This window comes from Falco cherrug, chromosome Z (assembly GCF_023634085.1).
Source record: "Falco cherrug isolate bFalChe1 chromosome Z, bFalChe1.pri, whole genome shotgun sequence".
In the NCBI taxonomy this organism is placed as follows: domain Eukaryota; kingdom Metazoa; phylum Chordata; class Aves; order Falconiformes; family Falconidae; genus Falco; species Falco cherrug.
In genome coordinates this window covers 17,550,971-17,839,328 of record NC_073720.1, presented here as the reverse complement: position 1 = coordinate 17,839,328, position 288,358 = coordinate 17,550,971, and the positions used below count along the sequence as shown (strand labels likewise).

The following is a 288,358-nucleotide window of genomic DNA, read 5'->3' as shown; positions in this document are numbered from 1 at the left end:
AGTCATTGCAGAGGATCACTTGTCACAGAGGGGGATCTACAAGAGTGAATAAAGAGTAGTTGCTTAGAAGTAGCAAAAAAACCCCAAACCCCTCTGTGAATGAGACTGCATCTTAAATCCCACTTCTCTCCATGACTAAGTCCCCCTGACTATGAAATTCAAGTAAATGTCATTATCTATTTCAGCTCCCTAGCTTAGGACTGCCAAGAACAATGTCAAGGCTTTAAGGAGACCTGTCCGTTCCTTGTAGAGATTAGAGACTACACCTACTTTGCAAAACAAAAGGATCAAAGGTCATACTACCCTTGATGATTCTGTTTTTTAAGTAACCTACAGCTCAGAAAGTAATTTTCTTCTGCACGAACAAGTTCACATTCACATCATCCATTTCCTGGTTTGAGGACTCTGGAAGCATTAGGTAATCTTATAAAATCCTTTGAAGATCAAAAATAGTCTCCAAGTGATGTGCTGAAGCACTGTTTGTGACACGGAACTACCCAAAGCTTTGCAAACAGCTATCAGTAATCAAGAAGCACTTTTAGTGGCCTTCACAGATGCTGGTCCTTCAGTGATGAGGAATTACTCCTGCATCGCTGTTTCAACATTTTTTAATAATCAACTCACTTTGCTTACCAGCACCCGTATCAGCACATACACTTGCTTACTGAGGCATTTTCCATTTCTGTGTAGTACACCTACTCACCTGTTCATCCATCCATCCATCCATCCATCCATCCATCCATCCATCCATCCATCCATCCATCCATCCATCCATCCATCCATCCATCCACCCGTCCATCATCATTCATGTTTTGATATAGGTGCCATTAGTCTAGCACTCAAAGACTTTACAGGCAGCAGATTTCTCCTGCCAGTATCCAGAACAGGAAAGCAGTCTTACCCACATTTTGCAGTGTCATAGAAGTCACATAAGTGACTGGAGAAGCAGTAGACTGTCTTCTCCAAAACTTAAATCTGTTGTAGAAAGGAGTTTCTTCCACTAATTCAATATATCTTTTCTCAAACTGATAATAAGACTTTTCTGAGAATTCTGTTGTGGTCCTTGTGGTCTTTTATTTCTCGTTTAATCTAAGAACCCCTCAAGTCCACCATGGCTATTGCTGTCTGATACCACATTCACAGGCATCCTGAATCAACACCTCTTCCTTGTCCTAAATCAGAAACTTGGAAAGAACTTGCCTGCAGACATTTATTCCACAACTATTCTGGTTTCTGTTTTAAAATATTCTAGTACTGGCCATTTCAATTTCTATTTCTGACTGCGAGTGCCTGAATTCTTTAAACAACATTTTTAATGAATGTCAGAGTTCATTTCAACTAGTGGTATCGCCTCATGCCAACTTTTATTTTTCTGCTTTTCCTTTTAAACCTGCTTTGAAATACTCTCCTTAATTAACATTGTAATCCTTTGCTCTGAGATGATTTGTATCTTCTTGAAACATCAAAATGAATTCTTCCTAAGATGATAGTGTTTTAGTTATCTTTCCATCCGTATGATTTGTATGTCAAGCCTACTAGTTAATTGACATAGTTTTTAAATCTGTCACTTTGAGTTCCCCCTCTCCCAATATTTTCAGTAAAGCTGGAATGGCTCCACCATTACATCCCAGACCTTCTGCATCTCGCTAAAGCTTATAAGAGGAAAAGAGCTGTCAAATTACATTACTTCCATATCCAATCTCTCACTTCACCTGCCTGGATGACCATAATAACTGCATCATAGACGTAATCCTTGCACTTCTGGACTCTGACAACTGGGGAAGGCTTATTCACTTTCTACTCAGGTGCAATCATTGTCATGTACAATAACAACTTAGAGATGAACTACAGCAGAATGAGGCAAATGCTGAGAATATCAACTGAGACCCTTCTTCTTGTCCAGAGACTAGTATTTCTATTAAAATACTGAAAATATCAAGATATATCTTATGATAGAGTCTTCATTTATGGATCCAAATTTAGTCTTTACTAGGCAGACAAGCTGTCATTTCTCTTTCTTTTAGGACAATTTAATCTACAGCCAAACAAATGCTCCATTGCATGGAAGGAAATAATAAATATGAATCCAAGCCAGAAACAGTTGTTACGATCCAGATCAGATATTTTTCTATTGAAAAAAATGTTTGGATTAAACTGCATTAAAAAGTTATAGCCTGTTTTTATTATTGATCTGTCCTGAAACTTCAAATCCAATTAGTTCAGGATTTTGGCACAAGTAATTGTTGGGTAGTTATCTTTTGAATGTGTCTTGGGAATACAACAATTGGATTTTTTAACAGCTTTATAATAACAGATAAAGTGAGAAAAAAATAATGCTTCTAACATTGGAAATGAGAAAATCCTCTGAATATTCTGGCATTATGAGGGAGGCAGTATGCTGATACGATTTTTTTAAGTAAGTCAGGATTCGGCCATACCCTTAAGAAATATTTTTCCTTTGTATGTACTGTCCACCTCACAAAGTCTGTATCATTCATAACATGAATTTTGAGATCAGAATTAGGCAAGCTGAATTCTTGTACAGTTTCAGGATTTAAGTTCTTGGATTTTCAGTTCAGTTTAATAAGGTCGATTGAATTTCAAAATTTCTGTCAAGAAAATTTTGTGTAAGCTTAGTAACAAAATATACATGAATGAAAGGGGTAGTGTTTGCTGAAGATACAAAAATGTAACTATGCATGCAACAGTTACAGATAATAAAAGATAAGACCACTTTTTCCACAGCTCTTTATTTAAAAAAAAAAAAAGTTAAAAAATTTGTATGTATAGGATAACAAAGAACAATGAAACCTTTGTATGATACTTGCGAAACTGTAGCATCAAGATACACACTGAACAATGTGCCCCTTGATAAAGAACCTTTTAGAGAGACAAAACCTGTAACCTAGGAGATTCGGCCATAGGTTTATATTTTTTAAAATTTATATTTAGAACAACTTGGGACAAATATATTCCAAGTAGCTAATCTAAGACCCACTAGCACAACCTGTGATTAGCAGTGGTGTACAAGCTCATGAAACTATGCAATAAATCCAGACAAAAGTAAAATCAAAACATTAAATATCATGAATCACAAGAAATAAGTCTCTCTAAAACAAGAAAAGGCATGCAAATTTTCAAAAGGAAAGCCCCAAGGTATGGAAGGCTAGTAGCCCTCTGCTATAAGGAATATGGTGTTTTATGTGATTTCTGTCATAGAAATTAGCAGTAAAGTGAAGGATTTACCTGTTCATATTTATTTTTGTGATTAAAATAAGTTATCAAACCAAATCATCATTCTATATTATGAACATTTTATTTTAAAAAATTAAGTTCTCAATGCTTCACCATTTGAAGTTTTTTGTTTAAATGTTCTAAAGCTTTTGTAAAAACTAAACTGCTGCTGGGCTTTGCAATTTCTAGTTTATGATTTTTTAATAAGAGCGCAGCATGCAAATTACACACACACACATGGCACGCATGTGTGCACACACAGAGTCATATATACCCACAAGTTGGGGTTTTTTTGCTTTTCAGAAAATGGTAAAAATACATATTTTAATCCATCAAAGTTCAGCCATCTTCAAGTGTAAGCGAACATCTGCTTTTATCTAAGAAACGGTTTAAACTTCTTGACAGTTACAAGAACTGTAATCCCTAGGGACAAACACTTTTCAGAGAAAATTCATATCATGGATGGCTTTATGGTTGGAAACTGCAGTATGCTATGTGCGATGGTAAGTGAACACACAGCACAGGCATCTCCATGAGCTCACTGAAACCTCAGCATTTGACTCAGTAGAAAAAATTAGGTGGAAAAGAGAATGAAAAATGTTACTAAAGTTTCTATAAAGTCTGTAGGCAGATAATTAGCAGTATTTCCAAAAATCTCAAAGGGTGGAGTCAACTTATTTATTTTTATAGATTTTCAACTATAGACCAGCTTTCCAGTTACTAGAGGGAAAGTAACATCAACTTATTAATGTAACTTACAAAAACTAGAAAAATGTAAAATATTCTACCCAAATTTTTAGCCTTTCTAAAAACTGTATGTTTAAATATCTGTCTATAGGTTTGATTCATTTGTTAGCTTATCACTTGAGTTACATTTTGTATTGTATTTTGAACTGAGACAAGCTACAAGGTGTGGGTTCACACTTCTTCAGGGACCATGACCATGACCATTTCTGTTCTTCCCAAGAACTGACCACGTGTTCAGGACACTCCTAGGTGCCAGGAGCTCCCTCTGGTTCTGCTAACATGCCCTAAGTCATCTTTAATATTACCTTCAAATTACACTTTTTCTTTGTCCTACAATATATGATTTTAAACCGCAGTGAAGGTCTGTTGCAACATTACAAAGCAAAAGTACTTTACTATTCATTTACATGCTGTGAGACAGGACCTAAATGCAGAAGCACTGAGTTAAAAGAATGGCATTGCTTTATTGGCCTAAATGCTTGCTGACAAAAGAGGATTCAAACAATAACATAATTGCTTTTATTTTTATAAATTCCCATGAGACAAGATCTTGGTCGTTGAGTTGCTGTGCCCCTTTTTAAAGGTGTTTGGTACCTCCCTTTCCCATTGAATTTAATGGCAAGAGCGCTTGCTCAAATCCTACCAATGTCTTATGTATCTTATGAATAGTGCCAGTATAAATAAGAGTTACTGAATGCAATTAACTTTGCTTCTTTAAAACATGCAGTAAATCAGGGCAGCTGTCTCTGGCAGGCAAGGAAATAAAAATTCTCTGGGGCAAGTATATCAAAATGTTATGTGTGAAACTTGTCCATGCCTGTTTAAGTGCATCTTGTTATCCTTAATAGTAATGATTATCCTTGATAACAATGATTATGATTATCCTCAATAACAATGATTATCCTTGAGGTATATCTCTGTACGTATAAGTATATTGGTGCATCCAATATGTATCTAAATTAAATATGATAGTCACACAAGATGCTACCCATCGGCTGAGCTACTGTGATTCAGCTGACGTAAAGATCCTTGTGAATGATATTAGGACTTTGACATTTAAACACTTACTAAACAGCTCTGGCAGTTTAGGATACTACTTCTTCCAGCCTATTTGTCATCACTCTCCTCCAGGAAATACTCCACATCTCAGCAGCCAAAATGGAACCTGAGCACCTTAGTGTAACTTTTACCAGTTTGGTTCTGACAGTCAAAAGAAAAGTTAAACCAAGATACTGGGCTTTTCACTGAAGCACCTAAGAACTGTCCACACACTGGTTTACTAAATAGCTCCCGGCTGTAGAGTACATGTTAGCTGCTGATTCCTTTGCTTATCTGAATTTTCAGTTAATGAATTTCAAATCACAGCTGAAATGGACAGGAGAGTGCATATAGAGAGTTATGCAGCTGAGCTCAGCTTAAAAGCTGTCTTCTAAGTCATTTGATTATGTAAGATGCTGTTCTCACAGCCTGAGACAGTCACAATTTTTTACCTTAACTAAAACATAGAGACATTTTTTGTGAGTTAGCAACTTAAGTTAATGTTTCTGCACCAGTAGTGTGATGGGTTTTCCAGGTCTGTCAGAATTCTATCGTTTTCTTCCTGCCTTCTTAGGTGTTAACCATTATGTCATTTCAAACAATCCCCCTGGTGACACAGAGAATGATTCTGGTGGGTTTTCTGTCCTTCCACTGCCATATGTTCATAACAAATTGTTTTACATGGGCAATTGCATCTTACAAAGCAAGAAAATGTAAATTTACAAGAACATTTTTAAAGAAAAAACATAAAATTTCATGGAATCCCTCATGGTTCTTTCAACCCCCATTTTTTTGTCTTGTTTCACGTGAATGAAAAATTCAGCAATTATTCTTCAAATCCCCTTTTCTACTTGGAGTTTGTCATGATAGCATTACATTCTATTATTTATTTTTAAGATTAAATTTCTGTTAATCACTATAATTTTTTCCCTTCAGTATATACACAGATAACTCTCATTAAGGGAAAACTGCAAATGCCAAAATGAGAGAAATGTCTCTCTCCTCATCTGTTTTCTCTGAAATGTAATGCAGGAAATACAGTTTACCATGTTTTGCAAAGGCAAGAGGCTGTATACTGGACATAGCTATTAGTGAAAGACAGCTGTGGTGCAGAATGAATGACTGAGATGAAGACAAGCATGAGCATAGATAACAGACCAATGCAAGTAGAGAGTCTGTGCAATTTGTTAGTCTTGACTATTAAGAGTTAGTTCTGTAAATAAAATTAGCCTAGTTCACTCTACACCACTGCAAAAATATGTGCAAGAGCTCCCGTTTCCTCTAAGTGTGATGGTTCACTTGGTCTCTCTGAACTACAGTATTCTTCTCCACTGTCTTGCTGAGTCTTTCCACAGCTCAAGCAGCATCAGTAAGGGGGAAGATAATTAAAGGTGTGCCTACTGAGCTCCACAAGAATACATGTCTGCACCCTCAGCAGGAATAAAGCAGGAGAAATTAAGGCAAATTAAAAATAGTCTTAGAACAAGCCACTAAAATTATCCAGAATTAGCCAAAAGCACAGCACTTTCCCCATAACTGCAGAATAACCTTCTACATCTTTTTTAAAGTCAGAAGATGCATTTACTGCCACCAGAAATCATATGAAATCTCTAGACATTATCGTCCATTCATGACTGTCTTCCCATCTCCCTGGAGCATACCATAGTACAACTGCTGTAGAACAAAAAAGCCTGTCCTCCTCAATTAACAAGCTTAATTTGAGATGATCCACTCTTTTTTTTTTTTTTTTTTGACTCAGTCAAGATCATTTCTGTGTGTAGCGCTAATGATATCTTTGGAGGTGGCTGAAACAAAGTAATACTTGATTTCATCACTTGAATGGAAATGGCATGTCTGATAAACCAGACATTTCGTGATCTATGGATTGCAAACTGGATTTAACATCCTTAGTCCACTTCTGGATTAGATAACAAACATCACAGAGGGATGGGTTTAGCACAATTCTTTACTTTTCCATTTCACTCCATAATCTGTAATTTCACACCATACCATACCATACCATACCATACCATACCATACCATACCATACCATACCATACCATACCATACCATACCATACCATACCATACTATACAATACACTATACCATACTATTAAAACTTTCTATAAGAAAGAGAAAGTACATTTCTAAAAGGCTTGACTTCTCCTCACTAATTCAATAGACTCCCTAATTTCTTTTGCCAGAACTATGTGCTGGTGTGATTGCCTACACAAAAGAGTGGTGAGAGTGTCAGCATTCTTGAGGCATGTGTGAGTATTGCATTACACACTAATTTTTCAGCCACAGGGGTAATTCAGCACAGGCAGGTTCAAGCTGCTCCTGCAGCCAAGTGGCAGTACACACTGTGGTCCAGCTGGTAGCCTTAGGACCTCAAGATGCAAAATAGTATACTCAGTAATACAGTGATTCACAGAAGTCCTTACAGACAGATAACCCACAGTAGTTTCTGGTTTGTTTTTATATAGATGTATTTGTCTAGTGTTGCCTTTACACTAGGAAAAGCCCTAAGATGCAAAGGTCTCATAGCACTGCTTATTGCTTACCTACCCTAATGTTACCTATACAGCATCTCAGACTCAACTTAACAGGAACCAGCTGTGTCGAAGCACAGTGATAACTTGGCCCTTAGTAGTTCCCTGTGGAGCACTGAGCCATTGATGTACTCCCAATCAATTCCTACACAGTTACAGTTCAGTGAGCTATTTAAAGAAAAAGATGACTGTGTAAAGCAAGAGGGATATTCAAAGAGAAAAACATACTGAGGAATAAAGAACTAAAAGCAAGGCAAAACCTGGAGTACTGGAGATACACCTAGCACAGAGAAGGTGGGGAAAAAGAGGGAAGAAAAAAAAGTGTGAAAGACACAGAAATTTGTGGTGGAAATCCTCAGATAAATGAGATATATGTATATAATAATCTGATAATAGTGCTGATCATATCAGCAGCATTATTTGATATTTCTGATTATTTTAATGTGGAAAAGCACTTGAATTCTTTAGTAACATTTCTAATTTCTCTGCCTATACACATGTGCAAAACAACTCACCAGGATAAGCCATGAGGTCAGGAAAACCATCGGAAGAGATAGACAATAAGTTTCAGTGATGAAAATAATATAGTTAATCTTTCCAGTGAGGGCTTCTAGTATTGCCTTAATGACTATATGGTAAATGTAGTATGTTCTGGTGATTACCGAGCTTAAATATCTGTCAGTCAAAAGAAATAAAAAATGTAAGAGCATTATTAAAATCTCTGTTGATTGTTTATATTTCAATATAACTATAACATGATGTTAACTTCTTGTCCTTGGACTGCTTTTTAGCATATTTCTTAAGCATGTAATTTTAAATGCTTCACAGAATCAAAATATACATTCCAAAACATACATTACTGTAATTATTTCTGTTTTCTTAAATACCATTTCCATGGGTAATTAGAAAAGCAAACCAAGGCCAGGCTTTTTTCCCCAAAATTAGTGCCTGAAAATAAAAGCATAATATGTTTTTCAAACAAAAATGGAAATTTTTTTCCCATGTAAACTGAAATTTATTTTTATTTATAAAGAATATTAATGGGATAAGCTTTAGATCTTCTTTCCTTCCCTCCTGATATTAACACTTACAAGTGTTTAACTTAGCTGCATCATTACAAACCCAAACAGTTTAGCAACTTCTTCTAAACGAACCAGTGAACAGCTGCTTTCAGAAATGGCTTTTACAGATCACAGTGAAATTCTGACTCTCCAGTGCCAGTATGTAATAACACACAATGTGTATTTTTGTTGCCACAAAGAGAAAATGCATAAAGAACTAAAGATGGAAAACAAAACAAAACAAATAATATGGAAATTTCATTGAAATTAACATGTCTTAAATACCCATGGTTTTTTTAACTGTTTTTTAGAATGTCCAATTGGTGTCCCCTGTAAGTTACAGCCTTTTTGCAATATTCAGGTTCCAGTTGAAAGAGGTTGTGACAGCAACGCTAAAAGAAAAGATGTGAGTTCAAGGCTCTTAATACTGCTTCTTATGGGAAGAAAGTGTTCTTTTCCAGAAAACTGTAGTTTAACTGAACCCATTCTATATATGCTAAAATAGAGCCAAAGTTCAATTTAAAGTGCTGTTGCACACTTTACCAAAGCTCTTGACTTCAAAATTTTTTCTTAGCTGGGCTTACAAATCCTGTATCTGTTGACCTTCAGAACATGGTACAAGACCATTTATTCTCTCAGCTTTTTGCTTTTGTGTGTGTCTGAATGAGGTGAGGAAAGAGGAAGGAAGAATCATCTGGGGAAGTTACTGGTGTTTAAGACAGATGACATGGACAGAAAATACTCAACTGAAACTGCTGGAGGAAGACAGATAGGCATGTTTTTTACTAATGTGATTAGTCAAATACTATTAACAAGATTCCCATAAAATGGGTTAATTTTTTCTGATTTACACTGGTTTATGTCAAGTATGTGATAACAATACTGCATATATTTGGAGGGAAGAAACAAATTTCCATTCCTCATTGCAGCTGGGATTTAAAGTCTTCAGTTTCCATAGCTGCTTTGAATAGCTGCTTATGAAGTAAAATGCTTGTAAAACATTTGGAAAAATATTAACCATTACAAATTGATTGACCCAGTACCTTGCTAATATAGTTAGACATAGCAGCATGACTGAAGCATTTAGTATTAGTATCAATTAGGATTTCTTTGCTTAAGTCAGCTCCTCCGAAACCTTTAGAGGATATTCTCTACCTGGTATGTAGGTCTTCCTCATAATCATGATCCTGAATTTTAATTATCTTTAAAACAACAGATTAATAGCACAAAATAACTTCAACAATACTGAAGGCATACGGTATAAAATGAAGCACCAAATTTCTGACAGGCTTTTACCTTGAATTTGACTATGGTTTGAATTCTATATTGTGTTCAGTTACGTCAAATAGTGGTTAAAGAGTTCACTGTTTTTATATCTGCTATGAGAATTAAAAATTAAATATTGATAATTATGCTAAATATATAAATTTTTTTGAGTATGCTCTGATGTGTTGTCAGAGAGTATTCAATCTGATGCAAAGATTGAAGGAGAATTATTTTATTATCTTAAATTACAATAGCATTTTCACTTATTGTCATTTGACTCTGGTTGTCTCTTGAGGTTCTTTCTGGAGGCTGTGAGTCATGATGCAAAATGAAATCAAGCTTCCTGTAGAGCACACATTTCAAAGAACCTGCTTGCTTGTGCTTCTATGGTTTTCAGAAGATAATGTGAGTTCTCATGCCTAGAATCTAACTATTTTTAAAAATATTCTGCTGTACATTACACGTACTTGGCCTTTTAGGGGACAGTAGTTGAAACTGAATTGCTCCAAGGCAGTACCATCTACTGAGAAAGTATTCCTTTAAAAAACATAAACAATTAAGTGGGGAAAAGAGAAGCAATGTGAATTAGTAGCATTGTAGTTTTTTCATTGACATCATAAATGTCTCCTTTGAATGTTTTGATGTTGTTTTGACATAGATATCTTACCACACATTGACACATTTTTCTATTTGCAGTTGCTTTGTGTGGTATTCTTTGTGTGCAAAATCATGTTAAAAGGTTGACATTATAAAAGCTAAAATTTTGTATTTTCTCTTACTCCTACCTATCCATATCCATTAGGGCCTGATCTTACAGATGTTTACAAATAAGAACAGTTCTATGTTATTCTTTGAGAATGTTTCAAATATGCAAATTTAAGTGACTGGGGATTGAAACCTGATCTTGTATTAATGAAAAAATGATCTTCACGTTTTTAAGGCCTAGAATCATCCAAATGCTCTAAACGAATTATGATTCTTCATATAAATTAGCTTTTCAACTTCAGTCTCACATATGTATTGAGTGTAATAACACCACATTTTTGAACTGCTGAGGAAGGAACGATGAGTTGGCAAAGTCTTGGTATTCAGTTTCCTGGAAACACTAAACCGTTGGGCACAGATTTACCAGGGAGGTAACTGGACTGTATCCTCCTTGATCATTTGTACATATTCCCACAGACCCTGATACGTTCATGGATGCACATGCCCAGTACTGTGTTAGTCCCTGATACTTCGTGTATGGTGGAGTGATATCTGTAGCATCATGGCTTTCCAAAACTTTTCAAAGCAAGTACCATAGAGCCACACAAATTTTGCCTGGAAATAACCTCGGCGATCCAATCTCCCATGTGGAGCAGGACTACCATCAATGGTAGTTCAGGTTGGTCATGGTTTTCTCTAGCTGAATCTCATAAAAACTTTCAGATAAAGACTCTACTATCTCCCTGGGTAAACTTTTGGCTTGAGGCAGAGTGGCTGGAAAGCTGCCTGGCACAAAAGGACCTGGGAGTGCAGGTGGACAGCTGGCTGAACATGAGCCAGCAGCGTATGCTCAGGTAGCCAAGAAGGCCAATAGCATCCTGGCTTGTATGGAAAACAGTATGCCCAGTAGGATAAGGGAAGTAATGGTCCCCTGCACTGGGCACTGGTGGGGCTTCACCTCAAATCCTGTGTTCAGTTCTGGAGCCCTCACTGCAAGAAAGACATTGAGGTGCTGTAGCGTGTCCAGAGACAGACAGCGGGGCTGGTGATGAGTCTGGAGCACAAGTCTTATTAGGAGCAGCTGAAGGAGCTGGGGTTGTTAAGTCTGGAAAAGAGGAAACCCAGGAAGGATCTTATTTCTCTCTATAACTATCTGATAGGAGGTTGTAGGCAGGTGGGAGTCAGTCTCCCAGATAGCTAGTGACAGGACAAGAGGAAACAGCCTCAAGTTGCACCAGGGGAGGTTTAGGTTGGATATTAGGAAATATTTCTTCACTGAAAGGGTGGTCAAGCATTAGAACAGACTGCCCGTGGAGGTGGTGGAATCACCATCCCTGGAGGTGTTTAGAAACCTTGTAGATCCAGTGCTTAGGGACATGGTTTAGTGGTGGACCTGGAAGTCCTGGGTTAATGGTTGGACTTGATGATCTGAAAGGTCTTTTCCAACTTAAATGAATCTATGTTTCTATGATTCTTGTTGAAAAAGCCACCATTGCCATTTGTTCTTGCTATTTGCCACCACAAGAGCTTTGTTCTGCCACTGGAAACCTTTTGAATAGCACTAAAAGGCTATTACCTTTCTCCTCAGCCTTCTCTTCACCAGGTTAAGCAAGCCCAGCTGCCTAAAACATCCTTAGCCTTGTTGGTAGCCCTCCGCACTGAACAGAGAACACCACCTACCTTCACTCTGCTAGCTACACCCCTCCTGATACAGTGCAGTGTACAGTTTTCCTTATTCAAGCAATTTGCCAGTGATTACCATACAAATCCTTCACATCCTATTGGAGCTGTGGATGAGAGTCCAAAGAAATACCTAACAATTTCTCTTTAATCTATCTTGTAGGCCTACTTTAAATGAATCAATAGAGTAACACACCCACCCACGCACCCACCCACCCCAGGAAAAATAAGAAAGATAGTGATTGAAGTTTATTTATAATTTGTGTTAAAATAATAGACTTATAAAGCTTAAGTCCAAGGGGAGTAATAGATCATTTGGACTGACCTCCTGTATGTCAGAAGCTAATAATTTTCACTCAGTGATACACTCTGGCCGCTATCACAGAAGTCTCCTTGTTAACAGCATTGCTCCCTTGCAACTGGTTGATGAAGAAGGGTAAAAGCAAGCCAGACATACACCCAGGAAGAGAAGAGGAAAAGAAAGAAAATAAAAAGAAGAAAGCAGGGTTCATCACTCCAGAAATGAACAGAGGCCTTACAAGCAGACAGTAAAAACTCCTGCTGAGAGGAACTTTGAGACTTTTTCCTCTTCTGGCTCTTCCTTTGAGGAAAGAGGATCCAGTCTACCTCAGAGAGAGGATAAAAAGAGACCCACAAGGTTAGAAAGCTGAAAAACAGAAACTGTGAGTTGGAAACTCAGCTGACTGCTGGAGAATGGAAAAGGAGTAATTATCCCTGTTTGCTGTGATGCTAGGTATATGCCTAGAAGTTTTTATTCAGCTGAAGCATAAATTCTACTTATAATGAACAATTGCTTTTACCACTGAAAAAGAACTGAAGGAATTATGTGTTATTTCATTAAAAATGCAGCAAGAAAACAGGGTCAAAAATCAAGGTGAAGTTCTATGGAGAAATAGAGATACAGAGTATTTCTAGAAACAACATAGTTTCCCTTGGTCTTACTAAAGAGTCTTACTTTGTTTCCAGAAACAGGTACCTTTCATCATTGCCATCTGGTAGAATACCCCTTGGGAAAAGGACAGTTGTAGGACTCGAAAGTGTCAGGTCTGAAAAGGAGACTCATTTAAAGTGGATTCAGGTAAATTTCTAGTAAAAGCCTGTACTTAGCTTATAAATATAACTTTACCCTCTTTCAAACTGAAACATCACCTGCTGCAAAAGGCAGAAAACCACATAGGATGGACCATCAGAAGTGACAAAGTAAATGTCAGATGCCTCTTTTTCCAAAAACATTTTGTGAAATAAATTTTTATCACTCTTAGATGACTAAACTTAATATTAACAATTTTTCCCCCTATTTCAGGTATGTGGTACATAACAATGTATAGCTGCTTTGTGATATTATTAATTGCTTGAGAACACATAATAGCTAGGAAATGCACTGAGTATCTTAAGATGCTCTTACAGGCAGCACATTTTACAAACAATAAACTACACTGAAAGGTCAAATTCATGATCTTTTAATAGAATTCAGTTTTGTTGGAACAATTGTATTTTCTTCTTAAAAAATTCCTTCTTTCCATGGTCTAAGTATAAACATATTTGCTAGATCATGTATCTGCATCTGTTTATTTAGATGCACACAGCTTCAGGTGTGAAATCATAAAATAAATAAAGGCACTTATTGACTTATCTTTTTCATGTGGAGACTGATCAGTCTGGCTTTTCTAGGAGACTGGCAGTCCTCACAACCAGTCCTGGTACTGCTTTTATTTTCACTGGTGCACAGCTGCTTTTAAAAAGTGACCTTGATGCAATATGACAGGTATGAAAGCATGAAGGAAAAGGTTCCAATACTGATTTTCTGAAATTTTAAAGCTTAACAGAGAGAAAGAGAGAGTGAGCTCTATGATTCAAGGCTGGCAGAGGCTGGATGTGTATGCTGTGACTGTACAGCTACATGTGAAAGTGACTAATGGTCAGTGTTGAATTCCTGGTTGAGTGTTGTCCCCTGTTAATGAAATTATACACTGAAAACAAATAAAATCACTTTGACTTGGAAAACAATGGTTACAGACATTGAAAGATGTGGTGAACCTTCCAAGTGTTTTGAACTGAAGAAAAACTACTTAGGGATCAAAAGAATGAATGTGTGTCATATTCTACCCCTTAAAGGCTGGAGTAGAGGTTTGTGCATTCAAAACTCAATGACATCATAAATATTTGAATGCTGTTATCACTCAAAGAAGATTCAGTAAAGAAATGCAGGCATTCGCTCCATTAACTCGTGTATAAAATGATTGACAATCTGCATATCTAAATGAACAATAAGGTTCAGAGTCTAAGGTTTTCACAATGTTTATATGTGGTTGGTTTTTTGTTTTTGTCTAAATCCCACTTCTTTTACATAGGTAAGTGACAAGAAGAGTATGGAGGCAGATGAACCCTATAGGCTTTGCGTAAGCAAATGAATTGTGTTTTTCTTTTGCCACTTGTGTTTGTATGAAGACGGTAAGTGGGTCAGCTGTCTCCAGTTGTAAGTAAATAGTTCAGCAAATTTTGTAATTGGTATTAAGAGTGAATTTAAGGCAACAGACTGAGAGGTTGAGCTATTTCTTTGTTACAATGACTGGTAAAAAAAATGAGACTTCCAAACTTCTCTGGACTGTCGATTGAAATGTTGGGCTGTGTCTCTATTTAACTGTACATAATGGCTTGAAAGCTGATAGTGACTGGCAGCTGCTAATAGCATCAGAAAGTGTGTTCTGGTGGCCTCAATCAGCCAGGAAATCTTTCTTGCATGAATCATGCTAACAAGGATAAACTTGAATACTTATGGCTTCCATGTTTAGTGATGTCAGATTAAACAATCAAACAATGCCTCAGCACCCCTCTGCCCCAAACACTTTTGTCTTGTGCATAAATGTATCACAGGTCTGTTTCAAAGCTCTATTTCTAAAGCACTGATTAGTACGTTTTCAAAACTTTGCAAAATTCTTCCTTATAAATGCTAAAATGATATCTCAAACCAAATGCTTGAAAAATACAGTAGTATATGCACTAAGTGCTGGTTTATACCAGTTTTAGGCAAGAATGCATCAACCGTATTATGTATGTCTTGAAGTACTTTGATGTCTATCATTGTCACTGTAATGTTGCTTCAAGAACTGCCTCTGAAAGTCTTCACACCCTGAGAAGCTTCAGAAGATTCCTGAATTCTTCGAACCAACTTGAAAAATTAAGAGATCAATGTCTATCCCCTTTCTCTAACCATTAAATTTTATCTTTTATTCCCTAATTAATAAAAAATTATCAAAGAAATACTAACCTTTCTCTTCCATTAATTCACTTCAGAGACTAGCATTTCAGAGACAATAAAAAAGAGCAGTAGCTAGGCCATTTATGAGCTGATATGAAATGAAATCATCAAAATTGCACAAAATTTGAAATTTGAAAACATGGGCAAATAGCTATTATGATCCAGAAATTTTTCCTAACCCTGAGAGTAATTGATTCCTAGCTTTGGCTCAGTCTCAGTGGCAGCAATGTTTTAACATCCCAGATCCCAGAAATGCTGGATTATTAGTCTGAACTGGACTACTAGTAACACTGCTTGAGAATCATGCTTGAGATTTGGAAAAAAATCAGTGAACCCATGATGAGGAAGAGTGTCACTGACTCTTCTTTATTTAATTAATCATTGCACAGGAAAATTTCCATTAAACTTTACATTTTTCTCTTTACAACGAAGAATATTCTCGACCTCGACTATATAAGCCTGTACACCTGTAAATTCAAACCATAACACAGCAGTATGTTTTATGTATAGCAAAGCTATTTTTGGCCAAGCATCTACTTTTAAACCTTTCTCCATTTTTTATTTTTCTCCTTCTTGATCTCTGCACAATTGCACTCACGACAACTAATTCACTTGACGTTACAGATGGAGACGAACAAAAATAGTCATTTTAACATTCTAGTATTTCCCTGAAATATTTCTGAGAGGATCACAATAACTTACGTCAATACATATACAAAATACATGACTCTGTGGGGTGCTAGAAAGGTTTTCCTGGCATCAGTATGAACTGACCTACATAATTCATGAACGGTGAAGAATAGGACCATTATATGCAGCAAAATGAAGACAGTGTTGAACACTACCAAACTTCATAATGTGTCTGTAGCAAGCTTAGCTTTTCAGAGAATAGAATAGATTTTATTCAAAGCTTGGAAAGTATTAGGTCAACCAGATTATTAAAATTAATATATAATAAACAGATAGATTCACACCCTGTACTGGAATTCATACAGAACTTCATTGGGTTATGTTGTAGGTCCAGCTGTGTGAGAAATGTCAGCATTTGGCCCCTTGCCACAAGTCATTTTAGAAACATCTCTATTATGTTTCCAAAGACTGCCAGGGCAGTTCACAATACAGCACCAAATGATCCACCTTTTCCACTTGATGTTGTGCACCAGATGTTGATACTTTTACAGACACTAAGTACCCTGTATTCCTTAAGGATATAGTTTCCCAGCAATGTGGCCCTTAGTGAACTTTCCTGTTGTGCATCTATTTATTCCAGATAACGTTTAAAGGATCAAACTTTCTAATTAGCTGCTCAGACAACAATCTTCTTTATTTTGGTAGCTGCAACTGGTGAGTCTGCCTATGTTAAGGCATTAGTAACATCTTAGTAAGAAACCTAAGTTGATTGCTGTGTTTAGAAGAACACGGTCAAGCTACTTTTCTCCTTGATGTATCTTTACGTTGCAGTAGAATAAAGGCGGTTATTTGAAAATAGTTTGGAGGTCAACCATGTCAATTCAGCTGTCACCCCAAAATGTTTGTCTACCAACAGGTATGGCCTCAGTCAGCAGAAAATGACAAACTTTATTAAAGAATCCTGTTTAACAGGTTGAATTATGCATCATTTTAATGTACAGATTATTGCAACAGGTGTATGTGTACAATAACAGCCACACGTTAGACTGAAGAATGTCAAATTGACACCACAGATAGGAGGAGAGTTTTACACTTTGTTTAAACAGAGTTATTTACTAACTGATTAAGTGCAATGAGTGTGGGTGTGTGTGGGAAGAGAGACATCTACATAAATATGGAAAGAACATTATGATAATTAGAAGCCAGTCTCCCAACAAAAGAGTTAATTTAGAGGAGGATTCAGAAAAATTAAACAAGTCTTAGATCTCCTAGAAAACCTGAAAAAAGAGTTTGGTTGTAACAACATCTTTGGCTGGGATGCTTTTCTAAGACCCTTTTTTAAGACAGGAGTGCCATGCAAAGGCTGTTACTAGGCTGATGGAAGAAGGGACTTTCTGATCCAATCTTTGTGTAAGTTATGTACAATTTCCCTTTACGTTCACTTGTGTCTTTTCTAAAAAAAATATAACTGTTATTCTGAATATGACAAATTAATAGTTTTATGTGCTCAGCTTTTGTTAAATTAACTGGAATTCAAGGTAACTGAGTAACAGTTACCAGTAAGCATTCCTTGACTTAAGTGCAGCAAATTCAGGTGTTGGGATACCCGAGATGCCGTAATGAGTGCCCTAGCTCCCCTCCTATCATCAGCTCTAAGAAGGTGAGTGCTTGCTTGAGATGTGTGGACCACGTGCAGGGAAAGCAGTACCAGAGGCAATAGGCAAAGGGCAGAAATGTCTTGAAATGACTGTTGATTAAATTAAAGTCTCTCTGGCATGCAGTAAGACATTGGGGTACATGACTGAACCACAAAAGACACAGGAAGAATGTCATAGTAATAATCCTTGTGAAATTTTTTCCCCACTATTTCTAAGCAAAGCATGTTTTGTTTTACTTATAATCTGATCGAGGTTAATTTAAAAGCTTCAGAAATCAATGAAGGGTTTTCCCTTGACTGTAGTGCACTTAAAATCTCTGTCATCAAGAGTGGTAAAATGTATGCAGCAAAGTTAGAAAGATAACATCTTTACAGGCAAGACCTGAATGAGCAGAAATGTTACTTAATCTAATGTTATACCATTCAGTGATTCAGAGTTAAACTGTGTTTGATGGAGGTGCCGCTAGCAGAAAGCCATATCTTCTGTATCTGAAAATATCAAAACATAGAGTTTTTTTCATAGCAATTAGCAAAGGCAATAATTTCCACTTAAAATTTGTCTAAAATAACATTCATATATTGGGCAGTACTCAGATCAGCAATTCTTCATCAGGAATGCCAAAATCATCTTTAAGAAATAAACATTTAGTTTAGAAATATGGGTCTTTGCTCATAGACACAAGGACAAAGTATGCATTTCAGACCTCTGGAAACAGTAGTTCCTACCTTGTAAATATAATACACTTCTTAGCTTAAGCAAAATGCCAGTTAAGCACAGTCTATGGGTGCAAACAAAATGTTCCCTATTAATAAAATAAAATACCTGGCCCTCAAAGGTAAATCGTACCTTGTATTCATTAATATAATGCTCTATTATTACCTGGTTGCATAGAGATGATTTTTTGTAGTGGTGGGGTCAGAAGATCTGACATTCCAAAGGTGATACATCTGTGGAAGCCTTTCAGGCATTCAGATAAAGCATGTTCAACAAACCTTCTAACATGATCACAAGAGTATTTCCTTTTGCCTCTAACTTGTTTTGTTTATTATCAGAGTGGCGGTTTATAACAATTAGAGGTTTGGATGCAGCCTTATCTTAGAGAAGTAAGCAAACAGAGCAAGTACACTATCAATTGAAAAAGAAAAAAACCAAACAAAAACAACACCTAAAAATAATAACAACAAAAAAGTATGTTTTCTCTCCTAGAAGGACCATCTGGTAACTCAAAAGAAAATGTAGCTGAATGCTTCATACTTTTGTCTATATAGAGGGACAGAATTAGTGCACCTCTCTGGAAGTATTAGTGTTATATTAAGTGGGTTTTCTGTACCTTTGTTTCTTTTGTGGGTCTGGAAGAGCACATTGACATTTCACCATATGCACAGCGTATTACGTATCAAAGAACCAGTGGATATTACTAGAGGGTTTTAGCTGGTTTTGTTTTTCAAAAGGGAAGATAGTTTTGCTGATGCTGGTTCCTTTTGCATGTATTTACCAATATGTTCTTTTATTCTTCTTTTGTCTTGGAACAAAACCTTAATTTCATATCTCAGTGCAAATTAATTCTTTGGCGTCACCAGCCTAGAAAGCCCTCTGGGGCCAGCTATTTACAGCGTTGCCATTTTACAAGCACTGCAATCATGGATATATCACTAGGTAAACTGATAAATGGTGGTAGCTGTAAGATAAAGTATGTTTTGCTCTTTACATGGCACATATGTTTTGCACAAATATTGCCTCATCTTTCTTTGTTTCTACTCTTCATCATTGCAGAACTGATAAATTGATTGATTGATTGTGCTAATTCATAGCAATTTTTTATTCACAGTAGACTGCACTGCCTTGCCAGGAACAGCAAAACAGAACTCTAAAAAGAAGAAATTCAAGCAGGTGCTCCACGTAGGATTCCTGGAATACCCCTGGATGTCTTTGTGGAGTTTCTTTTGGGGCAGGTGCCAGAACTGTAAAATCACCAAAACCTTCTGGCTGGAAGGATCCTTGAGAGGACATCTGGTCCCACCTCCTGCTTGAAGCAGGGGCAATACTGTATTCAGACCAGGTTGTTTAGGGTTATGTCTAGTCTGGTCTTAAAAACTTCAAGGGTGGAGGTTTCCCAGCCACTTGGATATCTTGTTCCAATATGTAAGATGGCAGGGCAAGAATGCAATCCTCCATGGAGGGATTCCACAGGAAGTACAAACTAATCCAATTAGACATCTTTTGCTGGCTCTAGGAGATCTTTCCAGCAGACTAAGATCAGTAACTTGCACAGCTATGGCTTTTGATACTGAATTCTACAGGGATGATGAGCTCCATTGTTAAAATATACTGATTTTCTCTGATAATGCTCCATCAGAACTGAAGGAGAAGATATTTTTTTGTTGTTGATGATTTTTTTTCTGTATAGAATTTCACCACGCCCACCCCCCACCCCCTGCAGGCAATAGTATATATTTGTAAGATTATGATTATGCAGCCTAAACAGTTTTTCTCCCCCCATGCAAGAGTATAGGGGTCTCAGAATTTAGGCAGAGTGGACCAGCTTTTCTCTGTCTCTCTGGAATATCTGTGTGTAGGATAAAAATTAAGAATACCACAGACTGAGTTTGAATAGGTGTTATTATCATCTGTGTCTGACCATCCAGGTGATATTGATAACTTCATTTTTTTAATTTTTATTTTGTTACAGACAGAATACAATTCAGCTGGAGATTATCTTGATTGGAGACAGAGTAAAAAATAAAGAACTGCAGGATCTGTTTCTCCAATCCCAATTCATTCAACATAACACTAAGAATTAACTGAGCAGTTTACACATCCTGACCTCCACCTTTAGCCAATGGAAAGATATGACCACCACTAGAAAATTGTTCAGATTTATGTAGGCTTAAAAATGACCTTTGGAAGGTAAAGGTGGCTACTGTTCAAAACTAAGGATGCTTGTTGAGTGTGATGAATGAATGAAGCAGCTGAATCATTTTGTCCCTTTTGCTATGGAGTCAAAAGTTGTCTCCTATGATGTACCAGGAGTGATGTGAGCTTGTAATGCATCATTACTCAGGAGAAAACTGCTTTTTGCAATGGAAGATAGAACTCCTTAAGGAACTCAACCTGGAAGCTCAGGCTGAAATTCCCTCAATACTATGTGCTCAGACAAAAAATACAGCTGGCTGGATTATTGGAACAAAATGTTTGGCATCAGTGCAGTAAATAAACATGCCAATTTTGTTTGAGCTGATCCAAACCAAAATATTTGTTTCTAATTTGTTCATGGAGAAAATTATCAAAAGTGAGTTTAATCTGCCAGAGAAATCAAACAAAAATGATTGATTTATTTAGACACCTGATTCAGCAAGCCTTCAGCATGGTTCTTGGAGCACTGTTCTGTTTTCTGTTCTGTTGTAATATATCCTCACTGTTATAAATCAGACCTCAGGCTCTACCCAGAAAAACTCAGGTCATGTACACTTTAAAACAAGACTATGCCCAGCAGCCATATATGACCATGCGCCTGCTTCATCCACAATATGGCTATGTGCCAACAACAGCAACTGGCTCTCGTTGTCCAGGGGAGAGTTTTCATCAAAGACCGTCCTTTCTGTGCTGTATTTCTCTGCCTCCTTTACAACGTAGCTCCCAACCTGTACAACAGAAGCTGGTGTTTAAAGGCAGCAGGTCTATTTCACTTAAAACCATCTTTTTTCCCCAGAACACTGACATGTGGAATATAGGTCAGAAGTCTTTTACAATAAGCACTCGGTATATGATCATATAAATTTAAAACTTAAGAACATCACAGATCTCAGCATCAGAACATCACTTCCCATATTAAGACAAAAAGGTTCCTTCTTTGACATCATTCACAAAAATAAGCATAAGTAGTATGTATGTGTTTTTAAGGAGCCACACATCCATTCCTTTCCCAGAAAATAAATTAAAATCCAGCAAAACAAAACATTATCTTGAATAGCCAGTTTACCCACTGAAGAAAGTTGACAGTATTATTAAATTGGTAAATAGAACAGAATGGAATAGAACAAAAAAGGATAATTTATCCTATTGGTGTCATTATTAACATTTGTTTAATAATATGGGAACTCTCAGGAAAATACCTTAAACAACGATAAGGCAGAACTTCTTAAGCAAAAAAATTCCATATCTGTCTTAGTATCTGGTACCTCCCCCAGCAGATAAAACAATAAAATAAATATTTGTTTTATACACACATTCCATTTTGCAGCATTCCTCTCTGATTTTGTGTCCTTAATGACCAAAACAATGTAAATTAATTTCTTATTCCTTTCTATAACTAAAGAAGTGTTAAGTAGTTGTCTTTATATTTCTCATAAATATATAAATTTCTCATGTCATAATAGGCATTTAAAAGAGGAATATTCTGGATTTAACAGGAATAAAACATAAATATCTCATCTTTTGCAATAGATAAATATAAAAATGAAAGGGGGTCTTGTATTAGAAGCCCCAGCCAGGTAAAATCCCATTCTCTAACTACGACGCACTGCTGGTTTTCTGTATTGTGATCGTCCTGAAAATAGAAACTTTATGTTTAATTGATTTATTTGTAATGATTCTGGCTCAGGGAAGACACTCTTTGAAGCTGATTGATTACTGCAACAAGCTTAAGATTTCATACCACAACAAACCTTTTTGTACTAATAAACAGTGGGACAATAAAGCTCTGGGGCATGGTGTTTCCCTTCACATTAAAGTGAGGATTTGCAACATAAGTATGTGAGGGACATAGTTTATGTGCTCCCAAGAAGCAGACATAATGAACTATTTCTTTTAATGGCAGATTATCCCTGTTTCTATTTCCTGGAGTGAAGACCTCGCAAATTGATGTATCTGTCCTCTGAGGTTTTCAGAGAGGCATTATGGCATTTTAAAATATTAATATGAGAGTACATTTAGCTGAAAGTAGCTAGCCTGGTAGTCTCTTGTGGCTGCCATACAGGTCACCAGAGACCTCCTGTCTCTCAAGGCAAATGATTTACTCTAAGTGTATCATTAAGATATACTTTTTTGGAATTTATGATAGTGCTTTCTTACAAAGTTATACCTTTTCTATAAAAATTGAAGCATTTTTATGCTATTTTCTCCCTTCACTCACTGTTCCTTAAAAACCTGGTCAGTGTCACGGGCAAATTGAAAGTGCCACCCCCTGCACTGCAGTAGTGGGTCTGTGTTGAACACTGATTAGCTAGGACTGGATGTCACATCTTGTTATAACTTTACATAGCTGAAAAATTTCCTAGGAGATTTGAAAAGAACTGCAATTATTCCTCCAATGGAAAAAGAAGAAAGAAAGAAAGGAAAAGATAAGCTCAAATGCAATAAATTTCTAGATGCAAGAAATAGAAAAATATTAACCAAAACTATAGATACCAACAGATCAGCTCAAGAAGTTTCCTATTATGGAAAACCTAATAGTTAATACATGGCAATGTTCATTTCACATTTCCTTCTAGACGACAGATGATACCAAGTTTGTGACCTTCATAACTTCTAGAGAAGTGTCATTGACTCAGCTTAGTGTTATTAAAAAAAGTTGAGAAAGTAGATAGATCTCATTTCTATTTGCTGAAATCGTATTGGATTTTGTACTTTCACATTCATGCAGAAACGCACACACATTGTCTTTTGCATTTTCACAGGTGGCAAGGAGCATGTGATTCTTCCCACAGATCTGTTCTTTGGAGATCATGGAGATAGTTAATGACATGAAGACTTCACTATGAGCTTGTTTTCTGGAGGCCAGACCCATGGCTACTTAAAATCAGTGTTCAAATTCACAAGTGCAGGATCATGGCCTGGAAGATTACAGGACCTAACTTAAACACTGGTCTTTGTTTTCTGTCCTTAATTATTTAAGCCTAAACTGATTTAAAGCAAAGTAGCACTGTAATATATTAGCTGAAGTGTGGTCTTTCATATTCATGGTACCACATTTGAAGCACATCTGGCAGATTTTTTCTCCATTTCATTAGTCTGTTTTGGTTTAGTTATGTAAAGAAGAAGATAAACACAGTTTATACTTGAATTTGATCAAGAAACTGAAGCCTCAGAGGCAGTACAGAGGCATTGGTATAGCATAGTGCTTGCACATACAATGCATCTCCAAGAAAATCATCAAAATATCAACAAAAGGATTTTTAAAAATCCTTCGATTTCTAGCATAGTTTAAAACCATGTTCATAACCTGGGACAGACCCCAAAAATGTTGAGAAAGAGCACAGTCCCCTCAGCTTCAAATGGTTTATGTCAGCCAATGTTTTGTTCCAAGGTATGTGTGTCACAGTTTTATTGCCCATTTCTTTAAAAGCTCTGTTACCCTTTCCAGCATGTGCAGTGATGAGCAGCAGATGGGCCTGTGTTAATGGCAGAAGACCCTGGGGTGTCTGCATGCAGGAGAAATGTGTCCATGTGGCTTCATAGCAAGGCATTAGATAGCTGCCACCTGCTCCTTCGTACCACTGCAAGGGTCAGCAATCCGCTGCAGAAGAGGATGGAGAGGCAGGTGGGGAATAGTTACAGCCGTCCATCCCAGATGATGCGTGCCCTTTCCAAAGCTATGGGATTTTAGATAGCTGTACAGTTAATGCCAAGTCAACATTAACTTCAAATCCCTCGAACCGCACTGGGGGAGCTCGCCATGGGCGCACCTGTGGCTGCACACCCGCTGGTATTTTGGTACCTGAGGCAGAGGTGGCATGGCACAAGCAGCCTGTCTTGCAAAGGGGCAGCATGTGGAGCCATGTGCTAGTTTCCTGCAGGTTCTCCCCAGTGTAAAACCCACCTGTGCTTGGCTTCATGCACTTTCTTATCTGTGCATAAGGCAGATTGCATGGCCCTTCACATCTGTAGAGGAAAACTGAATGAGTTCTTAGATCTGTTTTGAGATCTAAAACAAGGTCAATGTTAAATTTAAGTTAATCTGCAGTAAGTTATTTCCTGTTTTCAGTTACCATTTTTACATTTCTGTGTGTAAACAATGTGTTCACACACTTAAAATAATTGACCAGGGAGTTTTTTTTCTTAATACTTTCAGCTATTAATTTTGATATGTCAAAATTCTTATAAAAAATGGAATAATGTTTAACAAATCATATCCACAAACTGAAAAGAAGAATGACTAGATATTAAAAAATAGACTTTTGGCCCATAATTTTAAATTTATGAGATTTTTCAATTGTTTAGAGAAATGTGACTGTCTCTTTTACCCTTAGTTTTACATTATTCTAAACCTTCTACCTTTTAAAGAAACAAAGACTTTCCATTTCCTTAGTGACAAAACATATTAAAGAAATAAAAAACACTTCACAGAAATTGGGGCCGGGGGGTGGGGGGTGGGGGAGGTGCGGAGAGGAGAAATACGAGGAAAATAAAAAGTGCAAAAAAACCTCAAAAAAAGTCTGGAATACTGAACAATGACCAAACCCAAACTATTCATATAGTCCAAATTGTCACAAAAATTATCAGATAAAGCAAAAATAATAAACCCTCTAGAATTACACACCTTTCTAGATGATTTACCAGCTTTCTAGTTTTTGAGCAATCCAATTGATAGAAAAGTGTTTCTGATAGCTAAGCAACATTTCAGAGAAGCATGTTTTATAATGGCCTTTAGAGAAACTGTAAGAGACAGATTATTTCATTTCTGAGATTGTTTTATACATACTTCCATTTGCCTAGACACATTTGTATTTGTGTTAATTCAAATGGTTGGAATAGACCAGCAAGGACTGTAAGCGTAATGGAAAGTCCTGAATAATACAGATGGCCCTACCCTTTCATTTACCATTATTCAGTTGTTTGTCAGAAACATTTATAAGAATGATATTATTAAATATTTCCTGACTAGCTAAGTATAATTCCATTTTTTATAGCTAGAGAATCCACATCATTAAAAGCATAAAGGCTGCTGAATACTCTTTTGATTCTTCCAATTTTCAAGTACATGTTTTTTGCAGATTTTTTGGTTACAGAGAGAAATGGACTGTTCCAAATTTAGCTAATGGCATATATATATGTTTTATATATAAGTATATAAAACCTGATGATGTTACTGCATAGCAAATCATAAAGAGTTTCGAGTAGCAAACATTACAAATCACTTTATTTTTTTCTATTTTGCTACGTCAGTCCATAATACAAATAACCATGTTTAATTCCACATTTAAATTGGTGGAAGAGGATATCTTAAGCAGACTCCTTAAATATGATATGGGAAAAAGTAACAGTGACAGCTTCTGCAATGATAAGTGTGAGTGCTGCACTTACAGAACTGATAATACAGGGATCTTGTCAACTGCAGCATGTGGGACAGCAACATCAGAGTGCATCCTGTCTCTTCTTGGTATAGTTTGGGAGCACTTGTATCTTCTCCTGCCCGTCAAGTGTTTAGAGCGCATACTAATTGATATTGAAGGGATTTTTATCAGCAATGAGTTCAAATAAGTTAAGCACTTTACTTTCCTAAAAACTAATCTTAAATGTATCTTTAAACTTAACTTTAGCCAGAAGGTTGAACACTATCTCTGTTAAAAGTAGATGAGAGCAACGAGAATTAAAGGGACTCTTCAAACGTCTTTTTGTTGGCTTTTTCTCCTCGAATTTCCTAAATACTAGCAATAAAAGTAGTTATGTCTGAGGATAGAAGTCCTTTCTTAAAGACTATATTTGATATTCAAGAAGAAAAAGCAAAGTATTTTTTGTTCACTTATAATGGAAACTGTGCCTATGTACATATCAAAACCATTTGGTCTTCATGCAATCCTTATCAGTGGTTATTGTTTATCAATGGAATGGAGATGTTCAGTATCTTTAAACATCTGCTCCTTCAATAGCAGTCCTATCTTGCATCTGTCCACACAAATCTGCTACTAGTTTAGTCCATAAATGATGGTGCTGTTGCAGGACTGAGGCTGCTTGTGCCATTCCTCAGGTGGAGAAGCCATCTTCTTCTGGCCTTGCTGGGAGCTTTGCATGTCCACCTGAGTTAAACCTGCTCCTTAGATGAGATTAGTCAAGTCTACTTACAGGCTTGGAGTATTAACATGGAAATATTGTATGTTTGACAAGTCATCTTTAGTTCAACCATACATTACTGGTTAGCGTTTCCTCAGTAAAAGAATAATTCCTTCTGTTGGAATACCAAGTGTGTAAAGCTCTGGAGCTTTCAGTATACAAAAGGTCAGGGTCAGGACTGGATTAATCACATAGTTTTAGTTATCTTTAACTAATATAACCAGTATAAAACATCGTTTTGTGCTCTTTGATAGTCAGTGGGGAGACTCAAGCATTCAAATGGCAATCTATCCATGTGTCTTTGACACCAGAATTATGAAATATGAAGCTCTCTCTAAGTGTACTGATTTCTTATGGTGACCATAGAAGAAAGCTGGAGATCTACTTTAGACCAACTTGTAGAGACTAAAGTTAGGTCCTATGAAGCTCATCATAAAGATGTCTTTCAACCTTAAACCTCTGCTTGTGGATATTAGCCAGTATGTTTCAGTTGCCAGTTTTACCTTCCTTAGAGAAAATCCCTGCAGAATATAGGTCAACACTCCTTTTGAAGTGAGACTCCCATTAACCTCAACAGAGACAAATATGACTGTGTATGTTTTACTGGTGATGTAATCAACAGCTGATTTTTGTTTTTAAATACATATTTAAACTTCTTTCAAGGATAAGGAGGTGTGAAATACATGGCTTATGAGACAGATATGTACCTATTTCCAAAGTTATACCTGGTCCTGGAAATTAATTTTCAAGCCTTGAGTCTATCATTTCAAATATATTGATCAAATTCTGGTCTAGATTTATTTGTGGTCAGTGCAATTACTCTTACTTTGCATGAAGACATGACAGAAGAGTCCGTTAATCTCACTGTTATACACCTGCATATTCTCAAATTGTGCAAAATGGAATTTCCTAGTACAGCTACTTACAGCGTGTTCTTACTTATGTATAAGCACTTTTCTCATTATATATCTAAAATTAATTTTTAATATTATGAGAGAGTGAAAATTGTGATGTGGATGTATTCAGTATAGGATACGTCACACATGCACTTGACATATCTTTTTATGCAAATTGTCTGAGAGAGACATAAGTCATTTTTAATAAATGGGGAAAAGGTCTGAGGTGAAATGAGGTTGGTGGTCGGGGCTCAGATTCTAATAAGATGAATTAAGGCTACTCACTCAGCTAACACTTGGTGCAGTTGTCAGCAGTCTTGGTTTTAAAAGAAAAGATTGAAGTAAAGATTTAAAGATGAATGAGCCATGTAGGCTAAAAAACCCTCTCCTTTCAGTAGACAGTGATTCTGTAGGGTCAAAGTGGAGCAGTGATGGGAAGAGTATTAAGAAATCTAGCAATTTAGAATGGAGATATATTCTTAGAGACATTAATTACATCTTCAGAAAGTATAAATTTGGATCCAAAAGGGCTGCTTTTTCTGGATATTAACAGAGTATCTGGCCTGATCCTTGAACCTAACTCTAGATTTTTCGGGTTTCCAATAAGTTTCCAAATTTCTGTGGACAGCAAATATCCTGTACAGACCTGTAACCCAGTCTCATACAGATGTCCACATCACTTCAGTTGCATACATGAAAGGACCATAGAACAGGGCCTGCAATTTTCAGATAGCATATTTGATAAATGATGCCACTGAATCCATAGTGTTAATTCTCTACAGTGAAGTTTATAGAGTAGCTGGTATAACATATATAGAGCACTGTAAATAGGTCAGACTTTATTGTTTATTTTAACAAATGGATAGGGTTGCATTAGCATTGGAGAAAATGTATAAATATTGATTTGAAAACCTGGTGTGCACAATAAAAGAACAACCCTTGTAACCCTTTTAGAGAAACCTAGCCATAAATAAAGTTCATCTCCATTTTTTCAACAAAACAATTAATACATAATTCATCCCGAAAGTATTATCATCCCTATTGTTACGAACAGCAACTGAAGTATCCTAACACTGCTAACACTGTTCTGTGAAGATTATATTTATTTGTATGTCTGAAGAAGGGATGTAATGGTTTATACTGCAAAAACATTTTATTTGTGGTGGAATCTATAAGGGTAACTTTTAATAGTTCTGCCTGGGCTGAGTGCTAAAGCATGCAGCTGACAAATGTTTGTATTATTCTGACCATGGTGAAAACAAAATCAATACATGCATTTTTGGAACTAAGGAAACAGTTATGTATCATTTCAGGTTGTGTCTTGTTCATTTATTTTATATCTTCCTGTACACAGAAAGCCCTGTCCAGGAATATTAATGGTACACAGCTGTATATAATTAAAGCCTTTTTTTATTAAGCAACTTTGTTTAAGTAGGATATTAACTGGTTGATTACAGCACATTTATATTCACAATGAACAAACTATATAAAAGTTTAGGAGATTCATTTCATTTTGGATGGATATCAGACATTACCTAAGCCTTCTGCTGTGGTAACAGGGTTTGAAATCTCACAATTAAGGCTTCTAGTTATATTACCAGTACTGTCCTGCTCTACTGAATGCAAGTAAAAGATAGTTAGCACCTCATTATATAGTGTGGAAAAAGATGGACAGAGTACAAGTAATTTTTTTCAAAGATCCTTCCCAACCATGAGTAGAAAAGTGGTTAGATGTATCTCAGGTACATAACACATCACAGCCCAGGGGAGAATAACAAAGAGAACAGCAACCGCATTTAGTAAATCTTCAGGGCCACCAACTGGCTCTTTCGTATAGATGGCAGCATGAGTTGATTGGAAGACACAAAGTCAACAGCAAGAAATCAAAAGATAAACATTAGATACAGATAGGGCTAAAAGCCAAACTTTGTAGTGACTGCATGGCCTAACATCATTTGACATAATTTGACATTTTGGTTGATAACCTTTTTAAAATAAATTAAAAGTAAATTGTCGCAAAACATGCTACTGAAGTTTGAAAAGGAAAAATTTATTCACTGAAAGGCTGTTTTGTTTTGAGGAAAGATACTTGGGAAATAGTTCTTTTAAAAAAAACATTGAAAAAAAGCCTTGTTGAACAAAAGCTGAAGTACATAACTGCATTGTATCTTCCACTTATTTTATACCTGAAAGTTCAAATTCAGCCCAAATAAATCAGAATTTGCTTTTCTGCTATCACAAACCAGCAGAGAACAACATTTGCTACTCGGTGAACCTCAAAGTGTCAAACTGGGTATAATAAGAGTTTTTTCATCTCTACATTCACCAAACTCTAAAAAACTGTATGCTGTGTTTTAATGGATCCTTGTAGTACTTTCATAGCATACACAGAAACAGAAGGACATGTCAAAAGGACAGATGATTCCCTTGGGAAAAGCTTTACATTTAATAAAACAAGTACCATTTTGACATTTTTAGGGTGATACACCATGTTAGCGCACTTCTACGCAAGCACATATTGAAAATCTCACATTCTGGACAGTTAACTAAAGAAGAAGGAATATTTAAGTCTGTTAACAACAGAATATGATAAAGTTAAAGGTTTAGCTTAAATCTGTTAAAAGTTTAGCATGACTGAAATGTTGCAATATTGATACAGAAACGTATATTAATGTTTAGAATTGAATCTTGACCATATCCTTTTCAGTTGTACCTTGAGAAAATATCCCTAAAAATAGTAAATATTAAATAAATGTAGTTGTACTATAACCCCTTTAATTTGTTTAGAAATATAAACACTAGATTTGGCTTGATTTTATGGAGGTTAAAAACTTAAAAATGAAGAATTCTGTTTCTAGATGGCAAACTGTGAATATTTCAAATGTAGTTGTCTAGAGCCTGATATAATTCCAAGCCTAGGGTAATAAAAACTTTTCAGTGGCACAGGGGATTTTATTTTAAATTAGTTTATTTATTCTTATCTCTAATACTTGAACCTGAGTGGTTTGTAGTGTAAAAATAAATAGTGCAATTTCCGGCAGATGTATCCCATATCCTAAGTAACGATTAAAAAAAAATCCTGTAAGTTCTACTCTTATTCACGAAATAACATAAGGTTTTGAGCTATTTTTAGGACACTGAACAGAATATCTAAGGCAAATACATCTGTACCTAAGACCTGATGCAAATTACAGAGCTAGCTATTCATGCCTTGAAAACCATCTCTGAGGTGCAATGAGATTGCTTGCTTTTAGCCTATGAGGAAATGAATAATAAATAAAAATCTTTTAGAAAAATGGGATAGTTATTTCTTATTTGTAAACAAAGACTGAAGAATTTAGGTCAAGATTACTTTATTTCAAAGAGGAATGAAATTAAGAGGGAACTGAAAATAGATGTAAAAAACAAAATTGTGTTTCAGTCTCAAATATTGTTAAAAATGCCTATAAAATCCTTGACAAAATGGAGTACTTAATTCAAGAGGAATGAATTTCAAGAGTTTGAACGATTCATTGTATCTGAAGTATCTAAAGAAGACTCGTCCCAGACATGAGAACTTTTCTCAAAGAGATACCTGAATGCTCACTGTATCGTCTGCTTCTTTTTTTTGGAAGAGCTCCTGTGGTCACATCTCCAAAGGAAATAAGTAAAATACAATACCAATCTTCTCACCACCAGATGATCTTTTTCTAAAAAGCATCCTGTTCAGCACCAGCACAATTCTCCTTCTCTTTATAAATTAATTTTAAAAAATATTTTTATGTTCCATTAAAACAACATCATTCTCCCTGAGGTGCTGTACGTAGTCTTCTGACCTATGCTGCCAAAATGGTGGTATGAGAGACAGACAGATTTAAAGAAAGTATTCCTTTCCTACCAGAACAGGAGTTATCTTCAAGTTCCTTCTCACCCTAATATCTAGAATTCCCTCATATCTAGAGCAGTTCAGTAACTCCATGTACTCTGTCCTTGTTGGGGTGGTATAGGAGAAACTTCAGTGCTCCGAAAAAGCCAAGTTCAGGCAACCTGATCCCCTAGACAAAGTATGGAACATGTGCTTTCCATGAAAGCTTTAATTTTATAGTCACCATGGGTTTTCCTTTTCTTGAAGTGGTGACTGGATAGTCCTCTTCTTCTTGAGAAAGTCACAAAAGTATGATTCCTCTGTCTCCGTTACAGAAACTGTCACTGGATTTCCCTCTAGGAGAAATTTCAGAGTACTGCATGAGTAATGCAAATAAACGTTTTATTTCTCTGAAAGTTCATTGAACTTTTAGTACCTAAATTTTAGGAAGAAGCCAGATACTCAAAATTGTTTTTTCTTCCTTGCAGGGCTGTCATACTGGACACATATATCCAAAATATCCTCCAAGTCATTATTGCTTAGTCTTCTGTGTTTGAATTACATTCACATTTTGCAACACCAAGAAAAAAAAAAAAGAGAGAGATTCTCTGGTAACAAATATATTGAATTAAAATACAGCCTAGAAGTAAAAGGATAACACTGAGAAAACATATAATTAAAACAAAGAGATATTGTCAAGATGCAAGGTCTGTCAGATATGAAAAAAACTCTCTTTAGTGATGTGATGGAATTATTTGAATCATTTAAAACTCATCTTCAGGGAACATGGGAAGATTATGCCATGGAGAATGATACAAAGAGATTGCTACATGACATTATAGGTCTTCCTATATAAAATTTCTCTTTGTTTAATTGGCCAGTTCTTATGCAGCCATTTCTGGGAGAGTTTTGCTTGATTAAGATCAGAATTTAACCCCATATTTCATCCTGGTCATTCACAATGACAGCATGATACCATTAAACCTTTAGACAGTTTCTATTAACCCATTGTGATGGACCTGATACAAAAAAAGTAACTTAAGCTGTAAGTTTAAGTTAGAATTTAAACTGAAAGTTAGCTAGAAATTTTCAGAAGAAAATATTTCTGATCCAGCACATGGCAAAGTCAGAACTAAATGTGAATACTGTAATAACTATGTATCCAATTATTATTAGATGTCAGCTCTTATGGTGCAATGAAACCTCATAGTACAATTTGACTTGAAGTGTTGAGACTTCTACAAGCAAAGGAGTTTTTTTTTTTTCATGTGTGTGTGGTTCTCATGTTGCAATCAGTAATAACAGCTATTTTTAATGTGCATTTATTTATGTCAATACGTATGGGATTTTAGTCAGTAATCTAGCTTCTCCTAACAGGAGACAAACTAAAAAAAAAAAAATCCTGAAGATACAATGGTTAAAAATAACACATTAAACCACTGAACATTAAGGAATATTAATGTAGTTGCTTCAGGGTCCTGGTTCAGTCCCATATTTTTTTTTTAACAGAGGGCAGAAGATGTGTTTAAATACTAAGTTTCTTCCTCAAAACATGTCTTGAATTGGGTTTCAAGCAACAAATGGTTCCAGTACCATTTGAAACCTGTGCTAATGTCCAGATCCCCTATATAAGGGCAACTAATACAGATGAATGTTATTATTGATACAAAATTCTTATATATGTGCTAGGTGTATTGTCTAGTTATCACACAAAAGGATGTATGTATAGTTAGAGGTACATTCTCTTTTTCATATTTTTAATCTCTGAACAGTTTCTGAATTTTCACTGATGGCATTCTTTCATAACTGAAAGTTTCCTAAAGGTTTAGCCTGTCACCTTCAATCTTCCTTTTGGAAGCATTACCATCATAACTTAAGATAACATTTCCTCAGTGATTTTCTCTAGCTAGAGCCTATGTGCATGTCAAATCAAGTATGTCAAAGCACGTTTCCATAGGATAAATTTCAGTTGTTTTCAGCTTCTCAAAAAAGGTGCTCATACAGACTTTGCTTTTACTAATGCACTTCAATAATGAAAACAGAGATACGGCCATAAAGATCTTTTTATGTTTCGCAAAACAAACTAGAGGATTGAGTAGTATTTTCTTCACCTACTGGGAATAAACAGAAAAGAGTAGTGGGTGCAATGACTACATACTGATTTAGAAAATAACATTAATAGCTTGCATGCATAAAAGTTTGCATAGATAAACAAATAAGTAGTAGAAGAGTGGATGGCAGAATCTGAAAGACAAGGAAGTTATTGCTGCTTTAGGGAAGACTTGGATGAATACATTAATTCAGTCCTGCTGCAGCTAAAGTCAATGGGAGTTTCACCATTGACTTCCAGACTGACATCCAAATTACCCTGCAGACCAAAAACATAAATGAAGAAAATGGAAATGGGTTAATGAAACAAATACAAATAAATAAATTTAAGAAGTAATTCCAAAGTTTAACATAAACAGTTTTAATTTCAGCTGAAACTCTAATGATGTTAGAGTATACAGCCAAGAGGAAAACCATTTTCACATTTTATGGGAAGTCCTCACGTTGCAAGGAGAGCAATGCAGGCACCATTCCCTTATGTATTCCTCATGCTTTCCTGTACTCCACTGAATGCATCTTAGATTGGGTTTCCTAAATCATAACTATTCTACGTAGGAGTCAATATGCCACAAGGACTCACTTCATATTCTGAAACATAATTTTAAATTATCATAAACAGAAAATGGGTAGTATATACTTGAAAGTGTTGTGAAACAGTAGTGAAAAATTATTAGCTGAAGGGCCTTATATTTATGTAGTAAGTTAAATGTATCATGGGGGAAGAACCTTCCTAGCCGTTCCTGTTTCACAATGTGAATATTGAATAATCTGAGTCTTCTTTGTTTGGGTCATGAAGTTTGAATAATTAAACAATAGGTCATTTGAGCTCTGTTGTGTCATCAACTAATTACTACATTTATGTTTGTCAATACCAAAGCCACAGTAGTATTTTAAATTCCATTTATTGTGCTTTAGCTTAATGCTTACTGTTACTTTTCCTCTGCATTTTTTCCCGTCATGAAAATTAACCCACAATATATCTTTCTGGAAAGAAAATAAACAGCTCCCTTGCCAAGCCTTTCATTACACTGCTTCTTTCCATCATGAATTGTGGTCTAACAGTAGCCTAGTAAAAAGCCAGGGCTTTTGAAGTGTTGTGCTAATTTGATTAATACGTAGTTACATCCTGTTATGATGCACTTTGCCTTATGCATTTTAAATGGAAAATGCAGAGTGGATTACATTTGTGTTAAAAACACAGCATACTAAATGAACAGCATTTAAAGTGGGCTATAATAACAAGCACAGCAACCACTTTAAACGTGTAAAAGGTTATTGCTTGCAGGTTAATGATAACTGTACCAAAACACATGTTTTTATAACAATTAAGAGGTCAATATAAATACTAGAGATATTCACACAGCTGACATGGGAAATACCTGATTTAAATTCCTTGATTAAAACCAGAGCAAAATATTCAAAAGAATCCTCTGAATTAGGATCCTTCTACTCATCCCCACAAGTACTCTGGGGCTTGAAGTCACTTCTAATTCAGCTTCTATCCAACCTGGAAAGAATTTAATCTGGTTTTCCTTTCTGTTTAAATGAAGAGTTAAATTCCATTTCTGTGCTGGGACTAAGTATAAGCTTTCCTGTGCCTGTCAGAAGGCACTATTACACAGCACTGTTACATACAGAAATACCTTGGTTTGTTTTTTCCCCTTATCTTTTTAAAAATAAAATACATTGGTTTATCATAATACCTTGAGACACCAATAAGCACTGCAGGATAAGAAATACATCACCATACTACATTACGTTTCAAATCTACTGTAAGCAAAAGATGTATCAAATCTAATTTTGTGCTTTAATTGTGATCAGTATGCTTTAAATAGTTACATAATTATTGCACCTACTAAATTTGCTAACAATACAGTACAGTAAAATTGTTTCCATAGACGAGTAAGCACTTCATCAGAGCACAGTCCTTTTATGTACTTGTGCTAAAAAAGGTAAAATATCACACTATCAATGATGACCCTAAAACCCAAGTATGCGTTTAAAAATTACAGATATTGGTTACAATTTGCACAGGAACAGTACACAGATTGTGTTTCACTTTTTACAGCTCTGCCTGAATGCAGAAAGATGCCATTCTAGTAATTCATCATGTTTTCATATCTTCCAGTCTTTAGTGTCGTTATATTTCTAGTTTCTTGCTCTTAGAGTCTTATCTGAGACCTCTCTTTTTATTTTAGGTGAAAAAAAATACATTGTGGAATGTAGCATCATATTGTTGAAGTGCAGCAAAGGACAAAGAACTAGGTTAAAAAACATCAAATCACTAGATGGTACAATAATGTATGGGGTCTATTTCTGCCTATTGTATGGATTTATTGCCAAATTCAAGGTGGCAGATGCTTATTATTACATCCAGGGAGAGACAACATGTCTGCATTTGTTTCTAATTTATTATTCAATAGATTAATTAATGTTTCTTAACCTACTCATTTGGAAAACTATAGTCATGGGTTTTATTTTCTTTTGTATTCCTAAAATTAAGTTTAATTGCTTTCTTTCCTCTGTACAAACATCTCAGTTCTGCTTTTATTTATTCATTAAACAATGCATTCCATACTACTTTCATAAAGTTTTCATGTGTTTGCAGTTGACTTATAAATCATCCTCACTCTCTTGCTAGTTAACAATTATACTGTTAACTATTACCTAATTTTAGAAGACATCTTCACTATCATGTTTTGAATGTTCTTCTAAATTTTCTACTTTTTTCAGTACTTCCTAGTAACATATCATGCAATGGTAATAGAAACTATCTATGGACTTGACTGAGGGCATACTGCATACTTTAAAACAAAAAAGTATAGTTCCAGTTATTTATATCAGGCCACTGTAACCTGATGAGACTGCAACATCTGCAGTAAAAGTGCAATGAAGTCAGATGTAAGACTTTTCCCTTGGACTGCATGTGCTTTTGGATCAGAATCACCTAGTCCTATTACCTCCTTCCCTGGCATTTACAGTGCAACACTGCACTGACAGTATATGGTAGAAAATAACCTCACCTATCTTCTGAAAAATCCAGTGCTATACCAAGAAATTGAAATTTTCCCTTTTTTCTGGTTCTTCTTGTCATGTTACATTGCAAAGTTATAAATTATGTAATCCCCTTGTATAATGATACTTCTGAGCATTTTTCCTCCACATAGAAATGTTTGTACCAATACTTCTAATGTTTAATCATAAAATTTCATATTGATTTCCCAATTAAAATATATAATATGCTCTGTACAATCCTTGATATTTTCATGTTTAAACACTGTTACTCCTTCAAATACGTTCAGGTTTTAACCCTTGCATTTTTATTTACATGGTTCTGTACTTTCTGAGGTTTTAAGAATAAGCTAGATGTGTATTCCGAGTATACATCATAGTTATGCTGGTATCATAGTTAGGCCTTTATTTCATCATTACTTAATGGCATCACATAAAGCTAATCAGACTTACTGAAACCAATGTGTGTCTGCCTCAGATGCCAGTCCTTAACAACTAATTTTAAGGACTAATACTCAGTGGAGACTCTGGTTCAAAGGTTGAACGAATAGCACACTTTTATAATAGATTAATAAAGTATACATCATTGTAAGCCAGAACCAATGCACTTTAGAATTTAACTATTTTAATTTTTCATAAGATCTTTGAAAGTTATTTCAAGCAAGTCATTAAGCATGATCATTCTGAATAGATGAATCACATTTTTAATTATGATTATCATCAGCAGAAATCTGAGTAGCGGAAGTTTATTATTTTATATACTTCAATCTTTATAATAGCATTTTAGCTTACCAAAAGTCAGACTAATTTCTGACCTTAAACCAGAGAAGATAATGAGCTGAGTGTGGCTGATAACCTGAGAAAAGACTCTTCTCCTCATACCCTCCTGTTCTTTCTCCAAAGATGATTCAGAATAAGCCTGAAGAAATAAAGCTGGACTTGAAAACCATCAAAAGTATTCCAAATTCATCACTGATAACCTTGACAATTAAAGGAGGATGACACCTTGCTGGTAAATGAAATCTCCTGAATGGTGATTCCTATCCACCTGAAAACTATGAATAGTCACACAGGAAACATTAGGTGCATTCTTTATTTGTGTTCTAAGTCTAAACATCCTCCTTATTTCAAAGACACTTGGAAGCCCACACAGGGTAGAACAATAAAATTTTTGACCTCTGCTCACATTCAATACACAACTCCCACTAGATTTTTCAATTTTCCTCAGGTTCTGAAAGGCCTGAAAACTAGTTGTGTCACAATATTTTATGCAGCATCAGCAAACAGATGTGAATGCAGTTGCTTACATCTCAAAACTTCTTAAACCAAAGTCTCTAAGCACTAGTGACTTGCCTCTGCAGCATTTCATCAGTGAGGTCTTTTTGAAGAGAAAGAAGAAACTTATTCTGCGACCAAACACAGCTTGCTGTAACCAGATAAGATTTCTAAGGCAAGTTAATAATCCTTCATAATCAAAGACAGTGTGATCCTTATATAATAGAACTTCTACTCTGAACTATTGAAATACAAATATAAACAGTCCACAGATGCATTACAGCCATTAAAGGTTTATAGGCTCAACCAGATATGTCACCATACTATCCATATATCTGAAGAAAAACAAACCCAAAACTTCATAGATTGAAGTCTGCATATCTGATATGCCTGATGCATGGCCTGTTTTGTGTGTAATTGAGTCAGACCCTACTGCTTATACCCAGAGAAAGAGAGATTTTTGCATCCACTTTGAGTTGTGCTGCTTCTGTATAGCTCCCCAGAGGTGTTGCAAAGCTACGAAATAGAGGTTTTATCTATTTCTTCATTGATTTGGGTTGACAGTGCCCTATGTGAAATGCTCAGTACCAAATAATGCAGCTGACCTACAACTTCCAAGAGAAAGCATTAGAAAGATAAGCGTGAAGAAGAAAGGATTTTCAAACCCATGCAAAGAAAGGGACATTCTTAATTTTAAGATGTATAGGAGCTATAAGTGAATATGAAAATCAGTACTGAATACTTTCTGATTAGTTAAGAAGATGGGTAAATACTGAATGTTTTTTATTCCTGCCACTATAAGGACAACTTCAATTATAGCTGGCATTTGTAACAAGGAGGGCTATAAAAGAACAAAGAACCAATCCTTCCTCTTGGTTATTTTATAAAGAAACTTTGCACAAGAAATAGAATGTACCACTTGGCCCTCCAGTTCTTCATTAGCCTACAGCAATAGTTTTCTGCAGAAGTCTACTGGAGTCTCCTCCCAAGGCTGTTTTCTTCTACCTCCGTTATCTGGAACCAGAGAAGGAAACATAACCTTCCTTCTGAAGTACCTTAGCATTCAGCTAAGCTATTCAGTGAGAACACCATGACATAGGATTTAAAAACAATAAAATTTGGGGGCTTAGTTACATGTTGTTGGTGCCTCTATTCCTCAGCTTGGTTCAAATAGCAAAAAATGTAAGATCTGGATCGTTACATTTTACAGATGAATATTTGTAAAGCATTGGACACACTCTGTTTACTTACATATCACAATAAATATAGGAAAGCTTTACACTGAAAGCAAATTCAGATTCACGGTCTTAAATAATCAAATGTTTTAAATCACTTTGATTAATCACTAGAATATATTAAAAGATATGGTTTCAACATATTTTGCACAGAAAATGTCCTTTAGTCAAAGTCTAGTTTCTCTCTATCTGGTCCATGTGTAATTCATGAACCTTTAAACATTATGGGAATATAGAGAGCTAAACTGACATTTTTACTTTCACTTAGCAGCCTGAATAATCGGTACACTCCAAGCATTTTAAATACTATAGTAATCATTGTTTTGAATTCATCTTGTGATGTCATAGCAGCTCACCACTGGCATAATAAATTTCAAGAATATGAAAGCACAAGAAGAATGTTAGAAATATTTTTAATACATAACAATTAAATGATCTATAACTAGCTATAACTATAATTCTGATGTTATCTTTAATGAAATGCTTTTTAAGTGTATGATGTATTGTTATTGGTTTTACACTTCTGGCCAAGGAAGAAATATATTAAATATTTTAGTGTATTTTCCTCAAAGTTGTAAAGAAATGTATAGACAAAATAACAAATCTATGTAGTATCTTGAATGAAAGTGCAAGTACAGTGATGCAAGTCAAAAATTTGACTTTCAGTGTAGGGAACTGCCAGGAAAAGTGTCATTTTCCTCTCCTTAGGAATTGCTCTGGGAGCCAGGCATAGCAAACCATTACAGCTTGCATCAACTGTAATTTAAAATAGGAGCTGGCTGTAAACTACATCAAAGCCCAGCTGGCAGCTGATTTCCTGGGAGATACCGGAGGACCTGCCTGTACCTCCCCAGCCACCAGTGTGTGGTGCAGATTGTGGTCCCACAGTTCAGAAATGTCCATGCGGCCATGCAGCCTTCCTTGAAGACGTAGATCACATCTGTCCCAAGCAAAGCAATTTCTGGATTTAAACCCCATGATCTGGAGGACTGCAAATCAGTTCCTTCATGAGGGCTACTTCCTCTGGTTAGTGTGATTCAAACAGAGTGAATATATATATTCATTAGATATTGAATAGAAAGACATCAAAACAGAAGACCAAAAGTTGAGTATTGCCTTGGTGCTTCCCAAATAACATGGGAAATGCTGCTGTTGTTTCAAAGGACATCAGCATGTCATGTTCCATCTACGGGAAGGGAAGAGTGACTCAGATTTGCAAATCTGCTTGATGTAAACTAAGCTGAGATAACACTCAAGGTCCATACATAAACATCAGCTTTAGCGGAACACTCAGTAAACACCAGCCCTTTCACAATTATATTCAACCAAGCTATGCAGCTTTGTAAGAATTGGAGGTAGGCCTTGTATTACTTCACAACTTTAAGAGAAAAAGATGGGGAAGAGAGAGAAAGAGAAAGAGAGAACTGGGGCAGGGGGAAGATAAGGAGCCTACCAGCTCTCTGTCCAGCTTTGGACCTGCCAATGGGAGTGCTCAGTGAAGAGAGAACCCCAGAGGCTTGCACATGCCCCTGTTTATTGGCCCAGTGCCAGGCCTTCTGGAACCTTCTTTCACCCCAGTTCCGGGAGTTTTTGAGACACCAGCCAGTCAGGGGAAGGGACACCAGCACATACACACACACACGACTGCCTGATGCTACTGCTGGAACCTTCTTTATGGGCATTGCCTGGGCTCAGAGTACAGTCACCTTGGCCTTGTCTTGTCCCCTATGCAGCAAAATAGGAACTAAGGGCAAAGGTTATTTTTTGCTTAATTAAATAACCCTTCAAGATCTCATATTTTTATTTACATATCATACAGAGGTAGACATTGCAGTATAAAGTTAGTGAATACAGAATTTTGTACAGACAGTTTATATACATTGTATTTCTACAGCACCTATCCTTATTATTTAATCTTCATTATCTCTTTTAATAATAATAAAATAATAAATATTGCATTTACCACTGTGCTTGCCAAGAAGCATAGTATTGCAGTATATATGCTGATAACTTCAAAGTCATCACCATGTAGATGATAGCATGTATGATCTTTGGGCATTTATGCAGTTCAGGTTCTTTACTGAGTGTGCTGGTTTTATCTGGGGTAGTGTTAATTTTTTCCATATTAGCTTGTACAGGACTATGTTTTAGATTTGTGCTGCAAACAGTGCTGGTAATTTAGGGATGGTTTAGCTGTTGCTGAGCAGTGCTTACACAGAGCCAAGGCCTTGTCTGCTCCTCACACAACCCCACCAGTGAGGGGCTGGGGGTGCACAAGGGGTTGGGAGGAGGGACAGCCAGGACAGCTGCCCCCAGCTGTCCAAGGGGATATTCCATACCATAGGATGTCATATTCAGCATTATAACGCTGGAGGAAGGAGAAAGGGGGAACCTTTGGGGTGATGGTCTTTGTCTTCCCAAAGTAACTGTTACCCATGATGGAGCCCTGCTTCCCTAAAGATGGCTGAACACCTGCCTGCCCATGGAAGTGGTGAATGAATTCCTGCTTCTGCTTTGCTTGCATGCATGGCTTTTGCTTTACCTATTGAACTCTCTTTATTTCAACTCACTACTTTTTTCACTTTTACTCTTCCAGTTATCCGCCATCCCACCGGTAGGGAGGGAGCAAGCGAGCAGCTGGCTGGGTTTAGCTGCCAGCTGGTGTTAAACCACAACACCAAGAAATTATGCTGCTCTCCACAGGCAATGGGAGAATTACTGAATACCAGCACATTGGGATGGGAGGAAAGAAGTCCTGTTGTCCTTCTCAATAAATCTTGTATTATTTTAGCAAAAAGTCTGTAGCCTCAAAAAGAAAGTGAGAGAGCTTGCTTTCCCCAGCCACACAACCACATAGAGGCATGGACTGTACGCAAAAGCTGTAGTTAGGACACTTTTTGGACTGAATCCCATCTGCTGTTTCAGGTCAGTGGTCTCTCTTGTTGGTAATTTAGGTGAATGTCAGAAACAGAAATGGGTAAATGGCTTTTTTGGATTTGTTTGTTTTTTGTTTTTTTTTTTTTGCAAGGAAGGCAGAAATGAGGGTGGACTGCTTTGACTTAGTAGTTTTTCCCCAAAGGAGGTCCATAGCTCATACTCAGAACTTACTCTTTCACCTCCAAACTCAGATACCTTCTTGATCTTTCTATTGACAGTTTATGTCTCCTCTATGGCTTTTGTGGGTTAGTGTGCTTGGGCAGGGGTTTTGTATGGTTATAAAGAATCAAAAAAGTAAGTGATAAAATATTTAGGATTGTAGTGTCAAAAACCTTCATAATGGAATGCAGCTGGCATATCACTGACAGTACATAGGCAGCAATTGTAGAAGCTGATCAGATCTAGTGACTTATTTCAGGATAAATCTGTATGAGTAACAGAACCTGCATTAATATGAAATTTTATTTACAGTACAGTAACACCAAGCATTCCCAAGAAAGACTGACACACTATTGCTTTGGACACATTTTAATCACTGATAACAGAAAGCATTTTCTTGGAAAATAACATGTTCTTCTTAGAGAAAATATCCTTTACTTATTAATTTATATTACATGTAAGCATGAAACTGAATCAATCAATCAGTTAAGCTTTTGAAGCTGTGTTACAGTAGGTAACTGTAGTAGTTTCTCTTCACTTTAGTAATGGATTACATAGGAAGCAGGTCTGGGGAATACGTACCCAGCACATAGGTGCCAAGCAGTGATCATGATACAAGCATGATTAAGCTGCAGTCCTACACAAAAACTCCCATGATAACAGTCTATAAACAAGACAAATTCTCTACTGCAAAAGTGATTTTACATTTTCTAAAAGGAGTGAACAAAGATTTCCATACAGATAATTACCGTAAGGCTGACTGGCAGTTACACAAAATAAATTGCCCAAAAGTTCCTGTTACTTCATCAGATGAAAGGCAATATAAAAATGGAATTAATCATAAAGATAATCCTATCACAACATCTAAGAACAAAATACTGAATTATTTTTAATGTCTAATTGTTTTCTTGACTTTTAATTGCTAAGGAATTCAGAGATCAGCAAGATGGCTTTTGCAGAAGCAACATGAGGGTTATCTCATTAACTACAACAGCAAATTGAAGTGCTGTTCCCCCAGTTTCACTTGTAGCTAAAATAACTCATCACAGTAAAATTTTCTATATTGCCATCAGTGTATTCATTCTTCCTATAACTGCAGAAACAAATAAATGTTGATTGAAAAAGATGTATTTGTTTTCTATCACAGATGCTTGAAACCATAGAAATATAAAATATTTATGAAAGTCTTTTGTTACTCAAGAGCCAAAAGGGTAATAATCCATTTCTGCTTCATTATTGCAAAGACATGAAACTGCATTAAAAATATTTGCAAATGTAAAATATATACTGCAATTTAAAAGTTTGAACTTTATATAACATTTTGCAAATTATAATGTCAACTTTAGGAGATAGCACTCTCTTTACAAACCAATGGAAAATTAGAATGTCTTCCTGTTAGCTGTTCAATTATGTCATTTTTCAATTTCAACTATTTCAGTTATTTTAATTTCAAATACTTTTTTCCATCTTTCAAGAGAGTTTCAGACTCCTGGAATGTATATCATGTCAGCCTGAAATACAGGTAAACTCTGAGGTATAGCTCCCAAAAGTTATTGACCTATACCTTTCAATTAAAAGAAGTCAAAGAACAAAACTTCAACATGTTTTCCAATATATTAAAAGTTACTTTAGTATTTTAGCTGCATATTGGCCTGTTGTAATAACTTAAGTCTTTAAGGATGAATGAAAAGGCACTGTGCACAGATGAATATTGTATCTTTCTCAATAATAAGGGGTTTTTTAATGATACAGTCTTAAAATTAGAATAGTCTGATCTGTTGTGTGATTAAATTTATAACATAATGCATTTTGCTGAAGCATAAATTATTGATGATACTATCCTTAGTCATAAATGTAAATCTTTTCCAAAAATATATCACAGCAAAGCTTAAAAAGGGAATGAAATTTCAATTTTATTTATTACCTCTCATATACTATCAAATTATTTTCCAGCAAACAAATTACTGAAGGTCTATTCTGCCACCTCGTCTAAAAGAATCCGGACTTTCCAGAAAACAGTAACATTAGTGAAAGCTTGAAACATAATAAAAATCTGGATGCAGATTGAGGAATTTTAAGAGGAATATAATGTATTGTTAAATTCCATGGAGTTTTTCATCTTGTTTCCACCACTGAATATGAATATGTAATGATACCCTTTCATGCAGTGGTTTTCAAATTTTCTGAAAACTTACAGACTATGTTATGTACACTCCTGACTTAGCTGTATCAAGAAAATAGGTATTTTCCTTTTGCAAGCATGCTAGGATAGGTTAAAGAGACTTCCTGAATAACACTTTGTTTGCAAATTTCCAAATAAATTTCATTTTAATTCAATATGTAAATAATTTCATTAATTTATTTCTGAAAACAAAATCAAATATAGAGAAACTGCTCAATATAACTTAAAATGATAAACTGTGGAATCTCACAGGTGAATTGTACATTTAGAGGTGGTAGAAGTATGCTTTTAGAGGAGAAATACATACAGTTTTGCTAGCACACCCTTTAATGTATTGTGCCTGAGTTTTATGTGTTGTCTTTATGATGAAAGAGAAAAATCGGCTGCTTTGTACTTCTCTATCCCCATTCACAATCTGCATGAAAAATATCACAAGGACGATTAATAATCACTAGATTTTAAAAGCCATAGTTACTTTCTTTGTCTTTTGGAGTCAGCATAACCAGAGATTCTGGCTACTGCCCCATAGGATGGACAGCTTTTTTTTTTGGTTTTTTTTTGCTTCCTTTTTGTGAAAAATGAGATGCTTAGGTAGCAACCTTACTCCAGTATCAGTCACTTGATGTTTTGCTGTAAAATAGTGAGAGCTGGCAACAATGTAGCACAAACACAGCATGAGATTTTATGAAGCTGAATCTTGATGGGGGAAGATATACAAGTTGTGAAAGAGGTCCCAAGGGACTGAATGTTTTTCTGTGTTTTTTTCCCAAATGTGGAATGAAATCCTAAAGCATTTGTTTCTAAAATCTCTGCCATAAACTCTCCCTTCCCTATAATCTCGTCAGCTCTGGGGCAACAGAATCTCTAAGGTCAGCCTTGCTGTTAACTGCAACACTTATATTTCTCCTTTATTTCATGGCAGTAGAAAGGAACAGATGATTTATTTTTAGTGAGTTGCTCAACCCTACGTGAGGAACTCAGTAAGTGACTTTTTTTTTTTTCAAACTGGCAGGATTGCCAGTGATAGCCCTGCTCACAGTAGTATTAACTACATCTATAAACCCCAACACCACTTCTCTTGGCTCAGCCACAGTTGTATGCTCTTCAATTTTTCTTTCTGATATTTCAGGGGCTTTTTTCCACAACATATTGAGTAATGCTTGAGACAAACTGGCATGTGTTATAAGACCAGTACAGCATGCATGGGTGAATTAGTTACATTATCAGTATAAATGACAAAAAAGTTTTCTGACCCATAACATATGTTTGAGTGAGAAGAGAGAGATGCAAGAGAAAGCAGCAATGACATGATACTGCTACCCTGTCTTAAAACAGATGTTTCTTTTAATAAAACAAGAATAGTAATAACAACAACAAAAAGTTTAGTGTTCAGTATTCTTTTCTCAAAAAAAAAAAAAAAAAAAAAAAAGTAGTTGGTTTCTTAGGGAAATTAAAACTTTTAAGGGAGGAGTCTTTTGTCCATTCCCAAACCAAGCAATTTTAATTTTCACCTCCCTTACCTTAAGTGGAATTTACTTGCTTAAATCTGTTCGACACTGATTGAAGAACTGATATTACAGTATTCATATCAGAATTCTCTCTTTCCACAAATAAATCATCAAACACAGAATAAAAATCTGTACAGACAGAAACAACAATAAAGCAAAACCTAGAAAATGATATGGTGGATGCTTTAAGCAGTGTTACAGTAAGGATGTCGTTAAAAAGTTTTGTGTGGGAATATACAGATGATTTTTAACATGCAGTTGTCTAAAATAATATTTCATAAGAAGGATAGAAAGTAAACTTTATTGTCTATGGAAATCGCTCAATTACAATATATGGAGGCATGCCTGTAAATGCTGACTGCAGTAGTAAGTTCATTTTACAACCACACATGAGAGCTGGAAGTGTTGATCCCAGGCAGCTGAGAATGGCAACATCGTTTGTTAAATCATCAAGCAGGCACCTTCGTGCTTTCTCTCTTACTGTCTTGCAGATTTACAGGAAGGTTTGCATAAATAGTCCAGAAACCATTTCACGGTAATTCCTTAAACCTCTCTGTAAAAAGGACTTTTGCTACATTGCCTCCACAGGGCACAACAGAAATCAAGCTCCTGTTCCGCAAGGCTGCCCTGGCCACAAGCTGCTGGCCAAGGAGGGGACGCACAGAGCTGTCCCTCTGCACACAGGGCAGGCCATACCCCACAGAAGCCTCTCTGTCTCTGGAAGAAGGGCAGAGCAGGTGGCTTGGATGGAAATGTAGGTGCCTCAGTTAGAGATGTGACCTGCTGTCCCCCAGCCCTCCCTCTGTTTCTCTGCCCCACCTATGTCCTTGTACCATCTTTTTTTTTTTTCCCCCCCGAGCTAAGAGTCACTTGGGATGGGCTTTTCTCTTCAGGGTCCTGCACGCCTGGACCTCGGATACTCTTCTTCTGGACTGTAGTAGTAAGCAGTGTGACAAGCGAAGGTGTCCTTTTGGCTTTGCTATTGCTATGAGACCTCTCTGCAAGCAGCACCCATTCACGCCTCCAGGGCTGGGGCTTCTGCTCATCACACCGGTGGAGCCGTGGCTGTGGCACCAAGGTAGGCACAGGCTGCACATGGAACAAGGCATTGCAAAAGACAGTGAAGGTGATGCTTCACTGGGGTTAGAGGCTTTCAGTAGGTAGTACTTGGAGTGTCTTATTGGCAGAGATTCACAGTCTGTATAGGATTCCTCAGATTTCTGCATTTCCTCCCACCAGGTTTGAGATTTCAGTAAATAAATAAACTATAAATGACAAAGTGAAAAGCCAGGAGAGGTTTCCGGCTGTCATGATGCAAATCCAGAATGCTTTCGACTCCAACTATGTTCCACTTACATTAACAAATGAAAGTACAAAGCCATTTTTGTGCAAAAAGTACTGAAGAACAGCTCTGTCAGAAAATTATTCTCATAACCATCATTGTTTATATTATATTCTTTCTCTACATAATTTACAATGTAATCTTAGCAGAACATTTCCTGTATGAGGTAAAGATTTTTTTAAAAATTATTTTTATGGCACCAATGAAAGGAAAAAAGGAAAGTACATAGCTATCTGATACCACTCCATTGCCTCCGTCTCATTGAACAGCAATACATTCTATTCACTTGTTAATTATTTATATTGAAACATTCCATCATGTACAAACAAGAACCTTTGAATAAAGTAGGCTGAAAAATGTTATTTATATTTGGGCATCAAAATAACTGGCCTAATTTTTAGATATGAGAAATACCTCCGCGATTACTGACATGAAGAGTGCAAAAAGACTTCAGCTGGTAGATCTAAAAGCTGGGCAAGCTCTGACTCTGATACAGCAGGCTAAAATCAGCTTCAGCTTTCAGTTCAGCAAAATAGCTTTTTGGTTAACTGGACAATAACATTCCATAATACATATTTAGGTTATTTATTTTGATATTCAGTTCAGTTCAATATCCCCATGTGGGCTTTTTTTTTCTGTGTAAGTTTTATTGTTTGAATGAGTGTTGTGCCACTGCATCAAAGAATTTTAAAATCAGACTTTTTGGAGCCAAGACACCTGAAAGGCTTTTCTGAAATGCTCCATTATCCGGGTATTCCTGTTGAAAACATAAGCCATGAAACAGCAACTTCCTATTTAGATTGCTGTTATCAGACTTCAGAGTTATTATCCACAATGAAAAAGTGGAGGTGTAATTAATCCAGTTCACATCCCAGAACTTCTGGTTGCAGCTTGGAGGTCTGTAAAGCAGGTTTTCTGTGGATGAACCATTCCAGTGGGCTCCCATGTGGACCAGAGTTCACCTTCTGTTTTTGTTTCAGGCACAGTGATAAGCAACAGGCAGTTTAGGTAACCTGCCATTTGCAGTCTTGTTCTAAGCAGAGCCAAATTATTCCTCTGGAGGTATAATGTTTATTTACCTTAAAGTACTTTTCCTGGAAAAGAATAGCTTATGTAGGCCAAATATGTTTAATGTTTACTGCATTTAATACACAGTCACTATCGTCCTGGAAAAAAAAACCCTAGGCTGAAAGCCCTCCTCGTTTTAAAATAACATTAAGCTAGTTTACATAGAGACTTTACAATCACATTATTTTTCAATAACTTATTTTCATTGATCGGTCTAACACTTTGACATGTTATTTATGGGCTACTGTGATGAATCACATCCGTTTCCAAGGTAAAGTAAGCAAATTCTCTGTTTATAGGATTAAAGTTGAAGGTCAAACTTTGATTATATTTTCTATTCTACTATGGCAGTATAAAGCAAGGCCTTTAGACTTCAGAACTGGCAACCAGTCATATGAGTTGCTTTTATACTTAAAAATTGACCACAAATCTTGAGTAAATCATAATTAACATCCAAGAGACAGGAAACTTAGCAGATGACTGCAATAGACTTTAAGAGAAATTTATTTAGTGTTTTGAATATGCATTTTAATATTTTTTTTAGCCTTACAAAGACGATTTATTTATTTTTGATCTATTTTAAGAAAAGAGTTTATGTCTACCAGAGTGTGAGAGCTGGGAAAACACTAACCTTCAATGCTTATGGTGTCATGTGGTATTTATCTAACTCACAGGCCCACTGCTGTTGAACTTCTACCAGTGTATATTTATCAGTAAGCCATTGGCAGGTGCAAATGAAATTTGCCGCGTCCAGAAATGTGATGTATAAACAACATTTAACCCCCTTTTTTAGCAACACATTATTAAAGTCTGAGTTGGGATCTCAGAGCTGCTGAAGCACTGGCAACCTCAAATTGTAAAGGATGTTGTACAATGCAATGAAAGTAATTACCCGAATGCCCTCCACTCCAACCACACACAATGCCTGGCATGCTCACACAGCCGAATGGAGTGGGAGGAGGCGAGTGAACCATCTATGTTAAAAGATAAACTTGTGCCGATGAGAATCTCATCCAAATATCCACACTAAATTATTTAACAAAGGAAGCATGAAAGGGAAGATTGTGAACTGTATGATTTCAGTGAGCTGTGGAAGGGGTGCTTGGGAGGCTTCTTGTGATGCAAGACAAGGATTGTTTCATTTAGATTAGAGGGTACTGACCTTTCTTCATCACCCAGCTTTATAAACCTGTCTCTACTGTGCATGCATTTTTTGTCTTGGAAGGATTTATGTCAAATCATTTGTTACCACATACATTGTCATGCCAAGACTTTGCAAATCCTGACTTGCAACTGCAGCCATCCTTTTAGGTCAGGGTTAGGGAATAAGTTTGGAGCATCCAAGGGAAACAGGCAGGATTCTTCCTGTATACTAGAACTCTTTAGAGAGGTCTGAATAATGGTTAAAGATTTTTGCACAGGGAGATTCTGTTATGGGCAAACTCCCTCCCTTGCAAGCATGGGAGGGGGAAGAAGCACCCATTCAAAACAGGAGCATCTCCAGTCCACAGGATTTTGTTGTGCTGGGTACATCAATGGACCTGTCCTGGAGCTAAAAGGGAAAGAGCTGAGCTTAAAAGAAGGGGCTAGCACAGAAAGACAGAGACATAGACCTCGCTGTGGCCTCATGAGGAAGGAGGTTGGGCTAGAAATTAGCGAGGCTGTCTGACTATTGTTGACATAAATCTAAGGATCTCTCTAGTCCCAGTTCTGGAACCCATACTGGCGTTTTAGCTGTCCTGGCACATTCTGATGGATGAAAAGGATTAAATTGACCGAGGAGACTGAGCTACCTCCTGGGCATTATAGCTTTAGCTGTATTGTAGTAGGGAGGAGGAAGAGCTGAAAGCCTGCTAGGGAAGTCTGGCAAAGCTGGCTGCCTTCAGGAGGTCTGGACTGGACATGAAGCTGTCACATAGTCCTGGCTGGCTAGTGAAGCTAGTGCAGCTCTGGAGCCCCAGAGCGTGCCTTCAAGCTCATCTCTATGCTAAAGGAAGGACATAAATGCCCCAGTCCAGGGAAAGCCTTGGGAAGCAGAGCCTCTGAAAAAGTTTCTCTCAGAGACACAATTTCTGCCATAGCCCTTACCTACAAATTGCTGCATCCCTCTATGCAAATGACCTGGCTGAAATGACAAGTTCACCATAAAGACAGAATGAAGATTGTATCTGTTTCCTTCCCTGAGTATTTGCTGCCTCAGACAGGGGCAAATTAACACATTGTAGTGAAGCCAAAAGTGAATTTTGTGGTAATGGAGCAGCTGGACCCCACACAGCTCCTGCCAACTACCCTGTGGATACCTCCTGCCGTCAGCTACGCACTCAGTTTAGCAAGGTTTGACCCGGGGTTTATGCAGCTTGAACAAGTTCCAAAGTGGAGCCCTTCTCAGACAGAGATATGGAGTATCACACACAGCCTTGTCCTTACTGAACAAAATCTTTCATTCTCCTCAGCAGTTCGCTTTTTATCTTTGAGTTTCAGCACCCACACCAAGTAAATAATTCCATCTTTGGTTTAGAACACGAAAGCATTTCTCTTTTAAAGTAGGTCTTCAACTTTAAAGTTTGGTGCAATTAAAACTAAATACTGCTAATTAGGAACCCAGTGCCTCAGCTATTACCCAAATGAATTCTGTTGTTATGGCTTGAGACTATTCACATGGGCAAGAATTTTCACGACTGGATGCCGTATTCACTAAGGTAAAGGCTGCTTTTTTTGCTAAATTGCAAACAGCAGATGGGTCACAACAGAACCCTTACACAGCATAAAGGTGAGCAAACAGATAATGATTTACAGGATCAGAATCCTCCCAAATGCATTGCTTGCACTTCACTGATTTCTGCTAACAAGGATTGAACTGTGCACGGTTTTCTTGTGTGCTGTGACTTTGGACAACAATAAAATCTTCCCTCTTGCCATATGACACAGCCAAGTCCAGATGTGCTATTTTGGTTTGAGATGGTTAAACTTTTTTTGTTACTATGGAGATTATCTACTGAATGGTTTACTTACCGCCCCAAAGCTGTCATCGCGTACTGTTTAATTTATAAAGCTGGTCCAAATCTCTGTGGTAAAAAAAGTCACCAATATTTCTCACAACTTTCTTTGATTTATTTTTTAGTGTCAGCCAAGATATAACATTTATTATGATTCACCTTAGCATGATGACATTTCATTTTTCTTACTGAAGAAGATGTTCCTGAAAAAGGAGATCAAAATCTCCTTAGCCTTCTGGATATCACATAATAAATGAGGGGGTCTGGTTTTCCTCAGTGACTGAATAGGAAGAAGTGTTTATGTTTCAGGACCAAGCCCCCACAGAATATTTACAAAATTTGTTGTGAGGTGTTGAGCCATAAATCTGAAGTTTGAAACCTACATCAAATAGAAATGAAGTCTATAAAACAGCATAAAACAAAAAGTCAGAAGAAAAAAATGTAAATATTTTTAAGAATTATTGAAATCCTTAAGTGTCTTCCCCATAAATAACACATAAAATTCTTTTTATCAAATGGACTTTGGTGCTAACAATCTAAATATTATAAATGAATTAAATGTTTTCATTGCAGTGTGTTAAAATAAAAAAGCTAAACATTTTAGGGATGCTATAGATAACCGACCAAAGCTCATTACACTCTTCCTTGAGCAAGCAAGAGAGAGAGACTTAAAATAGCATCTGCTTTACATAAGAATTTGTTATCAGAAGCTAAAACCCTAAACCAAAAGTTACTTTGATTTTTATTATGGTAAATGAATATGGATTTATTTCATAAAGGGGAAAAGTGTCTTCCAGAAAGCTCATGGAAAGCAATCCACAGTAGGACACAATAAAAAAATCAAAATAACCAGATGATCTTGCCATTCAGTAATTATACTTCAGTTCCTTAGAAAACAGCATTACCCTCATGATCATTTCATAATAACACTCACTTTATCTCATCCCACGATCTGTAAAGCATACTAGAGGTTTTTTTGCCTCTGGAAAGGCTAAGAAAACTGTCCTGATATGTTTATATGTAACTGATATTTGTTAAAGCATGCATATTTACTTTTCTATATTTTTTTATTTAATAGCAGTAAGAAATTTATATTTAAATTTATACTGAACAGAGTAAGTGTCATATATTAAACACTGTATGCAGAGGGAAACAGAGTCTTTGAGGCATTTCTATTCTGGGGCTCAGATCACTTCTCAAGTCATATAAAGGCAGATGTCACAGGGGTCATATAAAGGTCTCTACTCTGATACTAGCTTTAAGGAAACCCTCTGTGGGAACACCCATGTCGGAAGATTGTGGGCTTGAAAAACATGTAGCCTAGCATGATTACTAGGACCTAAGTAGCTGACAGTGTCAAGTTCTTATAGAATAGTTTCTGGTTGTCAAGGAAAGTTGTTCTACAAACCAGACATTTCATTGCTGCAACCATGTTCCTGCATGAGTGTGAGGTGTTAGTGCATCACGTGTCTTAGAAACCTAAATCTGTTTCATTTCCCCAACCCTATGTTTTCTTAGTCAGTCCTGCATCTGAAAACCTCTGTCCCTTGCTTCTGCTCAGTCATATTCCTCTCCTACTTCCTACTTTCCCTCCTGCACACAGCACATCAAACAACTACTTATACCCCTGGACTTTCGAGTAGTGCCAGGGAAGCTTGCTAGCTGTATCTTCACAGTTCTGGCTATTCAGTGACTTTATGCGACTGAAATGCTGCCATGGATTTAGGGTATTTTTTACCAGGTGATTTTTAGACAGGCTATTCCCTGTTTCAACTGCTGGTGCCATTGCACACATACGCTAGCACAGAGCAGAGGAGAGGTGCGAAGGTGGGAATAAGAGGCTGGAAGAATGGAAGAGCAGGAACTTTTTACAGCAGCAGCTTCGGTTTGCATCTCATTACAGCCTCACTCAACCTTCCTTGCACCGTACTTTGCTCAGGTCTATATACCTCCAGCTGCAGCTTCTATTGTCTCCAGCTTTTTCAAGCTAGACACTTAAATCTGATTTTCATTTTACCTGAAGGAAGGAGATTTAACACATTTATTGGTCTTAACCTGTTCTGTGATTTGCCCACAGTTTAAAGGTTCACGTGTTAACTGTCTTAACCACTGCTAGGGCAACAATACAAAAGCTCTACAGTGAATGGCAGGGTTGTTTTTAATTAAATAAATATGTATTTAATTGTCTTAGACAATTCTGAAGTTCTGTATCAGGATGCAACATCTAAGGTGTCCGGCATGCATACGTCCTGCTTCTGCCATGGAAGTCACAGGTCCAAGCCACAAATGGGAAATGCCTTCTGCATGCTCCCCACCAGGACTGCACAGGTAGGAACAGGGAAGCCCTGAGATCACCGGGCAGCTGGCGTAGACAGCCAGGTCAGGCTTGGAACCTGGGTTAGGACAGTTATAGCAATCCAGGAAGAGAAAATAAGAAATGAGCATCTGCAAGCTATAATTAGAAGCTTGAAAACAGAAGAAAGAAACTGGTTGATGGGTTGAAATGGTGGAACACTGATGGCAAAAGGAAGAAGGGATGACTGTTTGCAGGCAGGTGGTGGAAGGACTGGTGTGTGGGTGACACTGGAGTCCACCCCCCTGCACCCTATGGTGACTTCATTGAGCAGCCAAGCTCAGCAGTGCTGGAGCCAGGGAGCTTCCCCAGTGTGGTGTCACCCCTCCATAGGGCTGACTTGCTTTTTGGGCTCTCTGGCTCCTAGACAGAGATCACTATGCCTGACTCCTGTGTGTGGTGTAGATTGGCCCAAAGACTCTTTTATGTCACTCTGGGAATGAAATACAAATAAATCCAGATTAAGGCTTGTTCCTACTGCCAGTGCAGGACAAAGCTTTAATTTCCCCCATAATGCACACTCACACACCACATATGCATACATTGTTGTTCCACCAGCTCGAGTTACCCTAATTTTATACACTGAAGGTCAGACTTATGCAAGTTACCCTGTTGTAACCACGTATGCTTTATCACTCTGCCCCTGATCAACATATATCCAGCGTGTAACTTGTGCTGCCATTTGTGTCACAGCTGAATTTGGCCCAGAAATGTCATTAGTATTAGGCTGTTTTGTTCACATTCCATGTTTGTTCAAAGATCTTTGGTAACAGCATAAATCACAGCCAAAGCTGAATGCTAATCTCCTGAATTTTGAAAGCACAACAGGCAAAGTCAACCACTGAATACATCCAAAACACAAGCACTTGGGATAAACCTTCACAGGAAATAAAAAAGCCCTGCCATTTCTACCGTCAAATAATAGTACTAGTGCTGAACAGAGAACAATTTTAGAGAACAAAAAGGTAGTAAGATTAAAAATATACCTGATTAAAAGGGACTCTCTGTTTTGCCAAATGCTTTGGCTTCTGTTAGGAAAGGAGAATTCCTTTCAATTGTGTGGATAAAAATTTATGGGAATAAAACCAACAGAAATGGCAGGACATGATTTTCTGCAGTGGGTGGCCAAGTAGTTGTTTATCTGTAGTGCTGCAACAATGGAGACTTGGTCTATTTGCTGATGAGTGAATTACAAGCTGGAGTGGGGGGTGGAGGGGTGGGGAAGAACCAGCAATACACCACAAATCACCTGAGTGCACCTCACTCTGCTGCCAACTGAAGAATACCTAAACCACAATTTGTTTACAAACAGGTCCTTCCCTTCTTGCAAAACTCGTACTGTTCCAAGTGAACGGTTGTATCCTACTGCTAAGTATGATGTCACTTCTTTAGTCATCCTTTTCCCATTTAGTCACATGGTGAAATTAAAATTGCATCTAGACCAGTGCACACAAACCCAGACCTATTTCCAGAATTACATTGCAAAATTAACTGCTTGCCAAAGCAAGCCTCTCTTTCTTTTCTTTGTCTTTTTAGTCAATGAGGATACATTCTCCGGTGTGTAATCAAAAAAATATATCCAAACAACAATCACTCCCAGGAAACAGAACTGAAAAGCCGGCCCTGGTGACAAGTAACAGCAAGCAGGGAAAGGGGGTTCCGACAAGATGGGAATGATTGTGTTTTCAGTTATCTGACCATCACAAAACACTGATACATGTTTTCACTTGGTAAATGCCACAAATCTTGGCGTTCACAGTGTTTTACACAGCCTGCCTAGCGAGGGATGGAGAAATACTGCTTGGGGTCCCAGACCAGTGCCCTAACCTCTGAGCTGTCCTCCATCTGCAGCATGCCAGGATCTCTGAGAGATGCCTGCTCAGTGCCTGATGTGCACAGGCTCAACAGTTCCCAAGCATTACAGGCCCAGCTCAAGCATCCTGGCAGATGGACAGCTCAAATCACAGATTAGCTCTTTGCAATGACTGGTGCAATAGGGCTGAATTTTCACTTCACTTACACCAGGCTTGTACCAGTAGAGCTACATGGAGTTTTACTGAGCTATATTTGATTTACGCCAGTGTAACCAGGAAGCAGTTTTTCTCAGTTACCTTCCAAGTTAGGGGATTGCACTGGCAGTGTAGTATAAGTAAGGGTGCATCAGCCACCTGAGGGTGCTCTGTCCACAGCAGTAAGAAACACTGCCAATGTCATCTGTTTTGTATTCTTCCTGAGTCTACAGATCATATTTTAAAAAGGATACAAAAAAGTACCATTAAGAATCCAGCCCTGCCAACTGGTCAATTCCTTTCTAATGCTCACCAGTCAAAACCACAAACAGTTACATGAGGTGGAACATAAAAAACAACACTGTTGAGGTTTACCTGGCTGATTTACAGGCAATCAAATGTAGACCATGATGGTCTCCCTTCATTTCAGTCCTTCACTCTCCTCTTCTAGCACTAGCAGACCTACTAATATGATATATTGGCACAACAGGCTGTTTAATCAAGATTTGCTAAGAAACAGTTCAAAATACATGCGTGGTATATGTGTGTGCACATATATGTATACACAGGTGAGACTGAAAGTAAGATGATTTTACAGAGGAAATAGTATCGACTAGTTCACGTTGAAACTGTACTCTTCCATCTGTGCACTGAGACTTTCTTAATTCTCCCAGTCTCTCTTCCTTGTTGTAGTTGGCCATGGCAGTCTGGGGAATCCATGAAGATTTAAGAGACAAGAGCAGATGGTGGGAGAAAGAATGACATTTTCCAAAGAACTACTGGAAGATATTGCTGGATGAAAGAAAAATATGTTATGTCAGGACTCCCTGCCTTCTTCCTGATCAGTACTTTTCATCATACCCATTTTTTTTCTTTAACACATATTTTTCCTCTCTTTCTTTTCTCTCCCATTTCTTTATTTTTTTCTGAGCTTTACCTTAGAAGTTTTACCTAATCTGTGAAGTTTTGACTAATTCTGCTGCACTTAAAGCTCAGGTGCAGTGGTCCTCCTAGCACCAGAGTCACAACCAAACAAACCAAAACAGGAGGCAGGATTTGTTTCCTGCTTATAAAAGAAACACCAAGCAGGGACCAGCTTTCTGGTTCTAGGTTTGAATACTGTCTGGCACAATAGGGTTTGGTCTCTGACAGAATCAGCAGGAACAGCTGCAATAATATTCAAAACACAATCTGCCAGTTAATTATTCTCTAAAAGCCACTCAGCTTGTCCATGACCACTGTGGAATCTATGCACTCTATGGGGCTGGTCTTCAGCTAACATGAGCAAAAATAGCTCTTCTTTCGTTATAATATATTCATATCAGTAGAGGATCCTGCAGACTGACTCTGTCCCATCTACAGACAATTGAGGCCAAATATTCCCTTTGTTGGTAATTTAAAATTACCCTTATAAAGCAGCATCTTCTGCTCTTTGTATTTTGATATTCAATATTGCATTCATTTTCTCAGCCCCAGAGTTCCCAATACAAGGCATGTGCCATTCTGAAGTGTCATGAATGTAAGCAGGAATTCAAGCACTTCACTGATGACACAAAAGAGCTTTAAAATGGATATTAGTCCACATCAGAGTGTACACATTCTGGAATTCACTCCATGCGCATCTGGAATGTCTTGGATAAATTTTTCAAAGATTTTGATATATAAATAAAACATCAAAAATAATGGAAAATATTGGAAAAAATGCTTGCTGTTCATGGCAGTGTAAAATCCAGGATTCTGTTAAATAGTAGAAATTTACTCTTTTTGCTTTTTCATTCCCATAAACTGGATATATCATCATTTTAATTTGTTTTCAATTTTGTTATTTTCAATAGGTGTTAAAAATTTAGTAGAAATACCTATGGCAAAAAACTCCAGTGAAAAACTAAGAAAACTTATAATGGAGGAAATAAATTTAGGGCACTCCATGTTAATCTTTAAACATATTTCATAAGACATTTGGGGATCCAGAAATTAGGATGCAAGATATTAATCATCTTCCACATTCCAGAAGCCCAAATTTGTGCTGTAACTCTATAGTGTCTTGAAAGGCACATGCACATAGTAGCGAGATGCTACTACCCCCAAACTGTTGCTGTCTCCTACTGGCCAGCCCACGAATACGTTTGTGGCATCCACACGGTATAAGACCCTCTATTTCAGGACAAAGAATGACCCAAATGATGCCAGCTATTTCTTTTACTGAGAACATCAGAGAGTTAATAACAGTAATAAAAAAGAAGTAAAGAGTGTATCACTTAGGAGAAGCAACTATGCAATAAACTGAAATAAAACCTGAAGATGAACATAGGGCTTGGTGGTAGGATAGGATTTGTTATTCTAAGACTATTTGGATTCCCAGGTAAAGTTTATGAATTTGTGTTCTGAAAATAACCTCTGAAGACTCTGGAAAAGAAGAGGAACAAGGGAAGATTTTGCATAAATTGCTTGTTTGTCTTTTTGTTTGAATGATGTAAGTTCAAACATGATAGGGTGGCAAATCAAGAAGACTTTATATAGATCTGAGTTACCTTCTTCAACAGTGATATATCCTAATTCTGCTTTCAACTCTTTGACCCCCCTATTGAGAGGCTAATGAAGACTAGACTGTTACCATTAAAATCAGGGATTTTTTTGACATAGTAACAGCTTTGGTGCCTGACATGCAGAGATGGAAGATTAGTAAAATTAGCCCACCTAGCATTGTAAGAAGAAAGGTTTATAATGCCCGTTAAAAAAACCTAACCCGTCAAACAAACAAAAACTGGCAGTGTATTTTCTCAGAGACAGACACTATAGTGATGTGCTGCAGATCATGAAACGGCTGCACAGTGCTGTGGTGTGTACCCTGTGTGTGTGAGAGACATAGAGACTTCTTGGCCTTTGCCATGCTATTCTTACACTGTTACAAGGCGGAAACTCAGGAGCTGTTAGACGTTATCTGCCTGTAAAATGACTGCCATGTAAAAATGTGAACGTTACAAGTTCACTGCCGTGAATTTTAAGCAGGGCGTCAATTTTCTGTAATTCATGAGCTGGATGGTAGTGAGCCTTTGAGTCATGCTTCACGTAGCTGCTACCGGGTGGTAAAACAGCTTGTGAAGAGGCAGGCACAAGGCTGAACCTGATAGTACTCGAGAGCCCCACGGCAGCACCTGGCAGCGTCCCTGGCAGAGCTGAAGGCAGTGACACTCCTCTGCGGCCGGCTGCGCTCAAGCTGCAGTGTTGCTTTCATCTGGGCTGAGACATGTTGTAATGCCTGGAGGTACAAACTGCAGGCATTTTTCCCTGCATCGGAGAGCCGGAGAGATGCGCTTTGCGTCAAAGGCTACGGTCGTAGTTAAGCAAGGCACATGGTGCGCGTGGGCAGGAGATACTGGCTGGGTGCAGGGAGCCCGCAGACGTGAGTTTCTGTGTAACTTGCCTGCCATTAATCGAGGAAAGCTTTTAAATTAATCGACCCGGTAAACCAAGTGGAGGGAAAGCATTTGCCAAGCGATCCAAACCCAGAGGGCGGGCGGGCCCGGCGCGCCCGGCAGCTGCCAGTCCCGCCCGGCCGGCGCGGGGAGCGCGGCGCTGCGGGAGCCCTGCGCGGCGCGGTGCGGAGCGGTGCGGGGCGGAGGGGCGCAGCCAGCCGCCCCCCCCGCCGGCGGGAGCTGCAACCCATTGATGCATTTTGCTCCACGCTCAGAGGCGTGGGTGTGGTGTCTAAAATTATACAGACTGGGATCTTTTTTCTGATACTAGTTTAAATGACTGGTAAAATGGGGAGGAGGGAACAATAGGGCTGTGTGGTGCGGGGTGATATGTGGTGGAATAGGATTAAAGAGGCCAATAATTATACGGAAGAATCTTGTTGCCTGACCTCCTACGTGACGAAGTGTAAAGTGTAATTGTAAATTACAATTAGCCGGAGAAGAAAGGTTTCCCCGGGAGCGGGGTGGAATTTCATCGAGCTGTATCGATGAATATTAAATCCGAGCGGCTTGACCGGCACCGCCGGGCTGCGGCTCTGCCCCTGCGCGGGCGTTTTGCGGAGGCGCTGAGCCGCGGCTGCTGCGGGGCCGCGGGGCCGGGGCCGCTCACGGCACGGCGGCGGTGGCGTCCGGGGCTCGTGCTCCGCCGCTGCCAGGAGAAGGGCAGCGGCTAATCGGATTGGGAAGGCTCCCGTAATCCCGGCCCGATCGGCGGCGATGTCTCGCTCTCTCCAATATCACTAATGTCACTTCTATTGGCTGCATTAGGCAGATGTTCAAAAGCCCTCTCTCGCTCGCTCGCTAAATCTGATCTCCCTGTAATACTTTCACTGCTATTAAATCCACATGCACCCACTCCTCTCCCCCACCCCCGCCATCCCCTTTACTTTCCTGAGTGGACCCTGGCTGCGTTTGATCGTCTTTTCCAGGGCAAAACGAGATCTTCTGGCGAACAGACAATGGGATTGCCCTCCCTCCCCATCTGGTTGTCTCCCACTGAACCCTGTCTCCTCCGCAACCAAAAAAAAAAAAAAAAAAAAAAGGTAACAAAACCAAGCAAACACTCACAAAGTCCAGCCAGACCAATTCTGCCTGGTGTGTGACTGTTGCTGGCTATTCAAGGGATTTTGTTGTCCGTTCATAAAAGAGATAATTATGAGACTTACCTCTTCGACGCACGATTGCAATTAGTGTTGGGATGCTCTAGATCCCCCTATATAAATATATGGATGGATAAACATACACAGATTTGTGTAGACAGGTCAGATACACGTTTTCGGCAGGTGCGTCTTCCCCGTTTGTTTATCCGGACTGAGCTGCCTTCTCCCTAACCCTCCTTTTAAAGAAGGTTAAGGAACATCCAGCCGGACTGGCTTTTAACTTCCTATTCTTGTTCTTGATCAATTTTCCCTGACACTTTTTCTTGCTTTACTTCTACTGTTATTCCTTACTTTTTGCAGTCTTTTTTTCGTTGTACTCGCCTTTCCCTCTTACAGGGTCACAATCCCTTTTGTGAGTGTTTTATTCCCCCCACCCCCCCCACCCCCCCAGCTGTCCTTTTGTTGTTTTCTCTGACTAACCCGCAGAAATGAAACACATATGCAACTCTGTCTCCTTGCATTTTCAGATGTTTCTCTCACTGTTGTCTGCTACAGCTCATTGAAAGTGCAAAGTGAAAACAGATGTATAAAAGATAAAAAATACACACATACACGCACCAAATCCATGGCGCAGAGAATAAATCCGGTAAATCCCGTCAGAGAGAAAGAGAGAGAGAGAAGGCAAAAGAAAGAAGCAAAGAGAGGGGAAGAGGGAGGGAAACAGAGGGGAAGGAAGAATGGAAGGAAGGAAGAAAGAAAATACTAATATATAATGTGCATCTCGGGTTCTTAATTAGCACAAAAGGGCATTTTCATGAGATTTGATCATTTTGCTCTGCCCGGACAAGAGGAAATCAATGGGGTAGGGATCTATAAATCAGCCATCATGTCAGGACAAATCAAAATAATGCTTCTATTATTTCAATCAATAAACCATTTTTATACCTAACATCTGATCTACACAATGTGTTTGTGTTGGAAATTTGCAGAGCCGCTTTGCACAAAAACAAACCATTAACATACGTGTCAATCACATTTGAAACCGAAATGGCCGGAGATTTCAGCGCGGGGCTGACTTGAAAAATGCCGGGAGAAGCAGAAGCGCAGGGGGGGACGCACTGGGCTGAAAACACTCCCGAAAGTTGGTGGCTGCTTTATCCCTCTTCCCCCATCCCCCGCCAAGCCCCGAACTTTGCACGCGGCTGAGTCGAGCGGGCGAGCTGGGGAGGAGGGGAATTGCGTGGGGTGCGGGGGGGCCCGCCGGGATCCCACCAGGTCCGTGCCCTGTCACACACATCTCACAGGGCCTGCAGAGACCCGGCTGCGCGGAGGTCGGCCCCCCCGCCCCCCCGGCCCGCAGGTGCAGCCCCCCGCCTATCCCCAAGCCTCGCCGGGCCCGCGGCCGCGGAGCAGCGCGGTTTAGGCGGGCTGGGGGCTGCCGGCTGTCGGAGGGAAGAGCAGCCTGACGCTGACGGGTCCTCTCCCTTCGGGCCAGGTCTGCTCAGCGCCTCTGCCGCTACCTGTCTGGCAGCCCCTCCAGCCACAGACAGGGACGGGGAAGGTGCCAGATGGGTTTCTCCTACATCTTGCTGTACAGTGCTTCTCGCCTTGCTTGTTTGCAAAACCACCAAATAATTCATGCCAAACAACCATTTAGAAACCATTTTCTTTGTTTATTTGAAACCCAACTGTACAGCTCCATCTGCCCGATATAAATGAATAATCCTTCTTGATACCATTCCTAATCCATTTCTTTACAGTCGAATTGGAAAGGGGGGTGGAGGCTGGATTAATCATCTTTAAAAACTGAAACCCCCAAACAGCCACAGATCCGGCGTATTTATTGCTTCAAATCAAACAGATGTCCCCCGTCCCCCCCCCCAGACCCCTCCCTTGTGGTTGGATTTAGGACAAACAGGGGAATTTCTCAGAACCAAAATCCCATGCAAAATTCTTTGGAGTTCAGAGCCTGGATTCGTTTTTTCAAGGGCTAAGTAGCATCATGCGTAACTCCTATGACTCAATCAATCCTTCATTAGACAAAAAGAGGAGGAAGAAGAAGAAGAAGAGAAGCGAGGAGGAGATTTTAGCGCTGACGGAGGGACCCAGTCCTGCGCTGCCCTGGATATCCCTGCAGCCTTTCGCTCCCCTCCCGTGCCCGGTCCCTCCCGGTTTGTTCCGTGTCGCCGCGTTACAGCGGGCACGGGGCGATCATCTGTGATTCATTGTTTGTTTGGGAGGGAGAGAAGGGGAGGGAGCGAGGCGGGTAGCGAGCAGCAACTGGAAAGCTTGCAGATTTCGCCCCCCCCTCCCTCCAATAAGGATAAACAGGGTGGGGAGGGTGTTTAGTTTTTAATATACATCCCCCAAGTTTCTGCTTTGCTAGCTTTTCTTTCTTTCTTTCCTTCTTTCTTTCTGCTTCTTTTCCTTTCCTTTTTCTTTCTCTAAGTGCTGATACTTTTTGACCATTTTTTACTTTCTTGTGCCTCTGGCAAGGCGAAACAAAGAACATTCGCACCTCTTCTCTTGGACAATCAGTGCCTGCTCACCCCAGGCACCTTAGCTCTGCCCCTCTCCCAGCGCCCCTCGTTGTTTTTTGGTTGTTTTTGTTGTTGTTGTTGTTGTTGTTTGGTTTGTTTGTTTGTTTGTTTTGGTGGGTTTTTTTGTTTGTGTTATATATATATATATTAAAAAATATAAGCATATATTTATATATATATAAATTTCCTAATCTAATTGCTCCTTTCCCTCCCTGCTATTTACATAAATGTTTTATTTCCCGCCTTCCCTCCCATTTCCAGATCAAACGAAAGCTTCCCTAACTTCCCGGGATGTTGGGGGATTAGGCTATTATTAGAAAGCTATATTCCCACAGTCAAAAACGAAGAGAAAGGGAAAAATCTTGGGGTTTAACGGAGCCGGGACGCTTCCGCAAAACTGAGGAAGCCGGCGGGCACCGGCGGGCTGCGGGTACGGGGCCCGCCGCCCCTCGGCCTTCCTTTACTCCCCACCAGCGTCGTCCCTCTCGGGGCCACCCGGCGCCCGGGTCGGGCGGGGCTGGGGGCGGTGGGAGCGGCGCGTGCGGGCCGCGGAACCCCCCTGCAGGCGTGCCTGGGTTGCGCCCCGCGGCGCGTGGAGCCGTGGGCTTCGTGCCCCGCGCCCGCGCGTTGGGCAGCGCACGGCTTGCTCTGCTCCTTAACACAGCAACAAAGGCGAGAGAGAAGGCTCCCAGCAGATGCCTGCTCTTTTCTAACTCAGACGTGATGCGAGCACGTTTTCGGCCGAAAAAATCACCAGTTGTAATTAATGGATTAACTAAACATTGATATTATTATTATAACAATATCATATTATTATTATTTTTTAAAATCCCGGGGCTAGGCTGTCCGGTTCCAAGTCGAGACCTAAACATGTCTTTCCATTTCGTAATTTCAAACCGACTTAAGTGCTGGATCATCAGTTTTTCCCTTTGTCTGCCCCAGTTGTAAATAATGGCTTTGAGATTAGCTAATTACGGCGCATTAATCACTGATAGAAAGGAAATAAATCAAAGCCGGGTTCGAATTTTCAAACTCGCTAGTAAGACGTGCATAGCAACTCTATCTGCAGCAGATAGGTGCTGTTTAAATTGCTGAGGCTACAGAGTAAACCACATACACGTCACTTTAAAAAATGAAGATTTTATTTATACATACCAGTTGTGCCGTTAAGTGGAGGTTTGGGGGAATTTTTTCAGTCTAGTTTTGTAAAAAAAAAGGGTTCCTACAGTGGTGTAGTCTGATACCAGCAACGCTGAAATGTCGAATTAACAAATTTCTTGTAATAAAAGCAGAATACGGAGGAGACAAACAGAAAGATGTAAAAGAGAAAGATATACAGATATGTCAAAAAGACCGATTATATAATTTTCCCTGCGACTAGATTACACAGAACTCTGTACAGCAACGTTCACGTTAGGTGCTGTATTTTTAAGGATTTCACTAGCCCTCACATCCTTCCCGCTGTCCTCCTCCCACAGCACTGTGCATTTTGTAGTCAGGTCCTCTCAGTATTTTGAAACATTTATCTTCGGGGGTTGTGGGCAGATAAGTACATGCCAGAAAGCAACAAGCCAGCTTCTAGGGGAAGAAATCATGTAGGTCTTAAAAAAAAAAAAAAAAAAAAAGTAGTCTGCAGACGACAATTGTGAGCCCCAGCCAGCAGACCCCCACCCCACCCCTACCCCTCCAGCACAGACGGGGAGCACACACACACACTCCACCCCAAAAAGCATTCCTCCACCTGGAAGGAGAGCGCCCATCCCCGCCCGGGCGCTCCCCAGCCCGCTGCCAGCCTCGGCCCCCACCCCGTGCCCCCGCCGGGACCGTACCTTCGCCGGGCTCCGCAGCGCTGCCCGCGGCGGGCGGGCCCTCCGCACCGCGCCGCCGCCCGAGGGGGGAGCCGCGGGAGCCGGCCCGGCCCGGCCGCTACCGCCAGCGCCCTGAGCCGGGCACCGCTGCCAAGCGCAGGTGGCCCGGGCTCCGCGTACCGAACCCGCCTAACGCACTGACTCCCCGCTTCCTATTAGCCAAGAACCTTATAATTAACTTTAAGTTACGGCGCGTACCGTACCATTGAAAACAGGCTGGGAAACAGCGTCAGACCCCGAGAGCGGGGATGGGGAAGGGAGGGGGGCGCGATTTGCATAACGCTTTGTCTTTAGCGCGAGTTGAGCCGGCACGGGCTATAACGCTAACTGCACCGGATTAACGCGCCGGTTGGTTTCCACCGCGCTCCCGAGCCCGGTTTAAACCCGGCGCGGCAGCCCCCATCCCCCAAGGGGCCGGCGCCCCGCGACGCGGAGGGCCCCGCCGCCAGACCTTGCCGCGGCGGCCGCGCTGCCTCCATGGGGGGAGCATCGCGCCCCGACCCCCGCCAGGGTGGGCGCGGGGCAGCGGCCCCTTCCCCGGCGGCGGCGGCGGGCAGAGCCCTCCCGCGGCGTCCTGCTGCCACCTGGCGGGCCGCCCGCGAGCCGCCGCCGCGCAGCCTGCGCGCCCCGCCCCCCGCTGCCCCCGCTGCCCCCGCGGGTGCGGTGCCACCGGCGGGCCCGGCCCCGGCGGCGCGAGGGGGCCGCGGTGCCAGCGTCACCTGGTGCGCAGCCGGTGCGCGGGCGGGGGGGCTTCCGCCGTCGCCCCCCGCCTGCTTCCAAACAGGGGGCGTCACTGTGCCGGGCTGTCGCACACGGTCAGCCCGGCCCTGGGGCACGGCTGCCCAGACCCTAGTGCGGGTGACCGGCTGGTGCGAGAGGGGAGCCGAGGGACGGGCCAGCGCGGCCGTGTGCTCGCCACAGCGGGCAGCACCGCGCACGCCGTTTGCGCCGCCTCCTTTCCGGTGACCTGATTTGGCAGCCGTGCCTACTGCTAACGGCACTGTGATCCAAGACTGCCTTTTCTCCGTGGTGTCGTGGCAGCTGTGGTGTGTCATTACGAAACACAGTCGTGATGAGGGTCAGGGATGGGGAGAGGGACCAGGGCAGGGGAGGCAGCACCCTTGTTTCCTCAGCACCCCACAATATAGCTCTTTCTTGAGGAAACTGTTGCATGATGCTTGCCGAGTGAGAGGACTAAAATGAACGGAATTTTCAGTAGAATAGTCCTGCCTTAAGAAATTCTACTGAAGTCTTGTGCTGAATGAGTTGAGATGATCTTCAATGTTGCCAATGTCTAGAATGAACAAAAGAAAAAATACTATTTAAAGGTTCTTCATACCTTCGGTATTTGTATTAGTCTGGGACTAGTTTTGTGAGCCATTTCAGCTGATGAGGAGGCAGGGATCATTTCTGGCAGGGGCTGAGGTGGGCCACTGGTAGATCACTGCAGTTAAACCGGGGCTCACCTGTCAGGCGTGCTCCTGTGCAGCTCTGCCGAGGCTGATGACAGCCAGATCTCACTGGGTCCCAAATCATAACAGGTTTTCCAAGTACGCTTGTAGCACAAGTTAATGATCATTTCGCTTTAATAATTAGCTTGGTATAGTTAGTTGTCAATTACTTGGCATAATAAGTTATGATTAGCTTTGGTCCATGGCAGAACAAAAAGCCATACTTCTTGCTTCCATTACTGTGTAAGCAAATGGCACAACCAGTCCTAATTAATGGTACAAAACACACTTTGAAGTACTCATTAGCTACAAATCCTATTACATGTATCCTGTGGACTTTTAAGTTTAGCCCATGCCTTCCTCTGCTAGCTGCATGTATTTGTGTCCTTCCATTAACTCTTCCCTAAAATCTTAAGGGTTGGATTCACACATAGGCAGGCATAGAGCATGCTCAGAATTTTTACATTTATTTCTAGATACTATTAGAAATCCACAGGTCACGGGCACTTATGGATCAAATATTCTCACATTAAAGTACTTCAAAATTCGTGGCTGATTTGTGACTAAATTGCACACAGAGCCATACTGCCTGTCAATATGTTATCAAGCTGAGAGCAAATGGCATTCTGTGCTTTGAAGACTGATAGCTCTCATATCCCTTCTGTTACATCCCCCATCATCCCATTTAAATTAAGAACTTTATTGACCCCTAGGAAGTCCACAACAGATTCTTTCCCCAAGCAAGGCAAGGGATCCTAGCTGACCAAACAATGAGGTGAATGTTTTCTTCATTATTATTGTAGAAGTCTAAAAAATCCCGAGTGTGCTCCTTGATTCTTAGAATATATCACTGCAGGATTCACTCCTAATCACATTTAACTAGGAGTCATTTATTAGACTCATCGAGGACTAGCAACTTGAAAGTCAATGGCATGATGGCAATTGCCCCTTCTTAGGATGTGGCTGTACCAGCTAGAGACATCAGTAACAAAGTAAATTAGCTACAGAAATTTCATTTGTTGTTTTTCAGCAATCAAATAAAATGGCAAATAGACCCTTAATTTTTTTTTCTGCCATCGCTACTTCTCTGTTTCCTTTTTTGAAACTGCTGGAAATATAATTAAACTATGAAACTATTTGTATTAATGTAATCACCTGCCTGGGAGAAAAACTATATATGCCTATAGACAATACACACACACACACACACACACACATACATAAATATAAATTCTTTTTCTTGCCATGACAAAATACCTTTCTTACTGTCCTGTGTGTAACTGTGTAAAAGTTATATAGTATATTAGAATCCACTTAGGCTATGGGTAAGATGTTCATTACAAGTGAGCAGATTATTAACCGTTAATAATAAGATACATGATTAATAATATCAATAGTAAAGGCTATTAGTACCACATCTAACACAACTACAATAGAAATAACAAACACTTTCTCTTGTGCTTTACAGTACACATTTTTTATTCATTAATTCACAAATTAAATATTAATAAGGATCTCTCAAAAGTATGTCTCAAACATATGCCGACATACCACTAATAACCATTCATATGTCTTTCTTTGCCCTTCTTATCTGTACTACTGAAGTTCTAATATTTTCTTCCTGCACTGCAATGGATCATCTTGTGTACCCGCTGGAGGGCACACACCTTGCTTGGGAAACCACTGCTCTAACAGAACTTATTCTAGTGCTGTACGCTGTCCTAAGAAATACTTTGCAGCATTTTATACAAGACCCCAAATTAAAAAAGCACAGTTTGGACTAAGGGGAACATGATCACTAAAAACCACCTTTAACATTAGTATGTTAAAATATTCAGAGACTGTGAAGTACCATATGTATCCCAGATAAGAGCTTTTTATGAGCACAAACAAAAGACTGTTGCTAAAATTTGACCACAGGATTAAACCAAATTTAGCTGTGAATGGTAGGCAGCTGATAAACGTGTTTGGAAGTGGTGTACCCTGGACAACCTCCAGAGTATCTGGAAGAACAAAGACTCCCATCATAATTTCTACCATTAATGGAAATATAAATAGTTACAGTGCTTTCTTTCTGCTTTCCTAGAAATCCATATTCTGTTAGCTAACTCAGTCTCTCTTACACCTTGAGACTTGATATAGACATGAACATTATCTTCTCTATACGAATAGCCACCATCAAAATGTAATCAAATTCTAGTTACACTGCTTTAAGAATTTGTCTCACTGCTGAGAATGCTAATGACATCTTCAATGACAATTGTATTTCTTTTGTCCCTTTTGAAGTACAGAAGTGATATTTTTGCACAAAGTAATATTCTGAGAAACTGCAGAATGAATAATGTGTGGATTAGCGTTTTAGCTTGTGACCATCCCAGAGCTGAGTGCTGAAGCCTTTGAGTTAGACATAAAACACCCCTGACATCAGCACTTCACATTGATCCTCCACCCCTCCCCTTGGCGTGTGTGAGGCTCATGACAAGGCACCTAGTGTTCCTGGCTTTGGCATGAGACCAAGCTGGTCTGTACTGACAAGTGTGACAGACTTTGGGGCATGCAAAAAAACAGAGAGTGAGAATTAGCCTCCTAAATCTGAGGATCAGGATCATTTTCCTTTGTGACTTTCCCAAGGTTACAAAGGAGGCAGGTGAGGAAATGGGGAATGGAACCTTGGCAGCACAGCCCTGGTGAGTGCGAAACAAGCAGCCTGCAGGGATCGTGGGGAGACTTTTAAACCTGTGTCTCTGCTGAAGGTGGAGTACATGAGGACCTGGATATGAGTCACTAACAGGCAGGAGGAGTGCCAGGATTTGGCTGGAAGCAGAACTGGGTTTCTCTTTCCCTTGCTGCTCAGCTCCAGTCTGTAAGTCCCCATCCTGTATATCCAATCTCTGATTGCTCCATTCCATCCCTCTGGTCCACCCACTCTCTTGGCTGGGCACTGGGACCAGCTGAAATTCCTTCTCTTGCCTGCCTCTGAGCAGAATTTTAATTCTGAGTGACATACAACCTGCCTGCACACGGGCTTGGCAGACCCAATCCAGCCAGTGGATTCCTGCTCAATTTCTGCTCTGTCTTTTTGTGAAAAGAAAAGAAAAACCACAACCAACACCACCACTAATAGAACAGCAATTAATGTTAATCTAAAATCCTAGAGTTTTCTAAAGCATATCATCCTTAGAATGGTTTGTAAACACTAGGCTGTATAATTCATAGAAATCACCACCTCATCTATAACACATTTTTCAGAATAAAACATTTATGGAAAAGTTATCCTCTGTTAAAAGCTGCAGGTTTTTTCATTAGGAACTGATACTTTATATATTTCTCATAAAAACTCTGGCATCTCCCACCTTTTTGGCACTAGCTTCTCTCATAATATTCTTGTTTCCTATAGATAATGGAGATGGCTGAGTTTTAGCTGGATGCTTTTGAAGCACCAGTGGGCGATCCACAATGAGATGATTACCTGTCAAACAGTTGATCCAATTTGTCATGCTCTATTGGGATTTTAATAAAAGTGAAGGAGGCAAAAAAGTGATTTGTGTAGAGTCAGAAACTGATTCCAAACTTTCCTTCCGCCAACACACTGTGGAAAACTCCAAACACCTTAGGTTTTGTTGTTGTTTAGTTGGGTTTTTTTGTTTTGTTTGGTTGTTTGTGTTGGGTTTTTTTGTTTTCTGGTTTTTTTGTTTGTTTGTTTTAATGAGAGAAGACCAAGCTATAAATCTCAATATTCTTATCCAGATTTGAACCACGATGAAGCTCAATCAGGATATTTGGCTCTAGGTTTTGGGTCATCCGAGTACAGGAGTAAGAAGTTCACTGTAACACTGAAGACTCAGATGATTTAAATGTTTTATAACAAGGAAAGATATTTTGATTTGGGGTTTTAACTACAGAACAGGTTTAGTTTACTTTTATCTATGTCTTTACAAGTGTATTTGCTTCCAAAAGCAGTTTGAACTCAAAGCTCTGCCTGAGGACAGGACCCTTGCTCCTTCAAGATTTCAAAGAGAAAGAGGGAATGGAGCATCTCTCTAACTAATCTAGCAGGGTGAGGAGGAACGGGTTGGTAAAATTTCTCATACATTTGGACAAGCATCTGCACTTTTCAATTATTATCTGAAACACTGTTCCAAACTTTTGGAAAGATGTCTGGTACTTATCAGCCTCCATGAAATGCTATTCCCTGTTGTGTGAGAATCTGGATTAGAATAATTACACAAAATCCAATGGTATCATGACACAGTTGTTAGATTTTTTGTAAAAATTAGAAAAAAGTCCTCACACCCTAATATTGATCTAAAGCAAATTCTTCCTGATTATATAACTCTCCTTTCTGTTGTCAGTTACTGTCTGAAAATTATTCTTTTAAAGTCAGTTTGAGGCTGACTGCACAAAATCCGAGTACTTGGCATGGTTGCCTTGTTTAGGCTTTCCCTGCATGAGAGCTGTGAACAATGCTATTATAAATCTGCTCCACCAAACTAAGCATTTCTCAAACATCTGGAATCCCTCAATTTCTTCTTGACCAACTTAACAGCCTTCTGCATGGCAGCATTCTAGAGGCCATCAAAACCAGCAGCACCTCCTAACCTCCTGGTGAGAGTAATTTCCACAAATGGGACAGGTACCTGTGCTCAGAAACCACCTGCTTTAGGAGATGTAGGTTACATCTACTGTGTCCAAAATTTTCCATCACTAACAATTTTTTATTATCTGCTAAGGAGTGATGTTGGCAGCACTTTCTTGTGATGTCACTAGAAGAGCTGTGGGAATGATTTAAAAGCCAGGAGCTTTGACTTATTGTTTAAGGTACTTGATTAGCTAGGTACTGTATTCTCCTTGTATTTGGCTACAAGAAAAGGTAGTTTTTATGGGCAGTTTTCCAGATCTCTCTTCATTAAAGTGAAGAGGTCACATTTTATTTGCTGCTAAATAAAACAGTATATTGCATTGTAGATTATTGTACCTAAGTGTGTGTGCTTGGATGATACTTCACAGAAAGCAAGGCAAGTGCAGAGCTATAATTTGTTTCTTCTTGAGAGCCATCTTGGCTCAGAAAAGACCTTTTCTCTCCAAATGTTAAAGGTTTTGTGGGACACTTCTAAACTTGCATTCTCTGTACCATAATTTCAAATGCTTTCTGTTGACCGTCTAAACATAAATCAAAGTATAACAGGACAAATTTTGCCTAGCAAATGCCTGGAAACCAAGTCTTACTGGGTTAGAGCTTTAAAGGAGACATACTTGGTTTTGTAATGTTCAACTTTCATGTGTACTTCCATTTCTTGAGTTTAACAGCTCCAGCTGTGTGTCCAGAGTGCAATGAGAGAGTCTAAAAGGGGTTGTGACTTAAGCATTGATCTCACACTTTGGGAGTTAAGAAAAATGAGTTCTCTCCTTTGATACAAAAAAGTCATACATGAAACATCCCCATTCCATCTTTCAGGAGTATTAGATGGCATAGCTTCACTTTGTGTAAATAATTAAAGATTACAGGATAAGTAGCAATCAGAAAAACTGTTGAACTGTAGGAGGAGTGGTACCTTCACCCAAAGGGACAGGTGGAAGAGGTTGGTGGATCCTGCCTGGCCATATCTGCAGGACCTCAAACATTTCAGCTAACCACAGGCTTTTTCTTCATGGTTATATCCGAAATGGTTTGAGCCTAAACCACAAAGAATATTTGCCATCCACCTAGCATTTGGAAGTGGTACCACATGTACACTGCACAGGTCCTGATGCTTGTTTGGTAGTTTTTTTATAACCATCTTGTTTCTGTGGCAATGATAACTTGTATTCGATTTATTTCTGCAGTTAACTTGCAGTTGTCTTGTAAGTTCCAGCACAGAAATCAGTTTCATTCCCTGTAGCTCTTAGATGTGATCTAATACTGGATAGAGTATTTGTAAAATATGATTACTTTTCTTACCAAGATAGAACGGAACAATGCAGTGTGTTTTAAAAATAGCAGCTTCATAGAATTGCAGAGTCATACGGATGAAAAGGCCTTGAAAGGGCATCTAGTCACCTATGTGCCCCACAGTAAAATCAATTATACCCACATTATGTTTGATAGATGTTTAGCTAACTTGTTTTCTACAGCCTCTGAGGATGGAAACGCCACAGACTCCACCGCTTCACTATTTATATAATTAGAAAGTTTCCATAAAGTCCAGTCTGAATCTTTCCTATTGCAATCAGAGCTCACTAGCGCTTGCCCACTCCTCCAAAGTTACAGAATACAGAACTTTCTCTTTGCAACAGCTTTTTTTTTTTTTAGTTTTTGTGTTTCCCCTCATGCACCTCTTCTTTGGCAGAACAACATAAAAGGCAAACACATGCCGTTTAATCAAAGCAGTTTATTTTTTAGGCTAGGTCTATATGCCAAAAGGAAGAGAAAGAGTGATGGAGAGATTACATTATACATTCAAGCGATAACTTATTTGCTATGAATTACTACCTCAGCCACACCTTGGCATAGAGGTCTGCAACTCATCACATGTGGGATATTATTTAATTTAGTGTCAATTCAGCATGCACGCTTACATACATGAATGAGATTGCCAGCTCAGTAGCAGTGGAAAGATCTGGTTCCTCACAGTTTTGTATGTAGGTTACAAAAAAGTTTTATTTTAGGTCTCTTCCTTACTGCTGAAATCAGAGTTACGGTGCTCCTGTAATTCTGTTCACTTCCTGATGTTATTTAGCCTGCAAATAACTAAATACTGTGTTTTTTCCAGCAGCTGTAATTATTATTTGAGATGATTTTGGAGGCCATGCAAACTTAGCAGGTGAAGGGAAGTAGTGGCAAGGCACAGGGTCTGTTGGTGACCCAGGGTTTATCTTCCAAAAGAGAACAAGCTGCCACACTCACTCTTGGGACTGATCATGTGCAAGTCAAGGCTAAAGCACAGCTGAACTGCTTGGTAATGCGGGACTTCATAATCCTTTGGAAAATCAGTTATGAAATCACATCTTCTGTGAATTTGGGTATTTGGGGGGATTTAAAATGTTATTTATACTACAGACTACAGACACTGGTATTTCATTCATAGATCTTTTTCTCTTACATATGCTACTGGAAGTTTTAGCAGCTGCTAAGGTCCAGATTGCATCCACTTAACTTCAGTTCTGGATACCCAAAAATAACCACTTACGTTACCTGTATCATGCACTATAGTTCTCATGAGCCTAATCACAATACCCCTTGTTACTTCTTTCTTTTTCTTTCTCTCCAGCAGGCACCTTCCTCCACATGTCAAGTTCACTCTACAGTCTCATATTTCAATTGCCCTGGTTTGAGGAAATGTCATGTTGTGTTGGAGTCTAAGAATAGAAGGTGCTCATCAGTCAACATTTTTATAGTGTGCTAATCGTCACTGCAGTGAGCTGATTTGGTACTCTGGATTTTGACCACTGCCTTGGTCAATCACTGAGCAGCTCTATTCATCATCCACCTATTCTTATGGATTTGTTTCTATCCTGGCCACTTAGATTAAAAAGAAAGAAGGGAAAAGAGGACAAAAATCATCAAAATTCATGTCTCCAGTGAAAATTATTCAACACAATCTGAATTTAATAAATGCTGAAAATAACCTGTGGTTGAAAAGTACATACATTCCCCCTGAAGAATTCTAATCTGGACTATGAATAAATATATACTATGAATAGATGAGGGAATCTGATTTTATCAAAAAGGACTTTTGCTTCTAAAAAAAAAAAGTCCCTGCTTATTAGAAGAATTATTTTCTTTCCTTAAAGGCATTAATGGACAAAAAAATTATATTTTCTATGTATTGACATCCTGTACAAAAGTGAACTTTGATATAGAACTTTATTGCTTACCTCTGCGTATTGTCACTGTAATTAAGGACCAATAGTGTTACTCTGATTATAGGCTTCAGTTACTGTCATAGTCAAAGAACACCTATCCCATTTGTATTATGGCAAACAATGTAATAAATATGTTGGATAAAAGCATTAAGGTTCTGATAAACTAATGCTCTTACATTCTTTTATGAATGTCTCGGATACTTTTGGCAAGAAAGAATAAGTATAATCTATTTATTAAGTACCTATCAGGCAAGAATATTTATAGCCATGTATATCCATGAAGCGTAAACAAGAAAGGTAAAAATACAGATTCAGAGACTGGTCCAACCCCTTTCTCCATTCCTACAACCTTCCACAAAGTATCATTTTTTTTCTAGTTTACCTTGGATTCCTAGCTGCACCGAGGAGATCTGACATGCATGCCACATGGAACGGCTTTCTCTTCCTGAGCGCCAAAATTTTGTTCTATCTTATAGACTATGTAATGATTATTAGGGGCACCCAGTAATAGGGGTATTTTCCTCCCTAGCTGATTGCTGTCAGTAAATCAGTTCTTTCTCATTGGCTGCTACAACCCGGCCACATTTGACTGGGAAACAAAACTGATCTGATTCCAAAGAGTTTTCTCAGTTCTGACAAAAATATTTTCTGCAGATCCTTTTCTGGGGTCTTTGGCAATAGCACAAGTATATCCCAGTTCTGACTGAGCTGTCTTACCAGTCTGAAGGTGAGTCTGCTGAAGCCAAATTTAGTGTCCACAAAGTCAAGGCTAGCGTCCCACAGGACAATGTCCATTTGAGTAAGGAAAAGTCTACATTTTAAAGGAATAAGGGCAAATTCACAAATGAAATTATACCCTTTGTGAAGAGGGTGGATTTATGTCCAAGAATCAACTGAAAATTATGGGAAAAGGAAGACCTTACCGAAGAAAATAAAAGGGAAAAAATCAGAACGTGACCCAACAGATGTAGTTCTACTATGAAACATAAAATATTGTGCTCCATTCACAGAATCGTAAAGAAAGCCTAACTTGAAAGGAATGTCTGGAGGTGATAGTCCATGTCCTGCCGGAGGCCAGGGTGACTTGTAAAGTGTGAAGATTCTCAGTGCCTTGTCCAGCCAAGTACTGAAGCTTTTCACAGATGGAGATTCCTATGAGGGACTCACTTTTCTAGTTCACTTTCTTTTTCATCTCATTTTAAAAGATTATTTGTTGAAATATTTAAATATTTTAGCATTAAGCTGCTCCTAAGTACTTGTTTCAAAAGGGTCTCATTTGGGATTTGCTTCAGAGGCCTCACAAATATAAGCTGTTCATTTTAGTGTTTATGAACCCTGATGGCAGAGAGGTCTGTGCACTGACCACATGTTCTGCTCCAATGGCAGCAACAGGGATCAGTAAGCCCTAGTCTTGGCTTGGTAGCTTATCCCAGCTTTTAAATAGTTGTTTTTCCCAAGGGACAGGAGTCAGTGTGAATAATTTTTCATGTTAAGGAGAAGGATTTCAAATAAAAGTAATTATATTCCTCCTTGAGACAGAAAAAAATGATAGGTGTTGTCATCCTGCAAATATTCCTGTGCTTAAATTTCCACACAAGGACCTTTTGTAACCCATTGATTGTGATGGGACTTCACATCTGTCTACATCTAAGTGTCTGCAAAACTCAGGTGTTAGTACTGCAGATTGCTGAAACTCATTGTGCCTCGGTGCTTGGAGCTGGGGTAGGCAGGCAGGAAGAGACACACTGAGGGTCTGTGCCCAGAAAAGGCACCACAATTCAAGCTTAAATGGAGCCCAATCCAAAAGAAGTGTCCCATGTCATAGTCAGAGGAACCTGGATATTCATCCAGGATTTCTGGGCATGTTGCAGAGATGCTGCTATTGCTCTGGGGCTGTAGAAACCTAAAAATGTTGTAGGGCCCTCAATCACATTATAAAGCAAGGAAGGGATAAAGAGGGTAACAACTTTAGCCTGCTAGTGTTCTCTGATGGCAGAAACTCTTGTGATGTTCCCCACAAGCTGTGACAGCTGTGCTGCTTCCCGGGATGCTACAGAGCTGTAACAGGAGGATGCAGCATGATGTTGCTCTGTGTTGCTGATTTATATTCTAGAATGAAATATTTTAATTAAATTATTGTGGAATGAAAATATGATAATTTTCAGTAGACAAAGGAGTAATTGGACATTAGGGGAGGAAAATGAACTGTGACTGGGGCAGCAGTTTAGTACTGCAGGAAAATTGCAGTAATCCTAATGAGGTGCTAAAAAGCGAAATGAAAGCAGTCCCAGTCAGATAGTTGATTTAAAAACCCAGTTGCTTTAGGGCTTTCATCTAAAATGTATCAACCTCATTCATATCTACAACACTTTATCTGTTATTGTCAACCACTGTCATGACAGTGTGAGCTTCACCAAATGAGCACAAAGAAAACGGGAAGTTGAAGTTAATTAAAAATGCAGTATTTTAAAAAATTAAAATCTTATTTAAGCCCTGGTCAAGTATAGACTCTGTTTTACTGTACTAGTTCTGAAAGGAACATGAAAAATTGAAATAAACCCTGAAAGGCCTTGCTATTTCATAAACCAGCTATGTATACACAGGATATCTTCCAGCATGACTGCTGAACTCAGAGAAACATCATACTAAATATTCACTAAAATAAATCCACTTGTACGTCAAAATACATTTGCCTGGCATAATATATAGGGCATTCATACAGAGCTCTGGCTTAAATGCATCAAGGCACCCTAATTATCAGCATTTAGCTACATTCCATATATAATTTCTTTTTTTTGTATCTGCAGTGTTATCTTTTGATAAACCTGATTTGATAAACAGTGATATCTGTTGATAAAACCAGACAAAAACCTGAAAAGGTTTTCTCAAGCAATAACATTCCTAGGTCCAGTCTGAATGCTGAATTCATGCTAGACTCATGAACTAGCAAAGCACATAGGTATATGTTTAATTGTACCTATGCAAATAGGCTCACTGAGGTTCTGTGCGGTTCAAGAAGTGTTCTACACACAGTAGAAGTGTTCTACAGGATCATCCCAAACCTCCATTATTTTTGATTGAGAAGGCGTAGGAACGTTGAGAGAATGAGGGGTCTACGACTCAGAAAAAGGAATTTTGAAGAAGGGGCTTTGTTACATTGTATTAATGACTCCGTAAACAGAAAACAAGATGAAAAGTGTGTTCTACTAATTTACTATGTTTGGAAGAAAAATTAAAATCAGGCCACGGGTATGCATATTTTCCACACTCTTTTTGTGTATAGAACATCCCCTGCAAAAATGACTTTTTAATTAAAAAGAGATGCCAGTGAACTGTTGGTACATTGTGAAGCCAGAGAAAGTCTGACAGCATAAGTATAATATGTGGACCAATCAAGTGAGAAAGTGGCTGAACTTGGAAAGAAGATTATAGAGTAAACAACAAATCATCTCAACTGTCTCTCCCACCCAAAGATTACCTTACCTTCAGGGAGACAAAAGACCTGCCATACCGCTGAGTACCTCAAGCCTGCTGGTTGTCATCACTGGCAGGCAGGCCAGCATTATGACTCCGCAGAGCATCCCACGCAGCCTGCTGTTTCCACAGTGGTGCGAGCCTGACATCTACCGTGTGCAGCAGCTCAGGAAGCAGTGCGCTCTGCAGTGGAAAGCACTTTCAGAAAGAAGGTGATCTTGGAGAAGCTATTTGTTTTGTACACAAAAAAACAAATTGTGATGTAACTGTTTCCCTTTCTCTGAACCCGTTTTTTTCTGTCCCTTCTGAGCCAGTAAGTATTTCTCAGGCAAACTATATATCAGTACTGAAGGAATTATAATAATTTCAAACTTTATCATTACTCAGTAGTAGTTTTGCAGATACGAAGTGTCTAAGGCAAGGAACTTCCAAGCAAAGCTAAACATAACTTTAAATTCGCAATATCGATGACTCAGTAAGTCAGAAGATAGTGACCCCAAAAACCTGGCCCTGACCTCTGCCTGACCCTTGTGTTCTTCCCTGGCTGAGGACCTACAGCCAGCTAACCACAAATATACACTGTATTTAAGGTGGCAGTGAAGCTACCTGAAGTCCGCTGGAGGTTTTTAAAATGCTGCTAATTCTTTATTATGTCTTCAGTAGAAAGATATTCAAATGCACTAAAAATTTAGGGTTCACAGTGTTCAAGAGAGAGGTAAATCAGACTTGGATCCTAACTCCTTTTGAAGCTTTTTAATTGTTTCAAATTATGTGATTAAGGTGCCTATATACAGTTGAAAACATTAGACCTTCTTGATTAGTTAGCTAGGCATCCAACTCCCACTTGGAATTCAGTTTAATTCCCACCTGGAAACAGCTCTTAATCAGGGAAAGGAAATAGGCACCTCCAGATGCTAACTCATACTTTTAAATGTACGTAGCTTAGGATGGCCTAAATTATTCTATAGAGTTTCATACCTTTTTCCATTGGCAGCAGAGAGTAGGTAATTACTTTGACTCTTATGTACCACTCATATTAAATGATCTTGTTTAAAGCTTCCTCCACCCTTTGCTTCAGGAATCATGCTAATTTAAGAATTAATCTGGTTGCTTACCACCGGAATAGGGATTCTTGAATCATGTAATTTCCTGGATATCCTTAAGTGGTATACAAAGCACAACTGTCCCTGATGGAGATACTTTCCTGAAAAAAACATAGCAGACCTATATGCAAAAGGCAGGAGGAGAAAATCCTATAAATTCACTTAGATTTTATTGCCATAAAAATTAGAAAATTCTTTGAGCATCACTGAGCCAGGACTCTGAAGCAGTGGATGGTGGACGACTCTGCAAAACCTCAGCCTTCAAGTTTGTCGCCCATGCTGAGGGCAACCAGCAGGAGTGGCAGAAAAGCAACACTGAGAATTTGGCCGAATTTTTGTTAAAATTTTAGCAGAGCAGAATAGCATGTAGACATATGCATCAATGCATTATTTTTAAAAACTCATCTGAAAACACTGTTTCTCAGACCTAACACTGCAGCACAGCACCTGGTGCCATTAATCAGTTCTTTTTTCATAGCTGACACTGGGAATAGCCTTGAATAGGTCACTGTTCCCCAGACTGATACATTATGGCACAGGGCTAATGATTCACTTTAATAATTTTAAATTAATTCTCATTTTTTCCTCCATCCTCTGATTCAGTTTTCCACTTTCTGGTAACTGTCTTACACTTTTATCTCGATCAATAATGTTGTGAGTAGTCAGAGTACCTGACAGATGACAACATCTTTGTTATTTAAGAAGGTCTCTTATGACATGGGACATCTACTAAGGACATTTTCTAAAAAAAAAAAGAAAAAAAAAGCTTTTAATTTATAATATACTGCAGATGCAGAGGAAAAGTGATGTATTATGTGACGTACTAAACAAAGAAATAAATAACCAGCTATAGGAATATTTTTTTCCTTGCTGTCACAAAGCAATCTAAATTTTAGTATTTATTCTAGAAATGTCCTAGCCTCTTAGAGGCAAATTATGCATGAAATAATGCAATTAAAACTGAAATAAAAGATTTAAATGCAGCCTCTAGAGGCATCGAATGGCACCACGCTGTCTCACTCTATTGCCTCTTAAAATGAACGCTCAATTTATAGGAAAACCTTTCCAGTCCTGGCTCTTAGAATCCTCTGGTTTGATGGCACTAATCGTAATTCAGCTTCCCTATGCCATGGGAACACACCAACATTTCCTTCATGCTCCAAAATGGACAAATGACTCCATGATGAAACAAAACCTTACTACTTAGTGTAAGGAGTGTTTGATTTCTTGACTGGCTTGTTCCAGCTTTTTCAAAAGTTATTCCTTTATCCCTCCTGAGGCTCTCAGTTAATACTTTTGTCATTGGCAGCTTTTGGAATGACACTTGGAAAACCATTGATGGCACCACCATTAAGTGATTGATCTTTGGGAGCAGCAGATGCCATCTTCGAAACTGCTATATATGTTATCTCCTCAACACTATCCATGATAAGGGTGGAAAAGACACACACCTTTGCAGTGGTGTAACAACTTACAAAGAGCCTAAACTATTCTTTTTTTTCTCTTCCTTCACTCTAAATTGCTAAAGAGTTTTGATGTCAGATGCTCAATACCTAGAAATACCAGCAAAATAAATTACCATTTTTTTCTGGATTCACTGGCCAAAACCAATGACTTCACAACTGGTTTAATCTGGGAAGGAAAATTAATGGTGAAAGAGAAAGGGGTTAGGTCAATTTTCAGTTCACAGAACTTAATAAATAGGTTATATTTATCTGCTGGTGCACCAGGATTATAAATAACTTCACTGAAATGTCTCTGACTGTAGTAAACTACATTGCATAATCACAGAAATTGATTTTCTTAACAAGAACAGAGATCAATCTGTGGAAACTTCTCCCTCTGACTGTGAGCAGTGAAGGGATATCATGACATCAGAATAACTTTAGACAATGCATTTACATTATAGAAAATGCTTTCTTGAGAGGATCGCAGGCATCTTTGCTAGCGTGAGTAGCTGAAATATTGCAGAGGAACATCAGGATTTGTTGTCACGCTGTTGCTGTGGTACTGAATTTCTAATAAGCAATTTCATAAAATCTCAGACACACTTTTATGAAACCCAGCAAAACAAAAAGACCTGCTAGTTGGAGGTTTTCAGAGCTTGTTGCAGGGGAGGTCTAAAATCAATGCCATGAATGCAGTCGACACTTGAAGTAGCCTAAAAAGTTAGGTTATGCCAGTTTCCAGCAGAAGAGAGTGATGTTATTACCTGAAGACTTATCAACATGGATACACCAAACAGGGCGCGCTGTGAACGTGGTCATATCCAGCAAGTCCTGACTCACCACAGCCAGCAGAGTTTCTGTTCGCATGACCTGCTGTCAGCTATCCAGAAACCTGCTAGATTACTGTGTGATGGGATGGTAGTTTGCTGCTGGCAGCAATAGTTCACTGCAATTTTGGTCAGGTTCCAGTTCTGTAATGCTTGAACATCATCACATGACCATTCAAAGCAGTATAACCTTCCAAAATGTTAAGGTATACAAAAAAATGACAGAAGCAATGTCTCACATGCAGAATCTCTAAATTGGCTTCCCCTTTGTCGTACCAATAGACACATGTTTGGTAAGTGTGGGTTTAGCTGGTATTGACAGAGATAATTCATTTTTCAAGGGGTCCACTTTTTTAGCTATCTGCTTAGAAGAATTTAAATAATTTACCTTTTGCAAATGTTCCAAAATGAATGCTTTGTTTAATTATTAAACATCATCTTTTACGCTGCTGTTAAATTACTATGTAAGAAGAATAGAAATGTGTGCAGAATCCTTTAAGCAAGACTACCAATGCCATAATTAGAGTCTTTTAGGCCTAAAAATGCAGCCAATCATATTAGCATATTAGCCAATATGCTAGTTAGTATGTTCTGAGTAATGTATTTGAATCATATTAGCATATTAGCCAATATGCTAGTTAGTATGTTCTGAGTAATGTATTTGAATCATATTAGCATATTAGCCAATATGCTAGTTAGTGTGTTCTGAGTAATGTATTTGAAAATACCATGAAGGCAATGCACACAGCCTTTCACATCTAAGAATTTAAGTCTTTGACTCCTGCCTGTAGTATAACCCTTCTTAGCTCAGACATTTTTCGGACCTGTTTTTTTTTAATTTTCATATTGTGAAACAAGCCCCAGAAAGATGCAGGTCTCCATCAGTGAGAGAATGTAAAATGCAAAATGATGGTATTAGATACAGGTTGCTTCCCAAGCCTCACAGAACTTACCTCTAGCCCAAAGTTAATGGCAAAGCAACAGTAGTTCAAAAGCATCCCTAAGTCTCATGAAAAAGAGGGAACAAAGCAGACCAAACATGTTGATCTGTATTACAGAGATAGTACAAGAGGTATTAAACAGAGGATAAATTTTAAAAATCGGCCTTAACAAACCAGCTAGGAACAATGTGTCCTGGTTGTAGACATGGTTGTAGACAACAGCACAGCATGTGTTAGCAAAAAATCTGTAAAAAATATATAATTTCTGTCACTACAGACTTCAGAATAGCCATTACAAAACCTGTGTGCTGGACAACCATTACTGGCAGGGGTCCTCAAACTACGGCCCACGGGCCAGATACGTCCCCCCAGGGTCCTTATTCCGCCCTCGGTATTTACAGGCCCCCCCCTGCACACACACACACACACACACCCCCCCGCTGGGGGTTGGGGGGGAAACCAAGCAGCCACAGGTGGCTGCCTGCCACTGCATCCGTGCGCCGGCCCCTGTTTAAAAAGTTTGAGGACGCCTGATTACTGGTATGTGGTGTTCACCAATTACTGGGCAGTGGAACCAAACCAGCTAAAATGCCAGTAAGAATCTGGAGGTCATTAGAGACAAATCCAGATTTGATATGTAATGACTGGTATTGACAGAACGTAATGAGAAACCTGATTTATAGAGCATGGACTGCTCTATAAAGTTAAGTAAGCAGTGCCAGAGATAAGATGTTTTGTAGCTGCTTAGTCAAAGAGTGTATATATGAATACCAAAGCAGACCACATAGTCCTTGATGGTAGAGTTAGATGATGCCTAAAGAAGCAGGATGTTTTACAATGACTCATATCATAAAAGTTAATCACAACGAACCAGCAGCTGTTCATGTTGACAGAATTATGCTTGTTTCCCTTAGATATATATTAAAAATACAGACGTAAACTGACAGATAGGAATAGTAGGGAAGGCAGGAGAACCAGTGGGGTTGGGTGGTTTAGTTCTATGAAGAGGCTTCTTACCGTGAGAGACTAAAAGCAAGGTCCATAAAAGTGTGGGGATTTGGTGGGCCACAAGGAAGAAAAAGTCTATAGTATTTGCAGCTGAGGTCCACACAGGAAGCAGGATTACAGATTACAGTCAATACTGAGACATTGTTAGCAGCATTTCCCTCCTACTGTTAATTTTCCTGCAGAAATGTTGCACTGGTACTTTCCCCAGGAACTTGAAGAGTCCCAGCTAAATTGATTTTTTTTTTTTTTTTAAAGAGTGAGAGAGAAAGAAATGCAAAATGCTACAGTCTTTATATGTGCAAAGTATTTAAACTACTGAAACATATCCAGGTACATTAGATACTAATGCAGCTAATGAGTGCTGGTGTGGAAAAAATAACAATTGGAAGCAATGGCTCGAAAATATGAGAGGTCTATGAGTATCTATTTTGAGGTCAGGATTATCTATTTTGAAGAAAATTCAACTGTTTTGGGTAAACATAGAAATGAGACTGATAACAGTCATTGCCCAGGATTCTAGACTGTGCAGCAATTTAGTAGTTAAAATGTTAGCAGCCGTAGTAGTATCCAGGGCAACTACTTGGGCTTTCATGGGTAATTCCATTCACTACTGAAGTCATCACCAACTGCAAAGCTTTTCTTTTTTTTTTTTTTTAGACATTCCACCGGTCTAGTAAAAAATTGTTAATGTATTACTTGATTGTTTATCAGAAACAGTTCAGGATCTGCCTTATGTGAGCTGAAGTCAATAAGCTGCCTTTTCACCAATCCTATGTGTCATTGTCTGTTACAAAAGCAAAAGGAGAGATAGGCGCATTGGAAATTAACATTTCTATTCTGGATTATCAGAACTGTTTGTTATTTTGTCACTACGTGTTTTGGTATATTTTTTTTAAATTCTCAAGGTAGAAGTGGGTCCTGAGAAGAATCTGAAAGAGATGCTGTTTGTAGTACTATTGGTACTCTTTGATACTGACTGTAAGTATTTGTATTCCTGGCTTTAAGATCTACTTCTGAAATGTAAACACATTATTATTACTATTATTATCAGTATTAGTATTATACTGTTGCAGCTTTCTGCAATGATTTCATTGTGGTAGGCACTGTACAAACACCTCAACAGTCATCACTAAACTCTTTCTGCAAGGGCAGGTACTTGGCAGCCACCGGTTTACCGCAGTTCTTCCAAAACCCTGGGCAGTTCTTGGGGCACTTTGACAGAGGCTACAGAGATGAAACCCACTCTGCCATCTCAATCATTAATCTTCTCCATGTTTTAAATGGGAATTTATAGTACTTTTTGTAATGTGTTTCAGGTGTTTTGCAGTAACTGAGCAACAGCTGCTTAGGAGCACTCACAGTGTTTTCCGTTGTTTTGACTGGGCAGAGCTGTGAAATCATCCTGCTGTTTCATATTCTTTCGGAGTATACATTATGAAAATCCAGAGGCACATTGCTGATTTAGATTTTTCATTTTGGTCTGTTGGGATCAGTTCTGTGCGGGGTCATTCCAGAATTTAGAATCAGGGGCATTTTCAATTTATAATGACTTGTGTTTTGTGTTTGTTTTTTAAAAAGACTTCACTCTCCTTTTAATATTGACTTAAAATTCTGAACCACTATCTTGCTCATTTCCAAACTCTTCCACCGCATATATTCCTATGCAACTGTGACATATTCTGTATAATTTATGTTAAGTTACAACCTTTATATTTCCCATTCTCATCTCACTATTGAATGTGATTGTGGAATTTTAGTGCCTTTAGAAGACATGCAACCTCTCCTTTTCAAAGCAATTATTTTATGAAGCATTTCAAAGGTTGCTTTGTTTTCACATGATGCTGAAAACAAGTATCGGGCTCTGTGTGTCTGAGCAGAAGGCTTGGAATTTTTATCAGCCACACAGCCGGTAGGTGTGCTTACACTTCCTTAGTTACAGCTTGCTTATGCATGCGGCCACAACATCTTTAGCTGATTGAGTTATGTTCCGGTTTGAGTATGGAGAGAGTGGAGGGGAAAAAGGAAGAGAGGGGAAGACAGATAAAATAAAGGGAGAGGACTGAATTGCAGTAGATAAAGGATGCAGGAAGATATTGAAGTCTGCTGGGAACGAGTCAGGATCTCTCTTCCTTTTGTCAACATTAGAGAGTGGAAAGGTGAATTAAGGGGCAGGAACTGGAACTGAAGTGCTTGTTTTCTTGTAAAAAGACCATATAAAGAAAACTAATAAAGGAATTATGTTTCCATAGTGCCAAGAATCTTGCACCTAATGGATGCACTTTAGGAATTCATCCTCTCTGAAATACTCTGTCTGTTTTCTTTTTATATTATAATCTGGAATCAAATCAGTCCTTAAGCTGCCAGATAAAATAATTGTTTTGAAAGTGTGCACACACATGATTTCCAAAGAAAGCAGTTTAACCTGGCATTTCTGCTGAAGCCAAATAAATTTATTGAGACAGCTACTACCTGCTTCCTTCATTTCTCTGTCAGGTTTCCCTCTTTACAGTCCATCCAAAACCTATGTAATAATTAAAACATAGATTTATAAACCCATTAACTAGCACATTTATGAAATCTTTCCTTTCTTAGATGCAACAGAAAACTTTAAATGTATAATGTGTAATGAAAATATTTCTTACCACCATCACTCAAATATGATAGGAAAATAATTGCAAAGACTGAGCTCATCGGAAAGTGTTAGGTGAATTTCAGTGCAGGTGTATAACTTGGTAAAAAAAAAAGTGACCAGAAAAAAGTCCCATCTTCTTCTGAGTAGCCTGTCTATAGCAATGCCTGGTAGCAGCTGTATAGAGAGGAGTATTAGAAACAAGGCAAATACAGAGGTTTGTAATTCTTTTCCATGACTTACCCCCTTGGCTTCCGGGTATTATAACAGGGCTACATTGAGCTACAGATCATGTGATGGATTTATTGTCTCTTAATTTATCTAACCCTATTTATTTTTTTTAGCTTTCACAACGTCCTGTGGCAATGCATTTCATAATATCATTGTGAGTCAGATGGAAAGCACCTCATTTTTTACCTTTGATTTTGTGTATTTGGTTACATGCCTTGTAGTATTTGTGTGAGAATAAATGTATAATCATACAATAATGCATCATTTCTATTCACTGTCTCTATGTCTATGATGCTGATGACTTTACATAGCTTTACCCCTTCAAACACCTTTTTCACAAGCTGAAGAGTCAAAGCCTGTTTATCATATGGAGCTTCTAGCCATATATTACCCCACTGCATTATTTGTAGCTCTATTATAAAATGTGTAGATCTTAGTACCTGAAAGGTATACAGACCACAGGTGACCCTAGCACAGTGATCCATGTTTCACTCTGAAATTCCTTCCTAGTAATTGCTATAATTTAATTTGTCTTCTAGACCACAGCTGAGCACAGAATTGATATTCTTAAAGGACTGTCCACAATTACCCCACAGTTTCTTTCTTGTTGGAAATAATTTGAAAATAATGGCGTATTTTCTTACCTTATTATTCATCTTTGAGGAAAAGTTTATCTTATTAAGAGCAAATTCTCCTGTGAAAAACAAATTAAATTACTCCTATACAAATTGTTATGCATAGGAATATTTTCATTCATTTTGGTGTTCGCACACTTGCCCCCCTAAAGGCTCTGCTTCATAGTCAGTGGGCTTGGAGTGGCCCTAGTGGGCAAGTTCTTGCACATTCAAGTAGTTATCAACCACTTCTGGGCAGGTGCCTCTGGCAGAAATTTGTGAGATCCGATTTTTACCACTTTTGTAACTAGTTGACAAGAAGGGTGAAAGACTAATGCAAAGTTTTATAGATTAAATGGTGTTGAAAAACAGACATATCCATGTAATCTGAGTTTCCTGCATAGCACAACTCATTGTGTTTCATCCCGTGAGTCCTGTAACAAGCCTTACAGATGTCTTTTAGGAGGATGTATATTCTTCGGATGAAATCTACAGGTAGCTTCACCCCATTCCCAGTAGTTATACCTGCTAAAAACCTGAGGGTGATTTTGCATCCTGTTCATCTACTAGGAGCAAAACCATTTTGATCTCTCTCTGCCAGATTCATGAGTTGCCTTTGCTTCCCTCTCTGCACCAAAGTATCTCAAACACTGCACAGAATGGGAAATAAGTGCTGTTCAGATGATGATTACAAACAGGCATGATTTGTTTTCCCCTGGAAGGATTATGTATCCAGTTACTACTTTCAAACATGTTGCAGCTAATGTTAAGGGACCATGTGGAGTTAGCAACTATATATTACAAAAGCCTTTAGAAATCAGCACAGATTTCAAAATGGAGCCATACAGGAATCAGTGATAAGCATGTCTAGAGGAAGAAAAAGGATCATTTTTAAGACTATTACAAAAGTAGCTAGTTTTGTTCCTGGCAGAATTTACAAAAGCAGCTTTATCTCACTGCAGTGTTCCTAACTCATTTAGGCGATTCTGTCAATATCCCTAGGCCTCTCTCTGTGTACTGGTTTCCGCTGGGATGGAGTTAATTTTCTTCTCAGTAGCTGGTGCAGTGCTGTGTTTTGGCTCTGGTGTGAGAACAATGTTGATGGCACACTGATGTCTTTAGCTGTTGCTGGGTGATGTTTATACTAAATCAAGGACTTTTCAGTTCCTTGGGCCCTGCCAGCCAGAGGGCTGGAGGGGCACGGGAAATTGGGAGGGGACACAGCCAGGACAGGTGACCCAAGCTAGCCAAAGGGACATTCCATACCATATGACGTCATGCTGAGTATATAAACTGGGGGAAGAAGAAGGAAGGTGGGGGACATTTGGCATTATGGCGTTTGTCTTCCTGAGTAACCATTACCTATGATGGAGCCCTGCTTCCCTGGAGATGGCTGAACACCTGCCTACCCATGGAAGTGGTGAATGAATTCCTGCTTCTGCTTTGCTTGTGTGCGCAGTTTTTGCTTTACCATTTTTTTTATTCACCTTTACATTTTGTTATTATTTTTATTGTTATTATTATTGTTGTTCTTACCTCTTTATTCTGTTTAAATTATTAAATTGATCTTATCTCAGCCCTTGAGTTTTACATTCCTTTTTGATTCTCTGCCCCATCCCTCTGGGTGAAGTGCAGTGAGCGAGCGGCTGGTGGTGCTTGGTTGCTGGCCAGGGTTAAACCACGACACTCTGCATTACAACTGCACAAATTTTGTCCAACAACAGTGACTCTAAAATTAATTTTTTTAAAAAGCTTTCACCGATACCATGTTTTTCTGATGCTCTCGCAAACAGACTAGGTACAGGACAGGAGGTGGAATACAAAACAACATGTAAATGGCTAAGTGAGAGGCGGTAACAGAGACTAAGAGAGACACTCTGCTAAGAGACATTTTTCTTTTAATGTGTTGAAATAACCTGGAATGAAAAAACAGCTGTAAACTCAGAGTTTAGGGTTCTGTGGTTTGGTGGGGTTTTTTTGTTTGTTTGTTTTTTGTTTTGTATTGTTTTGGGGTTTTTGTTTGGTTTTTTTTTCCAGAAAACCAAAATAACTATAAAATAAACAAGGAGTTGGTAGTAGGAAAATAAATGTATTTTGTGCAGGCTAGAAAACTTCTTACAAATGAATATAACATAAACTGGAATTATTACCCTCTTCAGAGTTTGGGGATGGTACATTATATCAAGTAACACTCCTGTTTGGGGCAGAAAACATGAAGAAAAGGTGACTTTTGGGGGGCATGAAAAGAAGCTATGTGAACTGTTTTACGAAGACTGTGGTACAGCTGATCCTAGATGACCTGACCAGTCTAGGGAGGGAAGATAAAACAAACACCCTGAGTGCGATATCCATCAGGTACTAATTACCAGAGGCACAAGTTTACATTATGTAAGTACTGGCTATATGAGTGGCAGTAACAGGTGCTATCACAGAGCTTGAACATCCTCCCAAAGCTCTGAGCCACATTGTAGATGGCCCAGATTTCCAACATTTTTATGGCCACCTACCAAATTCAAGAACTGCATCTAGTTCAAGCCAGAATTTTCACTCAACACTAAACTCTGTGATGAAAAGTTTTCTTTCCTAGAGCAAAATGTAATTGTTAGAAAATTGCTACCATATTGGAAAATCCAACACAAATAATTCAGAAATAAGATGTTAGATGTGGGCATGCTTCGATGACTCTTAATTAATAGCTCAATGTGCTGTAGCAGGACTGGGGTCTGGGGCTCTGGGCAGATGGTTCTGAGGCACAGAGCCTGTGCACCCTGAGATCCTCCTGAGTTTCCATTTTCCTAATGCCCTAGCAGAGTCCCAGGGATCCCTGAGTATCCTCAGGTCTTCTTTGCTGCAGAGCAGCACTCCAAAAGCAGAGATCTAACACTGTGGAGGGCTGTCTGTCTGCCCATGAGGCAGAGATTTGGAAATACAGCAGTGCATCGGCAGTGTATCAGTTTGTCTCTAATATTAATTCACAGAAGACAATACATTACTACAAAACATCCTGAAGATTTATCATTTTGCCACTTTTCAATAAAACTGCTTTTTCTTCCAAGCATTCCTGTGCAGTCTCATTTCTGGGCCATAAGAAATGAAATTTTTAATGTACATCAGCACCTACCTGGCTGCAGCTCTCCATGCTTGTGCTCAGAATTGATAAAATTTGTAGAAATTCACTTCTGCTGCAACCCGAAAAAAAAATGGTTTCAAAGTGGGGTTTAAGGTTCTCAGACATCAAAAGCTTTTGAAAACTTCACTTCTGATCTTTGGCCAGACTGTAGAATTTTTCTTGCTGAAGAAGTAGTTGGAGGCAGTTTAACCCTGAACTTGATGCTGAAGTAGTCTGTGGAACTTGCTGTGCAGGTGACAGAAGGACACCTTTATGATTTATAAGCTAAGCTGAAAAACAAGTCTAAGAAATGGTCTCATACTGTGTTTGCAGGGCTTCCATTAAGATGTCCTGTTGCTTCTTTGCATATTTTTCAAGTTAAAATTTTGTCACCTGGTTTTCCCTCTACCACTATAACCAGAAAAGCTGTTTTGCAGTGACTTCTGAGTGGCAACATACTGCCGCTAAGATCTACACACACACACAAAACTGCCGGGTACCTAGCTAGCTCCCAGGATGACAGGGCCTGACTATCCACTGTGCATGGCAGACCCTGACATTTTGACTCTGTTCTTTCGAGGAAATGGCAACTTTCAGCTACAAATGAAACATCGTGCCAGACATCCAGATGCCCAGAATCAAGAGCTTACCACCTCAAGCCCCTTCTGTGTCCCTTCTACCAGCTACTGCTGCCTCCATCTTTGCATTAATAATCTCATTTGATGCCTGGATATACTGGCTTTCTGTGGCACAGCGGGTAATACTCCATGCCAGAGGAAATTTCATTGCTCAGTGCCTTAATTTCCCTTTCTCTAAAATAGAAGGCAACAGTAATACTTCCCTTAGAAGTACTGTAAGTAAATCTTAACTTAGTTGATACATTCATAGCTGTGAGTTGGCTAACAATGATGAAGATGTAAGTAAAAGAAATATCTATATTATATAGCGTATAATACAATCAAATCAAAGCATTGCCACAATGAAGACATTGTAGGGGGCAGCAAGCACTTCTAATTAAGGAAGATAAGAGACAAATAGGATATGTTGGGGATTTTTTCCCACCTATTTATACAAAGTATTTAAAATACCACAGTCATTGTGTTTGGAATATATTAATTTTATTGCCACCAAGCCATCTAGAGCATCTGGCTAAATCCGTGTCCTCAGAAATATGCTGAAGTATGTATGTGGTCTTTGCAATAGCTCCAGGCAAGTATATGTTTAAAATGAACAGGCATATGTACTCTTATGCCTTGGAAAACATCTCCAAGCAGTTAAAGATTATTTTTTGTTTTACTTTTTCACTTTTGCTAGCACTCTAGCTTTCCTCTCCTTTTGTATATCTATGTACCTGTAGAAAGAAACAAGGATAAATCAGGAGAAACACAGGGACAAAGACTATCCAGAGGGTGCTTGGGAGTGGCTGTCTTGTATGTTTTCAGTTACCTTGTGTGATGGTAGCATATTTTGGCAAGTCAGATTTGCTAAATGCATCTCATGTACTTCTCATGCTGACCTCAGGACCAGTCTTTCCACAGGGAAAGCCTTTTTAATTTTTGCCAGGGTTTAATATATAGAAATATGTACTTGTTTAACAGTTTCTGGCATACCAATATACATCTAGTTTGTTTTCTCTCTTTTTGAAAGACCATTGCTAGCATTCCTTCAAAGTAAAATAAGATAAAAATCTGGTGAAATAAGCATTCTCTTAAAGTGTAAACCATATAAAATACAAATATCCAGGTTATGTACTGTGTCATCTCCTTAACTGGTATCCCCTTGCGACCCTACTCTAGGTGACTTACTCTAGGTGACAATCTTAGTGAAAAGACAACCCTTTTTCTCATACTTGAAAGAACATGGAAAAAGAATTGTACCATATTCCAAGAGAATCAAATCTCCCCAGTCTAATGTTTAAGATGAAGTACCATTACAGAGTTTTGAACTGTCCATTTCACAGACATAAAAAGTAAATATTCGGTTATTTATACAGATAGTTTATTTCATCATTCTCCAGCCAAAAAGATGTACTAATCATTTGTGCTTGATGAGCCCTATCAAAGTTTTATGAAGTCAAAATCTAAACCTCAGGGCTCAGAGATCCTTAACCCCCCCTGTACTTAAGTGCTTACACATTAAATGGATTTTAGCCGTATAGCTTGTGGCCAAATGCCATATCTGATAATGCTTTTCAATGTCTCAACACAGCTGATAATGCTAATTATCAGTTTACATAATTCATTGAGGTAATAAAAATGGAGGCAAATGCCCAAAGTCTACACAAGTAGGAAGAGGAAACAGTATCAAATCTAAACCTGCAGCTCAGCAAATTTGGAAAAGAACTACTACTGTTGCATGTCTCATAATTTCCCCTTAGATATAGTACCTAATAAAACCTAGGATTGCTAATATTGCTGCCTTTATTTTTTTGGCCATTACCTGTGGGGTTAACAAATACTACAACCATGCAAGAGATCAAAGTTAGAAATATGTTTCTAATACATCATTCCTTAAGAGAGCAAGCAAAACACTAAGTTACCATGGTGACAGGAACAAATAATTTGCTGAGTTGCTTTTAAAGGTATAAGTGAGTCCATTTTGAGAGAAGGACATAAATTACTTCGAAACTGGAGCTTCAACTTTATAGTCTATCTTTATTCCCCTCCCTGCTGGGTAATACTCAGGTGCTAGAAAAACTTTGTAAGTCTAACAAGGTCTGTCTGGAAAAGCTGGGGTTACAAGGCAGAAAGCATGAAGATGAGTATGATAGCTGGATCTCAGTAGTTGAACCAGAGTGTATGGAGGCAGCTGTGCCCTGTAAAAAGACATCATAAATCTATACACAAATAGATACTCATTTAAAAATCAGAAAACATGAAATAGATGTTACTTTTTCAGAGATTAGATACCCGCCAGGCAACTGCGGGGAAATACTTCTATAATCCAGGGCACTGAAGGTAGATGTGTTATATCTATTCTTTTAGAAAAACTGAGCACATCTAATTTTCTTTTTTAACAATTCCAAAGATGGTAACGGCTTTCATGAAAGAGCACTATAGTTTATCACTAGTAGAAGAATAGGATCTATGGTTTTCTTCCTTAGACTGAGATAATTAAATTTTCTATCTGCTTCAGCAGGAAGAACAGAACAGGTTGTGGGGAGATGCCACCCTTTCTTTGGCATGAAAGTCCTATGAAAATGATTCATTTTAGTTAGTTTTACGAGAAAAGGGCAACTATAAATGTAGCACTGTCATTTATATGGAAAACAACAGGACATATAACATTGCACACAGACTTCTCTATCACTCAAACACTACCCAAAACACACTCATTCACTGGGACTGCTGGTAAAAAACACATTGTCCACATACTCACTTTTCTGCAGCTCTAGTTCTATAAAATCATGGGTTTATCTTTCACAGATTAGTCTCCCTCTTTCCTGGAGTTTTCTACTGACAGTTGATTATAGCCAGGACTCTCAGGCCTGAGTCCCCAGAGAGGACCTGAAGGAACATGTCCACAGTCAGCATTACGCTTAAGCCAGTTTTTCTTGGGGACTGTTTTGCCCTGCAGGTATTATTGAGGAACAGCTTTCTTCTCTCTGCCCACACAACTGATGACAAAATCCAAAATATACTTGCTTTTCCTGTGCTAGTTACTTTTACAAGCTAAAGAAGGCTTTGCATTTTGCAAAATATGCATTCGCTGTACTTTTGGTTCTTTTTGGTGTGCATTACCTGTGTGACTGTATGCCACTGTCCTCATCTTCTTTTGGAGCTGCTTGTTGGTGTGCTGTGGTTTTACATGAGTTATGAGCAGAGGACTGCTGCCCTGCAGCATGAGAAGGGTGATGGAAAAGGGGTTCTTGGAACAGAGGGAAGAACCCAAATCCCACCTCCTACTCAGCATGAATCGCTACTCTCTGCTCAGGCACCCTTTACACAGGGCGTCATCACATTCAGAAAGAGGTTTCTGCTATCACAGGCATGGCTTCTTAGTGATATTCCCCACTATGTATGACACGCTGTATGCATGGCTGGAGGAAAAGCCTCAGTTTTTGAGGCTGATCACTTTCAGGACTGCTGCATGCACGTGCGGAAGGCACACTCCGGCTTGAGTTCAGTATGCATGTTTCAGGGGACTGTGGAGGAAACAGTGTAGTGCATTCATCTCACATAGCACTGATGAGAATCCAGATCTGATTATGCCGAGGTGAGCAAGAATTTGACAAGTGTTTGAAAGCTCAGGCTGTTACATTTTTGCTACTGCAATGCTGGTGTTAGATCTCAAAAGTATCACTCCCTAAGTCCAGCAGGGAGTTTACACATTTTGTTTATTTTCCTATGCACTTATATCTTTTACACAGGACAAGAATAATTTGAACAACAATGTGGGGCTGGTGACTTCTCTGGTGACACGACAAACACAGCTGCCAGAAACACCAGCCCTTCTGATGCTGGGCCAGGGCCTGTGCCCCAGGCAGCACGGCCACTTTGCATGTGAAACTCCTGTGAGTCTAAGTAGGAAAAGGCAGAGGCAATACTGTCTAAGCAATACAGGGAAAGGTGAGGAGTTGGGCTTTTAGTCCACAGAGGTTGCCCAGGAAAGGTAATTTGGACATAGCAAGGTGATCTTGCCTGATTGTGCTCTCCATAGAATCACAGATTAGTTTGGGTTGGAAGGGACCTTTAAAGGTCACCTAGTCCAACCCTCCTGCAATAAGCAGGAACATCTTTTAGTGGATGAGGTTGCTCAGAGTCCAATCCAACCTGACCTTGAATTTTTCCAGGGATGGAGCATCTACCACCTCTCTGGGCAATCTGTTCCATTGTCTCATCACCCTCATTATAAAAAATTTCTTCCTTATATCTAGTCTGAATCTAGCCTCCTTTAGTTTAAAACCCTTAAATTACCCTCTAACCTACTGCTACAGGGCCTACTACTTTCTTATGAGCCCTCCTTTAGGCACTGGAAGGCTGCAATAAGGTCTCCCTGGAGCCTTCTGTTCTCCAGGTCAAACAACCCCAGCTCTCCCAGCCTGTCCTCACAGGAGAGGTGCTCCAGCCCTCTGATCGTTTTTGTGGCCATGACAGGGTATGCTTCCAAGACAGCATTGACAAAACAACTTCTATTCAAATATTCAAAACATGAGCACAGAACTAAGTGTTTTCTTGAGCAAGAATGCATGCTTTACCCTAAGTGAGCCTTTGTAGCTGCTGGGGCTGAATTAAAAAAATAGTTCAGCTTGAACCTCTAGGAGACAAGAGCAAACACAGCTGGGCAAACAGGAGACTGTTAAAGACCCTGTGGTTCAAGTTGACTGAAGATAGGCCTTGGTTCAGAGGGACTTTGCAAGAATGGTCAAATTTCCAGGCATGCTTTCTGGTGCACTCTGCAGGAAAGCAACCCTGCCCACCTAAAAACAGTTGGGAAAAGCAGTTCTTGCCCAGGCTTTCTCATACCAGTATGGACACTGTAGGAACAATCCTGTAAGTAAAGTTGCTTCCTCAGTTCAGTAGCCCTTGGGTGGCTGGCCCAACATCCTGACCTTGAGATCAAATCAAAAATAAAGATACAGAGATGAGCTCAAACCAGCAGAGAAAGAATAAACTTCTTACTGCTGAAAGGGCTCAGTGAAACACCCCCCACTGCCCACCCCCAACACCTCACCACCCCCAGCATCCCCCTTCGAGGTATCTAATTACTATAGCATGATTTTCATCAAGTGATCACATTATGTTGATTAATCACTGCAGGAAATGAGTACCTCAATTCAGGTTTTATGCAGACCAGTAAGAGGGTGCAAGGAAGTCTGTGTTGCATATTGCTACTATACCTTTCAAGTTTTTATGGCCCTCAAGAGAAATGAGGCATTCATAATGTGGGGAAAAAATAAAAATCATAGAGCGCACCATAAATCTAAAGAACTAAGTTGTGGAAATCACATCTTTAAACTGACACAGCTGTGATTAACTGGCAATGGTTTTTACAGTTAGAAAAGTTTTTGGATACTGTTATTTGCCCAGAGAAAGTTTCTGGTGAAAAAAAATAAAAATAAAAATACAAATGGCCAACTACAAGTATTTAATCAAATCCTTCCTTTGGGGTTGGTGGAATGGAATACCTTAAACCACAAGCCTTGCACCTCAAGAAACTTGGTTTTGAATCTGTTTTGATCACAGAGACTTAGCTTTCCAGTAATGCTGGCTTACATTTTTTTTATAAAACCACCCACAGGATTCAGTAGCCTCTGTTCAGCAGAATGCTGGAATAAACCATCATTCACGACTGAGCTCTACTTGTTCAGCTGTCTTTGCAAGTTAGACAATCTCTGTGTATATAAAACAAGGTCCCCACTTTCCTCTGTTCAAACACCAATTTGCTAATCAAAAATAAAAAGGATATATGCATGTATATGTATTTATAGTTAAAGAAAACAAAGGTAATTATTGTTGATATTGGTCTATATAGAGGCATGAATCACAATTGACTTAAATGCTATGGAATCACTTGTACTTACTCAGGATGTAGGAATAATGCTACAAGCAAAAATAGCATCCTCCTTTATTTTGCATTTGCTTTCCCCACAGCGGACTGTACAAAGTGAGGAGACACACAGCAGTACCTTAAGAAATGTAATCTTCCACCAAGGAATAGCTTTACCACTGCAGAGCAAAGATCTAGGTCTAGACAAAAAAAACACTTCTGAGTTTGATCAGGATGGCTGTGCCTGTACAAGCAAATTGAACAGTCTCAAGAACATTGCTGGCCATGAAACACAACTGTATGACTTGTAAAACTGCTAGAGTGATCCCTTGCACAGGTTTACCCTACATAAAGTCCTACAGAACTTCCAGTCAGCATGGACAATGAACAACAATCTCTACTGTAACTTGCTTTCTTTGCATTCCTGCATGCTAGAGCTGGCAAGAATATGTGTGACTAAAGATCCACAGAGCAGTCAATATAAAGGAACAGTTTATACAAAGGGACTTAATTTACCGATAATAGAATTATATTGTAACAGCCAGAATTTTTAGTTCTATCCAGTGCATCAATAATACAATAAAAGCAAAAAACAAGACCAGTCCTCATTTGGACCAATTCATAAAATGCAGCACTAAACTAAAGCATCTGCTACCCAGGCCATGGAAATGCCACTTACAAAGAAACAAAAATTTTCATAATCAACTCATACACACATACCATCAGATCTTTCAATCCTCTAAGGAAATGTTTGATTCAACTAAATGGACTTGGGGTTTACAAATGTAAAAAAATCTCTGTGGAAAGAAAGCAAATGCATATAGTAGTTTATTGATGTAAAAGCCCATTTCAAACCAATTTGTGGAAATTGTTCAAGCAGATTAATCTAGGAAATCAATAACATTCCTTAAAGTAACTAAGACCCCAATAAACTTTCCTAATAATAATAACAGAGAAAAAGAAGAATCTGGGAAGGAAAGACCAGCAATCCAACCTGAACCCTATTTAAAGACATAGCCAGAACTACAGGTAGGGAGTATTTTAAACTTACACTGCCAATTTTGATTAGATGAAAGGAAATTGGGAGAGCAAATTGTGTATATAAAACTCCTTGGCTCTCAACAGCATCCTTCTTGGTGTACTCTTTCAGCCACACATTCTTGTTCTCACTTATAAATTAACAGTTTGTACACATACTTTTCATACTGCAGAACTGTAATTTCAATACTTTTTTATTATTTCCGGCTGCCTATTTTTACATTTTAACTGAAATACCTTCAGTATTATATTTTAATGCTAATATTTGATACTTTTCTAAAAACCAGCTGTGTGAGCAAAAGAGCGAGTGACAGGGAAGAAAACTGCAATGGATCAGAAATTCAGGTCACATTAACATAGCTATACAGAATCTGAAGTCATCGAACAACGTAACAAACAGCAAAATGGTCATCTCCCTAACAAATCCTCTTTTTTATTTATTTTAAAGAAAAGAAGAGAGATCTGGACAAAAAGGATAAGCCAGCCTTCAGAGAGAGAAGTGCCCCAGCTCAGGTTTAGCAAGCTGTTCAGCAATCTCCCAAAGACCTTTGAAACCAGGGCATAAAATGGACCAAATGTTACTTGTACTGTCAAAAGATGCCACCAAAAACCAAGATGCAAAGGTCCAAAGCATACAGTATCTGAAGGAATCTGAAGACCTTGGTGTTTGTTCCCTTCAAAAACAATAGCCATGAATCAAGATGCTTTTTAATCAGAAACAAAAAATGTTAAAAGATGAAGTAGTAAGTGGGACCTTGGTGTTTGTTCCCTTCAAAAACAACAGCCATGAATCAAGATGCTTTGTAAGCAGAAACAAAATATGTTACAAGTAGGAGCAGCTCAGCAGGTGCAGAACAGACTTGACCTTTTTGATACTTATGTCCTACTGATTAGTATGGCAAGCATGAAATCTAAGTTTGCAGAACATAATAAAGAACCAAATAGTGGAATAACACAATTTCACACAGACGGAATACTGCATGAAGAGCAACATGCCAGCTATGCAGTAACATGTAGAGAGGAGGCATTGCTGACCCCTTGAAATTCATCCCAGGCAAGAATTTAAAAGCCTCCAGCAAAACATATAATTGCCAAAAAGACAGCAAGTCAGATCTACCAAAAGCTACCACATTAGGGTAGTTACATATTTGTAACACACTGCATTTGTCAAGAGTTGTAAACAGTAATACACTGATCTTTAGTTTTGAATGAATAGATCTGCTTTAATTTACATTCGTATATATAGATGAAAATACATTTACACTTAAATATATACTTACATATTTGCATTAATATATATATTTATATTAGCTTGGGATCTGACTCCTGTCATCCTCAAACTTCTTCATACTGAATTAACCCTGGTAGATGATTTTGAGCAGCAATACCCATGAACCCTATTTGTGTAGGAGAGACGGAAGGAGCAAGATTTTTTTCTTAAACAGCCAGCACAATTGTTTGTTCAAGAGCTCACATGCAAAGAATAACCTAATCAGAGTTGAAAACCAGCAGGAAAGTATCAGACACCTATTGCTCTTCTTGACTGTTTTACCTGTATAAATTCCATCAGAATATGTAAATAAAGTAAGAGACAGGCTCCAAGGAACTGTCAGCTAACTGAGCCATTCTTCATTCTGCCCAAAATCTGTAAGAAAGTTGCTGTTGCTCTAAGTAAGCCTGCTACATGGAAGAACAGTGTGACATTGCTCCAAGCATGCTATTAGACTGAGCTACAGGACAGCAGGCTGAAGAAAACATTTTAAAAAAATGTTTTTGGCATTTCTCCCGAACTATGGAAAGCTTTCTCTTTAAAAGTTACAAATTAGAATTGCTTTGCTGATGATAAGCTCTGGCTTTTGTTGAGCAAACCTTAAGCCAGGAGTTCCTGTATTTTTTTCCAGATATTGATCTCCGGAGACTTGTGCTGCTCTTGCTTCTGCAGCAGTCACTGTTCCTGCTCCTAGTGTTATTCCTACTGCTTCAGCATTTTGCAAAATGCCAGTTATTGGCTGAAATCCAATAGCTGACGCTTTGCACAGGGGCTTGCTACAGAGTCTTATGCCCTGTTCAGAGGCTTCAATTTCTGTGTGTTGAATTACACTTCTCTCCTTCGAATGTGAATGGAAAATGTTTGCCACATTTAAGAAAATCATCCTGAGAGAGGTATTATGTGGGCTAATAAAAAATGCCAATTTCAAATCTACAGGGATTTTTTTTTAATGTGCTGTTCATCTTTTTCACCTGTTTTGACACTAGGCTTTTGCAAGGCACTGAGCCCCAAAATAAGCTTTTGTTATACTCCTTAAGAATTCTTCTCTCCAGTAACTGAAATGCTTGTACTGTGCTGAGAGCTGGGGCATAGCAAAGTTGTGGTCCTCAGCTACATTCATTTAATGAAGCTCTATATAAGCAGACTCCCAATATTTCAGGTGGACAAATCCTTCTTGGAGGGGGCCCAGGTTGTATGACCTGTGTAAAATTATTTGCTGCACTCTGTACTGCACAGTAATTCACAAAAAAAGAAGCTGGTCAAGCGTGCAAACACAAGTTTAATGAATACAGCATGTACTTCTGCCAATGACCATATTTTCTTAGATTTTCTGCTCTTCCTCCTGTCAAAAAGACAATGTGTGCATTTGAAAGCAGCTCTGGTCCATATCAATAATTTCGTCTTGCTGTCAAATAATGTTAGGATTATTAATCTCTTGGGTCCCACACTGAAATGTTCAACAGGTGAATACAATGTGCCATAAACTTTCTCAATGGAAAAGTGACTATTGATGCATATATAGAGAGAGCTTGCAATTGCAGTGACTTGGAAACAGAGCAGCAGTTAAACCAAAGCTGGTATAAATCCTGTCACTCCTGCTATCTGTGGGTACTGATTTTAGTGAAGTCTGAGGTTTTGGCTCTTATTTTGCAGGTTTGGAAGTCATTGTTTTTTCCAGCTTCAAGGTCCCCCCAAAATGGAATAGCTCTTCCATTATAGAATGCAAGCTCCAGCCTGTACACTCCAATCAAAGACAAATTATCAGCCATTTAGGGTAGCCATCATGCTTTTTTTCATCTCTCCCATAGTTACATTTGTGGAAAATATTTAACAGCATTCAAAAAAATAGTACCACTTTGACTTCACCAATCCAAAGTCTGCAATAACAAAATAATTAATATAACAAAAAAAAAAGTCAGAACTTTCAAAAGATACAATTTAATATCCACCCATATAATTAAAATGAGCTCATAGGCAGTGAAAAAAATAGTGCACTCACTGAATTAATAACCAGTCCCACAAATGCCTGCATATTTTATGAGCTGCAGATGTGCATTTATACTTTAAACATAGCCACATTAAAGTACCACATGGTTTGTCATATATTTGCTGTGTTTTCATGACAAAAACAGCTCTACAGAAAAACTGAGGACTTCTTCTTTAAAAGCAATTACAAAATGTATGACATCCTTATGCATCTTATATGATACTGTACATACAGAATACTGCTTTAATTCCAGTATCTCTGTTTTGAACCAGTTGTGTAACCCTTTCAGATAAACACAGCATGGAAAGCTGGTTTTACTGTTCATCTAAGTGTTTTTAAAAAGATTACTGGAGAAAAGTTTTACTCCAATAATACATGTAAAAGCATGGCATAACCTGTAGATGTTGAGATTAGCAAAAGTGAAGGAACTGCTTCAGATGCAGTTTAGGTCTTAAATGACTGTTGTAACTTCGAACAGCGTTCTCAAAATAGTGCCCAAATGAACAGTGCTTGTTGAACAAATTCTGATTTATTGAAAGTAAACATTTACATTGGCTACAATGTTATAACTTACAAAGCTGGATAAAAGAGGCTTAAAGAGCAATAGAAAGCAAGTGCAGTAAAAAGTGAATAGAGAAAATATTTGGCCTTAGTGATCTTCTGGCAGTATTTACATTACGTACATTTTGTTAAATATTTGTAGTAACTCTAAGGCACCATAGGCTAAATAGCAGGCTGCAGTACTATTTTGTGCACAGAATTTAATAAATTTATTTGGGGAAAAAAAGGCTATAGAGGTAAAAGAAACATAGGCATATGTTATGTTTACATAGAGGAGTGGCTGCTTCTTAAAATTTGAAGATACAATACATACTGGGTAAATTAAAAAAATATTTTTAGAACATCAAATGATACTGAATGTCTGTGTATAAGGACTATTTTTACTGAATGGCTGGTAAATTTTTAATGTAGTCTATTCTTCAACAGGTTTTTCATACACTAGATACGTTAATCTAAAAACTACTTGAATTATTATAATTTTTTTCCCTTACAAAAGTCTTATACCTAGTATGTATACAAAATCCCAATTCAAACTGTAATGGGTAGTAATTTACATGGTAGCCATTCTGCGGTGGACTGAAACTTAGCAGGAGCATGCAATCAAAGTACTACAAAACAGCAGCTCAAGGTGTTTTATTACCCCTGCTCTTGGCAGCGGCTGCTGCTCCAGCTGGTGAGCAGGACTACAAAACTGCCATCCTAGGAAAGACAGAGGAGTCAGCACTTTCAGACCTGATGTTTCCACAACAAAATCTGGAAATTCAAACATTGGTGACATTCTTGTGCATTGTATATGACACTGTGCACACAGAATGCTGCTCTGCTCCAAGTAAATCTTCCCATTTTTATTTATCCCCTTCTGAAGGACAAGTGTCACTCCACTCCTGAGCGCTTCAGAAAATAAATGTGATTATTATCACAGCCCTGGCCGACTCAGCTCAGGACCCTTTCTGAACAACTTTCAGTGCTACACAAAACCTTAACTGCTCTTCAAACAACAGACCTTGCTCAGTTTAGTCAACAGGCTCATCTTTCACCTTGAGGTAGTGTTCGTCATGAGGAAATTGCACAGGACACCAGAGTAACACCTTGGGTTTGCAAATAAGAGTGCGACAGGACCCTACATGCCCCAAGAGACAAGTGGATGCGCAGCCAGTGCCAGGCAGGCTGCAGCAGGGCTGCCGGCGGGACAGCCACAGCGCTGGCAGGGCTGTGCGGGGCAAGGCTGGCCCCTGCCTGATGGGACCCTCCCAGCCCCTTCTCCCCTGCTGCCCCAGCATCGTGCAGCCGAGGAGAAGCTGAGTCCTGTGAACTCCTGCCCAGGTGATGCATGGGTGTCTGTGTGCTGACCCTACCTCAGCAGCTTCTAAAAATCTTACCATAAGAGCAAGGAGTGACTAGTACAAAACCCAGCGATATTTGTGCAAGGGCCTGGCCCTCCACACCTCCAATAGGTGCTCAGCACAACGCAGGATTGGGACCCAAACCTATCTTGTGAAAATGCTAAGATTACAGAGCACTTTTGCTCTCACAGTGTTACCTCCCTGTCAGTCATGGCTTGTACTCTTTGTATCCGACTTACATTTTCTAGAGCTGAGAAGAAATCCATCTAAATAATACAATGTTCAAGTAACTAGACACTGGTTTTGTATTTGTTGAGGTTTTTTTTTCAGTGTGTCTTTTAAAATCATAAATCTCTTCATTCAGTTGTACCTTTTTGGTATTTTTTTTCACTTTGTACTCATTCTTGTTTGAAGTATGCCAATTGCTTCCACAGTAGAAAGTGATCTATAAACAAAGTATAATTGATCTAAGGAAAAAGTTTTCCTTTGGAGTGATCTTGTATTTCTATTAACAAAAACATAATCTTAGCATTATTCATCAGATGCATTTTTAGTACCACAGCTATAATATTAAAATTATACAGCATCAATAACCGTTTTTCAAGGGCTTTAGAGGAAAAATATAAGCATAAACAATTCTGGTTTCAACAACTAGTTCCTGTAAAGTATTAATCAGAATATTACACAAACTGGCCATTTTATGATAAGTAATATGGAGCCAAAGACTCAGGTTATCAAAACATCATAGCACTGCTGAAGAAAACAGCTATGCTAATTCATCTCACAGGAGAAGATAGCTCAAACTGCTTGACACCTTGAATACTAAATATCTGCCTGAATCTCAAGAAAGGTTTAAAAGCATCTTTTTTAATTCCTTTCTCAATGTTTAAAATATTCCGAAGTATAAATATAGCAATTCATAATTAGGGTGCAACATTAAGGTATTAACATAATTCTTCTGTCAGACCTTCCCCATTTGGTAGCTTGTAATTTGTTGTGTGATGTAGGAAGAAGTTAAAAAGTTCTTTCCCAAGAATTCCCTTGGTTGCTCCATGCTGGACATGGTCACAGCCAGACAGCTATGGCTTCATGGACATTTCTACCAAGAGAGGTAGCAGAGCCTGGGAGTCTATTTTCTTTGATTAAAAGCTATCTGTGAAAAGCCTACATCTTTACAGCAGGAGTTGCAAAGGTTGCTCTATCACCAGTATGTGTGCGTGATAACAGAGGAAGGGAAAGACAAGGGCATTGGGATAACACAGGATCCTTGCTCAAATGACCCTGTTTTTTTATTTTTCATCCCCTGGAATCTATGTGAATGTAAGTATTTGGAAGAATTTGGCAATATGCAACCTCCACCCTTGGATAAAACTACGAGGGAAAATTACTTCAAAGAAAACCTCATCTGTGGGCTTTTTCATTCTACTTCTTCATGATAAAGTGTTTCAACTTTGAAGCTTGCTATAGAAGGGTTACTTATTTTTAAGTAACAGACCCCCAAAGAATGTCCCTCTTTCCCGTCACCTTTTAAAAATGAGAATTAATTCTCTGTTAAATGAGCTGAAGACTGTTTATCAGCACATAATGTAACACCTTAGAAGAAGTTTCTTGTAAATATATTGGCTAAAATGACTGAGTTACTGTGTAGGAAGCAAATTTTGGTTTAATTCAATTGCTGTTTGTGTGCAACACTAGGCTTGCGTCCTTGCACTGTCCCCTAGAGGGTGACACCTTCCCAGCCCAGCTGCCCTGGGTATGGTGTTGCCCTGTACCTCCATGGGCTATGTCTCCCAACACTGCAGCTTTGTTCCCCCAGTCCCTTTTCCTGCCATGCGCCATGTGGGACCTGAGCTGCTAATGCCACCTGCTAGTAATTTGGTGGCTCCTCACTTTTTTTTCCTTTCCTAGGAGCAAACGCTTCATCCCTTCAGAACCACCTTTCTCCCTGAATGGTTTTGCCCTCTCCCACAGCTTTGACGCTTGTGCTTGTCACATTCTACTTTTTACTCTTGTCCACGCTCCTTCTCCCCCATGCATAAGCCAGTCACCTCAGTACTCTGAAGTGGGCACCTTTTAACAGCAATGCCTCCATATACCTCAGATCCCTGCTTTCCTTCACGCTGTCCTTTCCTCCTGCTCATCCATTTAAAACAAACCTCTCAGCAGTCTTAAAATTTGGCAGAGAAAGGGGGGCCCCTTTCCAGTGGTACTTATGATGGCACCATGCATGGCCAGTGTCATGATCCCACCGTGCAAACCATGGCTGACTTGCTGCCATAGCTACATTCTAGGTTTTTTTCCTTCAAGGGGTTCACTTGTGACCCTGCTGCAGCTTGAGGGGACAGGGAAGATGACTGCTTACTTGGCTTCTCCCGTTCACTTATGGTCATCTTTTTTTTCTCCTAATTTTTTGAGAAGGCTTCCCAGAGTGGTGAACTATCAGCCCAGCAAGTCAACATAGGATAGGTATCTTTGTGGACTTGCTTCCTAATTTCTTTTTGTTGTATAAAACGTAGTAATTCAGACACATAAGGCAGGACAAATTATAGAGAGATGGTCATTCCGGAGTTTCAGCTCCAATTCTGAATTATGCTGATTTTGTGTAGTTATACAACGTAAGGCAGTCCTTTAGTAGACAGACAGATTTCAGGAATACACTTTGTTTCCAGAATTTAACCCGTGTCCCAGTAACAATTAGTAGTGATTCTCAAGTTAGGGGGTCCACCAAATGGGGGTGAAAGTCAACAGAAATTCAATAGCAAAACAGGGATTTGCAAACAGGACTGGCTTTACAAGTCTGGATGTGAACCCAGAAAAACTGAAATCCCCAGCTAATAACTCTGAAATGCTAGAATACATCTCTAAGTATGTGCTCCTAGGCCCAACAACACTATTTTACTTGTAGGGCACTTCAGTTGCAGCAAGTAGTAAGGGAGTGTAGCTTGAACTAGAAAGAAAGAATCACCCATTACAGCATACCTAACGCATTTCTATTTACAAGAACCAAACACGCCTGTGCTCTGTTGTGCTGTTATTTGGTGCTTCCATATCTTTATTATGAAAATAAAATACTAGAGGGTTCAATCTATTTTTACTTTCTGAGGTGGCTTGTAACAGTTGCACAGGTGGGTAAGTTGAACTGGTCTCCATATTCCAGGGTGTGAGTGATACTTCGGGGCACCTGCCATGAGGGTCACTAAGGGCACTCATCATGGCACATGATATGCTTTATGCCTTGGAGACTGGGGCCTTCCCTGCCTGTATTGCAATCACACTCACTTGGAAAAAAAAGCTGTTAATTTAAAGGACAGAGAGATTTGAGTTGGTCTATTTTCCCTTAAGAATAAATTGATAAAAATATTTCACCAGAGACACGTCAGTAAAATTTTGCATTTTTTTTGTATTTTCTGATATACCAACAATCATCTCACTCATGTAAAAGCCTGAATTCAGCACATACTTTAAAATATATGGCTAAATTTAACAACAGAGCAGTTTCACTGAAGTTAAGATGAAAACATTAAAGAACCTTGTTAATCTAGAGAAACTGTAAAATCTAGTATATAAACCCCACATTTTTAAAAAGGAAGTTAACAGCTTCAGGATTTCCAGATGTCTTCTAGGATTCTATAATTCAAAAATGCAACTGAGCAGCTTAATGGATAAGACAGTGTTTCCAGAGAAGATAAAGAAAACTAAACATTCACCACTGCATTCATTACTTTTTGCTTTGTTTCACTCATTAAACGAAAAAAAAAATTGTTGTTTTAACCTTTGACTAAATCCTAGCTGAATTTGTGTAAAATAAAATTAATTAAAGATAGCTGCAGGTAACCAATCCCTTTGACATGTTCCAGACAACTTTTTATTGTGTTTAAATATGAGCAAATTTTACTTATTGCAGAGTATCCTGCATAGTACAGGTGCTCTGCTACAAAATCTTTCCTCTCACTTATAATTCACTCATTCTAAATTTAAAATACCAGTATACAGTACTAAAACCTCCAATTGAAGTTTAATATAAAAATATCAGCACAAAACTCCTTTTTAAAGTCTGTTTATTGTGAGCATCCCAAATGCCTGTTTAATTGTTATTAATTGTAGTATATTAATAGACTTTGCACCCCTACAGTTGCTAATTCATACCATCTCTGGTATTTTGATAAGATAAGAAATACTAAGTAAGAAAACAGTAAGTATTCAAAGGGTTAATTTGCTTGGAATAATAATAATAAATTAGTTTTTTGCATCTTCTTCAGTTCAAAATCCAGCTTTGAGACTGAGGAAGGCTTCCAAATCGCATCAATTAAATAAGAGTGGTCCTTTTAACCAGTAGCAGTTTGATTGCCAATGACTCGAAGAATCTCTTTATGAATGCTTGGTTCCTGTGTATTTATACTTGTATCACCCACTTGACCATCTTCATAACTAAAAAGAAGTACAGAAAATAAAATCAAATTAGAGTTTGATTAATCTACCTAAAAACATCCAAAACTGTTTCATTCAATAACCAAGAGTGCTTATTCCATATGTTAACATGTTTCTATTAAAAGGCTCTTCTGCACTTCACCATTACACGCAGATCCTAAAATCTGTAGAAATGAAGGATGGTAAACTGCCATTGTCATTGAAACCCTGAGGCTGAATAAGCCACTAGGACCCAAAGGGGACAAGTCATAAGTGAGAGTGGAAATATTCATGTCATAGACAAGGAAGTCTTTAGTGAATTCCTCAGCTTTAGAACATACAGACAAATAGAAATTATATTCTATGATACATGGATAGACTTACTGTAATATAAGCTAATGCTGTACAGTGGGAAAAATCACTAACTCTTCATTCATTTGTTCTTTAACAAAACTGCAACTAAACCTTTGTCTCTAGCTTATGCATACATTTCCTAACAAAAGTAAGTACAGAGAAAGATAAAAAAAGAAGTGACACTGGAAAGAATTAGGAATAAACATCTTTTATCTACTTCAATTACAGCTATAGGGGGGAACAACGGAAAAATGTCTAGGATGAACAGAAGTTGAATGTTAAAAGTAGCTTTGTACTCACACAAAGAAAAATCTTGTACACACGTGGTCCGTATTGGGAACTACCCATATCTCTCCATGTTTGTGCAGATCTGATGAGGTTATCACTATCAGGGAAAGAATATATTTCATAGGGATGAAAACATGCCTGGAAAATATTGCTTTAAACAATTAGCTTTTTAATACACTTTAAATAGCCTTCTTGGAATGTGTAGTTTTCCACTGCACGTCTGTGCTGTGGTGTACACTTTGAGTTGCTGCTAGTGCAAACAGGGAGATGAACAAGATGCTTGTTTCCAAAATATGTTATATTTTCCAGAAAACACAGATGCCTGATGTATGGGAGTCAGTTGCTAATTGGAATGAAAAATAAAAAAGTATATTTATTAAAACCTGTTTTTAAATGGCCATAGGGCAGTTTAGGAGGATCTGAATTAACTAACTAGCCATTGGAAAAGAGGTATTTGTGACTGATGATGGCTGAGCCAAAAATGAGACATTAAAAATAAAGCCTGGAAATGAGATATGACAAATTTGGGATTTGCAATACTACTAAATATTTTTAAAAATTAAGCACAGCAATTATGACTTAAAGGGATCATGAAACTTGACAAAACTTGCTCAATGTTTAGAAAACAACAGTGTATTAGATGATAGGTTGTTTGTCACCAGACTGAGGACAAAAGAGGAAAGAAACCTTTTTATTGCCTGGTAGAAGCTATACTATCAATCTGTATTTTAAAAGATTTCTATAAATGTCTTTAAATAGCATCCCCCTGGACAAATTGTCCAGCTGTGGGATGAGCGGCTTCACAGTGTACTGGGTGAAGAGCTGGCTGAGGGGCAGAGCTCAAAGGTTTGCAGAGAATGGGGCTGCATCTGGCTGACGACCAGCCACCAGCGCTGTTCCTCGGGGCTCAATTCTAGGGCCAGCTCTGTTCAGTATTGTTATCCAAGACCTGGATGTGGGAGTTGAATGCAGCATTAGCAAGTTTGCTGATGATACCCAGCTGGGAGATGCTCTTGACTCGAGGGATGAGGGGCCTTACAGAGGGATCTAGACAGACTGGACTATGGGGACATGTGGGACAAAGTTTAACAAGTCTGTTGCAGATTATCTTAAAATTTTACTGAATCTTTCTATATTTTGTTTTTATGTAACAGCTAGTTATAAGAGCATTTTGACTTTAAGGAATTAACCCCCATGTTGGAATTACGTTTGCACTTATTAACCAATGACATATGAATCACTGTACTGCTCGTTATCTGAGACTGTTACTTGGAACTCCCTATGCTATAGAACATAATAGCCTTAGTCTTTACTCTCGAGACCATAACCAGAGCACCCAGGTTCTATTGTGTATAGGATGAGTTATTGGACAGCTTGGCAAGGCTGATATCCAGCCTTCCTACTTGGCAACAAAACTAATTTTTAAGGTGTCCTGAAGTGAACTATCTTTGTTATAATAATAAAAATAATGCCCACAGGTGAAGACAACCCTTGCCCAGGTGAAGACCCTTCCCCTGAGCAAGTGTAGTAACAGAAAAGGATGACACAGTAAATGTTATAATTATATGCAAATTACTAACTAATCATTTTAATTGGGCGTGTACGACCTTGTAATTTTGTGTATAAATGTAACGGTAAAAACTACACTGGTGTGCTTGATCTGTGGAGATGCCACTGAGCACCCAGTGCTGCAATAAAGGAGTGCCTGCTTCTTAATACTGCATTGGTGTTAAGTTTGATTCCCGATTTCGATGATAAGTCCAAATGCTGGATTCTGTACGCAGGACGGAGTAATGCTGGGGACAAGATTAAACTGTGAGAGGAGTGGCTGGGCACCAGCCCCACAGAAAGGGATCTGGTGCATGAAGGCTCAACACGAGTCAGCGGTGCGCCCGGGCAGCCAGGAGGGCAAACCGCATCTGGGGGGGATTGAACACGGCATAGCCGGCCGGCCAAAGAGGTGATTATCCCACCGCATCCAGCGCCGGTGCGGCCTCACCCCACGTGCTGTGCGCGGTGCTGGGCCCCGCCATTTCAGAAGGGTGTGAAGGTCCTCGAAGGCGCCCAGAGGAGGGCAACAGCGCTGGTGGGAGGGCGGGAAGGCATGGCCTGCGCGGGGCGGCTGAGGCTCTGGGCTCGTCTGGTTTGGAGCAGAGGGGGCTGAGGGGCGACCTCGCTGCTCTCTGCAGCTTCCTGGGGAGGGGGCGTGGGGAGGGAGGTGCTGATCCCTTCTGCCTGGGATCCGCTGACGGACACGCGGGAAGGGTTCAAAGCTGCGCCAGGGGAGGCTCAGACGGAACATTAAGAAGCATTTCTTTGCCAGGAGGGTGGTCAAACCCTGGAACAGGCTTCCTAGAGAGGTGGTCGATGCCCCAAACCTGTCAGTGTTAAGGAGTCTTTTGGACAATCCCCTTAGTAACATGCTTTAACTCTGAAGTGCCCTGAAGTGGTGGGGCAGTTGGACTAGGTCCTTTCCATCTGAAATATACTATTCTATGCTATTCTAACACTACCATGAATAAATGCTTATTCAATTTTTATAGCATTTCTTCCAAGAATTGAAATATTAAACAGACATTTATCTGTTGTAATTAATTTAATTGTAATTAATTAAAAATCTACATTAACAACCTCCCCTCACCTCACAGAAAAATGAAGTGAATAGTAATAATGTAAAATATATTTTTCCAAATATTTAAAATTCACCCTTAAAAAGGATGCTCCATAATAAGTGTGGGGAAAGAACAACATGGATGAAAAAGTCCTTGTGAAAAATGTGATTTCTATTTAGAAACATCAGGCACTAAAGGCCAAGTAAATTCTAGTCAACCCTAGATTCATTTCATATCTTTTTCTGAAAGATTTGGAATTAAATCTGTGGTTTTTTCTTCCAGATTTAATAGCATTTTCATGTTGACTGTCAAGTCCTTAATCATACTAAATATTTCACTTGAACATTCTCAAAAACACATATATTAAAAAATAGCCCATATTGCTTAAAGATTCCATTTTGAAATAATGTATTTTCCACTGTCTGTCTTAATTTTTACTTTTAAAAATAAAAAAGTGCTCTAAATGAAAGGTAAACTGAGTTTAACATAATTTCTTTTTGTTTGGTCAATGAGACTAATTACCAATTACTAGTACAATTCTTATTCAAATTTCGTAATTTTTTATTCTCAAAACCTGCTGAGGTTTCATTAGTTATTAAAACAACAGCCATGACTTTCAAGAATGATTGTACTCTTATGCGCTGGATTTTAACTTCACAAGATTTCTGAAGCAATCAGAGAACAGACTGGTTTCCAGATGAACAGTGTATTTGCCTGAACAGTGAAAATTATTTGGAAATTCAATAGGAAAGTTGTTTTTTCTGACTTTTAGGTGTTTAATGCATTTATCAAGAGCTTGCAAGAAAATAAAGACCATGACTTGGGTTATTTTGATGGCTTAGGAATATGATCACATTTGAAAGGCAGACAAGAGAACCAGTCACTATGTGCATATGATTATTTCATGAAAAATCAGCACGTGTTACAGATTTTTGTTCAAAGCGGGAAATGTTCTGAATGATGACAATGACAAGGAGGTGTTGCCCTCTATGTCAATGACCAGCTGGGGTTCATGAAGCTGAGCATGGGAATGGATAAGAACCTGACTGAGAGCTTATAGGTCAACATTAAAGGGAAGGCAGGGACAAGTGACATTGTAGTGGGGGTCTGCTACAGGCCACCTAACCAGGAAGACCAGGTGAAAGAAGCACTCTGTTGACAGACAGGAGCAGCTTTATGTTCACAAGCCCTGGTCCTCATGGAGGACTTCAGCCAGCCTGTTGTCTGTTGAAGAAACAAGACAACAGGGCATAAGCTATCCATAAAGTTCATGGAATGTGTTGATGATAACTTCTTTCTCCAAGTCACAGATGAGCCAATAAGGAGAGGTGCTACGCTGGGTCTTGCTCTCACCAGCAAGGAGGGGCTGGTGGGGAATGTGAAGCTCAAGGGCAGCCTTGGCTGCAGTGGCCTTGGCTGCAGTGACCATGAAATGGTGCAGTTCAAGATCCTTACGACAGCAAGGAGGGGACACAGCAAAGTTGCTACCTGGACTTCAGGAGAGCAGATTTCGGCCTCTTCAGGAATCTGCTTGGTAGAATACCATGGGATAAAGCTCTGGAGGGAAGAGGGACCCAAGAAAGGATAATACTCAAGGGTCACCTCCTCCAAACTCAGAAGCAATGCATCTCAACAAAGAGGAAGTCAAGCAGAAACACCAGACAGCGTGCATGAATGAACAAGAAGCTCCTGGACAAGTTTAACACAAAAAGGAAGCCTACAGAGGATGGAAGAAAGGACAGGTAACCTGTGAAGAATACAGAGAAATTGTCCAAGCAGTCAGGGATCAGGTTAGGAGAGCTAAAGCCCTGACAGAATTAAATCTGGCCAGGGATGTCAAGGGCAACAAGAAGAACCTCTCTAGGTACACTGATGATACAAGGAAGACTAGTGAAAACATGGACCCTCTTCAGAAGGAAACAGGAGACCTGGTTACCTGGTACCTGGAGAAGGATGAGGTACTTAACAACATTTTAGCCTCAGTCTTCACCGTCAAGTGGTCCAGCCACACCACCCAAGTCACACAATACAAAGGCAGGGACCGGGAGAATGAAGAATTGCTTGCTTGTAGGAGAAGATCGGGTATAAGATCATCTAAGGGACCTGAAGGTACACAAGTCCATGGGACCTGATGAGATGCATCCAAGGGTCCTGAGGGAACTGGTGGATGAAGTGGCTGAGCCAGGATGTATCATATTTGAGAAGTTGTGGAAGTCCAGTGAAGTTCCCACTGACTGGAAAAGGGGAAATGTAACACCCATTTTAAAAAGGGAAACAAGGAAGGCTCAGGGAACTACAGGCCTATCACTCTCACCCCTTTGCCCAGCAAGATCATGGAGCAGATCCTCTGGGAAACTACGCTAAGGCACATGGAAAATAATGAGGTGACTAGTGACAGCCAACATGGCTTCACCAAGGGTAAACAGTGCCTGAGAAACTTGGTGGCCTTCCATGATGGGGTTACAACATTGGTGGATGAGGGAAGAGCAACTGATGTCATTTGCCTGGACTTGTACAAAGCATTTGACACTGCCCTGCATGACATCCTTGTTTCTAAACTAGACATGGATTTGATGGATGGACCACTTGGTTGATAAGGAATTCACTGGATGGTTGCATTCAAAGAGTTGCAGTCAATGGTTCAATGTCCAAGTGGAGACCAGTGACAAGTGGCGTCCCTCAGGGGTCGGTATGGGGACTGGCACTGTTTAACATCTTTGCTGGCAACATGGACCCTGGGATTGAGTGCACCCTCAGCAAGTTTGCTGATGACACCAAGCTATGTGGTGCAGTCAATACGCTGGAGGGAAGGGATGCCACCCAGAGGGACTTGACAGGCTTGAGATGTGGGCCCATGCAGACCTCATGAACTTGAACAAGGCCAAGTGCAAGGTCCTGCACCACTGTGGTAGTCCCAACCACAAATACAGGCTGGGCAGAGAATGATTGACCGAAGCCCTGAGGAGGACTTGGGGGTGCTGGTGGACAAGAAGCTCAACATGACCTGGCAATGTGTGCTTGCAGCCCAGAAAGCCAACTGTATGCTGGGCTGCATCAAAAGAAGTGTTACTGGAAGGCTGAGGGAGGTGATTCTCCCCCTCTACTCTACTCCTGTGACCCCACTTGGAGCACTGCATCTAGCTCTGGGGCCTCCAACATATGAAGGACATGAACCTGTTGAAGCAAGTCCAGAGGAGGGCCACAAAGATGATCAGAGGCCTGGAATGCCTCTCCTATGAACACAGGTTGAGAGAGTTAGGGTTGATCAGCCTGAAGAAGAGATGGCTCCAGGGAGACCTCATTGCAGCCTTCCACTACCTAAAGGGGGCTTATAAGCAAGACAGGGACAGACCTTTCAGTAGAGCCTGTACCAACAGGTCAAAAGCTAATAGCTTCAAACTAAAGGAGGGTAGATTCAGACTAGATATACGGAAGAAGTTTTTTACGATGTGAGTGGTGAAACACTAGAACAGGTTGCCCAGAGAGGCAGATGCCCCATCCCTGGAACTGTTCAAGGCCAGGCTGGATGAGCCTTTGAGCAACCTCATCTAGTGGAAGGTGTCCCTGGCATCCCATGGCAGGAGGTTGGAACAAGATGATCTTTAAGGTTGGTTCCAACCCAACCCACTCTGAAATACACAGGTCAGCTATTAAAAGCAAGTAGTTGTACCCCTACCAGTAGTCTCTTACCTAAAAACAACCAATACTGGACCTAAAGGTCTCACTGGCTTGCATCCAGTAACACTGTGTCCATGACTAAAACAGTTTTTCAAGGGCTTTCAGCTTACCTTCACATAAGGCTATACATTTTAAGTTACGGCTTTGCAAAAATTGTGACTGTTGTCCTTTCTTCTGTGACTGAGATGTAAAAACATAAGAAAAATTAATTAGTGCAGTAAGACAAGCTGAGTAAAAAAGTAACAAAGGAGAGGGCTGTTATTTTCAGTGGTTTATTAAGGAACAATGATAGAGGCAGTCTTTCTAAAACATTTCTATATGTTACAGAATTTCTAAAACCACATATTATTTGTTGGGATTACTGTAGGAGGGATTTCAACTCCTTTACCCAGAAAGACAAGTTCCTAATTATTACAGAATGAATAATATTGTTAGAAATACCAGACTGTTACTGAAAACCAAATTGATAGCAGAAAAAAAAAGGTGAATTTGTCCACCAGTTCTTTGACCACTACCGTGATATTTTACTGGCCTTCCCTTTTCTTAGGGCTTCTGCTGTTACGTACCGATTCCTCTCCAAAGCCAGATTATTCTGTAGTTTCTACATGCCAACTATAGACACAGATCTAAGATCTCCTTCTCAAAATTCAGTCCTACACATATATGCTATGAGTTTGCTTCAGATAAAGCAAAAGTTTAATAGGTAAAAACCATGAAAAACTGACTTGCTATAAATGAAATGCTGATTGTTTTCCAGCAATAATCACTCTCAATTCCTTTTGCATCATTCTTCTGCAAGTCTAGAACTGAGAAAGCAATGGATGGCTAAGTGGTCATAATGCAATCTGTATTTAATTTTCATTCTTTTCCTAAATGCTGCTGCTTGGAAAAGAAGGGCACAAGACCTCCAGTACACTCTGTAAATTGTTACTAAAAGGAGTTGGGCTGCATTTGATGTTTGCAATCCCTGAAGTTGTTGATTTCTGTCAATAAAATAAAACTGTTAGCTTTCACAAAGGGAGTATTACCTCCTTTTCAGCTATCAAGTTCCCAAGCATAAAGCCATAAATCTTCCAGAGATGGCTGATGTACTGTACCTGTGATGTATTACTGCCCTTACTGCCTGAAGCTGGTTCATCTTTAGCTGACACCTTCTGCTGCTTCTTGTTCATCCCTAGGAATATTAAGATTAAATAAGACACTCTGGCATATAAATACCATAATAAGCGAAGTTAAGTATGGAGAATGAAACAGGTAGCACAGTGGGTATCTCAGCTAGTTAACTTTGTCATACAGTATTTCAGTTTCATCCTAACTACCAGTACAACTACATTGTATTGCAAAGACTTTAAGAAAGCCAAGTTAGCATTAAGTAGGTGCAAAAGCAGGTAAACTTGACCTTAAACGTCACCTAACTGAGCTGAAGAATGCCCTTAGGTGGGTGCTTAACAGAGCTGCATGCCAGCATGTCTGGAGTGTAACTGACCCTATTCAGGCTGAATTAACACAGATTGATTAACTGTCTGTGGGACAGTGAAATCATGAGAGAAAGAACTTCAGATATTAACCTTTAACACTTCATTGAGACTTTCTAAAAGTCTAATTAATTTTTAGGAGTTGTTAATTTATTTTAAGATTTGAAGTCTACCTTGGTTTAATTAATTTATCTACACGTAAAAGAATTAAATTAGTTGTCAGCCACACTGGATCCAACTTCCATCTAGGAAATCTAAACACCTACATTTGTGCCTTAGATTTCTTTTATATTCATCATGTTGGTTTTATTAAAATTCCTGTATTGTATGCTACTACAGTCTTCCTTGCCTTTCCAGTATCACATTCTGGATTTTGCATCACATCACATTTGCATATTCTTGGCAATTTGCAAATACAGACTGTATTATGGGGAAGTTTAACTCTCTGAAGAAACAGGGAGTGTAAGACTCCTCCATGGTTGTTATCGGCATCAATTATTACATACTTCTAGGAACACAGGCCTCCTTTCTGGAGGAGACTGGATGGAAGGGACCAAGAAACTTAGAGAGATAAGAAAAAAACACAATGAAGCTGACAAAGCAGCGTTGTCCAAAAAGAAGGGAATTTTCTTAGATAATGATAGTTCAACCTGCACTTCCAGTGAGTCCTAAAAAGCTTCCATACATACATGATCTTTGAAAAGCTAAAAGTGCATTTAGAGATTATTGATATTGAAATTCAACAAATAGTAGTAAAAAATGCTAAGCTCTTAAAATGAACTGTGACATCACCTAAAAATACTGAAAATCAGAAAGCACAACTAAAACTCTCAGAATTATCTACATGCACAAAACCACACATTCAACTGTACCAGCATGTTCCTATGTGAGGAAATGGTAAATAAAACATACTGAAAGGAAAAAGTCACTATATTTAAAAATTTCTTACATTTCTTACTATACACATTGGTGTATCTTCTTTCTATTATGCCTCTATGTATGATTTAATTTTTATATGGAAAACTCTGCTTTTGGATTTACTAGAGGGACAAATTATGTTCCTTCCCCTTCTCATGCTAAAATAAACACATTGTCCTTTACTTTCTATGTAATCCCGACCTGGCAATACCTGGGAATACTCTTAAATATACACAGCTGAATGTGCCTATAGGTGAATATTTGTTTTGTCAGATCAGGTCATAAAAGCCCATGAATCCAGATAGTCAGTCCATCCTTAGGTGGACTTAGGCAGATATTGACAAAAAATCACAATCACAAAGCTGGATTTTCACTGCATAATCAAGACCTGCCCCATTACACACAGCATCTAGTATTAGCTTATTATCAACTATTTACTTCAATCAGTTTCAAGATACTAATCACCCAGGTATTTAATAAGGGAATTCAGATTTTCTCTCCTTTGGATGAATGAAATCTTGGTCAACAAAGCTAAATTTTAATACAGTAAATAATAAAGTAAAATTCTAAACAGTGAAGCTAGTAAGACAAGCAGTAAACTAAGATACCCCCTACATTTCTCCAACTTTAGAGTGATTTATAAATATCACCTGAGTAACCAAATGATATGCTTGACAATGGACTAAGGTAGATTCCACTTCCAAACATCGCACCATGGAGCTGAAAAAAAGCAGAGTATTGTTAAGCATTAGTTTGGTTATCTGGACAAAACAAAAACAACAGGAGCAGGCTGTAATGCAAATAAGCATCTGCCCCACTGCACTAATTTATTACCTGGTAATAAATGGTGTTAAAAGAAGACTTTAAAATAATCATATTGTGCAAATACAACTAAAATACTGTATATTCTGGAAACCATGTTCAAAACCCTAAACATATTTTTACATCGTATTGATAAATAAAATTGCACTTTCTGTTTTTAAAACTATTTTTAATGGTTGGACTTGATGATATCAAAGGTCTTTTCCGACCTAATTGATTCTGTGATTCTAAATCTAACATTAACATGGAGGATGCCTATAGACAGTGCTTCTGCACATGGCCAAAACCACCTCAGCCTTAACAAGGCTGAGCAAGCTCAGCATGTGTCTCACATCAAAACTTTGTCAGAAAGCACAGCCTAAGCCAGCCTCTGTGAATCAACACAGCAACAGCTGCTTTTGTTTTCTTTAATGTAAGAAATAAAGAGATGGTGATGACACTGGTCATATGCTATAGAAAAATTTAGTCACTGGAGGAATGGGTTCAATCAAGCTTTCGCCTAAGCGAATTCAGACATGCAAATCCCATGACTGCAGGACTGTGCTTTAGCCACAAAGCTGTCTGAAAAGAACAGAGGAAAGGAAAGACTCTTCTTCACCAGCATCACTGTTCCATGTCATGAAGCTTGGGCTATGCAACAAAAACGAGTGCTTTTTATTAGCCCTGCACTCATTTTCTTGTCTGGAAAGGGTGAAGTGTGGGTTTCACTTCTCCACCAGGGACTGACTGCTTTATGTGGAAAAGCCTTTAAAGAAAAAAACCACACCAAGTACTTGTTGGAACACAAATAAGAACCTAGAGCATCTCCTATGTAGGTAGATGTTATGACCACTGGGCTTCACAGTCATGCTTGCCTTTCTTTCTTTCCTTTGACCCAATGGTATTTACATTGTCTCTGTGATGTGCCAGAGCTCTCACAGGAAAATGCAAACATGCTTTCACTCCTTCAGATCCTACAAGGTTGTATAGGATCCTTGGTGAGTAGATAAGTTTTCCTGACTGGTTGGTACTGGGGTAAATAGCATGAATTTGGATCAGGATATGCCTTAGGTGTGTGAGAGATCTAAAAATGATGACTTGTATAAAATTGGGCTTTACTGTTTCCTCCTATTCCCAGTATCTCAACTTTCAACAAAATAATAAGCATAAACAAAGGGGTTTACTTTGGTGATTTTTGGTGTGTAAATCCTGCCTTCCTCCAAGTATCTCCCAAATATACTAATAAAAATACTCAAACAATTAAGAGGAACAGCAGAGATTCCCATTTGCTTTTTTTCAGTGTCTACTACACCCCAATCCTTAACATGCTGGGATCCTCTTCCAAGGTATCATGGACATAGGTCTGGGGAAGGGCTGTGAAAACCGTGGTGCCAAAATACTCTGAAGTTACAGCTCCTCAACCCCTCTGGCACTGCCTACTTTGCTCTGCAATAGCGGTGTCCTGATGATTCAGTCTGAGAAAATAAAGTTTGCAATAGCTCTCTCCTTGCCAGTACACTCAGATTTCCATTCCCAAAGAAACTAGAGAAGAGATGCTGTAAACCCAGTTCCTGTAAATCTAGCATATTCTTGGATCCTATTACATGGAGATAGTTTATGTATCTCTAAATTTTAATCCCCAAACTGCTTTTACACAGTACTGAGCTAAGCCTCCTGGAGGTGCTGCTCTTCAGTGTAAAACTGAAACACTGATCCCAGCAATAGGATTTTCTAGCCATTTTAGCAGACACATTATTTTATTTTAATTGCATCAGAAAAGTAACTTTTCCAAGGAACAAGAGGGTATTTGAAATCAATCCTTTTTTCCACCTATATGACAACCAGACCCACACCCCCTGAAAACCTGCCTAAGTTAATATGTAATCAAGCATGCACAGGTTAGCTAAAGTCTATTTAGTCTACTATTTACCTGCAGCCTCGTATTGGAAGCAACAACTAAGCCGTTCCTCAGGATGGAATGCCAATTTTCAATGTGTGAACCACTGAAGATAGGAAAAAGAAAAGCCATAGTGTAAAATGCAAAATGAGCAATCCTTTCAAACAGTAAATTCAAAACTGTAAAGCTCAAGTGGCAAAAACAAAAAAATAGTAAGGCATTTTGATAACCTTTGATTAATATGAATATATGAACTTACTGAAATGCAAAGGTACTTCCGTAGAGATTTTTAGCAGCTCGGAAATTGGATTCTTTGGCTGGTGGACTGCTGAGAAGTAGGAACTGGTGGGGAGTGTGCATAAACTTGAGTTGCTGTAAAATGTAACAGTACACAAGTGAAAAGAAGGAGATTAACAAGAGCATTGTATTTCCATAATGGCAGTTAAGATGCCCTGCTGTTTTGCTCAATACATGACTGCACCTAAATACCTACATGAACTAAGTTGAAATTGGTCTCATTACCATGGGTTTTACTTGAATCAATTAGTAAAAATATCTTTCAGTTTATGAAACATATGGAAGTTTCTGAAACAGATTTCAGTCTAATATGAACCATTGCATCATGGTATTGTGATCAGAGCTGGCTTTGAATAAAAGCTCAGATTTGAAAGGTTGCAGATTACTATGCCCTTAACCATACAATCAGAGGCACACATACTCAGAAATGAACCTCAGTGCCATCCCTCTAAAATTCAAGAGCTACACTCTTTTTAAGGTGTACTTATAAGTGAATCTTCTCATACACTGTGTTTGGGTGCACTGCTTTCTGAACCATTCTGTATCTAGTATTCTACATGGTAACAAAACAAATAGTGAAGTTATACTCAACTTCAGGTGACTACAAGGTAGACACTTGTATTTGAACTACTCGCTTCAAATACCTTTTTATGACCATTATTTCTTCGATTTATTTTACATATTCACAACATGATTCTATGAGTCATGACCTGAAACCGCCTACTTCTCTCCACTGCTTATTAGTGGAGTCCACATGATTAGTCTGAATGGAGGCATCTACGTTTGGCTAGGACACTCCCACCTAAAATGCTAATACAAGCCACGAAAAATGACAAAATAAGAAAGAACCTGCAGACACTTACCCTATTCACCGGTAGCTTCACAATATGCGATCTATTACTGGAAATAACCCTAAAATAAGAAACAGTTAGATGTAGTAGACATGGTAACCAAACAGAACTTTTCTTCTTAAAAATGTGTTATGAATGGCCACCACAAAGCACCCAGCTGCAGGCCTTTAAACCTACTGAACGGAAGCAGACTAAACCTTAACTAGAAAATGAGATCAGAGGCTGTACAAGTAAGCTGGAATCTTTCCAGTGTTTTCAGAGGGCCCAAAAGAGGTTCAGAAACAGTCCAGAAACATCTGCAGTTGCAAATATTAACTGTGAGGCTAATTCTTAGGGTGAGCTTACATCAAATTATTCTGGTGAAGTAATTACTCACTAAACTTGGTATTTTATTAATTATCATCTCATGTGAGTCAATTTTATACCATTGTAGAAGAGGATGTGCAAGTGGGTCTTGTTTATCCATCTGCTTCTTTATTTCCAAGTAAGGTGCCTAGAAAAGAGTAATTAAGGGTTTTATTTCTGAATTGTAAGGTTAAATTTTGTATGTTACATTGCCCACATTTTCATCTATTAAAACAAATACATGGGACTCATTATTAGGCGTAAATCACAGTTTTACTGACATTTAGTGTTGTACAGTTATAAATGTGTTTTGACAACAAGAATTAATATAGCAATTATTTTCCCCGGAGTAAAATAATAACCATATAATTAGCATCAAAATGACTACATTACAGCAAACATTGGTGATCTCAGGGAGAACAGCAGAAGATACCTATTTACGTTCAGCTCTTGAATTAAGCAGTTGGACTGGAACTTCACAAAATTAAGTCAAAATACCAGAAGATAATCCCCTCTATTCTTCTTAACTGTTTCATGGTATAAAATGGTAAAGTAAAATCCTGTATCAGTTTATAACACCTTTGAAAACCTTTCTTGATTTCAATCACAGTGTAAAGCATCCCTTTAAAACTCTTCAGTCCAAGAATTATATTAGCATTAAAAAAAAAAAGTAAAATGGTGGTTATTTTTCTTTTAAAAAGATGTATTATGTAACAGAAATACATGATTTTTTTAATGTTTACAAGATCTTACATTTAATAACAAATATGTGAATTTTAATTTTCCATTTACTTTACTCCTCTCTACACATTTGCCATTCCAGAACACCGAAGTACCTTACAAATACATATAAAGTAAGATTTATAAATTGCTGTGAGGTTACATAGCAGTTGGAAAAGCAAGGTACATGGAAGAGATTTCAATAATCAGTTATAATTAGCTAGGCTGTTTGGGAAAGGAGGTGTAACAATAAACCTAAGTATGGCTATCAGATTCTGTCCCACTGTGTACATTGAGAAATGATGTGGTAGTAATCCCAAGAGACCCAGCCTTCCAAGTTCCCAACCATACTTAGCTGGTCAAGTGTTTTGCTATAATAGAAATAAAACTATAATTCAGAACACTGTCACTAAATCAATTTCTTTTGCTTTGGAAATAGAAGACCCAGGTTGGCTTTGATATTTCCAGAAATGCAGCAGTTGGTGATTATCTCATTCCAATGTCCCATTCTGCTGTTATTATCTCCTATTTAAACTTCAAAAGATCCGAGTTCTACTTCATTACTTTTATTTGACTGCCATTACGGATACTCTAGGTTTGTTATTTTTAACACATATTTTAATATCATCACAGCGCTATAGGAAAGAGGTCATACTATTGACTTCCCCACCCATCACAGGCAAGCAACACAATCATCTTCATAGTTCTAGAAATAGCAATTAAGTTAGATAAAGATTTTTAAACTCACCTGTGTCATCTCTCTAATAGAAGTGATACTGTCCAATGCTTTCATGACTCGGTCATAATTTTTCTTCTGATGTGGCATAAAATAAGCAAATAAGTCAAAAGAATATTAGTCTTTGGCTCTACAAAAAACTGAATCCCTTCAGTGTGTATAAAACCAAAGCAAGGACAAACGTTCAGCAAACCAATCCTTTCAAATATTCCTAACCAACAAACTCCTTTCAGCTTACACAGATCTCTCATTCATAGTCCAGGAAAATTCCCTGAAAAAATATTATCACAATGGTTTTTATTTGAATTTCACTGGAATCTCCAACACACTCAAAAAACCAGCTTACTTTTTAAAAAAATATTTGTAAGTAAACACATGTTCTGACAGTTATTTGGACAGCATGCTACTAAGTTAAATAATGCAGTGACCAAATAGATTTTTAAATAAAATGCTAAATAAACAGATGTGTTTACTTTGCTAACAGCTCTACAGAACATCAGAGGTCCTTCAGCTGTCCCTCTGCCTCAGCCTGATCCTTGCCTACCTTCTGCTTGGGAACCGCTAGCAGATGGCTCCACTTTTTCTGAGTAGATGAGCTTAACAGACCATGCTTCAGCAGCTCCACATGTCATGTCACCTTCAGAAGCTTTACTGTTCCCCATCTTTGGGTCTTGCCAACTTCTGCCCATGGGCTTTCACCTTGCCCATGCTGGGAAGAATCTGGGAGGAGGTGACGTGGGCCCTGCCATCCTAGTAGCTCTCTCCATTCCTCTTCTAGTGTGACCCTCTTTCATATTCCCTCATCTGCCTCAAACTCCCACCTTGCTCAGCCACTGGACTAGGCATCTCCTCATCAGCCCCCTTCCAAGCAACTCCAGGCAAGTCTTTCTTCCCACATGCTACAGAACATACTCGCCCCTTCCTAAAGAAGAACCACTGTGAACTGGCCTTTGCTCAGACAGAGGGAAATGCATCCCAATGCAGGACATCCAAAGTTCTCACTTATGTCCTTGGGGATGGTTCAAGTGAGATGTTCATGGCTTCTTGAGGGCTTCCCTGAGAGTCAGTATTTGCAGCCTGAGGAGCAAGTAGTGCAAACACAATTCTTTACTTCAAAATTGATGCTTGCACAAAACTTGACTATTATGTCAACATTTGATGAAATTAAGGACATACTTGCTTGCAAAAGAGAAAATGAGAAGACAGCAATGACCACTTTAAGAATAAAAAGATGGACTGAACATGCCCTGCTTTATATGGTCCACACCTCCCAAAGGACATCTTTCTCTTTGTGTCCAACGTGTACACTGAGGCAAAGACACTAAGAATATAACATTCTGCATCTAGAATTTGTACCCTAAAAGAATTTCTTGGCTTCAACATAACTTTGAATGCAACTTACACTTTATACTCAAATACCTTCTCAGACAATTTTAAGAGCTACAGAAGTTACATTCTGGAGCTGTATTGCTTATAGTAAAGGAGACTCCTTAAGAAGAAGGCTTTGGTTTGAAATCTCATGCATGACTAAAACCAAGCTATGACATAAAGAAAGGAAACTACTTACCCTGGGGTTAAAGGCCAGCATCTGAGGATCATTAGGATCAACAACAGAAGGATATGGCTCAAAAATGACAACCTTCCTAGGTGACTCCAGTGCAGACCGACACATGGATACTAAGAGATCAACCACCTAGAGAGAAAGAAAAGTATTTATTCAATATACATACTTTCATATTATATCTTCCAGTCTGCTTTTTTTACACATTACAGTAATACCATATTTCATTGTTACCTATATTACCCAAACTGTGTATATACAGGACATAGTTTAGGACTGGAACTTTCCCATTGACCTCAACAAGCTTCACATGCAGCACTGGTACATTATTCCAGGTGCATAAGTAGGACCAGATACTGGTCCTAGATGTATTATGTCAAATGCATTGCTTGCAATCCTGCTTTCTCTTGTGCACATGTGCTAATTCGTGGATTAAATTAATTCTCTAGGGAAATGAAGTTGTGCTGGATCTGTGTATCTCTGTACAGTAGATGCCAGTGAAAAGTGTTGCTCAAGAACGCGGAAGGATTTGTGAAATCTGTACCAGTGCCTGCTGTTCTCCCAAAGACTGCAATCATAGAAACACCTGTAAACATTACTTCTGCTAAAGCCAGAACAGTGCAGTTATACAACAGTCATTTACATGGCTCACACTGGGAGATGCTCTTCTATCCTGTTGCACAAAATGACAACATGGCTTTGAATATCTATGATTTCCAAGATATCATCATAAGATCATGCATGTAATGTGTACACAGGCATGTATTCACATGTGTGCATACAGGCACATATACAATTCAGCAACAGATTTCTGTATTTTTCTTTCAAAATTCATAATTCAGAGGTTAAAAATAGAATACAGCAATCACAAACCAGAGAGAATGCAGCTTTCTGGCACCTGTGAAACTTAAACCCAGCTCATAATGAAATCCAAAGTTGCTACCTAAAATTGTTCCTGCCAGTTAGCTCATTTCCCCATTTTTTCTGTGCCTTCTGAAAACATTCCTGTGTCAAAATAGACTTTTCTATGAAAGAAAGGAAAAGCTGAGATGTTGTAGTTAGTAGGCATCCCTGGTTCCTCACACAACTACACATGGATCAGACCCCATCTCACAGCTCAAGCTGTTCTGGAAGTTTTTATATATCTGCCATTGTATCTGATCATTTGAAGGAAAAAAAAAAATGATAGTCCTCTAAAGAAGCAGAATGAAAATAAGAACCATGATGAAGGGGGAAAGGAGCTGTGCTGCGGTGATTCATACTGTTACCACTCCCCTCCCCTGTTCCTTTAACATGAATGGGACAATTTCCTCTATCATTTTAAAAATACCCTGTTAGCTCCAGTTACCAAATATCTCACATATATTGAAAAGTAAAGTTATTTAAATAATGATCCCTTCCTCCATGGTGCTCTGATTACTTCCCAGTTTATAATACCCTTAAGTGTGATAAATGTTTCAAAATAGGGCATCTACATTAGCATTTGGAAAGGAGACCAGGAGTCCGCATCCACAGCCAGGTCAGGCAACAGGCCTGCAACTGCATAAATGTATGGCCATGAAATTGAGCCTGAGTTCATACACTCTGCTGCTCAGAAGTGCTTTTTAGCTTCCAGTCACAAACATTGTTAGGGAAGAATTCTTTGAGTCTCAAATCTATTAATACAGTGACTCAAAGTTGTCTTGCTTTACAATTTGCAGGACTGGACTTCATCTTAAAATTCTTAAGAACACTGCCCCAAAGCCCTCCTTTAAACCAACTGTTGACTCCTCTATTATTTTACCATGATACCTGCACATTGCTCTCACATGGGGGAAAACATACATAGATTAGGCTTACTTAAACCCTTGATTTCCCCTGAGATCATTGCTTTGAGCTGATGGAGAGCAGAGCAACTTAAACTGGGAGGTGAGTCTAATACAAACCTTATAATAGACTTATGTATGCACCTGTTGGTAATAACAAGTGCTGTGAATCTAGTGAATGTCCTTATAGTTGGGCCTGAATGCCTTCTCCTTAACAGTAGGCACTGAAGTACCTAAGTAAGGATAAAATATTTCCAAGGAGGACAAGATGACACTTGCTGATGACAATTCCCTCTTATGACATCAGCCTCTCGGTGCCTTTCTCTCTCTCCAGAGGCTCTCTACAGGGCATCTGAACTGTCAACAAATCAGTGATTCAATTTTCAGGCACTTTGATTACATGGCTAAAATAATTTGGGCTTGAAAGTTTTAGAAAGTACAATCGTATATTACTAAGGAGGAGTCATGAGAAGATTGGGAGTGACAAAGCAGAGGTGTATACCTTAGGAAACTAGCTGAAAGCACAGCATAAAAAAAATAGGATGTGCTTTCTAATAATGGGAACCTATATTTAGGCTCCTTCACTACACAAAATAATTTCGAGGAAGATTAATCTGACAAAATGCAGAGACTCACAATGCGAACACCTACCTCTTACTAGTGAGCCTAGACTCTCTTTATAATCAGTGGAGAAAATAACCACTGTGCTGACAGTCTATGCTGTGAGTCACACTATCCTAAACTAATGTCTAAAATATCTCAGATGAATCAAACCCTGGAAGGGTTGAATTCTTTCTGCAAACAAGGAATGCGAGCTCAGCCAGATCACGTGTAGTGAGCTGGGTGCAATGCTATCACTAGAGTGAAACTCAGCAAAGTTTAGTAACCTAGGTCCAATGCGACAATCAACAAAACCTCTTCTCTCTCTCAAGCACCGTTAAGGTTGTAATTGCTTCAGTGCTCTACAGCAAAGCTCTGTAGATGTAGAGGTACTCTAGAGATCCAGAGCAAGCTCCAAATATGCCTTCAACAGTGATATCTACATAAAACACAGTGAGAGCTAACCAGGACTGCCTCTCCTGTGAGCTGTATTTAAAAAGGGAAGTAAGAACTACTTGTTTGTACCTAACGTACAATGTACATGTGATGTACCATGTAAGTTTGTACCCAATTTTACCCTAATTTTAGGAAAGCAAACTTCCAGCTGTTCAAGGAGTTAGTCAACAGGACCCCCTGGGAAACTTTCCTCAGGGACAAGGAAGCAGAACACAGCTGGCAGATCTTTTAAGAGTGCTTTCCATAGAGCTCAAGAGCTCTTGATCCCCACATATAAGAAATCAGGAAAGGAAGGCAAGAGACTGGTATGGCTGAGTCGACACCTGCTGTTCAAAGTGAAGGGCAAGAAAGGAAATACATAGGCGGCCGAAGCAAGGACAGGTATCCTGGGAAGAGTATAGGGATGATGCCTGGTTGTGCAGGGATGGGGTCAGGAACGACAAGAACAAGGCACAGATGGAGCTGAACTTGGCAAAGGATGTAAGGAATAGTAAGAAGAGCTTCTACAGGTATGCCAGCCAGAAAAGGAAAGTCAACGAAAGCATATCCCCCCAGACGAACAAGACTGACAAAATGGTAACAACAGATGTGAAGGCAGCTGAGGTACTCCACAACTTTTTTGCCTCAGTCTTCATGGGCAACCTTTCCTCCTACACCTCTCAAGTGGATGGTCCACAACACTGGTACCAAGGGAGCAAAGTCCCTCTCACACTGTAAGAGAAGACAGGTTCATGACCCCCTTTATGGATCTGAAAACACATAAGCCTATGGGACCTGATGAAATGCATCCCAGAGTCCTGAGGGAATTGGCTGATGCAGTTGCCCAGCCACTCTCCATATTTTAAAAGTCATGGCAGTCGGATGAAGTGTCTGGAGACTGGCAAAAGGTCAGCATTGCACCCATTTTTAAAAAGAGTAGAAAGGAGGGCCCTAGGAACTACGGACCTGTCAGCCTCCCGTCTGTGCCTGGGAAGGTCATGGAACAGATCCTCCTAGAAGCTATGATAAGGCACAGGACAGGGAGGTGATTCAAGACAGCCAGCATGGTTTCACTAGGGGCAAGTCCTGACTGACCAACATAGTGGCCTTCTATGATGGAGCAACTACATCAGTGGACAAAGGAAGAGCTACCGATGTCATCTGTCCAGACTTCTGTACGGATTTTGATACAGTCCCCCACAACATCCTTCTCTCTAAATTGGAGATATATGAATTTTATGGGTAGACTGTTCGGTGGATGAGGAATTGTTTGGATGGCCACATCCAGAGAACAGTGGTCAACTGCTCAATGTGCAGATGGGTATCAGTGATCAGTGGTGTCCCTCAGGGGTCCATACCGGGACCAGTACTGTTTGATGTCTTCATTGATAACACAGACAGCAGGATCGAGTGCACCCTCAGCAAGTCTGCAGATGACACCAAACTAAGTGGCACAGCTAACATGCTTGATGGGTTGCCACCCAGAGGGACCTGGACAAGTTTGAGAAGTAGACCATGTGAACTTCATGAAGTTCAACAAGGCCAAGTTCAAGGTCCTGCACCTAGGACGGGGCAACTCCCTGTATCAATACAGGCTGGTGGATGAAGGGATTAAGAACAGCCCTGCCAAGAAGGACCTCGGGATACTGGTGGATGAAAAGATGGCCATGAGCTAGCAATGTTGCTCACAGCCCAGAAAGCCAACCGTATGCTGAGCGGCATCAGAAGAAGCATGGCTGGCAGGTCAAGGGAGGTGATTCTGCCCCTCTGCTCCGGTAAGACCCCACCTGCAGTACTGCATGCAGCTCTGGAGTCCTCAGCACAGGAAAGACATGGACCTGTTGGAGCGGGTCCAAAGGAGGGCCACAGAAATGATCACGGGGATGGAGCACTTCTATGAGCGCAGGCTGAGAGAGTTGGGGTTGTTCAGCCTGCAGAAGCAAAGACTCCAGGGAGATCGCACTGCAGCTTTCCGGTACCTAAAGGGAGTTTATAAGAAAGATGAGGACAGACTTTTTAGCAAGGCCTGTTGCAATAGGACAAGGGGTTATGGTTTTAAACTAAAGGAAGGTAGATTCAGACTAGATATAAAGAAGAAATTTTTTATAATGAGGGCGGTGAAACAGTGGAATGGGTTGCCTAGAGGCGTGGTAGATGCTCCATCCCTGGAAACATTCAAGGTCAGCTTGGACAGGGCTCTGAGCAACCATCTGGTTGAAGATGTCCCTGGTTATTGGAAGGAGGGTTGGACTAGATGACATTTAAAGGTCCCTTCTAACCCAAACTACTCTATGGTTCTATGATTCTAAATGTACATGTAATGTACTATGTAAATGTCTGAATTAAAAAAATTAGAACCCTAGCTCCCCAGAAACACATAGCTGAGGTCTTCAGAAAACTTCTGGCTGAGGAAGAGGTGGGGCTTCATCAGCACACCCCTCTCCTTTTCTTAAAAGCTTACACAGGTATCCCAGTGCTTGGTACGCTAGATGTTGCAAATGCAGCTATCTAATGGTCTTCAGACATTAGATGAAAAGCTGACGTTCAGACCCCGCAGTCATATTCTCGGGTGAAGAAGCTGGTGTACACTGCTGCAAGTTTTTTCCTTTGAGGATATGTCCACAGGTAGTATTCGTGCACTTAGCCAAAGAGTTTATTGCCAGTGGCTAGACTACTAGTGCTAGTTAAAGTTAAGTGACCTGAAAGTTTGCTTTTCCAAAAAACCCATGTTGCTTACTATGTAAATGCACAGTGAGGGAACATATATCTAGGAAATCAGAAAGGAATGCACTTTTCCATCAGATGGGTAAAATTTTAACTTAAGATCTTACAAGGATGTTAAACATAAGATCTTTTAACTTTTCTATTTACTGAAATCTAAGGTTAAAGGGTGATTTGGAAACAGTTTTAAAATATTTATTTTAAGAAAACAATGATATGGTTATAACTACATTAATAACTGAACTTGGAGTCAGGAAGCAAGCTTATATTAAATTCCTGATCCTTGAAAAAAAGAGGAAAAAAACCCTATGTAGCAACATCAGTAAGGACTTTCCCACTGTTATTTAATGACCAAAACAGCAGATGCTCAGTGGATAGCTGCATACCAACACCATGAACAGGAAATAGATTATTAATTGCATGAGAGTAGTAATGGCTCATTAGGTGAAAATAAATGGGAATTATCTCCAAATGACAATGGCTGCCTCTATTAACAACCTAGGTGATCTAATTGAATACAACAGAACAAGAAAACATGGTTACTCTAATTACATGGAAGCAAAACAATGTAAGCACCTCATTAATACCCTTTGAAAATGCCACGCATAGAACTGTATTACAGCTGTAAGAGTGGACAAATAAATAATACTTACCAAACAGTACTCATATGGGGAATACAAGTCAAAATAAGTATTAGAAGAGACTGAGAAGACTGTGTATACTATGGAAAATCAGACATGTAATAAGCATTAGATATAATTCTACCTGAGCCCCAGTTGCAATTTCATCAGCAGCTTCATTCATCACTCCTAATGTTTGGAAAGCAAATACACAGAGCTCCCGTTCACAAACAGTGGGCTACATAGAGAAAGAAAGTTAATTACATTTTTGTTCTAGTTTTCGGTTCTTGGTTTTATACCTATAACAAAACCCAAACACATTTAATGTTAGTTTTTAAACTCAGATTTTAACTGCAACATTAATTTCATATTATGAATACATGTCAATTCTTGAGGAAGATACATTATAGAAACATTTTAATAATCTGAAAAACAAGTGTGAAGAACTCTAAGACTTTTAGGTACTCACAGGGGCTAGCCTTAAAACCAAACAGATTACAAAACTAAAACTACAGGCATAGTACCCAAATGGCCTTAACACTATGTTATCAGGCTCTGAAAACTTTTTACATACTTAAAATTAACGGAGAACAAATCCTGAAACAGAGGGCACAAGTCCTGAACAAAGGGCACACCCCCTTCATAAATGCAAGTTTATTTTTCACAGCTTGTTATTCTGCTGTTGAGAACACACATAAAAATCTAATCTAGAAGACAAATTTCTTGAAGAAGCTACTTTTAATTTTTGACTAATTTAACAATTCATTTGTAAACTTTAAGAAAATGCATTATAGTTTTACAGAATAAACACTGTACTTGGGAAGGCCATGTTATTTTAATAAATCAAGGTGCTTCCACTCTTTTTTCAACTTAAAAAAAACAAACATATACATCACCCCAACTTGCTGTTGAACTTGCTGCCATTTTTTGCCTATATTTTTGAAATATTTAAGTCACAATGTCATCACAATGATCAAATAAAAAAAATTATTTTAATTGCATGTTGAGTGAGAATTGAGAGTTGAGAGTTTTGCCTTCACAAAGCAAAGCAGAAACAAAGTAAAGAAAATAGGTATGACTTCACAGGCTTCCTAATTGGCTACAACCCTTACAGCAACCCCATGCTTGTTAACTGAAAGATAATTAGCTGATCGACTTTTTAAAGGCTCAAGTGATGAGTCACACAGTGAATTTGTAAGCATTCAAACTGAGCAAACGGTTGAAAGAAATACAAGAAAGAAATTAAAACCTTCCTTAAAATTGACCCCAATAAACAAAAGTTTAAATTACAATGTTGAAAAAAAAAAGGTTTTGGATACTATTTCTTTGAATCCATATTACTAAATCCTAGCTCACTGAAACCTAAAACGATCTTTGGTGCGTACTACTGAACTTTTCTAATTAAAAATTCTGAGTCTAGCTACCAAGGTAAGCACTAAAGCATTTGTAGTGGCACACTCTGAAGTTCAAGCCACTGTCTCTAGGAGCACTTGGCAGAAATGACAAAAATGAATTGAGCCCACAAAGAAAACATAAAATTTAGCTGAATTGTTTCAGGCAACAGCTTTGTCAGTAATAAGCATGCTGCTGTATTTGTAGTTACTTGTTTCATAGCCCTTCAAATACATATTTGCTGGGTTTTGAAGATTCAAGACTTCAATAAACATCTGAAATTACTACACTGTCATACGCTCACATCAGTTGCTTTACAAGAGCTATTATCATCTTTCAACTCTAATAGTGTCGCCCATTTGATTTATTTTAGCTGCTATGTTACATTGCATTAGACAGCAGACAAAGCCTAACATGATCCAATTTGCTGTGCCATGGCACTCTAGACAAAAAGTATTTATTATGGTCATTATTCTTAAGTTTTCCACATTTATAAGGTGGTTAAATAATTTGCTTAGTTAGCGAACCATGGTGGCACTACCACCTTGACTAGCATAATCAACAGTATACAGAGAATCCCTTTTATTCCAGAGCAAGGGATTGCTCTGGAATAGTAGAGCAATCTAAGCTTAGCTGTGCTTGCCATGAAGAAGTGTTAAGAAAATACTTATTTTTGAAATTTTGTTTACAACCTCAAGAAAGTAAAGTATCCTGAGACTAAAAGATGGCAAAGGGAACACAGGATGTGTCATATTTGGTTTTTCTTTTTCCCCACTGTGTTATGATCCCAGAAATGTCTGAGCATCTGGAAGGGGGAAGTTAGGAAAATAGTCATTGTACTTATGGCAGACATTTGAAAGGCTTTTCTTCTCTCAGGTGGACACTGGAGCTAAGATCTTAAGGCTGGAGAACTGTAGATATGAGAAGCAAGGCAGCAAAATCTGCACTCTGAAGAGAAGCAGACATTACTGTTAAGGCCTATATAATTCTTTTGCTTTTATGTAGTTGATGAACCTTTCTGCCCAGTGTATTTTGACTCTGCAGTCTAATGGCAAAAATAACACAAACCCTGTAGCTATACAGACACTTCAATTACCTGCCTTTATATATCCACCCCGGCTGCCTTCTAACCCAGAAGCCATTTCAAGAGTGCTTTTGGATCCTGTTTCTGAAATTTGTCCCAATTTAACCAAATCAGATGATTCTAACTCAGAGTTCCCACAAGTGTTAGAGTGTTCCAAGAGAAGCTGGTATGGCCATTTCACTGTCCTCTGCTGCTCCGGTCATTACTTAGGTTCAAGCATTTACATTCCTTTCTTCCCCTCCAAAGTGAAAACATTGGCTTAAAATTAAGAAGCAAACATTTGGAGGTCTTTGGTTTGTCACATGATGATGACTCATTTATTCAATGTTACACTTCTGTATTTTGGGCTTCCACAATTGTGCATGCTAGAATCAATGAAAACATGAAAACCTAAGTTAATAAATCAACTCTGGAAGACAGAGCTTAAAAAAAATCACAAGCTTTATGGGAAAACTGGGATTGAAGGTGCTTTTACACTGCTGCTAATGTTTTGCATACTGTCAATGTGTCTCCGTTTATGGCATTTGCTTGTCTCTTCTCTTGTGATAGGATATGTGCCCTTGAGACAGAACAGTCTTGTTCTGACTTTATATCATAAATATGAGAAATGTCAAGAACAAACAAGAGCAACTACACTAACACATTTATAAAAGCTACATCCGATGTCATTTTTGGATACTCTTATTTTGGTTCAAGCACACATACTATTCAGCAAGCTGAACTCTTCTGAACTTGCTTGAAAGCTAAGAACTTTCATGTACGTACATGGAAGTATAGACATGTTCTTACTGATGTACTGATGACTGTATCCACAAAGGTACAGAACGTCCAGCTTTTACTAGATTACTAGTTTCCACTAGGACTTACATACTTATGTATATATTTCCGAATGTGTGCCTCATCTTAGGTACACACGGATTATTACAACTACAACTATCACCTTAAATGCATGCAGAGGTGACTATATTCTCCACTACCTGAAGAGAACAACTGTAACTCCTCAACAGCAGCAGCTGCTAGCGGTCTCACATATACTTTGTTTTTCACTTGAAAGAAGAAAATTAACATAAAGGCATTGACTTCCACAAAACTGTTAAGTGAAGATCATCGCTGCTGAAAGGCTGTTTAGAAGGATAATTATTCCAGTGGGGAAAAGCCAGAAGAAAATAAGAGTTGGGCAATTAACCTGAGACTGCAAATACTTGGAAGCAGAAGGCACTGACAGAAGCAGAAAGCAATTTTTGAGCTTTTGAAGTTGTCAGGCTTTTCCTTTAGCTACTCCCATTCTTTGCATGCTCAGTAGCACCCACGCAACTGCTGCTGTGATGAAAAAGGGCTCAATCAGAGTTTCTGCATGTTACAATGCAAGTGCCACTTCTTACAGCAATGGATGTGAATGGCAGACTGGCAAACCACCTAGGTACTATGATATATTCTGGTTCCTGGATTCATACACTGCTTAAAATGTTCTCCATTTGAAAAAGTCGAAACTTTCAGAGCCGATATTGATCTATACTGCTACTTTATAATACATGCTGCAGCTGTGCTCAGAAACACAGCGTACCACCCTTTCCTGTATCCCGAGGGATGTCACACAGACACTAATCAGGCTGCATGACTGACACACCCCAGATCTCTGGATCTAAAAGGAGAAGCTCAGGGAAGGCTCGCTGCCTGACTCAGCAAATGTAACAAATGGTAAAGGTGAAACCATTAGCGACCATCTCACTTCCAAATGAAAGCAACAGGCATAGACATGAAATGTAACTACAAGTCTCTGTTCTGTTTCCTACTTGCAACCATGGTAATTGTTAAGTTTTTCCATAGGAGGAACTTCTCTCTTTCTCTTCCTTACACTCACCGGAAGGATGAGGATATAATGTGGCAGCAATAATACTGAAAATGTAATAGATAGATATATATAGAAAAAAAGAAAACAAAGACAAGAAAGAAAGGCAAGAAAGAAAAGAAAGACACAAAGCAAGCAAGCAAACAAGAAAAGAGTGGGAAAGAGCAGGGGCGAGAGGAGGGAGAGAGCAAAGGAGCCTGGTAGGTAAAGGTCTCTTTGCAAGTAAGCTTTCCAGTTTTTAACGTTTATTTTAAAGTTTGTGTCGGTATGGGTTTTTAGATATGTCTTACCTATATTTGTAAGAAAAGGCAAAATAAGACTGGTGGCTAATTCTCTACTGCCCAAGTCTGTATTACTTAAGGATCAATTATTTCTGGAGCAGTAAGAATAACACTACTAATTCTGAAACAGAATCCAGAGCTGTAGGAAAATCTCTCTCCCAGGTCTATCACAGCTTACATCTGTAAGCCACAGCTGCAGATGAATTAACAAACACTACAGAAATCTCAGTTTTATCTACAGATCTACACATGAGGTAAAAGCAGTACCTGGAAGGCAGGCACTCACGAGGGAGGCACTTGAATACTTTCTATTAGTGCTGCTTAAATGCCTTATGTAAAATTCCCATTCTCTGTAAAAGGACTACAGCAAAGCACGTTTGTGAGTTTAAGACACTTATGCTTCCTAGAGTGTTACAGAAAGGTCAATTCAATTCATAGTTGCTAAAATAAAAAGTTTTAGGTAATGTGTATCTTAGAACACACTCCCACAGAATTAAAAGGTAAAGACTTGAGTCCAAACCGAAAGATTTCTGTATCCACTGAAATCATTACTGAAATAACGCATAATTACCCTTAACTGTAACATAAGGTTCATCAAACTTCAGAGTTTAAGCAATTTCTAATTATTAATCATCAATGCTATTTTGAAAGACAAATTCAATGCATATTTGCATACTCTGCCATGGTTTATATTTCTGAGTGAAGCATCCAGCACTACTCATTGTGGATTAAAAAACCTATGATTTATTAAAAATAAAATTCAGCTTTGCATTTTAATAACAAGTTATTGACAAGTTTTTTGTTTTAAACTAAAGCACACATTTAAAAATAATCTCATTCACATTAAATTTTTTCACTTACACAGAGTTAGGAATTGATTCAAAACTAAATAATTACCAAGAAATACACCTGTGTCCTCAATTTTCAAACTACTACAAGGAATTACAGAGGTGTTAGTCTAACCTTAGTTGCTCGAAAAAATTATGGAGAAGATTACACTGTGTATGAATTAAATGCATTTAAAGAACAATGCAATCATCAAGCAGAGTAAAACATGGATTCACAAAAGGAAAGTCCCGTTTAATTACTTTGATAACATTCTAGGATAAAGCCACCTGCCTAGTGGAAGAAAGGAAGGCTGTGGATGTAATTTTTCTGAATTTTAGTATGGATTTGGACTGTCCCTCACAGCACCCTCCTGGACAAATTGTCCAGCTGTGGGATGAGCGGCTTCACAGTGTACTGGGTGAAGAGCTGGCTGAGGGGCAGAGCTCAAAGGTTTGCAGAGAATGGGGCTGCATCTGGCTGACGACCAGCCACCAGCGCTGTTCCTCGGGGCTCAATTCTAGGGCCAGCTCTGTTCAGTATTGTTATCCAAGACCTGGATGTGGGAGTTGAATGCAGCATTAGCAAGTTTGCGGATGATACCCAGCTGGGAGATGCTCTTGACTCTCTTGAGGGATGAGGGGCCTTACAGAGGGATCTAGACAGACTGGACTATTGGGACATGTGGGACAAAACAAGTCCAAATGCTGGATTCTGTACGCAGGACAGAGTAATGCTGGGGACAAGATTAAACTGTGAGAGGAGTGGCTGGGCACCAGCCCCACAGAAAGGGATCTGGTGCATGAAGGCTCAACACGAGTCAGCGGTGCGCCCGGGCAGCCAGGAGGGCAAACCGCATCTGGGGGGGATTGAACACGGCATAGCCGGCCGGCCAAAGAGGTGATTATCCCACCACATCCAGCGCCGGTGCGGCCTCACCCCGCGTGCTGTGCGCGGTGCTGGGCCCCGCCATTTCAGAAGGGTGTGAAGGTCCTCGAAGGCGCCCAGAGGAGGGCAACAGCGCTGGTGGGAGGGCGGGAAGGCATGGCCTGCGCGGGGCGGCTGAGGCTCTGGGCTCGTCTGGTTTGGAGCAAAGGGGGCTGAGGGGCGACCTCGCTGCTCTCTGCAGCTTCCTGGGGAGGGGGCGTGGGGAGGGAGGTGCTGATCCCTTCTGCCTGGGATCCGCTGACGGACACGCGGGAAGGGTTCAAAGCTGCGCCAGGGGAGGCTCAGACGGAACATTAAGAAGCATTTCTTTGCCAGGAGGGTGGTCAAACCCTGGAACAGGCTTCCTAGAGAGGTGGTCGATGCCCCAAACCTGTCAGTGTTACGGAGTCGTTTGGACAATCCCCTTAGTAACATGCTTTAACTCTGAAGTGCCCTGAAGTGGCGGGGCAGTTGGACTAGATGATTATTGTGGGTCCTTTCCATCTGAAATATACTATTCGATGCTATTCTATACTACAATCCTAATGAAGTCAAGCTATTCTTAAGTTCTATGTAGGTTTTCACACTGCCAGAGAGCAGGAATAATTTAATACCCTATTTCACTATAAATCTGTAAGGTAAGCTCTCTGAGTAATTTCACAATATTCACGTCATACATGGAACATGCTGCTGAAAGACATTGGAGATACTACAGTGGTAAGTTGATAAACCTGTAGAAAGACGAGAGTAGACTGAGGCTGAGTAAGAAATGTCACTTGTTATGTTTGGTTTTGGTTTGGCTGATCCAGATTTTATTTTCTGCTTTTCATTTTTTCTGCATTCTTGGACAGCTTATATAGAATAATTATTTTTAAAAAAATTTTACTTCCCAGGTATATGAAATAGATGGCAAATAGAGAAGTATTATGGAGTGCTAGCTGGGCAAGGTGCACTTTGGTACATTCTTGGCCACAAGAAAACCTATGCTACAGTGATTTTACTCTCTCAGTAAAAAATAAAGTGATTGAAATTCATTCTACTAAAGTATTAGTTGTAACTGGAAAGGCGTTTTTTTCACAAAAGGAGATAAAACCATCCTATACTGTAGAGTAACGATAAGAAGGACCAGGGCATTATTCCACAAGAATCTTGGACTTCCACAAGTATCTTCGCTAAACTGCAGTCTGGCTAAACATGTTTGTACACCTACACTTTTCTCCATAGTTTGATGATGTTTATTCTACTCCAGAACACTCCCAATCCTAAGCAGTGTACTGTTACCAGAAAATCAATGCTACTTGTGTTTCAGCAGTGGCTAAGAATCTTATATACAAAGGACAGAGAAATCCAAGACCTGTTCAGGTCAACAGGAACTCACTGAGCCCAAGATTTCACCCATAATGAATAAATTGTAACTGAGCACTTTGGGATGAAACACATTGTAAAAATGTAAGCTTACTAATAGATACATATATACCAGATAAGAACAAATATAAGATAGAACAATAAAAACAGATATACCAGAATTACCAGACTGCAATTATTTTTACAGCTAAATACAAACAGCAGGTATTTCAAATATTGGCTTATGGTATTTTAGCATTTGTATTTTGGGCAAAACTTTAAACAGCAGAGATGTCTGTACCAGAGTACAAATTTCATAGAAACTAGCTTCAATATTTAGTTTCACTGAGTTTTTCAAGATTTCCTGAATTTATTCTGAAGAGGCCTCAGTCTGACACAAGATGGCACAAGAGATTCTTGACTGAAACATTTTTGATATAGAGAGGGGTTTTTTTATTACCATACTGAATATATTCTTTTTTTTTTATTATTTTTGAATACTTTTTTTGTCCTGTATATTTGTCTTACAGGTCATTAAAATCCATTCAGTCATGCTGTTTTACCGATGGCTTTAGTATTTGTAAATGAGGAATTTGGGAAGACACAGACAGACAGATAACAGCCACATAAACTGCACTATGTAAAAGATGAGTATGATCACAGAATTACAGAATGATTGAGATTGGAAGGGATCTCCGGAGGTCATCTGGTACAACACCCCTGCTCAATCAGGCTTTCCCAGAGCCAGTTGCCCAGGACCATGTCCAGATGGCTTTTAAATGTCTCCATAGATGTAGACTCTACAACCTGTCTGGGCAATCTGCTCCCATAATCAAGTCACCCTCAGAAAAGGTGGAAAAGGTACAGAAGTGTTTCCTGATGTTCCAATGGAACCTCCTGTGTTTCAGTTTTGCCCATTGCCTCTTGTCCTGTCACTGGAACCACTGAAAAGAGCCCGTCTCTGTCTTCTTTGCACCTTCCCTTTGGGTATTTATAGACATTATAAGATCCCACCTCAGCCTTCTTTTTTCCAAGCTGAACAATTCCAGTTCTCTCAGCTTCTCGTCCTATGTGAGATGCTCCAGTCACTTAATCATCTTGGTGGCCCTTAACTACTCCCTCCAGTATCTCTATCTCTCTCTTGTATGGTGGAGCCCAAAACTGGACATAGTACTCCATGTGTGGCCTCACCAGCGCTAGGTAGAGGGGAAGGATTATCTCCCTCCACCTGCTGGCAATTCTATTATTTAACACAGCCCAGGATACTATTAAACTTCTTTAAGGCAAGAGCATGTTGCTGGCTTGTGCTCAATTTTGTGCTCGCCGTGACCGCTAGGTCCTTTCCTGCCAGGCTGCTTTCCAGCTGCGTGGCCCCCAGCATGTACTGCTGCCTGGGGCTGCGCCTCCCCAGGTGCAGGACTTGGCACTTCCCCTTGTTGAACTGCATGGAGCTTCTGTCAGTGCATTTCTCCAGCCCTGTCGAGATCCCTCTGCACGGCACCCTATCATTCTGGAGTTTCACCCATGTCTCCCACTTTTGTATCATCTCCAGACTTGCTGACGGTATACTCTGCACCATCATCCAGATAATTAATGAAGATATAAACAGGACTGGACCCAGTATTGACCTCTCAGGTACACTACTAGTTTCTGGCCTCCAACAAGACTTTGTGCCACTGATCACCACCCTCTGTGCCCAGCCATTCAGTGAATTTCCAGTCTACCTCACCGTCTCCTCATCCAGCCCATGCATCAACAGCATGTCTATGAGGATCTCTTGAGAGCCAGCATCAAAGGCCTTATCAAAGCCAAGGCAGACAATATCCGCTGCTTTCTTCTTTATCTACCAGACCAGTCACTTCATCATAGAAGTTTATCAAGTTGGTCAAGCATGACTTCCCATTTGTGAAGGTATGCTGACTACTCCTGATTTTCTTGTCCTTAATGTTCCTGGAGATGGTTTCCAGCCTTAACTGTTTTATCACTTTCTCAAGAATCGAGGTGAAGGTGACCAGCCTATAGTTCTCTGGCTCCTCCCCTTTTTCCCCTTCTTTAAGAGAGGAGTGACATTTGCTTTCCTACATGATAATATATTTCTATTATACTCCCTTTAATAATAGTCACTTTTGTTAATGACTCATGATCTCATTATATTTAAATGTTTGTAGTAAAAGCACGTTGAATTCCTAAAACAAGGTATCTCTCCTCTATAATACTATAGAGGTGTCTCTATACTATAATAGCAGCAAAACTGTTGCATGATTAAAATGCAACTTAAGTCCTCCCCTAGACTATTATTATCAGCTCTAGAGTAAGAGGAAGAATTTATCATGGCATTAAGAAAAGGTTAATAGCCTTCCAATATAGAACCAAATAATGCTGAGGTTTCTTTAGTACATTATTATGTCTGGTTTGGAAAATACATTTTTTAGGTAGATGAACCAAATTAGGTGGTTGAAAAGTACCACTGGAGGTCAGTTAGTGCTTTTTTTCTCTTGTACAGGACTAGCTTCACCTAAACTTTATCTAAAGTTTTAGATGAAGCTGAAATTAACTTTCATTAAAACTTTATCAAGCTCTAGAATAGGTTGCCCAGAAAGGTTGTATAGTTTCCACCCTTGGAGATTTTCAAAAGCCAGTGAAAGACAGCAGATGAAACAAGCTCCACTTTCTGGGGCTTTTCATTAGAGATACCTGCCCCATGGGAGAATATCTCAGTACTTCAGAACGGACTTTGTGGAAGTTGTTAAAATTTCCTAAGTTTACTTCTAATATTTAGTGTAATATGGCAGTTTGACAAAAATCAGGATAATCTATTTAACTACTTTAATAACAAATATGTCAATGACATACCAACTGTTTGAAAATGACAGAAAAAAGGCTTTCAAACAATTCAAATCTAGTCATTAATTACAAACAACTCACAGTCCATGTCTCATTCATCTAAACAACTTCTCTCTTGAGAACAAATTCAAAGAGAGTAACACAAGGCTAGTGATTCAAATGAGCAGACTCTTACTGTTTTCAGTAGGTTTAGCAGGTCTGCCTTCACAGATTCTCCTCAGCACAAAAGCTATGTCTGGCCTTGTCTTCCCACTATTTTTCAAAGCTGAGCGAAGAGCTACTTCAGAAGACAGGTAACAGAGCTCCTGAGAGCTGCACAGCACAGGTCGCCTTGCAGGAGGACGCGCTGTGATTCTTTACATGAGATAAAGGAGCTGTTTGGATGTAAGGGCTGCAGTCCCAACCCTTGCTTATGATTTCAAAGCTGTTTCTTAATCCTTCTATGATGAATGAAATATCTAGGATTCAGATGACTGTTAGGAATAACTGCATTAAATAGTCTACGTTATGCAAGATGTTAAATAATAGTTTGTTCTTCTTAAGATCCACCTATTCATTGAATTTTCCCTGTGCTCTGCAGAAAGACTGCAAATCATGCCATGCAGTGATTTCAGGGAATCTGCAGTTTTCAGTGGTGTTCCATGTAAGTGTGTGTCTCTAAACATCCAATTTAGCTTTTGTAACTTTGTGTGCACCGTAAATAATCATTAGATCTCAGTGTACTCTTGAAATAAATACTAAAGAAACATGCTGTGATGAGAAATTACATTAACCCTCATCTCATATAGGAAAGGTCTGGAGAGCACTGCCTACTTTACTGGTTATTTTTACAAAGCAGATGGAACGAAGTGATGGACCATGGACCTTTAACACCTTTAACAGCTTTATGATGCATTATAGTAGCTTTCTAAGACTCCTCCTTCCATTCCAGAGAACCTTTGTCCTTCTCTTTCACAGTAATACAGCTACAGTTCCTTGTGAGAGCATTAGGTTTGTGTTTTGCAGTTACTTCGTCTACATAACGTGGTTTTATCTACACATGCACTTGTGGAGTACACACAGGAACTCTATCTGTAATTCCGGTCTTCTGTATTTCAGGGAACTTTGGGAGCTCCAAAGAAAACTGGTTGTTCTGAAAGATCCATATTTTACTATGTAAAGAAATTCCCAAGAGAAACCTAAGAATTTTGTCCTTATTCATCTTCAGTAAGTCACTAAGGTAGCCCCTTTATTTACCTTCAGTAAGTGACTGAGATATCCTAACAACATCCCAAGATGCCTGTGTACAACAGGATCCCTGAACTCGCAGGAACCATTTGCATGATTAGGTTAGTACTGCAGAATCTGGAGCAAGACAGGCATTCACTGTAACAGCATAAAGCCAAACATCATCAATTGTGTTATGCACCTGTTCTGCAACAGACATCTTCCAAACAACGGTATGTTTGCCATGTGGATCTAATGTCTAAATTAAGCTATACAAAAAGACAGATCTTGTTGTCATCAAGTGGCTTCTATCTTATGGGACAGATGATGTCAGGATTTTAAGAAAACCATGTAAATTGGAATAGATAATAAAAACAAAGCAACATAATACTGAGAACACTTGATCTGAGACAGACTGATTTAAAGATACTTTATAATTAAAATGAAAACATAGCCTGTAGAGCCTATCTGCAGAAAGGAAAGCCTCTCTCTCTGTTTTGCTTGGCATCTTCAGCTATCCTGAGGATGAGACATCTGAATTATGCAAGTCATTAATAGGCAGCACAAAACCCTACACCCAGGTATAAAAGTTGCAGTTATTAAAGAATGTAATTATGTGATAGCAATCATTCAATTTTTTAAACTGCATTTCAAGACAATTAATTAAACTACACTGTAGTTCATGAAAGGTGTCAGGCTGACATACTGGAGGATTAAAGAATCAAATTCCTCACTGGCTTCTTTTCAATTGTGTAAAACTCCACTAAACACCAGAAAATCAAGCCTAAATGAATTTTAAAATAAACATCTCTAGCAGTAGATTTGCTATGCTTTTATAAATTCATATGCCTTCTTTGTTGTTGAAAAATAGGTCCAAAAAATAGAAGGGAAACTCATCATTAAGGATATACACAGCCAGACATGACCCTGTATGCATCTGTGTGGAAGAACTCTTTTCTAAAGGAAGAGGCTGGTGAACCATCCAGAGCTATTTAGTTTGTGGCATCTGTGATACAATCAACTACAGACAGAGCCTATCTAAGCAATGCCTTTGAGATAACGGACATCTGTAGAAAATGGGATCTAGACACAGAATCTAAAAATGTAAGCAGACCATAGGATGGTCCTGATTATTATGAAGCCTGGTGAAGTTACTGTGGTATCAAAAGTCTGAGCACTCTAAAGCTCTTTATGAAGGCCAGGGATGCTACATATGGGATCCATTAAGTGACGTAAGACTAGATTGCATGTAGCCTTGCCTTAAATGAAAGCCCCCTGCATTCTGCTTAAATAAGTACTCTGTTTCTGAGATCTGCTGTTGCAGCAGTAAAGTGCTCTTTCAGTCTGGTCATTCTTTATTCTCTCTCTCTCTCTTATATATGCATGTATGGATGTGGATGTGGATGTGGATGTGCAGCTGAAGCATGCAAATGCAAATGCAATTGACTACTTTAGGCTGCCTCTACCAAAGCTCTCAGTAGAGTGAAGCATAAATTTCCTTTAGAACCTTTGGCAAGCTCATGCTCGACTCAAACTGAGATGCTTTCTCACCTTCCACAGAACTGCAAACTCATTAATAGCTCTATATTGCTTATGGAGTCATCCAAGCATACACAAGAGCATGCTAGATTTCTTCCTGCTATCTCCTTGCCCCTGGGTTATATAATGAAACCCCTTCCTTTCCGCTGCTTCAAAGGCCCCGATGAAAATATTTAGTGGCCAATGCTTGCACTCCTCTGTGTTTCGAAGCACTGACAATAAAAGGACTCCTCTTCAAGCTGAGGACTGAGAAAAGTAATTCTGAGGGATTTTAATCTCTAAGATGGGAAAGCAAGAAGATTCAACATTTTTTTATTTAGAGCACATGACTTTCTATCATTTTTTTTTAATCGTTCATCATGTGAACATGCGTAAGTCCTACCATTTTCATTGTCCTATAGACAACAGAAGAAACCCACTAATTTAAATAATTATATTATCCAAACTTTACTTACTATCCAAACATTACTCATCTTGTTTTATCTCGTCCTGTCACATGTAATATGCACAGCAGTGTATTCAAAGATGAACAACAATTAACTGATGCCTTTTTCTAGAGGCTTCTAATCAGGGTGCGGGTGCTGATAAATCTGGCAGAAAACCATGTTTTTAAAAGGTAGATCTAAGCTCAAAGAGGCAAAGAAACACCCAATAGGATTTTAAAAAATACAGAGGCTTAACCATGGCTTAAAATGGTGTTAACTGAATACGTAGATGCTTTTGCAAATCCTGTTAACAGCCTATTTGCATACCCTGCCTGCAGTCAGAATGCCTGACTCTGGAGCCACTGAGGGATGTCACGAGGGATGACACTGAGGTGACTTCTGCTACCAGATAAGCAATAACCCTCCTGAATTCTGTTCAATGAAACTATCATAGATGATGTCTACTTCAGCTTATGTGTAGTCGCTCACCACACTGTGAGGAAATGGCAGGTGTCACACCATTCATGCACTGGTATTAAACATTTTTCCATGGCTTTAACCTTTTAACATTATTCAAGCTTCCATAGGATTCAGGGCAGGTGAAACAACAAGGATTCTAAATTGCAAAATCAGTCCTAAAGGTATGAATTTTATTCTCCTAATATACTCTTTCACAAAGGTGCACTGATCCAGTAGCTCCAGGCAGAGTGTGTCTCTCTCTGTATGCATTCACCAACCACGTGAGAGGCTACTCTGTTCAGCATGCAAAATTCTTGGTTCCAGGTTATACAGGAATGAAAGGAAGGAAGGACTGCTTAGCTGGCCAGATACTGGGCATATTGAACCACAACAGTGCCCCTGGACTAGGGCACTGCTACATCAGACACTTCACAGAGCATCTCTTTCTACTGCCTTTTTTGTCACATTATGGAGGATGGCTCATTCCAGTGGCCCATCAGCAAAAGAGGGTCAGAAGAATTTCACAGTCTTGCAGCATTAACACCAGTGTATCTGAACTTGATATATAATGGTTTGATAAGAGCTCAAGGACTGACATGACCCTAAGCTTTTAAGAGAATATCAGAGGACCGGGAAAGCATTCTTAATGCACTTCCTCTATCTTATCTGGTTGTGACTACTGTACTACAATAGTGTTCAGTGAAATTCGTCCCACCCTTTACGTTTCTATGATATTACACAAGCATGATTTCCATCTCGCTTACTTGCAATAATTTTTTTCAAATTTACAGCAAAATCTAGTTAATATGCATTATGGGGTTTCCATCTTAAAAGGGTATTAGGATGAAATGCATCTGAAATAATTCAATAGTTTTATAACAGGTTTGTATGGTCCATTGCTATTTAAGGCATTATAAAATGCATTGTTTTTCCCAGCAAGCACACCACTTACCCTCAGCATTGGGCCATTCTGGAACACATGGGGTTCATCACAAACTACACAGTATTCATTCAATACTGGTATCCGCTGCTCAGCAAATTCAATAGTCTGAGAACAATGAAAATGAGAATAACAACATCTGCTTAAAAATAATTAACAGTCAGCTCATACCCCACAATGTTTCATAAATGGGTAAGATATGACATCCTACCTGCACAAGAAAGCCACGGTCTCGTACTGGAATGCATTTTGCACCATAGTTTTGCTGCAAGGAAAAAGTTGAGGCAACTTCAGTGTTGGTAGACTAATTGTAAAGAATTTGTATTTTTTGTGTGCAAATATGTTAATTAAACAATATTTGCATATAAAAAATCTTTTATTTGCACAAACCAGCCATTACAAATAATTGATTCTTTTAGTGTTTGCTGACTGTGGGGTAGATTTTTAGCATTTCTTTTTGATTCTTAAATCTGGTAAGGTTTTGCAACTTTAATCTTAAATGGAAACAACCAGTGCCTTCACGCCATTTTAACAAGCTGGCATTTGGTAACTCCTCTTAAATTTTAACTGCGTATTGTCTATCCAAATATGGGCTATCTGCTTAGGCTTGAAAGACTAACGTAATTCTCAGAACAGCTGAAAATCTTCTTCTTTTATATTTAATAAGATCTCACTTCCATAAGCACCATGCTAACAACATTCTGTGCTCAGATCCCAGTGAAATTCTTTCCGCCTTTTTCTTTCAACACATGGCAACATAAATTAGAAGGAACTTCTGTTACAGGAGTCAGCAAGGTACAAAATTCCCTCCAGGCTGACATCTATCTCAATCAAACCTTGTTTTGAATAAAAGTCAGATCAGCTCCATTTACAGCATTTTTTTGGTTTTGTTTATAGGCTTATTTCCTTTAATTTCTCTTAACTGCTTAATTAGGAAACTTTTCCCTTTTTTCTCCTGGGAAACAATCCTAATTGTATTCATATATGAGATTTAGATATTTTAGCTGAGAACTGAAGAGAAGTTAAGGGTTCTGATTCATCACTTCCACATTCCGCTGACCTCAAATCGAAGTTGGGCACAGACTACCCATACATCTGATGCCTGCATGTAAAATGCGACATGGACTCTTGATGCCCTTCCACTAACATCAGTCAAACCGCACCTGACCCACGTACGTGATGATTTTCCCTACAATAAATGCATTGTAGCAACAGATTACTGGTAGTTTTTATAGACTGCCAAGCAGGGCTTGCATTTCTTCTACTATCAGCTGATAACATCAGTAATGAAACCACTTAAGTAAACTTTTCATTATCTTATTAAAACCAACGGGACTTTTCCTATTAATTCCAAGAAAGAAAAGTCTTGCTATATTAAGACATCCTCTGCTGGTTCAGAAAAAAATGCATTTCTAAACTGTGACAAGTACAAAGTCTGTTGGATCACCTTAGATTAATTTTGCTGTGCACATTACATGAACCAACGACACAGCATGTATATAAATGATTTTACGATAGTATATCACTGCTTTTAGATTTGATGAATATAGCTCACAGCTTATTAAACTAATTTACCGCAAGACATAGCACATTCAATGTAATTTCATTATTCAGAATGCACAATTTTGAATATAGGTATGGCATTTTAAGCAAGAATCAGCTTTTTCTTACTAAGAACATCAAGGTACCACCAGGCTAAGGGAGTGGAGAGAGCTATCTCCTAAGCGCCTATCCTCAGATCTAACACAGATAACAGACTGGTGCTTTGAAATAGTGCAAACAGACTCACTCTTTCCTCTAAAGAATAAAAGCCATCTTTTAAGAGGCAGAGGCAGAAGAATTAATTTTGAGAGCTCTTTCTTAAATTTATGAATATATGCTACCCTTTGTTTTCCCAATCAGTCATGCCTCTGGGGAAAGAAAGGGGGTCACTGTGGGCCTAATTCCTTCCCTGACCTCCAGCTTTCACCAGCATATTTGAAGGTTTAACCTTCCACAAAGCACAAATGCACAAGAGGTGAGCTGAATCATGACTGCATTCCTTCCAGTATGGTGATGATCACAGATGCAAAGACCAGAAGGAGAGGTGACTTGGCATCCAAATGAGCCAATGGACAGTTGCCTCCCGCACGAAGCAAACAGAGAAATGAGAAAAGACCTGTGCAACCAAGCCAGTTTTGCAGCACAAAAGCAAACACTCTGTCTTCTTTCTGCAGCAAGAAAGAAGGCAGGGAAGGAAGTGGATGACTGAACTTTTCCCACAATCAGCAGCTGTACATTGAGCTGTATTCAACATGACACAAAATCTCTGCCTTGACCTAAGCAAATTCTGATTTTATAACTTAAACATATGTGCATGCACAGTTATTTACATCCTCCTTAAAAAGTTGACTCCATTGCTCTTATCTTCCAATATATTCAATATATCCAATATGTTTATTAACATATGTCCTAAGTATTAATGCCTGTGCCTAGTAAGCACATTTGGAAAATAATGAGGAAAATGAGCAGAATAAAAAAATCAATACGCACAGCAGATTGTGAAGGTGATGATGAAGATGGCGTTAAGATACCAATAAGCCCTGAGGTAAGAGAGAGCCTCCTGCTCTCTGCTATGGTGGACTCCTTGAAAGGCTCCATTTTGGATGATTTAGGGGCATTGGAATAAGTCTTGCTGAGTAACTTGTGATTCTTCAATCCATCTAATTCTTCCATTCTAAGATTACTGGAGTATGACCTGCTCAAAAGTTTGTGGGGCTTCAAGGTGCTGTTGTGCTCACATCGAGGGTCCCCGGAACACGACCTACTTAACAGCTTAGGGGGCTTTAAAGTGATGCATTCCTCCTGCTTGACGGCTGAAGAGCAAGAACGGTTCAACAGTTTGTGTGATTTAATAGCCATTGTCTGTTCAGCCCTAGGGTCACTCGACAATGAGCGGCCAAATGTTCTGTGAGATTTTGTGGCACACACATCCTCTGCCTTCACTGTGCTAGAGCAAGTCCTTCTCAGTAGCTTGTGAGTCTTGGAGATCCCATCCTGTTCAGACTTCAGTTTTGATTTATTTTTACCACAGCCAGGTGGAGGATAACTTGGCGACCTTAAAAACAAAAGAAGACAAAGTTGGAGAATACTTGAAATCTTGTGCAAATCAACCAAGATCATACATATGTAAAAATTGTTAAGCGTCATCTGTCTTTATATATTTCACTAGTGGTAAACACAACCCAACATTAAAAATATGAGTAACTGCATGTAGGACTGATTTTCCAACACCAATATGAGTATCAATACCAAACAGACTCCTATTTACACACCAGCTCATTGATCAAAAAGATGAGTAACTACTTAAGTGGAAGTTACACCTATATCCTTCCAGCTCTTTGTAAAGGCATCTATGCCTCTCAACAAACAATTTATTCAGGAAATTATCTTTGAAATGAAAACCATGTATTTTACATGAGATCATAACACTTTTTCCTTATCAAAATCTATCTTTCCTATGTAATCTTCATGGCACAATCCCATTAAAGCTATTGTCCTCTGGACACAGCATAACATATTCTGTGGCCTGATGCACTGGAAGATATAATGAGCAATGAAACTTGCAGGCAGTAAATCAAATTTAATTCAGCTCAAATGAACTTTATTCTTAAAAACCTCAGAATAATCTGCGTGTTTTGTGGAAGACAATTTGATGCCTTCCTTTCCTGTTTTAGACAAATTCTTGCTGTGTAACTTTAGAAATGAGAATACCAGGGACATAAATTATGAGTGCAGAAAGTAAACAACAAGTTTTTGCAAAACAACTTTCACAAAAACTGTCACATTTATATGAGGTTCACATTTGCCTGTCCTTGCAAAGCATGAACATGTATCAGATATGCTGAATAATTTTTCTATGCTTTAAAAGAAACCCAAATTTTTGGAGTATTTTTTGGCCTTGGATCGAATAGAAAAGAAGTGAAAACCCAAGGGGAGATGCTGGCAGGTTTCCCCACCCTATTAGCAAGTGGTGACAGTGTAAGATGCACATGGAGGTTGCTGACTCACTATTGCAGTTGGCTCACTACCACCGTCCTGCAGACAGGAGGTAGGAATGATGCTCTAGGGAGAAAGGGTGCCCCTGCATTTGGGCTGAGCCACTTTCAAACAGGTACTGCAGCAGCAGACAAATCAAAAGAAAGACTGGTCTGGCTTTTGTGTGCCCTTTCTGAATAAAACCAAATCCCAAGCTACAGCCTGTTCTAGGCAATGGTGTGAGGCATGGCAGGGAATGGGTAAGGTTTCTACTTAATACACCACCCTCCTCTCTACCTTTGAAAGACAAATAATCTTTTGTCATCTTTGACACCCCTCCCTTATTCAATGTGAGTGACTGTGGTATTCCCTCTCTTTTTTATACAAGGATTTTATAAAGGCAAAATTCATCAAAAAGGAAGACGGTTTGAAGAAGTATTCAATTGAAAATCACAGAAGGGGTGATCTGTCAGCCCTTCCTAAGCAGGAAACCATGCTAGAGTAAATAGTTACATTCCTGGAAAAAATCAGAGCTTGATTTTACATACACTAGAGAGTATGAGTAACTGGCAGAAGTCATAATGAATTCAAATGCACTATTCACAAACTACTTTTTATATTTTTAATGCCTTTGTTCTTTGAAATTCTGTGCCTGCATTTTACAAGCGGTGAACATTACCGTACTCAAACAATGGAGAGGGGTGGCTGCCTATCAGCTCTAAAAATTATTCCTTCATCAATGACCATTCTACTTTTAAAAAAATTTAAAATACACACAGCTGTGGAAAGAACAGCTAGACAACCACAATTAAAAAAAAAAGTGTTATGTTAGATATTACTTGTATAAATTACTTGTATTTATATTCTTGCTATTCAAGTAACAGTCAAATGCTACCAAGCTAATGAAGATATAAATACAACAAGTAAAATGAAATAAAATCAATTATTTTCAATTCCAGATGAAACATGGCTCTTTCAGAGAGCAGGGCACTGAAATGTCCTGCCTTCAAATAGTCTTAAAAGCTGCAGTAGTACCTAGTTCACTTTTGATGTCATGCAAGGCAAGGACTGGAAATCCATGAGGTAAGATATAAATAGAGCACTTCTCCATGGAGAAAAGTCAACATTTCACTTCTCAAGGTCTGCTGTGGATTTTGAACAGCATATGGTGCTAACAGCTCCTTTTCCTTGCTATTACCTGCGCAATGTAGAAAAGATGTGCAGAGGGGATTTCACCCTTTTGTCAGACATCTTCTTATTGTGCGTACAATTAGATTTTTCTTTGCTATTTTTCCACTGTTGTGTAACAAACGTCTGCATGATTCTGCAAATTAAGAAAGAAAAAAAGATATTATTTTCCTAGGCAAGACATACTCATTTTAATACTGGGGTGTCTCTGCTCACCATGTAGGCAACACGATGCAATGTCCTCACTCTACAGGCAGAGTTTTCCTACCATGTATGTGGACTGACGACTGGGTGCCTCAGTCCTCAAAAACGCTTTTTTTCTCCACATGAAACTAATTTACACAGAACTCTTCCTGAGAATATGGTCTGCATAAACAACCACTGCAAGACTTATGAAACTATGCCTCTCATGGAGATCTAGAGACAAACTGATTCAAAAGCATCCCAAGCAACTATCTGCATCTGTCTCACCAGCGATTACACAGACAGGCTACAGCATCACGCTGCTCAAGTAGGAGTGTATTCTCCTAAGGCACAAGCATGAAGGTAGGGATGTTGACTGTTACACTACCCAGAGAGCGTTTACAGAGAAGACAGAGCAGACACTTCCCAGAGATGGACAGCAAAAGGCAGTGCTCACAAGTTGCAGCAAGAAAAGCTAAAAAACCCTACAGGATAATAAAAAGAAGACATCCACAGGAAGAGTGGTTAAATACAACAGGTTGCCCACAAAGGCTGGAGATCTGCCTCAGACTCTGAGTGAACTAAGTGAACTTTGAAGTTAGTATTACCCAGAGCAGGGGGTTGCACTAGATGACCTCCGGTAGTTCCTACTCTGTGACTCTAATCTAGCAGCGGGCATCTGTGAGTGATACCGTCAAAATGGAAGTTGGTAATGGACTTTTTTGAAAATTTCAGTGACTCTTTAAAGATTAATATCCTGTTGCCGCAGCCACGAGGGGCCATGGGGTTCATGGCTATTCTGACTTCTGCTCAACTGTGAGTTGAACATAACAGTTATGTCCTTGAAAATGTCTTATGGGAACTTTTAGTAATTACCCAGTGCACAAATCAGACAGTGCAAGTACTGAAACATATTAAGAGACTGTTCATGTCTGGGGAGTGTTTCACTTTTTTTCTTCAAAGTCATGTACTATACAAATCTTAATAACATTGCTTCATTTCTAATATCACAAAAACGCTGCACTGAATTTCTTTCAACACCAAACAGTGAAAGATTTTTTTTCTTAGAGGAATTCTTAACATTGCAATGGTCAGATATTAAAGCCTATTTTATTGTCATTTTAATACACATACACAAGCATACATGAAAAGATGACTGAGCAAAATTCTATTAAATTGAATTGTACCATGAACACATGAAACTGCTGGTTTTTTCTACTATTTGTCCCTCTTGTCCTCAAAATGTGGATGGCCCAATTACTGCGGTACATCCTGCAGGCCACCATGAAAGCATAGCCCCCTTAGGGTATGCATGACGCTCAAAAATCCTGCTCCAGAGGCTTCACCATCTAAGCAGAAACATGAAATTGAACACATCTAGCTACAATATTTTGAATTTTCGTAGCTTACTGGCTGAATCGCAGCAAAGTGACAGAAAACCTGGCAGGCAGCACAGATTAGGCTCTCCTCAACAACTGTCAAAACTGAACTTAAAAAGGCAAATCCCGATATTTTTTATTAGAAGTAGAACAAGTTCAGAACACTTTGATCCAACCAACCTGACAACCTGTGAATTTTATGCTACCTGACTTGGTCTGGGAACTAAAAAGAGTGTTAGCATTTGCTTAAAAACAGGAGTTTACAGTTTTCTAGACTTACTTTTTCAGCTGATGTCCCAGCCCAAATCTTTCCTTAGTAGAGATCTGGAATACATCCACAGTTGGCACTATGGAAAAAGGAAACATTGTTGATATATGAACTTACAGTAATGATCAAAAACTCATGACCATATAAGTCATATTTAAGGACCCTGTTCTATCTGGACCTTTACTATAGACAATAGCATTGAAGCAATGATGAAAGCAGACATGTCATCTAAGTCTATTAAGAAACGAATGGTCCTTTTCAGAATATCAGTCAATATAATTTGTAATTTTACAAATGAGTGTTTTAAAAATTGAATTTTCCTCAATATTTCTTTTTCTACTAATTTTAATTACAAAAATGCATATTTGTTTTTTATATTATGTAACTACTAGAGAGCAGTATCAGATTAAATGTATCTGGACTGGTAATTCATTTTGCCTACTCTCTTAAAAATTTTTTCCAGGTAAACAATCTTTACACACTACAGTGCCTGTGACTATGAAGAAAATCCAGAGTGGAATAAACTTAATTGGTAACTGTGTTTTCTTTCTGAGGGCATTTTACTATAAGATCCATAATCATCATCTAAGTGGCTGATATATCAATTCCAGTGGCCAAGAATTACCTTGAATTTTCCTCAAGACCATCCTAACATTGTTATGTCCATATTAATCTGTCAGAAAATTGAAAGTGTATGGGGTGAACGCTGGAAATTAGCTCCTGGTAATACTAAAATACTTTAATAATATTTACTAGATAAAAGTGGCAGATGGAATCCAGCACTTGTTGAGAGAGCCTCAGGTCCTCAAGGCAGGACAACAGCCAACACACATTACAAGCATGAATAGACTTTATACTTCATATTATGTAAGGTGGTAATGACTACAGTAAAGTAAAAAAAAAGGAATGCAAAGAGAAAATCTGGGGTTGGTTCAAATTTTATTACAAAAAGCAAATCAGTACTTTAAGATCTACATTATTCTGATTACTCAGAAAGCCAGATTTTATTTGAAAAATCAAAGTTTATTTCACTTTAATAAATTATATTTTTAAATACAACACAATATATCTAACCTGGCCATTCAATTTCACTTAGTTCAAAGCCTTGCAGATACCCTTTCTCTAATGTTATTATTCAAACATACTCTCATCTTTTAAAGAAAAAATGATGATTTTTTCAAAAGGAATTAATGATTTGATTAGGGTTAGCAATGTCTTTAGATTGCCAAATTTAGGACACAGGGTAGGGGGGGGAAAACTTTAAACAAGAATCATCACACCTAGACCAGCAGTCTTAAGACCTGACATCTAGACTACAATTGCTGGCTAAGCTCTACAGCCAGAGGAGACAGCCCGATACCTCCAAAGGCTGATTTGTCCTCATGTAAGACAGGTTTCTAAGGCACATGGGGGGAACTGTCCACAAGTACAATAGTGAGACAAGCTATTAACTAGAATAATGACTACCTAAAATCATAGTATTACACAGCTACAAGGTGGTACTAATACCCTGCATTGTGCTTTGGAGCATACTGCATTTCTGTTGCTTTAATCAATCAACAGAAAGTACTACAGGACAAAAAGATGTAGCATAAAGCCATGGCCCTGTAGTCTCAAAAAAAAAATAATTAAGAGGGGAAGGGAATTCACAGAGAAAGGATCTTGTTAACACAAAAGATGGTGGATCTCATTATCCTTTTCTGTTAAATAAGGAGTCGTAGCTGCAACAGCAGCTGAGCTCATAAATCCAGTACCAGCGAAGCAGTTGCCTCTGGCCCTGATCTTGCCTTACTCAGTACTCAGGCACTCCCACAGTCAGTTAGCTGCAGGAATGGGAACTAAGCATCCCATTTTAACCTTGTCAACAGGGCAGAAGAGATCTTGTTACTTCTCATTTCACTGGACCATTCCTTACTGCATTCTGCTCTTCACCTTCACCTTCTCTTATTTGCTGCATTTTTTTATTTTTTAGATTACATTTTGAGAGAAATATTCTGAATAATAACACTGCTACCTGCTATGGCAAACACATATTTTAAGATCTCCATATTTACAAAAAAGATTGAAGTAATAAAATACAGACACAAAAAAGTCAAGAAAAAAAAAATATCTGATGCAATGAAATGCTTATTTGAACGAACAGAATATATTTTAGAGTTAGCATCGGTAGGCAACATATCCTATAAAAATAGCTCATTGGGACACATCTTGCTAAACATATTATGACTGAAAATATCTATTGATTTTCCAGAGGCAGAATTCTCCCACGGACACAAGCCTGAACTGACAGCTTGTACTGGAAGCCTCCAAAGCTGGGCAAGTTATGATCCAAATTGCAACTCAGTTCTGACTTCCCACTGTAAAAATACATCTGGAGTTGACCCTTGCATATGAAGTTGATTCTTCAGGAGTCGGACCACTTTTACTCTCGTGAGGAAGCTTTACTCACCCAACAACTCATTGAAATCTAAAGATTCCCAAAGTTCACACAGTCAAATAGGGTAGTTATCATGGCCTGATTCTTCAAATGTGCATGAAAAAAGGCATTTTAATGTGCTGCACAGATCTGTGTACGCGTACCTTACCGGTGACATCTCATCTATGCAGATGACACCTGGTTTCCGAAATCAGGAAATCACACGTTAGAAACTGTAACTCTTTATTCCTTAACCCTGGTTCCTAGGGGAAGCAGTTGCATTTCATAGGATATCAGGAAAACAGGTTCCAAAAATCAACCTATGAAAGTTTAAATTAGGTGCCCATGTCATTACTGAGGGCCTAGCGTGCAAATATATGTCAGCATAAATTCAAACCAGGAGGACTGCTCTCAGCAGTAAATCTAGGCACATGCAGGGTAAAAGATCTGGCAGTGAATGAGTATCTATTACCTAGTACATGGCTCAGACTGAAAGAACGTACAAGGTACACGAAGAATACACAGGTGACTAACCTGGACCATTTAAGTACTGTGTAAGTGAACAGTGCAACCGCACTATTATAGGCTCTGTGCGAATTACATCCCAAGCCACAGCAATCTCTTCCTAGTTCAAGACAGAAAGAAAACACACACCATTAGACATCATGAGGAACTGTTGCATTTTGTCAGTCTACCTTAGGGTTGTAATAAACACCATCCATTCATTTACCCAGTTGTGGAATATCTACTCCAACTTCAAACTTGAGACTTAGGACATAATATTGCTTGCTGATGCCCCCGAGAGTCAGACTACTTCCAGTTCTTGAGTATGCTCATTTCAACTGAGCACAGGTTTATACACAATACTACACCTACAGTGCTGGCAGACACATTCCCATCTGTCAAGAGATACTGCTTCACAGCTGAGAAGCAAAGAAGCAAGCAAAGATGGAAAGGACACTCATCCCGTAACAGGGCAAGGGAAAATTTTGCTTCTTAAGACTAATCAAAATAATTCAAGGTATGATCAGATTTTCTTAGAATTTTCAAAAAGCCCAAGAATAACTATCTTATATGCTGTGCTGACCTGAGAACGTATCTCATTGTATCAATGACCTGAGAATGAGATGTATCTGTGCAGAAGCTAATGATGCCCCTAAAAGCACCAATATTTATTCTCTGTCTAGAGGACAGGAAGTTACTGCACAGATGAGGGAAGGAAGTGTGGAGTTAATGACAGCATAACTGTTATAGAAGCCATGCTGCCAGTTGACAGCACCACTGTCCTGTGTCTCCTTTGCCACTTAAGCCTCTCCCTAAACAGCTGTAGAAGTTGAGAAGCACATAAGAGAGCTCCAGCCAAGGTCTTCTTCCCTCCATGACTCTATGCAAAGTGCTTTCACCTAACTGATGCCTAGGACAGCAAAAAAATAAATGTATTTAATTCATATCAGTTAAATTTAGTGAAATTTAAATCAGTGAATTTACCATTCACAAAGCATGTTTGAAAGGAAATACACATGCAGTAATTAAAGGCCTACAAAGCATTTTAACAATGCAATCATAAAAGAAACAGGACAGCTCTCCACTGAGTAGCAATCAATAAGCTGACAGCCACTTGTGAGGATCAAGTCCCCAAAAAAGGAAAGTCTCAGTGGTTGTCTAGAGAGCCTGATGTGTAGCAGAATTAAATGGGTATTAATGTTCATTATGTAATCGTGTGATTACATTACTTACATCAAGAAAGCTAACATCAATATGCAGATCAATATCTACATCATCAATGGCTCCATATTCCCTGAAAGTAAAGAATTACATTACATTAGAGCTCTTTTAAGATACTCCGCAGCCCAGGAGTACTTGTAACAGGGAAGACTTCACAAAGGATAATCTTGTTTGTAAAATCAGAATGGTTATAAAATACACATTTACATAGATTGGACCAATATTCCCAGTGGGTGACTGTCTGCTGCACTGGGACTTTCTTTCAGTGGATTTTCCTTAAACAGGTTCAATCTTTTTTTCTACTAATTCTCCCAAATTCTTCACCATTGCTACTACGTATTTTTATCTCACATATTGCACATATAAATCAAGAAAACAGTAATGGTCATGTGCTGCTCCTATTTATGACAAAAGAAAACCCTAGTTAATTTTCAGAAGTATTTCAGGTTAACAGCCAGCAACCTACTGAGAGGCTTGAGATAAATCATTGAAGACAAATACAACATAGCCTAGAGGGTGGCATATTATACCTGTGGGATTGCTTCATACATTCAAGCATTTGTTTGTCAAAACGTAAAGATTGTCCCGTAACGTGCTCAAGGCAATAGTTACCTTACTTCAGCTGTTATGTGTAGTATTGCTGGAATCCCCAAGGTTCAGATTTAACTTATGCTCATAGGTGTTTCATTGCCGTCTTACATTTAAAGTGCAACGGTTTTGCCTCTTATTTTCTGACTCATTCTGACTGCCCTCCCCCAATGTACTTGAAGACTTCTGAAAAATAGGGCTAGAAAATATTCACACACCTAAATAAAAAATTGCTTTCCTTTAAATTACTTAAGAGGACAACACTGTAAAAGTGCAATCACTCTCAATTTTTCAGATTAGCTTCTAGTCACTGTTTTTTCCTTTACACTGCATTTCTATGCTTCTGCTCACAGTGACTTCGATGCTTTTCTATTAAACCAGACAGAGACAGTGCACAGTAGCAGCTGGGCATAGACAAGTTGATGAGGTAATTTTATAATACAAAATTATTTTTGTGACTATAACTACCTCCTACCAAAGTGGCTTCTCAGCCCATGGTAGGGCCCAGATCACACTGGAAATTTCTTGATCTCTTGTGAGGCTTGGTTGAAGGAACCCCTTCCATTAAACCTTGGCATCTCAGTGGTTCTTTCTAGTAAGGGCAAACCCAAAGTCTCTCTCTAGACCAGACGTGTCCACCTGTGGCACACACAGGGCAGGTAAATGGCTAGCCAGGGCTGTGTTACCTGGAGGCTTCCCAACGACTCTAAGAGCTGCTCCAGAGTTTGCTCACCCAGATCTGTGCACGTGCTTGCTGATCTCCTACAGCTCACTGAAGACCTCACTTCGAAACAGTGAAATTCTTCACCTACTGGACGGCTTAGCCATTATCCTACACAACAGTGGCCTCAGATTTTTTTGTTAATTTTCCAGAAGATCCAAAGAACATATTGTTATGAACTCTTAAGTGATATTTATGAACACAGGCTGGTGTTATTCACATGTCTGAGGTTCAAAAGGCTGTGAACAAGCATGATTTTATCAATTAAATGGAAATACACTTGAACTAATGAAACACAGAAATATTAGTGGAAGAAGGGACAAAATAAAAAGTTGTAACTGTGGAATTTCCATACTCACTGAAATCCCTCTGTCCCCACTCCATTATCATCTAGAAAATGGATTTTAGACACATGATACTGACTCTAGTTTTACTTCCCCAGGCTGAAAGGAAGGAAGAAATCATGTTTTCTTCCAGAACCTGCAGCTTATGATCTGCTGCCTACAATGGCTCTATGAACACATCTTGATTTTGAAGGTCCCAGGGGTCCTCTGCCTGTCAATACATACACAACATAAATAGATACTAAAGAGTTTGGATCGGTCCAAACTGGTCCACAGGTCATACTCATAGCTTTGGTGGACAGATTTCAAAGGGTAGTGGTGAAAAGCACGCAGGTATAGGAATTTCACTTTTATATGTACAATTGACTCTGTGACAGCAAGAGACTACTGAAAGAGGGTCAGCTGTCTAGGAAGTATGCATCTTAGTGGGTGTCACTGTCAGACAGACTTCTCTTTCCACAGAGAACTGATGATGCAGGAGAGAGATGAAACTGAATGCTTAATGCCATGTTTCTCGTTTCCAAGAATTAAGTATTTTCAACTGCAGCAGTTTCCACATGGCAAAAGCAGGCACAGATACCAATCTCTGTTAAAGTGAGCTCAAGGAGATCACGCTTCCAATGAAACAGTTGACTCAATAAATTATATGTATTAAAGTTTTCAAAAAGTTACATATGATGTTTCAATCTTAGGAGTCTGAGGGAGCCTATTATCAAGGTATTCTCAATTTCATAGTTATAAGTTTGGCAACTAAACATTTATCTCATTCATTTCCTAAATCCATGTAAAACTATTTGGATTTCAATTGCCTGGGCCTTTGAAATGTAATGAAATTTCCACTTAAAAGGTATAGTACACTACAGTTGTAGACATGCTCTCTCTTCTTAAGACAAAAATAACAGAATTTACTGTTTAGAGGTTAATGGGAATTGTTACTTGCAATATATGTATACCTAAAGTTATCTTCTCTGCATTTTATTATTTACTTTATATATTTGTTGTTTTATAACAATGTCAGTACTTTCTTGGTCATACATCTCATAGGTCTGTTACATCTTTCCTATGTGTTATTTTTATGAAATTATTAGATTATATAGATGGAAATGAAGTTATAAAAGACCTGAAGTGCATTAAAATCATCATACAGCTATGCCCTAAGGCAGAATCATGCACTCTTATAAATGCCCAACAGAATTTTTGTGTAATTAATCTTTGCAATCTATCTTCGACTGAGGTTCCAACACTTCCCTGCATAGGATACTTTAGATTCCCACAATTAGAAAGCTTTCCTAAAATCTAATAAAATTCTTGTTTGTTGCTAACACAACTAGGTTTTTGTTGTCTCTCTCATGATGACAACAGAGAGCATTTGATCATTTTTCTCTCTACAAACAACATTTTTGAAGAAGAACTGTTATTATGTCTTCTCCTTCTCTTTCTTCCAGACTAGACAAATCCAGTTTCTTCAGCCTTTCCCTAGGGAAAACATTTACTAGATGTCTTACCATTCCCCTTGTTCACCTCCAGGGCAAAAGACAGAATATGACAGAAAAGGAATTTAACAAAGGTTTAGAGTAATGCTGAATAGTAATTTTCAATAAAATGTAACAGCCTGATCAAATACCAACTGAACAGCAAAAGACAATGATATTTTTGAACAGGCTTCCAGGGCTTGTCCTCAGCACTGCCAGTTGTATCAGTACTCAACCACAAAAAAAAGAAAAAACAAAACCAGCATTATTGCTAGCTAGTAGTGTTCCTTCCTTTTGCCACACCATATGCAGAAATCACCAGAAAATACTTGTGCTTTGGAAGTCAGGGAAGGTCTACAAGGAACTCAACCTCCAAAATGTTAAGGTTCCACAACAGAGAAAGGTCAGTGTCATACCTGAGAGATACTGCATTAGGTCCATAGATCTCTCTCACTGCTGTCAAATCAGCCTCCAGCTGTGGGTGCTTGTGAAGTTCTCCATCATAGCTAACCTACCAGGGAAAAAAACCAAAAACATAGGAATTCTTATTTATGACATTACTGGCACCTGATTTAGACTCTTAAAAGTTCCCCCTGCAAAATATGCTGCATGAAGATTTCTTAATGCCACGCTCAGAAAGGGCACTGTGTTGATTAGCTGAAGCACTCAGGTGGTCTAGCTCTGCTAAGTAATGTGATTTGCAAAGCAGGCACCTCACCATGAAAATTTTTTGAGGGTCCCACTCCTGTTTGTGCAAAGAGAAGCTGCAATGGACCCATCTCTCTGTGCCATCTTGTCCTGGGTTTTGTTCTGAGACTCTTACACATTTTAAAACTGTTGAGAAGAACCTTCTCAGTTCATCCCAGTCCAGCCACTACAGGACAAAGGTTTGCTCCTTCTTGCTTGCTGTCACTCTCCTATATATTAGGCACAGAATGGCTTGGGCTCAACAACAGAAGCATGAAACTATTCTACATACCACAGGTCTCCGCATCTAAATGACATTTTCAGCTTACTTGCAGGCTGTATTCTATCCATCAGTGCAACAATATCAGATGGAAAAAAAATAAAATCAAAGAACAATTTCCCATTTAAGTATTTTACTGGAGAAAGTGTAAAGAAATATGTATTTAGACATCATGCCAATTTTTTTCAAACTCTACATGAACAATGGAAAAAGTTATGTCAGTGCTTACGCTAAAAAGCAAAATTTGTGAACTGGTCTGGTTGGACTGTATGCAGTCAAAATAATTAATATTCTCTTATCTTCTACAAGGACCAAAATACCTCTTTAGGCTTGAAACAATCTATTCACAGTCTACTACTACTTTCTGGTTAAGTGGTGTGCTGCTGATTGTATGAACCTAATTCTACTTCTTTACAACAACTAGAATGACAGTAATTCCACAGAAGTTGATGAACTCCCTAAATGTGGACAGATTCAGAAATGAGAGTAGAATTTGGTTGGTACCTTCGACAAATTCAGAGAGCAAAGCACAAAGGTGTAATTTTTCCCTTTGGCCATACATATATATGTGTATTTCCTTATACAGGAATTCCTGCAAAGAATTCTTGCTATTGCAGAACCCTATTCAGCTGCAGTACCGTTGCTTCGATTTGTACATCCAAACCTGTAGGAGACCAGTGCTATGACACTTTCAGATCTGCTTTCTAGAGATGTACTTTTCAATATAATTAAGTATATTTCAATAGGAAACATAATCAGATGATCACTTTTTACATGTGAAAATCAGCAAAGAATAATTTGATTAGACTAAGGATTCTTGAAATATAAGGCACAGAAATCATCAGCATGGTGCAGTCATGTGTTTATCAGAGATATCAATGATGTTCATGACCAGAAGGGTATAAGCCAAGTATACCTCTACCGTTTGTGCAGGTATGTCAGAACAATTTTCCAAGTAGAAAAAGCATGGGAAGAAAACTTCTATTTTTTTTTTTCAGTTTAGGTAGGAGCAAAGCAATCCTTTTAAAATGCTCATTACTCAAAGATGAATTCTTCAAAGATGCATAAATAGTTGCTGTCCTGCTTCCAAAGAGAGCACAGCAACCCTTCACAAATTACAACTGTGGTGCATCCACCACCTTCGTTGGTTAAATGACATTTTTTCAATCATTCTTATGTATCATTAATAGTAACATACAAAAAGAACACTATGCAGAACACTGGACTGCTCAACACAATGCCTTCTCCAATCTACTTTTTGATGGTAAGAGGTTATGAACTCAAAGAGGAAGCAAAGCAGTGTTCTGGCAAATTGTAAGACCACATTATGTTACTTTCCACCCCTGAAATAGTGCCATAGACATGATGATGTATGCAGGGGAGACTGCCAGAGTTTTGTGTATCAGCATTTGCAAGTATGTCCTGTAACTAAAGCATAAGAGAGAAGGCAAGAGAGCACCAAAGGCAGTAGTATTACTGTTTCAACCACTTGTTCTCATTTGCAAATGCAGTAGAGATTCAAAGCAAGAATTAACAAAACATCTCAGAGAAAGTGAATATAAAAGCTTAAAAATCTGATAACTTTGCTGTATCTGAAAGGTCTGCGTTTAGAAAGTCTCTGTTTTTGATCTGAGACCTGATTCAGTTATTTTGTCCCAAATAATGACAAAAGGTTGCATTTTTGAAGGAGATAAATGATTTACAAACCTAAATCCCATTGAAAATCAATAGGACTTAGGCTTTTGAATCACTTAGCTATTTTAAAGTATTCATCCATTAAATCCTTAGAAAGGATTACAAATAGGTGCCTAGGAAGTAGATACAAACATTTAATTTATGACCAAAAGGTCCTATGTTGTTTTTACTGCCCATGAAATGTCATTTGCCATTGTCCACAGTCCTTGTTACATCATCAGCTGCTCTCTTGTCTTTCCAACTGTAACCACTTAAAAATGTTAAGAATTATCCCTGACCTTCACCTTTCCCAAGTGTATTGCACAGTTACACTGCCATCTATTCCCTATAGTTGCTAAACTCAGAATTTTTGTACCCAATCTCTGTGGGCACTGCACACACTTGTCTCAAATGAAGAAGCTTGCCTTGCTTGTTCCCCACATACACAGTCAACTATTTTGTCTTCCCAATCCACCTGGTGCTCGCTTAACTCTAACGATCACTTCATCTGAAAAAGGACTGTTCTTTTTATCTCTAGAGGGACTTTGCTCGTTACCTGACTTCCCATTTATCTTCTTTAATTCTACAGGTCCTCTTTAGAATTTTGTCTTTTTGACTATGAATTTTAAAATTAAACATTTCCTTTTTTCTCTCTTGTTAAATATACTTTCTATAATGTCTTTTTTTGTTTGTTTGTTCTCCTTATTCTGCTTTTTGAATACTCTATAGACAAGATAGTCACAATCCTCTGATATTTTATTTTTATTGCTGATCTAATTGTTTGGGTTTTTTCCAGTTATAATTCCTTCCATTAAATGTATTACCTTAAAAAATTACAATGCAACATAATGTCGTTTGCACTTCAAATAGAAGGCAACTAAATTTTAACCAAAACTGCCTATTATACAGCCCTTTGACACCTTGCAGAATGATGTACTGCTCTTTGTGCTCTTATCTCACAGACAGTGTTAATATTTAGTCATTCTTTTGGGCACCGGAAGGCATCCTTTACCAAATGTATCAGCACTGGTTCAAGAAATAAGCACTCCTAGCTGTTTGTAGCCTTTTCCTTCACCTTGAGGCTACTGTCCTTTCTCCAGAGTTGAAAAATGGAGCCAGTACACAAAACTCATCACTACAGGGCAAAACCAGAAGGTTTTTCCTCTCAGGTAGATTAAAATAAGATCTTGCTGTTTGCACTGAAGTATGTGTACACGGTCCTCCCCAGCACTCCACAGGACTGTAGGAGTCAGCAGCTGAGGGGAGGCAATTCCTGCATTCATTTCTAAAGTGAACATGACTCAATACCCCATGTCAGTTATTTCTGACATTGAAAATAGGTTCCTTCAGTTCCAGTTTCAGTATCACTTGTAATAGCTTTTTAGCGGTGTGCTTTTTTTTTTTAAAGCACATCAACATGCGTGCTGTGTTCAAACCCCACCACGCTCTTGGCTCTGCAAGGTAAGAGGCTTGGCCATGTTCTGCTCATCAGCATCCCATGCTCCCTGCACCAACCCAACCGGCTGGCACTGCTGGCATGCTTCTGCAGCCCTGGCTCTGCACCCAGGGCATGGACAGCTTCAGCCTCAAGGCTGAGGCCATGACAACTTCCATAAACAGCAACCGTAATCCATTAAAATGTTCCTAAATAAAGAGTTCTAATAATGTGAGAAATTATTTCTTTAGGGCAATAGTCAAGACTAAAAAGATAAGAAAAACGTGCATCGACTAGCAGCATGAAGCGCTCTATTGACACGGCAAAAAGAAAAGAGATGAAGAGATTTTATTTCCCAGTACATAAGAGAATGTAATAATAACTAGTTCTGCTGAGGGAACAAGAAGGAAAGACACAGAGCAGTACATTAATCTAAAAATATGCAGCATTTTTCAAGGTGAATTTAACTGTAGAGCTCAGAAAAAGAATAGACTATTGCCTAGACCAAAATTATTTTGAAATATCTATTTTTACCATTAAATTGCAGTGCTCTTGACTTTACAAAATGGAAATTCTCCATAAGGAAACTGATTTGGATCCAGACTGACTTCCCATTTTTATCAATAGTGGGACAACCTTTAAAGAATCAGTATCTATTTCCTGGAAGTAAGCAACTGGCTTCTATTTTCAAATTTTTCTGAGGAGTACTTGCTTTTTCTGTTCTTACAGCTTTGCAAATGTAAACAAACTAACCCTATTTAAAATTTGATAATATTATGCTGTGTAACATATTCAATATTTCTGCTATAAACCACTTATATATATATATATATATATATATATACACACATTGCATTCTATTCAGTGATGAAGAAACCTAATAAATTTTCATAAATTTACAGTGGAATGAACAACAGAAGCTCCCAAACACTAATTTCTTGAAACCTGTGCAAAAATTCCCTCCATTACCTGTCCTCCATAATAAAATTCCTCAGAATCATTATCTCCTTCAGAATCTTCTTCAACTGTGCTGTTGTGCCGTGACTCCTTAACGGAAAAGGAAAGTTAACAATGATACAAGCGATATGCTTATCTTGCATTTATAGTTCTAATTATAAATAAGATATTATGATTTTACAAATAAGCTCATAGTGCCCTTTATTAGGTTATCATTTAGTATCATTTCCCCAGAAAAGTACTAAGGCTCTGTTTTACAAACAGTGAAATAGCAGACAAAAGATGTACCTACTAACTGGGTACAGAGAAACTCCCTGAATATGTGTCGGAAAAACAATGCTTTGTTGGGCCACAGACACAGTGTGGTGTTTTAAGGAACTGAGTAATTCAGCAGACTATAATGGGATACTTCACTCTGTGATTTTGCTAAAAAAAAACCCTAATCTACCCACCAAGAAAGGTTCTGGACTTAATTAATTTGGTGTTTCAGTGACCTACAAAAAATTTTAATTTACTTTATTCTGGTAAATCAATTCTAACAGTTTAAGGAAATAATTCAATTCCAAGCATGGCATCTCTTAAGTTCCTTTCTGTGAAAAACTGACACATTGCTGCTTAATTATTATTTTTAACAGAAGTTCCAGCCTGTTGCCAGAAAAGGTGAAAATTTTCTGACTAGCTCTATTCTGGAACTTTGAAAATTAAGGATTAGAAAAGTAATATGCTTACCCAAGTAAAACCTGCTTTAAATAGGCTGCTCTGTGAATAATTGTACTCAAATAAATAGAACCGATCCCGGTACAGACTGCAACTCAGCATGAGCTGAAGTGTTATATACTGCTTCCCACCAATGGAACCTCTACTTATAATTATGTAATTGCTTGAAGATATTAATTCGTGTTTCCCACAATTCATGTGTTATTTCTAGGCCCTATGATGACAAGGATCCCCTACAGAATGCCTGCTAAAATCATAATTCTTCACTTCAACCTGAACATGATGTACTTACTGCTTATTTTGTACTTATGTCCTGCCACAGAACTGCCGTAATTGAAATCAGATGTATAAATCAAAGAATAGCAATTACCCATAAATCTCATACAGTCATAAATGTTAAATACACCCAAATATGACCAACTTCTATTTACAGACATTCTAACCCCACTTCCCTAGCCTTGCCTCTGAATTCCTGCTCTAGTCACTGTGTGTATACCTAGAACAGAAATCGTTATTTCAGCCAATTTCACAGCAACTTTCTACAACAAGGCAAAAAAATAATTTCTGCTTCTACTTCACTGGGAAGAAACACAGTCACTTTAGTCTTCTTTGTTTTATATAACCTTAGTTCAAGGGGAAGTCTGTGTTAAAACAGAACTCAACAGAACAAAAATTCAACGCAAACCAAAGAGAAATGAAACACATCAGAATAGCAACAAACTCATCCTACCCTAACCAAACCTCTGTGTAGCCAACAGAAACAGTCAATGTTAGAGATTTTTTTTAAAGTTTTTTTTTTCCACCCAGTACTTTAAGTACCTCATTCAACTTAAAACAAAATAAAAGCTCCAGCTCTGTTCCATAGAAGCTAAATATACCTCAGGCTTATAATGGGTAAATCCTTCCTGCGCTTGAATTTTTCTGATGTTTACCGAGCACTGAATACAATGACAAGGCAGCAGAAGCAAAGCATTTGCAATGCAGGTTTTTATATCAGATCAGGTTTAATCTACTAAAAATCCCCAATCATACACATTAGCATAACTGGCCATGTTTATATCTCCTTTCCAGGATCAAATAGAGATCCGAGCCTAAAAAGCAGTCATCAAGAATCTCAGCGACCACCTTTACCAAAGGAAATCTTTAAGTCAAGCACCCAAATTCTTGATACAATGCTCAATTTCTTGCTTGAGGTAGGAGCCCATCTGGTACTTTCTTGGAGCCTGTAAAACTGTCAATCCCTGTAGACTTCATGTTAGTGACACTTCTTTCTTCAGCTAATGTCTCAGTGAGACTGGTCAGGGTCCCACGCCAGAGGTACGGCACAAATACAAGTGTGACTGGAATGCCTTAATACTCCAGCCACTACTTATGGTGAATAGTGTCACGCAGAGGTCTAGAGTCTCCAGTAAGGCTGCTGCAGGCCACACAAAGCAGCAGTGAGCTAATAAATAGCATGTGGTCCTGTGTGCAAGAGTAGGTTAAAAGGTATTGGCACCATGATCTACTTCTCCAGGAGAGCTGTATCTTTTAGGGCAGACAGGGTCTCTACCACTGTTGAACAAGAAATGAAATAAACGTCAAAACCCTATTTCCTAGGATGGGAGCACCCCTATCCCAACTAAGTGATTCACTAGTTAATCCATGTATGAAACCTAGAGAACTACGCTCATCTTCTAAAATGTGTAAATGCGTATAGTCTGCGTAAGCACACATTTGATAGGAAATATGTGGTAAACATTCATAATTTATTTTCTTTTGCTTCTTAAAATAACTTCTGTCAAAATAGGCATACAAGAAGTACATACCTCTCCATTCTCCCTCTGTAACTTTGATTTTATGGATAAGCAATAGTTGACATCACTGGTTTTTCTTAATTCTTAAAAGAAAAGGGAAAATAGGGAACATCTGTTAAAATATGTGAATTAATTTTGCATATGCAGACTTGAAATATTTAGTCGCAGTAATAGAGCAAATAAAGGAACAAAAAGTTTCAGATATGAACAGCATCAAAGAGTTTACAATACAACAGTCTAAAATTAAGAAGCCCCTACATTTCAGAAGACTTGTATTTTTAAATGTGAAATGGAATTCAGCTGGTCCACCTGGGAGATCTGTTTCTCCCAATCTGTAATTCACATTTTAGTGTCGTTTATTAATTTTGTACACTTTATAAAAGAAAGAAAACTAAAAAACCAACAGCAAAATTAAATCAGATCACCTTCTATATAAAACACAGATTTTTATTCTATTTTAAATGAAAGGGTTTATTTCTTTTTAAATTACAGAAATATTTACAAATACAATTTATCTTAAAGTTCTAACTATAATGGCTAGTTTTTGTTTGAGTGCCACCACACTCACTTCAGTAAAATTTTTCATGATTTACATTGGTATAAATGAGATCAGATATTGAAGATCATATTGGTTTTTCAGTGGAATTCAAAGTAATTCTGTGTTATGCAAAAAAAGCCCTAAAGCAATGTAATAATAATAAAAAGACTGCGAGGATAAGTGTTCCTGTCTGAAGAACTGCCAGAACTAAGACTTCTCTATGCAGTTTCTCCTGCAGCCTGAAATCATCAGGGAATGTTGTCTGCTAAAATCTAAAACCCCTCTACGCACTATGCATAAATCTTGATTATATATTGTATAAATGTGCCTGTATGTCTGAAAACCATATCCTTTCACGTATTAAATACTTTTTGAAAGTATGGAAATAATTTCAAATGAGAGGTTCCCAAAATCACTGGGAAAAAACATTTTTTTTCCTATAGTCTAATTTAGAGAAATAGCCAAACCATTTTGTTTGACATTTTCTGAAATACTTCACCAAAGGCAATGGCTTCATCCCCAGCGATGAAAATTTGGCGAAGTTTTAAGCAAGTGAGCATGAAAACTTTTAACTGGGAATTATTAAGCACCTCTAGCTGTATTCAAGGAGAACTGCTTTAGCTTAGACTGCAAGACAGTACAAAAATAAAATACATTCTGCCTACACAACTGTAGTGATCCCCAAAAGAAATATTTTAATTTCTTCTGTTCTGAAATGTAGGACAATTTACTACAGCAAGATGATGAGAAAATAGCAAACTGTGTATTTGCAGACATTAACATATCTCCCCTTTAACTGCAGACAACATCTTGTCTTTCCTCACAAAATATGAACTCGATAAAACACTTGGGACATAAGATTACCTGTAGCGATTTGCTGGAAAATTACTGGAATTGGCTCTGTTGTAACTAACACATCTTCATCATTATCAGAACTGGAAACATAAGTGTTATCTATGAAAAGAAAAACACCTCACATGGTGAAGTCCAGTTGTGCTCTGTCAGCCCCTTCCCACGTTGCCCATCCCACCCTTGTACCATAAGGAACTACTCCCCAGTTGGTTAGGGAAGCCAAGCACTACCATCTTTCTGATGGTTTTTGGTGGCTTTTTTTTTTTTTTTCTCTTGATATCACTAATGAAAAGTAAAATACCAGAAGGATGGAAGATTCAGACCCGAAGTTTATACAAGCAGACTCCTGGAGTTTGATGTCATGTCTTTTGTGAATCACACCAAACACTGCTCTGAAATGTCCCCCAAGGCTTAAGGAGGTTTGAACCAACCTTTGCAAAATGAAGACTTGTTCTATGCTTTTTGCTATGCCTGACACTAAAACTCAAGCTAGATCTGCTGTGCAGAGTGAAGGCTGCATTCAGAGCTGGGTGTTAACAGCCCTTTATGCAAAATACTTGTGCCTCATTTTGCCTAGTCACGTAAAGGTTGTCTGAAGTTATCTTCTAATCAGTGGACAACCTTTCTTATGCCTGATTCAGGAAAAAAAATCACTCCTCTCACTTAACAAAAATGTTAGGTATGGATATGAATATGGGAAGTCCGTCCCAAATTTTCTTTAAAAATGTAGGAATTAGGCTGTGGAGGGTGTGTGTTGGTTTTTTTGGTTTGGCTTCTCATTTTGCTTTCCAATCATTTAGTAATAACAAACAAGGAGCAGCAAGTTTTTATGTAGTATCTGCAGAAGTTAATTTTGCACAAATTGCTGAACCGTCTATGAAAGTAATAATACTTTGTTTTCTACTGATCTAGGCTGAACTGAAATTTAAGCTCTAGAGCAGAGAGGTTGGCAATTAAGATAATCACAGATAAAAAGACAAGTAAGAAAAATGAAATAAGGACTTGATCTATCATAATTCCAAACACTCCAGTCCCACATCAGCAAAGTGCATAAACTCACATGTAGTTTTAAGCATCCTGCTGCAATCCCAAAGTCTTTGACCACAGTGCTTCCAGTGAAATGTTAAAGATGTTAATATTAATTAAACAGTAAATTCAGTAATATTCTGTATTACAGAGGTTCTTAGCAGCCTGTATGAAGATGAAGCCCCAGCGCTGCTGCCCCTTTCTCGCACAGGTGTGCCACACTGCTTTTGAAGACTAGTAGCTGCACCGCCCTCCGCCTGTGAAATGGCTTTTCTGCCACATTCGCACACATCTACTGAGTCTGACACTATTCCACACCTTCGCCTGCTTCTGCTCCTGCACTGTCCCACGAGGTAACCTTGAGTGATCTGTGCTCCGCTCAACATACACATATTGCATGCAGGCAACTGCTGCAGGAGGCTGACACCACTTTTCTGCTCCATCAGCTCAGTCTGTATCCACTTGGCTACGTGCACTTGGCACAGGGATGTGTTTCAGAGCCACAGCATTGCGCAAATAAAATGGAGTCCCTTGAGCCATCTGCTAGCATTCACTCCTTCTCCCACTTTGTCTGTGGGCAGGATAGGCTGAGAACTATGCATCCAGGACAGCTGCATCCCACCCTCTTCATGGACCCCTGCCTTGCCTCTGTTTGCATGCTCCACCTTGCTGTCTTCATTTCAGTGTCAGCCTCACCATGCTGGATGGCTCTGGGCCATTCCTTTCCCAGGTTTGGGAATGCAACTTATTGCTATAGAGTCTAATGAGCTGGAATAGCAGAGACCACCATATCGCTCTAAATATACCAAACACCATATATATGGATGGGAGAAAGGAAATCCATGTGCTAGAACTTACTGCTGTATGAAAGAGTAGGAAAAACAATATGTTCTATACAGAATAGAAAATTACCGAGATATACATATAAGGAAAAAAGGACTGTTCAATTATAGTTCTGTAGATTTTAATTATATTTTTATGTCCATTGTCATTCTTGCTTGGCAGCTGGATAGTACTATTCTCACTGCCAAGTTTTTGTTTTCTATTTGGCAACCATTAGCATTTTTTCCTTTTCTTCCATCAGTCTAATGAAACTTGAAATTAAGATGCTGGTTTTCATTTGCTTTCTTCAACATCCAGTTTCTAACACACCACACCTAGGAACACCTCTCCTCTTAAGTGGAGGACCTAGTGCCCATACCTAGCGGAAAGATTCAGCAAATCACTTACTGCCAAACTCATTCTCTCCATCTCTCCTGCAATCTAACAACGTCTGAGAAAAGGATGTTTCTGTTAACATGTGTGTAACCCACAAATCACTGGGATAAAAGACTACAGCAGTTCTACAAGTTTATGGCAGCCGATGCGTATCACACTCCAAACACATATTCATTAGAAAAATGCTTGCTGCTGTAATGGTTCTCATAGGACTCATGATCCACTTGTATTAATGGGACTTCAGTCTACTCATTGATATATTCTACAACTGGAGCAGTTATTTTCCCCAGTTGTGTCAAAGTTATGAGAAAATGGTTACATAGATATTTTGCTGGAACTGTTATTACCTGCCTCTAAAATTTTCAGTGATATTTTCACAACTTCAGCAATGTATACACAACTTTGAGACTTCACTGTCTCAACACTATACCTATTAAGTTCCTCACTGTGCATTGTGAGCATATTTTTACCTTTCACTCATAATTATCTAATTATCACACACCTTCCATTATGTAAAGTTCTCATGTCATATTATGGTTACCATAGGTAAGATTTAATGCTCAGCTGTTTGTAATCTTTTGATACTTCATGAAGCAATTCAGCAATAGCTGCACACTGTTATCAGCGCCAAAATGGTGACGCTGCAGACATTAACACTTCTGCTGCGCACACACACACATTCCACTTCTAAAGGCAGCTAGAGTATATGCATTACCCAAAGCTCTTCTTATAGTATCTAAAATTTACTTGTGGTGTTATCACTTTTGGCTCAATGACTATAATTTGTATAGTAACTTAATCTCTTCTATTTTCAATGCATGCATTAGCAATTTATCTGATGATCAACTCTGACAGCCTTCTCCTGCATTTCTAGATTTGATCTACTGTGTATTAGACACTCCTGATCTCCAGAGGACACAAGTTTGGTATAGCTATGCACTAATGGACTTGACCTGTAAAGATTTACCCTGCAAGAAATTTATTTTGATGAGCACATGCTGAACTCTATCAACTAGCAGCAATAGTTGGCAGATCACCTTCCAGTTGAGGAGGACATCAGCACAGAGCTACCCAGACTTGACACTATGGTACTCTGACATGTCCCTGAAACACCCCTTAAGGTACATGCCAAAGAAGAGAGCCACAGTCAGCAGTAATGTTAAGTTAGAGATTTAGGATAAGGACAGATGACAAAGAATCAGGTTTACCAAGTCAAAACAAGTATTTTATGATCAAGCCTCTAAAATGGAAAAAAGCCATTATCACTCCTAACACACTGAACACCTCTTCATCACAAAGCAAACATGCACCCTGCAGAAGCTTGAGATATAAATGAAATCAGGTCTTCCAAAGCCTTGAAGGGTTAGACTTCATTCAGTAAACATGTACGGCTGGTTTACCAATCCCCCAATCCCCCTGTCAGCTACAGTTCTGCCTTTAAAATACAGGGAGTAATGGCAGAGAATATTCATTAGGTTTAAAAGCAACCAAAGTCACTCAGGTTTGTAGGCCATCCAGGCATGCTACAAATAGCATTGTAAGGGAAATCTGAGGTCTGTCAGAAGAATTTGCCAGGAGATGAGATCTCATGTGCTGTGGGAGTAACTGCTGGTCTGTGCTCCAGCCTGCCATTTAGTTAAGGCTTCCCAGAGATCCAAGTTTTGTGATGTTTAATAAACTAAACTGTTAATAACTTATGATGGTATTTTTCCCTCCATTCATTATCAGGGCAATGAAGTAATCAGTAAACCAATTTATCTGTGGTATGACTGTGTATTTTATGAGTATCAGTTTCTCCCCTTTACTGCATGTTGAAAAATTATTAGTAGCAGCTTTCCCTCCAGTTTTTACCAGTGAAGAAAATATCTCTCATAAAGATTGTTAATATTCTTTCAAATAATCCATTGTATTTAGCATCATTGCTGATGCTTGCTGATTTCTCTCTGTATCTGCTTCAAGCGCTCTGGTGTTTTGAACAATATAGTCTACTGCTTATCAGTAAAGAAGATCAAAGCCTCACTTCTTTAGAGATTCTAAAAGAAACAAGAAATATTTCTTTTAGAAATATTACAGAGATGTTACAGATAAAGATCAAAAAAGGCCAGAGGGCTTCATATCATTCATGGTACTTACACGTAAATAATCCCAAGTGCGAAATACACAATATCGTACAATCCAACAGTACTACCATGAACCTTTACCTGCACAGCACCTGTCTGCCCTCATCCTCACTTTCCTCTCCTACTTCTGCTAACCTCTGTGCCACCTGAAGTATCTGTGCAGTCTCTTTGTGAAGGAAATCAGGGAAATAAGCCAGCTGAAAACTAGCTTTTGCTTTTGCCTGGTGTTCTTCATGTGAATAATTCCCCTTGTCTAGATTGGCTGCATGGTTATACAAATGCTTTTGCTAACCCAGCTCAGAGTATGAAAGGGATGAAGGACTGAGCAGCTGGCAACAGCTTTGCAAGCTTATGTTACCAAAGACATACCCATACACAAACTCTTGGCTTCAACTGACCCCAAAAAGCATCAGTGCATAGTCCACAGGCTTAACTTGAAGAACATGGGTAGTCTCATTAAGGTCTAATGCAGAAATGCTTGCTGGCCCCATGCCAGGCTGCCCAGCCTCTTGAAAGATCAAGCTTTATCTACCATGCCAAAAAGGAGCTGGGCGCTTTCTCACTCCTATCACTGTTGGCTCCAGACATGGAAAGCATCATATAAGTTCCAGTCTCTGTAAACTTGTGAACCAGGTTTTCTCACCCTGACCCAGCTGACAAATGATGCCTGGAAAGGAGGAATGACTGTGAAAATAACTAATGGAAAATGATTAGCACAAGGATGCACCTGGAAGACAACAACACCCTTTCAGATCATCTCATCTGAATAGAGCAAATTGTGGTAACATGCATATGTGTGTCATGGACAAGAATGTTGCACTGTACCTGGGTAATCCTCAGAGACATGCACTGAATAGGATACACTGTAAAAAGAAAAAACAAACAAACAAACAACAGAATTAATAACAACAACAGTAACTGCTGGCATAACATTTTTTTCCTGCTCCTGTATTGTGTTTTTTTATAGGTTCCTGACAGTTTCCAGGACAGAAAATAACAGCTATTCTGATTGCTTTTGAAGTGCTCAGCTAAAAATAAAAGTGTCATGCCCATTTTGAAAACTTATTTTGCTAAACTGGCACATCCCGATTTCAACCTTCTTAGAATATCAAGACTGCATTATATTCACTTTAGAGTAACATTGCACAGTATCTGTGCTTAGGTTTAAAAAAATAAGTTGCTCTTTGAACAGAACTGGAAAAGTGTAAACCCCAGAAGTTTTCCCTGCTTCTGGTTTCTCGGGTTGAGTCAAGACCCAGTAGCAAGCCTTGCTTGCTGGCTGGGGCACTTCTGTATCTTCCTATTAGTCTCAGTAAAGGCTCTGAATGGTTCAGGCACCTTCCTCTCATCAGAACCTCATATTCGTAACAGCTGTGGCAATTTTATTTGATTCCTCTACCTCTTTGCCAAACTGAGTTCAAATCAAATTTGAAAGAGACATGGTCACACTAAAGGGTAGCTTTACTACATGGATTACCTGAGTCTGTTTCATAAGAAAGTAAGTTATACAAACACACCGTCCTGGTCCTCCAGCCCAGCCCACATGTTCTTTCCCTACCACCCAGTGAGATCTTCACTAAATTCACTGCTGAGAGCAGGAAAAATGGGCATGGTGGTTGGCTCGATTATCTAACTAGCCACCAAGTCCTTCTGAATTTTTGCAAGGTTACTGTGTGTCTTAATTTTGCATTAAAAGCATTCAACTCTGCAGCACGCTGAAAGCTTTCTGTTGTATAATTCATGTTCTTTCCACTTCTACATTCTATAAATTGTATGTGTCAACTTACACATTTAAATAATACATGGTGTGTGTTCAGGTCTGTAGAGAGTTAAGCAGACAAAGGCAGGATGGCATAGTCCTTTAATAAATTTTGGTGTGTACTGTACATTGCTGAAAATTGTTTCAGTGGATCTTTCTAAATTACATGAATATAGTTTCCATATAGAGTACAAAATAAAACTATGTATGATTTTTTTTCTTTTTTTCTCTCAAGGACTTCCATTAAATGAACTACACTGTCACAATCCAATGATTGTAGGGGTGATCAATATGAAAAAGTAGGTCCCTCACACTTTCTTCCATAAGTCAATCTATTACCACACAGCTCTGTCACCTGTTTTTGCACATCATCTATTCTAGCATAATTCATTTTATGTATTGTTTGACTAAGAGGCAAAGATACCTGTTTCTTCAATGGCTGAGATGTTCACATAAATTGAAGCAGAAAGAGTGTTTATTACAGCTGACAAAAGATTTAGCCACACAACTCTTGATAGCCTCAGTCAAGCCAGAATTAAATCCCATCACTGTGTCCATCTGAAAAGCATTAATAGAAAACCTATCTGCCAAACCATAATTATGGTAGTATGCTGGAAATAGCAATCTGATGATCCTGAGCTGTCACTTCAAAGAAAGTATTTAAAGGAGATGTGAAGCAAGATTAAAGAACAAAATGCCTGAAAATAGGATAATTACTTCCAATTAAAATAAAGCAATAGTTTTAATTATTTTTTTATTTAAAAAACAGTAGTTTTTATTAAATTTGTTCAGTTCCTAAACTGCAGTTTAGGAACTGAACAAATTTTAGTATAGCCCTCAATTCAGCAGAACTATTAGTTTATTATGCTGGGTATGTTTAATCTGGAAATCTTTACATTATTAGTTTCATTCCTCTCCCCCCAGCTCCCCCCCCGCCCCCCCCCCCAACCAAAAGGGAATGTCTAATTGTCTTCTTTCCATCTAAATTCATATTTTCAGCACATGTTGGGACCTCTGTTCTGCCCTTTTCTCTTCAGTGTCCCCAGATCAGTGTACTTTGAGAAGTATCAGTGAAGTATTATACTAGACAAAGATCTTATGGGAACATCCTTTTAGATAGTCCATTCTTCTCACATATATTTAAACTCATATTCAGGGAGAATAAGGCTTGTTTGAGCCCCCAGACAAATGAAGTGGTACTTTGCTTGAGCTTGTCATCTTAGGTTAGTGATGTGCAGGCTATGGAAGCAAAAGGTGGAAATAAAACTACCGAACAGAACACAACTTGGTTTTCTGTCTCAGCTTGCCTCTGAGTGTTGCACAGGACCACACTTTGGCACATTTTTCTGCATTCAGGATAAACTGCTTCCTACTGACTGTGCACCTGATTTGTCAGAAAAGAAGATATACCAGGCTAACAAAGGTCTCTTAAGAGGCCCCTGTCCTGCAGCCACCCAAGCATTTTCCCACTAACTTCAATGAAGATGCAGATGTTCAATGCCTCCCAGTGTTAAAACTTCTTAGAGCCAAAGAAAGCCAGTACTGAAGCAGCTTCCTTGCCTGAGTATGCAGAAATGCAACTGGACTCAATTTAGGCCTGGCCCCCTCATCGATGTACATCATGATTATTCTAGTGAGGGATGTAATTTTTCCTTCTGGCAATGCAGTTCTTCTGTACAACCCTGTTGCAGTTACATTGCTATAAATACAACTTATAGCACTATAATTTATTTCCATTCCCATAAACACATTCTAACCAGCCAACCATCATCCTTGCTCATTCAGTTATATTGCTTTAGTTACATCAACATAGTTCAACACTTGAGTACAAACAAAGCCTCAATGATGGTGTTATTTCTGTTTTATTCAGCTTAGACCCTCTGCAGAAGGCATCCTACAGTATATATGCTTCTTGACCTTTAAAGTCAGAACAAGCTTAATATTAGAAATTGCCTAATAAAATTTTAACACAGTAAAGCACCATATAGGAAATTAGTGCAAGCTGTGATGTTTCACTGATTATGAGTTTTTAATGTAAACTTCTTTTTGCTTGAAATAATATTAACATGTAGATCCACAGCCTTAGCTTAGTAACAATTCTACTCACAGGGGACTCCTTGCAAGCTTTTTGCAATGTGCTTAAAGCATAACTGTTCCTCCTTCAGAAAGGCTATCTTGCAAAGGTCTCTCTGCATTTGAGAACTAATTCATCAGATAGATGGAGACCCACCACTTAATTGTTATTTTTCAGATTAATCAGTTCCAATTTGATACAGAACAAGCAAATTCACCTGCATTTGATATTGCTATAATTTATATATATATATATATAAAAAAATCTAGTTAGAGAGGAGTGCAGCCTCCAAACTGATTATACTACCAGGTAAAATATTACCCAAAAAATTGAATCTCCAGGGCAAAGAAAGAAATCCATGAAAACTGAGAAAGACAGCAAAGCAAAAGTTACTGCAACAAAACTCATTCATATAAAGGAAAAATACCAGCTTCACCTCTGTAAATCAATTTGTAAGATTGTTTCCTATGTCTTGAACTGCAGTACCATGAACTATCACGGTACAAACCCGTGGATCAGACATGCATCCTAAAGCCACAATGATGCTGGAGCTGGAGTGTATCTTCCCATCAAATTCACATTATCTCAACTCTATGCCACCTGTAGTTTCTCTCTAGGAAAGAAATCCATTAAGCTGCATTTCCAGCTGTTTTGCACAGCAGGAACAATGTGAAGCATCTGGCTCGAGTCTAAGATTTATGCCCATGGAATGGTTATGACAATTCAACCAGCTCTGTCCCACGGCAACGGCTGACTTACTGCCTTATTAAGTGTGGAAATTGTGATCTAGTTTTGTCATGGTTTAAATCCAGCCAGCAACTAAGTACCATGCAGCCGCTCACTCACTTCCTCACTCCCACTGCCCCGGTGGGATAGGGAGGAGAATCAGAGAAAGGTAAAACTCATCTGTTGAGATAAGAACAGCTTAATATAAAGTAAAAGATGATGATGATGATCACAATAGCAATAGTAATGAAAAGGAAAAAGAAGAATAAAATCCAAGAAAAAGAAGTGATGCACAATACAATCACTCACCACCCGCTGACCAATGCCCAGCCTGCCCCTGAGCAGTGATTGGCTCCTCCTGGCCAACCTCCCCAGTTTATATACCCCACACTATGTCCCATGGTATGGATCATCCCTTTGGCTAGTTTGGGTCAGCTGCCCTGTCTCTGCTCCCTCCTGGCTTCTTGTGTACCTGCTCACTGGCAGAGCATGGGAAACTGAAATTCCTTCACTTACAGTAAGTGCTACTTGGCAACAACTACAACATCAGCGTGTTAACATTATTCTCAGACTAAATCCAAAACACAACACTGTACCAGCTACTAGGAATAAAATAAACTCTATTCCAGGCAAAACCAGGACAAGTTTCTATTCCAGTTTTAGCTGTCTCTACCAGAGCCAGAGCTCCATGTGCTAACATTGTAGCTTGCAAACTTGCTGATGAATAGAAACAAGATTTTTTGTCATGTGGAATCTTACATTAGTCTAATGCCAATCTATAACATGATATAAGAAAACAACAAATAGGATTTTCTTAATCTTAATGCATCTGGAGCTACAGAATTCAGAAGAGACTACTTTTTGTTTACAACAAATAAAAATCCCAGATCTAGCTCATCAATGAAGTAATGCCAGAAGTTAATAGGATGACTGAAACTTCATACCTGAAGAAAAAATACTAAGACTCAGCAAAGTAAACTCTGGACAAATATGTAAGATTAAATGCTACTATGGCATTGATTACATGCCAGGGTCAACTTCTGAGTAAGTGGCGAGCTGAAGAAAAGAATAGTGAAATCTTCATAAGAAAAATAAAATTATACTGGTGAAAACTTTGGGCCAAAGGGCCTTTTTAATGACCAGTACAATACTTCTGGAAGCACAGTGTGATATAGACTTGATGGTTTTACTCTCCTCTAGGTGAGGCAGTAAGAAGGAATAAGGTCCAATTGAACAGATACAACTTGTGTTCTTTTTCCAATGCCTAACTATCAATTCTCCAAAATTACTACTGATCTTCAGTAGCTACACATTATATGCCACAGTGGAATATTTAATGAATGTCCACTAATTCTGCAGAAAATATTCCCACTTCCATCTTCACTCCTTTGTTTCTTTTCTTTGAAAATGCTTCCAAATTCCTCAATGGATTCCTATTATTTTCACAGCCTTTAGCTTCCTCTTCTGTTTCAATAAGACCACCATTTGATACTGAAGCCTGGCCCTTCATATTGTGTCACTTATGACAAGCCTTTTTCCTCAAATGAAAGAAAATTGGTCCAAAAGGATTCCACCTTGAACATAGGCCACTCTCTTCTAGTAATTGGTCTGAGATCAAGTTTGAAACCTAAGAGCTTGGCAATAAATCATATCACAAATACAAGGTAGACATTAAAGATGTACTGTGGGTTTCCATCCAAACAAAACTTTCAGATTGCATTCCTGAAATATCTGACCTTTGAAAAAATACCCTGAGAACTGGTAGAAGATGAGGCATTTAGGTATTGGCCAGCTGGAAAACTAAGCCATTTACACAAAAAAATCTGAATACTTAACAAGAAAAAAAATTTTTTTTTTTTTTGCAGTTTAGTTCATTTGAATTAGGAAATTCTCTGAAAAGAGCTACAATTCAAAATTAATAGTTAAACACACTGCAAAAGGCTTCAATGTCAAGTCTTTCTTCTGATCTGTGCAAGATGACATGCATGCAAATAACAGCAGAAGAGACCCAGCAGCCATAAGCAGCAATTTTCTATGGCAAAAAGATCTCTTCTGCTTAATGGACAGACAAGCCTTCCAAATCCACAGCCTGGAGACAATAATTTTGTTCTATGCTGAAAACCGAACAAACAAAATAACTATGAAAGCAATTAAAAACTAAGCAAAAATTACTGATGTGTTACTTACAGCTAGGACAAAGGAACTTAATGCAAACTCCCCCTTTGGTGTTCAACTGCCACAACCATGAGTGAATGATAATGTCAGGTTTTCTGACAATTTATGAACAAGTGAATTAACAAAATATTTCATCACTTGGTATGTATGACTACCGTGCTATTAAATACTTTGATAGCTTTCAATGGAGCTCTTAAAAAACAATGCAATTACACTACAGGAAAAATAATCTTGCTCTTCCGCTCTAGAGCTTCTGAAAGATTCCATCTCACCCAGCACACATCAGCTGAGAAATTGCTCCACTGAAGCTCATATTCAGAAATATACCTAAAACTGTGGCAGCATTCTGAATTTTCTTATGAGGAAAATTTTGTATTCAACTATTGCTAACATTCACAATGCCTTTAGTAAAAAATATGGAGGCTTTTAAAATGTATTTATAAAATGATAATACAATGCACATGTTACTGCACTGCAAATCCCACTAAAGACTGAAGTAAATACTATTAGACAACACAAACTAGCAAGTACTGCATTCCATTCATTCATGATCTTAAAGGTCTTTTCCAACGTAAAACAATTCTGATTCTGATACCTTTGACAGTCCCAGTAACATGACAAAACATAAATGGAACTGCAAAAAGTTGCAGTTGTGTAAAACACTAACAAAGTGACATGCATCTCCAAACAGAGGGACATACAAACAGTAGTTAGAATCACGAGTTGGAAATATGATAGATAGCACAACACATGGCACGGTTCTGAAAATAAAAGTTTGCATAAGGCTTTTTAAAATATAAATACAGACTTTTTGCTCTTTCACACAGTGAAATAACTACTGAAACACAGGACTTCTTTTTTTCCAGCAGTGAAATAAAACCTGATGTCATTAAATAAAACAACAATTACTGAAAAACAACCTTATTATTGCCTGAAAAGAGAATTAGAAGCCTCCACAAACAAGACGAAAATTAAGAGAAGGCAGACCTAAGTTTTCATGCACATATTAGCAAAGCTATTAAAAAAGTGACTGTTAATCAAGGGCAGCAAAAATAATCTCACTACATGAAAATTTATTTTCTTTTAAAATACAGATTTTAGAACTTGAATTAAATCCCACTGAAGTCCATGGGAGTCTTCAGTACATGACAAAGAAGATTACAGGCAAGTTGCACAGGAAATAGAAGACTTCTGGCCCCTACCACTCTCCTGGTACTTCTAGACACAGGTACTTAATCACTTTGCTGAAAATTTCAAGATGTATTCCAAACGGTGCGAAATTTGGCAAGTACTTTTTTCCCTTTTTTTTTTTATATCTGCAGCTTATTTATACAACTGGACAGTGAACCATTTCACATCCGTACTATTTTCTGGATTCCCGATTAAAACTAGCTTCATGGATTTCTAAACAGCTTTTGAAGTACCCTTTAAAATGTTTTGCATATACATGTCTGCATCTCAGCAATTTGTTTCCAGACACTGGCCACCTTAAATCTCCTTCTGAAAGACATTACTTCAATGAGTTTCTGTATCCCTTGTGATTCAGTACATGATGACCCAGCATCAGTCACAGCTATTTTTTGCTGCTAAACAGAGCCAGGCTCTTGCAAAGAATTGAAATTAGTGCACACATTCCTTTCACTATACATCAAAATTCCCCGTGGTGCACCAGCAAAGAATAACAAGTGACTGAGTAATCTTTTCCTCCGGATGTTGAGGAACATGCATGTGTGATGACATATGAAAAGTCCCAGGCGCATGTATTGATGACAAATTAGAGCTATTCCAAAGAGACATGAGCAGTGTCAATGTGCCAAAAATGGCACTGCTTTCATTTTGTGACATAACCTACAGGAACAGAGGTGCAGAGTCAAAGTTATTATGTTTGCATTTGGCACTAAGAATAATTGCACTACTGGTCTTTTCATGCAATCGAAGTGCATCTGAATCAAATGGTGAACATTATTCAGGAAGTCCCACCTGATTTTGCACATTATTCACATAAAGGGGATACAGAAGACTACAGCTCAACCACTTCCTTTTTGCAGAGCATCAGATGAAAAAGTCATGGCATCTTCTAGTAAATGCACCAAAGTCTTAATCACTCCAATAAACATGAGGACACTCAAAAAGTTAAAGTTATTACTTATGATGATAATAATAATAATTTAATAAGGGGGGGGGGGGGGGGAATTCTGTGTTGTGTGTCATTCTAGAAAGAGTTACATCAAAATATGGCTGCACATGCAAATCTAGGTTGTCCACAATCAGGCCATAGCAGATTCAGACCATTTCACCCAGAACTAAAAAAGCCACCTCTTCTTGCAGTCACCCTGTCTGACTGAGTCCAGCTCCCTCCCCTCGACATGGATACACCTTAAACCTCTCTTCTGTGAACTTTCTTCACAGATTCCACTGGTCTGAATTCTTCCTCCATCCTCCCCATTAGCTCTTCAGCCAACTTCAGCCTTCCCCAGGACCCAGAGTGCAAAACAAACTCAGGACAGTAACCTCTTGAGCCAGCTCAGCTGCAGCCAGAGAAGCATATATGATCATAGCCTTTGGGCACTGCATTTCCAGGATTGGGCCCATCTTCTACTACATGTTTTTTACAGTCTCTGTCTTGTGGGTTTTTTAAAGAAGAAATTTTCTCCTCTCCAGCTTCTTTATTTTCTTTTTGGAGCATTGCTGTCACAAGCAACCACGACGTAGTCTTTTTGGAGCCAGGTAAAAGTTATCTTAAAGCCCCAGGGTTTTGGTCTACATTTGTCCTTCTTATTGGAAAGCTGTTCAGAGGCTCTTGTGGCTGTAATTCTAGTAATTCAGTTTTCAATTAAGATCAATTGAACAGAAACTGTTTGTCCAACCCTTGTATGAAGCTTCCATGTTGCGATCTTTCAAAACAAAAATACAAGGGCACAAAAAGAAACAACGATGATACCAAGGCAGGGAAACAAGGCAAACTTCAAACTGAACAATTCAGTGATCAAAACAACAGAAGAGAGCATCTTGTGACAGGAAGATCTACCCAATCATTTCAGCAGATAATTCCAGCACCTTACCAAACCTTAAAAAAACCCAAACAAACCAAACTACATAAACCTCTGGAGACATTCAATGTTTAACTTCATCATGTCCCTAACAAATGGAATGATTCCTTTCCTTTACATGCAGTGTTCGGCAATAGGCATCCTTTTTAGACCACTCTACATATTCATTAATTAGATGGCATTTTGCTTGTTTATCTAATGAGGTGTGTAACAGCCACTGCTGTTCAGGAAAAAGTGAAAATTTAAATACTTTTCCCTTCAATTCTTTGAGATATCTCACAGAATTAAAAATTTTCCCTTCTACCCAGCCCACACCCCCACCCTCAGCCCCCCAAATAAAGTCCCCAGTACTTCTTGGTATAGATGAGATACTGTATTTGTGGACTAAACTCTTTTCTGTAAGTTCCATACATACAGCTTCCATTAATATCAATACAAACTCAATATGTAACTTCCAAATACAGAATTTGAATGTCAAACTATAGCTTTTAGGAGTCATCTGAAGTAAAAGTGCATATTCTTGCACACATTCAATATAAGAAAATCCTGTAGGGAAAGATTTTTAAAAGATATTACCAACGGAATTGCCCAACACAATTTATTCACACCAATATAAGGCATTCACATAATTCAGGACCACTGGCATACCTACAGCTTGTTATTTATCTATTTCTTACAGGTACACATAGTATTCTGGTCAAGTCAGGCGGTGTCCAGCACCTCTGAACATTGCTAGATTATCATTCACCACAGACCCGTATCGTGCACATATTTTAATCCAGGTGACAATTGCTGTTCCTGACTCCTAGGCCACATAGCTCCAAGGATTGCTTGCAAACCTGAGGGGCTGGCTTATCCTGCTGTACCATTAGAGTAACATGGTCAAAACCACACTGTTTTCTGTGTGTAAGCACACAAAAGGAGGTGCTTACAGTGGCTAGCTGCAATGCCAGTGGGCTTGCCTCTTCAGCCCAAAAGACCCAAGAATTACAGTGATGCAAGGGACAGTATGAAACACGAGAGCAGGACAAACTCTCACCCCTGCAGCCTCACAGGGATAGCTGTAACATCTCTGCAACTATATCAGAGTCATGAACAGCCCACACTCATGAACAGCAAATACAATGGAAGATACAATATGAGGTAACAAGAAGAGATTACTTTTTTCCCCCCTTTTCTTTTCAGATATGACAGTTTCAGTCTGAGGGCACTGGTACGCTTCAAATACAGCATTCAGTCCTGGGCATCCTTAGCATTAGAAAGATTTCAGTGACCTGGGGGGAGTACAGGAATTATCAAGAAACTATCACCAATGGGGCAGAACAGGCCAGTAAGCAGAAAAATGTAAATGAGTTCAGACAGCTAGGTGTACAGAGTACGGCAAATCAATGAGCAAGTGTGACAGGAAATGTGATGACTGCTGAGACACATTTTCCAGAGTGCAAACATGAAGATGGGATATCATATTTACACGATGGCCCATGGGAAAATGGCAAGCCATATTCAGGTGAAATTAGAGTAAAAAGTGTAACTTGGCTGAAATTCAGAAATGGAGAACCCCATTGAACAGTTATAGTTAGTCTCCCAGGGAAGGGACAGAGGGCTAATCACATAGGCATCACATCCACACAAAGTCAGGACAGAAAAGGAGCTTAAGTAAATTAATGGAAAAATTTTGCATTGGCAAGGTTACTAACAAATATGTTTCCCATTGCTAATGTCAAGAATTATGAATGAGTAAAATGTTACTTGCCTTTCTCACTCGTAGCTCGGAGAACCAAGTTGTAGATTCAATATTACATTGATGACTCTCAAAGTGACTCATGGAAAAAATTCAAAGCATACTCCTGTACTACTATTTCAATTGTGTGCAGAATAATAGTAGCAGAGAATTTCAGTTCAAGCACTGTTTTCAATGTTTTAATTTTTTTCAATGCATCTGAAGTGGCAGCATTGACTAAGATCTGAAACAGCTCTTCCACCACCTTCTCATGGATTTTAGCTGATCCTGAATATCACACACTCTTGATTTCTTCTTTGTGACAGAATGCAACAGAAAGCATATGCACTTCCCACCCCACCCCCCCACCCCCTTCATTTAGGCATAGCATGTGTATCGGTTCTATATAAGTAGTGTTAGAAACTAATAAAGTTGAGCAAGATGCATAACTCATACTGAGCGTCTTCTTGACTCCAGCGAATCCTTCTTCCAACATACCCAACCAACCATACCTGAATATAATCTGGCAGATATTCCTGCAGAAAATAATAAGCAAACTGTAGAACAAATGTAAAATGGTAATTTTAGAACCCTACCCCAACATGTAGTTAGATTTTTAATACCATTTTAATTTGTAAAGATACAATTAAAAAATACCTCCACTAGTCTTAATTAGATCCCTGTCTTCTCAAAAAACTAATTACATATCAGATGAAGCACTATCTTAGGAAGCCCCTGTATTCTTGCAAAGGCAGAGGCAGTTCTATTCCCAGCTCTGTTACAATGAATTGCTATATGCCTCCCAGCAAGAAAAAATGCACACATTTTCAAAAGGCTATCATTACCTACAAAGCTCTCTAGACAGTGATTTACCTTTCATGTGTGCTGAACCTCTACATCTGCGCCAGAAATGAGCAGGAATCATCAGCCATTTTGAAAAATAAGGCCTTACAGTCCAGATTTCAAAAATAATTAGGCAACAATAATTGTGCAGAAATGGCAGATAGACCCCTAAACTGTTTATATTCCCTTGAAAATCCCATCAGTACATATCCACCATTTTAGATACTTCAGTGTACTCACAAAGGTATAAAAATGTCTGTTTTATCATGGATTTCTATAGAACTTTAGGCATCTTAAAAGGTATTCAGCCACCTAAGAACCTTTTATAAGGCCAGCATGTAAGTATCTTTGAGAAACATAAAATATGACTGATGCTAAGGTACTCAGAATTGGTACTTTTCAAAACAAACAATGAAATCCTGACCCTATGAAATCTGATGACCAAAACTCTCCTTGACTTAAAAAAAAGTGAAAGTTTACCCTTGTTTTAGCTTCCTTGTCAGCAAATCTGCCATCAAAAAATGTCAGGGATTATGTACTCCCTTCACCCCTTCCTTACTCCTTGCTTTGTCTGTATGGTTTAGCACACTCAGCCACGAAAATGATCACCAAAATTTGGAAAGCATCCTGAAGATGGGAAACGACTGGTAAGCCCTAAGTTTTGTAATCAGACATTCCATTATTAAGAATAATTATTAAAGTAGTATTATTAGTAAGTATTATTAAGTAAACATGGCTAGAAAACTTTAGTCTTCTGCTAATGTGAGATTAAAACCTATAAATCTTTCACTAATTCAGAGCTCTTAATCTGAAGATCTCCTCAGAGCCTTTAATAAAGACAGAGCTATGAAGACTAATGTAAAGAAAAATGAGATAGTATAAAGAAAACAAGACCAATCAACCTACAGAATGAAAGAAAAAAGCATTTAACACCAAAGATTGACTCCTCCATTCTTGATGTCTCACTGACACCACATGCACTTGCAGTTTCTTGAAAAACTGTTTAGCCAGCAGTGCCTCAGATTGCAGAGAAAGCATCAATGGAAGTAGTAATGCAGCTGCAAGTGCTTGTCACCCTCTGTACTGAGGCCATTGTACTGAGGAAACTAAATATAGAGATTAAAAAATCTGATTCAGACATATACATCTTAAAATCTGGGCCAGTAACAAGATCCAAACGTGTCTTCTCTGGCATGTCAGGACACATAAAACTTACACAGCACTGGGTAACTGAACTACAGATAGTTCAAAGTAGACAGAATCAAAATAACATAAATATGAACACCTGGGAAGATATATATATTTTTTTTTTTTTAGTTTGAGGGTTGGGGTCTCAGGTTCTTCTTGAGAGAGGACAAAGCTCACAAAGAAAAACCTTCCAGTAATACTGCCCAAAGTGGGTAGGTACACTGCATTTTAATTTCAAAAAAATTCCCCTGAAAAATTTACCAGCAGATGTGTAAAACTGCTCACCTGCTCACAATGGTTTATAATCAGAGGCATCAGTGGTGTGAGTCATGCCAGCACTTCGATCAATAAACACCCCATTTCTTTCACAGCTCTCTCAGGTGTTATGGGGCTACTGCGGAGGCTGCTCCTCCAGAACAGAAAACCTGGAGCTTAGTGGCAGGGTGATTACAGGTCACTTCATTTTGAAAGGTCACTCACTTTCCATCATCTGATAGCATCATTAAGTCCAAGAGAAGTGGGTAACTGAAATTACTGCCTGAGGTGAAATGAAAGAGTAAAGCCCTATCACTTATTTGCACCAAAGGAATTAAGAGGAAAAATAGTTTCTCCTCACACCAGGACACATACAGCAGAGGGCCTGAAAAATATAGCAAAATTTTACTGCTTAATGAAATACTTACAGTGATACATTAAGGCACAGAAATTATTACTGTGGGAGAGTCCATGACATATTAGTGAAAACACATTTGAAAACCTTCACCGTACTTTTAAATTACAGCAGACTGTGTGTGATCTGGCCTCACAAAAACCCAGCCACGTCCTGGGGCGTGCTGTGCTTTCAGCTCCTACTGAGAAGGCTGTAGGAGCAGAGGCTCCTTAACACTTTGCAGAATAGGGCCCTCAGTGCTCAAAGGAAAATCTAACCTAAAGTTAAGGTAAAATGGCTCGCAAAAAATCAGATCAAACAGTTTTAATTAACATTTAACAAGAATGTAGCTAGTGATACAAGCAAACAAATGTCAAGCTTTTTAAAAAACAAACAAACAAAAAATCCACCAAAACACACCACCACTCAACTTGGCACTATTTCACCTCCCATGTTACTCAGCAGCAAAAGTCTGGTTGAGTTGAAGGAAACAGAAATTAGCCTCTCTTCCTTTGCATTCTTTCTGGGCCTCAGCACATGTGGAAACACCATCAAAAGTGCTGCAGCAATGCCTTAGCCGGAAAGCCAGTGGTAGTCCTCCTGTTTTACAGGTGGGAAACAAATACCCAGGAATAACACTGAACTGTTTCAGCTCACACAGACAGTGGTAGACAAGAGACCTTTTCTATCACAGACACCAGCTGGAAGACCATCCTGTCTCATATCAAGTTCTTCAATGATGACAAAACCAAGTTATCCACAGGATATGAGTCTTTCACATTGATTGACTCCTGAGAAATACAGGTATTTTCCATTGCAACAGAAGGTTTAGAGTTGACTGAGGTTTTGCTACATCTTTTCAAGTCATCAGTTATATACAATCAAAATGTCCCATCTACTACCTGCCCCAGTTAGCTAGGTATATCCAACTGTGAAAATGTACAATGACATTCCAGCTAGTACGGACAATAACACAGCTTTGCTCCTCTGCAAACTGCAGAACCCTGCTACTTCCCTTTTTGATATGACAGAGTAGAAGGGCTTACATTAAGGTAACTGCTATGCATTTTCAATAAAGATTTTGAGTTTTACTTTTGGAACACCCGCTATACATTTTTTACCAAACTTCCACCAAACATAGTCACAGCAGTTGACCATTCAATTGCCATTGCTTCCCAGAGCAAGGGGATTTTGCTGACCTCATATTTGCTAAACTGCCTACAAATAGAATTAGATGAGTAGTAATCACTAATCAGTTTGATTTTTTAAAAGCTTGAAAATTTACTAACAATATGTCCTGGAAGTAGTGTAAGAGGCAATGGGAACAAGAGGTAATTCCACTAGGAATAAAGAGGTGTACCTGTATATACCTCTTCTAATCAGGGACAATGCGTTTATCCAAGACTTTACTGAGCTTGACTCCTGCACAGTCCTACAAAAAGACTGATCCTACCATTGCCATACGTTTCACAGTAGTGGCAAAGCCAATATGGAGCTTGCAGATCCAGCAAAGCTATAGAAAACTGGTACACAAAATTGGAAGAAAAATAATACAAAGCCAGTTAGGTGACTTTAATTTACAAACAAACAAATCCTCTGCTTATAGATTTTCTCCTGTGTTTTTTTTAAAGCATTCCCTGCAACACAAACCACATTAAAATATGCAAATGACAACTGTTCCTGTATTATATACTTCACTAATGAATCCTAGCTTTAATGAGAAATTACGATAATTCAAATTCAATCTCTTAGAAAATGTGTTGTCCCTCACTTTCTTTGAATTTGCCATGTCATTCTAACCTCATGAATATCAGTGTAATGCATAGTACATCTTTCAAACATCAAAAACACTTCCCTCCCAAAATGGTGATTAGAAAGAAATGAAATTACAGAGAAATAACTGCATTTTGCTTGTTTGATTTGTTTTAAAAATAAAAAGGAGATCCTGCAGGACACTGGATCCACTACTCTGTAAGTATGAAATGAAGCTGATTTTATTTGATGTACTATATTTACTTTATTAGATCAGGAGAGAAACCGAAACGCAGCAGTGTACTGTAAATGTGCCTAATGAAGTAGGCAAACATCGGCATTAACAACTTACACAATGTATTTCCAGTGAGCTGTATTTGTTTTCATCAAAGTATTTGTGTAAGCAGAAACTACAAACTAAACCTATATCTGAAAAGGAAAACAAAAAGAGTACAGCTTGTTGAGACAACTAGAGGTCTAGGCATGTAAACTAATTTAGGGATCTATTCTTTTCAGGGTCATGCAATCCCCGCAGTGACCTCAGTGGACCTTACGCCCTCAGAAAAACAGAATTCTAAGTCAAAGATTGTTTGTGTCTGCCCCTCCTTTTACACCCTCTTCTTTAAACTCCACAGGCACAAATGAACCTCCTTTCCTTAAGCAAGAACTGAAAACAAGGTGCCAGCCTATAGGAGAGGGCTGGGCTATAGAGGGGAAAGGACAGGGTACACTTTAACCCAGAAAACGTGTGAGACTGCAAAGACGCAGAGCAATGTGAACAGGGAATGCTTTGCAATTACATTTCTAAACAGAACTGCTCTAAAAAACAGAGAGAGCCCCAGCTTCCATTTCCATAGGGAAAAACCTGCTTCTGTGCAGTTACAAAGTTTCATAGAGGATCAGGCAAGGAGAGGTTTCACCAAGTGAGCATCCAGTATGACAGGTGCAAGTGAACTGCCTGCTTTATGATCCATTGAGAGATCTATCCATATAAACAAAAAAGCAGAAAAAATGGTAATTTGCCCAAATTAGTTTGCACTGAAATCATACTTCATTGAAATAAACAGACACAAGGGTTCAAGGAGTTCAGCTCTACCTAGGCACAAATGAAAGTAATGCAAATGGGTTTATTAACAGACAGATAAGAAGCCACCTGGGAATGGTCTGATGAGTCAATATGACTCAGCAGCTGAGGGAGCGCTCCACAAGTTTCACACATGACGGGTGCCTGTGACAACCAGGTCTACAGCTGAAGCCACTGGTGGCAGCAAGAAGCTTTCTGGGGCTGATGGTGGGAAGCGCTGAACAGCTGCAATGGAAATGGGGGCACTCGGCACTTCACTTGGGTTTCTGGCAGGTTAGGTGATCATCTCCACATGCAGTCACACAAGCCATTAAAGGAAACCCAACAGTCTAGTCCAAGCAGGGGAGGCCCCTGGGAGCTGGGGCTGCTCTGGGGAGTTATCAGCTCCATGGCCTGGGGCTGACACCCAAGATGGGGGGTCAATGGGAGAGCTTTCCTGCAGCATCTTGCAGACCAGGGGCATGAGACACTTTATGAGATGCCTGGAAAGAGTGCTTGGGAACTGCTCAAGACTTATGATGGCGAGGACCAAAGGTGGGAAAGGGTGTTCTGGGGAGGAAACCAAGGAAGGGAAAACAGAGGGACAGGGGGATAAAAGAGGCTGGTCCTGTATCAACGGGTCAGTACACTTGTCTGGCCATGCCCTGCACTGGCTAAGCATGGGCTTGCCTCTCATGAGCACTGAGCTAGGCTAGCTGATGAGCAGGATAGGAGGCTGAGAGGGCCTACATATGTAATGCATTATATATATATATATATGCATATTGTGCCTAGTGGGAGTACATACTCATCCTTGCTATCAGCTGGACTTGGGGACATGGAACTGTGGCAGTCTCACCTCTGGCAGGCTACCAGGGTCGGCAACTCCTGACTGATACCGTCTTTGTGTTGAATTTACACAAATAATTGTCAACTCATTTGATATCCAAATACTAAGAATGATATACCCACCAAAGCAGGGTTAAGGATATCCTAACTGTAATACTCACAGCTCATAAACTTCCAAAGATCGGTTAGCATGGAACAATATAGGAAGCTTTCCAGATGTCCTGCCTGTGCAAACCTGATATCTGAGAGTAAATACTAACAAATCTAGCAACAGGTGTCATAATGATGTACAAACTGTAATATATGATCTACACTTCTACTGGGGAAAAATATTAACTCGAAACTCACACTGCTTGCCAGAAAACAAGTTTGGGGTGATAAATACCGGTTTGTGGTCCTAAGTTCATAGCTTTACATTCAACTGAGCCATCAGTACCTTTGAACAGTTGAGACAGATAAAAGCGCGGTCCACTGAAACCAAATGAGGATGAGGTCTGTGCTTTGCACCTGGCAGCTGATGAAGTCTTCTACAAGGCTTTGAGCCTCAACCTTCCTCCTGCCCTTCTTCAAAATGCTTTGAAAACTACAGATGAAAAGCCTATGTTTATTGTGCATTATATCAAAGCCTTATACTCTAAAATAAAATACAAAATAAAAATAAATTAGTGGCCAAATTCTCAGATGGTAAACAGCTGCCTGCCCCCCATCCCAGCTGATAATTTTCTCAAACAAAGCAGCCAGCTCACAAATCACTTAGCACTTGCTTTTCACCTGTGACAGGAAACTTCTCAAAAACTGCTGGCAAAGCTGTGGTATGTCAGAGCCTCCTCCTCCAAAGCAATGAATGTCCCTTGCCATGTCCACCAGAGCTGAGGTCAAGCTGGCCAGCAGGCCCTGTCCTGGCAGACACACCATGGCACTACGGGCCAGGCTGGGGCAGTGCTTGCAGAAGGGCCTGGGACCATCAGTCTCTGCTCGGGATCTGCCCCGTTTCTTCCAAAGACAGACTGGGATAGCCCAGCTGCTTGGCACAGCCCTCACACCAGCCGCGCCGCACAACTGCCAAAGCGGGAGCCGCCTGATGGTGAATCCCGGGCAGCTCACGCCACTCGCTTCCCAGTGGTTCCAAAGAAACTAAGACCTGTGTAAGTGGATGGAAGCAGGATCAGACCTTTTTGACTGGTAAATGAATTGACACTCAGTTTGTCTCAAGATCAGCATTTCTCTAATGTCTGTTGCAAAGCAAAAACATTTTTTCTTGATGACTCATTTTCCACAGTAAAGAACGTCCGTGGGTGGGAGAATAGAGCTGAAGCAATTCTATTTTTTTTTTCCTTCTGTCACTACTCTAGCAGCTCTAAACTCCAGCATGAAATAAAAATGAAGCATCTGCAAGACGTTTCCAGCAAGTGAACTGAACAGCACTATTTTGTTACCTCTTTTGTCATAATTTTTATCCAGATGCGTATTATATTAAAACCATTTCAGCACTGTTACACTTACCCTTAGAAGTTGACCTCCCAAACACAGAAGTAGAAGTAGGGTTTTATTGCATAAACTACTCAAATGGATGGTGCATTATTTACAAAAACTCCTTTGTTGTTAGTGAGTCCAACCACGCTTTAGTTAAGTTAGGATCAGAATCCCTATGAATTTGATGAGAATGCATTTACCCTACAGGATTAGACTAAACAACAGCCTCTCAGAATAAGGACTGCCTCAGAAAACCTCTGCAGCATTGCTGGACTCAAACTCTACAGAGCTCAGCAAGGGCTTTCTCCTCTTTTCTGTGACCCCCTACTATGCTGCGCTTCAAGTGGAGATGGTACATCATCCCTTTTGTTCTTGATGGGGAAAGGCATGGGATACTGACACCTCGTATCAGGACAAGTAGGTGATTCCAGCATTCTCCTAGGGAAGGAACAATTTTCATATGCTCAGAAGCCGGGCAGAAAACAGCCCACAGCTTCTGAACGAGTGTGCCCAAAACAGAAACAGCAGGAAGTGTGGGAAGACTCATCTTAAAAGGAGGTTTCCTCACCTCCTCCTCCTTCCCTCAAGCAAGCTGACTCATGGTTTCTCAGTGGCACAGGCACAGTCTTTCCCAGCAATGGCAAAGCATCCATCCTGGAGCTGCTGTAATGGAACTCCAGTGAGTTGAAAGGGGATGACATAAAAATTGAGGGTTTTTTTAAAAGTAGGAGGCTAGGAGCAGCTAGTTTCAAGAGGCATCAGAAAGCTCTCATCAGGTGGTATGAAGGACTGGGCACCTCTTGCCTCCAGTACCCACTCCAGCAGAACCTGAAAAGCCACACTGCATCCCACCCTCTGAGCATCCATCCTGCCCTCACCCACATGTGCCTCCCTGCCTGCTGCAGAGGGAAGAGGATGAGGCCAGGCAAGGGGGAGGCCAGTACTCTTTGTTCCTTGCCACTACAGAAGGAGCAAACACTAAAAAGAAGAAAATTTTGTGGGTGGGGCAGGAGACTGAGGAACTCTCTCTGTACAGGAGACAATCCAAACACAGATTACCCCAACAGGTCCTATGCTTTGTATGTAAGCATAAATCAGGAGTTGCCTCACTCTTAGCTTAAGAGGGAAGCCATTTATGCTATTTTTCAGTGAAATATTAATATATATTAATTTAAACTTAAGTGCCTCTTGTTATTTTGAGACAATTTTCTCTAATGCTTTGCTGTGTTGCAGAAGTCTTTATAGTCTTGTCTGTGATAACCCAGGAATTCCTTCCCATGCTCTTATTTGCTAGATAAACTTATTTATTTATTCAGGTTTAAACATTACACAGTGCCAGATCCACTCTCTGTTAAAAACACAGGTGGCCAGTTAAACCTGTCCAATAACAAATATTTGACATGGTTCATAGATCTCTATCTAAGATAGTGCAATCTTGCAGACTGACTTTTATTTTAACTTTATAAGGGGAAAGGATCAAGGCACGCTCATACAAAGAGAGAGAACAGACACTTTCAGGCAGAGACAAAAATGTTCACAAGCAACCACAGGTATACCCAAAAGAGTAGTGCTTTCAGAGAGCATTTGTGCGAGCAGCCCTAAAGATACAGACAGAATAATCAGTCTCCTGTGTGTATAAACTCAACACAGCAGCTGCTGATCTGGGAACAGCTCTGAAGAAGCCTTTTCATACTCTTCATCTCTCAGGCCAGTACCAAATATAAATTCACAGATCTCTTTCCCAGATTTCCCAGTGTGAGAATAGCCCAGGCACTTTTTACTGACCACAGACCAAAAGTTGAGTAACACTGAATGGATTCACTAATATTTGTATATTGTGATGAGGATATGACAAACAAATGAAAAAAGAAACAACAGAGGCATGAGTGCTCCCAAACTGCAAAACAATGCATCAGAAGAGACACTAAAGTTTTCTGTTCAATGCATTTCCAATTCAATCATGATTTTCTTGAAACTGCCAACAGAGTCAAAGTGCTGACAGCTGTTATATATGGATGGTTATTTCTCCTGGTGAACTTTTTCACTTCTGAAACCTCAACAAATGCAGGTGCTAAGCCAAAAAAACCTAGCATGAGTTACTATTCTATACTGACCTCAGTGAAGAGGCCAGCCTTGTTGTGTCTCCCAGAATTAGGGATATAGCCACAATACATAAAAATACATGGGCCATGTAAGTCTACAGGTATAAACATGGGCCATACACTGTCCATATCTGTCTGAGTTCGCAGTACAGAAATACTAGCTAAACACAGATTATCTGCCAAACAAGAGAGAACTATTTTCAGAAGATCTGTAGAACTTCACAGGTTTCACTGGACCACTGTCTTAAGACAACATCTTCACTCAGGATTCAGATTTCATGTTAGTCATGAGTAGTTCTAACTCATCTGAAATATTTGCAGGCTTATCAAAGCTCTCCCTAGTTGAGAACCTCTAAAGCAATATATCCCTGAAGAACACAAGATCTGTCCTCACTGGGCTTTAAGATTCATCAGTCTTTCAAGGTATTGTATTATTTTACTTCCTTAAGTGCAGGTCATAACAGAACCCTCAGGCAAAATATTAAAGATCTGTAAATTCTTGTCTCAGAGGTTTCTGTAGTCCATTCAAGCCCTACATCCTAACACAAACAAGAATGGAGAAAGGTTTATTCCTCGTTCCCTCAGCTTCAAACTGATCTAGATGACAATCTTGTACTTTCAGTGATAGCTTACTACCTCCTTTGCAGAGAGATGAAACTTTTCACCCTTGGCCTTCATTTAGATGTAGTGAGGTCTGAAGTCTAGCAGAAATATCTTCGCTGATATGCATTTCACAATGATCAGTAAGAGAAACAGAAAGGAAACAAAAGGACATTGGAATAAAAATGGAAGAAACCTAATGGCAAACATGGCACACAGTCCTGTAGGGGTCTAGGAGACAATTTTTAAAATTAAAAGTGAAAAAAACCTTGTTCCTCTCCCCCATTATAAGGACCTTATTTAGATGAAGTTCAACACCTGGCTTGGTGAGAATTCCAGCTGAGCTCTGCCCAGGTGACCTGGGGCCCCTGCCACTCTCAGCCAGCAGACAGATGAACACTTGTTTTCTACATTCCCAACTCATTTAATTCTCAGGACTGAGCAGCATGAAAAAATACTATTCATATTGCACGTCAGCTTGGTTCCCTATCCTGTAAAAAAACCCACAACCTAAGTGACAATAAATTCAGGACTATTTTTAACTTAAAAATATGCATGTTACTATATTTTCAGCCTATGAATAAAATCTGGTACCATTAATTTGACAGTTTCTGGAATCTAAATTTCAAATACAAAATAACGCTAGGAAAGCATTATTAGCCATGAAAACAGAAGTCTGCAGATTTTGTAGAAAGCTAAGATGTCCAAAGCATTCTTCTTAGCGTTTATGTTTACAATATTAACGCGCACGTTCATTTATGACAGAAATTATTAAAATTACTTTTGCTAACAAATTAAACAGCTTCAAAATTACTGAAGGGACAATTTTTTTTTCTATTTTATCTGTTATTTTGAATCACTTACTGATATACAGACAAATTTAATTACATTCTAATATGGCAAGATGGTTAAATACTCCATCACTCCTCTCCCCTAAGAGGTCTTCTTCCTGATTTGACTATCAGATGCTCTCTTCCTTCCCCATTTTCTTCTACATTTTATTTTACCACCTTCTCTTCACATCTATTTCCCCTCTCTTGGTCTGCAGAGAGCTCTAAAAGGACTGTAGTTCATTATGCTAAATGGAATGGGTGTAAAAATTCCTCAGCATTCACTTAATCACTGAAAATCATGTCTTCACTAATTCCATGAAAAGCATATGTTTCCTATGGATGAGTTTTCAGCCAAAATGGTAAATATCTTCCAACTGATGTATTTTTACATGGCCTTAGTGAATCCTGGAAATTGTAGCTAAGGAACCTCACGTCCTCTGTGGCCTGAACAGATTAAGCATCCCATATCTAACACAGTGTCAGACCCTCTTGCACATGATCCATCATCCCCAAGCAAGTAACCTACCAACCACCCACATATTGCACTGCAAAGAGATAATAAAAGGAACTTTAGGGGGGAAATAGGCGTAGAAGCCCCATAGGAGCCAAACTGCAAAATGTCTTGGGCTGAAATATGAAATTTAAACCTTGCCACATTAACCTGCCAAGTAAGGCAAGCACAAAGGGTGCAAAAGCAACAGTCCAAGAGTCACAAAGTACAGTAATAGTAATTTTTTTTGCAACTTTTTTTGCCAATAACACAGTAAGGAAGACAAGAAATAATATTAGGCCAGTATCTGAGCTGAGATGTCTACAAACTTTTATAATTAGACAATTTATTATCAAAAATCACTTTAATTGAATTTAATTATGAACAGCTTTAATTACTTGCACAACATTAATATCAGGCAAGAGTGGAGCTCTCTGTGCCTTGCACAGATACATATTATGAGGGTATCTACCCAAGAAAGTTACAGTGTCATTCAGTCAAGGTCTCGTACTACAGAAACACAGAGATACAAAGCAAAAATGGACTAAACCTCACGGATTTAATGTGACATCCTGCAAGTAAGCAGGGAGGGAATGTCAATACCAGGACTTTACAAATACATAATGCATAAGATGATGTGGCTTTTCTGACTTTAATGTACATTCACCTATACTTCTTGGACAGATGACTGACCTAGACCTTCCAGTTATTTTTGATCCTGCTAGGATGGGTGACCTGATGGTCAGCAGTGAGATCCTATGCACTGGTGGGAGGCACTAAGATCATCCTTTCAGACTCCTGAAGATAACCACTGATAAATCCTCACCACAGTATCTAACACCATAGGAGACTAAATAGTGAAAAAAAGGTGTAATAACTTTCACTATTTCTGTACAATAAAAACTGCTATGCAGCTAGGACCAGTTCTCCCCAAGATTTTAGTCAATGCCAACAACTGAGAAACAAGGTACATAGCAAAGCGAGTTTGACATAAATTGTCAGGGAGGCCTAGTACCACTCCATCCCCTCGGTTTCTTCAGTCCTTGTATAACCTATCTCTGCACCACTTCCACCAGGGACTTTTTTGCCTCTCGGTGGGAAAGAAAAACAAACTTCAGCTGAAAATTGCACTTCACAATTAAAATCCTCCCTGGGCTGTACTTCCAAGCATTATAGAGTATTTACTCAAAAGCACTAAAGGGGATGAGATGCATAAGCCTCATTAGAGGCGGTATTAAATTAATATTTTCCCTTTTTTCCCCATTCATATTAGGACACACAATTAACAATTCCTATCTAAGTGTCAGTGGTAATAAATAATAAAAAATAATAATAATGCTAGTACAAGCACAGGAAACTCTCCATAACCTGAGGGTATAGAAGGTATACTTATTGTTCCCCTAAGACTTGCTACATAGGCTATATTGGTCAAGTAAGGAAATAAAGCACAAAACCCAAATCCCACTGTCCCCATAACAACTCGATTATAGTATTAGTGCAAAACTATTAAGGCCATTTAGAATGATGCTCCTAGAGTTCCAAACAATTTTTGCATTTTGCCTACTTACAAATACATTAAAATGGATCCTAGCTAAATTATTGTTTTGGTTACTTTTGAGTCCCTTCATTAGCAGAACCCCGATCTTCTCCGTGTATTATTAAAATTGCTTTCTTAATGAACATTTCTACACATGGAAATATATTATTGACACAACTCAAACACAAATATACACTGTGGCAACAATGCTAAATTATCTTCATTACACAGCAATGCAGAACCGAAACAAAAGCTACAGCACTGCATCACTTCATACAGCACGCAAGGCTAAATGGTCCCACTTCAATATACAGTCTAGATATCATGGATTGATTTAATAGAGAAACCTGAGAGGCTTACACAAAAAGATTCATAACTCCTTGCTTTCTCTAAAATGCAGTGAGAGGGGAAGATGTATTTTCTCCCTGAGGAAAACAGAACAGTTGAAGAGAGAACGCACAGAGAAAAACAACTTATTTTGATCATTCACTTTTCACATAGTCAAACATCACAGAATCAAATGACCAAAGCCAGAAGGCAAAAATATGAGACATTAAATGCAAGAAATAATAAAATGCTATATTAATTCAAGAAAGTTAGAGATATATATTAAATAATACACTTTTCACATCAATTCCACCCATTACAGCAAAAGCATTAGTTCCAAGTACCTAAAACTAGGTGGGATACATCTGTGCCCATGTCAAGACACCCTACAGAATTTGAAGACATGCACTGAGAAATGAAGGCAAGAAGGCAAGCCATTGCACAAAGACATACACACGTGAAATGAATCTTGGCTGAGGGCCCAGCCTGCAGCTCATACATCACTGGCTCTACTGAAGCAAGCAGAACCAGCTTACGCCAGTCCTTTAATATGCAAATGGACGCTGGCAACTTGTAAATATAAACCCAAGTATAGCTTTAACATACATAGAAAATCAGGTGCAAGTACAAAAAACACAGCGATGGAAAAAAAATGGTGGTGCATCTTTTATTTTTTTAGCCTCAGGAAGCAAGAAAGTGCTTCTACAGCCATTTTTGAGCTATGTCTACATGTTACACACTGAGAGCTTCCACCAAGGTCAGAAACCCTTGTGAATTACAAAGTATTCCTATATATTTGCACTGATCTTAACTTTATCCTAACCTTTCAATTTTTTATATATAAAAGGACAGCTATTCCCTTAATCACTATGATTGCTTCTCCAGACATACGCTTGCACTAAAGTACTGAGAAATTTCTTCACCCCACAGTCACTTCCTTCCACCTCTAGCATACGTGAATCTACAATTTAATCAAACTGCATTATCAATAAGTTGTTACAATGAAACAGGCTGTCCAATAAACAAGACTCTTAGACAATACCAGGGAACAATGAGTTTCTTCATTTACACTACTGTCTTATACTAAGAACAGACCGTTAAAGAGAAAATGCAAACATTCCCATATGAGATGCCAGGTTAATGGCTGCCACTTTTTAAATGGCTGAAATCTGTTCCAGCTGAGCAGAATAAATGAAATGCAGCAATCAACAAGAAGGTATGGCCTTCAGTTACAAACGTCTAATTTAGAAATCACTTTATTTTAGTCATGTATTTGTCACAGGTGCAGTTAATAAACATTTCCTACTGATTTAATTGGCCCTACCTAAGACAACAATCCAAAGCACAAAAACAAAGATGAGAGTTTAATTTGCAGCCTGAAATCAGATGTCATGTCCCAGGTTCTTTGCAGCCATTCCAAAATGAATGATGGGGAGGCCAAGAGAAAACAAAGACAAGATGAGTGGAGCTTTCTTCTGACGAAATTCCAAAAGAAAGGAAAATGTTCATGCAAGATCAAGTGGATGGGTGCTGGTTCACTACCTACACTAGGTCAGAAATGATAAAAGTATCAAATAATCAATGAGAAAAGTAATAATCAAAAGGAAGGCATCTGAAACTGTCTCTCACTAGCATTAGTTTACCTTATATGGAGATTTATACATCTAGCCAGGGGATCAGTATGAGAGTGTTACACAGAAACAGCTTGAATTCAGTGCTACAGAATCTATTCGATTTTATATTCAATGCTTCAGCCAGGTCTCTCACCAGAATACAGCACCTTCAGAAAGCCCATCTCATTCTCAGCAGTCTTATTAAGCAGCCAAACCCCAAAGCATGTTTAACACATGCCCACCCCCTTCCCAGTTCTATCTTCATGGGCGTGGACATGGCTGCCTAATTATCACAATTACCTGCTTTAGCAGATAAAGGTTGTTGGAAGTCATAATACTATCACTGGTGCCCTACAGTGATTAATATTAAGACTAAGGAAATTTTCTCATTGCTAATTCTCAATCTGCCAGCTAAACAGAGACTAGTGGGAGCAGAACTGCTCCTGAATCCTTAACTGGTCTGTGTGCAGCAAGACAGTGAGATTGTCTCAACATGTTCTTTGCATAAAAACATGAGCCTGAAGGAGCAAATGTTACAGTGTGCATCACCTCTTCTCGGGCATCAGAGCAACTAAACACCAGAAGGTGTATGCCTAATGAAATCCAAACCAGACCACAAGAAAACAAGGCAAGATGCTTATGGCCTTCTCTAGCAGAACGTGTAAGGCATACAGCTATGTCTGGGGTGACAAATGTGTAAATACAAGGGATGAAGCAAAACAAGCTAAAATGAAGGGAGAGTGAAATGTTCTGACTGACAGGAGATACGTGCGAACAAGGATGGTGAGTTACAGTGGTACTCAAAGATCTCACAGTTTACTAAATATTAGATCCCTGAGACAGCAGCTTCATACTGTGTTCAATTTTACCTAAGGAGAGGGCTGCCACCAAAAAGAGACATCCCCTTCTGTCCCCTCTTCTCACCACTCTCACTGCTCTCAAGACACAGCAACAAACCCATTTAATCTCTCCCTTGTGTGTCATCTAACAATTGTGCAGCCATAACCATCAGTTCTTTAACAAATCAACTCAGTAGTGGAAGGGAAAAGATATTAGTATAGCCACATATCCCTCTCTTCCAGGAGGCAATGAAAAAGCTGCCTTTGGGCAGCAGTCTGCAGCTAGGCTGGATTATGTACAATGAGGAACTGAACTCTGGAGCTGCACAGCATCTGCATCCACACTTTCCTCAATGTTTCACCCATTTCAACCTTGAATTTGCATTATCTGCCTTCAATTTTCCAATCTGGATAGCTGTACATGTGAGAGACCGCTTTGGTTATGAAGATATTTTCCCCATCTAGTCCCAAAACTATAATGAAAAGCTGTCAGATATATCAAGGGATGCCAAAGCCTCAAAGAAAATAACTACCCTGGCCACCAGCATGAACTGTGAAATTCTCTTCTTGTGAATCATAGGAAAACTAAGCATTGAAATGTCAAGTCCTAATCTATACATCCACAAAGACTTAAAATACCAACTGCATATGTATTTCAAAGAAAAAAGAAATTCAAATGTTGCACAAGCAAAGGCAAAAAGAAAAAAGAAAACACAGTGACGTTTGCTAGGCACCCAAATGGACTGCCTTATAATCTTCACACTAGCTACTACGGCAGACAAGTAGAGAGTTCAGCTGGGGGAGCAGAGATCATCTAGTGCTGAAACTGCAGCTGCTCTGGCTGCCTGAACCTCAGCTGTTGTAATGATGGCAAGCTTTGACAGTTCTGATTTAGTATTGATAAAGCACCATAACCTAATTGATCTCAGAATACTATTATGAAGTAACGTAAAATTATTCCTGTGCAATACTGATGAAACTGAGGTACTGAGAACTGATAGTTAAAACTATTTTCTGGCTTTCAGGCATGTACTATAGGCTTGCTTTTGTGGGAATAATTTTCTACAAATCGAACTTACTACAATGATCATGTGTTCTGTGACCATACAAAGATTAAGGATGTGACAGCTGAGAGGCAGAAGAAATTAGAAACAGTATTTTTTATTTGTGCCAACACAGCTGAATACCATTTACTACAGAACAGGAACTCTTTGGTCCTTAGAACATACTAACCTTTCTGACAAATCTCTATTGTCACTATGTAAACAAACACCTATGCATTTGGAAGAAGCAGCCTTTCAAAAAATTGCTTAAATTAATCACATTAATTCTTGCGACAGACTATGAGGTCTTACCAATACGGTAATCTCTTTGAAAGTGATAGTTTCCTTCTCAAAAAATGCTACACAGAAGTATCACCTGCCTGCACAAGTATGTCAGCTTTTCTGTAAGCCCTCACACACAGGACCTGTGTGATTCTGTGTGGGGTTTGCTGTGCGGGATGGCAGCAATTGCAGCTAGAGATGAACATTGCATAATGCTAGGTTCATCCCCCCCAAGTTTCAAATCTGCTCTCAGGCACAAAACACCCAGACAGCCAAGACGCAAGAAGGTAACATGCAAGGACTTAATAAAAAATTGCATCTGCACTGGGCATCTTAAGCCTGTATTTTGCAGATAAAAAAAATGCATGTACAACTGAGCGCATGACAAAATTTTTATAGAAAGGAGACAGCACAAGTAAAACTTGAAAATGCTGTCTGTAGTGCGGTGGGTGAATCTGTATATATAAAACACATGAATTCTGTTTTGCCTTTATGAACTGCCTCTATTTTTATGTTAACAGCTGCTTTTCTCTGTCACAGTATATTGAATTGTGTTCCTCCTGCTAAAAGGGCAGTAACAGCTACCAAATTGTCACAAAAAACCCCAGAGTAATTAAGAGCTAGTAAGTAATGAGCAAGGTTACTTCAACACCAAATGTTTTTTCTGTTTTCTCTGAAAAAGGTGTTAAGTTTGAAAATAAGTAACTCCCAGAAAAAAAGAAGTCCAGGCTATAATGCTGTCTTCTGCAATCCCTGGGTGACTGAGGGGAAAGACACATGGAGAGAAGTGCCAAACCAAAGACAGGCAGAGGTAGGGCTCTCCTGGCAGGTAGGCAAGCCTCATGTTTGGGGGTCAGTGTGGAAGCTGGGAAGGTGGTTTACACAGGTGAGAGCCAGCACAGAAAACCCTGATCCAGAGCCACAGGATGTTTCACAGCAGCAATGAGCCAGCCAGCCTCTGTGTATAATATGGGCTAAATTAAGCAAAACCGAGACAAGAAAACCATGTTGAACCTACCCTTCTACTTGTTTCCTTTACCTCTCACTTGACAGCTACTTGTTAAAGTATAAATCCACCCTGGAGGAAAAGCTCTGGAAACAAATGTTAATGAGCAGTGCAGAGCCTGAGGCAGCAGCAGCAGCATGGGTATCTGCAGGCTATCTGGTCCCAGGCTTGGAAAGGTAACAAGAGTGCCCATGCTCAGGGAACACATGGATAAAAAAAAAAAAAAAAAAAAAAAAAAAAAAAAGAGCGGTAGCCTCCACAAAACACTAAGAAATGTGGAAGCTACATTTACACTATCCAAACTCCATGCCCCACTGACTATACAGGAGGGGGCAGAGGTAAGAGCAGACCTGTAGCTTTGCTTGTTCTGTCCTTGCATTCCATTCCCTGTCCTGGTTTACCCATTTCCTACTATAGCCCCCACCACTTCGCTTTTGGAGGAGGACCTACACCAGTCAAGAGATGAAGCTACTAAGTCTGACTTGTTTCTAAAAAGCCTCTACTAATATAAAGTGCATGCCCCAGAAAACTGCTTTGGTTCTCTGAATGATCAGGATCTAGCTAGGAAGACCTATCAGATGATGCTTAAGACAACGGTGCTTTATAAAAACACCATGAGTGGCCAGGCAGAACTGCATCTGAAAACCAAGGACAAAACAATCACCTGGGAAGATCTCACTTCCTGAGGGAAGATCAGCTGAATTCACACTCAGAGCGTCTTTCGGATACATGGTAACCCCTTCCTGTCAAAGTATTTCTAACACACTCAAAACAACATTCACAACACAAAATGCCTTCTATGCAGAAGACACAGCAGTGGAAGTATTTCTTGTGAAGGGAGAAGCATTCAATATTGAGAGCTACTTTGTTCAGAACAGCCTCTGATTCCTCAGAAAACTAAGTCAAGCATCTCAGATGTTATGTATCTACAGACATTGTAACATATATATATATATATATACATCCAGAGATAGACATAGGCCACTTTCACAGCAGAATCAGAGCACTTATGCTTAAATGGGAGCAAGGTTAGGAAAGTCTAAGCTTTGATACAGAGAATATTTGGTTATGCATCTGGGCTTCCTATACGAGGGTTGACTAGGAACGTGACAAGCACATCCTACCCTTCAGATACAGCAGTTCTGCACAGCAGAAGCACAGACCTCCTGCTCTGCCTGCAAATGTGAATACCTACAGTCCTCAGACATCACGATTGCAGCAGCAGATTTTAATGAAACACTCTGGAAGGGATGCCGTTAAGAAACAGTACTGGCAGCAGCAGTCATTTACATAAATCTTATTCGTCTTTCAGAAAAGTGGAAACTCTTCAAAGAATAGGATCCAGGGAACTGACGTTCCCACTGCTGCCTCCAGAGAGTACACAGATAACTGGCTCCAACCCACAGCCCTGTGCTGTTCTAAAGGTGCACATCAGACACTCTACTTTCCTTTATGAAATGTATACAGAAATAAAAAACAGTAATGGCACCACATATTTTAATTTTAAAGTGTCTCAGCACTGACAGATTACATACATGAAGCATAAAAATGTAATTCATCTTTCTTTCAGGTCTACTAAATATCTCTGAGTTCCCACTGCTACCAGAAGTCTTAAATTAAAAAGGAAGATCTGAATTAAATCAGATTCTCCCTCTGACATTCTTTTTTCCATGCCCATTCAACGGAAGTGCTCAAAGGTTTAGTTTAAAGTGAATCAGTGGTGAAAAATAGGTTTTGGTCAGGTTAACAAATCCTTTTAAAAATAAAATAGAGAATGCTATCCTGACCTGACTTAATTTCCCTGAATCTGGAAAAGTGCCCCTGGTGTCTCACTTCACCAAGGACTTCTGTTTCGTGCAGATTTTGTGACTAGACCTATACAAAACATGAGGTATATAAAATAAAGCAATCTGAGGAACAGATACAAATGTTTGTTTAATGTGCTTCAACTACACTTTGAAACATTTTATGGATTTCATGCAAGTCCAGGTAGGTAGGAATTGTTGAAATTTAGGATCAAAGTAATCTACAGTCAGAGATGTGGAAATGGAAGTGTACAAGGAGATTAAACCAGTAAGTTTCTTTTTTTGCTTCGTTATGACTCCATCAAACTTTATTGATTTCAAAGGAAATTGTTTGCAATTTAAATGTCATTAGTGAGGGGAGAAAGGGACTTGCTGAGCTGTGAAATAATTAGCAACCTATTTCCTTCTTCCTGTAGGGAGAAAAATTCCCATAAATGCCAGTGGCAGTGCAGCCCGATACATATCCTCTTAGTTTATGTGTTGGCATAACAGTACTGTTATGTGTTACAATACAGTACTGTACTGGTTTTGGCTGGGATAGAGCTAATTGTCTTCACAATAGCTTGTATGGTGCTGTGTGTTTTGGGTATGTGATCAGAACAGTGTTAACAGCACAGGGATATTTTAGTTTATTGCTGAGCAATGCTTATATGGCATCAAGGCCATTTCTGCTTCTCAAGCTGCCCCATCAGTGAGTAGCCTGGGGATGGGCAAGAACCTGGGAGGGACACAGCTGGGACCACTGACACCAACTGACTCCCAGGGGGGTGAGTGAGCAAGTGGCTGCGTAGGGCTGAGGGGCCCGCCAGGGTTAACAGCAACAGGTACAGTGTTAGGAGGCAGCTCATAACAGCATGTGCTGTGAACTTAGATTTCTTGTTGCAGTACAAATGTCTCCAAATTCAAGTATTTCTGTAAATCTTCAAATACATCTAGATCTACTTTTCTTCTCTCTCTTCTCCATTTTAAATCACGAAGGTCCCAGCAAGACTGTATTCTCCAGTATAAAGGAACTTTGAAAAGCATCAAGGAACTAGATGTTATTAAAGGTCCCTTCCAACCCAAACCATTCTATGATTCTATGACTTTACCATGCCCAGTCTTATTTCCAGTTTTAGTTTTGGAAGATCAGGCTGTTAAAATATGCCTAACAAGACCAGCAACAGACCCATACCTCACTACAGCACCTGCTGGTAACTCTACCTACCACAGTCCCTACATCTGCAGACTGCATTCTGAATCCTTACCTCAGCATCCCCTGCTGCAACCTCTTTATGTTAGTAAATTTATGTGAATCAGGATTGGAATCCGTATTTAAAATCCCATTGACAATCAGACAGATGTTACAAACCTCTCCTTCATCTTTATGCATAAAAATATACAAGTATTTCGTTTCCAGACTGCAGCCAAGAAGTATTTTAATAAGAAACCTAGACTATATACGTGCAAAAGCTTTTCCATAATTAACACAGTTTTAATTTGTTTGCCTGAAATGAAAAAGCTAGTTTAGCCAGGAGTTAGATGTAGTGATTGCTATTACAGTTTGCAATCAGATTCATAAAGTTATAAAGACACAAATTAGTTTAAAGCTAAATTTGAATCCGATAACCATTAAAAATGTTCTATGATTTTATGAGAATGTAGTGTTTTAGGTGCACTTTCCCCAACAGATTATCTTGAGTCTTCTTTTTTAAAAAAAGAAAAATCTAAAATGGTAAATTATTTCTAAGAATGAGACTAATGAAGACCATGTTCTTTACCTATATAAAAAAAAATATGTCTTCGCAAGACCTGGAGGCCTTATGCTTTAGATCAAGAAACTGATGGTTGCAAGAGAGAGGCAATGCTTCAGGTATCTGTCCACATGGACTCTTGTCCATAATACATATTGATAAAAACCCCTGCCTTATTCTACACAGCTGCACTGAATACAATTACACACTGCTCTGATTTTTACATTATTTTTCTGTCATCTATTTTGTCCCTGTAAATACAGCAACAAAATTTATTTTTCCCCTTTATTCCTAGCCTATTTTAATCATTTCAATGCGGAATGGTGTATTTCTTTAGAACCCATCACATTTTAAAATCCTCTCCTTTTTTCTCATGAGGGCTTCTTTTATTTTTTCCAGACACTACCTTTCCTCACATGCTCTACTGAAGGGGTTTTATCTCTAACTCAAGCTTGCATACCCGTCTTTCCATTTCCCCTTCCAATACGTGTATATCTCCTCGCCACTCCCTCTGCCCTACCAGATCCAGCTATCTTCGGCTCCCCACTCCCCCACAGTTTCTCCACCACTGTCTCCTCATTACCCCTTTCTCTAGGCCTGTTCTGGCTCTGACTGCACAGGGCAGCTCCAGCACACCCAGCTGAAGACTGGTTTTGTGTATCTAGGCTGACCTATGGTCCCAGGTTGGATTTTCAGCCCATGTGGCTGCTAGAAGGCATGAAGCTGGACATGGGGCAGTGAAAGAGCATTATTCCCACAATGTCCCAAAGCACTCCAGTGAAGCCAGGGACACCCCCCTGATGTCACTGAACCTTGGCATTTGTAGACTTCAAAATGAAACAAGGTGACAGCATTCACTGAGTTGCAAGACATGTATCAAAGCCAGATTAAGGCAAGACTTGCATAATCACATTGCTTTAAAATTGACGCAACAGCATTTCTCCTTGTTAACATCTGTAGATGTCCATACCCATGCAACTACACATCACCTTCCCCTATGCCATTATATAACAATTTAAACATGATTTCAAGTATGAGAATGTAAGCATACGCATTCATACAGTACAGATGCTCAAGTTCATAAACTCATGACTGGATTACATTGTTTTATCAATACAATACCCGTCTGTGAAAGGCAACCTAATCCAGATCTTCTGCTCCATTATCTCTAACCTTTTTTAAAAATACCATCTGAGGAGAACACACAAGAGCAGAAACTATGTTGCACCAAGGCAGCTTGAGGTTAAGTTGTAAGAATGAGATATATTTATTTGGGGATCAAAATACACAGATTTAAGGGGGGGGGGGGGGGGGGGAAGCTATTCTTTTTTCTTTACTGATGAAATCTATCCTAGATGTCAAGGGCTTGATGTATCCTTCACAATCTGGTGGCTCCCGAATCTCTGTCTGCAACTGTCATTTTACTTGAAACACCACAGTGAGGCAAGAACCTCACATCTTATTAAAAGATAGCTTTAGAGCAAAATTCCATTGAAAAATACATGAAGCTACGTCACAGAATCATGGAATGGTTTTGGGTTGGAAGGGACCTTAAAGATCATCTAGTTCCAACCCCCTGCCACAGGCAGGGACACCTTCCACTAGCCCAGGTTGCTCAAAGCCCCATCCAGCCTGGCCTTGGACACTTACAGGGAGGGGGCATCCACAGCTTCTCTGGGTTCCAGTGCCTCACTACCCTCATATGAAGGATTTCTTCCTTACATCTAATTGAAATTCACACTCTTTGAGTTTAAAGCCATTATCCCTTGTCAACTGACATCAGATGAGTTTCATTTCACAAAAGAGACTCATCTGCTGACCCAGGAGATAGAAGATAGAATGCTCATTAAAAAGTCTTTTGACATCTCCATTCCTAACCAGTCATGTCCCCTACATCTATGTTTCTGCTCTGGAGCCTGCGTCCACGGTGCTGGCATCCAAGCAGTCTTACACAATTAGTCACAGGCATACAAAAAGATTTAAGGATCGTGAGATTAGAAACCTCTGTAGCTAAATGGCAAATGAGAAGGAGGCTGGACAATGCAGACATTTTAAGAAATGTTAAGGCTCTGTTCTCAGGCCAGAGCAACCTAATTCTGGGGCTGGATGTGCTGTGGAGTCTCACAGTTGAGCATCCTGATATCTCTACCCCTGGGAACAGAGCAGGATTATATGCTACTGAAGGAAAGGGAACCACTGCCACAAAACATTTCACTGTTATTTTGGAACAAAAAGGACTGGTGTAGGTACCTAATGCTTCATGACTCTGGACAGGAGGCAAGTACCTAAAATCCCTGAGTACATGTCCTGACACAAGCCTGGCAGCTTTCCTTACTGGGCACCACAGGACATTCCCTTTGCAAAGCCTCTCCTCAGCAGCCTGCTCAGTCCTGCCAGGAGCTAGGTCCCACACCAGCAGCTCTAACACACAAGAAACCAGAGGTAGGCCAGTACACCTTGCGAGAAAAGGGCTAGAAGACATGAATAAATTTCATTCCACAGATACTTGGAGAATGATTCAAAAAGCCAACAAGTGTAAGCTTCTCTAATGCAAACATCCCACTGCCGCCTTCTTACTCATACACTGGCACTTGCTCCACATGTTCATCCATCTTCACTTTCAACAGAAAACAAAGTTCTTTCAGATTTTATTCTAAAAGATTAATGTTTTTACCATGCTGTTTCTCAAGACACCTCTGTGGGGTCATTTGCCATTTTACTAGTGTAACTGTGAAGTACCCGGTTACAAAATAAAAAAAGCTGGAAGTTCAGTGACCCAACTTCCCATCATCAACACAAGTATGTGCTTGTATCAAGCACATAAATGCGGTGTGTTACATGTTGGAGGATCCTGATGGAAGTTTCAGATAAAGTGGAATCCATCACAAATTTAATTAATAGCTAGTCCCCTAACCATTTACTCTTCTCTCTCAATGACCACGACACTGACCATGTGAGATGGTCAATGTTAATAAATATAATACTAACAAAGGAATCACCGAGTACCTCAAGCCTCTGTAAATACATATACATTACATATAAACATAAGGAGAGGTTTTAGCTAGACAGATGGCCAGACAGATACACAGGGTTAAGTTCTTCAAGTGTAAATAAAACCAGTATCATTGCTTCAGCTTTATGCAGATGGCTAAAGTTACAGGTATTTATGCAGCGAAACACAATGAAGCAATTAGGACTACAAATGGAATTCTTTCAAAATGAAATTTGGCCAAATGTTAAATATTTGCCTTAATTACACCAATAATCTCTAGCTGAAATAAATGGAATGATAAAGGCAAAATATGACCAGATAAAGGAAATTAAACTGTGCTTTCTCTTAGTTAGGCTTATGTAATCTCATCAGTTTACATAGTTTAGAGGTAGAGGAACAGGTTAAATGTAGAAACCTTTTATGTATTTCATTTCAGTCAAAATACCATTCAGCAGTAAAATGCAAATGTTTATGTGATAATCACCTAAAATGTATCAAGTACAACAATAAAAACCTCAGCAGTTCTGACCGATTGACTTTGAAATATAAATAATCTACTCAGGAAAGTCCCAACTTCACCCCAGCCCACTCAGTCTTCACCTCATAGTTTAAGGATTTTTCAGTATATTATATAGTTAATCATGACCATGTTGCAATCATTAGGCATTAAAATCACTGAAGTTTGAGAGATGTAAAGGATTCTCACACAGTAGCAGCTGACATTCCAATCAATGTCCTGACACTGCAGAGCCATGGGTAGCATCCAACAAGGAACTTCAAAATACTAGGGGCAGAACAGCTCAGCTGTTTTACCTGCTTGAGCCTTGAATGCATGTCAGTCAGCTGCAAAAACTGTTGGGGTTTTGTTTATTTTATTTAGAAATACTAGAATAAGGTGTGGTATTGGTCATCCTCAGCCCTTCTATTTTGAAGGAAAGAAAATGAAACAAAACGTGGCATTGTATCTCTGAAGGAAACAATGCTACCATAATATGCAACATGTCTGGTTTCAATCTCCTGCCAGATTTATTCAGCATCATTAAAAATAAATGATAACTCTGAGAGAAAATACAGAGGCAAACAAATAAAAGCAGATACTTACATTGTGCTTATTATCTTTTAAAATATTCTAATTGTAGATGAAAGTAGGTGGTAACAAATAACATCATATTTAACTGTTTAACACACAATCTCTTTAATAAAGGTGCCTTTCCACACACAGCCAGACTTCCACTTTGCGCTGGTGTAACTCACAGCTGAATGCCGACCTGTGCTCTTTCTTTTCACTACTCCCTCCAGACTTCTATAGTCCTTCATGCAACAGCAGCAGCAACAAAAAGGAAACAGCAAACCCCTTCCTGTGACAAGGCTCTGCCATGTTCGGTCACACCTATTGTTCCCCCGAGCAATGGTGCAGAACATCTGCCACCCTCCTGGCCACTGTGGCAACTTACCAGGAAACTGAGGGGCAAAACTCATTTGCATGTGCATGTAAAAAACGCACACTGATTTGAATTAGAGGAAAATTAAAAGGAAAATAAAAAAGAAGAGTTCTTATTATGGACAGCTCAGATATGTTTAGAGCTATAAAACCTCTGAGGAAGAAGAAAGGACAAAATGCTAAAAAGAAAGCTGACGCCACTTGTCTAAAATCAACATGCATGAAGGCATTGAATACTGTCTGGAGTAGCTGTATATGCTGCAGGCTCGTGCATGTTAGTTTACTATATAAAATTAGCAATGGAAAAGAGATGCTCTCTGCTTAGCTTGTCTCCAGGAGAAAATATTTCATACTTAATCTGAAGGACTCCAACCCCTCTGGGAAGCAGAGCCAGTAAGAAAGTTCTGTGATTCATCTTCAACTCTTATTTTCCAAATTTCACAGATACTGAACTCACAGAATTCCTTCCCTTTGCCAGATGAGTTTTTGCTGGCAACAAAAGGTTCCCTGCTCCCTCCTCATATTCATTTCAGTAGTTAATTATTTATTTCCCTGACTCCCGTCGCATAGCCCTGTGGAGTTATGCTAGCTGCCAGCCTGTCACAAGTCATACTTGCCCTGACATGGGAGGAGAGCAGTCATTCAGAATTGTGCACTCCCATAGCAGGCTCTGCCATGGCACTCCACCTGGAGCAGCTCTCCATTCTACTCTGAAACATCTCTGATCAAAGACTGTCACTTCAGGTAGTTCCCACAACTGAGGTGTGGAAGAGCAGCCTTCAGGGAGGGTATATGCACAAGAATTTCACCCTCCCTCCATTTACACAGCTGCACAGGGCACAGCCCATGGCCTGTTCCTCTGACTGTACCTACTGGCACACCATCCTGCCAGGTTTCCTTAGTCATACAGGTCCTGTGTGGCGAGGGCACACTTCACCCATCCTGTGCCTACGACACTGGTGATCTGCACAACAAGCAAACCTGGTTTTCAAGCCTGACCCTTAAAAAAGCACAGATGTCCCCAAGGAGTCCAGCTCACACTAGTGAAACTCCAACAACACAGCTGCAATAGAATGAGTCTTTCATCTGTCATACTGTCACAAATCAAAGCAAAAGCCAATTGAGGAAAACCTCAAAAAGCATGGTAGAGGGCAAAAACTCATCCTCAACCACTTGTATTACTGGACAAATACATGAAAAGAACATTATAATGATCCCTAAAGCAAGTACTGAACACCCTGGAAGTTCCGAGTGATTAATAGCACTATGCACCCAATGAAAAGTGCATTGTTACTGACACACATCAGAAAGTTTCCTGTATTCAGGGGAACAGAATTACAAGACCATTACTGGACAGATCCTCCTAAAGGTCCATAAAGAGTAAGTAGCCTGTAAAATGAATAATAGGAAAACATATAAAAACAACTGTTTTTTTTTTAATTTGCTTTGCAGTTCTATTTAAAACATTTTCTATAATGCATAAGAGCACACAGTGTTTATTATTTTGAGCCAAAATGCATTCTTCCACCTGTGCTGCATCTACAGTGAAAGACCTGAAACTCACGCTATCTCTGAACATATCTGTTCAGTCTTTACTTAGATACAACGGAAATCTCAAAAACATCCCAGCTAAAAAAGTTTCTTGAATCTTGTCCTGGTTTTGGCTGGGATAGAGTTAATTTTCTTCTTGGTAGCTAGTGCAGTGTTGTGTTTTGGCTTGGTACTTCATTACCAGCTGGTGTTAAACCATGACAAACCTAAATCAGGTTTACAAATCTAAATAAGCTGCAGTTGCAATTATTTCAGCAGTGATTTTTTTTCTAGCCACCCACATATTAGACACCAAAAAGAGAATAACAAACAGCAATTAACAGGTGATCACTCTGATTAGCAGTCTGAGCACCTATTGTTATTCTGGTGAAACTTCCCAAGATTCACAACAAGCACTTCAGGATATACACATAATCTGAAGAGAACTGGGAAACACGTGATCTATAGCTGCTCTATGGTGTTAACCTGCACAGTACAGTTGTTTAATACAAACTATTCCACATCTGTCTGCTTCAACAATGTGAATGCAACAGACGCCAGTTTTTGTCAGAATAAATCAGTATGCAGAGCACCTCTGGAAAGCAAAAGGCCAGAATAAAGAAGGGTGGAAAATGACAAGTTGGGAAGGAATGGAAAGACAATTGTAAGGAGCCTATGCTCTCCAGTGACACAGCCGAAACAGAAACAGCACATCCAGGGTTGGTGTGAAACCTTCATTAACGCCTGCAGACTGAAGTCACCATTATCTCTTAAGGGGGAGTGCAAAAGTGGTATTTTCTGTGGTACAAGATCCCCCTTGTGTCAGAGGGATCCTGTGGGCACATCTATGCTGCAGACAGGCAAGTCTTGTGTCAAGCTCACCTTAGCACTGAAAAGAGACCACTCTTGTGTCTTGGCTAGTGCCTTTGTTCAGGGGGTTGCACCACACGCAAACCTGCGACTCGAGTGCCCCACTGCTGAGAACACCTGTTTGCTATGCAGGAAAACTTTTCCTCTATCACTTTGGGCATCTCTGCCCCATTTTTGTGTCATCCCCCGGCCCTCAATATGAGCCATTCCCAAATAATGTAATTTATATCTCACTTTATCAGTTTCCATGAAACTTGTCCTTACCTGTCACCTAAACAAATAACGTGTAATTTTACTTTGGTATGTAACTAATCATGCATATATTAAACTATTCCATTATAAATCAATGAAGATAACATACTGCATTTATGCTTAGCTTTACTCCAAACTTCCTTAACAAGACGAATATAGTTATAGACAGGTCCTCAGTGCTACACATTGGCACAAATTTACTGAATTCCATGGCACTTTGTCAGTTTAAATTAGCTGAGAATATGGTAACAATATTACAGCACATAAAGTACAAGAGAGAATTAACTTGGGACAAAATACAGATGGGAATACACTGTAAGCAGCCAGAGTAATGAGAAATGCACATTAATACCAGAAATTCATAATGATTTGCTCAGCACTTACGTCAAAAGTTCTGCAGACATTACGTACGCTGAAATATGCTGTAAGCATGCTTTAGAACTTGCCACGCCAGACAAGACATGCCACCTTTCACAGTGGCCTTTTGCTGTCTAAACTCTCAAGTTACTGAACACTGATTTAGTGTTTACCAAATTACTGAATTCTGATTTAGTGCTAAATTCTTAATTTAGTCTTTAAAAATACATGTGCACAAAGTTCAGGTCAAGCTGACCCTCCAGAGTTGACAAAATTGACAAGGGGCTTCTAATAAATGGATTCAGCCTTGGGAAGGATGGAAGACAAAGAACAGATGACAAAAAGAACGTAATTATCTAAGAAAGAAGCCTTCAAGGGAGAAAGTTCTGGCCACATGAGAAGTCAAGCTGGTAGGGGGTTGCAGCCCACATACATCAACAGAAAATTAGTTGAAAGTAGGACAAAGGTAATTGTGGCAGTGGGAGATCACGACCTCTGACTCAAATAGCGCCCTGGAAATAGCAGTGCTATCTGAGGGTGCATGCTAATCTGCATTAGAAGCAAGAAACTTGTAACCAATTGTGTCTGTGAATGACAATGAATATGCAATGTACTATGAATATGCAACACTTTACTGTATATATAATGTGTACCCTCAAGCAGCTTGGTGTGCATTTTAGGAGGAAAAATCTCCCCTGCACCTAGCACTGCGATAAACCAATGTCAGCTTTCTAAACTATCACTTTGTTTGGCGAGTTTTCTTGGTTATGATTTTCAGTAACACTTTCAAACACTTGACCCACTGTGCTGTTGTCTGGTTATGCCTTACTAATAGGGGAAGTAAGAAAGGACTCTGTAGCAAGGGTAAAGCTTTTGCTGACCCTAAATGATGGTTGGTTTCATAGAATCATAGTCATTTAGGTTGGAAAAGACCTTGCAGATGATCTCAAGTCCAACCATTAACCCAGGACTGCCAATACCACTAAACCATGTTGCTAAGCACCGCATCTATAAGTCTTTTAAATACCTCCAGGGCTGGTGATTCCATCTCCATGGGCAGCACATGCCAATACCTGACAACCCTTTTGGAGAAGAATCTTTCCCTAATACCCGATACAAACCTTCCATGATACAACTTGAGGCCATTTCCTCTTGTCCTAACATTTGTTTCTTGGGAGAAGAGACTGACACCCACCTTGCCACAATCTCCTCTTAGGTAGCTGTAGAGAGCAGTAAGATCCTGCTCTGAGTCTCCCCTCCAGAGTAAACACCCCCAGTTCCTTCAGCTGCTCCTCAGAAGACCTGTGCTCTGGACCCTTCACCAGCTTCATTGCCCTTCTCTGGACACGCCCCACCACCTCAGTGTCCCTCTTGCAGTGAGGGCCCGAGGCTGAACACAGGAGTCGAGGGGCGGCACCACCAGTGCCCAGTGCAGGGGGATGATCACTGCCCTGGTCCTGCTGGCCACGCTGTTTCCCATACAAGCCAGGATGCTGTTGGCCACCTTGGCCGCCTGGGCACACACTGCTGGCTCGTGTTCAGCCAGCTGCCGACCAGCACCCTCAGGTCCTTTTCTGCTCAACAGCTTTCCAGCTGCCCTTCCCCCAGCACTGAGCCTGGTTGAACCTCACACAACTGGCCTGGGCCCATCGCTCCAGCCTGCCCAGACCCCTCTGCAGAGCCTCCTGCCCTACAGCGGATCAACGCTCCCCCCAGCTGGGGGTCACCTGCAAACTCTCTGAGGGGACACTCCATCCCCTCGTACAGGCTGTCGATAAAGCTATTAAACAGAACCGGCCCCAGCACGGAGCCCTGCGGAACACCACTGGTGACCCCTCGCCAGCTGGATGTAACTCCATCCCCCACCACGCTCGGGGCTCGGCCAGCCAGCCAGCTTTATACCCGGCGCAGAGTGCACCTGTCCAGGCCACGAGCAGCCAGTGTCTCCAGGAGAATGCTGTGGGAGATGGCGTCAAAGGCTTCACTAAAGTCCAGGTAGACAACATCCACAGCCTTTCCCTCATCCACTAGGCAGGTGTTATCCTGTCATAGAAGGAGATGAGGCTGGTTTGGCAGGACCTGCCTTTCACAAACCCGTGCTGGCTGGGCCTGATCCCCTGGCTGTCCTGCACATGCCACGTGATGGCACTCAGGATGATCTGCTCCATGACCTTCCCCAGCGCCGAGGTCAGGCTGACAGGCCTGTAGTTCCCCAGATCCTCCTTCCTGCCTTTCTTGTAGATGAACCACACTGGCTAACATCCAGTCTTCCGGGATCTCTCCAGTTTGCCAGCACTGTTGATAAACGATGGAGAGCGGCTTGGTGAGCTCCTCTGCCAGCTCCCTTGGTACCCTCTGGTGGAACCCATCTGGCCACACAGACAGGTGCATGTCTAAGTTTGTGTCCTCTATGAGCAAAACCAACAGCTTTTATAACTTTTATCCTGACTCATGTAACTCCAACTGCTGTTCTGCTCATGGACAGAAAATGCCTACTCCTTATTAGCACAGTGGGAGGTCGGTGTCTTCCACACACCCATGCCTGCCTTGAAGCCAGACACTGCTAAATGTAAAGGCTATTTACACTCCGTATCTCTGTGTTTGTTGTCCTTGGCAAAGGTCAGTTTTTAGCTGAACTGCAGGATGAATGTGTTTCTTCATGCCTTAAATAAAGGCATACATTTTTATGAAGTAGTATTTTTTAATAGCTACTTATTAATGTTTATACACAGAAACAGTATAGTAAGGAATTACTCATCAAAAGAGGGACAATCTAAAACAAGTAAAAGCTTACAAGTAAAATATAAATTCAGGTACAGAAAGAGCCTGGAGTCTCCCTGCACTCATCTGCTCCCTACCGTGTAGTTCATGGGGAGAATTTATTTCTTTTAATTCACTATATATAGCTAAAACCAAATAAATACTAGAATTTCTCAAAATTTGTCATTTTAAATATGAACACCAAACCAAATAAGTAAAATGTAACAGGTAAAACATGGAATTTTTAAATGTCCTTAGATTACCCACAAAATACTTTAAGATGAAGAACTAAACTGGTAGCTGCTAATCCCATTCAATTTTACTTCAGTAATGAATATCAAACAGCTTTAACCAACACTTAAGTTTGCTGTAAAAATTCCATAAATAGCTAAACCTGGCACAGGGAACATGTAGAAAGCAGGACTTATGCCAAAGGCAGTGCTGCTCTTGTATTCTACAGATACTAAAAAAAAGAAAAAGTATGTGCACATAGGTCTGCTGAAGGCAAGACAGCTTACATCTTTGGTCAGCTGATGATTGCGACTCCTCACTTCATACTCTAGAGACCAATACTAAACTAATTTACAATTTCTGTTGGTTTGACTGAACAGAACCAGTGTATGCCCAAGGAGATTGTGGCAGAGGGTATGTTCCTCCTGTTGCCACCTAAACAGCCAGTTTCGATTTCACTGTTCTTGTCATCCACTAAAACATGACTCCTTCTTCAACATAGGCCTACAAAATCCTCCAACTGAAATTCTATGCCAAGCCTAACAAGCCTTGTTCTATAGGATGGTTAAAAGTCTTTGCAGCAAAATAATTCTACAGCACTATACCTTCCTAAAAGAAAATAATTAATAAGCTTGGTTTTCAGCTGCAAATCCATTAAAGCTACAAACATGTATGAAAGGTTTCATGTAACATTCATAGAACCATCCTAAACCAGCAGACTATGCAATTCCCTGCCTATAAGGGAAAGCCACTGATAGTGCTTATAATCGCTGCACTAAGGCATTAACCAAATATGTTTTCCAGAATTTTTTAATATTTGAAAGTTAAATTTTTCAGTCTGACTGTAAAACTCTTTTTTTTTTTTTTTAACGTTTCCATTTTTGCACAAATATATACTGAAATGATCTGATTTCACACAGTTTTGAACTGGACAAAGTCAACATTATCCTTTCAGGTGTTTTCACAGAATAGTTCTTGTGAAGAAATCACTATTTTTATTTCAACAAACAGTTATACCTACAAAAAACTCTGAATTTTGGGACTCAGCTGAAGAAAATGAAAAAAAAAAACCCTAAAATAAAATATTCTACTGTTTGCAGAAAAGCTAATGACCTGGAATACCATGTCTAAGCCATAGCCTATTTTTTTCTACTTAAGAGCAAATGCTGTCTGTCACAAACACCTTATTGGGTAGAAACATGACAGCTGAACTTTGCAAACTAATCCTGCCTTCCAGCTTGGCTCTTAACATATGAAAAATTCTTACCTATAAACATAAAATGGCGCATTCATTTAAAGCAACAACATTTCAAGATGGCAACCTGTACAAGATGAAATGCAGAATGCTACACAGTTTGAAGGGAACTTACTCTTCATTACATACTGCTTTCCACAAATGGCACTCTCTTTTGGCAAACAGCACATTTCATTACACAGGAGACATGCTGTTGCCCCTTTATTTCTGATAAATGCCTGAAGGCTAGAAGGAGACATTTGGAGGTTTGCTAGTTTCTTTGAGCCTCCTCTCTGCCCCCAATTCTATGCACCAGACAGGCTCCTGCTGAGCACTACAGAAGTGTCCCCCAGAAGGAGTGATTCAGCTCAATCCTAACTGTCAGGACACACCACCGTTGTCTACAACAGCCAGGAGAAGCCAAAGCCTTCTACAGGGCTTACACAGCTCCTCTGCCTTCAAGCAAGCTATGGAAAAATACCTTCCAACCTTCACCCAAGCCTGTTTTCTGCCTGTTACCTTACATGAGCATGTACAAGACCATGACTTACTCTCACTGGATTACACCACGCCAACGGCACATATGATGGTGCTCAGCCCTTGCTGTAGAACACAACACCTGACATAAACATCACTGGAGATAATGAGTCCTCCCAGAAGTCTGACTCAGAAAAGCAACAGCTGTTTCCAGTCCTTAGGTAAGGCTCTTTCCCGCTCCTCCTCCCATAGAAATAGGTGGGATGCAACCTCATGTGAGCATGCAGAACGCTGTCAGGGGAAGGAGATGTTATTTCTGTGCCTTGTTTAGTCCCTCTTCCTTCAATGAGATTTTCTAGCTATTGCTGCACAGAATAGTAGGCTTATCTTAACGAGTCAATTTTACCCTGTTGAAAGGAGCTCCTTTTCCTCAGATGAGGCCAGTTCAATGAAACATTTGCAAAAATCTTCACCCTCCTGTAGGAAGGAAGACTCTAATTCTCATGAGCTGTCCTTTTAAGCAGGATTTCTTTACTGCCAAGGCAGAATTATACATTTAGAGTTTTCCTAGATTTACTCACATGCCATCCCTTTCTTAGTTTTAATTGTAACTAAAGTGAAGTCTTCCAGCAGTTTAAAATTTACTTTCCCTCTAGGTGCTGAAGCTTATTAAAGTAGGTATTTTGACTCTGAGTGATTAGACTCTGACTCAAATGAGAACTCATATTCTGTGCAGTAAGTAATCCATGGAAAAAATATGCCAACAGGTATCTTCAGCTCTTTATAAGCAATGAAAAATACAGGAAATTATTAGAGACTAACAGGAAAAGCCAGAAATGGCATTAGTCCCAGTACAGAGAAAAGTGAACTAAATTAATTTTGTCAGAGTCAACTCTGCTTTCAAATTTATTTGTCTTATTATATTAACACTTCAACAATGACATCCTACAGGGCTATTTTTGGTACTTAATATGTTAAAGTACAAGATGAAAGCAGAGGAAGAAGTTACTGAAAACGTTTTCTGTAAAGACTTTCAAGCACTCTTCCCAACGCTGTCCTAGTGAACCACTCAAACAACAGTGCATACATTTATAAGACAGAAACACCTGCAAAAAGATTGTGATGCTTTTTAAAAGTGCTAAGCAATGCACAGTAATACTGAGACCACTACAGGGTGTGGGAGTTCAGTACTTCTGAAAACTAGGCCATTCATTTAAGTGTCTACGAATAATTTTTTCTCACTGAAAAGTAGGCATTCACAGTTCGAATGTATTGTTCTCAGTACACAGTATGTAGTTCAAAGAGGACAGCCACTCACTTCATCAGACCAGTAAGAGACCTCCACAAGACCATACTCTGCCTGAAGTATGTGATTTTCACAAGATGCAATGATGGGGACTGTGTTAGTTTCAGAGAGCGCCGATTTTCTAAGAGCAAGGCAAGAAGGATCGGTCTGACACAGGACCATCAAAAAAAGCAAGAGTTCAGTAACATTGTGAGTAGAATGGTGTTGATTTTGCTTTTCACAAACCCTCAACACTGCACTTAATGAATTTTCTACTACAGTGTTCTACTGTAGTAGAATTAATTACAGTTCTACTGTAGAAGGATTAATCACTTGTTAAATCACACCTACTGAATTTCTTGTACTATCTACCAAAAAAATGTCTATAGGAATGTATGGGCAGGTTTCATGTATGTACTATGCTGTGCAAATATTAGAAGGTAGTGTAAAGTCAGAATAGGTATGTTAGCAGGAATTCTTAAAAAGGAAAATGCTTGCTTTAAAGAGATTTTAAAACTGAAACTTAACTAATAGCTAACACAAAATTATTTTTAAAAGCACCCAAGGCTGTATTCAACATTACTTCATGTACAGAATTTTTAATGAAGAAATGAAGATCACAATGCTTGCCATGTTATGTCTAAATGAGATTCCTGTCTCGTATCACAGATTTCTCTCCCAGGAAATGGTGCAGTTCCAGCAAAAAATGTTAAGCCATATTTGATAGTAAAGTTAAAATTAAAAGACAATGTACAATCTTCCAGGCATTCTGAAATAGCAGTAAACAGATGACTATGTACAAGCTTTATCTAGTTTTCACCCCTCTCTGGCTGTAGAGGTAGATTTTAGGAATGTAATTACCTGTTTAATAACCTAAACACAAAGTTCAGCACAGCCATCAGCAACAGAAGATGGACTGTACTTGTGCCAGCCCTTCCCAAGCCCTGTACAAACCTGATTCCAGTTAAACTAAAACCATTCAGAGCAATGGATTGCATGAAAATTATCTTATCTTCTTAAGTCACACTTTCATGGACACCTTCATTTATATAAACGACCACTGATTCTAAAACAACAGTCCAGCCTTCTCTTCCCAAACCTTGCATTGCCAGCAAATACACTGCTACGCAGTGAACCCAACAAAGGAGCTAGGTTAAAGCCAACCTATCCAAAAAAGGCTGCTCTTAAACTAGGTCATTTTGGAAAGAACAAAATGAAAATGTTCAGAAAAGTGTTACATTTTGATGTTTTCTGATTAACCTAATTTTATGTTTTGGCTTAAAAAATGTTTTTAAGTCCTCTCTCTCCTTTTCTGCTACAGTATATATAAATAGAACACAAATTTTAAGATAAAAACACACATCAATTAGCTCCAAACCATTTTTCTTCACAGTTTATTTTGTACTGAAGACTTTCAGCACTATCAGAGTGACATCAGACTTTCAAAATTATTCACCAAATGGAATCTCCTATGTAGGCATTTTTATTACATTCACGTAAGTAGCAAGAGGGCATACCACTAAAGGGGGAAAAAAGGTTATCTGTATCTATCATAAAGTGGTTCAAACACCTGGTGGACATAATGTGATAGGACTTCAGCCAATGGTTTTCATCTCTAGCTATAGAAAGCCACAAAGAATTTAGTTACTCTTTCAGTGGCACAGCTCTGCAGCTGTGAAGTATTTCACTGCTACAGCGAGGTGGGAATTAATTTATCGATTTACATGTGAATTTCTGATACTTTCTGATACTACAACCTTAAGCACTACGTATACCTCTTGAACAGAAAACAAAAAGCCAAATATTCAAAATCAAAACAGCCCAAGTTAACAATCTGTCATTATCTTAAGCAAAAGTAAACGACTAATTCAGACTAAAATTAAACTTTCCTAGCTTCTTTGGAACTGCCGTTGTTATTATCACCGTGTTAACGCATACAAAGCAGAACACAAGAGTCCACTGTAAAATAGGAGATGGAAATTTTGCTAACAAAATTAATCTGTTTGTTCAGTTCTTACAGGTCTTATGTAGTTTCTTCACAGTATGCTGCAGTATTAAATCTGTTTGCATGCGCAGCCTTATTGGCATTGTCCCTCGCTGCCAATGAGAGTTAAGTAGATATTTGAATGAGTAAGTATGCTAAGACTGATATGATGTCCTTATTTAGCCTTAGGGGAAAAAAAAAAAAAGGTGTGTATGAGAAAAACACTAAAAAAAGGAAACATCTTTTTTTCAGGACAACCAAGCACTGCTTCTATGTAAACCATGCCAAATTACATCTAAAGTGAAAACAACTTCAGGGCATCACACATTTTTATTTGAAAGGTGACAAATCAGCAGTTCTGTTCAGTCTGCATAGTTCTGGAGGAGCAATGTGTCATACAGGGCAGAAAACAGCAAAAAGGAAACAAAAAGTTCTTTTTTAAAAAAAAAGATAACTTCACATGTTCACATTTTAATATCCTTTTTACAACTTGTGGTAAAAAAGCCTAAATAATCCAGCCATTTCTGATATTCTGCCAGATGTAGTTAAAGGAGAGTAAATCTTGCACAGTCACAGCACCTGAATGAACACCTCACTTCATAAGAAAACTATTACCCTACTGATTGGCTTCTGACAATGAAATTAAAAATTATGAAACTGATGAACCATCTGTCCTATGTAGTGCCCACATTATGCACAGAGAAGTGCTTTCATGAATAAATTACTAATTACAACCTTCCCAAACAAGGAAGCATCTCTGCGGTGTCAAAAAACTAATAATTTGGAAGTGTGAACACAGTGCATTTAAAAAAAAAAAAGGTACAGTGGAATACAGTCCAAAATTATTAACTAAACTACTGCAACTTTACTGTGGGAATACAAGTTAACTCCACTGAAGCAATGATAAATGTGCTCCAGATCAGGTCTATCTATCTGGATTGATTTGCAGCGTGGTTATGTACTACCTCAATATTTGAATAGCACTAATGTAGGAAGAGGCTCTGCAATCAATACAAGCAGCTGGGAAAAATCAGGAAGAGTCAGAGAAACTGGTCCCAAGAACAAAAATCTTCACACAGATAAACATTAACAATTTAAAGAACAAACACAAATAAACCTTAGGTCCTCATCATAACTGAAATAACACTGATACACTGACTTCCATGGGCTTACATTGATTTACCAAGAATCTGGCTCTGAGTTTTAAGAACACCGATAAATGGACTTAATGGGCACTAGAGGCAACTCCAGTATGCAGAGGAAAACCCCCAGTGATGTTTAACCTGCTAGTATTGTCACCTGCTTTTACTCAAGGGTAAGAGAAAGCTTCCTTCTCAAACAGAAAGCAAATTGCCTTCTTTGAAGGGTTTCTGCTCTTCCATCTAACCACTATGGGCAAAAGAAAGCTGTAATACTCGCCAACCTACAGGAACACCTAAAGGAAATAACACATAGAAATGGCTTAGCTGCAAGCACAGGTAATGAGTGCTAAGTACTGTAATCTTTCTTACATGCAGTCTCTACTCTTACTCATTAAATATGTTTCTTGGTTTGAACATCCATCCAGTGAACATCCACCGCTCTGCCCGTTACTCAAAAGCCTGTATTCCTGTCCATCTGAGAAACAAAGTAATAGGGCTGAGTATCTGAAGTAACTGGACAAGGCCTGTTGGCCGATACTCAAGCCTGTGATCTTGAGCTAACAGAGGTTCTGTCATACAGTGAAAATTTCTGAGTGCAAGCCAAAAAATGGGGTCAACACTCAGGAAGTCCACAGCTGCAGCAGTGGCAGTAAGGAAAAACTGATGGCCAAATGCAAGAAAAAGATCCTCAGACAGCCTTGTACCCTCCTAAGCTGTTACCATGTGCAAGTCACTGCTGTTGACCCTGTACTGGAGACTTACCCGAATACAGCATACAGCGCAGAATAGCTGCTGCTCAGCCAGCACCTTCTCTAAGTAGGCACCACCGCTGTGAGAAACTTAAGTTTGCCCCTTAATAGTTAAGGCTTCAGGTTTTCGTTTTATGTACTTCACAAGAGCCCTTGTTACCATAAACCGCCACTCAGTACACCACTGTACACTAAGAATACTGTATAATGTTTTTTGAAATCACAATACAAACAAGCAGAGAACATGAAACCCTTATCTAAAAGGATGCTTGTTAAGTGTCCTCAAAACGTGAAAAGGAAAGTGAAATTTCAGTATGTTCCAAGTAACAACCCACATTTCTATAAACATAACATTTGTTTCTCAATTCAGCTTGAATTTTCAAGGTCCTAAAACTAGCTGCCAGCCAACAGTTTCCTAAGCAAGTGCTGACCCCAGTTAAAATTCAAAGCTGAAGGATCTAAGGTCCTCTTCCGTTTCTCGCTGTAGAAGTGATGACGTTTTGTTTCAACATTTATAACCCAGTTTGTTTCCCAATCAGTTGTGCCCTCCGGCTTTTTACTTCATTCAGCTTGGAAAATAGAAACAATAGACAGGTTTCACTTCCTGGTTTCTTGCTGCAATATTTGGTTTAGAAAACAGTGCAAAGTAACTTTCTAATTCAGTCGCTTTAAGGACATAATAAATAATACTTCTGTCAGACAATTTTTACCCTATCAAGCCTTTAAAAATTGTATTTTAAAACCCAACCAAAACAAAACATATACTAAATCCCTAATGAAAGAGTATACTACAAACAACCTAAAAATGGCTTCAGTTCTCAGCTACTGGGTGAACTATTCTGCTCCACTGAAAATGACAGAAATTGTCTTCTCGTTTAGTAGGAAGAAGCAGGGTAGTGTGGTGGGAAAGCATTTTTCTGAGCAATCTTGCAGGCTGGGTCCAACTGGGAGACTGGTCCTGAAGCCAGACCCAGAGGCACGCATACGGGAGAACTGATGCCTGTGGGAGTGCTACCTACACAAAACCAAACCAAGACTTCCCGCCAAGTCTAATAAAATTCAGCTAAAAGGTAAGAGAATGACATAGCATTACAGTGTTAACACCTCATTAGCAAAAGGTATCTAAGAATCTGGGAAACAAAAAGGATGTGTTCAAGCTTTACATGTATTTCCTTTTGCAAACAAACATAACAAATGCTGAAATACAATTTAAAAACATGTACATGCGCAACCCAGTTTATAACCAAAAGCTAAGACCACTCAGAAATAATGTTTGTGCTACCAATTCCATAAACACATTTTTTAGCCTTATAAGCTATACTGACATTTCACTTAACATCTCAGGAATTTGATTTGGTCAATTGCAGACAGTCTTGCATCTGTCATGGGACTAAATATGGCTCTCATGTAAGAGAGTAAGGTGCTGATGTGAAATCTGGCCTACTTGCTATTAAAATCTTAACTTTTCCCAGTTTTTTAACATGAATTAGCTCTATATCATATGTTGATGCCTTTACTGTGTTTCTGTTAACGTACAGCAGAAATTCTATGACCTACATAAATTTAAAATAAAGAGAAACAATGAAGCTGCACAGAGCAGTGCTCAGAGGAATGAGGCTGACAACTACGGATCACCTTTCTGATCACCTCCATCGCCACTTCTCAGTTTACGTTTCTGTGAGGCAGATTATTTACTGATCCTCCTTGCAAAAGGAAGAAAACAAAACAGCCTGCCACGGTATCGAACCACCGCACCTCAGAAACTGAAGAGATTCATTACTGTAAAAAAAAGTACCTTTTGGAGCCTCCAGTATAGGTGAAGGTAAAGGTGGCGTCTGAGTACCTGAAATCTGAAAGACCAAAAGCTGCGTTATTACAACTTGTCTTTTATTTTGGCCGAAACAGCCGCGGTTTTATGGACCGGCATTCAGCGACCGACACGGGGGTGGGTGTCGGGGTGTCGGGGTGTATCAGAGGAAATGCATCTCCCCCCCAGCCGCTCGCAACAAGTGCCCGGTGCTATGGCAACGGCAGGGATTTCAATTGTCAGAAACGGCAACAGGCAGCCGCGAGCCGGGCTCCTGCGACGGCTCGTCACGGCCGCCACCGCACCGGCACCGGCACCGGCACCGGCACCGGCACCGGCGAGGAAGCCGCGAAACCCGCGGGGCGCGGGAGCGGGGAGGTATCTGCACGGAAAGGGGGCTCGTTTGCCGCTGGCCATGCCGCCGGCCCTGAAGCCAGGCGGGCGGGCGGGGGTAAGGGCAGGCACCGAGGGGGGACAGGAGCCCGGCCGCCCCGAAAACAGCCTGGTAGCGGCCGCCGGAGCAAAAAAACACCAGGGCTGCGCTCGGCTGGGCGCTCACACCAGCAGCTGCGGGCTGCGTCAGGCGGCGGGGGGGCACGCACACGCACCCCCGCACACACTCACCCTCACCCACACCCACCCGCCTTGGCGTGTTCCCACCGCCACGCTCCCTGACTCGGGTTCCCCCCCACCCCCACTTCCCGGCCGGCTCCTGGTCTCATCTGCCCTCACATGCCCTCGGAAGGAGAGGAGGAGGAGGAGGATGAAGAAGGGGCTGAGGGCAGGCCGCCGCTCTCGGGAACGGCGGCGAAGGGCACGGGCAGCCGCGCCGCGCCGGCAGCGGGGTCTGGGGCGGGCGGCGCCGGCAGCCTCCGCGCCGCCAACCTGGCGCCCGGGAGGGAAACTCACCTGCAAACAGGCAGTCCTTCTCCGCCTTGCACTTTTGGATCACAACGTCAATATCCTTCTGAATCCTCTCTTGTCTTGAACACATCCCCATGAAATAAATCCCAGGGGAAAAAAAAAAGCAGCCTTTATTTCCACCCCACCCCACCCCCCGCGCTACCAGATTTTAAGTCAGTCCGGGAGATGGACCCCGGGGCTGGCGAGCAGGAGCCTCCCCGGCGGCCCGGAGGGATCCGCTCGGCCCGTTGGAGGACGGAGGAGGAAGGCGGCGGGAGCCGATGTTGCATGCCCAGATGTGCCCGCCCAGATGTGCCGCCGCTGCCGGCGAATGGCAATTTCCTCACAATGGATCCCGCGGAGTGTGGCGGCGGCGACACGGAATCCCCCCACCCCCCACGCCCTCTGTTTTTTTGGGGGTTGGTTGGCTGGTTTGGTCTTTTTTTGGAGGAGAGAGGAAGGAAGAAAAAAAAAGGGGGGGGGGGGGAGGGGGGGCCAAGCCGACCCGACCGCTCACATCCCTGCCCCTCCCGCCAGCAGCGGCGATCGCCGCGCAGCAGCAGCGCGGAGCCGGCGGCGGCGGCGCCCGCACCCGGTCCCTGGCGGCGCGGCGGGGCCGGCGCTGCTGCAGCGACGCCAAGCCGCAGACCCTCCCCTCGCTCCCGGCCCGGCACGTACGGCCCCCGCCGGCTCCCCGAGCGGAGGCGGCGCGGGGGAAGGAAAAGGCGGATGCACCGAGCCGGGCGGGCGGCGGGGTCGATGGCCGCGGGCCCGCCGCCGGCCCTCGCCTCCGCCCCCCGCCCCGGCCCCGGGCATAGGCTGCTGCCTCCTCTCGAGCAGCGGGGAAATGCAAATGCCAAGTGACCCGCGCCACGGGGCGGCTCCCGAGCGGGCACCGGGGAGGAAGCGGGCGGCGCCGCGCTGCGCAAGGCCGGCGGCGGGGCACGGCCAGGAGGGTCGGCGCCCGGCCGGGAGGGGGCCGCGGACCGGGGCAGCGGGACCCGCTCGCCCTTGGTGCCGCGGGGGCCGCCCCCCGTTCCGCGGCGCCCTCCCCCGGCAGCGCCCCCCGCCACCGCTGGCTCCCGGCGGGGCGGGCGCTGCGGGCGGCCCGCTGCGGCTCTGCGCGCCCCTCCGCCCCCGCGGCGGCCGCGCTCCTCCCTGACACCGCGGGCGGGCGGCGGCCAGGGTCGCCGTGGGCAGAGCTCCTCCGCCTGCCCCTTCACCGGTCAGAAGCCCGGCAGCCCACCCTTTCGCACCGGGTGCCCGCCTGTCTCCGCCTCCGTCGGACAGACGGGGATGCGTGGCCATGGGAACAGTAAAACGGGAGTTAACGTGTTTGTAGTCACCCTCTGACCGCCGAGGGTTTCCGTTGCGCTCCTCGCCCCCTCGGCCTCCAGCAAAGCTGCGAGCTCCGGGCGAGGACGCGGGCTGCCGGTACAGTGCCTAGCAGTCGGCGTAATGCAATACGAGTAATGACCGTATTAAAAACTCAGGAGGAATGTTCCTCATTGGTTCCTAAAAACAAAACATAAAACCGGGAGCGAATGTAGTAGAAACAGATTTGATTTTAAAAATGGAAAGCCTGTTCACAATACTAAGTTTTTACGTATTCACCCAGCTCTAAACAGCGACCGTGGATTATCCATTATTGAGCTCTGCCATTCCGCTGTTTTTGTTAAGCAAGTATATGTTATGTTAGCCATGTAATGTTAATTTCAAACACAGGGAACAAATGCACTCATCATTGTCTTACGGGCTCTTAAGTGGAAATAGCTAAACAAGTGAGGATAAAAAGATTCCATATTTATTCCTGCCTTGGTAAGATTTTGTGTGTGAAAGAGGGAGAAGAAGGGAAATTACAATCCATCATGTGATAGGACTCTGTGCCCTTAAGAAAGTAACTATATCTATGAAGGGAGATTTCCAGATGGCTTTTCAAAGCTGTTCTCTAAATTCGCTTCTACTACAGCAAGACTTTTCCAAGGCAGGATAGAGAACTTGTCACTGTAATCAGAAATACACTGTAATATCGTAACACACTGTCATTCTGTCAGGTTATGCCAGCTTGGTCAACAAGTGATGCTTTTCTAGAGCTTTTCTTCTAGCTATTCAAGCTAGAACATCAGCAGCTGTGTTCGCTGCTTTCCCCTTAATCATAGTTAGAAGATGTAATTAGGACTTGATTTATTCTGGTGAGGCTTTGGTCTTGAATCTTGTAGACAAAGGTCTCTGTTATCCCTCCCATGTGGATCAGGAATGTGGGAGGTTATCAGACAGTTACAGGATATTTGTGCTGACAGTTCTGCTCACAGCTTATTCTGACCACAGGGCTCTTTCTCAGTGTTGTGTCACTCAATTAACAAAATTCTTAACTGTCTTTTTAAGCCTCATTTTCATAGCTTGATGACACTGCATTGAAAAGTCATCCACAAAGAAAGATGACTGTCTTCAAGAAAGTGAATATGATTTTTATCTGGTTTCACAGCATTAACTGAGTGGAACAAGAAGTCTGGAAATATGATGGTTATTTATTCCATTTATTTTCATTTATTGTAAGTGACTCTTAAATTGCTAGATTCTTAGCCAATTTGGCCCTTGATTTTCCTGATGACTTAGTACAGTTACAGCAGGAATGGCTGATTTCAGTGAGGAAAAGCTAGATCATATGGAATCATACAATCATTTGGGTTGGAAAAGACCTTTCAGAACAGGTCCAACTGTTAACCTAGGACTGCAAAGTCCACCACTAAACCATGTCCCCAAGCACCACATCTATGTGCTTTTAAAACACCTCCAAGGATGCTGATTCCACCACCTCCATGGGCAACCCATTTCAATACTTGACAACTCTTTCAGTGAAGAATCTTTCCCTAATACCCGATATAAACCTTCCATGATACAACTTGAGGCCATTTCCTCTTGTCCTAACATTTGTTTCTTGGGAGAAGAGACTGAGACCCACCTTGCCACAATCTCCTCTCAGGTAGCTGTAGAGAGCAGTAAGATCCTGCTCTGAGTCTCCCCTCCAGAGTAAACACCCCCAGTTCCTTCAGCTGCTCCTCAGAAGACCTGTGCTCTGGACCCTTCACCAGCTTCATTGCCCTTCTCTGGACACGCCCCACCACCTCAGTGTCCCTCTTGCAGTGAGGGCCCGAGGCTGAACACAGGAGTCGAGGGGCGGCACCACCAGTGCCCAGTGCAGGGGGATGATCACTGCCCTGGTCCTGCTGGCCACGCTGTTTCCCATACAAGCCAGGATGCTGTTGGCCACCTTGGCCGCCTGGGCACACACTGCTGGCTCGTGTTCAGCCAGCTGCCGACCAGCACCCTCAGGTCCTTTTCTGCTCAACAGCTTTCCAGCTGCCCTTCCCCCAGCACTGAGCCTGGTTGAACCTCACACAACTGGCCTGGGCCCATCGCTCCAGCCTGCCCAGACCCCCCTGCAGAGCCTCCTGCCCTACAGCAGATCAACGTTCCCCACAGCTGGGTGTCACCTGCAAACTCTCTGAGGGGACACTCCATCCCCTCGTACAGGCTGTCGATAAAGCTATTAAACAGAACCGGCCCCAGCACGGAGCCCTGCGGAACACCACTGGTGACCCCTCGCCAGCTGGATGTAACTCCATCCCCCACCACGCTCGGGGCTCGGCCAGCCAGCCAGCTTTATACCCGGCGCAGAGTGCACCTGTCCAGGCCACGAGCAGCCAGTGTCTCCTGCACAATGCTGCGTGAAACGGTGTCAAAGACTTCTGTTGATTAAAATATTGAAAATGGAAGCGTTAAGAAAATCAAGGTGAATCTTGAGAGTTGATCCCTACATTTGTAAAGATTGACAAACCACTCACTTGCAGCCACTCTACAACTGTATGCATGCAGTAATCACTTTAACGATGTACATTGTACCACCCTATTTCCGAAAATTTCTGAAGATATTTACAAGTAATTTAATGAATGATAAGACAGTTAGTCTTGGAAGTAATAGTCTTGGCCGAAGGGAATTTAATATATGTCTTTCCAATTGCTTTTTCAGTCTTGAAATTTGGCTTACATAATTTCTAGTTTTGACTCAAGTTCAGCTCAGCTCAGTGAGATTGTACTGAACTGATTATCCCAATTAAGTAAAAAAGAAACAGATAACTTTTATGTTTGTATTCCTGGGAACCTGAAAACATTTACAGAGGTTTAAATAAGGTAAAAAGAAATTGTAATCCATGGAGATGCATGATTATAGCATCTATGTGATAAAATTGGCTCAAAATATAATAGGGAAAATTGTCTGAAGAGAGAACAACACAGTGAATGTGTTTCAATAATGTGTGAGAGGTGTCTGAGAAAGTTATTGGGGAAATGCACAGGTCAGCCTGTAGATGAGTTCTGTCTCCTTTAGACTAAGGAGACACTTTAAATTTTGTGCCAGAAAAAAACCCTTTCCACCTATTAGTAAAGCTGTTAGAGATGTTTCAGTAAGCATCAGGACACCTTGTTTTGTACCAAAATATCTTCTTTATATATATTTCTAAACATGTTCCAGTTACATATAAACATATAAGGGAAGTCTCAAGAAAAATGAAAACATGCAGACTTGCCATTGTAGGGAATATATAGAATTCTGCAATGCGATAGGGCATCTGTCCAGTATTTCTAATATGTGAGAGCATTCAGAAGGGCAGAGATAAGGAAAAGACTTCAAAACACAAAATTGCCATCAGTCCTTCTAGAACAGTAACAAAACCCTGTCTCCAATTTTGTATGCTTCAGACAAAATTCTATTACAAAACAAACTAAACCTGTGCTTTTCCTCCAATTTGAAGGGCTATTTGCTAGTCACCAATACAGCAAAGCTCGCTGGTGTCTGTAGATGGTATGCTCCTCAAAATGACACAGTCATTGCTAAATAACACTGGGATTAAATTCATATGTATAAAGACATAGGTACTATATAGTGAGAGATGTAGGAGCAACACTGAGCTCTTCCCACCAACAGGGAAGTAAGACAAAGTATAAAAAAAAAGTTTAGCTTTAAGCTTTAGTGTAATTTTCACTAGAATTCTATTATTAGCAGTTAAAATCTAATACTCTGAGATAATATTCAAGTAAATACTTAGTCGACATACCATTTTCTTTAAGCCAGTTCCAGTTTTAGACAGATACCGAGTTAGCTGTCCTCTACACCAGTGCTCACACTTGCCCATCCAAGGAGTCACTATCACTCTATGTAGCCACAATACCTAGCCAAAGCATCTGTAACAGGAAATAAAGCCACTCAAATCATGGTGAAGTTATAAACAGAATTATTCCTTTGGGTCGTTACTGTAAGTCTGTGGTGACTCGGATTAAAAACACACTAGCATGGTGGACGTGTCATGATCTAAGAGTGAATTTCACTGGGAGTAAAGCACCTTAAACTGATTTTTGGAGTGGGTTAGCACTGGTCCATTGATAAAAAGGCATTTCTTTTTAAAAAGAATGCCAATTAAAATGGAATTAATAACATGACTTAAAACAGTGCTTAATTCTTAATAAAAGCTTTAAATATTTTTGCATTATAAAAATTAAGTAATGACTTAGATTACAACATGAAACAATAGCTTAAACTATCAACTGCCCAATCCTCCATAAGTTTTTAAAAAATATTTTAAGTTGTCTCATCTAGCCTAACGGGTGAACAAATGTTCAGCTGACATATTTTAACATTACATATTTTATTTGCCTTTTATTTAGGAACAGCAATGGAGGAAAAAAGAAGCGACGTATCAGAGGACCAAGGCTTATTTTATTCAAATCAGTGTTGAAATTTCCAAAGCAATTTTTTAATTTTATTTTCTTTTAAAGGTTATTAAACAGCAGCAACAGTTACCTCGAACAAAACAGAAGGATGTACAGGTGTTACACACAGATGTGTGGATTGCTGTGACAGTGACCTCTAGCTTTCCATCAAAGATGACACTGAGGCCCCCGATAGCTAAGCCTATGGCTGCTGGCAGGATAAATGCTCCTAGCAGCGTTCAATAAATCATGCCATCAGAGTCCCAAATGACATCACTACTTATTGTAACTCTTAGCATTACACTTTCTAATGATGGTTTTAACTTGTTCTTGTTTTTCCTTGTTCACTGTCATCTCATCTTTCACTGCCCATTAGCCTCATTTCTCTATTCTTTTTCCTTTCTTCTCTGAATCTTACACTATACAGACCTTATTTTTTTTCTAGTGCTTCTCATTATTCCCTCTTTTCAGCTCTTCTGTCTATCCAACCCCTTCAGTTCCCCTCTTCCACCTCACTCTTGAAAGCTCACTTCATGAGCAGGTCAAGGAAGAGGGCTAAAATGGTTCTGTAGAGAACCCCATTTCTCTGCAGAAACTGGAGTTCTACAAGAGACGCCAGCAGGAATATTTCTAAACCTTTTATCCATGATTTTCTTATGTCAGTCACAAGCAAATCCCTGTTTCCTGCCAGCTCCTGAGGTAAGTTGCCTCTTGCCAGCATCCTCGTTGTTTCCATGAATTGTGGACATCTCTGTCTGCACAGTGGCAGTGCTCAGTAAGGCAAGTAATGGGGCCTCCATCTCAATTGCTCTGCAGCCCAGGAGCTAGAACATTTCTCTAGAAGTTGAGAGTTGAGGGTGTATGCTCATTGGCTGACATTAAGTTGTCGCTTACTGTCTCTGCAGCTGTCTCTTATCAATAGGAGTTACACCCTGAGGTCAAGCAGTGCTGAAGGTACGCTATCCTGCCTAAGCACAGCAAATGGCTTCCCAGTCAGTCTGAGTGCCTGTCTCAGGGCTGCAGATAAGCACCTAAGCCCATGTGAGAGGCAGAATTTCAGCTCCATTCCTTACTTGGCTGTCAGCTGTGCTCTCTTTACAACTGTTCTAAATCCCCTTCCCAAGAGCTTTACTGCTCCCATTCACTGCACAGGGAACCTGGATGGCTCAGCTATATTCATGGAATAGCTGCATTTACTGCCCACAGACAGGACAGCACGTAAGCACTGCTTCTCCCAATTCACGTTTAGTCCCAGACAACAATGTTTAGTGAATAATAGCTCAAAGGGTACACAGACTGTTTCTGAAATCCGTAGTATTACTGGTGTCATTTGCCACAGCTGAACTTACTACCTGGCAAATTTCTCAATTGCTGAGCAAATATATGGTTAAAAAGCCTTAAAAAACCCACCTCTGTTGCCTATATCCAGATTGCAGTTTCTTAATTGCAAATACTCATGCCAGAAACTCAAACTGTAAAATACTTACCTTGCTAAAAATATTCCATTTAGCCCATTTTCTGCAACAGTAAATGTGATTCACCATGTCACCATCTGTTATCAGGTCCTGATGCTTTCCTGCTCTAACAACCTCCATTGCCGCCAACCTGTGACTGACCTTAACTAAGAATTTGTAACCCCAAATTAAAGGGATTGTCAAATAGTCTCAGTTTACCTGAAATTGGTAGGTTGGGAAGCAACCCAGCACCTTGCAAGATAGCCCTTAGAACTGAGGACTAATGACAGAACTCTAAATGAGAGGCCGAGAAAGATCGGACATTAGCACATGCAGACCTTCATGCTGCTGCAACTACACTGCTTCCTGTACCCAAGCAAAGTCATTTCGTGTTTTCTCAGCTATTGCTGCACAACCAACAGTGTTTGACCCCACAGGTGTAATTAGATTTGGGTCCCTGCATTTGTTCTCTTCAGAAGACTGGAACTGGGGATTAACACAATGTTCAGTCAACCTTCTTAAACTAAGGCACTCTTTAATCTTAAGGAACCAAACATAAAAGAAAGTGACATTTACAATAATTAATGAGCACATGCAACTGTCCCATCTAACTCTTACCAAAAGCATCCCACACTTGCATACAACAGCCTGACTTTCAGACTCCTTACGGGTGTCTTCCTTAGACACTTTCCCACTGTCCAGTGCTCCTATGGCTAAGAAAATGGGTTTGGCTTTTTAACTGTTATATGCCATCTTTTATGGATGTTTCTCATCTAGTAAAAGAGTTGAGTAACCTGGCAAGAGCAAGAGTAGGTTTTTCTCTTTATAAATGATAGCTCAGACATTGTACTTAACATTAAACCTATACAAGGAAGTACACTGTGTGGGGTTTTACTTATTTCTTTAGCTTCTAGGAAACACCACCAAACTTGTACAGTATTCATCCCATTGACCATATCTTTTGGTAGTTATCCAGATCATTTGTTTGCTAGCTATGTTCATGATTACTACAAGTCAACCCATTTCCTGGTTTCCCTGTTACCTTAAGCCTGAAGTACAGGGTGAGCCAACAGTATCCAGAATGCAAAGTCACTGTTAAGCTAAATAACACCATAATCTAAACTAGTAAAAATCTGCAGTCTCTGCTATATCCCAAACAAGACTAGAAAAATTAAAAAAAATCTTAGGCAAAAAGGCTGTGTAGTTTTAAATCAAAACCACTGAAGTATTTGGAGCAACAAATCCACTCCTTTTATGTATTTGCTGCACTTTGTACAAAACCATGCTTATCACATTATTATTTCCTATTAAAAGCGTGTGCTAACTTGAAAAGGCTTTTCAGTAGATGACCAGCCTCAATTTCCAGTGGTGAGACTGCTGGCTGTCTATAACATAGGAAATGGGTGAAACAGAAGAAGTGGCAATGAAACAAAACCTGACACCCCTCAAGGACATATATGTCAAATGCAAAAGAAAATGTGCAGTATTTACAACAAAAAGATCTGTCTGAGGTAAATCTACAATGTGGTAAAGGAAGGTCGGGAGGGGAGCAAAAAAGGTAGAGAAGTTAATAAAAAAGGTTCAGAAATAACTGGGAGAAAAGGAGTAAGATTGCTTTTCCTTGGAAGAGAAGAAATACTTAACTACTTCACTTGATTTTTTTTAAAAGGGAGATTATGTCAGTATTCTTGATTCTTACTAAAAAAAATAATGTCCATGGTATTAACAATTAATAATGAAGACCTTGCTTTTGTAAATCACATCTAAGCTTTCAGCATGAGTAGTCCCACTGATGTGAGCATGACAAGTTATGAATTAAAATGAAATTATTAATTAGTTTTTTAACACAGATCTTAGTTATGCCATATTAATACTTTGATTTTCAAAACACATCAGTTTGTGTGCAGGATATAAAAATAAGTGGCATTTTCTGTAAGCCTAGTGAAGCTTTGCCTATTCTAGTAATATTATTTCTATATGTTTCTAATTATATTATTTAAATTGTTAAAAGCAACTCTCCTTAAATACAATATATTCTTTAAAAGGATACAAAAATAATTCACTGTCATTGTTGAAAAATGTCATAAATGCCTTGGTGAGGTAGGGGGTTAGGATATAACCATTAATGAAGCAATGCCTATACAGTGTTAGGGTTTGAGCATTCACAATGCTGTCTTCCTTCCCTGACACACAAAACATGCAATAAGACCAAGGTTATATCCTAAAAGTAAAATAAAGATATCCTTTTGTAGGCAATTCCTCTACCTTAGTCCAGAGGGGTGCCGTATTACTTCAAAACCACAAAATTAATGAGGAAAAACATGAAAAAAAAAAAAAAGACAAAGTTTCTGGATTAAGATTTTTCAAATCTTCCATGTGACCTTTTTCTCTTTCCTCTTCTTCCTCAATTCTGCTTTGATTTTTCTCTAAAATGAGATCTAGGCTACCAGCAGTGAAGTAACCCGTTTTACAAATCCTGTTGGAGCCCCATCTGTTTTGGTTGAACTTTGTATTTATGTTGTTCCATCCAACACCCATAAACATTAATTCAATATATTATAAAATGCAGATGGGCTGTTTTGTGACTGATAAGGGCTTAGAGTGTGTTTATACTAAAACTTGTGTAGCGTGAGACCGATTTCTTCTAACATTCACAACATAAAGTATATTCTTGTGTAAACAGACTAACTTAATCATACAACTGTCCTTGATCTGTGGGAACAGCATAGAAAAATAGCCACAATTGAAACTAGGTCATTATTACTGATTTCTAGATGTAAATTTTAGTTATTTTACATTTTTATACAGCATTTTATATTTGATGCTTTCCTTTTATTCTTTCAAAATGGTGAAAACCTATGGTGCTAACACATACATCTTTCCAAATATTTCAAGGGTGAAATTTCCCATAAAATAATCAGTTGATAATGTTTTAACGAACTTTTCTTTATACATTTCCCATTCCCCAAAATCAATTATTAATATGTCTATCATTGTCTTTAAACTATTTCAGATTTACAGAGATGCTCTATGAAGTTTTGGTGTGCAAAACAGTGATGAAATATTACATAAGGAGATTTATCTTAGTTCTTGTGTTGATGATTTTTTTTTTATGCAGCTGTGGACAGTTCTATACTATAAACTCTATTTTTATTTTCTTATTGAATTAAATTTTTATATTCCTACATTATTATCTAAATTCTGTAAACTACACAGATATAGCTCTTGACACAGTATTTCATACTGATAAGAGTATGTTAAAAGAGAAATACAGCTGGATAGACTCCTAAAATACTCAGCATTGATTTACACATTTCAGTAAACTCAGTCACAAGAGCAGAGCTGGGTAAATAGTAAGCAAAATTCTTCATGGAGACATTTACAAACCCCTTCCAATTTAGCTATAGTCCCACACCTTATACTTGCTTGTTTTAAAAAATATTCAGCAGGATTGTTTTATTGGATTATGTCAATATGCAGCCATGATAATTCTGGTGCCAGTATTAGTATTTCATTTGAGCTCGATAATATTTTAATCTGTTTACATGGTCAAGAAAGGCACAATATTATGTAACATAATTCCAACACATATCATAGATAAAGTCTCATAAATCATTAAAATCTTAGAGTGAACAGTTTTCCAGCAATGCAGTACTTTACAGATGTTCACATAAAGATGTTTAAATAATGAAGAAGTGATGCATATATTCATAAAAATGGCAGGGCGAAGGTCTTCAGCATTCTGAGGTCCTTTAAACTTGAATTCTGCTGTGGAATCAAAGAAGAAGGAAAATCATGTTTGGGTTGCATCAAGCCAAACATTTTTGTCATCTCTGTTTGTGACTGAAATGGGAGATAGAGAAGTTCTGGTCCATTTAACACAAAACTGATATTTTTAAGCCTGAAACAAAAAGTTTAATTTTGGGACACTCATTTGAGGAAAACCAAGAAGCCATAAAACTGTGCTATGAAGAAATGTCCTTTTATTTTGTAGCTTGTGAGGCCTAAGGAGACCTCATGTTGATGTCTCACATCTTGGCCTCTTGACATTTATTGAAGTATTTTCTAGAAGGTGAAACAGCTTCAACAAGAGCACTCCACTCTAGAAGTTTCCCCTAGCTCCTATCTAGAATCCTTGGCAGAAGCCAGGTTTGCTTTTGTTCCTGCCTTTGAACCTTCAGCTCTGTTTGAACAGTCACTCAGGAGGATTCCAGGCCCTTGCTCAGTGCACTTTTGGTTCAGACAAAAAAGAAACAGCTTTACAAGCACAGAGCAAGAACATTCGTCTGAGACATGTGTATTTATGACATGCTGTTTAGAAGCACAAGATCTGTCTCCTGTAAAGGAAGGAACTCAACTCAACTTTCCCATATTTGGACTGAATACATTAGCCAGATTACTCAGTGAAGGAGATTATTTTCCGCTGGGGAATAAGTATACATAAAATTAACCAAAATAAATAATGTAAGATCTCCTTTAGAAGGCATTTTTATTACTTGATAAAAAGAGCAATTGTTCACATATCACTCTGATACCCATAAGAAGGAAGAAGGAATAAGTAAGAGGAATGTCCAGGAAAATGAGGCATAGTTTGAGCACCTCTGGAGTTTGGAAATCCTTAATTCTCAGAAAAAATATTTGATTGACATTGTTATTAGTGTTGTACAGGCCCATGTTCCTCAAATGGTGAAAATAAGATCAATGAAAAAATCAAAGATTTTTAAGCATATGCACAAGCAGGGAAACAAAGAGAAACGAGGATAAAGAGATAAAAGAAAAAACCCCAAACAGACTAAACTTTAAATGTGAATTTATATGTGAATTAAAAAACAGCCACTGCAATATGCCTACAAGAATGAAGGAAGGTAGTTCCTTCATTCCCCTCCCCTCTTCCTCCCCCAAAATTGTGATGAAATATCACAGATTAAGTTCAAGCTTCCACCACAGCCACTACTTTTGGCTTTGTGCTTTAAGTCCCTTTTGCTAGACCAGCATTGGAGCTTGTGCAAACCCACAGTGAGCTGGGGTGGGGAATGAAACAAAAAAACAGGCATACGTAAAAATCAATTTTCAACAAGATCAGCTCTTGAAGTGGTTTAGTGCAAAACGATACATTACACATCATGCTGATTCAAGAGAGGGGACGGGACCACTGCAACCACCATTGATAGGCTGTAGCTATTCTGAGAAGTTTCCCAAGTCCAAATCTGATCTCACATACACTGATTAAAGTCAAGTAGTCTACTTATCCCTTGCACAGGTGAGAACATAAATCTTCTAGTCTAAAATATAAACCTTCTACTGAAGTACAGAATATGTCACTTCACATCAGGGGTCCTAAAAATGCCAGTTGAGCTGTACTGCATGAAACAGTTCATGTGAGAAGGACACAACATATCATCACAAAGTGGAGTTTTAGAAAACAGAAGGCCAAATAACACAATGCAATTATGTCAGATACTTCTTTACCACAGAGGTGGCAAGGATACCTTGGGTCTGGGGAGAGGGAGGCTGCCTAGTGGGCAAGGACACAAACTAACCCAGAAGGAATGCTCACTGTGATAATGTAAACTGCATCTCTAAACCATTTTCCAGATAGTCTGGGAACAGATCTGTGGGTCCCAGCTTATGAGGGCACAGAGCACCAAATCAAGCAACTGCCGCCTCACAGTCTGGAATAAAAAATGTCCTTGTTCCACCTAAATAGACACAAGCACTTTTGAGGACATGAGTTTCCCCACTGCATGATCCATAGAAGCAATCCTTGTTAAGACCAGTCCTCACTTCTGTCCTCCTACCCAGGGAGGAGTGGCATAGTGTCCAATAAATTATTTTAAACACCACCTGTAATTCAGAAAAACAGGGAAAAAAAGACATAGTTACTCTCCATAAAAGCATTTGATTGTGAGTTCAGAAACTCATTTCCTTTAGTAGCATATGGCCCATTAAATTCTTTCACATTCTTAAATTATGTATTGTCCTACGGTCATATAACATTTTAAGAAAGTAACGCAGCGTTTCTAATTCTTCAGGAAGAAACAAGCATGGAGACTGTATACTTGTATTCAGTCTTTATCTGTTGCAGTATTCATCTCCAGGTTTTAGCCAATTTACCCAGGTTATCCTGAAATATTTTGTACTGGTAAAAGCAGTGTATTACAAACTTCATCCAGTGAGTTCAAAGGATACAACATTTTACGCAGCCTTTTGCAGCTTGCTTTATTCTGTGCATTTTACTTTATGATTTACATCCAGAAATAACTGGGGAAAAAGGAGTAAGTTTATGTTTCATAACTTCATACTACAGAATATGAAGAGAATTTGAAGTGACAGGATTTGCTAAATTCCACCTTGATACGTATGTGTTTCTGAGATCATAGCAAATAATAGACATCTGAGTGGAAGGGAACTGTGCAAGTACCACTGCCCTTTGTCAGAACTATTAAGTTAGATATCTGAGGCCTTGTATATTCAGTATTTTTGAAAGTTAAAAATTGCCTTTTTGCTGTACATAGGACTGCTTGTCAAGCTGACTGGTGCAATTTTTTTTTTGTCTGGGGTATTCTGTGAGATGGGTAGGATTGAGGGTTTTGGGGAATATGGGGGGCTTAAACACAACAGGTGAACAAGAAAGGGAATGTTGTAGGTACATAAGCCAAAAGGACAACAAAAGTGGATAGTTTAGTTTTAATTTAAAAGTTGCTCACATCATACATTTTTTTTCCTAAGCAACTGCTTTTACAGCAGAAGCTGAGGCCTAGAGCATTTCTTCCAAGAAACATTCCCCTTGTCTCCTCATCAATGTGCTGATCACTGCTACAGGTAATAGCACATGGCAAAAGTTGCAACACTCAGAGCTGGGGGATAGCTAATTGTATACATGAGGCTCCTGTACACTGCCTCAGCTGCTCTCTCAATTGCTGGAGGCAAGCTGTCTGTCCTACTAGAGCGTAGGCATATGTTCTGGAACCTGCTTCCTGCATCGGACTAGTTGCAAGTGTCATGAGGTAACCAGAGATTCCTAGTCTGCTGTGGGCTGCAGGTGTCCCCAGACTATCTGCTTGTTTCTGCCTGCAACTGCCTTCAGTTTCTTGTATTCTTCACTGTTTCTCTTACTGTTGTCTTCCAGGCTGTGAGCTTTGCCAGCAGTTGTACAGAAGACTTAAACTCCATTGGGCAAAGAGATTTCCTTCGGTATCAGGAAGCGGGGAAAACAAAAAGCAATTACAGATTTTCTTCAAAAGGCATGAAGTACATGCAGCTGGAATATGCAGTAAAACAAAGGCATGGACAATGTGACTGAACTATTTCCAGGCTGGTAGACAATACATTGGAGGAGTAGTTGCAGAAAAGAAGCTACAAATACCCTTTTCGGCTACAGTCAAAGTCAGTGCTTTGAGGTTAAGGAACAGTATGGAGGACCGGATGGAGTCCAGCTGTCTTTTGTTGGTATCATAGTTTAACTTTGATATTCTAGTTTAACCTTAAAACTTATCTGATAGTGTTCCATTGGTAAAGTACACTATCTTTAAAAAATAATATGGTTAAATGTCTTAATGTAAGCAAGCACCTGCAATAACTTCCCCGCAATATAGCTTCAAATTCATGTACTTTCAAATACTAGTGTACTTTCTCATATAAATGAGATATTTCCTCTTTCTGAATTAGATCATTAATAAATAGTGTTATTTTCTGTTTTGAGAAAGAGAAAAATCACTCCTGGGTATCTAAAGAAACATGACCGCCCGTAGTTTAAGCAAAACCAAGTAGGAGAGGTTTGTGTTAAACTATCATCTTGTAGTTAATAAACAGCCATCCATATATATGGACCAGCGTTACTTACTCCGTTACAGTAGCACATACTTCATTCCTTCTCTAAAGTGAACTATAAGCACTTTTCTCTGGTGAAATAGAACAGTCTTGAAACTATGCTAGAGATCAGGGGTCCTCAAACTGTTTAACCAGGGGGCCGGCACGCGGATGAAGTGGCAGGCAGCCATCTGCGGCTGCTTCGTTCCCCCCCCCAACCCCTGGTGGGGGGTGGGGGGGGCGGGGGGGTGTGGAGGGGTCTGTAAATACCGGGGGCCGGATTGAGGACCCTGGGGGGCCGTAGTTTGAGGACCCCTGCTAGAGATCATTAAAAATACCACTCAAATTATCCTTTGATCTGAAATGGCATGTAAATTTTTGCCACAGCAGTTTATTTCACTTTTGATAGTGGAGAAATCTATCCTTACGTGACCATGATGTATTGGTCAAAACTGATTTAATCATGTAATTGACAGGTCCCAAAGGAATTGATTGAGGGGTGTAAATGACTCAACTCTTCTCATATCTTGATGTTTCAGTACTTGGAATTGCTTACATTCTCTGAGTTACATAAGAATTTTCAACATGGTCATCAGAAAGGACTAGACAGCTTCAACAGCACCACCAGCAAAAGTCCTTAAATTAGATCATGTATTGACCTCTCCAAGTTTTCCCAGTTTGGAATGATTCTGTTTATTTGTATGTTATTTTAGTGATACCTTGTTAAATTATGTGAAAATTCTCCCTCCTGGAAAAGTCTAGTTGATTTTCAGTACGATGCAAGAAACGCACTGGGTTATGGGACAATTAACACTGTGTGCAAGCTTCATTATATTCTCTGAAACTGAAATGCCATCTGCTTTAGTTTGTAATACTTCTGCCACTATACCTTCTTCTGCCTTTTACCAAGGAGCTTCAGGAAGGAAAAGTAATTTTTGAAAGCAACACTGCATCTAGAAGAGATTATTTAAGAAATCATTGCCAAGCCCTAAAGAGGCACAAACTGATGACAAATTGCATGCATTAAAGTATAGGCAAAATGCTGACTGTTGTACAACACAAGCAGTTCTGACTGAGCCTTAAAAGTAGTGAGTGAGCAAAATTACACACACAGGTGTATTTTTACTTCAGAAATTGCTAAAACACTAAAATTACAGATAAGATGACTTAACTTTCTTCAGTTATATGTTGTTAGCAAGAATTCACTGCTCTACTTCAGAAAAAAAGTATCATAATTGAAGGAATAAAAACTACCATATTTCTCCTTGGACTTTTTTTCTTTAGATAAAATGAAATAGTAAAATACTGGACTGTTGTCAAATCTAGACTTTCTTGAATGAGAATAAAAGACAGCATTTAAAGACTGAACTATGTAAAAATGCTTTGGTTTGGAGGAGATTCACAATGACAATAACAAGAGTCTGCCTGTCTTGAGGCAATGGAAGATTACTTTTTTTTAATAGATTATTATGTGAGTACTTTAGAGAAAATGTAACCCTTAGGAGGTATGTAACAATTTAAACAACAGCTAGTATGAAGCTAAGATAGATCCAGGGAAGAGAGATGTTCTTCACATAGGCATTTAGAAGAATGGCATTTAGAAGAATTACCTACTCAGCCTGAAAACACCATTTAGCTGGCACCTTACCTTGAAGACACCGAAATGCCGCAGGGTGCCACGGGCTGTGCCTTTGATAGGCATTACTCAAAAAGGGCTAACTCTGTACATCACATGTTCGTTTTGACAGGACTGGGGTGCTCAGCTTCCCTGCTCAGACTGCACTATAATCCATGTGCCTTGTGTGTTTCGGGGCATGTTTTTTTAGCACTGCCAAGGACTAGCTCCCTGACCGAAGGTGGCCAGTCCCCTAACACTAAGTCCATTTAGGATAGCCAAAGAACAGGCCCATAGTGAGTCCCAGGAGCCAGAGTTGGAGGTCAGCAGGTAGGATGTTCCCATCAGCAGGAGAAAGGGCTGCAGCTTGAAGTCCCCTCCGCTAGGCACCCCCTCACCCAGGGCAATGCCCCCAGCAGCCTGTCCCACCATGCCAGTGAGGCTGCCCCACTGAGCGTCCCCACTCAGTAACTGGGTTTTAGTGGCTGGCAGTAGCATGCAAGGGATTTAACTTCACAAGGGCCTCTTCCTGGTCTTTGCTCCAAGGTCTGTTACTAATTAAACTGTCATTAGACAAAACGCTCATGGAATGATTGGAGTGGGGCCTAGCACACAACGGGCACCACCACTTGCTTGCACTGCTTGTCATGCTGGCCCCTCCCTGGCCTCTCACACCTGTGTCTCTATGGGCTGTGCCTAGGCTGTCCACCTCCTCAAAATGAGAAATAAAGACATACCTGAAGGAGGCAGATGTCTGGTCACAGCGCCCATTGCCAGCCCCAGGCCCACCCCCCTACCCCCCCGGCAGCTCTGTCAGGAGCAAGAGGAGCTGGGATGGGGACAAGCTGCAGTGGGGGCCTAACCTCCACGCTGAGGGCAGGATCTGAGGTGGGCACGCTGAAAACATGGTCCAGGCAGGGACTGGCAGCCTGGTCTGGGTGGAAACAGGGGCGTGGGCAGGCTGGGGGAGGCTGGGGCCAGACAGGACCTGCTGGTGCCCTCTGGGCCTGACACACATAGGTACCAGGTAGGACATGAGAGGCCTCATATGTGGAGGGAGGAGGAGGGCACTGCCTCTATGGCTTCATACTCCATTTGTGTTCTGCTTTCTGACTTGTGAGGAAATGCTGAGATTGGTACTTGCAGGTGCTGGAGCTACTCAGAGTGCCAGGAACACCTCAGGACTGGGGCTTGGCACCTTCCTCTGCCACCGGGGCTTCTTCTGCTTCCCACCACAGGGCTGTTTTTCACTACCAGAAAAACATGACTTGATACCTACTGGATAAGACTTTCATGCTGAAAGTAAAATTGAAAATATGAAATTAAATGAAAAATTGGATTCCCAATGTTGTTTCAAGAAGTTACTGAACAAAGTACCTAAAGGGGGTTTAGAGTATTTTCAGTCACTCCCCAATGAGCACTCTGACTGCATGGCCACAGGTTCATGCTCCTTTTCAGCCTGTCTCTTCAGGCCAATTAATCTTTAATTATGCTGTGACAAATATAAAAGCTATTGCAGAGTGGGTGGGGAGTGAGGGATGGGGCTGGAGCCTGCCATGGTGAAAAAGCAAGTCCCATCTCAGTGCTGCCTCAACAGGGGGATTTTATCCTGCTCTGTATGTTGACACATGTCATTTTACAATTTCTTATTCATCAACCAATTTAGGTCAGGGTCAGTCTCTAGGACAGATAGATCTCTACATCTGTTCTAACTATAAATGTAGAAAGGGCAGTTTAGTTGGGATGTTGGCATCAATAACTCCTGCCTTGAGAATGAGCTTGCAATATCTGATTATGTACTTTAAGTACAGTACTAAAGAGACAAAGGCAGATTTGCTTTACCTTCTTCCTTAAGAAAATCAATATATTCTTAAGTGTCTGTACAAACATAGCTACCAAAACAATGAAAAAAAAATCATAATGCCAAATAGATTAAAAAATAAAAAAGCATTGTCTTCATTCTTGGACCTGGGACAGAAGGGAGTCTGTTAAAAGGACAAAGCTCTGAAGAGTGTGTGGGAAAATTACCTCGGGGGAAATTAGAATAAACTGTCACCTAATAGAAGCATAGTATTACAGAAAGCTTTTTAGGGTAAAATATAGTTACCACTTTCAGGATGGTTGGCATGCATGGAATCTACTTTATTATGGCTCCCTAAGCAACACACCCTGCCATCTCAGTACCTGCTGATAGGAATAACTGAGGGTGGAGCAGAGTGGAGACCTCGCAACCAGGCTCTGTTGTGCTCCCTGCAGGAATGGGAACTTGACGGTACCACAGCTGATAAGCTGCATAGCAGCTGTCAAACACAGAGTGTATGAGAAGACGTCTGCTGTTGAGCCAACCATTGTGGCGAAATTACTTTCCTCAGATGAACCTTGCTCATTATAACCTCATTGTAATACCAATGCACACCTCCATCCCAAAGTTACCTGCCTCCAAGGTATGACCACCCCACACTGAGCATGTGCTTTATATTTTTCTTTGACTGTACCTTTAAAGGTAAAGTGTGAGAATTTTACACCTATCAGTAACAAATATGTAAGACTAGAGTCACTCAAGCTCCATCTGAATTAAAAAGTGTAAAAGTAAGGTAGGAAGGGGAGAAACTAGAGAAGACTCCATCATAACTTCTGGCATCAGTTGACAGGCTGAACCTGTCTTCTCTCCCATAGGGATGCCTGCTTGGTAAGAACTTTATTCAGTGACTAACTCATATTAGCTCTTACTAGGTGTATTGTTTTAAGCTTGTTTTGCAGTCAATATATTATCACTGGCAATGTTTAAACCTTATCCTGTCATAAACTTGCATTTTGTATAATAAAAATCTTCAGCTGAAATTCACTTTGTGTAAGTCTCCATAGATTTGAGTAGTTGTTACAAAGGATTTGACTCCATGATGTTGTGAGCAGGAGTCCCTGAACAGACTACTCAAATCACCCTCCGATACAGTGACCTGTCAAAACTCAGGTAGCGGACAGGCTGGTTGGACACAAGGGTCTTGTCTTTCTTGGGAAACTGACAGGCTGATCAAATACAAAGGGTTCAAGGAAATCACCCTTTTTAACATGACAAGAGAGTCAGGAGAAGCCTGAGAGATAGGGAAAAGACAATCCCTTGTTGAGGGGGAGAAGAGTAAGCCCTGAGAAGATACAAATGCTGACAGACTACAAGTATGAAAGAATAGCAAATTGCTGAGGGTAGTACTGAATAGGCCATTCTAAATTCAGCATAATGACAAGTGAGCAGATTTTCATGTGCAGGAGTATGAGTTCCTTGCTTCAACAAAATAAACAACTGAAACAAAATCTAGAACAACATTTGGTTTATAGAGAGATAACCGTGCAAATGAAGACAGGGAAAAAAGGACACAAGTCTTAACTTTTGAGTTACGAGTTTCTCAGGTCCCAGCTTTTCTCACCATGAAGGAAAATGCAGAAAACATTGAATTCATGGAGGCTTGGGTAGGTGCAACAAGGGAAAAATACAGAAATAAGTAGGTGCTGAATTCACACATAGGGAAAGGTATGCAAAGAAATAGTGAGACACAGACACAGAACTTTTTTTCCTAAACATGGTTTCCCTAGCTTTCCCACTGGTTTTGCTAGATACTGTCTATCATATAAAGCGTCTAGCACTTACAGATATTTAAGGTGCTGTGCCAAATAACCTTTAAGGACCTGACACATGCTTTTGCATTTTTTTACCCTCTTTAAAATAAATGAAAGCTCTCAAAAGCTCCTGTGCTGATTTTTTTTTCACAATTTATTTATCACCATCACTAGAACTCTAGAATTTTAGATAAAAAAGATTTTGCTAATTACCAGGTTACAGGGATGACCTCAGTAGCATTTAGGCAGGTATGCCAGGATTAACTGCAGCTTTCAAGCGTTTGAATAATGCACTTTAATGTTCATAAAGAAGAGCCAAGGCATAACATGTTTCTAAGGTCACCTCTTCCATTTTGTCCTGATTGCAACATAAAGAATTTTTTGCCAACATTCAGTATTCAGTCTTCTCTGAGATTTCTGTGTCTGAAACAGACCCAACACTGTCACTATCCAACCTACAATTATAATAGGCATAAGGAAAAGTTGAGTTGATATAAGCATTATCAGAAATAACATCAAAAAATCACAGAGACCATGTTAAAAAATTTACAGTTCTTGATCTAGTCATATAACTGATATTCATCATCTTGCAGCTTGCTATCAAGGGGAAATAGACCTTCTTAGATGTAATCTTGCATACTTACAATGGCTGTTTCTCTTGACTGAGGAAAAAGTAGGGGTCTGATACACACTGGTTGGTGACAGTTGAAAATATTTCTCCTTTTCAAACTTCCATTGAAAACACTCTGTTTAACAAAGTTTGCTTGCTTTCTTCATGGTTGTACTAGTTCTTCATGACCATGGTATTTCTGATGCTTTTTTGAAATTCTTTGTAAGCTTAAGTGCCAGTTCTGTTTCTTTATTAGAGCTCACTGTGGAAGTAATCAATAATTAAATGGCATTCAAATCTGGTAATAAAGGACCCCTATAAAAACACACAGTTAATTTCTTATTCTAGCCCTTCCTGTTTTGACCATAAATTCTCCACACCTCCTTTTAAACCACCCATACAATAAAGGTGCTCATTTTCAGTATGTCTTCTTCACTGTATCACAGCTTTATTTTTTTATGCAATACTCAGCAGAACAATATAATGCAAGTCAGAGAAAACTGACACTTCAGCAGTTCAATACTCTCAGTAAAATTCAGTTATTAGCAACATGGATGCTATGACTATGACATTTCACTAAACATATGATTTACTACAACCAGTCTCACGTGACTCCTGTCACCTCTGCTTAAAAAATCCAAGATCTCCCAAAACATCTAAACATGCAGGTATGTCCTAGCAAGGATCAATGAAAAACTCTTATATTTAAAACCACAGTTTGTAGGTGCCCAGAGAATGATCACCTCTCCTTCTATCTTACAGCTCAGCAGTTCAAAACTAGCTTGTCACAGCAATGAGTGAATGCTGTTACCTTCGTAAAAGTATTTGGTGCTCTACATAATGCACTATAAGGTCTTGTTGCATTCTGAGCTTTTTACACAAAACATTATTGCACTATATGGAATGCAACCATATTGCACTCTATATAGATGATCTTAGCACATTTAAAAACATTTAAAAACAACTGGAATATTCACTTTTACATATGTCCTACCTAAAAGTAAGCTCAGAGAAAGGAAAACAAGCATAAGCTGCTCTTCTGTTTTGAAGGAAGATGGCTTTAAAATGAAAGGAAAATGTGTGAGTGTCCAAGGTGATAACAAAACATAGTAGGAATCTAGGACTGATTGGAGATCATGCACAAAAAAGTACAAGAAAGTTCTTTATTGTAATAGAGGAATGCTATCAGTTTCTTACTTGTGTTTAGTACCAGACATTGTAGTCCCAGGAGTTTCTCTGCAGAGGAAACTAGGTGGCGTGCCAGGAGTAGGATATTCCTAGCTCATTAGACAGAACTGAGGTTCAGCCGTGTACTCGCTTAGCCAGAGTGTAAATGGGCCCTACATAAAGTGCAGCAGAAAGTGCAAAGAAGTAAAAACAAACCCAGTGTTCTAATTTATCATTTTCTAATGACAGATATTTTTAACAAGAATTGGTGAGAATTCAGAGATGGGCAGATTCTGTGTGATTTCAAGATGGATGTTAATCTTGGTTGTCTTTAAAAGGGAAAGTTTTTTCTTAACATGTGATTTCTGTTATACACCAGTTTAACCCACCACTGAATTGCTGCAGATACATGCACTTTTCTTCTTATTAGCATAACAAAGCTTACTGATTTGAAAACAGATACTGTGATTTAAAAATATGTTTAGTGGAAATGACAAAAGTCAATTTATCTCCCAGCTAAGCAGAGATCACCTTCTTCCCCAAAATAAAATAGCTGCCACCACCCATCTACCCTCTCTACTGTTACTGAATCCAGCATGATGGCAAGTCAGCATGTTGCTATCAGCAGTGAAGTTGCCTAGGGATAATGAAGCAGAAACCTATAAAGATGAGGCTTCCTTTCCTGCAGAGCTGTGCTCCAGGGCAGATTGCTCTTATCTGTGAAAGGAAGCTAAAGACTTGTCATTATCATACAAAAAGTTAATTTTGCATTGGAGAAAGGTTTCTTTTCTGCTTTAAGCCTTATTTGTATATTTCTTGTTATCTGGGTTTTATATAAGCATGGCTTGTTTTGGATACATCTAGACTGCCTTCCAGATAAGACCCAAACCTGCACTCAAGTCCAAGTTCATCCATGCCAGAAGTCCATGGACTTTGGGTGAGATTCAGCCATTCCTAATAGGACAGTGAATCATATGCTACTGTTTAGTATGGTCCCAAACACATTCCTGCCTGGTCAGTGCCTACTGACAGTAAAACTGCTACCTCAGAGACACTGTGAAGAGCTTAATGCATATTTCCCACATGCCATTTTTTGTGCCTGTAGTTCATGATCTGATAGTGTTCTACAGACAGCATTTTCCCTCTATGTTTATGTAAGAAGAAGTGATGTATGTAAGTGATGTATTTATGTAAGAAGAAAAAAATACTACATAAACTTAGCATTGAGGGGATGATACTCATATTTCTTATCTTCTCCAATAAGAAATACAACTGATGACTGTACTTCTTTATTCAAGTTATACTCGTATACACACACACAAAAAATGGCAAAAGCTATTGCAGGTAAGTTATAACAAGAGAGCAAGAAACATGAATGCAGTTGATAAAACATTTTTCTCTACTTTCTGCTGTAAGAGTTAAAAAGTAGCAAACACTGCACAAAGGCTTTATCTGAATGAGAGACATAAAAGTGCTACTCGATAGCACTGCCTCTCAGTAGCGATCCTCTGGAAAAATGTTTGTTCAGTTCCCAGAGAAATCTAGTCCTTTTGTGAGATATCCCTTTTTTGTACTTTGCTTCCCTTTTAAAAGCCCAGAACTTTAAATTTTTGAACTACAGAGGATGCCTGTTTAGGACAAATGTGGACAGTCATACTGTGAATCAGATAAGCTGCATACTTGGCATACAGACAAAGCATTGGAAACTGATGTTTCCGGCTTCAGTTGACTTCAGGTTGCCATTACAAGATCCTGTCTCTTTTGAAAAGCTCCAAGTGTGGATTTTTTGTGTTACAGAATGTTATGTAGTATGTGTTTTAGGAAAATATGTCCCCCTTTCTTCTGACATCAACTAAATGTACATGAAAAGAGATTCGTTTTTTGCAAAAAAAAGAGTGTGAAATGAGAAAATTGAAAGGCCATGTCATGGCTTAACTTCAGCCAGCAACTAAGCACAGCCTGCACCCCGGTGGGAAGGGGGAGAGAATAAGAAAGGTAAAAGTGAGAAGACTTATGGGTGGAGATAAAGAAAGTTTAACAGGTAAAGCAAAAGCTGCATCCACAGGCAACACAAAACAAGGAATTAATTCACTGCTTCCCATGGGCAGGCTGGTGTTCAGCCATCTCCAGGGAAGCTGGGCTCCATTATGTGTAATGTTTACTTGGGAAGGCAAACACCATCACTCCAAATATTTCCCCCCTTCCTCCTTCTTCCTCCAGCTTTATATGCTGAGCATGACGTCATATGGTATGGAATATCCCCTTGGTCAGCTGGGGGCAGCTGTCCCGGCTGTGTCTCCTCCCAGCTTCTTGTGCACCCCCAGCCCACTTGCTGAGTGGGTGGTGTGAGGAGCAGAAAAGGCCTTGGCTCTGTGTAAGCGCTGCTTAGCAATAGTTAAGACATCCCTGAATTACCAGCACTGTTTACAGCACAAATCCAGAACACAGTCCCATACTAGCTACTATGAAGAGAATTAACCTGTCCCATCCAAAACCAGCACAGGTCATCACCCAGTCTGTTAGATTAAGTGTTGTAGAGACTGTAACATATTCCTTGCTACAAGCCCATCTGGAGGTGGGCTTTCCTTGCAAGGATCTCTGTTTCCCCAGTAATAACACCTGTATTGCTTATGCCTAAGAAATCACAGAGTATGCTTTGAAGGTCTGCTAGAGAGTGCAAAGGTTTTTTTTTTAACATACAAATCCTAAAGAGAAAACTACCAAAAAAGTAATAAATGCACAAGTAAATTTTTTTTCCTACTGGGAAGGAAAGATGTGATTCATGGAGTTTCATTGGGCAGAGCAACTTCTGCGGCACACAGCGACTGGAAAAATTAGTGCACTGTCATGACAGATGCCTTAGAACTGGTTTCTCTTTCACTGTTCAAGGATGAGGCTGCAGAGAAGCTGTAGAGATAGTGATGAATTATGCTGCACTGATAAACTGGGATGTACTAGATGATGCGGTTTTGTCCATACCCTCATAGAATCATAGAATGGTTTGGGTTGGAAGGGACCTTTAAAGGTCATCTAGTCCTATCCCCCTTATCAAGATTAAGTAGAACAGTGACTAAGAAAGGCATGTGAAAAGAGGATTATGTATTTTCCAGCCACTCTAGTCACAGATTTCTGGCAGCGACTTCTGCAATGCAGATTTATTCTCCTATTTTCCTATTACTAGGTTCAATTAACTTACTGCATGGAGGTCATGGTCTCTGTGTGAAGTACAAACTACCTAATGATTTTGTAATTTTGTAAAAAATGTAATTAACACCTGCACTGCCCCTGGCTTGATGCATTGTGATAGTGAGACACCATGATCCTCAAGGGTGTATTACCAAGAGAAGAAAACTTAGAATTAATAAGCTTTGGTTTAGCGACTTTGTGAGAAGCTTGAAATCATTTCATTAAACCTTCAAGCATGTTTAAAAGAAGTGTGTACCAATAAGAAACTGTAACTTAATTTTTTTTATGTCCAGTTTGAATGTCCCTGGACAGTTCAAATGTAGGAGTGAGCAGAGCACTTTTACAATAAAGCTGGACAGTGTTTATTTGTAAAACCTAGAGAAGACATCTCTGTAACAAGATTAAGCTTAATAAACAGTGTTTGTCCTTGCTAATATACGATACTACCTGTAAGTCCAGTAGAACTGTAACCATTAAATCCTAGAGATCTACTAACAATCAAATACCCTGCAGAAGTCCTAGAGAATAATGAACTCGTTGCAACCACAGTTTTTCCAGTCACTCGTACTTGGAATCTGATTTCCAATGTAATGCCAATGTGTAAAAGTGCACAAATGTTTGCTTGCATCAAAATCACCATGTTCACACAGCTGTCTGCAATCTCAGATGCTCACCTTGCAATCTATGCTTTCTGTTAGAGGGGGCTACTCAAGTTCTTCCCAAGCCGAGTCCAGGCATGGTGTCTGTACAAAGGGCATGGCTTGCTCTCTCCTGAAAGAAAGATTAGTATTAAAACAGGTCACCAGGAAAGGCCTCTGCCTTTTTCAGTGCACCCCAAGTAGTCTTTTCTATCTACTCAGCTTTATCCTGGGGAATCAAAAAGAACCTGGCACAGGGCAGAAAAAGCTAGAAAAGAACAGTCAAGTGTAACCCTTTTCCTGGGTTATCTAAGGTAAGCCACTTACTGTCTCACCAGAGCTAACATTACACACAAGGCTGATGTGAGGACAAACACATTAAATTTTGTCAAGCATGGGAATAGGGTCCACATGGAGACATCACACTTTCTTCTGACAGACTTGTTTCAGACACCGTGACAAGTCAGTCAGAGGAATGTAAGACACCTCTAAGTAGCCAGAATGACCCAACATCCTTGCAGCAGACCAATTTACATTCTTCTCTAAAACCTCATTTTCCAGTAAATAATTACATAACTCTTAGCAATATCCTTTCTAAAGTATTACAATGTCAGATGTAATTTTTTACTTCTTCTTCTTGAGTCGTTTAAAAAACAACAACAAAAAAAATTTCTTCGTCTAAATAGGTGTCTTACTAACTCTAACTTGTGGCTAAATTAATCCAAATGCCATAATTACAACATACTATTTCTTAAACTATTAATTGAAATTCTCCAATACAGTTTACTTTCGGTTCCAGTATGTGTCATAACCAAAACAAGCTGCAGGGGAAGCTGGAACAATGAAGAACAAAAAGTTGTGGTTTTTTCCTGGCATTTGTGGGGTTTACAAAACCTGAAATAAACCTCACAGATCAGCCAGGATAAGTTGATATGAGTTATTGTTGAAAACATTTACATTACCTTTGTAGATTTTTCACTACTGATATGTTCTGCACATTTTTCTCTTCATAAGGAATCTTTGTTTGTTGGTGGTTTGTTTTTTTTTTTTAAATTTAATTCAAAGGTAAAACTCAACTAGGATGTTATCTTTGCATAATCCTCCTCAGGCTTACTGAGTGCAGAAATATTTGGAAATATATTAACAATTGCTGAATCAGACCTAAAAGTAAAAGCTACTTGTTACCATCCATTTTTTTCCACTTTGAAATTCACATTCTACAGACTAATATATTTTAGGCTTCTTTCACTGAATTTTTATTTTTTTCCCCTGGAAATATTGATAACATTGTTAAAGTTATAGTATAACCCTGATGATTCCTTTGTGGAAATGCCTCGCAGAACAAATCAGCTGTTAAAAAGTCACCTTCAGAAGTTCATCTTTGAACCCTTCTGGTGTGACATAGCTCAGCTAAAAAAAGGAATTTTAACTCCATTATTACCAGTGTCAAATAAAATTTATGTATTAATAGGACTAAAAAGATACATAAGGTGACTGTCTCACAGCCCAGTAGTTTCTTTCTTGCAGACCCCACTGGACACTTCTGATGGAGTGGTTTACAGCTCTGGGTGAAAATGTTTCATGTGCCAAAGAGTGCATATACCACTTTAGGCATCAGAGAAACTGCAGGATTATGATGCATAGTCAGGATGAAAAAGCCAATAAGAGAAAATAGTTTTGTACAAATAAGTATTCCACAAATTCTAGACATACAAAGCCTGACTTCTGATACTCTTTTTTATTGCAAAAAAGTTTATTTATATTAGAGTTCTGATGGCTTTCTTTCCTTTGTCTGAACTCTGCTACATGCCATTTCCACTTTTTCAAATAAAATATTTGCAGACTGGAAAACTGGAATACATTTCTGAAAGAAGCTCTTCCACATGTGAAGAACTATAAATGTTTGCAGGGTGCTTTGTTTTAAAATGTTTTCCTTGCCACTGGAAGAAAAATACCTAAGAACACTTCACTCTGGACCAGCATACTCAATTAAAGTACTAAGCTATTCAGTTCTCAGTATGCATTATTTCAGAGAGCATTTAAATAGATGTTGCATTTGGGTGAATTAAAATCTATGAGAATTATCACTCTGGTAAATTCTGAAACTGATTTTTTTCTGTAACAGAAATAGTATGGTACAAGAAACATGGGTATATTCCTGTAGTGTGCAGTTTCCAGGGCATGTTTGCTTGTGCTGTCTTAGGTGGCATGGTTCTGCCAAGGAGTATATGGATTCTTAAGTATTAGGAGAGTTCCATTCACTCAGTGTCACTGCTGTTAGGTATTTCCAATGCACACGGACTGAGGTCTCTGCCTCTGTGCTGATGAGGACAGGGACATATCTTGCCTGCGTTTGGCAAAGTTATGAAGTGATCAAAACCAGCATAGTTCTTCCCACTTCAGCTCTTCAGTTTGGCTATGGTGACTCTACACTCAGTACAAGTGCCGAAGATTTTATCACAACTTTTGCAATCCTTTTTCTTGCTTCTTTTTTCTGCGCATTCCTGGAGTCCTGTTTTTTTTTCAGAGAAAAACCTTAGCTGTTATTTAAGAGAGAAAAGAACTAAAAAGCAAAAAAACCCACCTGTTTACAAACTCAGGATCTTGAAATTTCAAACAGTTTTAGTTACATAGCTTTCTCCACTTTTTTCCTGAATCACTGTTTTCTCTTTCTAAACTAAACCACAAAGACTAAAGGAAAAAAAATATTGAAAGTCAAAGGATGCTTGGTAGAGATACAGTTTCTGAAGTTTAGTGAAGCTGACTAATAAATACATGGTGTGGTGTTTAACTTGAATGACTTCCCTCCATCAGGAACATAATCAAGAAGGCTTAGGTCACTTGTTGCTTAGTTTACACTGTCTTATCTTGAGGTTTTACTGTCAGCATTACAAATGTATCTCCATATAAAAAAAACCCAACAACAAATTCAGAGAAATTAGGTTTGTGTCAACTACCTGAAAAAAAAACACACAGCCCAGGAAAACCATAAAATGGGTCAGCTGAATGAGACAAAGCCTGCACTAGGTCACCACACCCTCAAAAACCGGAAAACTACTATCTTGTGCAGCAGATACCGTTACTTCCACCAGAGCAGGAGCCTCAGGTCACCCAGTTTCCGTGGTGTAAACAAGGTCTGTTTCATCAGATGATTCAGTGCTCCCACTTATTGCTGCTACCAATTGAGCACATACAGTAGCAGAATGTTAAGAGACCGTCCTGTATAGTTTATTGTATGCAAGGCCTCTCATAATTTTTTTATCTTTGCAACAAAAGATAAACTATTTTTAAGAGTATGAAAGGTTGGAAAATGGAGAATTAGTGAAAAAGAAAATCTTCTTCCTGATATTAAAACAGTAGGTGAGTGTGCACCCTCAGCATAAATACAACTACACAGAGTAATTGTTCTCAAATTGTATTCACATCAGAGGCTGGCTTACTTTTTCCAGGTATATCACTGTGATGAAAGATCTTACCTCCCTCAGATTCCGGTCTTGCTTGCGATATTTAAAGCTATTTTTTACACATTTTAAAGCAACAGTTTGCAAGACAAACCCTGTGATGGGGTTGTATGCATTGATATCACAGTGAACTTTATTTCTACAAACTAACAAACTGTAGAAAATTCTTTAGATGTCGTAAGGTTTCAATCTAAATTGTGCTTTAAACAAAATACTGTTTTTCATTATATTTTCCATTAAAAACGTCAGGTTTGTTCAGGATTGAGGGGTGGGGGGGAAGCAGGCAGAAAGGCAAAAATAACTGTTTGCCAAAAATCTTACTTGGCTGACTTTGTGGTTGCCAGTTCCTGATGATGGTGTGTTCGCCATGTGAACAAAGCCTCTTCTAAGCAGAGCTACACTGCATAATCTGCAACCCTGCACAAAATCAGACCCCCCACAATAACAATTGATATTCTGTTTTGTATGATCAGTACTGCCAATCTCAATAATTGGTACTGGCAGCCACCTATGATTTTTAAGAAATATATTTCTACAGCACTACAGCCCACATTTTTGTTTCTTCTACAGCTCAGATCTTAGAACATGACACTAAACATCTGATAAATAGCAGGATTCTCAATAGGGATTATATGCTTAATCTTGCAAATTCCCTTTGAGGAGGTGACAAGAGATACTGGGGTTTATAGCCACTCAGTGGGCTGCAGACATTGCAGAGTAGGCAACTGCAGAGTGTATGCTCATTGCATAATCTGCCCTGTAATTTTAAATCCAGGTCAGTTTAGTTAAATCCTTCAGAAAGAGCAAGCAAAAGATAAATGTTTGGGGAAGACAATAAAATTCTGGTTTGTAGTCTTGTACTAGCATTGCTTTGACTTTCAGAAACACGTGCATTCTGAATTTTATTTTTTTTTATTATAACCTGTTACCATAGCATAACAGTGGAACCCCTGGAGACATTGCATAACATCTACTCTGGCACATCTTTTTGATAGTGGTCCATAGGTTAGTAGCACATTATCTCCTGGCCTTGCAAAATTATCTCTTGGCCATGCTTGCAAGACCTAGTAATTCTAAATTGTTTCTCCATTTCCCACTGTTTATTTTCATGCTTTCTGAATTTAGAATTCTACACCCATAAACAAATGTCTCATTAGAGGTTCCACAAATGTTAAAAAATCTAGCTAGAATCTAAAAAGATCTTGAATCAGCTTCAAATTCTGAACCATCCTTGAAACATATCTGAACTGTCACCTCAAGAGTTTTTCAGTCCTTTTCAACTGTTTTTTCCTTTTCCCAGTTCTTCTCACATATACGTTAGTCACCTTTTCACAATTTGAGTGCCTTTTATAAAAAGTAAACCTCCAGCCAAGAAAACAACTGGATCGAGTATGTCCTTTAGTTATTTCACTGTTTAGTTATTAACAGAAATAAATGAATGCAAAAGACTGGGCTTTGAGAACAGACTTGGTTGTTGGAGAAAAGGAGCTGTAAAAGTACAAATTATCATCCAGATTTTTCAGCCAATAATCACCATGTCACAGCAATTTTCAGAGTTTCATTTACTTTCCTTGTGCCACAAAAAAAATTGGCAAAGATCTTCCAGCTGAATAAACCAGCAATTTCCCTGTACTGGAGGTTTATTTAAATATAAACGTTTTCTTACAAGGCAGAGTATGGTTCAACATATGAATCCTTATTCCAAATAAACATCACATTTGTCAAGTAATTACCATGTGAGAATAAGTCACAGTTTCTCTCTGAAATTAAGAGAGAAGAGTTATCTTGAGAGAGAAAAGGAAAATATGCTGGATGCTAATAGATGGAGCAGATTAGTCTTAGTATGTAAAATTTAGATGGACATACTTTTCCTGAAATTCTTAATTACTCACCAGTTAGTGTTTCCAAATGCAAGCAAATATGACAACAGGTTTTTTTTTTAAATACCCACAATATTCTACTTTCTCATAATGTGTTATCAGTAACTTTCTATTTTCTGAAATCTCTCACTCCTACACTTTCCATGATCTACAAGTCCAGCAGTAGTAGTTGGGGAATAATCTAGTACTAGCATATTATTATGGTAAGGCAAACTCTGGAGCACTGAAACCCTTAAAGGGCCGTTTGTTTCTTTGCTCAATCTGTTCCTCTAAATTCTGTGTATTTTTTGCCTTTTGCCTTTCCACTGTGTTGCAGCTTCTGTATCTCATACCATGAGTCCAGGATCAAACAGCTCCCTTGGAAGCAGTTTAATAATTGTTTGGTTTCTTCCCATTCAGCATTAGGTAAGTGTGGAGTGTACCATTAGCAGACAAGCCCCGAAGAATAGTTCAGAAGGAATCCTGCAAAGGTATTCATCATGTCTTCAGACTGCTTTGATGCTTTACCCAAGATGATTTGTTGGGAAAGACAGAAGCCAGTCCCCTACACGACATAATCTCAAGTCAGTCATCTGAGATTAAATCATCTCCATCAGAATCTCTACAGTTTCCACTGAACAAAAACTGATAAAGCTACAGCTAGAAGGGAGATCAGACTGTCCTAGCAGCTCCACTCCTGCCAGCTGGCAGAGTTTACCCATAGACTTGCCCCACACTAACCCATCCACATGGTTTCCAAGTGGATAAAATCTACCTCACCAAAAGGTGCTGCATACACAACTACTAAATCAGGTGAACATAAAGTTTCCTTTTCACCCATTCCAGGGAAGCTAATGAGGTACAAATCAGCCCCTTCCTATCTAATGACAGTCCAACACACCCTTTTCTCCTACCCAACCCCCCAAGAGATAAGCCTCTTCAGGTCTAACTGGTTCACATAAAACAGCTTTCAAGCTCCAGGCAGTTTTTCCCCATTAAAAGCTGAAGGTCTTCTGCCATTCCTAAACAGCCTTAGCTGATTTGGATTCTCTCTTTGAATCCTATCAGTCTGTGCAGTCTTAGCAGGCTGGCAGGTTAACAAAGCTCTTGGGGGTTCAATCTCTCCCTAGAGCACACTAGTACTGTCTTGTCTGTCATACCATACCACAGAACTACAGGTTGCAGATAAATTTCTAAAGTAGTGGATTTACAGCTGTATAGGCATCACTGTGCCTTGACTACTCACATACATGACTTCCTACTTTTTATACATGAGCTAAACAACGTTAAAGCTGGAGCACAGAAGGCTCCATCCCATTGCTCCAAGTATATGAAGGGTGTTCATTCCTTCAACAACCAGGAAGGCTGCTATCTATACATGGTCCCATTTAGCCATCAGGAATCCTGAGCCTTCCTGTGACACACAGCAAGGGCTTAATGAAACAATTCTGTTCCTGGTCTTTTGCCATTAGTTATATTTATTTGGAGGTTTTATGACAGAAAATTTTAATCTGAAGTACTGGTATTGGAGGACATGCACTGCAGCATGAACATGCGCACTGCTGGGAAATCAACACACAAGGCATTTGACTTACTCCTGCTCTGCATAAACTCCTACAGCTCTGCCAGCTAAGATGATGTAAAGGCTCAGTTGCAGTGACCTTTTTGCATCATTGATACAAACCTTACACACTCAACTTTTGCATTAGTTGAAATAACTATCTTGGTGGGAGAGAAGAAACAGCAAGTACCCTTTCAGAGGGGCTGTTCTTCAGAGAATGCCACCCTGCCAGATTTTATACTGCAAGATCCAAATTCAGGTATTTATTGAGCAACAAACAGAAATGCATACGTTTAATATAAACATATAGGAGTGATTTTACTACATATGTACACAGATCAAAACAGTCTAAGCAATTAAATTGTGATTGTAAAGGCACTAAGATGCAGTCAAAGTCCGGAGAAGCATTTGTTAGAAACAGTGCTCCCCCGGCATTGCCACCCAAGCCAGGAGATGCAGAGCAAGAGATGTGAAAAGCCACAGCTCTCATACAGTATAACCCAGCTGCCCTGGAGCCACTGACCCTCAAAGCTGGGCTCTCCAGAAGATCACCAGCCAAAGGGCAGCGGCGGGCTGCGCTCTGCCCCCGCCAGCCTCCTCCAGGCAGACGCGGCCAGAGCCGGCTGCCGGGCCCAGGTGGTCCTGCGGCCACAGCCACCTTCGGCAAAAAGTAAGACACGTCCCAGCCCCGCCGGGCGCTCTGTCCGCGTCTGCCCCCGGCGGGGCTCGGGCCGGATCAGCTGTGCGGGCCTCTCCAATTAGCCACCGGGGCTCACCCACGCCCTTCCTCCCGCCGCATAAAGGCCGGCGGGGCCGCACACGCCGTCGGCAGTGATATGCCCTCACCGTGAGGAGGAGCGGTTGTGCCTGCAGCGGCTCCCCGGCCTGTCTCTGCCGGTCGTTGCCTGGTCTGCCTTGTTCGTGGATTTGGGGCCGCTTTCCTTGGTTTCGATCCCTGTCGTCACTGCGGCAGCCGGCCGCCCCGCAGAACCGCAGCGGCCCGCTTCAGCCCAGCCCGCTGCCGGTGCGCCGCCGCGGGGGCACCATGCCTGCCGCCTTCTCCGGCAAGCGCCCGGGGCTGCGGCTGCTGCTGCTGCTCTGCCTCAGTCTCTCGGGCGGGAGCCCGGCAGGTAAACGCCGCCTCGTCTCACGGGCCGGGCGGCTGTCACGCCGCAGCCGCCGCGTCCGCCCTCGGCGCCGGGATGGGCTCGGGTGGCGGGGAGCAGGGGCAGCGCCTGGGAGCTGCGGCTGAGCAAAGCGCCTCCCTGCCCTGAAGCATCCCTCTGGCTCCCCAGGGGGACGAAGCGGTGGCCCGGCAAGGCGGCTGTCTCTCGGCCTTGCCTATCTGAACGGCTGAGGCGTTTCTGTTCTCCTCGGCGTGCCCGGAGCTCCCCAGCGCTGCACCCGCCTCCCAGTACTCTCTTGTCTTTAGCTTCAAAAAAGCGTTCGGGTTTCTGGTAGACCTGCTGGGACGTAGGGACCCCTCCTCTGCCGTCCTCCGGTGAACGGTAACGTCGCCGTTGGGTGGCGTGGCCGCCTGTGCGTGCCGGTGGGCGGCGGGCTGCCGGCTGCGGCGCTGACCCGCGGGCAGCGATGTCGCGCTGCGGGCTGGCGCCTCACGGCGGGGGGTCGTTAGTCACCGGCGAGCGCCTGAGGCCGGGGCACGGCGGCTTGTCGCTGCCCTGTCCTGAAGCAAAGCATTACTGAAGCCCCCCCCCCCAACCCGGATCGGTAAGTTGCGTTACCAAAATATCAGTACGCCTGGAAGGGTGTGAGGCATGTGGCCTGGAGGATTTAATACTGTCTTTTTAAATGTGACATTTAAAGTCGGTGAAGGAAGAGGGACTTGAGCCTTCTGGGCCCTATTCTACCTCTAGTAGTTTTCAGCAGTTCAGGAGCAGGCCAGGCACTTCTAAGGCAATAGGAGTTTAAACAAGTGGATTTCTGTTGTTAATCCCTGTTTTGAAGCATTGTGGAATGGTGCAGAATGGTAATGATAGGAAATACCAGATGGCCGATGTTTGCTGTGCAAGGTGCGATTGTTGGAGCATGTCTTCCCAAGGCTGAAAGTTCTGCCAATGTGTGCATGTGAACCTTATTGCTGTGACTTTCACAATTAGTCGTTCAGCAGCATTTTCAGCCTGTGATATCTTAAGTAGTTACCTGTTTGTGCCTCTGTTGGTCTTCCTAATACTGAAAGGCACACAGTATTGCTCCCTGTGTCATGGTAACTTCTGTAATATTGGTTGTAGTTTCACATTATGTGAAAGGACAGAAAATGTGTCTTGCAGTTCCCAAGGGCTGTTTAAAATACATATACTTATGTATGCGTGCAGAGGCAATTCCGCTTTGTAGTTATTAAAGCTTCTTTAAAATATATATATGTATTTATGTACACACACATAAAACTTGAAATCCTTTCTAACAGTTAATTTCATTGATCAAAAAGTTCTATATCTATAAGTGGCCTGATAATTTGTAGGAATGTGTGAGCCATGTTACGGCAGTTTAGCCACAGGGTATCTATGTTTGACTTGCGGCTGAAAATTGTAGCCAGTGGTGGCTGAAGCAATTCTAAGTTCATGTAAAGCCACCAGTGCAATGATATCCTCTTCTGGGGATGGGGTGGGGTGGAAACCAACAAAGAAAACCCACCCTAAACAACCCACAATTAAAAAAACCTCAACAAAATTACCACAAATGTACCATCTTCCTGCAATGGTGGATCAATGTCTTGTTTTGAGCAGACATAAGTAATGAGCCACCTGCTTTAGTATCCTCTATCTGTATAAAGGTAAGTTGTTTTTTTCATACTTCTATTAGATGCTGTTATTTGTATGAACTAGGTAGGGAGGCTTCATGCTGTGATTTCCGTTCTGATTTAAATATGAGGAAGTGTGTTTTACATTGGCCATTAACCAAATAAGCAAAAAGCTAGTCAAGCATGGGGATGATCTGCACACGTGTAGCAAAGCTAAGTTCATGTTCTCTTGGAGGGAGGAGAACTAAAACTGTCTTCCAGTGAAGTCCAGAAACAGTGTGCATTCTGGAGATGTGAGGGTTCAGCAGATTTCTTCCATCAAAAGAAATGCTTGCAGTAAAAGCTACTGGATGTGCAAGGACTGAATTGCAGAAAGGTGGGTTGCACAGCCTTCTGCAGGCTCCTAAGGGAGGTACAAGAGGCCTCTTAGATTTTTATTTTGAAGTAAGTAGATTGAGGAGAGTTCTTATTCTTCTGTTACTTTTGTCATTTAGTCTTGTAACTTGGTGGTTTTGAAAAATTTAAATAATCACTTCTATTCTGCATTGAGTTGAGGGTAGTTTCTAACAAAATGTCACAACACTGTTAGTTTGCTGCTTTAATTTGATTACTGCTGTGGATGCCTAATCTAGTTGCAGCATGTGCTGCCAGATTCCTTTAGAAAAAGAAGGCTCGCCACATCTTATCTACCAGCTTCTGCCCCTAAAGCTTATATGAGTAGAGGCATGTGTTACAGACTTTGCTTCCAGGTTGGATTTTTCTGGTTGCCCTGAGGGAAGGGCTTCTATCAGGAGCATTTAGAAGTCTTTCCTGTAGATTCTCTGCCTCAGGAGAGCTCAGCCTGCAGCTTTTGCCTTTTCTAGGGGCACAAGATGGTTTCGGGTGGCTGGTTTTGGATGCTACTGAATGCTTGTGTGCATGCACAGAGTGTAAAATTGCTATTTAATTAATTGTCATTAAATTAATGATGTTAAATTAAGACAAATTATATCTCAAGCTTTTCATGTTCAGCTGCTTTTCTGGCTGAGAAAGGCAGCAAATAGATTTTAAAGCTTGAAATGTTCTGGTGATAAGAAGTGTTGTATATCCACACTTCATCCTCCAAATATTGGCTGCAGTATGGAGCAGAGGCAAGGCAGAAAAATAAATTAATGACCTCATAGTCTCACCTGCTCCTTCTATAAAGATCAGGGCATCAAGAACTCTGCAAGTTATCACACTTTGACTAAATCTAATGCAAATCAATTGTAGGCTAAGGCACACAGCCATGACTTAGATGTTTGAGAAGCTACTGCACTTTACTTGCTGTAACTGCCTGGCTTGATGACACTAATCATGCAGTGTTGGGTCATCTTGATCTCTGATGCTGTTCAGCAGGTGTATATGGGAGGAGAAGAGCGGTGCAATCTTATCTCTGTGCTATGTATTTTAATATATGGACAGATAAGGGCTGAGATGTGGAAGCACTGCAGACTAGAAATAACACTGCTTGACTGCTTTCACTTGGTACGTGAATCAAGGAAGAAAGCTAAGATGAGAACACTATTAGTATGCAAACCATGTTGCAGGTTATCTGCCTTCCTTGCTGAGACATAAGACTGCTGTGCAACTTAGCACTGGCACCTTCTAAATTTATCATCTTTGGGGATTTTAATTACTGTGCAGGTGATGCATCTACTAAGTTGACAGTCAGGTGATCCATGACATCCTTAGAATGCCTCAAGATGCTGTAGATATAAAAATTCATGGACCTTTCTTCAACCTTAGCATGAATATCAGAAGCTTAATAGCTCTTCCTGCTCTCAGCACATCTATCAAGCAGAGAACAGGACTCAGTCTTCTTACTGGCTTGGTCATAAGCCAGCAGATACTCAAGACAGAGGAGATTTCTTAATTTCTTTGCTTGGGTGAAGGGCTGGGAGGGAACACTTGGCCGTGGGACCAGTGCACTGGTATGAACAAGTATGAAGAGTGAAAAGCCTTTTGTTAAAAACCACTAATGCTTAATTTCTTCATCATATTCTTTGACTACCTCATTTTACTTTTGATCCAAGCTAGCTGAAATGTGATGGGCAGATTGAGAAAGCAGATGGTGCAAGCCAGGCATGACTCTGATGTAACTGGAGTAACTGTGTGCTGGAGGTGCCAGTGGGAGACTCTGTAGGCTGTCTATGCCTGTAGTGCTGAAATGCGGTAGGAGTGTTAGTAGTGTTGTTCACTTGTAGGAACTGGCAGGGTGCTGACTTTGCCTTCTGCTGAAGGCATGTAGTTCTCAACAAGTTTGAACACAAAGTATTATTTAGTGGTTTACTTTTCATCTATGCTTGCTGCTGGTTTAGATGTCTAGCAGAGCTTATTACCCCTTCCAGACTTGTAGTCACAACAGCAAAAATGTCCTTTTCCACCCCTGTGTAACCACTGGCCATATTGCTTAAAAGCTGCTTATATGAGATAGCAGGATGCACTCTTCCTCAAACTCAGAACTGTTATGGCAGTAGAGTATGTCCTGGAGTACTTAAGCATGTAAAGGTAATGTTTGTTTTATGCTAACTAGTTCTGCCACCCCAATTTGGGAACAGGTAGGAAGGAGCAAGCATCTCAATTTTTATAAAACATCTAGGGATGTTGAATTCTTAATAGAAGAGTGACAACAGCAACATACTCAAACTAAACAAGTGCTATGATTTAACCTTGGCTGACAACTAAGCACCACACAGCCACTTGCTTGCTCTGCCCTGGTGGGATGGGAGAGAGAATTGGAAGGGCAAAAGTGAGAAGACTTGTGGATTGAGATAAAGCTTAATAGGTAGAGCAAAAGCTGCACACATGTGCAGGCAAAGCAAAACAAGGAATTCATTCACTGCTTCCCATTGGCAGGGCAGTGTTCAGCCATCTCAGGAAAGCAGGGCTCCATCATGCAAAATGGTTCCTCGAGAAGGCAAATACAATCACTCCAAAAGTTCCCCCCTGCTTCCTTCTTCCCCCAGCTTTATATATTCAGCATGACATTGCATGGTATGGAACACTCCTTTGGGTGATTCAGGTCAGCTGACCTGGTTGTGCCCCTCCAGCTTCCTCTGGCAGGGCCTGAGAAACTGCAAAGCCCTTGACTTGATATAAACATCACCCAGCAACAACTAAAACCATCAGTGCTATCAACATTATTCTCACACCAAATCCAAAACACAGCACTGCACCAGCTACTGAGAAGAAAATGGACTCTGTCCCAGCTGAAACAAGGGCAGCAAGTCTTTTGTTTCTTCCCACGCTGTTCTTTTTCCAGTCAATATAAAGCAGACTCCTAGAGTCTTGCCTGACTACTGTAGGAGCAGAATCAGAGTTGCAGTGGTGTTAAGGAGAATGGAAGTAGTCATTAGTATTACTTGGTGAAGTCTGTTTGGCAGATGCCTTTTGGTTTGCTTACCAGGGTAAAAGAAGGAAAGGAGGTTGTTCACTGTATCACAAAACGGGGTGGACATGTAAGGTTATGATTAGGTTCATATTCTGTTAGTGAATCTGCTAATGTATGTTTAAAATTAACTAGTGTAATTGTCAAAAGCTGTGGTGGCCTAAGCCTACAAACAAGACCGATCTGCCTACAGATTATAAACTTTATTGGTCTGTTGGAATATTCCCGAGAATGGCTTTGCCTGACTGTTGGCTAACTACAGGAAAAGATCTGTATAGAAAAATTAGAGGTAAAAAATACTGCCTCTGTTCTTCAATAATTTCTTGCCTAAAATAAGCTAAAGAACTACTAAAAAATAATTCTTGCTCATTTTGGCTGTACATGCTCAGAACTTTGGGGGGTGTGTGTGAAAATGGAAGGGGGAGGTTCTGTTTGAATTCTTTTCATGCTAGATACTTCTAGCTCAGCTCAACTGAGAGAGAATGACATTTCTTTAAATCCTTTTTTCTTTTTAGATCCAACTGTGACAACACAAGATGCCAGCCACTCTCAGGCAAACTCTTTGACTAAGATGCAAACTGGACTTAATGTCTCTTCTCCTGGTAATTGTTTTATTTCAGTACACCTGAAGCTATAATAACTTTTTCCTAGTGATACTAAGTTTCCATATAAAGTTTACATTCTAATGCTGAAATGTTTTGAAATTGACTTTTCAGAAGGAACAGAAGTAAATATACCATCTAGGCCTTCTAAAGCCACTACAAGAGCTTGTTGTAAGCATCTCAAGGACCGGAAGAAGCTATTCAACTGCCAGTTGTGTGATCTGTTGCCCTTATGCATATATACCATGAAAGCAGGCAATGACCCTGGAGATGGGATAACTCCCAAACTGGAACCATTGTGGGAAGTTTGGTTCTGGAACTTATACCTGATAATTTTTCATATGATGACTCCTTATGCTTTTCTGTAGTGAGACGTTTAATAATGCCCTTGCATCACTGTGCCAGCTAGCTTCATCTGTCTATTTCTTTTGTTATGGATTTGTCAAAACCTGTTGCCCCACACTTTGTTGGCCATATTCTAGACCTTAATTGTGGTTTTGGTAGGGAGTAGAGGATAAGTTTGAGGCTGGAGAAGAAACCAATGATTGTTGATTCCATCTTTCTGTTCTCCATAAAGATCAGAGAAGCAGAAATTCAGTGATGTACCAAAGCTCATATTAGTGCAAATCAAACATGGGCTAAGGTATTTATACATAAACTCAAGCAGTTCTGACAAGTTATTCAATCTACAATTTTGTTGTTGGACATGGTAATGCTATTTACCTGTTGTTCAGAGCTTTTTAGCACAATGTATATAAGAACTAGAGGGAGTGCTGTAGCTAATAGATTCAGTAACACTTTCCATACAGAAATACACATATGAGTTAAAATACACAAAGTATTTCGTCTAATATGACCTTACCTGACTATTTTCATTTGATATGTGAATTGAAGAAAAAAGTCAGTATGAGGATCCTACTGATATGCAAGACATTTTTAAAGGGTGTCTAGTTTTATGAACAGGCACTGGCATGTTCTGACTTTATACCATGAGGGATTTTAGTAACAAGCCATATGATGTGTGTACTAGACAGATTTAAACTTGGGTGATCCATGGGAACATTGGCATGCTCATGGGCTATTTGCACACACAGACACAGGAAGATTCCCCAGAACTTTTAGCCTTCAAGTTACTTCAGGGGTAAACACCTGGACTAGTTTGTCTCCATCAGGCAGAGGTCAAGGCATGCTTGTGCTTTTGTCTAGACTAATAGGGCATCCTGTCTAGTGCTAGGAGACAGCTTAATTTTTTTTTGCTTAAAAAGCCATTTTGGACTGGTATTTGAGATTTGACAGCAGTCTACTGTTAACCACCAGATGAACTAGACTGAAGCTCTGTTCTCCATCATCCACCTTGATATACAGGTTTATTGTTACTTAACTGGCTGAAGCACAGGGGAAGGTATGACAGCCAGGCAAAAAGCTGATTGCCTGTGGCAGAGCATTTCTTGTGTTGTGAAGTGACATGTTGATAAAGAAAAAACTGCTTTACAGAATGGGCCACCAACTTGGAAGGCATGTGGTAACTCTGCTTATATTTGCTCAGAGACGTTTAGATCAAATCACTAGCAGGGACCTCCTTCAGCACAGCCAGATTCTCTGAACTGCAGCTGAGGCATGTGTTTAAAAAAATTACCTCAAAGTTCAGTATTCTATGCAGGAAAAGAGAAGTAATTCTGTGAAGATCTAGGCTTTCAGAGATACTGTTTGCATTGCAGTGATCAGTGAGCACCACCCAGTGCTTCTCTTAGTGAGAAAGCTGAAGCTGTGGCCCAATTTTCTCTTTATTTTCCCAACAGTGAGTGGTAACCTTCTCAATCTGTGGACAGGAGAGATAGTGAAGCTCCTTTCCTCCTACAAAAAAAAATAATTTCTCCTATCATGCTCTATGAATAGGCAGGTTCAATCCATAATTGCTGTTTATATATTTCTGAAATGCATTATAAAATAACAGATAATAAAGTTACTTTGTAAGCATGTAAAATGTGGGGCTTAAAACATTTAGTGCATTGTATCTACCATGGTGTGTGTAATCTATTTCTTTTGTTTCATCACTAAATGGAGAGAAATTTCATTTTTTTTGTGATAAGCTTAGTTTTTCACCTTTCAGAGCCCATGACAACTACACGAACTGTCAACAGGCAAACTCAGGGGAGCCCTTCAGATCATTTGACATTCGGACATAATGTATCTGTACCTGGTAAAAGCAATCGCATCTTGTCTTCTACTTAAATTGTTAAATATCAGTTGTCCTAAGGTTCTACCTTGATATTTTTTAATCATGTGGTTATGGTGGATTTATTAGTTGATAATTAGCAAGACAGTTTGTTTAAAGCTGTGTAGAAAGTAGCTTTGGAAACAGAAAAAATAAAATTTGCTCTAACTATTGAGTTGGCCTTTCCTTTAAGCTTAATTTGTAATGTCTTCTCCCACAGTGTGCTTCAGTTTACTAGGAACTTTTATGCACATAGTACAATACTAATGAAACAATTGTGTGTGTAGATGTGGAAGGGTGGTGCTTCCTTAGCTGGGCTACATCTGTTGTTAAAGTTGCAGTTCACTAATTTGCTTTCTTGCTCTGTTCTTGAAATGCACAGAGCATGAGAACAAGTATAGTGGTGGGAACAGACTGTTTATGCTTAGAGTTGCCTGCCTGATAGCTGTATCAAGCTTTGTAGAGCTTTATAAAGGTAGTCTCTGAAGAGTATGCAATCCATAGCCCTATAGAAAGGGGGTTTTGCTGGCCATGTTAAACCTTATAAATGTCTTTCCCTCACACAAGGAAAGGAGTGTATTTTAGTCAGGGAGATGATTGTCAATATTGGTATTCTTTGTGTGTGGAAGGGTATTCCCTGCAGTATAACAGTTTTGTGGAGCAGTGAGGGGCTCTGTGTTCAGGGGAGAACAGGGTGTTCTTGCCTCTGCATTCATTAGAGCTGCATCTATCTCTGGCTTTCTGGGTGTGGTGTTAAATTGTAGTGGCTTTGGGAATGGCAGTGTTCTTTCCTTCTGTTTCTTCTTATTTTTCTAAAGCTTACTACTTTTCCAAGCTCTACTTACATATTGGCATAGTGCTATGCAGTTTTGGGACCCACTTGTAAGCTATGAGTGACTCTTTAAATTAAGCTGTGAAATAGTTACAACTTTACAGAATTGACATTCACAATTCATTATTATATTAAAGATACAAACTGTATTCTAAAATGGCATAATTACTCTATCAGTGACTATGCAACACTGCTGCTTTAAGATTCTGGTTGTTAACACAGAAGCTGTATGAAAGGATCCCCATAGTAGTCAGCATTTGGCAAGGTCCTCTTTCCCTGCCGCCTCCACTCAAGATTGCTATAAGATTTTTCAGTTGCAATACTGCATTGACATTCACCTGTATGATTACCTTTACAGGATCATAACATAACACTTTGCTTCCCGCCACAACCTTGTTAGGTCCAGATCTTACCACGCAAGAGTTCAAGCAGGAAACCAAAGAGCACGTGTCTAATGCCACTTTTGTGGAGTATGAGATACTCCTGCCTGGTGAGTGTGTTTTTCTCTTCCAGTTATAATATATTTAATGCCTGTGATTACACACAGTCTTTTGTGTGAATTATAGAAGTATCTAGGCTGGCAACTTCATGATAAAGTTAAAATGTTCACAGGGAGCATGTCATGAGCTCAGTAAAGAAAATATGAGTAAGTTTGTTGCCATATTGGGTATTGTGTTCTAATAACTATTTTGCAGTGATTTTGAAATTGTTACTTTTTCATTAAAACAACAAGTAAAACTAACTTATGGCTATCTGTTCCTCCAAATCAGTTCAAGTGACAACTTCTCTGCACTAATGAATCTACTTGGAGAGACCATGCAAGCCAGGGTACTTGCTAACCAGAAAGTGTTAGTCAGCTTTGCAGCATTTCAAGAGTTAAAGCATGGAGAAAAGGCAAGAGAACCCTCTCCCTAAAGTAGATGTGAAGTTCCCCATTGCCAAATAATCATTTATAACTAATTTCTTGGACAACTGGTAAAACTGATCTAACCAAAATCTCTCTCAATTGGAGGAGATCAGTTAGGACTCCTTTGCAAAGTACTGGTGCAATATTTTAAGGATGAAATTGCACAGCATTTATGCTGTATTTTCTTCTAGCAGGAAGCTTGAGGTAGTGTCTATTTCCTCTGGTACTTCTGCTTTTAGTACAGAGATGCCCCAGATATCAGTCTTGCTTGTGGTTAATCTTCTACAGCATAGGGTTTTCATGTTCTATTAATTTAAAGTGTATATATTTAATATCAAAAGGTACGGATTCTATTTTTAGCCAGTGCAATTAATCTGTCTGTAAAACTGCTACTGTGAAACCAATTCCATTTGTAAAATTCCTTTGATCATAAACAACCTCAACAAGGTGAGTTATGCTTGGCTCATTGAGTGTAGTGGCTCTAATAAATGAGTTGCTGTATCTGACTTTGCTCTGCTATGAAAGACTAAGGTGTTGCTCCTCTTAAGTTTTACTCCAGTTGAACAGATCTGTAATATTTTGGCTGGGACTTGAAGTTCTGGGCACACTGTTTTGCAGGCTGAAAATATCTCTGCCAGATCCAGTAAAGTTCAAATATTCAATGGGAGTATGTGGTACTTCCACTTCAGCCAGACTTTGCTGCTTCTTAGGTATGACTTGCATTAGTAAGTCAGTGAGCTGTACCTTAAAACTTCCTTTTCTCTGAGAAAGAAATTAAACTGAAATACAGCTGCACTTTGATCATCAGGTACTACAGGGTGGGTCTAGGATTGAGGTGAGGTTGGAATAAGCTTTCATAGAGTATTCAGGAGGGCTAACCACAGTTGTATCTATAAGGTGTGAAAGAAAAGGCCAATTATGAAATAAAATGTCAGTGCTGATGGGTACGAAGTCAAGTGTTCTCTTATAAAAGGCTGTTTGGTTCAGAGAAGATATGTGCTGTTGAAACTTACTTTTTGGATATGCACATTTTACGGTCATGAAGCTTGTTAAAAAAGCATCCATTTTTTTCTACTGTATTAAAAGTTTTCACATTGTAATTTTACTGGCTTGCCACTAGGAAGGCAAAGGCAGCCGTAAATAGATTTGAAGGCTGTTTCGTTTCAAGTTGAGTAGCTATAGCATGACAGGCCAGATCCAACAGTGTTAAGGTTTTAGATTTTGCCAATAACTTCACTCAGTATCATGAAAATCTGCATCTGGCTAAAGCCTGGATGCTTATATTTATAAATCTAGCTCCTTTTGATATTACAAATATAACTCACTAATATCTTTAATCCAATAAATCCTGCTTTTTTTAATACCAAATGTGAAGTCAAAAAGGCAAGCATATATTGCTCCCTCTGAGAGCTAAGTAGTACTTAATATATTTTGGCTTGTTAGACTTATGCTCCTACATAATTTATCTTGTTTTCAGTGAAATGAGTATCTGTGTTTCTATATAGGAAGTTTACCTACAGGATGGACTGACTGTGTTTTTGTAATGACTTGTATCAAAACTAATTTATGACTTCAGAAAATCAGTGTCAAACACTGACTGATTTTGGTTTTCTTACCCTGGAAAGTATAACGGCAGCACACTGTATCCACCTGTAATCCAGCATGTGTCAAACAGTCTTTGAATCTCTTCCCTGAAAATGATGAAAGATTTTTTTCATAAAATTCTTCACACTTTTTAGGTGTTTCTGGTACTTCCACGGAAAAGAATATCACTTTAGACCGTGCAACTAGAATTGAGCTTTCATGCAGATTGGACAATAAACACTCTCATTTAAAAAGTCTTCAAGTCACTTGGAAGTGGGGAAATGAAACACTCAGACACATCAACAAAACTGAAAACAGCTGGGGCATCCAGTAAGTAGCGATCTTTATGTTTTGACTTCAAGTTCTGAGTTTATCACATGCATATACACTACTCAATACTAGTTATATGTATATTAAGAGAATTGTAGCTGATGCACCATGAGGCTGCACTGCCATTCGGTGAGACCTGGACAGACTGGAGAATTGGGCAGAGAGGAACAAAGGCAGGTGTGAGGTCCTGTGCCCAGGGAGGAACAACCCCACACACCAGCACAGGCTGGGGCTGACCTGCTGGAAGGCAGCTCTGCGGGGAAGGACCTGGGAGTGCTGCGGGACAGCAAGGTGCCCATGAGCCAGCAGTGTGCCCTGGTGGCCAAGGCCAGTGGGATCCTGGGGGGCATTAGGAGGAGCGTGGCCAGCAGGTCGAGGGAGGTGATCCTCCCCTTCTACTCTGCACTGGCAAGGCTGCACATGGAGTGCTGTGTCCAGTTCTGGGCTCCCCAATTCAAGAGAGAGAGGGAACTGCTGGAGAGGGTCCAGCAAATGGCTATGAAGATGAGGGGACTGCAGCATGTTAGGAAGGGCTGAAAGAGCTGGGCCTGCTCAGCCTGGAGACAAGATCTTATCAATGTCTACACATATCTTAAGGGCCAGTGTCAGAGGATGGGCCAGGCTCCTTTCAGTAGAGCTCAGAGACAGGACAAGGGGCAATAGGCACAAACTGCAACACAAGAAGTTCCACCTAATGTGAAGAACAACTTTACCTTGAAGGTGACAGAGCACTGGAACAGGCTGCCCAGAGAGGCTGTGGAGTAGTCGTCTCTAGAGACATGAGACATTCAAAACCTGCCTGGATGTGATCCTCTGTAATGTGCTCTAGGTGACCCTGCTTTAGCAGGGCTTTGGACTAGATGACCTCCAGAGGTCCCTTCCAACCCTGACTATTCTGTGATTCTGTGGTGATTAATATATGCCCATAATTGACATACTGAAGCTGCAGGAAAGAGAAGGGTTGCAGTTACCTCAAGCCTGAAGGAAGAGCTCCTGTTCTTTTTCTAGTGCTGGAAAACAAGGTTTCTTCAAGGCAAGAATATAGAATTAAGGACACAGTTCTTTGAACTCCAGTAATTGTGTTCAGTAAGTGAATGCTAAAATACCTCTATTTCCACATTCTCTTTTCCACCCCAGTTCTGCTTTGCAGAAGTCTGACGGGCATAAGTGGCCAGTTTTTTTCCTTCATAATTAGCGAAACAGAGAAGGAATCAGCTTTCAGTAAAGATGTTTTGGATTGTTTTAAATGTTGTCTTAACTCTTTCAAACCTCTGCAGAGACTGAAGAAATATTGTATACATTGAAGAAAACTTTCTACAATTTACTGTGATTTTTAAAAAAAAATATCTGTAAATGGACTAATTTTAACTGGGTAGTCTCCAGTTGTTTTCTGTATAGCTTTGGTTTCTTAACATCAACAATATTTATATAAAATTTTTATGATACAAAATGCGATGAGGATGTGATGTCACTTTTCTGCTACTCCATATGCAAAAAGACAACGACATAAATATTTTTCAAGATGCCTGTGATGTATAGTTTGCCAGCAGAGAAGATGCTGGACTTCATTAGATGCAGCTCTTTAAAACTATTCTGTCTTGAACCTATGCTAGTCATTGTGACGTGCGGAATTAGACTCTATAACTCGAAAGTTATAAAGTAGGTATGTTTATTGCGCGCAGATGCACGGGGGATCGCTCCTCCACAAGTGTGCATGCCCGAAGTGATGAACCATCTCACATTTATACAATAAAACAAATGAATATTCAATTAATGCCTATACATATTCGTTACCTAAACCCGCTTCGTATGTTAATTAGCTTATCAGTCCTTTGCCTGGAATGTGGTGGGTCTTGGAGGTTTGTAGGTGATTCATGTTCTTGTGACCATCAGATCTTCTCCAGCAAGGAGTGGTGATTCATGTCCTTGTGACCATCCAATCGTCTCCTTGCCTCTCCAGCAAGGAGCGGTCTTCTCCAGCAAGGAGACTTAGCACTCCCTCCCTCTAGATAGCATTGGAATATCTCTCATCCTTTTCTCATTCTTTTTTAAATAGCCCCTTTGTTAGAGGAGGAAGGGCAAGCGTCTCCTCCAAAATGTAGGAGTGTCCTCAAAGCTGTGTGGCTATGTGACCAGACATCGCACCCATGACTAGTCACCATACCCACATTCCTGGGCAGACATATACAATCACAATCAATGTCCATTGTCCCCATTTCACACTATTTCTCCATATCAATTGACTGACTGGCTTTAGAAAGAATAAAATCTCTTTTGAAGTCCTGCATATGATAGGCTGTATAGATACGGCTTCACCATGTGAACTAGATTGGTAACCTGTACATCTTACTGCCTGAACATGTTTGCCCTTCTGTGAGCAACAAGGGTGAAAATGGTATTTATGTTGCCAGGTCTGCTTGTGCTCTTCTGACTTATTAAAAATGTCATGGTGTTTTGATGTTAACCTGAATCCTAGTGTTTCAGTAATGTTCTCTGTTCTGCTACTGATCTCTGCTGGTTTCTTTAGAATGTTAATTAGCAGTCACTGATAGCTGTAGGACAGAAGAGAATACAAACAAAAACAAATTTGGTGAAATATTTCTTGCAGATTGAGGATCTGGGATAACAGTCAGCTGGGAAGCTACAGTTGTACTCTGAAAGGTGAAGAAGAAATCAGTGCTGTGTTTCATTTACAAGGTAATTGTATTTAATCTTAATCTATTAAATTTTTCTTCACTTGGCCATTGAAATCCAGTATTAATATGGTTTCTGGATAGTGTGGAAACTAACTTACTTTGGTCAATCTAAGTGAGAATCATTATTAAAGGCATTTCTATAGCTTGGAGGGAAGAAGAATTTTGAAGCAAGAAGGAAAAGTTTTTTTAGAAGAAAATTTGCTAACAACCAAAAGAATGTCTAAGCCTACTTTTTTTTCCGGAGTAACTGATTTCCCCTTCTTTCTCCATCCTTACAGCAGGAGTGAATACTTACCACTTTCTGGGGGGTGGGAGGAAAGGATGGTGTCTTAGGTAAATTTTTCAAAAAGCAGAGCCAATGACTTGAAAGTTTGGCCTGAGATTTGGTGTTACAAAGAGGAGCGATGATTAGCAGAAAGGAGGCAGTTTTTTTGAGCAAATTCAGCTGTATTTCTGAAACACCAAATTACTGCTTTAGAGTATCTTTCATTCTATATGAGAACAGCGCTCACATTAAAACTAGTGTGCTTCACTGGGCAGTGTGAGTGTCCTTCCTTCTGTTTTGTATTCTCTTCATAATGTTGCCCCTGCCAGTAGGAGGCAAAGTTCAGTTGAATGGAAGACATGCAGAAATGAAACATACATAAGCTGCAGAGAACCCTTATCTTCAATGACCGCTATTTCCTTCTCTATTCCCACCATCCAGATCTTGCAAAGAGCAAGGCAAGTGTTTGATCTGCGAAAGCTCCAGACTGATACATCAAAAAGATTCTCCCTGAGCACAGGTTCCTTAAAACCCTAGCTCTTCAAATAACTACCCCTAAGTTCAGCTGAACTAACTAGCAGCTCTGTGTAGTTCAGTGCTGCAAGCTGCCGTTGTCCACTGGGATATCTGGTCATGTCACTTGGGGGAACTCATGTATGTTCAGATACCAAGTAGTAATGTTCACACCTGCTTTCAAATCTTCAGCCAGGGGAGACTGGCTTGCAGTACTGAAGACAGACAAAAGTTGCAGTTTATCAGACCTTTTAATATCTAAAAATGATGTTTTTCATGTGAACATGTGGGTAAGGTTTAGTTAAATGGCTACCCAGGTCTGTTTAAGGTCTCCTTTGACTTTTTTAATCTATACTTTTGAAAGTATACCATAACTATTTCAGTAAAGGCAGGAATGACTCAATAGGGAAGTCATCTTTTCCCAGAATAGTGCATAAGACTAGTTGATTTATTACAAGAAGACAGGAGAATTGCTTCACAATGGTTGAGTGCTGCCACTTCTGATGCCATAAAAAGTACTGGCTTGATATTTTTTAAGATTAATGCAAGAGTGAAGGAAATGAGAAAGAAGTCCTTGAATCTTCCAGTCAATGCAGAAAGAACATTTCTGAAACTGAAAGATGAGTGATGGGTTGTAGACTCAGTGGCTAAAGTCATCACTGCTGTAACTAACGGAAATAGCTTTTCCACTAGGCAGTTGGGCATTATTGGATGTTACCCCTCCTCCCTTTCCCCCCTGATACTGGTTTGGCATAACCCCACAGACTGAGGAGTTAAGCTTTTATCCAAGTCTGCAGAAAACAAGAGATGCTTATAGGAATTTCAAATTATTAAACATGGAGACCATTCATGGATATTTTAAATGGTGTGAAGTGCTGTAATAGCTATATTGAAACCTAGAATAGATCAATTTGTTTGCACTTTGTTCAGGGATCCTTAAGCAGCTGTCCAGGTACATGCACTACGAAACAACTCTGGTCTTTAAACCAGTGTGGAAATCTGCTGGTATAAATCTGTCCATCTCATCAGCAGTTTGTTTGCTTTCTGTGCAGCAGCACTGTTTTGTTACCAAATTCTGTGTGGTCTAATTGCAAAGTTACCTGGGACAAAGCATATTATTTCCATGCATGCATTCAAGGTTAACAACTCTGTTACAGAGCCAGATTCCAGAATTAATGATGGATATTCATGTTCTTAATCATAGCTTATGTGATCACATGTGTTGCTCAGCATGGCTAAACCTTTTTGACTGTCATAAACCTGTTGTGCTGGGTGTAAGGGTTTATTTGTTTTCATGTTCCAGTCTTTTTTTCTGTACTTTTTTTCTCTATGAATTGTGAAGGAGGTGGCAGTAGTTAGTAAATTAGTCCCTTTTACTGACAGCAGTGAAGATACTTGGTCACTACTCTTCAGAAGTATAGCGTTTAATGATTAAAACAAGTATTAGTGAAGTCTCGCTCCATGTGTAGTGAGGCTGGATTGAGGTACGGTGCAGTGAATTCTGAGGCTATAAGCAGTGCTCTTGTTAACAAATTGGCTTCCTATATATTTTTGGAATGGAAATTTAAATTTAAATACTCAAGTGAACTCTTTGGGAAAATTAATTTGTGCTCAGCCAGTCAAGAAGGGGAGAGAATGAGAACAATCTTAGTTTATTCCAAATTGTTCCATCATAACTGCTGAAAGCAAATTCTTGGTTTGTTTAGTCTAGCGTGAACAATATAATTTAAAAGATGTACTGGATCTGTACTAACACAAAACAATGAAACTTGAAGTAAAACTTAAATGGATCTGAGGAAAACATCCTGATAAAGAGAGAAAAAGGGGAGATACATAATATAGTATGATATATTTGCTCAGCTCTATCTATAGGGTGCCTCAATGTATAAAAAAAGCCTTTTTTTTAGGCTTTTGCCCTTGGAAGGCTGTGGGGCATCTGCAGTTATAATGGTTGGGACAAGTAGCTCTAAAGCTATAAAGTGATGTCTTCTTGTGGCCATGTTCTGTCCTTAGCAAGATTGGACCAAAAGTCCTTTTTATTGGCATGCACCCAGAAGTCATTATTTCAGCTCAGAAAACATTTGTAACTAGAAAACTGTCTGCAGTTTTGTCTTAATTACAAAGAAGTTCTCTGCATGCAGAACTTGCCAGATACTATTAATGTGGCAGCATTGTGGCTGGAATAGACTTTTATCAGTTTTTGCGGGTTGAGTGCAATTGTAGAAAAATTAGTGTTGGTTCCTAGTGTACCAGAACTGATGCATGTAGCTCACAGCTGTCAAGGAGGGGAAGGAGGAAATGGGCAAGGATAGAAGTCAGTCTGATTATCACTTGGTTTTCAGTATTGGAAACTGTTAAGATCATGGAACAATTGAGAACAGGATTCCTGTAGTCTTCTGTACAAATTCTGTGTATGGAATATCAGGCTGAAATGACTCTTCATTTACATAGTGTCATGAGTGATAGAATCATCTGTGTTTCTTAAGGGAAAAGAAAATGCATGGACTACTATAAATAGATATTTAAATATATTCTATCTTTTTGTAATACTGTAATTACAACCTGTACCTGTAACTTGATGGAGTTCTTCCTACTTGTTCTTAGTACCGAAAATTGAAGGAAAAGAAAAACCCATAGTCAGTTATGAAGGAGATACAGCTGTGATGATTTGTAAAAGTTTTGGCTATACTCCCACTGCTTGGACCTGGTATATGACCAATGGAAGTGAACAGGTAACAGTTTCATCTGTTGACAAAGTAAAACAATATGGTATGGTAAAAACTGGGTACAGACACTTGGTAAAGTGCAATGACTTTTCACTGTAGGCTCTATAAATTGCACTTCCACTTAAGTTAATGTAAATTTCTGTACATAGGAAAAAAAATCTGTGATATTCGGATGTAATCATTGTTACAGGGATGTAGCTTTTGTTCTGGTTTGTATGATGATTCTTTTCCAAAAAGTCCCTGTCATACTCTTACAACCCAGACAGCAGTAAAACAAAGGTGAGTCCTGAGATATATTAATACAGTAAAATCAAGTAATGGTTATATTGCTCAAATATTACTATTGAATACTCCAAAAAATCTAATAGCAGGACATTCTTTTAAAGACATGTAAGGCATTGGAGGCTTGAAGGAGAACAGGAGCATGTTCCTTCTCTTACTTCTGTATTTCCCAGCTTGTATGATCTCTTTGGGGCACTGGACCTGAAGGAGGTAATTCTGTGGTGGAGACTGCTGTGGCACTTGATTCTGAAGGAGCTGAAATATCTTCTTCACCTCTTGGCTTAAAGGCTTTCAGGAAAAAAATCTCCCTCAGCTGTTTGCCTCCTTAACATACCCATCCTTCAGGATCCCCCTTAGCCTTGGGACCATAGCCACCTTGTTCTAGCCCCTTTTCTAGGGGAAGCACTGTCAACTGAGGAGGTAAAGATCTGTCTTACCAGTACTACTGGAGAGTAGCGCTGACTTGTAAGACTATCAGCAAACTCCCAGTGAAGCAGCATTCCCAGTACAACTTCGTTGAAAGCGCATGCTTTGTGCTGTGGTGAAACCTGGAGATTAGATCCTGACGCTGCAGGCTGCCTTTGTCAGTGGTGAGTCAATAGAGTCAAAAGTAACTTTCATCTGATCTTAGACTAAAACAGGTCAGACAATCTTCTCATTAAAAGTGCGTATTTTTGTCCATTAAATGTAAAAGGAACCAGGGTGGCTACCAAAGAGAAATTCTTCCCTTGGAGGTGGACTAAACATGCATCACAAATGCCACTTGTTCTTAACTCATTTTACATCTTTGTGAAGAACTATGTGTTGATAATATAAATAATTTGATTAAACAATTTCTTACTGCATTAGTGAGACTTGTATATTTTATTTTCAGGTTGCCATTAATGACTCTTTGCTGGCAGACAAGTATGTAATTAATAGAGTATCTGCCAATGTAACCCATCTGAAGATACTGAAGCTCACCAAGGAAGACGATGGTATATATTGGTGTGAAGCTGGTTTTGAATTAGGGAAAAGTAAAGGAAAGCTGAAGCTTAAAGTTCTATCCCTCATGGTGCCTCTCAAACCCTTTCTAGCAATTGTGGCTGAAGTTATTGTTTTAGTAACGGTTGTTTTCCTGTATGAGATGTATTCAAAAAAGAAGGAGAAATGTGCAGGTAAGTAGTCTTGTTTCCTGCTTTCCACTGAAACTGTAGCCAAAGGTAGAAAAGTGTGACCCATAGCACTTCATATATGAACTTGTGTGCTTTTCACATCTATATTTTTTCTGACAAAATAATTTTGTCAAGAACACTGCCATTATTTTAGATTTTTAAATCTCTTCCATAGTCTTGTATTCAGGTATTGCTTTCAATAAGCAATACTTCCCCATAAAAGGTTTGATTTAGTCCTTTTTCCTCACAAGACAAAGGAGTTTCGAGGCTATAGTTTTTGGGGGAGTGCTTGGGAATGGAAACAAGAGCTAGTAGTCTTGATGGGAGAAACTTCTGTCAAGAAACTGAGTAAGGAGGGAAAATGCATTAAAACAGAGTGCATTAGTGTTGGTTGCTGAATCTAAGGTGCATGCAGGTAAGCTGAACTAGACGTGCACAATGAAACAGAAGTGATCTATATAAAATCAATGTATAGATATGTATATATTATGCATATATATGCCATGTATTTTCCTATATTTTACACATATATGTATAAATTGTATACATTATCTAATATATGTATCAAAATCGGATTAATAAGCTGATCACAGTAAGCTTTTGACAAATTTGTAGGTAATTCTACTGAATAGAGAAATGGATAACTTGAATTACACATTTAAGAAAACTAATAAAATGAAAAAATAAGTTTGTTTCGCTTAGACATGGAGTAAATAATATAATTAAACAGAACTCTTTCAGTGTTTGTTAAATTAAGACCTTATATAATCCTTTTTCTGTTATTCAGCAGATGAAAAAGAATTTGACCAAATTGAGCAACTGTAAGTGAAGAATTTGTATACTATAGATAAATACCTGCTCTTTTGCTTATTAGTGTTGTATAAAATTATATGTTACTGACCTAGTTGGTAAGGGTTAGTGATAAATGCGAAAGTACAGTTTATTCCTTTCCTTAAGACTTCCTAATTGTGGAGTGTGCAGAATGATATTTTCTGTCTGGCACTTCATTTTGGTGTTTGGAAGATGTTTCACTTTTTTTGTTGAGAGCACCATGTGTCCTCATTCTAAAAGGCTATAACTATGAGGAAAATCACTTTCAGGTGGAAATTCTATAAAAGAGGTTTTGAAGCTTTTCTCCTACATTGTATTTGTCATTATTAACATAAATTTCTCACTTGCATGTGGTCAAAGCCCTAATTATCCTAGGTAAGCCTGTAGTTGCTGGGGTTTTGGGAGCTAGCATTATTGGCTGTTTTGATGGTAACTCCAGCTTCTCAGGGGGGTGGAGTGGGTGGGCTCTCATAGTGCCAATAGCTTGGGCGCAGGAGTGGTTGCACCACTGGAGCCAAAGGAGTAGGTGTAGGCACTTCTGCTGTCCTGCTGCTTGAGGGTTGGTGCTCCCATACTGGCTCCTCCCCCCATCCTTAGTATGATGCATTTCTAAAAGCTTGCTTATTAAAACAAGCTATACTTCTCTCCTGCCCATCCTTTTGAAGCCCAGTCACTTCATTTGTCCTGTTTTGCTTTTGTAAGATGGAGCCTAGCAGTTCCTCTTCTTGTGTCCCATCCACTCCATTTTTCTTCTCCTCAGTCCCTTCTCTCCTCCTATGTTTGTCTCCCTTTTTGTCCTTCTGAGTAGCACTGTCTCTCCTTTGTTGAATTTCTTGCTGCAGTTACCTTCTCCGTTTCACTGTTGTATTCACTTTCCTATTCCTTTTTCTAGTGCTAGCTAGAAACACATTTTGGTGCTTTCCCCCTTATCTAAACAGCTTTAAAGCTGTAATTCAATTATGCTATTAAGTGAGGATATGTCTTGGGCACATAGTGTGGTATTATACTGCTGAGTGAGGACATGCCTTGGGTTAAATTGAATAATTGCGCTTGTTGTGCAGCCCTGCTTTTTATAAACATGCTGAAACTGTATTACAACAGGATTGTAACACAGTATAGGGGACTAAAATAATCTTTTCCTACTTGATGACATGTAGGATGTGGTTTTGATCAGCTGCTTAATCTTTTAGACTTCTATCTTAGATAAATGCATTTGAGGAAAATCTATTAAAATATGTATTACTTACCTTTCAGTTATAAGAACCAGGCATTTCAACTACTGGCTGTTTAGAAGATAGATCTGTGTACCAGACAGAATCTCTGAAGGATTTTATGTCAAGTGATAAGTAATACACAGCTGAACTTGTCTGAGGCTGTAATTAAAATGCCACATCTAACAGTGCATTAGGTGGGAAACCAGTGGTTCAGAAACAATTTTTTTTTTTGAGCAAGGGAATTAAGTCTTGATTTTAACCAACACCATATAGCTAGTTGTAGGTACTCCAGAAGAAGCAATTGTATGGTTGTTCCAGCCCATGTTCTGAGGATGTTGACCTGCACATTGCTTGTATATTATTAGAGCGTTCACTCTGTTTAGAAATTCTATATGTTGAATGAAATAATAGTACAACAATCACTTCTGGGAATACAGTCACTGTTAAAACTTTGTGGGATTTTTGAGGGGGATTGTGTTGAGTCTTCACTACTTGGCTGCAAGACTTTAAGAGTCAGTATTTTGGTTGCTTAAATTTTTTAAATCTTTTTTTTTGTAACTTCTCATGCTAAAAGAAAATCAAATAAGTTCTAGATGCACTCTGATTGCACTGTGGGAGTGGAATGACTGTACTCATCTTATACTTGAACACTGAGTTTTGGAATTTGACTTCTCTTTCTTACAGTAAATCTGAAGAAAGCAATGGTCTGGAAAACAGTAGCACTAGGCACAGAAAAATTTAATCTGGTTCCTAAAAAGGTAAGTTAGAGATGAAACAGAGACCAGAGTTTACTCTTCTTTTGAACAGCCTAATACAAGGACAAAGGAATCCACTGTGTCACCCTAGTCTGGTTTTTTTTGGATGTGGGAACAACATAGTAATAGAACCATTGTTTAGGTAAAACAATATATAGTCATTCATGATGTAATATTAGCAAGAAAGTGCTTAATTGCTTGGCTCCTGATCATGAAACACTCTGTGAATGCCAGGGTAGGTGCTGAGATGCATAAGAATTGCTGATGTATCCAAAATCATGTTCTTTCAGGCTGTAGTTTGGGTGCTGACTGAGTTTATGGAGTAAGAATGCAAGTGGGAAATGTCACAGTACCAGATATATGAAGCAAGGATTATAGCAGTCTAGGAAAGAAGACAGCTTAATAGATAATGACTGAAAGGATTAGTGGTAGAAGAAAGGAAGCAGAGGGTATGTAGCCCTGTGGAAGCTATATAATTAACTTCCCTGATTCTCTGCCCTCTTTACAGTCTAATTACAGGCTGCTTCTACTTCCACCAGCTGGAAATGCTTGTCAGAGGATGGTCTGTAAGCTGAGGACCAATCCTACATACTCTAAATTTCCTCTTTTTATTCCCCCTCTGCATCTGGCACCACAATCTCTTGTTTCAAGATGAGAGGTATGAGTGACTTGGTATTCATGTCACTGCTGGTACTGTTTTTCCCTATAACAAGCCACCTACCTGGAGGAAGATTGCTTCCATACCTTTTCTTTTAAAGAACAAAGAGAAGTGTCAGGTAAATCTCATAAAGATTACAAATCAGTAAAAAATCAAGAACAAATGCTTTCTAAGAGTATATTGTTTCCTCAGTTTGCTGCATGTTATGGTATTTGTTGATTGCTGTGACTGAAGTTCCCAAGCATTTATCCCATATTGGATCTAAAGTCCCATTCTTGTACAGTCTTTTTGGCATGTGACACGTGATGAATCACTAAGGATTCAGACTTGCAAATTGGTCCATTCAAAAAATTGTAAAATGTAAACTGTAAGGAAATCTTCAAACAAATATGGGAAAATATTAAGCAGCAAAATAATAGAATGTTATAAGGAAATGTGTGTGTTCTTTTTAATCCAGGAGATTTAAGCCGACAGAAGTGGAAATCATCACAAAGCTACAGAAGATGTATGCAGCTATGCATTTTAAACGTCTGCTATGCTTCTAAGTAGACTCTACACTTAAGCTAAATAAGATGCTTTGAAAGTAGCTGTGAAACTGCTCATTTTATACAGATGATAATGTATTCTGATATAATGCATTTAGGTCTCTGCTGTCTGTACCATTGCCATTTTATTACTAAAAGGCAATTTTTACATGATCAGACTTCCTGTTTTATGACTGATCCATTTGACTTTGTCCTGAATTGGAACTAACCTTGTATTCACTGAATGAACAGGAAATATAGAATGAGCCTGTTATCCAAGTGTTATAAAGCTGGACTTTTAAGATCAAAAAGTATCACCACCAAAGAAAACACCTTTTAATAGCAGATGAAGCAAATGTGACACAGCTTTTTTTACCAAAGAAATGGTCAAAGGGAAATCTTTATCATGATTTAAAGGAAATGATAACAGTTTCGCAGTTTGCTCTGAACAGTAAAGTGTCTTCATTCTAACTTTTCTTTGCTTCATTTAAATGAGAAAGAAATATTGTATCTTAAGTATTCAGAACATACCAAATCTTCTTAAGATGTCCTGCTATTTGTGTGCTACTATATTCTAATTCTAAATAAGTTGAGCACTTAAATACTGTACAGATCAGAAAATTCAGCAGTATTTCAGAGTAGGTGAAAGAAGCAAAGGGGATACAGTACCATACCAGAATATAACTGAAAATTATTTATGCTTGCACAAATTACTGCAGGATCTGAGAGATGCCAATCCAGTTTTGCAATTATAATTTATTTGGAACACAGATTTCACAATATACCTGTATCTTATGTTCTTATCATACATCCTGTGTAGTTGGTACCCTTACTACTTGTGGCATATTGAATTATTCTTTAAACTCCACTCAGAGCACAGAGAAGCTAAAATTTTCAGGGTAACAGGATAAGCAACATGAATACAATTAATTCTCTAATACATAAAATTGTGACACTGCTGTTATGATTTATGGCTTTGCTTTAGATGAGCTAATTGCCATAATTACACAATTTAGTTGCATTATGCATTCAGCAATTGAAAAATGTGCAGCTAATAGAAAAGCAGGTGATGGCATTTGTTGCTGTTGCTTGCTAACCCAAAAGAAAAATAACAGAAACTTCCATTTTAAGAAAGGCAAATATAAAGTCTTCAAAAGATTTTCTTCTCTCAAAATATGTAAGGAAAAACCAGGCAACATTTGCAAACTCCCTGAGGAAGTAGAAGGAAAAAACCAACAAACATTTAAACAATTTCCTCAAAGTGGTTGTTTCTCTTTGAACATAAAGGAATACAGAAAAATAAGATGAAATAGATTTAATTCCCTTTATTTTTTCTATTTTACTGTTCTTATGGGTTTGAAATTACCAAAGCCTAGCATTGGCTGTTCTCTTGGAGATGGTGGACAAAATCCAGTATGACTCACATTTTTTTTGGTTTTGTAGTTTATTTTGCAGCTTTAACAGCAAGTTAAGCCCAAATAAAAAACAATGGGAAGTACATAAGCATTGAGTGATTGACTGTAAGGGCTGAACAGTGATAAAGATTTCCCTTGCTAAGATACTGTTTTTATTGTATTTTGCCTTGGAGTTTCTATGCACTATAAAAACCAGAATGCATTTACAGGTCTTTATATGAATTTATCATTGATATAACAGCATTTTTGTTGTAAAAATGTTGGCAGTTTAAAAAGATTTACTTCTGTATATTAATTGTTTGAAACATTTTATTTTTTGTATCAATTTTTTTTGTAGGAAATCTAGTAGCAAAAAGTAAGCTTACAGATCAAATCACTAGATTGAGTAGAGCAGAATTAATACCTCTTGCAACAAAGAAGAGGTTAGGTAGTATCTGGCAAAAAGCCCACCTTTTAATCAGATGTGGTAACAGTTTATTGCTACCCTCACTGAGCATTCCCATCTTGAAATTGTGGTATGAAGTCTTTGCCAACATATGCAAATTACATGAATAGATGCTTTTTGGTGTTAGCGAACAAGGGCTGCACTGAATGCAGGCAGGAACTGGAGAACCTACATTAAGTATGGATTTTAGATCTATGATGTGTTCCTCCTATCAGGACTGTATTAGAGTTTAAGATTGGCTGCTGTAACAGTAGTTTTGTCTTGACCTGCATCTAGTATGTTCTGCTCGCCATGTCTGCAAGGCATTTGATGTTTAGTTTTAGGTTGGCAAGTAGTTTTTTCATCTTGGTGAGTGGTTTTATTCCTTGTATGTCTGCCTGGGTTCAAACTTCCTTGGGTTTCTCTATGGAAGGCAATAGTAAATAATATTAAATAGTAAATACTACATAACTGACATAATGGTCATAACTCCAAAGGCATAAACCCTATAGTTTTTAGTTCACATGCCACATAGGAAGCTCTGGAAATCTCTTGTGTGTATGTCAACAAATACATGTTGTGTATGTTGACAACATTCCTACTGCAGTTGCTTTGTGTATCTGGTTTATTATGCAAACATAGCCTTCAATAGGACAAAAATTTGGCAACCTTAAACCAAAGCTCTAGGCAATGATTTTTAACTCCTTCAAGCCAAGAGGTACCAAATGAGAGCCAAAACAATTCTGAAGATATTTCTTTCAAACAGCAGGTAGAGCAAGTATAAGGAGCCACAGAAGAATTAGCTTTAATAATGAACATTAATCTGTAATAATTGACTTAGACTCTGCCTACCCATATAACAGCTGCATTTGTTTGGCAAATTGTGTCTTCTAAGACAAAATCCTTGTTTTCTTGCAAAAGTGGTATGTTACTGGTTTCTATACTAACAAAAGTCCTAGAGGAAAAAATTAGTCTGCAAAAGAATCTTGAAGGGCTGTTCCTAATGCTTCAAACTGGTCACTGCAAATTCCTCCTTTCCGTAGGTCCGAAGTAGACACTAGCAGCTGTGAGACCAGATTCCTAGTGAAGAGTGACAAATATTATTTCCAAACTGCGAGCTCAGCTAGAACTGTGTGAAAATTTCCTTAGGATGGAGACCTAAGAAATACCCAGTAGTGAGTCAAGATGATTAAGTAATTAGGCATAGGTCATTTGACATGGCCAATCCTGAAGAAGAAAGAAAACGTGTAAGTATTGATGCTGATATTGAAATCAGCATCCATGTGCCTCTGTTTTCCAGCCAAAGAAATTAGGTTTATATGCTACCTTTAAACTCACTCTGAAAACTCTTCTATGTTGACTGCTAAGCAATTAAATTTAGAAAGAAACCGATGGGTGTCTTCAGTGTAGGCAGAGTTTTTCGGAGGACCACTCAACTATGTGTTGAGCTACCCAGCATGTGCAGACTGACCGCAATTAGTCACATGATGTTGCAGTTCTAGTTGGGAGCTCCCCAAAAGCAGGAAGGGGAAAGGAGTGAGGAAGAAACCACTTGAGACTGGTTGCAGGGGCATGGAAAGGACCTGCAGATACTCCATAGGGGTCCTGAGGGACAGCAGGAATGGAGTGAGATGACTGGCAGTTCAATGTGTGCAGAAAGACAGAGTGTAAATTTGTAGGAAAACTTTTTTTGGTTGTGCCATTCAGAGTGTTTGTGTAAAGTTCTGTACAGTGACTGTAAACAATCTGCTACTGCTAAGCACTTGTGCAGGTGAAAACACAAAGCCAAGTGGTATGTTTCATAAGAAAATCAGAAGTTACATCCTTGGAAATTTTTTACCACTTGCTTTAAATAGTTTTGCATTCTTGTTACTTTCTTATACCAGAGCATATATAATGCATTAAACAATTCTTTATGAGAAAAATAACTCAAGTTCCAAACTTTACAACTTGTTACTGAAACTGGGTTGTCTAAATCTACTGTTGATGCCTGAGTTAATATTTATAGTTGAATTTTGTGAGACTTCAAACTTGTAATGTTTATTCTGTTAGTCAAAATGATTGGGTTTTATTCCATAAAGAAACTTATCTGATTCATTTTGCCGTTCAGCCTTTTGATTAACCAAACAAAGATTTTTGTCCATTTTTATTACATGGGTAATATTTCTATCAACTGACTTACTGAATTATTTTCAAATTGACATTAAAAGTTATGTAACAGTGCCTTGAAGGAAGGTATTTGTTTACCATAGTTAAGTTAATTTTTCTCTTTTGCAATATGTTTGTTAAAAATTTCAGAGGAAACATGACAGCAAAAACTATTTTTCTAGTGAAAGACTACTAAACCTAATGCTTTTATCACGCTTGCCTTATTTTATATTCTGATTTTATACTCTGTGTTCACTCAACTGTTCTATTGTTTTGCTTGAGCGGTAAGATCTGTACAGAAAATGGAACAGCCTCTGTATGTTTGATGTATATGGAATAATGAGTAGTTATGAGTAGTGTTAATTGATAATATTGTATTTACTGAGAAGTCCAATAAATTTTACCATGAAGAATCCATGAAGCAGAGTGTGAACATATGCCTGGTGTCTTTAAGAAACAAAATCAGACTGTCATTTCTTTTTATTTGTCCATATCCACACATTTTAATTTAGACCTAAACTGCTTATTTGCTTGACTACTGAACTGCCTTTGCTCAGATGTATAACCTTCTAGGTAGAAATTGCCAAAGATGTCCAAGTAATTCCTTTCTAAATGCACATACTGCATCTGGCCTAGGTTCATCGCTTCTAACTTGGACATCTAAATTAGGAACGTATTCTGTTTCCTGTTAATGGGGCTTGGAAGGGAAGGATTATCTTCCAGTAGAAAAGAACCGTCTAAATGGAAGCTGGAGTTAAGCAGGGTAAATCTCAGCCTCTGAGACAGTGTTATGTTTTGATACTTTGTGCTTTATAAAAAATTATTTTTAAATGGTGTTAGTCTTCCTATGGAGACACATCTCTGATTGCAAATTGAAATGTATACTAGCTTCTCTCAATTACTGTTTTGAAGGAGACTTAGGGATATTTCCTTAGACTGCCTTCTACTGTGATCACAGACAGGTTTAGTATGACACTTTCTTAGTATATGTTAATGGTGTGTCAAGTCACACAGCTCATCCTTGCTGACTGCCCTATTTGATTGAAGAGTTCAAATGTGATTAAACTGCACAGCAGCAAGTGTATGTTAAGTCTCCCTTTTGGAAGTTGTTTTGAATATTTGTGGTATCTGTTTCCTAGCACAGGATAGCAAGATAGGCAGGCAGACCTTTGGAAGAGGATAGAGTGCTATTAGCTATGTTTCTGCCACTTGAGATTTCTTGTACAGACAGCACCAGTCTAGGTAAAAGTATCGAAGCCTAAGCTAACTGCTAGCAATAAGTAGTCACTTCTGAAGTAGATGTAGGATGTGCAGCCAAGATACTTGAAGGACAACTTACTGCAATTGTGAAGTCTAGGTTTGTAATAAATACTACTTCATTGTCTTTCTAAAAAATCTGCCATAAGAATTTAAAAGGCAGTATGTAGGAAAGAGGGAGAGTAATAGCAGACAGAGGTAAAGTTTTGAGGCCTTCTAAATGAGAGGAATAAAGATTTTTATCCTTTGCTGTTAATGGTTGCAGTCTTTCTAAATGCATGTATACTTCTCAAAACCATAAAGGAAAATACATATAATAATACAGTCTTCAAAAAAAGCTGGCAGCTCGACCATACAATGGATTGGAAAGACTCTCAGTAGTGCTAATAAAATAGCAGTACCCTTTCCCTACTGTTTAACAACCATTGTTTAATCTGTTTCTGTTGATAAAGAGCTGATAATTATGTCCAAGACTCTAAAATACATTAGCCTTTAAACTGATAGATTGGGCCCCCACATGGTTATTCTCAGCTCCCACTAAGACTGTCAGAAGGAATGAGGT

At 39.4% G+C, this 288,358-nt stretch overlaps 2 protein-coding genes and 1 long non-coding RNA gene across 9 annotated transcripts; 1 reads left to right on the top strand and 2 right to left on the bottom strand.

The window, feature by feature from the left end:
* Nucleotides 1-105,555: 105,555 nt before the first annotated feature.
* On the bottom strand, nucleotides 105,556-226,347 carry PARP8 (poly(ADP-ribose) polymerase family member 8). Of its 2 annotated transcripts, XM_055699378.1 has the most exons (27): nucleotides 225,563-226,347; nucleotides 224,642-224,696; nucleotides 172,837-172,874; nucleotides 167,660-167,749; nucleotides 166,270-166,340; nucleotides 163,757-163,834; nucleotides 159,128-159,222; nucleotides 155,599-155,659; nucleotides 154,396-154,486; nucleotides 151,458-151,524; nucleotides 149,626-149,751; nucleotides 146,943-147,507; nucleotides 144,622-144,675; nucleotides 144,423-144,518; nucleotides 129,441-129,533; nucleotides 127,793-127,933; nucleotides 123,121-123,246; nucleotides 121,566-121,631; nucleotides 120,178-120,245; nucleotides 119,765-119,813; nucleotides 118,864-118,976; nucleotides 118,638-118,710; nucleotides 116,557-116,626; nucleotides 114,611-114,687; nucleotides 113,624-113,693; nucleotides 107,236-107,320; nucleotides 105,556-106,602 (listed from the first exon to the last, which is right to left on the bottom strand). In XM_055699378.1, exons 1-27 carry the CDS (start codon nucleotides 225,651-225,653, stop codon nucleotides 106,500-106,502), a joined length of 2,712 nt encoding a protein of 903 aa, XP_055555353.1. In that variant the 5' UTR covers nucleotides 225,654-226,347; the 3' UTR covers nucleotides 105,556-106,499. The 2 variants fall into 2 exon arrangements, with proteins under 2 accessions (XP_055555353.1, XP_005443983.1); XM_005443926.4 differs by lacking the exon at nucleotides 127,793-127,933 and having other exon boundaries at nucleotides 225,563-226,345.
* Nucleotides 226,348-246,462: 20,115 nt separating this feature from the next.
* LOC129734722 (uncharacterized) lies at nucleotides 246,463-259,279 on the bottom strand. Its single transcript, XR_008730253.1, has 3 exons — nucleotides 259,141-259,279; nucleotides 251,450-251,546; nucleotides 246,463-246,684 (listed from the first exon to the last, which is right to left on the bottom strand). It is a non-coding gene; the product is annotated as an uncharacterized LOC129734722 (long non-coding RNA).
* Nucleotides 258,625-286,956, top strand: EMB (embigin). Of its 6 annotated transcripts, none has more exons than XM_055699204.1 (11): nucleotides 258,625-259,424; nucleotides 264,980-265,066; nucleotides 267,177-267,266; nucleotides 268,514-268,603; nucleotides 270,760-270,934; nucleotides 273,543-273,631; nucleotides 277,013-277,140; nucleotides 278,291-278,573; nucleotides 279,361-279,391; nucleotides 281,300-281,373; nucleotides 282,486-286,956. In XM_055699204.1, exons 1-10 carry the CDS (start codon nucleotides 259,340-259,342, stop codon nucleotides 281,355-281,357), a joined length of 1,116 nt encoding a protein of 371 aa, XP_055555179.1. In that variant the 5' UTR covers nucleotides 258,625-259,339; the 3' UTR covers nucleotides 281,358-281,373; nucleotides 282,486-286,956. The 6 variants fall into 6 exon arrangements, with proteins under 6 accessions (XP_055555179.1, XP_055555178.1, XP_055555181.1 ...); XM_055699203.1 differs by having other exon boundaries at nucleotides 258,627-259,424; nucleotides 279,358-279,391; XM_055699205.1 differs by lacking the exon at nucleotides 258,625-259,424 and adding an exon at nucleotides 260,876-261,431 and having other exon boundaries at nucleotides 279,358-279,391.
* Nucleotides 286,957-288,358: the final 1,402 nt, after the last annotated feature.

Coding starts and splice junctions, on each gene's coding strand:
- PARP8 (XM_055699378.1), bottom strand. CDS start 225,653: ATGGGGATGTGTTCAAGACAAGAGAGGATTCAGAAGGATATTGACGTT. Junction 120,246..121,565: donor CTATTAGAGAGATGACACAG/GTGAGTTTAAAA, acceptor ACTCTTTTCTAG/GCACCTTACTTGGAAATAAA. Junction 116,627..118,637: donor CTTCCAATACGAGGCTGCAG/GTAAATAGTAGA, acceptor GCTTTTTTTCAG/CTCCATGGTGCGATGTTTGG.
- EMB (XM_055699203.1), top strand. CDS start 259,340: ATGCCTGCCGCCTTCTCCGGCAAGCGCCCGGGGCTGCGGCTGCTGCTG. Junction 265,067..267,176: donor ACTTAATGTCTCTTCTCCTG/GTAATTGTTTTA, acceptor TTCACCTTTCAG/AGCCCATGACAACTACACGA. Junction 267,267..268,513: donor ACATAATGTATCTGTACCTG/GTAAAAGCAATC, acceptor CAACCTTGTTAG/GTCCAGATCTTACCACGCAA.